Source organism: Phaethon aethereus, assembly GCF_964289735.1.
Source record: "Phaethon aethereus genome assembly, chromosome: 13".
Taxonomy (NCBI): domain Eukaryota; kingdom Metazoa; phylum Chordata; class Aves; order Phaethontiformes; family Phaethontidae; genus Phaethon; species Phaethon aethereus.
The window spans coordinates 3,772,351-4,040,397 of NC_138589.1; the positions used below are offsets into that span (position 1 = coordinate 3,772,351).

The 268,047-nt window shown below is 39.5% G+C and overlaps 4 protein-coding genes across 6 annotated transcripts; 1 reads left to right on the top strand and 3 right to left on the bottom strand.

Moving 5' to 3' along the window:
* Positions 1 to 363: 363 nt before the first annotated feature.
* On the top strand, positions 364 to 50,262 carry SLC12A4 (solute carrier family 12 member 4; the record flags this gene model as incomplete). Of its 3 annotated transcripts, XM_082005782.1 has the most annotated exons (25): positions 364 to 637; positions 20,802 to 20,896; positions 23,076 to 23,207; positions 29,628 to 29,774; positions 30,370 to 30,424; positions 30,782 to 30,912; positions 31,351 to 31,592; positions 33,462 to 33,676; positions 34,700 to 34,864; positions 34,948 to 35,046; positions 37,151 to 37,208; positions 38,625 to 38,799; positions 39,238 to 39,356; positions 39,801 to 39,899; positions 40,255 to 40,374; positions 41,134 to 41,238; positions 42,283 to 42,451; positions 43,561 to 43,756; positions 44,510 to 44,679; positions 44,855 to 44,986; positions 45,084 to 45,191; positions 46,007 to 46,191; positions 46,944 to 46,958; positions 48,883 to 49,016; positions 50,171 to 50,262. In XM_082005782.1, the coding sequence occupies 25 exons, from the start codon at positions 364 to 366 to the stop codon at positions 50,260 to 50,262; spliced, it is 3,432 nt and encodes a 1,143-aa protein (XP_081861908.1). The 3 variants fall into 3 exon arrangements, with proteins under 3 accessions (XP_081861908.1, XP_081861907.1, XP_081861909.1); XM_082005781.1 differs by lacking the exon at positions 46,944 to 46,958; XM_082005783.1 differs by lacking the exons at positions 364 to 637; positions 46,944 to 46,958 and adding an exon at positions 17,136 to 17,307.
* Positions 50,263 to 114,975: 64,713 nt separating this feature from the next.
* SLC6A2 (solute carrier family 6 member 2) lies at positions 114,976 to 187,966 on the bottom strand (the record flags this gene model as incomplete). Its single annotated transcript, XM_082005860.1, has 15 exons — positions 114,976 to 114,999; positions 116,583 to 116,654; positions 119,163 to 119,330; positions 122,090 to 122,190; positions 130,585 to 130,684; positions 133,166 to 133,294; positions 136,223 to 136,335; positions 137,049 to 137,173; positions 139,750 to 139,853; positions 144,720 to 144,854; positions 145,672 to 145,810; positions 158,935 to 159,172; positions 163,519 to 163,650; positions 185,742 to 186,039; positions 187,937 to 187,966. The coding sequence occupies 15 exons, from the start codon at positions 187,964 to 187,966 to the stop codon at positions 114,976 to 114,978; spliced, it is 1,908 nt and encodes a 635-aa protein (XP_081861986.1).
* A 23,088-nt stretch (positions 187,967 to 211,054) lies between these two features.
* Positions 211,055 to 242,084, bottom strand: LPCAT2 (lysophosphatidylcholine acyltransferase 2; the record flags this gene model as incomplete). The annotated part of the gene is made up of 14 exons (XM_082005725.1): positions 241,690 to 242,084; positions 236,157 to 236,296; positions 234,886 to 235,103; positions 233,446 to 233,558; positions 230,627 to 230,687; positions 229,586 to 229,644; positions 228,292 to 228,326; positions 225,846 to 225,900; positions 222,434 to 222,516; positions 221,759 to 221,884; positions 220,503 to 220,656; positions 213,479 to 213,577; positions 211,525 to 211,666; positions 211,055 to 211,302 (listed from the first exon to the last, which is right to left on the bottom strand). The coding sequence occupies exons 1-14, from the start codon at positions 241,795 to 241,797 to the stop codon at positions 211,055 to 211,057; spliced, it is 1,641 nt and encodes a 546-aa protein (XP_081861851.1). The 5' UTR covers positions 241,798 to 242,084.
* CAPNS2 (calpain small subunit 2) lies at positions 218,192 to 219,191 on the bottom strand (the record flags this gene model as incomplete). Its single annotated transcript, XM_082005726.1, has 1 exon — positions 218,192 to 219,191. Exon 1 carries the CDS (start codon positions 219,059 to 219,061, stop codon positions 218,192 to 218,194), a length of 870 nt encoding a protein of 289 aa, XP_081861852.1. The 5' UTR covers positions 219,062 to 219,191.
* Positions 242,085 to 268,047: the final 25,963 nt, after the last annotated feature.

Consider the following 268,047-nt stretch of genomic DNA (forward strand, 5'->3'; position numbering starts at 1 on the left):
GGCGGCGGGAGGAGGGGGTCGGAGGCGGCCCGGGGCACGGCGGAGGGGAATTTCCTCCCCGAGGCGGCTCGCCAGCGCCGGCAAGGGAGGGCCTCGGGCGGAGGGCGCCCGCCCCTCCCCGCCCCGCCGCCCCCGGGCCCGGCGGCTGTCACGATGACTGCGGGAGGAAGGCTCCCCCTTCCCCGCGCCGCCTCGCCGCCTCCGGCCCCTCCTCCGCGCCCCAGCTGCTGAGCGCGCCCGCCCGGCGGAGCGACCCCCGCTCCCCACCCTCCCCCGCGCCCGGTTCTCGCTGTGGGGCGTCCCCGGCCTGCCCGTCGGCCTCGGGGGCGGCGGCTGCCTCGCCGCCCCGGCGCTCGGAGGGGAATGGGTGGAGTTGAGGAGCGCGGTTTCCTGAGAGGAAGTGACCGCACGGGGCAGGAATGCGCCGCCGGCTCCGCGCCGCGTTCCGCCTGCCTCGCTGCGGTGCCGCGGGGAGCCCTCGCCGCCCCGCCAGCCATGCCGCACTTCACCGTGGTGCCCGTGGAGGACAAGCACCGCGCCGAGTACGACAGCGTAGAAGGGCTCAGCTGGGTGGACTACCGGGAGCCGGCCGCGGCGCCCACCGCTGGCGACTCCTACGACACCGTCAGCTCCGACGGTGAGCGGGCACCGCCGGGGCGGGGGGGCGGCCCGGGGGGAGCCTGGCTCCCCGGCTTCGCTGCCGCCGGCCGCGGCAGACAAAGGCGGAGGAGCCGGGGGCGGCGAGGGGCGCCGCGCCTGCAGGAGGAGCCCCCGCGGGGTCCGCCGGGGCGGGCGGCGGCTCCGCTGTTGCCAGGGCCGGGACGCGCCGCCGCGGCGAGGCCCGCGGGGAGCCGGGCCCGGCGGATGAGTGTGGTCGCCGCCTGTCAGCCCACGTCGACCGGTGGCCGCGCAGTCCCCGTGGCAGGGGTTGCTGCCGGCGGGATGCGGGGTGGCCGGGGCGTCCTCGCGCAGCGCGGCGGGGCCGAGTCAGGCACGCTCGGGGATCCGCCCCGGGGATCCCCCCGCTCCGCAGCCACTTGCTGATAGCCTGGGGTGCAGGGGGGACGCGGGGGGACGGGTGTTATCATTGCCCACAAACTGCAGTTTCCAGAGGTGATAAGAGAACGTGGAGATCCGCTTAGATCCTTCCAGTGCTCCGCTGCCAAAATAAACGGCTGATAGAAAATTCAGTTAAATCAGCCGAATCTCAAGTGGCTGCTTTTCTTATGTCATCTTAAAAAATGCGCCTGCCCAGCTAGGGCTCTCTCCCTCGAACCGGGCCCTTGAATACTACAGCATGTGTATTGTGTCTGTGGCTTTCCCAACGGCTCTTGCTAGGCAGAGCTGCTTTTTGTTAGTGGTTAATTTATTCCAATTACAGAAGAGGATCACGTAAGTAGGAGGGGATTTTGGGTGGCAAGAAGCACGTTCTTTAATCAGGCAGTTAATATCGGTGCTCAGCTTGTCTTGAGGCTTTGCTGTGACTTTTAGGTACTAATCAATTTAAATGCAGTGAGTGTTTCTAGTGAGAAAATGAAGGATGCTTAGATTTGGAGAGTAGAGTAGTTCTGATAAAAGGTTGTTTTAGCTCTTTGTGGGATTTGTTTCTTTTTTCTGCCTTGGTTTTGTTTAGTTCTGTAACCTTTAGGAAGAGGATGTTCCCATGGGCTCAGCTGGTGAGTCTGACTTGCCCTCTGTGAATCATGCGTGACTCTAGGCAACAAAAGAAAAATCAGTAAACACCTGACCTGTTCTTCCTTGCCCGTGCAGTCAAACTTTTTGAATGCAAATGTTATTGGATGCACAACAATCCCTGAAGGGAGCCTGCACTGCTTAGGCCTGTGCTCAAGGAAGAGAAAAGGGTTATTTTGCTGAGTGATACTCAACTGTCATGAGATCAAGGTCCAGTTCCTGCCTTGTCACCTTCTTCAGTTCTCTGTGAATCTGTGCTTTGATCTCCAATATATACCATTCTTTATTTTTCTTTCTTTGCATAGTTTTCAAAGGAATTCTAGATTTCATATACCAACTAGCTTATATAAGGCCTGATATCCATTATGTTGGTTCTTTCCCATTCTAGTGTGGGCATTTTGGAATGATGAAAAGTAGGTGCTTTTCCCAACTTGTTTGTTATCGCAGCCAATTTGAGGTTCTAGCCCTAAAGGCTGTGCAGGGTCTTGACTTAATTTTGTAAAAAAGTCTGTTTTACTCTTGGGTTCCTTAACCTGTAGTTCATGTGTATGAAAGTAACAGGTGTTTTTCACACATCTCAGCAGGTTGAGGTGGCAACCTCGTGGAGTACTTTTTCCACGAGCTAGCTTTGGCCATGGGTTGGTAAGTGTGACTTGGGGAAGCTGCTGCTGTGATGGATAAAGGAAGGTCAACTCCAACTGCCTGTCATTTGGATATGAGACTGTTTGTAGGATGTGTGCAAACAACCCACTTCAAGATACTCAGCTGCCCGTCACAGTCTATCAGTAGCTGGCAAGCTGTCATCTCTTAAGTACTGCTATTTTGACTGCAGCACAGAACCATGCTGCTGGAAGTTAGTTTCACTTAAAACTGATAAATATCTAGTAACATCTCTATTAATATATGGTAGTTAGTTCTGTTTCTGTTTGAACTATAACTGCCTTCTATTTTTTAATTTACTTTCACAGTAATTAAATGTTGTTTCATATCCTCCGGGTGTATGTATAAAGATACGCTGTCTTGCCTACCTGTACTGACAAGCATGTTCTTCCCCACTAGCCTTTTCTGTCTTTTCCTAGGTTTCTTGGGTTTATGGCTCTGTAGAGGGGAATCTGAATGCCCTTGTGCTACTCCTTTTGGGTTTTGGTGCTTCTTTCTACGTCCTATGCAGAGTGCCGTAGCCTCTCATACTGGGGGAGCATTGACAATATGACATGGTGGAGATAGAAGCTCCTGTTGAAGACAGAGTATTTCACAGCTCTTTAGCGCTGGCTGGAGCCTGCAGACGAGGGAAGAGAGCAACCCTCCAGAGTCTTCTGTGGCAGCTGATTATGGGGCTCATGGAGAGATTTGTTGGTGTTGGTGATGCCCCTGATTCTTGATAAGGTAAACTTTGTTTGACTTGAGTGCACAGTTCCAGAGTTTTAGGTTGTGGCCCTATCAAAGTGCATACAGTTTGTATTGGCACTGCATTGCATGCACACAGAGCTGTCTGAGCAACGCCAATTCTCCAGTCTTTCCATGTGATCAAGTACTGCCGCAGTATGAGGAATTGGTTGCAGTTGTTCTGGTGAATCTTCTTCAGGGAGGATTTTGTTTTATCAGCTTGCTATTCAGAACCTTATTTAAAGACTTCTTTGGATGGCTTGATTTGATCAGAGATGGCTTAAAAGGGATTCAGTAGTGATATGGCCGTTCAAGAGTATGATCTATCATGGTAATGAAAATCTGTTTATAGCTGGTCTGTAGCAGTGCAGAAAGTAGTGGCTTTGTCGTCCAGTACTCCTTGCACAATTTCTTAAGCTGTTGCTTATGATTCTGACAGACTCTTACGTCACTCTGTCCTTTTCACTCCAACCTTTATTTGTCATAGCCTTGTTTTTGAATGTCTTTTCTGAATTTTGCTTTATTTAGGGCATCAAGTGATATGGTGTCATCTAAACACTACAGACGTGAAGCCATTCAGCAATAGAGTTTCTTGTCGACTGTTTCTGTAAGAAGACATTAGTCATCGTGCAATAATTTAGCCTTCCCAGATAGCTCCAGTGCTTGCTTGTGAATAAAATCAGCCTTTTTTTCCTAAGCAGGTTCTACCAATTGCCACTACTTGTAATAGATTTTGACATCTTCCATTTAGAAAAAGAAGTACAAAGAATTATCCTGTGATCCTATGATAAACATGTGAGCCCTGCTTTATGGATCGGCAGGGATGAGAAATGTGAATTTGGCATCTCTTCAGTCTTTGAAATAATGCCAGCATGTTAGCTTGGGTACACAGGGTAAGAAGAGAGACAGTGGGGCCTGAATAGTGTTTAAAAAAACCCAAATAAGCTTTGCTTTAATAGGAATTTCAGTTCCACAGTGATTGTGCACCCTGTTAACCAAAATGCGGCAGTGTCATGTGTCCTGTGGGAAGTTGTTTATCTTCCTGTGACTTTTGTTTGTGGAAATGAGATGCTAATCAGCTTGGTGTCACTAACCAGCTTTGGTCAGCTCCCACCCTTGGCGTTTGCCAGTGAATTGCTCTGCTTATGTTCCAGTTATCACATGGCTTCCTTTCAGCTGAGAGTTTTCTAACAAGACTTGAGATCTTTTCCTCATGCTTATACTCTGCCTCAGTATGTACAGTGCCCTTGTGCAGCAACAGGTTATGCTGGTTATTTGCAAGAAGCTATTTTTGAGAAGATGGATAAAGAAAGTTTTGGTGCGATAGCAGCGCACTTTTACTTTAAGCTTCTTCCTGGTTCACTGCTTTTTAATATGTGGTAACTTACTAGTAAAGGTTTTAAGTCTTGCAAGACTTGAAATAAAGGTCACACAAAATATGTCTGAAGATACTTTCAATGGGGATACATAAATCATTCAAAAATTCCTTTTTAAAGCACTTAATTCTTACGTGTAGGTGTTTTGGCAAAGTCCAGCGATAAGATAAAATTAGTCTCAGAATGAGTTAGATACTACAGTTAAATAGGAGTGACAGAAACATGTGTCCAAATAGGTTTTAGATTATCTTAAATTCAAGAACTTCTGCTGGCAGCAATGTGGGTAAATGGTGCTGTTACAGTAGTCTGTCAACTATCTATTCTGGTGATTTGTTTACTGTTGTCTCGCTGAAAATGGTACAGAGACTGCATCTTCTTCAATTTAGTGGCATTTTGATGGGAGGGGGTTTCTTTTCTCTTTTGCTAAGCTTGGCATCCATTTTCCCGCTCCGTAAAGTTTCATGTGTAAATTTGGAGATACTAAAAGTGTCCTGTCAGTGCTAAATATGTCAGTATTTGTTCCTGTTCTATAAAGGATACTTGTGAGATACTTGTAGGATACACAGCAACGGTTATAATTTGAAATGCAGATCCTTAAAGGGGTGGTAGCAGCTGGCTCATCCCTGTGAAGTCCTGTTTTGTTTTTTTTTTCTCCTGTTTGTGCAATCAGCAATTAGCACAGCACTGATAGCAGTGCCAAACTCCAGGCTACTTTTTTCAACAATACAGGTGCATAGATAAGTGGCCTCTTGCTTCAGATAAGGAAAGATAAGAGTGTGGTATGTGAAAAATGAGAGTGGAGAAGTGCTTTGTGACATGATTAGCCATTCCTCACACTTGTTGGGGTGAAAGAGATGGTATATACTTTCTCTATAGCCTGTAAGCAAAGGAATTTTGCTGAGAAGCTCATTTTGATGGAATACCATGGTGGATGCCTCAAGTTTCTTTTAGTAGCAGGCAGTGTTGTAAAGTTTAATTCATCTATAAAAATGCTTATCTAGGAAAAGAAAAAAGTTCATGTTACTGCATAAACTGTTACTTTTGCTAAGCATGTCTCTCATACCTCTTCTAATTTGTTCAGTGATTAAGACAGAGCTGGAGAGGCTGCAGCTGTCCGGTACCAAGGGGATTGTGGTGCCAATTGCTGGCGGCTAGGAGACTTAGCTAAATACAGAAAAATATGGGCCTTTTTGTGGGTTCTTTGGTGTTTCAGTTATTTGGAAAAGCTCTGGGAAGGATCTTGGTGATATGTCTAGGTGATTTGAAAGCACCTCCCATAACTGTGTATATGCGGGTCTGTATGTTGCAAAAAACTAAGAGAAGATGAAAAAACACAAACAACCCTCTGCTGGTCCTTTGTAGCTGCTGATTTCTTGTGTTTCAGAGGACATCTGTATGAGAAGGCTAAGCAATTGCACATGAAGAGACATGGATTTTCCATCTAACTCTACCTGCAAATGCTCGCTCCCTTTGACTTGCTAAGAGCCCATTTCAAAGTTGAGTTGAGACTAAGATTGGGAATTGTTTTTACGTGCTGAAGCTATATTTTTTTTATTCAATCTCTGCACTTTTCTAAAGAAATTAAAATAAATTCTTGGTTTTTTTATATTGTGTTCATAGTACATATCTGATGTATAAAATTGATCTGTGTGTGTGTTATTCAATTTCCTCTTGCAAATTTCTTCAGTGTTTCACTTCCTTAAAGAAAATAGTGACATTGTCTTTCTTTTCCCCACTGCAGCAAAATTAAAGAATATGTTTTTGCAAGCTCTTCAATGTAGAGTTTAAATTTGCCTTTTGCTCTAAAGTTCTGTGTAGATTGGCGATTAAGGTGCTTGCAGCCCCATTGACTAGGAAATGTAGCCAAACATAATAAATGCTATTCGCTGAAGTTAAAGAACAACAAACATCTTGAGGAAGATCAAACTTAGTGATCACTGCTTGCTTTTTAAGTGCATGTAGCAGAATGGGGGACACTCAGTGGCACAGGGAGAGAAAAGTGGCATTTGGTGAGTTTCCTCTTCCAAGACCAAGTTAAAGACTTACACCTGTTCTTGACTATGATGTAACAAATAATTTAATGTGCAGACTGACTCATATAGTAGAAAAATTTCTATTATCGCCAGTATGTGGGAGCAAGATTTATTTGATTGAAGGGTTTGTGTCTTCAACCTGTTGGGTCAAGGTTTTCCTTAGAACACTTTGTTCTGGTGACCTGAACTACGGAGAAAAAACTGCACCATTTTAAGACATGGTGTAATGCCTATTGGAATTAGATTTTGGGGACGTTTCCATTGTTTTCAGTAACCTTTGAACCAGAAATTTGGAATCTCTTAATTGTACTAAGCTGATTTTTATTCTCACAGATAAGAAAGTTTCAGTATTTTTTGTTGTTTCATTTAGTAAAACTTCTTTCTTAATTATGAGTTTTCAATAGGCATCTGTTTTAAATGACGCCAAGTGATCCCTTAGCAATGAGTAGTACTGTTCTTGTTCTTTCAGTTGAGCTGCTTCGGATGATTTCTTTCAGTATACTTGGATTTTGCCACCGATGGAGAACTGTGCATCTTTCACAGTGGCGGCTGTAGTGAATGCTAAGCTTTTTGCCTTTTTTAAGCTTTTGCTTGCTTATATCTTCTTTATAAGCAAGCAAACTAATGAAATATCATACCGAAAAAATACTAGTCTTTTAGCAAAATCAAATACTTGACATACATTTAATACGTTCTGTCTTTAAATGCAAAAAGTCTACATGGCCAGGAAAAATACAGCTCTTAGAAAATGCACGTAGGGTAAACTTCTTTTGCATCTAATAGCATTTGGTATACTGTTATGTGGTGCAGGTCTCCTTTCTTCTGCCATGCTCTGCACACCTATCTGGAGGTTATTTCGTAGGCTGTCTACTGCCTATTTGTCCTCAGTGATTCTTATTTTAAACATAGTTTCCTGAGTCTCAAACTGTCACTTCTGAACCATAAAAAGAAGTTACTGGTGTTAAGGGAGTAGTATTTTTTCCTAACAGGTCATGTAGTAGGGCTTTAGATTTTGTGGTAGGTATTAGGTTTGGCCTGGAAAAGAAGACTGCTTACTTTCAAGGAGTCTTAATTCATGTCTGAGCAACAGAGGTATAGGTTAGAACAGTTCTGGGAATACATTTTTTTCCAAATTTTTGTTCCTGTTAAAGGTACTTGGTGGAATTTTTTCTTAATCATCTTTTGATCTTCATTCTGCTCTGTAGGACAAAAAGGTGGAGTTCAACATGCAGAATAAAGCGCTAATTGCCCAAAAAGAGCTTTGACTCAATTAGGGTATGGATGAATGGGGAAGGTTGATAACTTGGCACTTTTGCCAAGTTAGCTATGCTTTGCTGACTGGAGGCAGCCTAAGACTTGTCAGAAGTATAAATGAAATGGCATTTTGCTGAGCAGAAGGTGAGAGGCCAGTGCCAGGCTAGGCTGGGCAGCTGGGGCAAGGGAGGAGATTGCCAGTACTGGTGAGGGGGCGGTCATCATCCCACCTTTGTATTGGTGGTCACAGTGCTCTGACAGGAAACTGGGAAGCCCTTGTGCTTAGAGTGTGGCTCAGCAGCATTTCCAAAGGTATTCAGATTCTGGATTCACCTAATGTCCCCTGGAAGTTTGTCCTACAGGTCCATCCCCTTGAATCCAGGATGCTTAATTTCCCCCTTCTCCCCACTCCATCCAAGTGACCTGCATTGTCCTAGAAGCCCAACTCTTTCATTGATTGACATGTGGTCTGTAGTATAATGATTGATGATATTGTAAGCTGATGTTGAAAGCTGGCTTGCAGGCAACTGTAGCAGAGATTGTATAACGAGATCCTGGGAGAGGAGAGATGACGCAGAGCTTGTGTGTTTAGGGCAGAGGCACGCTGTACTATGTATAGGTTCAAGCTAATTATGCCTGAACAAAACTGTATGTGGTTCTTTTGTACAGTCTAATTGCCAACCTTCATTTTAATCTCCTACCAGTAGCCAGCAATTTATTGTGTTTATCTGAGGGACTTAGAACACCATTCCATCATTACAGATACCTCCTTTATCGTGAAGCAGGTTAGGCCATCCAAACTTTTGCCTTTCACTTCCATGTCAAAGGGAAAAAAGGATTTTTTATGATGTGCCATTAGAAGCTGCTGATTTGCTGAATTAAAGTAACTCCTAAGGAGGGAAAACTTGTTGAGACTTGCTCTTGCATACTTTAAATTGCTGATTGCTGCAGTAGGACACAATTTCTATGCCCTGGAGTATAATTGTTTTTCATAAAGTTATCTATAGCAATGCTACTTTGCGTTATGACCCTGTCTCTGCTTGCAAGCTGGGCAGCCCCGGGCTTAGTTGCTGTGTGCAAAGTCCACCTCTGGGTTTCCATGCAGGAGGTCAGATCTGAGTCAGGGCTTGGAGTAATTCAAGAAGATGGTGTAGCTGCTGCTGTGTCTGATGGAGGATAGGACATTACTGTTTCTCCTCTGCCTTCTGCCTTTGCTTTCAGGAGCTTTACCTTCCTGATCCACTTCTAAATAATATAACAGACATCACTTTTACTACTACTTGCTACAGTTTTGTGTCCAGAGCTGATGCAAAGGACAAAGGTAGAGGTTCTTTTAGTAGTCTTGCAGGTCTTATTTAAGAACCTACTGCTCCCAGATATTTTCAGCTTTCTTCTGCTAAGGTTTTCACTGTCCAGTCCGTGATTTTGCAATATGACGTGTTCAGCAGCAATTCCACTTGTCCATCTCCCCCCCAACAGGATCCCTTCTGTTCCCTTGATTCATATTTGTGCTCTGCACCCTGTACTGGGACATGATCTCCTGGGCACAGCTGTTTTTAGAGCATCACAAGCCAACCCTTGCCAACCTCATCCACATTCAATTCCCACATGGATATAACTTTTATATCTTGGCTACTTTGCCTAAGCAGACACAAACCATTCACTTTTGATGTGGCTGTACGTTCCAGAGAACGCAGGGGCAATGTCAGGGGTTAATGTCAGGGACCTTGCAGCCAAACATGAAGGGAGGTATAGTTGAGCTATGTTTGGTGAATCCCCATACTATATAACCAGACAGTGGGATGATTTTCTGCCTTGTGTTAAGACATCTTTTAGCATACATACAGGCAGCTTTAAAGTATAACTCAAGGGAACACACAGAGAGTAATTTAACTGCAATATTTTGCCTTTGCCCTTTTAAGACACTGTATTCTGGACTTTGTGGTTGAAACGTGTTTAGCAGGAGTAAGCTCACCGTTATATGTCCCCAAGTTTCTTCTGACTTAGATTCTGCTGCATGTACTTGAATTAATTCCTGACTGGTGGAGCAGAAGACAAGTGATCTTAATATTGCCCATTGCTCCTTGAAGAGTTTCTGTAAGCTAAGGTGCAGTACTCTTTTTGCTCTCATGCTCTTGCAAACTTATGAACTTTTTGTAAAATGATGATGAAAGCCACTGTGGCTTCTCCAGATACCTGACTTTGTCTTGGTCTGTTCTGTGTGTTGCACAGTGTAAAACATGTTGTGGTATTTTGCAAAACTTGTGAGTGCTTCATAAACGTGTGTTTGAATATATGTATTTTACAAGTACTGTGTATTTTACAACTGTCTGTTGCCTATCATGTGCCATGTCAGAGTGCTCTCCGCCCTCTGAAATGTTCTGTGGGTTGGAGTGACTTCCTTTGCTTGGAGAAGTCTCATGCTGACTTGTACTTTCTTTAAGTATTATGACCGGAGCTACAGTGAGTTTTGGCTGTTAGTAGTACTTCACAGTGAAAGGTCAGCTCTTCATCCCTGGAGCATATACAAACTTAGTTCTTTTTGTGTTTCTCTCTCTCTCACTTTTTTTTTTTTTTAGTTCTTCTTTTCTATTTTCCTTAGTTTAAAAAAAATCTCTCACATTTCCTTTTCACTTGAAACAAAGTACTTCTCAAATGTAAGAAAAATGTGATATTCAGCACTTTCTATGAAGTTTTTCACTGAAAACTCCATAAAACATTCAGGACTTCATAATAAGCTGTAACCGATTACAGATGTCTTTCTACTGTCTTCCAGGAATGAATAGTAGATGTCTGTTAATGTACATTATATAGTATGTAATGCTAATGTACATACATTAAAATTTTGAAAGTAATTAAACCTCCTTTTTCTGTTATTTTCTGTATGTCTGGAGATACTTAGCACTCTGGCTCATAGCTCATCTGTTTCCGCTTGTTCCCTGTAGGAAGTTTTTTGAACTGGTGGCAACATTGACTTAATAGTCACTGTTCCCATCTGCTTGTTCTTACTCCATGGTTTGTGCCAAAGAAACAATTGTACAGGCACGTGTTGAGCTGGAGAAGGGAGCAGATATGTCTGAAATTGTGGAGTGTGTTGTGGGTTTGGTTTTTTTCTTTGAGTTTGTATTTTTTGTACTGTTTAGCCATGGTCAGCTGAAGAGATATAGGGCTGAAAACAATTTTCTGTATTTGTTATTGGAGAGAAAGGTGGATGTCGTATGGAATCTGCATGCCTGTCTCTTAAATGTATGTTGCTGTCTCTCAAAGTGACAACACTTTACAGCAAGGTAAGACGCTTTTCCTGAGGCAGGGAAAATGCTTGAATGCTTCTCCCTATATTTTAATACAGGATGTGCTGTATTTGAGGTGCCTTCATGCATGTGAAGGGACAGAGTTTCAGGGAGGATACTCGTGAGAAATGATTTGGAGTTGTTCCACATGAAAGAACCTCTGAAGTGGATTATGGTGAAGTACAAAGGTTGTTTTTATAGTGGTTTTTTTTCAGCTGGCAATGACAAGTTATATTATGAAAGCTCCTAAGTGATGTGAGTTCCTAAATCCAATTTCTCAAAAGTGACTTGGCATCTTTAATTACATGGGCATTCTTGCTGATTGCACCTAGTGTGTAAAGTAGGTAAGTCTTGTTGCGGTGTGTGCTGGTATCCAGAGGACCTCCTTATGAATGAGCAGAATGGAGTGGGTTCTGGTAATTATGAACTGCTTAGAATCATTCAGTTAGTATTTATTTATGTGTCTTATATTCTTATATAAACCTCCATTTCATCACGCTGATGCTTTTTTTTTTTTTTTTTGTGGTCTTGCATATGATTCGTCCATTGATGGGTAATCATGTTAAAAAGTATTGAAGATGGAAAGAAATACATCACTGTTCTCACTTGAAAGCTGAAATGCCTGGAGGGCTAACGTCACAGAGCTATACTATTCATGGCATTAGCAGGTTTAAAACACTGTCTTGATTCCACACTCGACAAGCAGCAGCTTTGTGACAGACACTTTCCTGAATAAGTGTGCAAACAGCTGCCAGAGTGCCTCGTAAATGTAGCTGGGCTCAGATTTCACAAATAGCATTTTCAGTAAGATCCTGACATTTGTATATTTTCTCCGTGTTGAAAGGATTATAATGCCAGGATTATATCAGCGTCAGTTTAGCTTTCTCTAAGAAGCCCCTTTGCTTCCTGAAAGAGATCAGTCCCATTCAACATTGCAGCCAGCAGTCAGTTTGTCAGAGGAGGTAGAAGAAAGTTCTTTTGGGAATACAATATTATTAAACTTGTCCCATCCTCAGGACTTCACAGAGAAGGCATTTACTAAAGCATGTACTAAGAGCAGAAAGAAGAATAATGGTAAACCAAATTACTGAAAATGGCAAAGAGCTATTGCTAAAGGGTAAGTACTTTGTGTTTGATGTTAATACCTACAAAGGATTATAGTTTTCTGAAACTATCAGTGTATCTGAACTGAAGAAGAAAGTCATTGCGCTTTCTGAAACACAGGTTTATTAAATTGGCGAATCCTTTGAGTTGTGTAGTGTCAGACAACTTGATTGGTAAAGCTGATCTGTAATCTGGTTTTGCAAAGTACAGTAGAAGTTTGAAAGTAACTTTACACGTGTTTAGGGATAAATTGAAGATCTGTGCTTAATTCTGTACTGTGGTGCAGCCTGACTGTTGCATAGGTTGTTGTCTGGGAAGGATTTGGCTGCCTCTTTCATGCAGAACACAAACAAATGCAGTCTTTAGAACTCTGAACTGTTTCAGAGGAACTAATATATTATCAACAATACAGCTCTTTAATTTACTTTTTGGTAAAACTGTGCTTTGTTTGTGTCACTTTTGTAGATGCCAGAGCTGTTGCTCATTATGAATATGTACATGGTATTTGCAGTGTAGTGTGTAAGGAATTTTAATAAGCACACGTTATACTTACTGGATAAAGTTCAGTAAACTCAAAACTTTAACGACAGTGTCAATTTAACAGTGAAGTAAATAATGTTAGGTATTAGTCTTAAAGTGGTGAACAAACACTTTCATATTTTTAAAATACCCATGAACATCAATAGTTTGTCCATAAGCTGCAGTTTCTGATGGAAGTGTGTGTCTGGGTCTGGCATGTGAGAGGTCAGTGTTGTCAGCATAACTGATAGTTCGAGACTGTGTTTTAAGTACAGAGGATCTCTTTGCTGCCTAGAAGCTATCCAGGGAAAAATCTATCCTTTCATTCTGCTATTCTTTCCTCTCATACAGCCTTATTGTTGCATGGGTTGTTATCTAGTGCAACTTTGGCCTTTATTTGCATAAAATACTGGGTCAGCCTGGAATTTACAGCTTGTGCTTTCTGCTGCCTTCAGTGAGAAAGACCTGGTAGCCCAAGGTCTTAAGTGAACTGGCATGAATAGATTTTAGTTAGTTATTACATTACCAATGCCTCGTTTGTAGCGTGAATGAGTTTTATCTAGCTAGACACAATGCTATTTATTTCCCATTTCTCCTATTTCTGATGTAAATATAATACTCCTAATAAAAAACACCACCTATCACCCCCCCCCAAACCCCAAGAATTTAAAGTTTTCAAAATATTTTGAGAACTGTTTTCTCTGAGCTTGGAATGTTACTATCAATCTTTTGCTACAGCAAAATAATGGAATTCTTGGTTTCAGTTTTGAAAAACCTGAAAGTTAAATCATGACTTTTTGTTTTTGCATGAAAAAAGTGCCTTGGATAATACTGACTACTCGTAGCTAAAATGAAAATAAGTATTCCTCATTATCAGATTTGTGATGTCAGCTGCCTGTTCTGCTGACATAAATCAGTTTGTAATCAGAATTTTGATTTTAGAAATGCATCATGTTTCTGTCTAGCTGTGTGTTGTCCATAGAGAAACAAACATTTCTAATAGGCTGTCTTTTTCTAATTATTATCATTTTTAAATAAGATCTCTACTTTGGACTGTTACTGATGTTGGATTAGTATTTTTGCTAAGCAGTTGGAAGTTAGTAATTTAAGAAAAGAAGCAATATCTGATTTCTGTTTATGAAATTTATCCATCATGATCTCTGCAAAAATATAATTGTAAATTGAATAATTATATTGAATAATTACAATCTCCCAAATGAACCAAGGAAGAGGTTTCATAACCGTTCTAAGAGTGAATAAGATTTTTGTTTAGCCCACCCACATGTGAGGAGCCACATAAATAAGTATGTAAGCAGATTTAGAATGTATTTGAAATCAAATTGTCATCTACATGTTTCTTAGGTTGTCGTAATATGACAGTCTCTTGGTATACTTCAGCAATACTCTTGAATGCTTTGCTGCTGAAATGTGGGGATATCGGGGTTCTTGAACTACTAGGAAAGGCCAAGAAACTTGTTTAGTGTTTAGAAACTTTCTGTTCTTCAACAGTTCTCAGTTCTGGAAAACTTTAATGCTAGTGGAGGATGAGAAGAATGCTATCTGAACATAGCACAGCCTTTTGGGGGGAACCAAGGTTGATCTCACAATACAAGTGCTTGGGAAAGCAGTGTCATTGTTAACACAGTTCTTGAGAAAGCACTTTCTAGATGTTAAAACAGTTTCTTTTGTAGAAGCAAACAAACAAACCAAAACCCCAGAGTGAAATAAAAGTGGACGTGAACAGCTATTTATATTAAAACTTTATCCTTAAGGCTGTGAACAAATGTCTTTGAAAATAATGATGTGACTAATAAAATTACCTGATTATGTAAGGAAGAAATACTCTACCTGAAAATAATTTCTGCTTGCAGCAATCCCATTGTTCCGCTAGGTTTTTTTTTTTTCCCCTGTAGAATGCCATTCTTGGGTGTATTCATTTGCTTCTAGGTCTTGTGAGAAAAGCAAACCTTTTTTTTTTTTTTTTTTGTGGTCAAAAAATCAAACTGAATTCTGGCCTAATTACCAGTTGCGTAGAAATTTGCAGAAGATCTTGACACATGAAAATCTGGAAAAGCATTAGTAATTCGGAACAGAACTAAGTTGCTTTCCAAAGTGGGATAAATTTTGCATACCTTAAACCATCTATAAATTAGGTTTTTATTTAAGTTAGGTTCTCTTTAGGGGTGATTTGCAGCATGCCAAGATGCATGTACAGGAGAGGAGCTCCAGGGATCAGCTAATCGAGCCATTTCTTTCTGAGTAAAAAGCAAGCCTGCATGATTAGTTGAATATAACTGCCTGCTGTTTAGATAGCTGAAATTAGGTTAAAGGAAGCCCACACCAACTGCTTGGGTATCAACTCTAATTTCTAGTCTTAGAGTCCAGTGTTATTTGTAAATGGAATACTAAAAATATGAATTATTGATTTAAAAAAATAAATAATTCTATGATTAGATAATGTTCTTTGTGCATGAAAATGGCTCAGTTTGTGTCCCTAGCTATCGTGGGCTTTGTGGCCAGTGATGCTTGTAAAATAGTGTCCGAATGACAGCAAAAAGTGGTGTTAACTGCTATACAGTCTATTTCATTACAATTTTTGTTTACTGTGGTGTATACAAAGGAGTCTACATGCATAGTACAATTACGAGTGAGATATTAGCTCTTACGCTTCTCCAGAAATTAAATTACATTGAAGGGAGGAGTGGTGAGCTGTCCTTTGAGCTGGTTTTCTAATAAGTATCTGCTGTTTGTCAGTTATAAAGAGGTAAATAGAGCAACGGGTTTCTTTCTTTGTCAAGCCCTGCATGTCAGTTCTAACTCTGCTTTGTACTCTAAAATTCTTGGAAGAAATTTAGCCCCTCGGTTAAGATTTAGCTCTTGATATTTCAGGCAGGGGGGATTATGGCAACTCTGCATGCCACCATCACAGGACAGGTCGTAGCCATTTCTGGAGCTTTGTCTAGCTTGGCTGCCTAGCAAAGCACGTCTGCGAGTCTGTGCATTCCTCTTGAGATACTATGAGCATGGTGTACGTGCCTCTACCAACTTGCATTTCATTAGCTCAGATACGTGCCTGTAAAAGTGAAGCGGCGTAAGTTCGTTATCAAAGTTCAGCCCTCTTGGGAATTTTTTTTTTTTAATGTTTTAAGCCTTACTGCACCTTAATTAGCATTACTACATTTTCATTGCTCCTGTTACCTATGCTGGCTAGACTAAAGCTAGTCAGACTATGTCCATCTTTCAGCATGCCTTAACTTGTCAGGTAGATAGAGCCTCCATAAGAACCTGTGAGTGTCTCTGAGTTAGTCATGGCCAAATGGAAAGATCTGAAGTTGTTTTAAGATGTACTAATTTCCACTTATTTAACTGTACATGATGAAGTAGGGGAGTGGTGGTTTTCTTTAACGGGGTTCAGAAACTGATAACAGAGGAGAATAAAACCTTGCCAGGTTGAGTCATGCAACTGCTCCTGCTACCTTCTCACAGGGATGATTATTCTTTTAGTAGTCTGGCTGAGTAGACTTTATCACTGTGAAGCTTCCTGGTCTTTCTTTACAATAGTCTCACTTTGCCTAATAGCTTTCATTTATCCTCACTAATCTGTCTTTCTTACAGTTATTTTCATATATGTGTTTTGTCCATAATTCTCTCTAATTCTCGGTTTCGTCCCTCGGTGACTAAAGAAAACACGATGGCTTGCACAAAAGACTCGCACTTGGCGTGCTCAAGCAGTGAAACTGTGTCCCTCTGGCCTAATCCACTTCTAGAAGGAGAGCAGTAACCTGAAGACTGTCTTCTGTTTCCCTAATATTTTTTATTTTTTTTAAGTAAAGACAACATAAAGCTTTTGGAGAAGATCAAAATAAAACCAGTCAGTAGAATATCTGCTACAGTTTTGCCACAGTGTTATTTCTTGGCAATGAGATAAAAGTTAAGCAAAGCATCCATTTATTGCTTTTATTTGGTCTCATGGGATTATGTGTTTGCATGTGCGGGAGTATGCACGGTTAGGATTTTTGGGTTTTGTTCCGTGGACCGTCTTTGGTGTTTTAGGTGATCCACGCAATGATGAACCTTGTTCTACAGACCTGCGTCCGTACCTGAGTAGGGGAGCTCTAAAAAGTTCAAGAAACTATGGTGGAGATGTTTAGGTAAACTGTATAATTGTCGTGGTGGCTGCAAATAGAATTATTTGGTTTGGAAGAGAACTGGTAGCATTCAGAAATAAAATGCCTTAATTATTGAAAGATAACGAAGACTGAGAAGCAATGAAACAAGTGAAGAGGAAATATTAGCCTACTTGGAGTATAGTTTGCCTGTCTCAAAAATTGAGATTAATTAGGGACTAAGGCAAATAAATTATTCTCTGTTGCAGAGTATATAGCTCCCTCTTTAAGAAATGTTCCTTGCAAAACAATCTTGCATGACGAAAACTAACACCAGATAGCTACTGTCCAAGACCAAAGACTTGATAACTAAGAATGTGGAAAACTGTACCCATGTCACAAGATGGTGCTTGCCCAGGAGACTTCATGCTTCAGAATGTAAACTGTCCTCGTGTGAAGCTGGGGCAAGAATTCCCCGGAGTAGCTTTCCGAGGTCACCTCCGGTCTCTTCCAAAACTGATGGAGATAACAAGCTCTTCCCATGCAAGTAAGTCTCTTTTAAGCTGCTGGTATTGCTCATTGGCAGGTGGAATATACTAGACGATTTTTTATTGCAGTACATGTTATATACTGTGCTGCAGTCTGTTCTATTTTGTCAAAGTACATTTGTGATTCTTGTTGAGGAAATGGTCATCTGCTGTAGGTTTTACTCATGAAACTGGTAACAGAATATGGAAAGAGAGAAGATGGACACTTTGATGTTGTTACTTAGGACATGTCTGAAAAGTAGAGATTGCACCAAATGTGCAACCGGGGTGACGGTGATTTTGGCTATCATGTAATAAGCTGTATTTAACTTGGCAATATAGTACGCTTCTTGAATCGGCACACATCTCTGCAGCACCTTGTTCTACGTATTGGTGAAGTTAAAATAGGATGGCATTGTAACTAACGTGAACATCAGCTTACACTCTTTTGCCTCCTCCTTAAAGTGTACAGTGTTTGAGAAGGGGTTTAATGTGGCACTTCATTGGATCAGTAGAATCATGCAGTTTCGAAGTTCACTTTTATTTTTGCATTGTCCGCAGTAATTGATAATCTGTATATACTTTCAGAATAACAGAGCTAGTGCTGTGAATGTGGTAAAAAGCCAGCTGTATTCCTCTATCATCTGAACTTTTCCATCGAGATAAAAACATGGCGTAGCATTTGCAAAAACAATACCCTAGTTCCAGTCACTAGTTCTACTGATTTTTCTATTGCAGTTGCTTTCTTTGGGCTTCCTGCGTGCGGGAAGATGTGTAAAGCAAAGCACACCAAGGAGTAAAATTCAGAGGGAAAGTCTAATGGGAAGGACTTAGGTGATGCTTGACAATGCAAAGAGAGAATAAGACGAACTGGAAGCTCTTTTTGACAGAGAAAGCGAGAGCTTCTGAAGAGACCAATTGTGAAAAACTTACTGGAGCTAAAATGAAGATGCATCTAAAAAATAATGCCAACTAACTTGAAGATTCATCTTAAGTCACTGGTCTTTGTCAGGCTCAGATGATGGTATAAAGTAATTTTTCTTAACTTACCGATGACAGTAATGAGAGGCTTGGCATTTTGAAAGAGCAAAACAATTGTTATCTTACATTCAATCTCAGATTTTTATGTTACGAGTTATCTTGACAACAGTACGATTTTATACATAAAAAGGGTGAGAGTTTCGGTAAGCATTACAAGTAAAGGAACACCCGTTGTACTTTTTTGGGACACTGGTAAGCTGCATCGGTAAGGTAACATTCCTGATGGAAGAACAAGGAAAGCTAAGACAGCAAAGAATTGATTTAAAAATCACTCAATAATTTAAAAAAAAATAAATCAGTTTGATTTTTTTTTCCAAACATTCAGTTACCAGAGCTAGTATATAGGAAATGAGAAAACAAAACAAAGTTATTCATGACCTTGCTGTGTTTGGTAAGTGTAATGAGAAGAATCCTGCACAGACCAAAGTCTTGAAGAATCAAGTAGATGGTATTGCTGTTGAGGTTGTCATTATCACTGGCACCTGTGTCCTGTTTCATGAGTAAAACCTGTATGGCAGATAACCCCATTCCGCAGCAAAAATCGCAAATGCACGTCGACCACAACAGGATCGAATGGACTGCAGCACAGCTTAGCACACATACAAAATCGCAACAAAATTGATCTCGTATACTCCTTCTGCCAATATAGATATAACAAATAGAGCAAGCAAGTAGTTTTTGCATATTTTTAGTATTTACCTTTGCTGAAGTTGATAAGCATTTTATTTGATGCTGTGTTGCTCAGCTTACCACTATTTTTCTAGTTGTGCAAAAAATTCTACAATGTACAGCAACGTGGACAGCTCTTCTGCGTAGGGTGGGTCAGCAAATAAGCTGAGCCGGCTTGTGCGAGGCAGCTGCTAGTTAACATTTTGGTGTTAGTTGTCAGAGCTGTGAGAAAAGCAATAGGCATGTAAACATAGCGGACTGCTCTCTACAAATATTTTTGGTCTCAGCTAAGTGTTTACTTCCAGAAGCCTAAAAAGACCTCTGTTGTTTGTGAATATTGTTTTTCCAACAGTTTTGTTCAAAGCACCTGTGAGCCATTTCCAGAAAATTGTGCTTCTTTCCATGCATCCCATCCCCTCAGTAAGAATAATACTGAGCTTTCTCATAATTTTTTTGCTTATAGCAATTGCTTTTGTAACAGTGCGCTGTATGCTGATCACTGTGTGTAGGGGAGGAGTCTTCTATTTGCCCGGTAGGTTCATTTTTAAAGTTGATTCAGATTTCAAAATGCAGAGGTATGTTCTCTTCAATTATATTGAAATAATTTAGTGTAGCCTTGCTGAATTGATTACCTTAATCATTGAAAATATGCACTAAAAAATCCAGGTGTTTAATCTCTTGCGTTTTATGTTTTCAGTGTACAATACTTCTTTAACTTGGAGTATTTTTATTTGAGATTTTTTTTCTTTCATTTTCAATTTCCTTAGTGGTTACTTTTTTTGTAAATGAAAAAAACAAACAACTGTTCCTTGGACTGATCCTTTTTTAAGGAGATACTCTTGGAAATTGCTTTAGCGTGTATTGGCTGAAAGAGCTGGGAGTGAAAAGTTACAGGCAAAAGAAAGGATTTTTTTGTTTGTCAGGCTGAGTGCAGTGGAGCCACAGGTCCGAGAACTTCTGAATACTGGCATCAATTTAACCTTTTTTTTTTTCTTCCCCACCCCCCCCAGAGCTCATTTTATACTACAGTGTCCTTTTTTTTTTAAAAGTTAATACTTGTTACAAAAAGCTCTACTGATCTTCCATGTTACCTTTTTTTTTAACATTGTTCATTGCATATGTGAATGCTTTGCTTTTACTGTACCTGCTGTTAGGTCTTAACTTAAAAGCATGAGAGGAGTCTGAAGAACGCACAATGTAATTGTTCAAAATTCAGTAAGTGTAAAGGCATCATGAAGTGAGCACGTATGGTGCCTAGGATTAGTGCACATAGTAAAAAACCACACAACAACAACAAAAAAACAACAAAAGGGGGGGTGAGCTTTTGTTTGTATTTACCTGTATTGTAATAACAGGAACTAGTCTTTGAATTGTTCAGTCTTACTAGATCTACCTAAGCTGCTTGGACAGTTGCTCAGAAGTTGCTCTTCGCATTAGTAATGATTTCGAAGTGCAGGAGAACTGTCTTCGCTTGTCACAATTCTATATGAGAAATGGTTATAAAAGGGACCATTAGAGAATGAAGGTGCAGATAGTGTTGTAGCTGTGACCCTACTTGTAAATTTTACTTTGAGGTAACTTTTTTTCCTATTTTAATGAAAATGGAGAATAATAAGAAATAAGAATAACTCTGAGAGTAACACCTCTGATATTGATAACATTGCATAACTTCAGATACTAAAAAGAAACAGATTCAATTGACCAAAAAAGTTTATTCCCTATGGTTTTTGTCAAGGTTACAAAGTTTCCTTGGGATATCTGCCTTTCTGCTCTTATCAAAGCATGCTGCTTGCTTTCTTTGCAGGTCATGGCAACCATAAAGAAAACAGTCCTTTCCTGAACAGTTCAGAAGCTGGCAAGGGAGGTGATTACTATGACAGAAATCTGGCCTTGTTTGAGGTAATTTCTAACGGTTTTTCATACTTCTAATGTGATTTGAGATCTTCCAAGATGTGAGGGATTGAACACATGGTATTAAATGGAAGACAGAACATTGCAAAGATACAGGCAGTGGGTCGGTACCTAACTTTCACTGCATGACAGATCTAAGAGCCATTGGTGTGTTTTAGGGGTATGTCTGTGAAGTAGCAAATTATAATGGTACTAGAGGTGACCTGAATAATTTGCATAGTGAAGCTGTGGCACTGTAGGCTGATCAGTGTGGAAAATGAGCATGGGCTGATTTACTGTGTTAAGAAGGATCATGTTATTTGGTAGGAGAGCGCCTAAATTCAGGTACTCAAATTAACCTGGGTAAGCCTGTATTACGGCTGCAGTATATCAGTAATATGGATTTCTCCCCACATGCTTTTTTGTGGGTGTATGTCTTTTGTCAAAGGCATCAGTAGGCAGAGATACCCGGCGTGATGAAAAGGCTCGGATGTTATGACCACTTGGGACAGTGAGGCAGAGGGGTATGACTGTTTCCATGTGGAAGTGAGGAGGACCAGACTGTCATGTGGGAGGCCAGCTGGAGCCATGCCAAGCCCAGCAGAATCCTCCTCCACATCCTCACCTCCCTGGCACTGCGTTAAGTGCAAATATATCATGGTGCAATAAGACCCAAGTTTCTAAAAAATGTTTTCAGAAGCTCAGGTGCTGAGTGGGTGCAGAGAGTCTTTGTATGGCTCTGCAGCTGCTTTCCAGCTGGGCTTCTGAGTTACAGCTTCGCAGCAATACTGGCAACATGTACCCCGTGTTTCCCCTTCTGGGAACTCGGTGTGGGGCAGCCTGAGCTGGCTCTACACCCCGCCAGGTTGGCGCCTGCAGAGTTCAGCTGCATGGCATAGAGCCTGGACAAGTATAACTAGCCTGCCGCTAGATAGGAACTCGCCGTGGAAATGCTACAACCATGTTTGCAGGCGGTGTGCTTGAGCTAAAAGACTTTGACGCATGCTCCCAGTTGTGGTGTCTCCTCCCTCCAAGGCATGGTAAATCTGTGATCAGAGCGGATCACAGCATAAATTCACTTGCAGATCACGAAGAGCTGGCCGCTTATGACGTGGCTGCTGTCAGTCACACGCCCGCCTTTTTCTACGTGATAACACAGTACCACACACCGGGATTGCAGACTCTGTCTGTGGTACTAAAGAGGAGGAGCAGCAGGTAGCATCCCAAAGGCCTTGCTGCTCAACTGAGCAGGAAGCATGTGTTGCCTCAGCCTCTCTCTGGAAGGAATCGTAATCAGGTTGTAAAAGGTGTGAACTGCAGCTGAGATCAGAGGAAGGAATAAGAGACGGGACATTTGGGGTCAGTTTCTGCCATCAGGTGCAAAGCACATAATGCTACTGATCCTCCCAGAAAGTGTTCGTGGTGATACATGAATATATTCTAGAACTCCAGACAGTGAAATCTTTCTTAATCTATTTTTATTTCCTGTGTAGAAAGTTGTCTCTTTACCATGCATTACCAACTGTGCAACTAGACATCTTAATTTCAAAAAGAAAGGGGAAGGGAATTATTTTGTTCTGGGTTTTTTTCTTGTTTTTTTCTTTTTTTTTTTTTTCTTTTTTCCCCTTGAACTTACTTTCTGTAACAGAAATTGGATGGGATGAATGTAAAAGTGTGAGGCCTCGGTACATGTGGCTTTTGGGATTTTTATCTAGATCCACGTGGATTGGATTACATAGTTTGAAAAATGTAATAAAGTTATCAGAGTGCATGCATGCCTAAAATGACTGGAGTTTAATCACTAAATCTCTGATTTATTTGGCAACTTGACCTTTTTAAAAGTATATCTGTTGATGTAAGGTGACATTAGAGATTCATGCAAAGTACATGTCCATTTTCTTAGAGTGCCAAGGCTCAGACTTCTTTATTGCTGTAATTCATGCTTTTCAGCACATAAGAGAAGGGTGCAGACCTGTTGGCATAGCCTTTTTCTGTCAAATTTGCCCTCCTTTCAGAAAATTAAATCCTCTCATCAGTGGTTCAGGCACAATGAAATGTTCTGTCATTCCCTGGATGATTTCCTGGTGTGTTCTCTGACAGCTTCAGGCATGCCAAGGCGGGCATGACCCCAGCCACTCTTCATAAACGTCGTGAATTGCCCAAGTTGACTAGTTGTCTTCTTCCACAGGAAGAACTTGATATACGACCAAAAGTGTCATCTCTGCTTGGCAAATTGGTCAACTACACAAATCTTACCCAAGGTGTTAAGGAACATGAGGAAGCAGAAAGTACTGATGGCTCGAAGAAGAAGGTTTCAAAAGTAAGTAAAGATTCTCTCCATGGCCAGCTGATGGACCGGATGATTCCCTTTGTGATTTCTAGGGACCTGGACTCCGTTCTACTTTATCTTAACCTCTGCCAGGAGCCATGAGAGTGTTGCAAAGATGTGACATAGAACTCTGTAGGTAACCAGATATTACTAAAGAGTTGGGGCTGAGGTAGTGGTTAAGCGCTGTGCACTACAGTGCAGTTACATACACTTGATATGGATTTAGATAAGTAGCATAGGCTATTAGTGGTGAATCAAATAAACAGCAAAACAAAAACCCCAGCTTTTTCCTAGTGCTGTTTTAGCTGCCCAGCCGTATCTGACACATCTCTACAAGCCTGGTAGGTATGACACAAGACTTGCAGGAGACAACACCCTTCTAGAATGTGGGTGGAGGTCAGATTGGACACCCTGGGGCAGCTCAAGTGTCATTCCGGTGTTAGGCAACTGAATCCTGCCCCAAAGGATCTGCATTTAGATGGTTAGCCCATTTGAGCTGGCCTTGTAATAACTAGGTAGAAGGTGGGGTTTGATTGTTGGTAGTTAGATTTCTATCAGGAAGTTTATGTTTTAATTGCTCTTCTTAGTGCTCTGGCAGTCTGGCAAGTGTTTCAGTTAGTGCTAAACCCTAAAGTGGTATGGCTGCATGTTGCAGCACTTGCAGGCCTGTCAGTTCGCTTGCAAATTTTGTCAAAAGAAAGTTTTCCAAAAAGCTAAGATAACGCTTGAATTCTAGAGATTTTATAGTACTGCTCTGTGAAAGTTTGAGCCATTTGAGAAAGAGATAGCAGCGATAATGTCGAAAAAGAGCACATTGTTCTCAAAGAGAATGCACGTCACCCCGTGCTGAACACCAGCCACCCCATGCTAAGCACCGGATTCCAGCTCCCTACTCACTCTCCAGTTCCTTACTCTGCACGGTTTTATGCTGGGGTTAACACAGTTGTTGAGTCAACATGAAGCTTAAATTCCATTTTGTCTGAGACCACATGCACTAAAGTGCTGTAATATTGTGGTTAATATGACATCATTACAAGATAGAGTGAAGGTCGTCTGGGTGCAGTAACTGCATTCTGGTACTATAAGGTTACATTAGAAAAGTAATTTAAACATTTTAACTGTGAATTTCTTTTGCGTGGTACTTGATGTTATACTGACTGCTGAGTCTGTCCAGAGCCTTTACCTTCACATTACTAGAATGAAATGTCATCTCTGTTTCAGCATACTTTTGGTGGGAATAATGTCAGGCATCAGCTGTTAATATGGTGTTACTGCTTAATCTAAAATAATTGTCAGCCTCTTGCTATCAAAAGCAGTTCGATTATTACCCTAACAAAGCTAGAATGGAGGGCGATACAATAGGTACAGTCCTTACTATTTTAAGAAAGTTCTTTGAGAAGGGTCACTTTTGCTGTTTATTTCCTTATTAATTGCCTGACCAGACTACCAGGGTAGGATGCAGTCTAATCTGAAAGCTTGTCACTTACTTGCCTGTCTGAAAAAGAATTGGGAGAACTTGGTGATGGGTCTGTAGTGTCAAGTTGGTTAAAGCAAATGCAGTATTGCTCCATAAGGTAGAAATGGGGCAAGTAACAGGAAACTGAGTTGTTGTTTTAAATCCCTAGTAAAGTAACATGTAAGGTTTGGTGTTAATATTTCTACATCTAGGTATCATTTATGTAAACACGTATTTTCAAACTGTTTACTGCCATAAAAAAAGAGCTGTTGTCTTTGTTAAAGCCATGCTTCTATGGTAAAATAGAGTTTGGACTTAATACCTGGGTTGTCCTGAATTATGCTTTCCCACGTCCCAAAAATGCGTGTTTGCAGACTTCTCAAATGTTTTTTATAGAATGGGTTCAGTAACTATTCCAAAAGCGACAATATCATCCTGTGGTAATATCTCAGTATTTTCTGTGTAAATACTGAAGTTGCCTTAAGTGAATCTTTGCCTAGTATGGCTGTCTCTAGGATAAATTACATCAGCTGCAATAACTGCAGTTTGAATTTCTTATCCTTCTCTTGCCATATGAAATTTTAAACATCTTTTAGAATAAAAGAAGATATAATATTAACTTGGCCAATAATTATAACCATTAAAAACAGGAAATTCAAAAGCAAGCAGTAACTGTACAATGCTATGGATTGAAGGTATCCAGAACCTGTGCAAATGGGATTCTTCTATACACTTGTTTTTAATGATCTTTGAAGTACAAATCAATGCGCTGCTGTTACCTTGTCCTTCCTGTTTGAGCGTTAGTACAGAATCGTGAGTATCCAGCCCAGCACAACAGCAGGTTCTGTTTTTAAGTGCCAGCATTGTTAACTGACTTGTTGCCGAATGCTGTACTGGGTACCCAGCCAGTGTGGCAAAAAGTCCGATGTGTCACGTACTGGAATTGGCATCTTATAGACAAGAATTAGAGCAAGGAGGGTGAGCAGGCTCTAGATTTGGTATCCAAAAACTGAATGAAGCAAGCAGTCCTTTCAGTAAGTGGATATATAATTCTCTATCTGAGCAGATAAGACAGGCCTCTCGGTGAATACCTTTTTGTGACCGAGCACACCCCTGCCCACCAAATCATACCTATTCAAATGACAAAAAACCCAACACAAAAACAAACCACAAAAACCCCAAACCAGCAAAAACCCACAGCCACAAAAAAAAAAAGACAAGGCAGTTGTATGCACATGAAGTAGCCAAATCTCCAAGGGCGGGTATCAAAAAAATGAGATCTCTCTTCCAAAGTTAAAGCTTGAAGGACTAGAGGATGATGTGCTTTAGCCTGTGGAGATCACTGTTGTCAGCACCTGCTTTCTACAGTGACAAGACTAAGAGACCTGAACGTTTCCACAAGCTCTGGAAAGTACATTACATGGCTATGGCCCATCTAGTCTCTTGGAATAATTGCTGCAGAGTTTGTGGAAGATGCAAATGAAGATCAGGACAATTGCAGTGCATACAATTAATGTAAACATACTACCCTGTTTCAGCATTCCCATTAAATATTTTTGATGGTAGTGTTCTGTGTTAGATACACATCAGATAGAATTGACACTACTCCGTGTAATAGGGTAGATATACAGTCTTTTATTGAAGCACTTAACAGTCCCATTGCTGTATCCCCTTCTCATGATGGAAAAAATTAAATTCGCAGTTTTAGTTCACATATCTTTAATAAGGCAGTTCATTTCTGTGCTGCTGTCTGTCCTCATGCTGCAGAGCAACCGCGAGAGCTGTCGTTACCGATCGATGTCCCTGAGCCCTGCAGCCAAGTGCTTTGATAACCTGTCACGCTGGCACAATGGAAATAGTGTCCTTCAGACTCAGATCAATATTTGTATGAATTATGTGTCTGCAGCTGATCAAAGTGAACGGGAACATGATCTACATCACTGAAATTGAGACTGTTTTTGAGATTTTTCTGTCCCTTCTTGGCTGATCTAAAACAGCATTCTTCAAAATGTCTTTGCGTTTCATTTCCTTTATGCAGCATGGGCCGTTTAATTTTTTTCATGTGGTAGCTGTTGAGACTGAATGTAATACCCTTCGTATTTCAGATTGCATTCTGTTGAGACTTCAGCACTGGTTTAGTATAACTTGCTGATTTTAAGATGCTATAAAAAGGGTCGAGTCACTGCAGGCTACTGGTGTTAAATATTTCTGAGAACAAGCTGGTTCAAGTAGTATTTGTGGATCATTCTTTCATACCAGTATTTTTTATTCCACAGCATAGGAAAATCCAGGGTAAACTCTTATGCCTGAGGTAGGGTTAGTAATGCTGCAGCTTGGGTTTTGTCTGCGGCGGATGCTTCGGCACTTCCTGGGCAGCTCTGCTCTGCAGGAGTCTCACAGCGATAGAACTAATGCACAATTTCTCTTCCTCTGTGGCTGAAGTTAGCTTGTAACTTGACATGCGTAAGGCCACTTAAGAGGGAGGGGGAGAAGATAATGAACAGTAAAGCAAAGCTGCGGGGACCACTTAGGGCAGAAGATAGGGAAGAGCTGAGCTAAGGTGAATTCTTCCGCAAAGGAAGCAGGTATTGGGAGATGTGTAAAGGGCAGGCTGAAAGCTCTGCTGCTGTGATAGGGCTTGGAAAACCGTCGTGTAGAATATATAGAAAACTGTGCTCTACTTGCTTCTCCTGCGTAGGGGCAATAGGTTTGTCTTCTTTCCTTTTCCCAGATGCCAGTTTTGAGAAGCCCTTAGAAACTCCCTTGCCCCTAAGATACCCACACATCAGGTAAATTTCCTTGATGCTGGCTGTTGTGTTCAGAGATGTCGTGAGGGGACTGACTGGTGGATGAATGGTCCAATAGATGATAAAATTCTGGGAATGTCTCTTTAAGAGAGGCAAAGAGTACATTAATGTGGCAATAGGAAGCCCTTGTCTTATACAGGGCAAAATCTGCCCAGAGCCTGGCAACATTATTTAGTCCTTCCTCAGTTCATGTTTATGCAGTTGAAGACACAGTGTGAATCAGATGAAGGTGTTTGAATCAAAAGTGTCTAAACCTCCTCTTCCTGAGGAAACAGGTACACTATAAAGAATACACTGAGAAGATCCTCCTCCACGGCAGCATTGGAACAACTAATTTAAAAATCCTTACCTTACCCCAATCAGGATACGTATGTACAAGTGCCATTTCTGTTAGCATCAGAAGACAACAATTCCTTTTGTCCTTGTACATAGTCCTGACAAAGCTGGTCAGGTTAGTTCTATAGGCTGATAGTTTTTGTTCAAGTGGCAGATGGTGTTTTAGGGATTGTTTAGTACTGTGGCATTAGAACAGCTGAGTAACATCTCCCTGGCCCCATGCTGGTAGGGGTAAGTCCACTGCAAACCGTCGGCGCGTGGTTCTGTTGCCCACTTTACTTCGGGAGGTTCACCCGAGTTGAAGTGTGCATGGGGAAAGTCTGATTTAGCTTTAGTCACACAAGGAATTCAAAGCTGACTTTGAAAAATTGAGTCAGCAATTCCTGGCATTTCTAACAAAGAACTATACCTATCATGTTCTTAGGCACAGTTTTCTTTTGTCGTTGGCAGGGCAAATTCCTAATGCAGATGAGGAAATCTCAAATTGTAACATGTCATTGCAAGTTGAAGCACTAAATTCTAGGTTGCTTATTTTGACCTGGTGATGTTATAGATGTTATAACCATTTGATTTTTCAAGGGTTTTGCTTTGTGTAGTAAAGTATACTCTTAACTTACCTTAGGTAACTAAATTTTTCCATAGTGAAGACAAGGCAAGATCAAAGTCTTGACAGCCATTTTATTGCTTTAAGAGTAATATGCCTGTCTTAAGTGGCGTTGCTTTTGATTCATGACTGACTTGTCTATAAGAGTGCATGTTACCTATTTATTTTTGCATTTAGTTAATGCTGTGTGGAGTCAAATTTGAACAAGTGCTGTTCATCCTTCTCATTTAGATAATTGTTCATGGGTTTCTTTAAATGCTGTCTATCTGTAATATGTTTTGGAATTCAAGTTTATTTATAGCAAGAAGTATGAAAAGGGATGAGCCTTTGAGAAGTTACACTCTCTATTCCCCCAGTGTTTCAGCGTTCTATATTATTTTAAATACAAACCTCAGAAAGCAGAAGCAATGAAATGTCTTGGCAGGAAATCACAGAGATTTGGGACTCTGAATTGCTGCTAGTGCCAGGTGTGCCAATGCGGGGAACATTTTTGTATCCCCTGAAATAAAACTCTTACCAGTGGCATTTTGATATCGCTGTTTTGGATCTGATTGTCCTCTGACAGTAACTATTTAGGCAAAGGAGAATTCTACAAGATACTGTGTTGAATGCCAGTCATGTGCAGTTCCGTGAAGTTACATAACTAACTTGTATTTTCTGTCACTGTCAAAAGCAACTCAGAGTCTGATGCAATCATTATTTAAATGTAAGAAAGGTAGAATCATTAGTTTTGTATGAAATATATAAAATGGAAGGAAGTACGTTCTGCATGTCTTCCAGATTGCTTCCAAATCTTTTCTAGTTGTAACATCACAAAAGTTATGTTTTCAGTGAAACTAATTTGTAAAGTCTGGAGAGTAGGGTAGGATTTGTCTTACTCGGGGTCTGCAGCACTCAACGGGTTTCCTACTGGAAACGATAAAACAAGTACATGTATGTTCTGTTGTTAGTAATTGGTGTTAAACGCTGAGTATAATTACTTCAAATGTGAAGATGTGATAGGGTCAACATTTTGTTCAGAAATCCATGGTTTTGGTGTTAGGAGTTGGCTTCATGTTTTGTGGACGCCCAGCACAATAGTATTTGTGTGTGTCTACCTTATGTTTCCCAGATTTCTACCATTTGAAAAACTGAAGTTGTAGGTTTTCTTGATTATCTATGCTTTGAATAATTCCAGTTAATGAATGTCAATGAACCTTTTTTTTCAGTCACCCAGCATGGGCACCCTGATGGGGGTGTATTTACCATGCATGCAGAATATCTTCGGGGTTATTCTCTTCCTTCGGCTGACTTGGATGGTGGGAATGGCTGGAGTTCTTCAGTCCTTCCTGATTGTATTACTTTGCTGCTGTTGTGTAAGTATATAGGTAAAATAATGCATGTGACATAACCGCTGTGAAACTATTGAGAAACTTGGAGAGGCTGCATTGTAGATGCATGTGTAGAGAAAAGCCAGATTTAGGCTAGACAGTTCTGCTATGTTTGTAGCCATGTGATTTCCCCGCCCCCCCTCCCCTTTTTTTCCTAGTAACTAGTTTGCTTTTTTTTCTAAACTGACAAACCATATCTAATGTAGATACAGCCTGAAAAACGGTGTTTGTTCAGCAAACAGCTGTTTTCTGTGCCTGTCCCAGGTCACGGCTGCCTGTTTTGCTGCATTAGCCTTTGTTGGAAATTCAGCTCTGCAGGTGGAGGGACACCTGCATTCTTTCATCTTGCTTTGTCTGCAGATACCAGATAAAGCAGTGGTCATCTCTGAAGCAACAGTCTCAACAGCTTGATGATTAAATTCCTGCTACCCTTGTTTTCTTTCAGATAATGACCTGTCAAGGCAGAATAAATAGAAATATTGTATCCTATATGCAGTGGCAGCTTTGCCCTATCAAGAAATAAGTTACGTTTTAAAAAATGTTGTTGACGCAATTGCTTCCCTTTCCTTTTTTTCCCCAGACTATGCTGACAACCATATCAATGAGTGCTATTGCCACAAATGGTGTTGTTCCAGGTAAGTATAGTTAGCAAACTTCTCATTTGTGTTTTAAAGAAAAGAAAGAAAAAAAAAAAAAAAAAAAAAAGAAAACGTTGCTATAGGCTGTTAGTGTGGTTTTATTCCAGAAAAATTTGCTTAAGCCAGGATGCAAAGCCTGAATTCATATCTAGTATTTCTTTTTAGTATCAATTAGGCTAAAGATTAATTGATTTGGCTTTTAGTTACCCCTGTGCTAACAAAAAGATACTTCAGTTGAACACTGCAAAAGGCAGATAGACAGTATATAATCCTGTTGTATTCTTGTTGTGAATATTTTACAATTTCCAACAATAAATAAATTATAATTTTACTCTCACTTTCCTTGTTTCATAGCTGGCGGCTCCTATTTCATGATATCCAGGTCATTAGGCCCAGAGTTTGGTGGAGCTGTAGGGCTGTGCTTTTATTTGGGAACAACGTTTGCAGGAGCGATGTATATTCTTGGTGCCATTGAGATTTTATTGGTGAGTAGTACCAGAGCGGTCCTGCTTTTAAGAGAAAAAGCATATAGAAAATACCAGTCATCTTGTCCTATATTCATATACGCATTTACAGGTAGGGACCCCAAGATCTCCAGTTTCTCGGTGTCCAATTCTGTACCTCTAGTGCTTCCCGTTGGAAGTTGCACACTCTGTGGGTATCCAAAATGGAAGCTTTTCTGAAAACATAGATGGGAGTATGACTTCATCAAAGACACATGCTCATCACTGATGAAGTTGACTCAGTTGTACTACTGAAATAGAATGGGCTGTTACCCCTTGACTTTCCCTATAAACTGAAGATTCCTAATGAAGAGCATCTTGCAAATTGGAAAGCGATGTACATTTCTAGTACAGGTAGAAGATCACTACAGTAATAGTTCTATTCCTGTGTTCCTTCAGCTTGCGTGTTTCTTGTTTCAGACATATATTGTGCCACAAGCAGCAATTTTTCATCCATCTGGTGCCCATGATGCATCCAGTGCCATGCTAAACAACATGAGGGTGTATGGAACTGTATTCCTCATCCTGATGGCAGTGGTGGTCTTCGTAGGCGTGAAATATGTTAACAAATTTGCTTCCCTCTTCTTGGCCTGCGTAGTAATATCCATCTTGTCCATTTATGCTGGAGCTATCAAGTCCATCTTTGATCCACCTGAATTTCCGTGAGTAATATTTCTCGATGGGGGTATAGCTTTGCCTACAGGTCTGGAAGGTGGGGTTCAATGGAAGTTACCTAAAACTTGTGCCTAATACGTTGTCAAAGCTACCTTTTTTGTGGGTTACTTCAGATTTTTTTGGCTGTGTATAGTGACACTGATAGCCTTCCACACGCAGAGCTGATGGGATTGAAGTTTCTTAGGCAAAAATGAATGTGTTATTCATTACATTCTTTAACTGTTTCGGTAGAATGAAGTCTCATGGTGAGTACACAGATTGACGGAGGCTGACATTTCTCTGCTTCCTGCAAAGGCAATCCAGTATCTTAGCCTACAGCTGTTGAGTTAAATGTTAGCAAGAATTGTGCTGGGTTATTTATGGCAGTCCTCAGGAGGAAGCACTTTGGCAGGTCCGTTTTCCCCAGGCCAGGCACATGACATGCTGCCACCCGTGGTTGGAAACTGTGGTGGCGTGATGCAGCTGCTTGCTGAGAAATAGGGCGTCTCTGAGGAGTGTGGGAGGTGTGATGGTGGGGCCGTGCTGAGGCTCCTCCGACACTTCCCCGTCGTCTGAAAGCAGCTCCGTCTGCCATATGAGTAGCCCTGCTCCAAACGCAACTCGTGTTCCTTGGCGTGTTGGCAGCTAAACGGGTAACGCGGTTTCTTAAACTCAGAGCTGGAGCAGCAATGATGTGGATCCATGCGTTTTACCAGAAATGCAAACAGTAATTCCTGATACTGCAGACAAGAGATGAGTGGAATGGAAATAGAGGAGTTGAGTCTGCATAACTATTCACATCTTAAAACACCGTGACCATAACTAAGTACTTGCAACCCTCAAGTGCTCCTGTTAGATATTTAGGGCCCAATGATTACCATGTTTTACAACAGTGGCGGGTTTACAGCAGTAAAAATAAAACAGTGTCTCTACCTCCCCCTCATTATCTCTTGGATTATTCTTGAATGTTCTCCCTATCTTTCTTCCATGGGCTGTGTTCCTTTTTCTTTTGCTGAAGTAACCAGATACTGTACGTATTTTTAATTCTGGAGGGGAAGGCTTCTCTGAAGTTACAGTTCACAGGCCTGTAAACCCTACAAAAATGGCCCTGTCTCTTCCATTTTCCTGGCTTTAGTGATTGGTAAGACCTGTGAAACAATTAAAGTCATTAAAATGGAAGAAACAATAACTTGTGTTTTCTGGCACGGGGAAGAGAAGCTGGATGAACTTTTTAGTGGCAGCAAGCTGTTATGTTATATCACCATGTCTTGTGGAACCATCTTTGGAGAAGTGGGTTAAAAATTTTCTGTGCTGGAATAAACTGTATTTGTGGTGAGGTGAAACACAACAGGCACTGGAGGATTTTAGCAATTTTGTGTAGTATCTTCTAAAAAGAAGAACCTTTGTTTATTGTGATTGAAATATATGTTCCTAATTGTGAAGCTAAAACGTCGGGTCATTTGAGTGCTACTATACAGAAACTGGGATAGTGTGATTCCATATATCTTCAGGTATTCTAAATATCTAGTAATCTGACAACCAGTATTCCTCAGATCTCTTCCACTCCAGTAGTTCCATTTAACTGGAAACAAAAATGTTGCCTAATCTTTCCCTTTCATTGCTTAAGGTGAATTTACCAAATTCAATAAATTGCACTGATATACAAAATTGTTGGAAAAGTAGCTTTATACTTGTGACCCATGAAGGAAATGGATACACAGTCTTTGTCCTGCTGCCACCGTCTCTCTGAAGCTGAGAAATGATGTAGCAGACTAGAGCCACTTGAAGTTTCTACGATATGAAAGAAGAATTATGGGGAAGGGCGGATTTCACTTTCCCCACACCATATAATAACACTGGTTATTTCACCCTTACAGGATTTGCATGTTGGGCAACAGGACTTTGTCAAGAGATCAGTTTGATGTTTGTGCCAAAACCATAGTTAAGGATAACATTACTGTGGCCTCTAAGCTTTGGGAGCTCTTCTGTCATAGTACAAACTTAACCACTGAGAACTGTGATGAATATTTCCTAATGAACAATGTCTCTGAGATAGCGGGAATTCCAGGAGCTGCTAGTGGCATTTTAAAAGGTATGATAGAGTATCTTTTTTTCCCCTAAAGAGGAGGAATGTTGAGCAGTTGAAATGGGTTGAACCCTGCTCGTTAAGAAAGAGGGACTGAAGAAATGTAATTACCGTGAAGAAAATTATCTTCAATAAAGAAAACCAAGGTTTATCTTTAAAAAGAGTAGATGGCACTTTTCTCCTGATATAGTACTTGTCTGCTGTAAAATTGTTGAAATTTGCCTTGTGTGTCTGGTGATTTCAGCAGAAAGTCAGCTATAATTACGAGCTACACTAACACGAGTAAGTTGTTTAAAATTTTTCAGAACTCAGTGTATCTAAGACTCTTCATTTTAAACAGGTTAAGATTATGTCCTGAAAGGTAAGTACTTGTATAAAAATAGTGCACCTCCCTTTGCCCGTTCCTGAATATAATATCACTGAAAATTGTTCATTACTGAAATGAGCTCCAGAGAACAGTTGCTTTGCGCAGGTGCTGAGTGCCTAAGGTTCCTGTTTTCACAGAAACCAGTGGTCTAGTTTCTAAAATGGACTCCGCATTTATTAGTGAAATTTCAAATGCCAACCATGTAATTCTGTAATTCTTCCACTGTCTAAAAAACAAATCCATTTATATCTAGAAAGCTGGTCAGTATTGCTGCTTTGGGTGAAAGCTGGTCACTATTGCTGCTTTGGGTTCTCTGAGCTACTGTGTGTGGGTATGGTGGTTCATGAGAAATACTCAATGTATTTCTTGGGGTTAAAATAGGTACGAAGTTAAAAGAATGTTATATTCAGTAATATTAAAGTATAAAAGGTGCTTAAGACTTCTGTAGGCTATTCATACATATTTATTGGTTTTGTTACAGATTCCCTTGAAAGCATGCAATATAAATTTTCTTTCATGTAACTTGTCTATGTCTTAATTTGTGTTGATCACTGAATTGCATGAATTGTATTTGTAATCTTCAGCTATAGACCCATTATAACGAGAACAGGTTTGAAGTGAAACATGCTTTTCTTTTTTGTGCTGTGCTAATAACACTGAAGACAACTTATGGAGCAATTATTTGGAGAAAGGAGAGATACTGGAGAAAACACATCACCCGTCTGTTGATGTAGCAGGCCAGAAGAACAACCTTCATCTCTACGTGCTTTCAGATATAGCTACTTCATTCATGGTGCTGGTTGGCATCTTCTTCCCTTCAGTGACCGGTGAGAATACTGGGCCGAGGGGACATCCTGGGTCCCTGACCTTTCTTCTCTCCCACGATCTTATGTCCAAAATGTATTTTCAGGTATCATGGCTGGTTCAAACAGATCAGGGGACCTCAAAGATGCACAGAAATCCATTCCCGTTGGAACAATTCTTGCTATAGTCACCACATCACTAGTCTGTATCCTTTTAAAATCAGTAGAGTCCTGGCATGTTGTGAGTGACTCAGATGAATGAGTGTGTATCTCACTTGTGGAACCGCTTTCAGGTCATCAAATTACCAGTGTGAGTATGATGGGTCAGTGGGGAAAAAGCCAACAAACAAGCCCTTGAGCTGAAAGCATGAGAATTATTATCCTGTTGTTTTCCATTCCCCTTTTTCTGTTGGGTTTTTTGTTTTCTTCTTTTGCATTTCTGTTGCTTTTCAGGCTGGTGGAATACAGGTATATATATTTTTAGGATGCAGTGGACCATTAAGATGAGGGAAGGCTTTAAATGGGAGAGATCATAAATTTCAGTTCCTTTAAAAAAAAAAAAAGCCTTTTAGTTGGAGTGACATGAAGGAGTATAGGCTTTCTTGAACATTTTAGGGCAAGATAAATTGGAGTTAGAAATTGGACTACATGTTCCCCAAGTGTTGGGGTTTTTTTTGAGGTGGGGCAGGTTCATGTGTGGAGTCAGCTGCTCACTGATACTAATAAATTTATGTGTTTATTTTGAAGTCAGTGAAGCAAGATCATTTTACATCAGCTTACAGAACTGTATTTTTTTTTCCCCTTGATTTTTAACAGAGCCATCTGATTTAATGCTATTCCATGATTCTTAGACACATTCCCAGCTGGCATACATGGAAGTGTTACAAACACTGCGCTCAGTAGTGAGCTCCACGTAGCTGTGAATGACCCGTCGTTTCCCGCTCGTTTCCGCTGAGACGGGAGTATTTAATCTGTAGAGTATGAGGATGTTCCTCGTACCAGATTTTTAGGTGCTGAGTGTGTGTTCAGAGGAACAGCCTTTGTCACAGCTGAGGCTGCCAAGTGTTGTACATGGTTAAACACTTCGGGGCTTAGGACCACAGGAGCTGTGCTTGGGAAAGACTGTCTTAATCTCTTCTCTCCTGCTAGAGAAAAGATGAAGCCAAGGTTTTCAGCTTCATCTACCTGTTGATGTCCTAAACTACAATTTAGCAACATAAGAAATAAAAAAAAAAGAAAGACAAGGCAAAAGGCAATTAATACGAGCAAGGACGTAAAAACTTCTTTGTAAGAGCTTTCTGAATAAATCCCACCCAAAGGCAGCTGTCCGAGATGGTGACTGTCCTTGGAAGTTCTGCTGCTTTGAACTTGTTTGCCAAACCTTGCCAAACTGTGCACCGGGATCCCAGCTCACTCGTCCCTGCTTCTTAGCCCGCAGCTTTTTCCAGGTGTCACTTTGGGAACTGACCCTGTACCAGGAAGAATGTGTTTCCGATGAACGTGTTAAATATTAAAACAGGTCACAGACATAACCCCCAGCTCTATTGTTACAATATTTGCAGTGCAAAACTTACTTTGTGCTGGGTAACTTTTTATGTAGATATTAATACGCCACCCAGTGGAAAGCTTATGCCATAATTTTTAGGAGTGATCAATGTTTCCCCTTTTATTACTCTTCGTGTTTTAGAACTGCATTTCAGGGGTAGAGGTAGAGTTTAGGATTTCACCATTCACGTAAACTTAAATCACAAGATCAAACGCTTTACTGGAATGCCAGATCCAAAAATCCTGAAGTATTTTGTAATCCCCAATGCAGCAGTAATACATCTTAATAACATACCCAATATTCTAAGACTTATTGGTGATGTGAATGCCATCAGAGACCACAAAATGAGAAAGTGCAAGGTAATGGTTTGCTATATGCTCAAAATAACTTAAAAGGAAGTAATTTTATATGCAAATGTCAATTGAATCTGCTAGTATAGAACAGCAACTGATATTAAGATATCTTCCTTTTCTCCTTCACTTGTGTCTGAAGATATCTCCTTTATCATAACATTTAAAACTATCTTTTTTAAAAATTGAAACTTAGAATAATAACTTTGTCAGTTCAATATTAGAAGGTATATATGAGCAGCAAGACATTAATATACTCACCAACTTTACTGTGTACTTAGGAAATGCTGCAGTGCTAATGCCATAGGACAGAGGCACGTGTTGAACTCCCCACAGTACTTTCTATGGTTGTTTTTATCTGCCATGTCTAAATAAATAAATAATCATACTTCCTTAGCACACTCCGTAATCAAGACTTCAGTTGTGTGTTATTATTTGGAGCCTGCATAGAAGGTGTAGTCCTGAGAGATAAGTAAGTTTTACTGCTTTAATGCTCTCCTTTCTTTTTATTTTTTTGCAGGGAAGTGGTGTTCTTTCCCATCTTGCAACTCCCCCTGCCCTCCTTTTTTTTGGCTTTTACTTCGGTCTGCCTTTTAAACCATATTTCTATGTAAATTGTAGATTTTGTTTTGGGAATGTTTTGGGAAGCTTCTTGTATTTGATTTGATACAGATTTTCCATCCTGTGTCTTAATTCGTCCCCTCCCCGTCCCAAACCTATTTTGTCTTGTGTTGACATACTACCCTTTTCAGTTTCCAGGGGTACTCGTTCAAAGATCAGACCCCTAACAGTAAACTACAGATTTCTAGTTTTAATTTCTAGTCCCCTACAGAAGCAAGATAGAAAACAACAAAAATTTTCTCTTTTTTTTTTTTTCTTTCTTTTTTCCTTCTCCAGATGAACCTTAATTTTTTGCCTCGTTTGTTGTCCTCTTTTTATTAATTACTGAGTTTGGCAAAATTGCTCTTTGCAAACTGTTCCCTGGCTTCATTGCCATCTGGGGTACTACTGCTGATTTTTGTGAAAGTACTGGTGAAGTCAGTAGTGCATGCCAAATAGCTGAATGATTTCAGCCTGCGGTATGTTAGCAAATAGCTTGCGAAGTTGCTCTGATCTTTCTTGTGCTTGCTGACCACGGCCCCCTGAGGCAAGGAGCAGCATAAGGTACATTCCCTGACCTATGCCAAAGAAGAATGTTAAAGGATAGGCAGGTAGCATGCATCTCTATCTGTATGTGTTGTATTGCTCGTAGTGGTATTCATAGAAAGAGGCATTTCCTTGTAGCATTTGTGATGATTTTCTTGCATAGAAACCAAATCAGGCATCCCTAACTAGTATTTGGTTATCTCTGCCCCTGGATTTTTAGTTATCAAACATTTCTGCCTGTAAACCCAATAACAGTGTTCCCGGTACTAGAGTCTACACGTGCTTTTTCTGGCAGCTTCCGTCATGTTGATGGACTCTTTCCAGTGGACAAGCAATGAAGTGCTTGTGAATATAATTGTCTGAGAAAAAAAACACCAACCAACCAAAAAAAACCCAAGGTCTTCTAGGGATGTCTGATACTGGATTGTGTTGGGTGTTTTAAATGTTAAACTTCAGGGTTTTTTAAAAACAGCATCTTTATAAGTGAAAGTGGAAAATAATGATGTGATAATAACATAGTTTTATAATAAATAATCAAAAGAAAGTTTTCAAAATTGTTGAAATTAGGCTGCAGACACTTCCTACCTGTGTATCAAAGTAACTCGGATTGTTTACTATTTTCTATATTTCCTCATCAAGAAAATATGTAGTACTTACTAATATTTAAAACTGACTCAGAAAACTAAATGTGAGTGTCAAAACACCCCTTTGAGTGGGAATGCCTCCCTGTTCCTCTCTGCAGGTACGGCGATGCAGTGAACAAGAACTTAGTGGTGGGCACCCTTTCGTGGCCCTCGCCGTGGGTCATTGTGATAGGATCCTTCTTCTCTACCTGCGGAGCAGGTTTGCAGAGCCTTACCGGAGCCCCCCGGCTGCTGCAGGCGATAGCAAAGGACAACATCATTCCGTTCCTCTGGGTTCGTACATCTTAATTTAAAAAAAAAAAAAAAGGCATTCTAGACTTAGTAACTAACCAGCTATTTGACTTTATGCTCTTGGAAATCATATTTATTTTACCTAGCTTGCCCAGCATCGAAGTGAAGGTCAATATTTTTTAATTCTTTAATTTAATACGTTGTTTTCTTTTGTTAAAAACTAGGAATAGTTTTTTTAGGAATAGAATTTTAACTAGACATCTTTTTATAAAGACGTTTGAATAGACATATATGGTAATTTTAGGAAGAAGTCTAACATAATTCAGTGAAACACAGAAAGCCATTAGAGTAATTTGACTCCTTGCTCTAGATAGAAAAGTATGTAGGAAAATTATTGCTTTTTAAAATGTAATATTTTTTAAATCCATTATAACCTTATGAAATACGTGGCAGATACGCTTAATGTTTCTGTTTCTTCAGATTTTTGGTCATGGAAAGGCGAATGGTGAACCGACATGGGCTCTTCTGTTAACAGCGTTAATTGCTGAGCTGGGAATCCTTATTGCTTCGCTTGACATGGTGGCCCCAATTCTCTCAATGTAAGAAACAAGGTGGTTGCTATTGAAGGAAAAGAAAAGGGGGGAGATGATGGGGAAACCAGTAAAGCAAATTACTGGAGCCTGAATTCCACTTTTGTTATTTCTATGAATTCTCTGACTTCAGGCTCTATGTGTAAATCTGTTTGTTTCTGCTCTGGAGTATTCTGTGAATAAACATGTTTTTAGTATAGCTGGATTGGTATGTGGGAAAATGTTATTTTTATCACAGAATGAAGATAGCGTTGATGTGGATAGATCTGACTTGATTAAATTAAAAAACTTTCCTAACTACTTTATACTGATAGTTCAGGCTAATAAAAATCAAAGGGGTAGTCACACGTGACAGGGCAGCTGTATTTTGAGTGGAAGTCACTCGTGATTATAATAGGTGCCAGCATCTGTAAATGTGTGTGCTAAAAGGTTTTGTGTTTTTTGCTTCTGCAGGTTTTTCTTGATGTGTTACCTCTTTGTTAATCTAGCATGTGCAGTACAAACACTTCTTAGAACTCCAAACTGGCGTCCCCGATTTAAATACTATCACTGGTAAGCAAAAGACTGGGATGCTCAGCGCCTGGTCTGTAAACTGCGATGGGGGTTTTAGAAGAACTCTCTGCATGAGGCCTGTGGGCATCTTTTATTTCTCTGGGTAGCAGCTCTAGACAAGAGTGCACTGATGTAATACTCATAGTGGACCAGACCCAGGTATTTAATGGCACGAGAGTTTCATCCCAACAGTGGGATACTAAAACTCTTGGGGACTGGGGAGAGTCACTGGAAGCTTTACTTTCACTGCTAGTTCAGAGTAGACAATTTACAGAAAAAAGAGAAAGAGAATAACTGACTTGGTTTTAAGCTTTTCCATCCCAATACTCACTAATATCTTTGCTTTTTATTTTAGGGCCCTCTCATTTTTAGGCATGAGTATTTGCCTGGCTCTGATGTTCATTTCATCTTGGTATTATGCTTTGGTAGCTATGCTTATTGCAGGCATGATTTACAAGTACATTGAATACCAAGGGTAAGTATTAACTGGATAGAAAAGGATTGGCAGGAGATTGGGTCTATTTTTTATGAATTATCTCTAGCCTTCATATTTGGACAAGGAACTGTCAGAGAGATGACTTGGAGGGCTTCCCTTAGTAGTTCATTTTTTTCAGCTTCACTGTGTCAATACTAAACAAAAGCCTCTGAAGCGCTTTGTTATTAAGCCTCTAAAGGTGTTTGGTGAAACTTGAGTCACAGGAAGCAGAAGCTCTGGTTGGGATGTACCCTTGTGCTGTCTATCACATAATTACTTCAGGGTCCAAACACCTGAAGGCAGCCGTCTTACTCCAGTTTATCTGGTGCAAAGGTTTGTCTGGAACAGTCCTTGAACAGCTGAATCTGCAGGTTAGGTTGTCTGAGGTTGTTAAAATATCAGATGGAGTCAGGCTGTAGTTCGGCTGTATAACTTAATTTTAACAAATCGGGTATTGAAATGCCTGTTTACGCTTGGGAAGCATTCTCTGTAGTGGAGTGTTGAACACCAATTAAACACAGAATGCGTCGTGGTACCATGGCGTGGTGTTATACATTTGACTAAAACATTTGCATTTTTCTCATGTGATATGTGTATCGCAGACATACATGTACAAATGATACATTACACATGTGAAGCATGCTACAGATCACGTTGTTAAACTCATTCCGAAGTAATGATTTCTCTATAGCATGACTGCAAGCGTGCAATTGAACGCTCACGAAACCATATGTGGGCTAAATTGTGTGTTTTTCACAGTGCGGAGAAGGAGTGGGGTGATGGTATCCGGGGTCTTTCACTCAGCGCAGCAAGATATGCCTTACTCAGACTGGAGGAGGGCCCTCCACACACAAAGAACTGGAGGTACTAATTTTAGACTAATAAAATGCACTGTCATGATTATCTGCTTACACTTAAGGAATTAAAGTGTGTGCTTTTGGTCTGTGTGAATGAATTTAAATGCCCAGAATATTAAAAAAAGAAAGAAAACGTGTTGAGTCTGAAATAAGCTGCCCTGTCACTGCCCAAGCCCTACTGTGGGGGCAGAACCTGCAACGGGCAGAACCTGCATGGGCCCTGCATGGGCAGAACGTTTGTGTCCTTTGGATCTTTCATCGCCCTCTGAATTGGTGAATTCAGAAGTGGAACTTGGGGAAACTGTGGAGATCTCCAAGTACAGAGGTCCAGAGGCCCATGGGAATTTGCACTGGGGGCACAAAGAAGTCACTGCCATCATTCTAGTATTATAAAACCGGAACAGTGGGCAACATTTCTCCCTCTGGCTTTGTGTGTTGAAGACAGATTAAGAGGGCAAGAACCCTCCTCTCAGTTATGCATTGCACAACTCTTAGGCTCTGAACAAGAGGACTAGGAATCCACCAAAGAAGAGAATTTTATAAATCTTTTTATACTTGTTCAACTATAGCTTAAGAGAGAAAATAACATAATTGATGTGTAGCGATACCTTAAGGGACAGAAAGCATGTGGGGTCTGTTTAGAGGAAAATACTCATGTTTCCCAACTGTTTGGCACAAGTATCCAGATACATCTGGAAGGACAGACTTACAGTATGAACACAGTGTGTGCTCTAATAGTAGTTAAAAGAGCCTTGAAAATCAACCATGTAAATAAAACACTAACACAGTCCTCTTAAGGTAAGCACATGCAGGGGCTTTATGACTGTCAAAACAATGCAGCAGAAGAATTCCCTCAGTGCTTCAAATCTGCTGTGAATCAAGAGAAATAAAATATTAGTTAAAACCCCTCTAATGTGTGAGATACAGAAAGCACGTACTGTTTCAGAGTTCATATCCAAGCACAATTAAAGTGATGAGAGAAGCAGGTTTTTAGAAGTGTTTTTCTTAAAGCCTTAGTAAAAAATACATTCCCTTTTTTTATTTCCTGCAGGCCTCAGTTGCTGGTGCTTCTGAAACTTGATGAAGATTTGCATGTAAAATACCCTAGATTGTTAACATTTGCATCTCAGCTGAAAGCTGGCAAAGGTTTGACTATCATAGGATCAGTGATCCAAGGGAATTTCTTGGAAACTTATGGAGAAGCCCAGGCTGCCGAACAGGTTAGTGTCTTAAACAAAATTCCTAAAGTGAAAAAGGAGCGAGCGGGCAGATAACTCGAAAGTTTCATAATTATACATGGAAAACAGCATATCAGTAAGGCTTCCATGAAATACAGGGCTAGTGGAGTAGTACTACAGCTGTTCAGTAAAGGGCCTGCAAACATGCTTCAGCTGCCAGTTGTGGCTTTGGGAATATAAGAAGATCGATGCTTGCAACTTACGTAAACAGCCTGACTGACTGCATAAAACTGTCTTCATTTATAAGAAAGAATTACTGTGGAAGTTGATGAATGCTGATTAATGGAGGGAAGAGGACTATTTAGTTTTCTGAACGTACCAAGGAACACTTCACTAACTGTCAGTCATTACAAACTTAGCAAATGTGCTGTGTCTCTCAGTGTGGTGATAAAATTTATTACAAAAAGCATTGAAGGATGGTCTTGAAAATTTGTTAGTAAGTCATCTTCCTCATTGTGTAAACATGACATCGTAGCTATGTTTACACCTGTATAGTATCGGCACATCACTGTTTTCTTCCCCAGATGCTTTTTATACAGGAAAACTGTTATAAAGGGAAAACTAATCCATAGGTCTATGTGTTGGCCAAGTTTGTTTGGTTTTTAAACAAATAAAGGGTGTGGTATTCTTGATAGGTGAGTAGGGTTTGGTGCTTATATTTGTAAATTGAATGTCACAACACAGCATGTTACATGGAAATCTGCAACTAGAAATCCGAATGAAGTTAATTAACCTTGGATTTTAAAAGGTGAGTGTTTTAGGATTAGGAAATGGAAAGTGGGATAGTAACACAGATAACACAAGCTACTGCTATGAATAAGAGATTACAGCACAAACCTAAAAACCCATATCTTAATCTGTTAGAAATGATGATGTTTGGAAGGGAACTATCTGTGTTTTAAGCAAGTATTATACACAGTTAGTGGGCATTTCCTCTTCTGTTTTATTAAGGGAAGTGGATGAGGAGAACTTTGCTTTGAAACGTGTTTTACCTGTGGGTATGTGAACCAGGAATTTGCGTTGTAATCACATGATAGAGAAATCCTAAGAGTTCCTTTTGGTTGTGAGGCTTTTCCTTGTCTGTCTTGCAGACTATTAAGAATATGATGGATATTGAGAAGGTGAAAGGATTTTGTCAAGTCGTTGTAGCCAACAAAGTTCGAGAAGGAATTGCCCACTTGATCCAGTCCTGTGGACTAGGTGGCATGAAACATAATACCGTGGTTTTGGGGTGGCCGTATGGCTGGAGGCAAAGTGAAGATCCAAGGTCATGGAAGACATTTATAGGTGAGCTTTAAAGGTTCTGTGTGATCAAACATTGTGAACAGAGATGTTTATTACACATATGGTACACAGAGGGGATTTTAACAGAATCCTTGTGAAATCAGTTCTGGGTTTTAGTCTGGTGTTTCTAGGATTGATTGTGAAGTAGGAAATTCCTCACAAAACTGCTCTGTGTTTGAAATGCCACTTCTTGTAGGTAAAAGACCTATGAAAGATCTTGAAAGATTAATCTAGCAGCTAAAATTCATCTGTCTAATGAAGGCTTAAATTTATGGACTTGAGAGATACTGTTTTTTGGGCAACCTGTAATTTGTTTCCTAGATGATCTTTGTCTTTTCACTGGTCCTAATCTATCCATTTCTCTTCACTACTGGAGCTAACACTTTCCTTGCCTATATCCCTCTCCTTCCCCTATGGTCCAGTGACTTAACACAGTCAGATTAGAACAGAGCAGATGCTTTCTTCTCATCCTTAGCTTTGAAGATTGCTGCTTTTATGTCAAACATGACAAAGGGCTTGTGTTCCTGAAAGTCTGCTTTATTCTTGCTTTGTCATTTGGTCCAACCTCTCTGTACAGGCCTTGCTGTGCAGACTTCTCCTTATGTAAGCGATGGCTTTTATGGTTTGCTGACATTTGCTCTGTGAGTAATGTGGGGTTTTGTTTTATTTTTTGTTTTGTGTGTGTTTGTTTGTTTTAAACCATCGATCACTTCTGCAGGATTGGAAGTAACTGTCTGTTCTTCCCCGTTTGGGCAGGTACTGTTCGCTGCACAACTGCAGCCCATCTGGCTCTGCTGGTTCCCAAAAATGTGTCTTTCTACCCCAGCAACCATGAGCGCTACAACGAAGGAAACATTGATGTGTGGTGGATTGTGCATGATGGAGGCATGTTGATGTTGCTTCCTTTTCTTCTCAAACAGCACAAAGTAAGGAGCTAGCCAAAGAATGTTTGTCACCCAGCTACTTCTCTGTGCACTAAAGAAACAAAGTCCAGTAGTGGAGCCTGTATTGATAAGCGAGAGTGGATATACCGATAAGTTTCTGTTTCATAGAGCAAAATAGTACTGGTTCAAATACTGAGAGTTTGCATTCCCTCACCAGGTTTGGAGAAAATGCAAAATGAGAATTTTTACTGTAGCTCAGATGGATGATAACAGCATCCAGATGAAGAAGGACTTGGCTACTTTCCTCTATCAACTCCGAATAGAGGCAGAGGTAGAAGTGGTAGAAATGGTAAGGGACTTGAGCCCGTTTTTCACTTCATGATGCAAATGGTGGTATTTGGTTCGGACTTGATTACAAGCACAATATTTTTTTCTTCTTTCTGCAGCACAATAGTGATATCTCAGCATACACTTATGAGAGAACTCTTATGATGGAGCAGAGATCTCAGATGCTGAGGCAAATGAGGCTGACAAAAACAGAGAGGGAAAGGGAGGTATGTCATTTGTGGTGGATTTGCTATGGGCTGCTGAGGTGGATGACACAAAGTGCTTTTCTAGTAGTGTTGTATATAGCTGCTGCTTAAATTTAACTCCCGTGTTCTAAAGATGTAAGGAAATATTTTCGGTGTAGCTTTTTTGTTTCCCAAAATTGCATGTAGTCGTTGAATAGCCTGGCTGTACTTGCAAAAACCATGCTAGAAATTATTTGTTTTGGGGGAAAACAATGGCAGTATATACACTGCAGAAGCCGTTTCTGTGTTCCCTTTTGTGATGTGAATGATTCTCGATGACTCGGAGATGTAAGTCTCAACCCTTTCTTCACCTTGTTTTTGCTTTATATGGGATGTCCGGGGTTTGTCTCAATTTATAGCATATCCTGTTTTCCTACTGAACATCTCATTCCAGTTTGGACTGTTGGGACACGTAGCTACAAAAGGTGCAGATGGCCTAATTTTTCTGCACGTGTTTGTCCCGCTTTTTTTTGTTGTTGCCAATTTTGAGTTAGACTTGTCCATTGTTTCAGACCGTATCATGATGTGAGCTGGACTGTCTTTTTGTCTCGTGTAGATACAGGCCTCTGTCAGTCCAAATTCTGCACGGCTTACGTCCATCAAAACTGTTTAAAGTCAGTTTTGTATGTAAGATTATTGGCTAGGGCAGATGCCTGGTATCGGAGCTGTCCTAAATGCTAAATGGACTGTACAAAATAGAGGATACAGTGGAGCAAAAAGTCTTTCATTGCTTAAGCAGAACCAGAGAACATAAAACAAAGCCTCTGAGTTCACCTTGTCATTCACATGCCGTCTAGGCTCAGCTGGTAAAGGACAGACATTCAGTAGCACGTCTGGAGAGCCTCTACTCAGATGAAGAAGATGAGGGGGACCCAGTTCCCGAGAACATCCAGATGACCTGGACAAAAGAGAAATGTGACGCTGAGAAGCGGAACCGAGGCAGTGCTGTGGGAAGCTTTAGAGATCTCATCAGCATTAAGCCGTGAGTCTTGTCAGAGTCAACAGCTTGCACCTCCTGAAACTTTAGATGGGCTGTGCTTTTATTATCTTTTGTCTCCTAATCCTTGGTTTAGACTTGTGCAATAAACACTGGGACCTGACTACTGAAAAAACAGCAGTTAGCCTCCTGAGAAATCTCTAACCAATTAAATGCGGTACACATCTCTCAGTATTTTACTTGGTATAGTCAAGTGCTAAATCGGAGCTGTTAAGTCCTGTAATAACTTTCCTTCTGTCTCCCAAATACCTCAACAAAACACACAACTAAAACCCAGACTGATAATTTCACGGATCTAATCAGAATTTTAAAAAAGACTGATAATTTCGCTATCTAATGTGTAGTGCGGATGTTTAATGCAGCAAGGAAGAAGCTGTGGGGATGGTGATGAATGACTGCAAATAGAGTATGACCTGCTGTTGAAGGAGCACTGACATGTAACAACAGCCTTAGTTTCACCACGTGAGTGCCCCTTGAATAGCTAGAAGTAAAGCTCTGTTTCTGGCTTTGTATAAAAACCTGTGAATCTCCTGCGACCTCTTTGATGTACTACATCTTACACAAAGCGTTCACTCAGTCAGCTTTGCATACTTGGCAAATTTCCAGATTTTTCTTCCTAATAAATCTGTGAGAATTCAAGTCTAGTTTAGGATGAATCGTACATAGTTTATATACTGTAGAAATTCTGCTGAATTTGGTGTTAACTACCTGTACTTTTTCCTCTTCCATGCTTTCAGAGAGTGGGAAAACTTGTAAGTTTGTTATTTAACTTAGAAGTACATTAAGGTGGTTGAGAGGGAAGACTTCCTTTTCTCAACTAAAAGCAGGAAAACGATACGCAATTACGGAAGAAAAGAAAAGGAGTTAGAGTTGAGCTGTCTTAGCAATGTTTTTAAAGGGTGCAGGATTACCCATTTAAGCTAAGTATCATTACAAATAGCATGTAACAAACTACAAGAGTTGTCCTGACAAGAACTAAGTCAGGGTAGAAAACAATCACAGGTCTGAACCTATTTTCTTAAGCAGAGTATGACATAAGAAATGGGAAACATTACTCATTCAGAGAAGTTCTTGCTCCACAACACTGCTATGATGTTATTTCTGGCAGTTTCTGGACACTGAACAAACCCTTTCTTATAGCCTACACCTTCAAATCACTGGGGAGATGCCAATTTTAAATGTCACTTTAGAGTTAGTTTCCAATTACTTTTCCAAAACTATACATAGTTAGTAACAGTATATTGTTTCTGGTGCTGGTTTCTTCCTCGCTTCCTGTAAACATAATCTGGCCTCTCTATTGTCCCTGGCTTTCTGAAGCTGATGTGGTGAAGACAGAGGATGTCGTTGCTCTAAGTTAAATAAGAACATGAAATAACAGAGAGGTAATTCAAAGTGGGTAAATTGTGTTGTTAGTGTAATAAACATTATTCTTACCATTGCATCTTCTATTTTCTGTTTATATAAAACATTTCTTTGCAAACCTAAATATTTGGAAGAGCAGCAAGGTTACTAAAGACGTTCGCTCATAACATGTAAAGTTGAATAAAGAAAACTAGAGATTCATATTCGATTTGTTGCTACTAATATTTGTTTTTAATATATTAAAATGAAGAAAAAACCCAAGTGGATACCCTCAAAGCTGCAAATCCTCGCTTTGATAAGTCTATTTCTGTATTGTTTGTCCTTTTAAGTTACCAAAGTAATGGTTGATTTCCTGTAGGAAGGAAACATTCCCTGGCTCAAAATTCCCAAAGGATACCCTCCAGTTCTTGTTCCTGCATGAATTGGTGTTACTTTGTGATGATACATCCTGAATAATTAATTTTGGTACCTCTCTTAGCCTGGATTCTTAAGGAGCAGAGGCTTCTCAGATCATGCAGCATCTATTCCCTTCTCTCCCATAACTTTTGAACCAAGTGGCTACTCAAATTTGAAAGCATGATTGAGATTTTAAAGATACTTGGGTCATAAGTGCTTCTTGTCAATAGCCAGGCAGAGAGGTTCATCAGTGTCCAGCTGAAGGAGAGGTTGAAACCTTTATACACCAGAAGAGCCCCGTAAGCAGGCATACATCCAGCCATTTGTAGGTTGCATTCCAGCCTACAAATCTGTAGGAAACCAGGCTTTCTCTGGAAATGTCAACTGCTGTTCAACGCAAAAAGACAAGTGCACTCATGGAAGTGCAGCCAGTCTCCTACTTGGTTCTGATGGGTCTCTGAAAGAGAGTTTTCCAATACGGAGTCCGGAGAGGTGCATGGTCTGTGCTGCTGTGGGGGTGAGGGGATCTGGAGAGGGCTGCCAGAAGGGAAGGCTCTGCAGTCACAGGTGTCTATAGTCAAAGAGCATGATGCACCCTTGTGCAAACATGTTTTAACTTCTTACACAAGACTGTAAATCACCTTTTTAAAATACGCTTCTTGAAGAGCAGTATAGCTTGGTAAACTGGAGATGTGACTCCAGGAATCCTAAAACTGATAGACTAGCAGTACCTGAAGAACTCTGTCAAATCTCTTTTGTATCTTCATCATTCCGTTTGAAGACTTTTACTGTGTGTTGAGTTGACATTTAAGAGGGTATTTAGGAGATTTAAGGTATGCTTTTCAGGGTCTTTTTTTTAATAATTCAGTTTTCAGAGGCATGTTTCTAACAGGAAGTCTGAATGTGCTTCTTCTGCAGGAACCAGTCTAATGTCCGAAGAATGCACACAGCAGTGAAGCTAAATGAAGTTATTGTAAATAGATCCCATGATGCCAGACTTGTTCTCCTCAACATGCCTGGTCCTCCAAAGAATACTGATGGTGATGAAAACTGTATCCTTTCAGGCAAGGCTGGGTCCACAGAGATCTTCCTTTAGTCTGTGCTCTTGAACTCATTTTGCCACAAATGCTGTCAAGCTGCAATACGTGACAATATGTGACGTCCACTGAGTGGAGGGTGCTGGCTTGCGGCTGTTCTGTGGTAATTGCTTAAAGTATAAGTTGCTACTGGTTGCTCGGGGAGCCTTGTAGGTTTGAAATCAGTCTTGTCTAAATGCTTACTTGATTTAATTTATTTATTTATTAAATTAAATCTATTTAATTTAATTCTCAATACTGGACGTAGCAGATGTTTAAGAAAGCATTCACAGCAGCCAGCGCTCTGGGCAGGGCAGTGGCTGAAAGCGAGTGAACAGGAGGTCCTGAAGGAGAGGGCGTATCTTGGGCATAGCTCACACATCAGAATTTGGGAGCTCAGCTCCAAGTGCCATGCTCTGATAAGGTTAAACAAACCCACAGTACTTCGGCACTTAGTAGGATACCTGCACCGTGCCCCTAAGCAAGGCCAAAGCTGAGGGCTGTGACTGGGTGAGCCTGTTGGCACCGCAGTTCCCTGTGCACAGCTGCTCTTCAGTCTTGGTTTGTGCCATTAAATTAGCAAGCCTTTCACTGGCCTGTGCCAAACAGTGTATGTCACAAGTCACACATCACAGAGCAAACGATTGTTTTCTCCTAAATCTAGATAGCAGCAGTAGTAACGTCTGTTTCACAGCAGTGTGCTGGCCACAGAAAGGACAAAAACATTCCTCTTGGCATTAGGGGGCCTCAGCCACAGTGACTACAGCTCAGGAGAGATTTTAAACTTGGGGTTGTGGGTGAGGATGCTTATTCCTTCACCCTTCCCTGGAGAGGCTGAGCCACTGCGACTGAGAAACACTCACTGTTCACGGAGAGCAGCGGGGAGGGAGTGCGACTGTGTAACCTGCTGCCGCCAGCATCCCTGACAGGCACAGCTTTGGGCAGTGGCAGGTTCATCCTGGTGCGGGCTGAAACTGGCTCTGTCCAGCGTGGGGGCGGCCCCATGTCTCATCTCACACAGGATGCCCCTGCAGCTTCCCCGCTTGCCACTTAAATTTACCCTGTGCGGAGGCTGATCGCTGTCTGTTTTGGTTTTGATACTTCTTTTGTCCTTAACTTTATCGAAACAGACATGGAGTTTCTTGAAGTCTTGACTGAGGGTCTGGAGCGAGTATTACTTGTTAGAGGAGGCGGCCGAGAAGTCATCACAATTTACTCCTGATTTAGTACAAGATTCTGACGCTGGTCTACATTTACCTTCTTGGCGATAACGGACATTCCAGTTTTAAATGGAGAAGAAAAAAAGGTTTTTTGCCTAACTTTCTCCTCATCCAGTCCTATTCATTCTTTCCATTTGCAACATACATATCTTTTTGGAATGCAGTATTGTTACACCATCCAATTAGCAACATAAGTTAATTGTGAAGCTGCCACATTATTCAGTTTCTGCTTTAGTACTCCAGCATTTGTGCATGTAGTTTTAACACTAAACCTCTTTTTAGTCAGCACTGCTATGTGCAGTATTTTTAGTAACTGTATGTAAAGTTAGGACATGAAAGCCAGTTACTGTAAAAAGATTTTAAAAGCTTTTTATATTAGGTTTGGGGGATAGAATTACATTATATAGCAGCTAGTTTCTGCTGAAGTTCAGCTATAAAGCATTTTCTAAGAGCACACTAAATTCTAAGAGAGGACTGAAAAAGCTTTGTTTTTCTGGGTTTATTTCCAGAACTAAACTCTCAGTATTGCATAAGAATTTATACTTTTAATACCTTTATTGATAGAGATTTAAATAAATTATGTTGATATAGTTGAAATTATGTATGTAGCTTGCTACAAATTGTGTTGCTTCTGAGACTTGAGGTTCTGTGAGGCCAGATCCCTATTTATTTTTGTATTTATTTGTCAGAAATGTTGGATACGCAGATGCAGACTATTTAGGATAACAGAGATCTCACAGTAAATTTTGAATCATCAGTGGATTGAAGGACCAATCCTGTGCAGTTCTTCCATGCTTTAAATTTCTTGCAGACCATCCATCAAAGTACATTGAGCATGTTGGAGTCCCGTCTGTAGAGCCAGGTGCTATGCTGCACGCACAGCGAAGGGATTGCACTTGCACAAGTACAGGGGACCTGCTGCTTCATTGTGTGCTTTATGCCCTTAGAGGAAAAAGAAGAAAAGAAGACCTATCTTAACCAATAAGTCTCTGGAGAGTTTATTGAGCCCATTGAGTTGTACTTTACGTACAGAACATTCGTATTTTTTCAATAAAATGTTGCATACACTTTGAACCTATTCTCTCTTCTGTGTGCTGTGGTGAATTACCTAGGAAAAGCCCAGCTGTCCTTCCCTGCGCAGCACTGCTGTCCTCTGACCTCAGTGTGTCAGCACTGGTGGATCCACTGCGTGAGAGGAAGGTGGTGGAGAGGTGTCGGTGCTCCCCAAACGGCGCACGTGCTGCACTGCGGAGGTGCCAGCTGAGTCTTCAAAGTAGCCTGGTGGTGTGCCTGAGTGGGTCTTGAGTCCCTACGATACACAACAGCCGGGTAGAACTCCATACCTGTAGACTATGGAACACACAGGAGCTGGTACCCCCTCAAGATTTCTGGCTGTCTGGGAAAGCTGTAGTCCCATAGAAGGGATGTGGGTGAGCTGACCAATATGGGACAGATTAATAGTACGGGAAGAAAGGGAAGGATTGAGACATTTCTCTGACCCACGTGCTCATTGCTAGTTGGTATACTAGTTCTACCAGCCCTGTTGGGGCAGTACTCCTGGCTGTTTCACTGGTACCAGCATGACCAATTTGTCTGAGACACAGGAATCTGAGAAACTATCCAGGCTTCTACCTTGAATAAGAATAGCATAATAAAAAAAATGCTTCTTATAAGAGTTTTATAGTTAAAGCCTAAGTGTGTTCCCTCTGTGAAATAGGACATACCTGGTGGGAGCGGGATGGTATTAGTGCGTGCAAGATGCCTGCCAGATGACAGCCAGGGTGCGCTCTCTACTGGGTAATTTTTTTTTTTTTTTAACGTCTTTGCTTTTTTGTTTTGAAAGCCAAAATTCATTTGGCTTCACATTTTAGTACCAATGGAAAGAGTAAAGCTTGCTTATTTGTAAACAGTGTGCTACTTGTAGAGAGGTCACTTTTACATCTTTAGAGGGCTGAGTAGTGGTATGCAAGTGTACAGCAATCATGATAGTTAACACCTATTTGCAAGCATTTTTTGTAAGAGTAATAAAGTTTATGGAAACTTTTTTATTCCTGCCCTAACTGTGAGTTATTAACTTTCTTTTACCAAATGTAAACTTAAACATGCTGAGAAATACATACAGTTACTCCTTAGGAAGTTTTACGCATTTGGATGACATAACTCCACCTCACAAAAGGATTTCATTGCCATTACCTGACCCAAGTAACCTGTCTGTGGCTTTATTGTGTTTTTAACATCAAACCAACCACCATATTATCCTCACAGATACATTAGGTTAGGTTTTCAGAGGTGATTCTATGCAATGTGGATTAAAAAAAACCTGATTCAGCATTGTTTGGACCCTAAGGATTTAACAGGCTCCAATTATGTAAGACATCTCTACATATAGAAGATTCAAACTAAGTTCCTTTGAGACTCAGCTCATGTTGAAGTGCAGAGTCGAGGGGCGCGTGTCAGTGAAAACTGGAAGTAACATGGAAAAAGTCGGAAAAGGAAAACATCAATGGAAAAGGTGATTTCTAGTTGAATCAGCTGCTGTGAGGGTAACCAAATGGTCATCTTCCATTCCTGCCCCTACTCTAAACCCCTTTTTTGGTAAGGAGATGAGAACATTGCAGTTAGAACACAACATGACAAAGTTGGTCTAAGCTCTTTGTATGCAGGTATAGAGAATTATACCTAAAATCTCTACGGTATAGTTTCAGTAATTAGTGAGTTATTTAAAAAAATCTTATCATAGCACAGAGATGCCACTTTGCTTTATCTTTCACCTCCAGAAAACTCGTGATCAAAAAAACCTGAAATCAAAAAGCTGTTTCACTTTCTGTGAGGAGCTGTGTGCTTCTCCCTCATTTTCATAGCAGGGAAACGGTCTGCAAGAGAGGTTTTGCCTTAGCCACCGCAACCCACCAGAGGGCACTGGGCCCCTCCGGTGGTTGTTCCTGAGGCCGGAGAAACCACAGCTCTCACCCGGAGTATGTGGAAATTAATCCTGAGTGGTAATTTTTCATGCTATTCCTCTAAACAGTACTTCTTTGAATTCTAGTTGCACTGATAGATAATGAAACGTGATAAATGAAAAAAAATCCATTTAAACAATACATCCTCCTCCCCTGTCCCCATTTCTCATTTTCTCATCTGCGTCATCCATAATAATGTTTGCTTCTTCAGTAGTTCCCTCGGGAAGGAAAAACTGCCTCGTGCTGTGCTCTGGAGGTCAAAAGTGCTCATTCCGTTCTGGAGTAATTATCCCTGTGCATAGTCACTGGCCCAGCTCTCTAGGCAGATGCTGCCAATACAAAGTGCTGCTTTCCCCTGGGGAGAGGTACCCCGTTGCTCTGGATTTGCCGTGTCAGAGAGCAGCAGTCAGAACTACGCTGCAGTCCAGCAGCTGATGGGGTTTTGAAGAAGATTTCCCGCCATAGTTGCACTATATTCCAAGCTCAGGCAGCTCTCTGAATAGAATGCACCCTGCCAGTGCACAGTCCACTAAAATGGAGTCTGCGTTGGCAACTTCTGTCCAAAATGGTCTCTCCACCCTGAAAATAATGCAGGCAGGCCTCTCCCTGGTGGGAAAAGTGTTGTAAGGGCATGCCTCTTCTTCTATCTGGAGAAGGTGGCTGCCAGCTGGGCATATACTGCTTACTCCTGGCAGGCCTGATGATCATTTCTTTGGTCAGCTCCTAAAGCAAGCCTGTCCTAATGCTTCAAGAAGTGCTAGACAGCCAGTACGCTTACTATGTGTGATGGGCTAAATCTGAGCTGAGAAATGGGTGAAAAGCTGAGCGAACAGGACAGTTTCAAAAGCAGAGGGGTAGCTGGCTAGTGCTGAGAGGCAATGGGAGGTGTCCCTAACTTATCTCTGCACAGGGCTTGGTCTGAGGTTCTCTTTCACTTCTCTGCACCACCTCGTGGGATAGCTGAGCATCCCAAGATAGCTGTCAGTACTTAACACCATGAGGTCTTGCAATGACTTCTGCTACTCCCTGGCAATGTCAATAATATAGGTGTCACTACTGAAACAGAAATGCAGCAGGATGTGTCCATGGCCCACAGAGATGGCATTGCTAACAGGTTGGTAACAAAGTTAAAGACCTCAGGTGGATGCCTCAACCTTTTAGAGGTCTGTGTTGTGCAAGTAGGCTGGTAATTCTAGGACATTAAAAGAAATGTAAGAGGGAGAGGATGGGGCAGTATGCTGCATGAATCTTACCCGTTATCAAATAAATAAAACAAAACCTGATCTATCTCACCAAAGAAAATGTTTTTACAGAATTGTTAGAAGAGGAAAATACCAGCTGGGGCCACTAGTCTTCTAGGGGAAGGCAGTCAGGATCTATGACAGGATATTCTGGGTTATCTTCAACAGGGAGATGAAAGCAGCAAGCTACCATTTTGGTGCACAAATATCCAATGCTTGGATACGATTCATGGGTTTCCTTCCATCCAACCCAGGAGGTGCCTATGTTTCTGCTGTAAGATATGCATATAACCATTTAATTGTTGTTCAGCATTCCTCTCTGCTCAAATCTAGGGAATTTCATGGAAGGTTTTGAATTACAATAGCTTGCTTCTGCTTCTGGAGACAGTCCTGCCTGCCCTCTCCTGCTTTTTCTTGTGTCTTCTACCTCTGCCCATCTTGTGCTGGCACAAGCAGTCATACAGACATGTAGCAATGGGATGGGACCATGCCTTTTGGCAGCAGTGACAAGTTATGCCCATTTAAACTCCTCTTTAAATTGCAGTGTTGATTGTGAGATGTCTGGCAAAGTCAGTCCTCATAAACTGATGCTTTTTAAGAAGATCCAAAGTAGACAATTCACCACATATTCTGCCTGCCAGCTCCAAGGTGGGAGATGTCCTCTTGATGTAGCTTCTTCTCTTGCCAATAAAATACCACTGCCAGGAGGACACAATATTGTCCGTACACCTCCAGACATAAGGCAATCTCCAAGGTTCAAATACAGTAAAGTATTGGAGGGAATTGAACCATAGCTGTCATAGTGTAGGGAGCGCGCCACATACATACGCTCTTAGTTGGAGAGTTCAAGAGAAACATGAGCTTCATATTTTCCTGAGATGGGGTTGGCCTGTCCTTGGCACTTCTGCAGGTCAAGGCAATGAATCTGAGTGAAGGTAAGTTCTTCTTTCCAACACGACCCAGACATTTAAGCTTCAAAAAGCGATAGCTTTGAAAAGCTCTTCTCTTCAGCAAACTGAAACATAAGATTTGAGGTGAGGCCCTCTCAACAAATGCTGTTTTCCATGTGATTTAATACAAGAGTATCTGTATCTGTTGTACAGACTGTGACTTACAATGAGCAGTTGTGTATGATGTTGTATATGATGTTGTCAATGCTAAAGATCTGTGGTCCCTCTCTGGCAACTTAGTCCTTTGCATTGTACGTCAACAAGAGGCAAAACCAGCAGCCAGCAGAGCATGTGAACAAAAAAATAGATTGCAGAAATAGGAAAGGAAATAAAGAACCCAAAGTCAAAAATCTTATGAGCTGATATTGATTATTGCTCCTCAGTTTCTCATCATCTGTTTGTGGGAGTTTGCTTTTGGTTGGGTCTTTCAAACTTCAGGCAGTTACTACTTCTACAGAAGACCCATCTGCAAGCAACAGTATGGATTATAAGAATTACAGCTTAAAATTGAGGCGCATAAATTCTAAATTCAAAACTTAATATAGATAACAAGGTAGCAAGTCATATGAACGCAGTACTTTGCCAAACTTGTCTGCTTTACATAGCTGAATAAATTTTCTTGTTACACAGCTGAAACAATTTCTGAAGCATAACAATTAATTTTGTTCTGCTATGATTAAATACCTTGATTTGCTTTCTATTAGATTTTAAAAAAGCAGTGAATAAGGAATCAATTGCTGAGGCTTTAAAAAAAAGGAAAGATATTCACCGCAAAAACATTAAAGATCTAAATGAAATATGAAAATAGTCCCCATCAAAATAAGCTGGCTACAATCAGGACAACGTATTTTTAGTTGTCTCCTTTCATGTCCTTCACCAGAGTCTATGCAAGCTGTTCCCACAATAAAAGTCTTTGTGGCTTATCTGCTCTTTTCTCTTTCAAGGGCAAGTACAATTAGCTTTCTCAGAGGCCAGCTGTGCTAGGGGTGAAGCATGGCCCTGTTTATTGTTTATGGACTTCAAACTAGCGCAACTCTTGTCTTGTCAGAGTGGCTTCAGCTCTCTTTTTTGTAAAAGTGTGTTTGGTTGGGCTCCATTCATTACCATTTTCAACAACTTACTTGCATTTATGGAGATATTTCTCACCTCGAAAGAGCTTATTGAAGTGGTCAGCCAGGCCAGCCAACTAAAATGAACATACTGAAAATAAAAAGCAGATGAGCTTTACTCCAGTCTGTCTCTTCAGTGGATTCAGTTTAACTCTCATGCCCTGTTTTTCACACACCAAAGCTAAAGCTGTGTAAGAGCCTGCTGTGAGCAAAGCTTGGCAGTTATATTGTTCCCAAAGTGGTGCATGGTTTCTACAATGTATTTTTTTTTCTCAGATTTTAAAACCAACTCCTTTTAAACAGGCATGATTTACTCCTTGTGTTTGGGGACAGAACACTCCCTTTATCTACTTTTTTCTTTCTGCCAGCTGTTATGTCAGTGATTAATGGAAACTGGCATAAAATCCACACCATTGGGTAAAACAGAAGTGGTTTACCTCAGAATCTGTCCTCAGGCCATACATCTTAAGCATGTATACTGAGAGTACATAACATTGTCTTGAAAGTCAGTATGGCCACATCCTAATATGGCTAAACTGATGTTTGCATTTTCTGCTCTCATGCAGAGAGTTCCTTCTGGCTTCCTGGATAGACTGTACCTTGGGTACAATGGCAGCTTAGAAAGTAGGTTATTCTTTCTGTAACAGTTAGAGATCCTTCACTTTGAAGGCTCCTTGACCCCTGTGGATGTAAACTTATATGCAAAATCAGGGAGATTAATTCAAGGTACAGCCTCTGATCTAAAGCCCATGACCATTTTTAATGAACATAAATAAATGTTATTGCTATTGAAAACTGCATAAAACAAATCTAGTTACTTGAAATGTGTCTCATGGTTATAAAGACTAGTACCTGGTGGAGAGGAGGTGGAGGAGGAAGGATGGGTTATGTGAGATGAGAATGCCATGTCATTAAGTTTTAGACCACATGTCCTGTAAGGCCATGGATTTATACACACACACTTTCCCCTCCCCTTTAGCTTTCGTCTAATACCAGCAATGGTGTTCATTTTCCTGAAACCCTCATTTTGCTTGAAGTTAAGAACAAAAATGACAGCAGAAGTGACAGATATTCTTTACAATTATTTCGAATCTACACAAAAGTAGCAAGTCAGAGAAAACTTACTGGGAGACTGAAGTCAGAGGTAGGGGTTTTTATGTGTTCATTCGCCTCTGTCAGTGAAGTCTGCAAGAGAGAACAAATCCTGTTGGAATTCATACTGCTTGTTTAACTGGACATTTGTGATTATGCCAAGAGTTTATTCTAGCAGGAGTATGTGTGGGGTGCCCTTTTCCATATTGCAATTCAGTGCTGTGGGGTTACAAATTGAATACTTTTGTGTGTGTGTGACTTTATAGCTAATACAGCAATGTGCCAACATTTATCAAGTTACATTTAGCGCTCCAATCTAGTTAAAGAGAGGCAGCTCTTAGTGCAGAGTCTGTAAGGAGGAAAAAAATCACGCCTGTAATCTCTTCAAAGTCTAACATGATTAAGAGACTGACCCTTCTCACACCAGGCTTAAGTTTCAAAATCTAATTAGAATCTCGTTACTAACCATATGTCCACAATCAAATCCTGGGTACTACACCTTGCCTGTCAGTACTTTTAGGGAAACTCAATAATGTCTTTAAATTGGGCATACAGTGGCAAATTTTCTAAGAAGCGGAGAAGGCAACTTAGAAAAAAATGTAGAAGTCGATAGTCCTACAGATAAAAGGTTTAGAGGAAAAAATGTATATATTTTAGCAAAGTTGACCTTCTCTTGATGCTGACATTTCTTTTGCTTTAAGGTGTACCTCACAGATACCAAAACTGGCCAAGGAATCGATCTCACCTTTGTAACTAAGAAATTAGACATGCTTCAACCCCAGATGTCCATGTCATTTTGTATACTGGCATCGTCAAAGAAACTCACGTCAAACACTCATAAACAGATTCCAAACCTGCTGCATTAGGGTACCTAGCAGTACATCTGCAAACATCTACAAATTTCTTGGAGATAGTAGAGCTCACAGAAGTTGTTGAACTCCTCAGGAAACAAGACTCAGATGTCATCATGCTAGTTTGGCCCAATTTTTCAGTTAAATTTTGGAGTTTAAAATGAAAACTGACGTTCAGTTCAAAATCATAAATTACTCCAAATGCAATACTGTGAGTCTAAGTTACTGCATTAAAATGGAATTTGGATGAAAATTTTGCAGGCTGAGGGCACCTCCATATGTTACTTGTACCACAAATAAAGCAAAAAAGAAACCTTAACTAGGTCTAGGTACCTCTGCTAAGCCAAAGGAAGAAGCTAGAGTTTTCCTTGTGTTGAACTCCTCTCCTCATCAGAATTACATTTGAGAACTTTATTTACTAGCACAAATACACAGTTCTTCATACTGCTTGGTTTACCATTGAAAACCAACAGACAGTAGCAACGTAAAAATCCAGCTTCTATTTCAGTCAGCAGGCCCCATAGTCTTGTGTTCAAATAACCATTCTTTTCAAAAGGACAGTTAAAATATGCTAGGTTTAATATCTTCTTTTTTGCTGTACTAGGAATATGAAATAAAACTCATCTCCATCATTGCCTGATGGACCACGTACATCCTCAGGGAGAAGTTGAGATTTTTCACCTCTGCTGTTGGCAAAAAAAGTGTCTGACTCCAACACAGATGATGTAGTGGCCACTCTCAGTACGTGAACTAAAGGAAGTATAAGAGCCTTTCTTCAACCAAGCTCAGCAGCAAGGAAAACCCCCATGCTTTTTATTAATTGGGTTTTTTTAGTAATAAATGTTAAACACGTTATGAATGGACACAACTTCCATCAACATCACTGGGAAAGTGACAGTACGTATGTCATATCTCTAGCAGTCTCTTTAGCCACTTATAAAAGCCTTCTGAATTCTGAAAGAAAATAAGGATGTGCTCAATATACTGATGTCATGTTTCTCAGGACATGTCGTAGGAATAGGAGCTTTGGGAGTTTATGTAATTTCTTGCTCACAACAGGATTGTGCAATTAAATGTTGCTTATTCTTCCACATTTCAAAATGTTGTTATTTATGTGTCCACTGGTAACTCCATGAAGTTTCATATTTGAACACCTGCTTTCAGGAAGAAGTTTGTTTATCCCTGAATTGATGCATTTCAAGAAAAGTTCTCTTAAACAACTTGCCAGATGCTCAGCATATCACTATGACCAAATGTGAATAGAGATAGTAGCGCCACTCCGTAGTGGCCTATTGCCCTGGATACCACTGTTAGGCCTAGCACGTTATTGAGTTTGTTTCTGTTCCAGCACCTACTCTTGATAATATTAAGATAAGGGCTCTCTTCCCACAGTAAAAGGCTGACCCTTCTCTACTCCACATTTTCCCTTGTTGGGCCTCAGGCATCTTCTCTCCAGTACCTTCATCATATTGTAAGTTTGCACTCTTTCCGAGATACCAAGGCTTACAATCCAGCCCGCGGGTTACCCTCTGCATGCTACTTGGCTGTAGCCCCTAGCTACTTTGGACCGTGACAGCAACCAAACCCACCACTGGGTTACTACTGGTGATCTGGAACAAGAGTCCTGAATACCCAGAGAAGGCACCTGGGGGCACTGCAGGAGACGAAGAATTCCTAGGTCCAGAGAACAGCAGCGATCATTAGCTCTTTGGGGTTTCTATAGGCTGGCAGTGACTGCCACTCAGGTCTGCAGCTCTTCTGAGGAGTATTAATACCACCTGTGGAAGGAAGAGTCCTGTTTTCTCAAGGCTGTGGCTGTGTGTTTCAAGTTTCTGGCTAGTGCAACCTCTGACTTTGTTAAAATGGAGTCTCATATTAGCACAGCTTCCTCCCTGACAGTGAAGATCTCAAGAATGGCATAGTGCTGTATACCAGTGATGTCTGTCTCTGGTTAGTTGTTTATCTTTCACTGCTTTATCTCTTTGGAAGTACTGGCTGTCATCTGAGGCTTGTAAAGAATTATTTGCTTTACTGTTCCTTAGGAAAGCAAACTCTGTTTTTTGGTGTGTTTGCTTCTGTGGTGCTTGGAGGGCTTATGATTAGTATGATTTGGGATTTTGATTATTCTTTCACACCTAGAACCCCTAATGCTCTGCTGTAGATGTCTGTTATTAAGGATTTAAAGTTATTTATGGTGCAGTACTCCAAATGTCTGTGATAATTCTGCAAGACTACATCTCTTGCTCAACAAATTTATGAGTGGCATTTTATGTAATACATGTGGTGTTGATGACAAGCAGTTCCTGATTCCTAGCTTTGCTCGAGCTCTTGAGTACTTTGGTCTTCTGGAGGACTGAATAGCAAGCTCTTGTCAAAGGTGCAACTGAATTCTTGGAGTAGCTATACTGTCTTTATGAGTGTCCGTTATTTCTCCTGCCTTTGGTATAAGCTCTGTAAGAACTGCTGTGGAGACCCCTTGTGCCAATTCACATGCAGGTACCCACAGAAAGGAGTCTGGCCTTAGGGACTCTGATTGGAGTGGGTTAACAAGCGTGTGCATCTCTACTATGGACTAGTTAACTGGGGAGGAGGCAAGCACATTAAAAACTCAGACGGAAAAATCCAACTCTTTTACTGACTAGTTTATCAGCAGCATATATGGAAATGGGCTCCCTGGTGTCCTTTCTCTTTAGTCAAATCACTTTTAAACATGATTATATGGTCCTGAAAGACATGACCAAGTTCCTGAAAGAGCAGGAAACATATGGAGAAGGTCCTCAGGTATCTGAAAAGAGAAGGGCAAAATATATACAAGGTGTCTTGCAGGACGGAGAGGTAAACCACTGCTTTTAAAACCTAAGATCTACATGTCAGTTTCATAGGAGCACTAACTGAGAAAGGTATAAAGAAGAAAAGCTCAAAACCTTTAAAGTAATCGATCAAAAACTCTTCCTATTGAGAGACAGATGGGAGAAGCAGTTTGATTACTTAATCCTACTCTTCTGTCTGCCTGGCCTAAAGATTTTTGTGACAAGAATCATAGCACCTTAGGGTTGGAAGGGACCTTTAAAGGTCATCTAGTGCAACCCCCCTGCAGTGAGCAGGAAAAGCTTAGACTTACCCTTCATGCAAAGGATAAACTGGATACAGAGCAAACAAGCTGCCTTGCTTACCTTCCCTGCCCTGTTTATGTGCATATCTGCATTACTGACTCTTGATAGCTCCTGCAGAGCTAACCAAACATTAGAACATTGCTTTCAGTGAGAGGATAGGTGTAGCTTCTCAAAACACTGTGCCTTGGGAAAAGGTGCCTCAATGAGAAACAGAAATGCTGGTGCCACTTGTTTTCCTGATTGTGGAAGCCAGAACAGGATTACAGACAGAACAGCATACAGACTTCATAAGATGCCCTGCAGCTGAGTAAAACCAACCAGGCCCTGCTATACAGCTAAGCTAGTGACTGAAATCTGACTCTCATGTGAGGGCTCACAGCTACAAGAGAAATAAGGCACTAGTGTGCCATACCTTTGCCTTTTACTGTCAGTCTAAGCAAGATATGAAGAACTCTTCAAGAAAAAGCTGACTACAGCTCAAGCAGTAGGATTCCACAGCTTGTCATTCTAGCTTTAATATAATCCCAAAGAGTTTTCTACTCCACATCTCCAAGAATTTCTGGTGCCTCAGTATCAGCATCGAGCAAAGATGCCATTGTAGCACAAACATAAGACTTTTGTTTGATTAGACTGGTGCTCCCACAGTCACTGGAGAACTCAATCCTTTAAGGAGGAGGCCAAATTAGCAGAGAACCTAGTAAAGAGAACAAAAGACAAATGATCTGCAAGTAATCAGAATAAAAGGCAACCTGTTACTACTATGTGCTCTTGGGGGTTACTGGAAATACCAATGCTAAATCTTATTTTGGGTGCAAAACCTGGCTAGTCAATGGTGAAACTTCTGTGACTTATCTTAGGAAATGGTCAAAAGGGTGTGGTGAACAAATTTTACTTTGTCTAAGTTGTGGGATGGAAAAAAAGAAATTGTGGTACCTTGCAATGAGCAGTTGATTTGGCTTTTCAATTAGGACATTCATTCTGAAATAATCATTACTGAGTATTGACCTTGAAGTTTCTGTTTGTGGTGGGGAGAGAGAGAGAGTTGTAATTGTGATCTGCAAGAGCTTGTTTGTAGCACTACACTTTTACATGGGTCACAAACAGTGTACTGTGTTCACAAAGCATGTGTCAGGTGAAACTGCCAGTTAGAGAGGTCTCATGTTATAATCAATCCTATGTGTGTTATTGTATGGTAAGCCCTTATTCTTGGGCCTTTTAATGTGTAAAATGGACCTGATCTCTTTATCTCATTCTCAAGAGCCTATATGTAGCCTATTGCAAGAGATGTGAAGTCTTAAAAGCTCCAAGACAGATATTAAGTCTTGAAAGCTCCAGTGCGATTTGCCAGTTACTGTAAACAAAAACCTGTCCTTTTTACCTTTCCCTAGCTTAACACTTGCAAACTTCTATTAAGATTGCTTTCAAGCAAGTAGAGAGTACACTGCTGACTACACCTCTTCAGCAACGTCTCCCTAGAAGTTCCAGAGCCTGTGCTCATTTATGAGCTTTTCATGAAAAATGAGATTTCTATCAATATGTGAAGGGACTGTCTAAGGGAGAACTGATTAAATGCGAGAAGGAATTCTCTGATGTGGTGACTTTATCTAAGGCAGCCTAGTTCCTACATCTTCTGTGGTTATGAGAGCAAAAGTCTGCAACAACAGTTACTAACAAGAGTCTACTAATAGAAGTATCCTTTACTGTGGAAGATTTCTCTTTTCTGGAGTTCACACTGGGGACCATTGACTCTGAACAGTCAAGAACACACATACTACAACAGAAATAAGGTGTAGCTATTTAGCAGAAATTCTAGCCTGCAGTAGTGTTCTTGAAATGGTGCTAAAGATACCTTGTATGAAATCCAAGGTTTATCTGCACTGTTGTAAAAAGTCCAGAAGAGTGAAGAAAAGAGCTAACATCTTTCCTATCACTGAAAGATATTATAAATGGTCTTGTAAACAGTTACTCTGAAACGTTTGGCTTCTAGAATTGGACCCCATTTGCTAATTTCCAGTTTGCCACCTCTTAATGACTGCAAACTGATCCGGAGTCTGCCTTGCTTTCTACTTTTTTCTAAACTGATACTTGTACCACTTGCACGTGTGGGGAGGAGGAGTATGATTTCTTTTGCTGTCACTTGCTCTTCTAGTGCTGCTAGAGCTTTTCTTTTTGCTTCTACAAGAGGAAGTCAGCAAGGCATGGACAGTAATTGCTGCTCTGGAAAAAGCAATCAAGCTAGAAATGCCTCTCTGTTTAAGTCTCCCGCTTTCCTGTGCCATCCAAATATGAGCTATTGCAGTAGTTCTCTATGTTGCTAGAATTAAGCAGCAAAGGTTGCAAATGCAAAGGGAAAGGCTCCTACCTAGCTCCTTTTCCATGACAGTGTATGGAAAAATATTCTTTTATCCTCAGCACACCATGATGATCCGAGAGCTGTGCTCCTGTCCTACAATGCAGGAAAGGATATGCAAAGACAAATGGCTTATCTGTAGAGGTTTTATTATAGAATTTTTGGTTGGTCCGCATAAAAGATGTGGCAATCAAATACCTAGCTGGTTGTTACGGTTTAAGGCGCAGTTCCTCTGTTGGGAATACATATTACCAGTAAACAAGCTAGTTCAGAGTGATATGAAGGTTCTCACAGAGCTGTGAACTATCAGCAGTTGTGCCCCCTGCTGTCACTGCTTCTGCTCATGGCTGTATTTAAAAAAAAAAAAAAAGTCTGGGTATCCTTTGCATAGACTTCTGTTTGAAATATTTAATTTTTCAAGATACTTTCAGTATATGTTTTTTCTAGATGGACAGTTGCAGGAAAAAGTGGTATGCATGATTCAAGTATACCTAGATTTTTTTCTGCAATTGAAGCAACAGGAAAAATCTTACAGTTGAAAAGTAAGGACAATGAATTGAAGGTAGAGCTGGGATAGCTCAAACCAGCAGGCTTCTGGTTTCTTTGTACTTGGAAGACAGTAATTTTGCTCCTGCCAAAATACATGTTTATGATATATTTAGTGTGAGAACCATAATCGGAGCTGGCTGACAGACAAAATTTCCACATTATGCAAAAAACTTTTGTTTATAAAAACATATCCCAAATGGACGCAAAGTAAAAAAGACCTTTTGTATGATGAAACTGGATGATTAACAACATGAAATGAAGTAAATTTGACAGCATCTCTATCTGATTTGTGTTGCCCTGTTCCAGATGTGTAAATGGTACATATGGGAGTTGTCAAAGTAGATGTTTGCTAAAAGTTTTTATGTGGAGTTTTTGTTCCACAGAATCATCAGCCATTTGACAGCCATTATATCAGAATAAATGATTATATCCACATCCTTTCTTCAAGAAAGATGTCAAAGCATTTGCTGGACCTGTATGGAAGAAGTGTAGCAATGTTTCTGGAATGCTGGTACCCACGTGACTGATGGCAACAATCTCTATTCCTGTTGCACTGGAAGTTTGTGGGACCAGTTGTATTTCTTCCATGAAAGCTGCAAAGCAGATACATAGATGTGAAGTAATCAATGTTAAAGATGTCCTATGAGCTGATAGTAAGTTTGCTGACAAGTTGTATGGTTGAAAAATGTAAGTGGGGACACAACAGCTAATTTGATTGAAATTAAAGATATTAAATCTAAGAGAGCAAAAAGAAAATGGAAGGAGGCAAATTCTGTCTTCCCCTCTACCCAAACAGCCTATCTTTTATCAATTCTCTTAGCCCAATTACTGAGATACAGTCTGTTGTCAGTGAGCTGCAGTCAGAATGTGGCTCGCAGGGAGCGTGCTTCTACTGGGTGGGAACAGCTGTCAGTTATGGTGGATGCTTACACTCATCAGAATTAAAGGTTGTGTAGGGTGTGTAGGGGAAAGGAAGGCTGTATTTCTATATAGGTTTTGAGTAGTGTTTGTTTTGTCTCATTAAATCTGTCTGCAGTAAGAAATGTTTTTCACCTAACTAGGGGATGAGATGTGCTGAAGTTTCTGTGGTAATTGCAAGCCTCTTGTGAGTTTGGGTTTATAAACTAGTATCTATCATCTATAAAGAATGCTCCTGACAAATCAAGATTTAAGTTAGATATTCTATAATTAGCCATGTTTTTGATAGAGCAGGAGGCAGCACCAAGGAAACTCTAGTTTTGCTTGAGTACTAAGTTGCCTCCAGGAAGCTTGTGTGGGTTTTTGAGTGGCCATATTACAGTTCCCAGTTCTTCCTGAACCCCCATTTTAGATGGGAACTTGGAATTTTTGGCTTCAGAAGGGACAGGGCCTGCTCAAGGCTACTGCCAGCAATGAAAGCAAGGTAAACCCTGCAGCTGTGTGACTTCGTAAACAATAGAGAACCCAACAGACCTGTGAGTTGATATGCAACAGATATCTCATCCTGGAAACCTAGCACAGTAGGTGATGATACCTCTTTAATGACGTCCACATGGAGAACAATTAAATTCATTTTTTTTTCAGAGGAGTCCAGCCTCTGCTGTTTTACTTGCAGTAAAGTCTGGTTCTTGCAGTAAATAATAAACTATTATACCTCATTTCATAACCTCATGAATGTGGTATTATGGAATTTCTTTCAGCTGTAGAAGGGAAGAATGTATGGGGAAGTTGTGAAAAGTAAAGTAGCTTTTGTAAGACCAATAGGGTTTTTGCAATGATGCTTTGTGGTGAAGAAAGGAAGTAAATGTGAGGCAAGGAAAGCAGTGTGTTATGACAGACAACAAAAGGGTGAAATTTATTACGCAGTAGAGAACCTATTCCCAAACTATGCTTGCTCTACCCTCTTCCCTAAATATCGAAATATTCCCAGGGGTACTTTGTGTCAACCATTGTGACTTTTGTTCAGGCTTAGCCCATTTGTGATATTCGGACAATAGTACTATTGTCTATGCAAGGCAACACTGTTACATTGACTTCAGTGCTAATGTGATTATTGAAGAAATAGGTAAGATAAAGTGGTGCCCTTCCCTGCCATTAGGAACTTTCTACCACAAAGAAAATAGTGGACACTTCTAGGAGGAATGCTGGCAGGACAAAATCCAGAGCAGTTGCTGAAGCCTGAAGAACCTTGTGGAATAAGGCTTTACATTCAGTGGATATGTAGGATTGCACTGATAACTTGGTTTGCTCTATATTCTTCATTACTAGCAAACTACCCTATCTCCTCTCCTCCTAAGTCTTGTTCATCTGGAAGATCTCTCAGCTCATGCACTGAAATGGCCAGAGACACAATTTCTGACATTTTTAGACTTGCAATGACTATGGTTTTCTTTAGCCAGGGAATGCACTGTGAATATCCTCAGTTCTCAGAACAGCAGAGATAAAATAACTGGTTCATATATTGAGTTTAGGGCGGCATATTGGCTTGCTTAAAAGTTAGTAAGCTGTAAATGATGATAGGACTGAACTAAATCTAATTATTCTGTGAATGTGGGAAACCAGGATGCATTCCTTTCAAACTTGAGTTCTACATTTCAAATAGCAAGGATTTCTTTGCCTAGCTACTAAGATATGAGGTTTAGTTCAAGAACTCTTCTCAAGCCTTCTAATTTCTAACCTAGATTTATTCCCAGTTTATAGCCACTTGCTCTCATAACAAAACTGCCCTTTAGCTTAAATAACTCTTCACCCTCACCAGGGTTTTTGTTGCTGGTAATACTTATAGATGACAACAGAGTCCCATTGTTTAGCTTTAATTCAGCTGTTTTTTCTAGGCTAGCAGAGGCAATGTCCGTAGAGGAGAGTTTATGGTCTATATCAGCTTAAGAAGAAGAAAAAAAATCGGGAATACTGACTTTACTGAGAACCTAACAATTCACTAGATTCACCTGGTGTTTGACAATGCTGTCTAATATAACACTGCAGTATGCAAAAGCAAGGAATATTCATCTGATCATGTTGCTTGTGAGCCTTCTCAGCATCACACATTTTCATTTTTCCTGTCATTCTATCTTGGACTTAGTCTTTGTTGCTACTATTCTGTTGGGACTCATGAAAGAGGTTTGATGACCCATGAGGAGATTTCAAAGAATTTTAAGACACAGCTTGTAGAATTGCATGTTCCTCCTATCACTCCATGTTTACAGGAACAATGAATGCGTGTGTTGCTAAGAATGATCCACATGCAGAGTGCCAGAGCTAGGTGAGTGAAGATTAGCAACCCTTCACCTCCTCCTGGAATAAGAGATTTCAGTCTTAGCTTTGAGCCAGCAGGCCACCCTGCTGAGCGGGCAGAGGGAAAAATGTTTCTTCATTATAATGGAGTTAAAACACTTCACCTCTGTCACTCTCCCAATGGATACTGTAGTACAAATGGGAATGGAGAAACCACTACATACAGATCATAGGCCATGACTTAAGTCTAGTTTTCTGTGAATGCAAGCTAACAATGGATGCTCTCGGTGCACTTTGTCATGCAGGAGCTAGGATACTCTGAAGGTGGTAGGTCTTCCACAAGAATAGCGGAGACCCTTTGTGATGACAAGACTTTTTGGGCTCTTCAAATGTCATGGCTGTATACAATCTTAGCGTATCCTCCCCCTTCCAAAGATGCATCCTTCTTCCTGCTCCTCTTAAGAGTCTTGGCAGAGACTGGCCTTCTAAAAGTACAGAGCCTGCTGGTTACCTTTCTGCCTAACTGGTAGAACTGGAAAGTGGTCTGCCCTACCTGCTAAGAGTGTCTCCATCTGCCAGATGTTGCTTAAAGATCTGCTATCTCATTTATCTAGCTGACTTTTTTCATGACTTCTTGTGTGCCTGAATCATGAGAAATAGTTGCTGAGTTAAAGAAGATTTACTTCACATAGCAACTCTGTAGGGCAACAAATGTAGGAAAGGAAATTGCTCCTTTCATTTCTTATAACAGACCCTATCATTTGATAATGTAGTAACCAGCAGTCCTTTGCTTGACTAACTTCCAAATATTTATTTCATAATCTATTCCCATGTTAGACCATGTGCAACACTAAGGAAGTAAAAGGTGGCAACTTCTGGCTAAATACTTGAGTTCTAGTTTGTCTTAAACACTACAACAACAAACAAGCCGCAATTGCTTTTCCAACTTAGCAGACTATATAAACAGTCTTGTTTGTCCCTTGTGCATGTGATTAAAAGAAAATGTTAACTGCTGTAACTCAATTCTTTCAACTGAATCGGACCAGATGAAAAGCACAGGGAGGAATCTATGTCAGAAGTAACAAGACTCATGCTTTTCCATGTGCTGCACAACCTGCAAGAAAAGGACAACCTGCAGAATATATTTACTATAACATGGTACTACTTTCTTTTAGAATATCTTATTCTTTATTCATGCTGTGGTGAACTAAGGGGACTTGAATTTTTATTCTAACTCCTGAGATGCAGTAGATCTCATCAACTGAAGGTAAATTTCAAGGGACTCATAACAACTACACTTACTGTATGAAACTTTCCAGCAGTCAGAAAACTTGACAATATCAAGATTCATAAAAATGGTAAGCCATGCACTCTTGAAATGGGGGTGCATGACCACAGACCGTGCCCAGAGTACTCTCCTTGTTTCTGCTCCTTACTGTATAGACAAAGCACTTCATACTGTGATAGGTGAAAGCAAAACTGTTTCATGGTTTGAGAACAGAGCAACAAGTTGTCAGAGTGGAAAGTGTCGGAGTTGTCAGAAAGTAAGCTCAGCAAATGAGGTTTTATTCTGTTTGAGTTGGGGCATAACTTGCTTAAGCAAGTGGTACTTCAGTATATACACAGTTGTGACACTGTTAAAAGGATTATCCACATGTAGCTGTTAAATAGTGGTCTTACAGCACTGAAGTAGGGCTGTGCTTCTTTGATCAGTTCTAACAGCTTTTATGTAGCTGCAGTGGTAGTGGTTGCAGGCTTTCTCAAAAAGCTTGTCTAAAGAATAACCATACTAGAAGGTACCTATGTAGGAATAAATACAACCTTAACTTCTCTTGCAGTGCTCATACTTTGATGACATTTGTGATATTTTAGCACAAAATGTAATTTGAGACTAGACACAAAGCAAACAGCCAGTGCAAAGGTCACCTTAGTTCTAATTGTTTATGTGAAAAGACATAATAGGTAATTTTCCAATTTGCTGCATTTACTAACTGCTTGTAAGTTTACTGCAAGTAGTAAAAATATTTTTCTGAAAAATTGTATCAATAGTGTTTTCCACCATGAAACTAGTCCAGAATTCTGGCTAGTAAGGGGGAAACAGTAATTTTAGTTCTGCTGAGTATTTGGGAAGAAGGAGCTTATCAAGCTAGGCAGCTGAGTCAATGTTACTGATGAATTTGCAACAGTAAAGTGGCTATTTCTCATCTGCCCTCCACCCTGAAAGCTACAGTTTATACCCAGGCAGGCCTGTAGGCATTAAACGAGGTGGAGGGGATCCCTACTACCTTTCAGTTTTCTTTTGCAAGTTACCTGTGAATCTAATTCCAAATATTTAAATAGATGGTAAACATTGACCTCTAGGTACTTACAGCAACTGGTTAGACAGGAACATTTATGAAAACAACACTGCCTGCCAGGACCCAGATGTCTTACTCCTTTTGCCTTCTTTTCTCCTTTATTCACTGCCTCTTGCTTTTTACAGTTGGTGGGAGGGGAAGACCCAGATGCTGTCTATATAAAGATCTGTAAGAAGACCCAGCATTTAAGAATTTTAATTGGGAGATGTTTGGGGGCCCTCCAAGGATTCTTCTATGGCAGTTATAGAGGATGGGAGGGGAAAAGCAATGGCATGTCACATGATTAGAAATACAATTAATGACAGCTGTTACCAAACCGTCTAAGTGTGTACAAGCAGATTTTTTCATTATAAATGAGGCACAAAGACATAGTCTTGAGTACTCTACCTTCTAAAGCAGTGGCAGATCCGTTTGCCAGGTGGCTACTTGTGTATCAAGTTTGAGATTTAAATAAGCACTGCAACTTTCCATCTCGGCAGCCCCTGCAGGCTCGAGTTCATTGCTCGGGCTGTTACCCCAACAGGACAGGTCTCCAGTGAACAAGTGCTATGGTTGATCGAGCCGCAGCGGAAGACCGTGTGGAGAGAGGGAAGCTTTATGCTTGAGGGGGCACTGACTTCAGGAACACTTTCATTTCCGTATAACGATGGGGGTACCTGGGTTCAACCCCCACCCCGTAACCGCCTGCAAGGCATGCTCTGACTCACTGTCCGCTGCGTCTCTTTCACGGCTACGGCGTAGCCCCGCGTCCGGCCGGCTCAGGCTGCACCACGGAAGGCTCCGAGGCGGCGGGAACCGCTGGCCAAGGGGCTGAGGGGAGGCGGCGGGCGCTCCGCAGCTGCCGGCCGGGCCCACGGCACGGCATCACCCGGCCGGCATCGCATCGCCGGTGTCGGGGAGAAGAGGGGCGTTGGGGGCGCCGCGCGCGCCGCCTCACGGGGGCGGCCGTTAGGAGGGTGCCCTGGCGCTTCCCGCCTGGCGCTTCCCGCCTGGCGCTTCCCGCCTGGCGCTTCCCGCCTGGCGCTTCCCGCCTGGCGCTTCCCGCCTGGCGCTTCCCGCCTGGCGCTTCCCGCCTGGCGCTTCCCGCCTGGCGCTTCCCGCCTGGCGCTTCCCGCCTGGCGCTTCCCGCCTGGCGCTTCCCGCCTGGCGCTTCCCGCCTGGCGCTTCCCGCCTGGCGCTCCGAAGCTGGGAGCTGCACCCGAGGCGCGTGCCGGCGCCCCTCCGCGGGCTCCTCACAGGCGGTGCCGCCTCGCGCATGCGCAACCGCGCACGGCGGGAGCGAAGGCGGCCGCTCGCCTCAGGGAAAGGCGCGAAGGCGGCGGAAGCTCGGCGGCTGCCCGGAGAAGCTGAACGCGGCTCTTCTGTCGGTTTATGCAGGCAGCACTCGTCCCCTGCTGACTAACACCGCTTTGGTCAGCTCTGTGGCTACCGGGGAGCTTGGTAACAAGTGAGGGGTGTTAAGCTGTTAGGGGTTCCTCACCCAGCTCCCTTGACTGGAAGTGCCTCAAGATGGCATGGGAGAGTACCTGCCCCACTGGTATGCTGCGGGAGACAAACTGCACTGCGTACTTCATACAGAAGAGCTTTCCTGGAGAGAAACTGGAAAATATATGCTTAACTTCAAAATACGGTAAATAAATTGCAGCTTCAGGTCACAATGTGTAATCATAGGTGAAGTGCTATGTTGCTAGTGAAAATACAATTGATATGTGACTGTGATGCATCATGGAGTTGCCCCCTTTTTCCTCTTTTCATAGGTGTAACTTCAGCTACATCAGATAGAGGTTTTAATTTTAAATTGGTACTTGTAAGGGGCAGTTAAGTTACCAAATGTCACCTGTAGTGGTCGTGCTTGTCTGCTTCATTGAAAGTGTTTTCTTTAAACTCAGCAGAAACTGGCAGGTGTACTGGCGCAATAGAAAAGCCTGAGGAACAGTTTGAAGTGATAGTTGAGTCAGACATTTGGTCTGCCTTCATTTTTTTCATCTACTCTGGAGCAGTTAGTTTCAAACGATGGCAAGCACAAAGATTTGGTGCCATAATAGATTTTTTAAAAATATGTTATTAACAAAGAGCAAACTTGTGCATGTGGTGGCACTTTTGATAGCTGCAGCTCTGAAGAAAAACATAAGCAAATAATATATCTGAATCCTGGGCCTAGGTTATTTTGGGGTGTGTGAAAGTAGGGATGGCTTAACACTGAAAACCAGAATCATAAAATGTAGCTCTAGGCAAGGATCTGCTAATATACTTGGTCATAAACTAGTCCTGACTCAATCACCTGTAAACTTTAGGTGGAAAATTCTGTGACTGTATAGAACCTCTTGTATTTTTATGAGTATTTCAATTATTTTCTGTTGCAGTATGAGTACTTCAATTATTTTCTGTTGGGACAAGAAAAGCCTGTTATTTTTGAAAGAAACTGAAGAGGTTTTTTTTTTTTCTTACCCCACTTCTACCCATAGAAAAAGCCCCTTATTTCTTTCTAGTTAGCAAATCATAGGTAGTTTAGGTAACCTTTAATAGTTGAGAAATTGGGATTAGGATCTGGGCAAGCATATTCTGAAAACTTTGAATGGTGGGATATTGGTTGTGTAATACTCCTAGTAGGTTGATACAGTTTTCCGCCATGTATTTGAAATCACATTGTGAGAACATGAATCAACCTTCTGCATAACTATGGTCAAAAGTTATGATTGCAGGGTTATATGCATTTTTTTTACTGATGTGATCCTACGAGAGTCATTGTATTTGAAACTGTAGTCTTTTTATGTAGGCTGTTCTCCCCTAAAAGTGAGACTTCTAAAGGGCTGTTTGTGTTTTTTTTAGATTTACTGCTGAGACCTTGGTGAAATTACCCTGAGATATATTTTCAGGCTCTTCAAGGAGCAGCCTATGACCCGACAGAAGTGAAACTTCCTCCAATGAGCATGTCATCAAGGTAAGCCTAAAACATATACTTGAATAAAACACCTACAGCTAATACTGCAGAAACAAGGTCTTAAGAGTGGCATGAATTCAGTGTCTCTTTTTTTTTTTTTTTTTAATATTTGGTGCTTTCAATTATGACTCTGCTGTGATAGCCTGGCTTGTTTCACTAGTATAATAACACTAAGTTATCAGGTAAGTTACTTATGGCAACGTGGTGGCTTTTCTAAAACCATTCTCTCTGAGCTCTTCTGGCATATAAGCTGTTGTGCTGAAATCCTAGCTAGTTGTCTACGAAGTCCCTGGCTAATAAGTCTTTTTGACTTTGTTTTGAAGCATTTAATTTATTGCCCTAAGAAAATTACATAGGGAGTTGGTGCTGTTGACAGTCTCAGCTTTTATTATCTTGCCTATTTGAGTTGTTTTTAAATATGGATCTAAAAATCTACGACATTGATATTCTCCCAGTATTATGGTTTACAGGGAAACCCCTTGTAATGGCTTTGCTTAACTACAAAATCTTCTAAGAGGGGACAAAAGTACAAGATGGAGCAAAGCAATGTATGTTTTTCTTGCTTTTAGTAAATGTGAATATCGTTAAGAAAAGATAATGTCAGAGTGTGCCAAACACAACAGATAATTGTCTTTTGTCCCAGTGTAAGCATCTGTCCTTAAATAAGAGTAGCAAGTGTACCACCTTTCTGGTAACAGGCAGTTAACACTCACCCAAATTGTTCAGAGAGTACCGACAGACCATGGCTTCCTGCTGTTTTTTAGATGTACTTTTGGTTGTGTAATGTTGTAGTGTTACATGCTATTAAAGTAAGAAAGTGCTGGTTTTACTGCCTTGAGAATTGGTCTCATGCTTAGTAATTACTTGGCAGTTTGGAATCTGTCTCCATTGCTAATCTGGTAATGTGGTTTGAAGCTGACCTACTGCAGTTACCTCTGTGGTCAGAAGGTACTATATCCTTGCTCATTGGCCCAGAATAGTGTTGATTCCTCCCTCAGCTCACACGGGGATTAATTTGTTAGAAAGTACTGACTGTTAAGAGGAATTTAGCTTCCTAACTTTGGCATTTCATTACTGAGTCTTCTGGTTATTCCTCTAAAACTGGTTTTTCTTCTGCTAACAGTATTTACTTGGCTCCTGATATTTTCCTAACTGAAAACATACCTCTGAAGCTTTAACTAATGCCTGTTTGGTTTTATGTTTTGAAAGTGAACTGACCTAGAAATATATTGCCAGCTATTTTAATAGTATTAGGAATGTTTGAAGTCACTGAATCTTGTTCCCCACTGTATTATGTAGTATTTACCCGTTTTACTGTGCATTGGGTGCTAGAATCATGCCTTTTCTACCTCAGAGAAAAAACCCCCATCTATTTAATACTAAAAATGTGATTCTCTGTACTCTCTTCAGCCAACTCAGTCGCTAAGATAACAGTACTGTTTCCCTGGTCTAAAAAAATGTACTTAATGAAGATATCTTGAAGATCCTGTAAATCTCAGTGATGTCTTATAGGTGTTCTACTGTAAGATGCTGCAGATTTCTTCAACTTCCTAAAATACAGCTGCTTTCAAAGAAATTTGAAACAAGGTGCCTTCTCTGTCAACGAAAATGGGTATTTATTTCAGGTCACTGCTTTGGGAGAAAAGAAACTAGCAACTTTGGTATGGTTGCATGGTGACATTTCATTATATCTTGGTGTTCCATTGCTTAAAATCAAACCAGTCTCTGATATACTCACTTGCTAGCCATAATTTAATTTTTTCCTTTCAAGAAAAAGAATGAAATTGGAGAACATGTGTCAGGTGCTGCAATCTAACATGATCCTAGGTCCTCTAGGGAGGAGGTATTATCACAGTGTTTAGGAGATCAGTATTACTGAAATGTGATGTTAGAAGGCTTTACAGCCAGTCCTGCCTGGGGAGACATGCAAGACCAGTGCTTGTAAAAATCAAATTCTACTCCTTTCTGACCTGTACCTGAAGTAAAATCTCCTAGAAAGAACAAGATGTAACCATGATGCAGAACCGTTACATGTGGTCTAAGATCTTGAGAATTGAGACTCCATCAGGCCTAGTTCCATAGCTGAAGATATTTCACGCTGGTTTATGAGTAAGTTGACTGGTATTCAGTAAAGGAAAAATTACACAACCGAAAGTGAAAGCATTAAAACTGTGATACCCACTATGCTCATTCATGGATGAATGCTTTGAGCTTGCACATGACCGCTGCTGTATTGACCTGCAGTCTGTTCCTTTGTTTGGTGGTTTGGTGGTAACTCTCCCTGTAGCTCTTTAGCTGGGCAGAGTGGGATAAGCTGTATCCTCCTCAGGAGCTGTTTTTGTGTGGTGTAGTTGGACTGAAAATCGAGTGAAGAGATAGGCCAGAAAGGGCAGTTAGGAGAAAGTGTAAAGTCAGGTGTGTGGGGAGACACTGGGTCTTCCTGTGTTGATTTTCCTGCTTGCTCCACAGGGGTGATGATGAGGCTCAAGACTTCCTACTGAAAGAACCTCTTCTGAGGAAAGTGTTTTCTCCATGTGTTACATTGAACTCTTGTTTCATTTGGTGTCTGTCTGTGTTCTGTTTGTTGACAGTGCACAAGCTCATGGCTTGTGTCCGTAGGCCTTTCTATTTAGCTAATACCGGTGTTTGTAACTTTCACTATATTTGAACAGTTGAGCTCAGAGTCAACCTTCATGTGTCATTTGTTATGGCACAACAATTCCTGATAAGCTCATTTCAAATATTAAGTTATGTGGCTTCAAAAATAAGCTGTGTGCCATGAAAAGCTTACATTAAGTATTTAGTCTATATTATGTTGTGCTATCCTTGGTGCTTCAAAGTAATTCCCGGTGTGATCAGAAGTGTTGCAGAAGCATCTTGTAGTGGCTTGGGTTAATTTTTCATAAATTCCTTTTGTGTTGATGTGGTAACTTCAGTAGTTTAGAATACTAGCTTGTGAAATGCTACCATGCTCCCTCCCTGCCGCAGGCTGCAAGTTCCCACCCCTGCATTTAACCACTGCCGTAGTTTTCCATTGAAACTATTTTTCTGGGAACACTCTTGAAGCCAGATCACCAAAGTCATCAGAGTTAAACAAAAATGAAATTTTTGGAGGGCTGCTGTCTGTGGAGGATGCATGAGACAATGACCTGCAAGCCTGCTTTGCAGAAATAACAAATGCTGGAATGTGGACTAGATTCCCCACTGTGTACTGACGGAGATGCTTACTGTATAGTTTTTTTCATTTGTTCTAAGGCACTGAATAAGGTTATCCTTATTATGACTGCAACTATAGTAAGAAGGCGTAGCTACCAGCCTCAAAAGGGTGTTACTTGTGTTCTCTAGCCAAACAAACAAGTATTTTAACTCCCAATCTGTGGAACTCAATGAAAAAAGGTGTACAAGTTTGTTTGGTTTAAAGGTAAGTGTTCCCCTCTATTGCAGTATTCTCAGGGACATGTAAATTAGATGGATACAAGAAATTACAAATCCTCTTACAGCAAAAAGAAGCTAGTAAATGATAGAGGTTAGTCAGGAAAAAACAAACCCCATAACTGTCTATGTGATGTCTCCCGCAAGAGAGACTGGTCAGACTGCTGGGGTATCTTGAATTAGGAGGAGTGCTAGTGTGTTCTGCTGCAATGAGATTTTTCAAATAGTATTAGCTTTCTTTTAGTGTATTACCATTTCAGGCTACTATGCATTGGTCTATTACACTACTTTCTGTTTTGACCACTCTGTCAACATTTCAGCTGAAAGGCAGTTTGTTTTCTATTGGAATGAGTACATCTCTCACTTTCTCTGCTCGCTCTCCTTAAGTGGTATCAATTGTTTTTGTTGGCAGTAATAGATTATCTAATATTGATCGTGGTCCAGTTAAGGAGTTCATGGTTCTTTAAACATCTCCCAAACTTCAAATTCTTCTCAAAGGTTTTGTTTTAAATGTTTGTTTCAAGTTCATATTTGGACATGTATGAATGGCAGTTACTTAGAAATGACATTACTGAAACTAATACATTAGGCAATTATTTACTCTCAACAGGAGTATATTTTATTACTAAAAAAAGGCAAACTTTTTTTTTTTCAAATTGCTGATGGACTTTGGCTGCAGACTGAAGTGTAGCTGCTATATGGAAAGTTCCAGGAAAAGGTATAAAATGAGGAGTGAAAAATGTCAAGGGTAATATTTGTTTAACGTGATTTCATTCATACGTTTATATCCACAAATGCCTCTCTAGACCATTTGGGAGTTTTACTGTTGAGTCATGTTAGCCCTTTCCTTTTTCACATTTACTCCATTTTGTTTGTATTTCCCAAATCTATTTTTTTTTTCTCATTTTCTTTTACCCTGCTGGTTTGTTCTTTCTTGGCTTTATTTTTAATTAGTTAAACATAAGTGGCCTTTGACATAGCAAAGATTATGAAAACAGTGGGACATTGGTTACTGCTTTGAAAGAGTAAGGCAAATATTTTTGTGTGTTTGTTCTCCTTTGTCTGTTACCTCTCTCCTGGCATTGTATTGTCAGTGAGTGAAGTAAAAGAGCCATTTGAAGGGAGAAAGGGAATTTATTTAGAATCTTAGTTAGTTTTCTGTGTATTATGGCTAGCGGCTGTAATAAATCTTAGTTCCATTGTGCTATGCAAAGCTACAAATGCGTAATGAGAGCCTCTGAAGTTTACAGCATGAAGCATTATGACAGACCAGACCTGGCAGGGAGATAAATTTTTAATTTTATGCATGCAGATCAACAACCAAAGATTTGACGCCAGCGTCTAATCATGTTTAAGATCTCTTGAAAATCTTCCCTCTTACAATGGAGGCTTCTATATGGATATATGGAAGCTAGCCTATTGGAAATCTCGCCTTTTTTAGTCACTTCAAGGTCACAGGGGGAGACGGTGACATGGGATCTGAAAGTGTTTCCCAGCTCTGGTGCCAGTCTAGCACTGTAAGCTTGAAAATATACCCTTTCACTCACTTCAAACCTTGTCATATCCAGTACCAAATGTGGTCAGACTGTGCATGTTTGGTCTCCAGTTGAGATTTGTGTTGTATTTCCTTTGGAACTGCAGCACTTCATGATAACCAGAAGTGGCAGCAACTGAGATGGCTGATTCTGTTGCAAATGGGCAGTACAACTACCTTAATACTGAAGGCATTCTCCCTTGCTTGACTTAAACCAAAAGTTGTTACTGAGGTTCTGCGAGTTAAGTAAAACTTAAATTTTTTCAAAAGGAACATGCAAAATAGTCACAGAATCCTGCATCTATCCGTACATTTCTCTGTAATGGGAAGCAGTTATCCTGAAAGAGGTTTAAGGGTATTTCCTTAGACATTTATCAAAAGATGGAAGATCTGTGCTTGTGGTGCCTTCCTAGAGAAAGCTGTTTTGGAATTACCATTGCTACTTGTCACAGGGCGGAAGTGTGAAGTGCCTTGTGACTTGCATAAAGGGGTCTTTACCGGTTGCCTGGAGAAGCTGCAGCTGGAAACATTCCAGGTCAGGTTGGACGGGGCTCTGAACAACCTGATCTAGTTGGAGATGTCCCCGCTCATTGCAGGGGGGTTACACTAGATGACCTTAAAAGGTCCTTTCCAACGCCAACCATTCTGTGGTTCTATGATCTTTTGAATTCTGTCTGCTGAATCTGAACTGGCTGTTCCAGGTGACCACAAAAAGACTAGTTTTCCTTACCTCAGCTGTAGATCCCTCAGCTCTGAGAGGTATTACATTTTAAGCATAACTCATGGCCTTCCACAGTTTAAATGCAATGCAGCAGGATTTACAAAAGACTGGAAATGAGTACATGCCCCAGAAAATAACAGGATTCACATGCTGTATATGTGAAAGTGTACATGAAATGTACAGCGGGTTGCTGAACTGGAAGGTTTTCATTCATGGTCATCAATACATACTAATCTGTTTTGTACTCAATCACAGTAGTCACATGTTAATGGGGATTCTGCTCTCTGGACCTCAAAAATCAAGGATGGGATTGGAGTTCTACTTTTGTGAAGGCCTTGAAATGTCAATGAACCAATAAATCCTGCAGCTAAGTGTCTGCAGCTAGTCAGCAGCTTGAATTTGAAAAGCAGCAAACAGTCTGTTGCCTTGCTACTGTAGGCAAAAGCTAGGGGATGATATACAGAAGTGGAGCACTCCATGTTCAGCTGCATGGAAATATTTATATTCTTACTAAAACTTCCTCCACAAAAGAAGGCTGATAACAGAAGCGCTGCTTCAACTGTAACGAAGCCACTACAAAGCCTCCTCTATTGCAGGAGCAGAGTTCTTAAGAAATGCCAACATTTAAGCTGTTTAAATAATTTTAGAATATAAAGCCCCACACTTTGACGATTACAGAGGTTAGAGCTAAAAACAAAGGAAATATAATTTCCTACTGACTGTTTTTTTTTAGCAGTGACCAACTACAAACACTGACACACTTTTTAATGTATTCTAAGGTACTTGACAATTCAGACTATGAAGACTGTGAACAGGGATTCAGAGGTAATGAGCTGCTTTACCAGCCCTGTTCATTTCAGAACCTTTATCCGATTCACATACCTGGATTTCAGTATTTCAGCAGAATGAGTTTTTTGCTTCTGCTTTACAACTTGTAGCAGGAGAAAGGTGCCAGTTTATCTTACTGAACTGGCAGAGGAGGTCCCCGTTTAGTCTGTATGAAAATGTGATCAGTTCTTGCCCTAAACCTGTATCAGTCATGGGAGAAAAGGTGGGTGAAGCTGAGAGGAAGGCAGGCAAGAAAGACTGTTCCTGCAAACAATGCAAACAGAAAGGAGGGACATAGAAAAAGAGCTGGAGTACAAGGAAGTTTATCTACTATATGCAACTGTGATCCAGGCTTAAAAATCCAGTTATTTCTGCTCAATATTTTATTAACTGCTTCAGTAAGTTAACTCTGAAATGATCATGAATGTGATTAATTTGTACTCTAAATGTGGGCCTGGAAGCATGGGGTTTGAGCAGTGGGAAAGCATAATTTAAAGTAGTAGAGTAAAACTACTGTGACTTAGTATCTCTACTTTCTTTGCATGATAGTTGACATAGGTGGGTATTGGGAATAAAGTTGGAATTCCTTTTTGAATGACTCAGTGACATGCAGGAACTCTGAAATTTCTTCTGTACTGAGGGAATTAAGTTTGTATGTTTATCTAGTTTTTGATGCCCAAATATGTAGCTCCTTGGAATTAGAGCAGACAAATGTACCATGTGCATTTTTAACCATCCACTCTAATGTTTTTGTCCATTGTTACCAGCAAGTACTGCTACATTTGCATCTAAAACAATAATGTGGTCCTTGCTTGTTTTAAACAGTGCTATTTTCTCCATTATTCTCCAGACTAGTTTTGGTATAATCTGAGTTTAAAAGTAATGGAATTGTCAGCTTTGTAGGCAGAAGCAAATACTAATTACTGTCTAGAGATTTGAATTAAGCATTACAGAATTGAAGGTAAAGATTGAGGTGGTGGGGGAGTTGTCAGAACAATGAAAGTGGTTGGAGAGTGTTTAGAAGTGGCACTGGAAAGAGTGAATGCAATCTATAGCATTTACCTACAACTTAACCTCACACCAAGGCACTGCCATCTGAAGATGATCTTAAAGCTGCTCATCTAATGATGTTAGTCACTCCTGGAAATAAGATTTATGGTATCATTTGTTACAGTGCAGCAATGGGTGAAAAAAAGAAATGAACCTGATGCTGAGGATTAATGCAAAACAGGAAAAATCTTTTAGTGCCTCTATTTGGCACTGTTTACCCAATATGTGTTGGGCTTCACATTCTTCCTCCTGGAAGATTTATTTGTTTTCATTTGTGTAGGACTTCTTTTGAGGAGTGCTTGTAAGCATATATCTCCAATGTGTCTAATTGCCAAAGACATGCCTTGTTCTATTCTTTTGTAAGCAGGAATTGAGCAAGGGCTGTTAGCTAGAAGCAGAGTGGGGAGAGAGAGGAAGAGCTTTAATGTGGTCAGCTGGCACTGAGTTTTGTGAGACTGCAGATCTGTGGAAAAGGCACTTCTGAACTCTCAGAAAACAACATATTACCTTCACATATGACGTGGTTTTGATTTGGGTTTTTTTCTGGTCTTTTAAGATAAGCAAAAATCACTAATTTTGGCTAATGTTATGGGTAGTTTGAGAGGTCTTCTCCTTGGAAGCCTGTGTTCCTCCTCCTATTCCATGGAACATATGCAAGGAAAGCTGCTTCTGCAGGCTAGTTTTCAGCATTGGAGCCTGTATGACCGTAAGAATTAATTTGTGTAGTGTTTCCAAGAGCTGTGTCTTGGTATTTCCCAAATCACTCACTTTGGTGCAGATTTCAAGCATGGTCAGTATTTATCCTGTTTCTCCTATTGAAATGAACTAAAGGAAAAGAGAAGCTGAGCTTGGAATGAATCCTTCTGGAAATATCACTGCACCATGGAGTTGATAGTGGTGAGATACTGCCAGCTTGGCATTAGTCATGCACAGTTGTAATTCTGCACTTTGGAAATCATGTGCTGTAGGCAGAAGGAGGACAAGTGATGACACTGCAATAAAAGGTACCAGAAGGGCTTTGCCTTGTTATGGTATGGCTACTGTAAAACGGGAAATGAAATAATCTACATTTGGGATGGATGAGCTTGAACAAAATTGTACGCAATGTTGTCTTGAATGAACTGATGAAGATTAGAAAGAAATTCCACAAATATGAAGTTTAAAAAAAATGGACAATGCCTTGTAAATGATAAAAAGTGGCATCCTCTTTTGGGACTACAGCTACTGGGGAGGCAGAGCTCTTAATTTTCATCGTTACAGTCAGTGAAATATGGTCAGCCATGAAGATGGGTGCCTATTTCCTACTGCTTGCATTTGCATTTTGCTCTGGGCAGGAAGGAAGACTCACCAAGAGGTTTCCTTTTTTTTTTTTTTTTTTTCTTTCTGAAAATGTGATATGTATTAAAATCTTTCTTTAATGGTCAAAGGCAGTAGAATGGGGCTTCGGAGATCTTACTTCTGCCTGAATTTGGCTGATTGGCTGGCTTTTGCACATCCCTTCCTTCTCTGTTCCTTAATTTTCAATGTTTAAGAAGTTAAGTGATAATGATCTTTTTTTAAAAAAGCATATTGAAGTTAGTATTAGGAAGAAATTAATTTTTCTGAGATTTGTAGAGGCTATAGAGGCTTCTCAAGCTGTTTTAGAAGATGACAGCTGTAGTTTCCTTATTGAGAACTTAATCTATACTCAGTTATTCAGTGTTTTATGACCACAAATGAAGAGCTTATATTGAAAGTTTTTCTTATTGTAACATTGAATGTAAATGACACTGAACTAACACTTCTGTCAGGAAGATGCTAGGAAAACCAACATAGCTAAACAAATAATTAATTCAGTGCCATTCTCACTTCCAGTGCATTACATACTTGCTTTACATATATTTCTAATACAGTTTCTGCAGTATCTTTACATCTTATGGGCACCTGAGTGCCCATTTTAGGACAACAAAGTAAAATGTCTGGTGTGAGGATCCATTCTGCAAAGGTTCCTATCTACACCATGTGCATGGTAAAAGGAATCCTCATCCCCAATTTCATATGGGGAAGTGAAACAAAGTTCAAGTGAATGCCTTTTGGCTGAAAAAAACTGCACATCGTAGGTTGCCAAAGCATACTTAGTCTACATGAAACTTTGCTGGGTTGCATCCTTTTCTGTAGAATGAGGAATTCCTGTAAATGCATAGTATATTTTGGTTGTCGCTATTCTTGTCCTTCTTCATAAAAGAAACAGCATAAACTATTACTGCTATTTCTAAAAGCACTTTATATATACCCTATACCATAGCGTTGAACTGTAAACAGATTGCCTGGCAGTTTTTTAATCCAAAAATTTATCATTGCAGTTTGGTGTACTTTTTCCATCTTTTCTGTTCTGCTAAAGTAACAGCATGAAAATTTTTATTTTAATGAGCTTATTAAATACAAGTTTTGTAATTTTGATACAAGATGAAAGATTCAGATATCTTTCTGTACTCCATACCCAAGTACAATTTCAGTTGGCATTAATAAGATATATTGTGGACATAGTGCTTCAAATAATCTTGTATGAATTAAGAGACACCGCATGACTCAGCTGTGATGATATTTTTAAAGCAGCGTTTACCAAACTTTGATCCATAGATTGATAGCCATGTTTTGATAACTTGGTTTTGTCTGCTAAGTTACAGGATAAGAGTTTAAAATCCTTTGGCTTGGCATAGTTTCTTTGCTATTGTTGGGACAGGAAGCTGTGCTATTACAAATGGGCATGTAGCTGGTTCCCTGTTCTAACTATATAAAAAGATTTGAGACTCACTGCTATGTAAAGTTTGGTATGAAATGTCTTCCTTTAGTGGCCAAAATCCTGTGTTCAATAATACGAAGCTTGCCATTGACGTAACTGGGATCAAAACTAGGTAGGTCCTATAGGTCCTGATAAAGGGTCTGATTGGGAAAGTACTCTCTTGCCAGAATGGTTGTCTAGAGACAGAGGGGATGCAGGGAAGATGAATCTATGGAAGTTGTGATACAATGTCCTGGAATATTCAAGTTTGCTAAAAGTGGTTGGCAAAACAGAAGGGTCTGTGTGTGGCAGGATATGGTAGATAAGAAGAAAAATGTAGTTGAGAGATCTGAATGGGAAAACAAAATGAGTATAGCAGTAGGCAAATAGTTGGTATTCATGCACACATCTTGAATGGCCTGGGCAAAGTGAGATGAGAACTGAAGTGAGACAACAGGGCCCTGGCTTCTTCAGAAGAGACTGTTGGGAGGATCTATGTGAGTGATAGATGAGAATGGCAGATGACTCTGATTTGGCTATCTGGATGTGCAGGGTAAAATACACACTGAAGGTGAGCCACCTGTCTGAGTGAAATCAGTGGAAGGGATCAGAAGCAAATCTTGACATCCATCTTCTAATTCCTTTGGAAGAGAAGGGGAGCTGGGTTTGTACCTTCTCTCCCCTTCCATACAACAGTAAGCAACAGTAAGCACTATTTCAGAGGCCTTCTGCCTCTGAAATAATCTTAAAAAACTGTAGATGCACCAACATTGTGGTGCCATGTCACAGTTCTAAGTATGTTTGAAATTTTATATAACTGTCTATAGGACCCCTGAAGTGAAAGCTGTGTAGCTTTTGTGTATCTTTCTGGCAAACTCAATTAGTCTGTCTCTTAATGGGGGGGGGGTGGAATCTTGTAGCATGCCTTGTCCACAGACTGCAGGGAGAAGAGGAGCTGGCAGAGACACTAATGCGTGAGCGAGGGGCAGTCTCTGTGTGTAGAATGGGAGGAACGTCCTTCAGGCTCATTTCTCAAAGAAAAAGCTGTAACTGAATCTTTGCTTTATACTGTTTCTCCCTCACCTTTCCAAATTGTTTGGAAGCTGGTGCAGCTGTGCTGCACTGTAAATGTGAGTGCCCTATGGGTATAAGTGGAACAGATATAGATGGAGATGAATAACTTCTATGGAACGTGCTTTTGCACACTCTGATTAATTGTGCTGTGTCAGTGGCCTTGAAATGCTGCTGGAGACGCTGTGGTGCCTGCAGGTTTACCCAGCAGCTTTAGTCTCTTTGTGTCATGGAAAGATTAATGCTGTGAGACACATGACATAAGGGTATAAGCTGACCTCATATGCCCCATGATGACTTTTTGAATTGGTAGATAAGGTTGTTCTCCAGCTTTCTTGTTTTTAATGAGCTATTATCTTCCTGCAGGATCCTGCAAATAGTGCAATGACTTCTCAGTAATGCATAGGGGCTAAAAAGACTTCCTTTTATGGTAATCTCTTAGATGTGATACAGTTTTCAGTAAGGAATTAATGTTGGAAGATTATTGTTACTGCTACAGTGGATCACACAGGCAAGTTTACTTTTTTGTCTTTGGTCATAAAATCTAGGAGGAGAGCAAAACAACTTGAAGCAAAGCTCCTGATGACATTAACACCTACACAGCCTACTAATGAGTGTCAGCCTCTTCCTCCATCCAGAAAGAAGTGAATACAGCAGCTGTAATGGATTCTTCTTACTCATGTTTTCAGAAAGCCTGATCTAGACCAACCCTCCTGGGCCAAAGCTCTGGAGTTTTCAATGTTCACCCTTGACTAGAAGGCAAGGAAGAAGCAGCTTTTTCTGTGGAAGGTCTTCTTGGCACACTAATGAAATCCTTCTGCAGGTGACACACCATCAATAGTTTTCTCTGCTTCTTTCTGTTTCCTTTTGAGGGGTTTTTAGAGATGCTTAGGTCGCTTCTTTAAGAATAAGGACTCTGAAAATTAAGGGTATATTTTCTGGGAGCCTTATCTATTAATCTTCAATACAACTCCATAGCTTCCCTTTTGTTTTTTTTAGGGTGGGAAAGAAAGAGTTCAGACAACTAGTCACAAATCTTCCCATATTAAGCTGTCCTAGAATGTCTTTCCCCAGCAGAACTATTTACAGTCTGTGGCCTAACAAATGACAGTATAAATTACTTTTTTTTTTTTTTAGAAGGTAAAACTGCCAGTTACAGTTCTAGTTGCTATATAGTATGCAGCAGGTTCTGCTTATAAAGACTCATGAAACTGAGGAATGTTTCAATATGAGAAGACTGAATGTTGAAAAATAGTTCTCATTTCAGAGCACGCTTCTGTGTTATTTAAACCCATATATTGTTTCATTGTTAATTCTTTTGACTTCAGTTTGAACACAATCAGCCTGAAGTAACAAGGTTTTTACTTAGTTTTATGTGCATTTTTATAGCCATCATATACCTTTGGTGGCAAAAGTACATATTTCCATATTAAAATCAGTATGTAAGAACAAACAAGGCTTTCTTCATTCAAAAAAAAATTACAAAAGATTTGAAGGATATGGATTGTTGTCCATTTTTAAATGTCATGTGTCTTCGCAAATCTTATGACATCATTTAATTAGATTTTGTCTGTCTTTATGGATACAGCATTAAAAGTTCTTTTTGGAACTAAATGATATATTTGTGTGACTGGTGCTGTGACTACTTTACCTGATAGCAACAAAATATGAGAAATTGTCTGGTACAATAAATACATACTTGTGAAGACTTCAAAATGTAGGGGGCAGGGGGAAATTCCTGTAGGAATGTGTCTGAAATCGGAAAAGCTTTCCTTGCTTGCTGATGTCCTGTCACAGCTATCTTCTGTAAACTATGCTGGTAGTTGTCTGGTATTTGTCTTAATACTGTTTGCCCTGGTAGTGAATAGAAGTATAGAAGAGAAAGGGAGCAGACAATGACTTAACAATCCAGCCTTTGATTCTCCGTTGCTTTCCAGACTCAGCTCTTGTGGGTCTTTCTAACACTGGAGGGGAAAAAAAGTGAGATGAGATGGATCATAGCTGTTAGTTTAGTTCCCGCTCTCCCGTTTCATGGTTCGTCTATTGCTTCCTCACCTGTATGAAAGACCAGTGTCTTACCATCATGATGGGTGTTATTAGCTGAGTGAACAGGCAGCAAAGTTATGACCCGCCTGGTAGTAAATGCAACTTTGTTTTGAAGTCACATGTTCTTTCCACAATTGTCTTATCTAAAGTCCTGCAGGAATCACTACGATTTCTGCATTAGCTGAAATGTACCTATTGCTCTAATAGTTGTTAAATAGACTAAACTGGAAGCTTTCCTACTTGACCAAGCTCTTGGCTTGGCTGTCAGTGCATGCCTTACTTAAATAAGAGTACCTTAACTGGTCTGAATCAAACTAAATTGAACTTTCGAGGTGATGGTAACACGGCTTCCTGGTGCTTTTGACTTTTACTTCTCACTTCCATTATTAGAGGGGTTGGGTTTTCCTTTGAATAGAATGATCTTGGTCTAGTCTTATTTACCTGAACATGCCATGTTTCCAGCCTAATAAGGATGTCAGAAATGCTGGGCAGAGGAAGGTTTCTACATAATCCACCAGGAGAAAGGCACTAATAAGATACAAGAATTAATCTTATGTGTAGACCGATATGTAGGTGATCATCAGAGTTGTCAAAGAGAAGGCATAGTGAAGAATTGGAAGTTAGGAGTTAAAGCTTGTAACAGACCTTGTGTGGGGGGTGTGTGTGTATGTATATATATATAGAATTATCTGCTGAATTGCAAGGGCATTTTAAAATCATTTTGGTATGAAATTAATTTGAATTCTGACAATCTTTTTTTTTTTCTTTTCTTTTTTTTTTTCTTTAAAGCACCTCTGACAATGAAGCTTGTGGGCACATATTCCGGGGCCTCTCATTTAGGCCAGGAGAGTTGTTACTACAGTTTAAGTTAGGAGATAGCTTGTTATTGACTCAGTCTTCCTGTTCAGTTCCACAGTGGCAGACAAGTCTTATCAGGAATTGAAAGTCTCAGTATAACTGAGAGGCAAATTAATTCCTGATGTAACTCCATTGAAATCAGTGGGTTATCACAGCCCATAAGAATATTCAGCACCAAATTAATATCTATGTAACTAACAAGTTTTATTAAAGAGGCAGACTAATGGGACTTAGTTTTTAAATCTCACAGTCTACTATCTTTTCTCAGCCCTGTTTACTTCAACAGCAGCTGCCATTCTGGTCAATAGTAAGTAGCATGTCTTTATGGCAACTTTCGATAGAAGAATGATTTACGTATACACACACACATTTTGTACCTCATTTATAACTTAAGGGATATGTCTGAATCACTGCAAATGTAAATATTTATAGTTCTATCTTTCAAATAAATCAAACTCTCCCCTGTTTCAGGACCACTAAGGGAAAATACTAAGTGATTGAGACTTATGCACAGCAGAATAAACTATGATGTGTTGTAGGAATGTTAGATCCGGGTGAGGTGATATAGACTGATCCTTTACTGAACAACTGTAAGCTCAGAGACTTCAAGCTGTATACATTCCGTTCCTTTTTAATCTGTGGAATTTGAGGAACAATTCTTAGGCAGAACCAATCACAGGTGGAATTTGTAAAGGTCAACCTCACTGGCTTTCTAAAAGGGTTAGTTTTTAGTCATAATTAATATTTTTTCATTGCTGTTTAGGTGCCTATAGTTATAAGCTTGTTCCATGTGAAAATACATGGTATAAAACTGAATTTACTTCTAAGTTTTTCCCAGAGTGCAAAAATGCATATTTCATATCTATCTATCTGCATTTTATTAAATTATAATTATTTTTAAACCTACTTTTCACTGTATTCCATCACTTCTGAGTGATTCTAATCTTTGTATAAGTTTGTTAGGCCTACAACTGCTTTTGGTTTTAGTTGTGTGATTCTGGAGCTAGCTGCTATTTTCTGTGGTTGAGATGAAAGTAGAAGTAGACTCCATAACATGAGTTGGCTTGCATTGGGGAAAAAGATTATCTCAAACTTATAATAAGTTAAGATATTTGCAAATGTTTGGAAAATATCAATGTTTATCACCTTTGATTGTATGGGAGAGAAAAGCAGTATTACCTGAGTAGAAGGCTGCAACTGAAATGAATCAAGAATAGCAGCTATGTATAGTGTATTAACCAGAAAAGCTCAGAAATTGTACTACATTCACAGTTTCTCCTTTGGAGGGTTCTTAGAACTTCTATGAAGAAGCTTATTTCTGTGAGGGGAATGAAATACCGCAACATTCACTTCATAGGGAAAGAATAAGACATGACACGGTTACCTAAACCTATGCCATGAGTCTGAACGTACCTTCAGGTAACGTTATGGACCTTGGTGATGTGCATTTAAAATTGCATAATATTTATTCCACATGTAAAAAAAAAAAAAAGTTTGTACTGTTAGGTACTTGAGAGCCTTATCTAACACCAAATTTTGGTATGGGTGGGATATGCTAGAAAGAAATGCTTCCTGAGGCTAAAAGTACTTATTTGTTATTGCTGAAGAGCTCTCCTCTGCCTCCAGATATTGTTGTCTAAATAATGTTTCTAATACAAAGCCCCAGTAGGTCATGTCAGGCTTGTTTATTATCATTACTCCTAAAATTTCTTTGGTGATATTTTTATGAAAGCCGGGCAGTGTCACGAAAAAGCTGTGGAGCCCTATGGTGCTAAGAAACCCTGAAAATGAGTCAGCCTTAAATAATGTGTAACAGACAACAATTGCTCTGTTTCCCAAATATGTGAAAACTATTAGCAGTTGCTACGCAAGTTAATTTGACATTTAATTGCATGGTATTTGTCTGTGAGCCAGAAAATATATAGAGCGAGCTTTGTTTATTGTCATGTTATGCACCAAAAGCATCTGTTTATCAGCTTACTCCTAGGATGAATACCAACTTCTCCAGTAATGATTTTTCACTTGGGAACCCGACTTTGTGGTGGAACTGCAACTTTGTAAAAAATTTTGCTACATAGGAAAGGACATGTGACCTGGCTCACTTAGAGTTGGCAAGGCATGGGGAAAAGGATGTATAAGTTGTAGTAAAATTCTATATTGTGTTTTTTTGCCGTGTGGACATGTTTCTTGGGCATCTGTGGGGCTGTCTTAGCAGACAGAAGTCACAATGTTTGTGTATCTTGCACATAGGCATAAAGCAATATATATGTGTTGTGAGATGCGTTCTAATAGCAATCCTGAAGTTGCTGCTTCTCATCCTGGTCTAGCCATGTCAGTTATACCCCAAAAAAGCTTGTGATGGTGACCGATTTCGACAACAGAATTACTGCCAGTGCTCCTTTTTGGGGCAGTAAAACCATTCTGCAGTTCAACACAGCCCTTGGTAGTTTGGTTATCTTCATGTCTGCATGCAAGTTTTATTTATTCAGAAGGGAGTGGTCATTTTGTTTTACAGGTTATGGTTTTTCTTGTGCTTCAGATTTGCTTGCCAGGTCAGAGGCTTGAAATTCTTTGCCCATGTATAGCAGGAATGCAGTTTCTTTCTAAACCCTTTAAACATTTTAGTCTGGTGACTTGGCAACAATTAATAATGCTTTAGTAACGAATTTTGATAGATATTTGACAAGGAAAATGCTATTTATAGGGATTGTATTGCATAGCCCATAGTAAACCTTGTTTATAAATGGCTGAGGCATTTTCTTAGAGAATGCAGTCTAATATTACTAAGATGGGGAAAGGAAAGCTTCCTTTTAGAATTCTAATAATGTTGTTCCAGGTTTTATATCATTCCAGCAATAACTAATAAAAAACTTTCATCTGTTTGTTACCACAATTGTATGTCAATAACCTGATGCTTGTGTAATCCTGGAGACATTTTTCTGGGATTTTATATATACTTTTTCTTCAGTTCAAGTGAGATCATGAGAGGGTCCATTTGTTTTCTCAGAGGAAAGGGCAGTGTCATATCTCTTGCAGAAAAAGTAAGATAGGGTGCGCGGTTCCTTAAAAATGTTAAAAAAACATTTTTACATATTCATCTACCAAGGCCTGCACTGTAGTTGATGGGAGCATGGAATAAATTACAAATGTTGTTTTACTACCTCAAGTGACAAGCTAACCGTTTGAGTTTATTTACTATTTTAAAATAGTACAGAATGCAAGATATAGCCACATTTAGCATGAAATTATAGGAGTAACTATGGCTTCAGAATAAATGTTCAGAAATTCATTTGATATGTTCTTGAACTGGTGCCTTTTTCATATATTTCTGTAAAATACATTTTAATAAGATTTAAACAAAACAACTGATCTAAACAGAACAGTGTCTAAAGTTTTTCAGAGTTAATAGAAAAGCATAATCATCATGAACTGTTGGAAGCTCTGCTCAGCTGCTTCATATATTGGGCTGCAGAACACAGCTGTCAAGCTGTTAGAGGTTCACAAAACAACCCTTCTGCCCATTCCTTTTATGCCTGGTATGAAACTTCTGTAAAACAGATAAAATCCTTTTATTATGTATGGTTCAAAGTTCTTTCTCATTACATTTTTCAGCAATTTGTAAAAAATTTTATTCTTTGAAATGGTTAATTCAAATGTATGCTTATTTATCTGTATCACTCAGTAGTACTTGTGTTCTCACTGCCCATATCAGAAGATATGTCTGCACAGAGTGCCTGTCTACACATCCATCTTTTTCAAGAGAGTTGGTGTTGGGTAAGGTAAAACTTGGTGGGTCAATTAAGATGTTTTTCTATATAAAATGTGAACCTATCATATGGAATTGAGACTCAATTAAAGGATGTAGTTGACGAGCAAATACAAAGATTTCAGAAAGCAACTCAGCCTATTAAAGATCTGAACCTTTAATGCTGTTTGGTGATGCATGTTTCTACTGACTGCAGAGGAAGTCTAAATGTGTATACATTAGTATTTAAATTCAGATGAGGTTTGTGCTTTTAACACACACTTCCTACTTGTCTTTTGGCTTGCATGGAGCAATATTGGGGCAGGCTTCAGTGCACCTTGCCTTCTATGGGGGTGTCCACAGAAGGTCATGATCACATTGTTTTCAGTAATATGTTAGATATTTGTTTTTTCCCATGATTTTAAAGTAATATATGACACCAAAAAAATGAAGGCAACATGGTCATCTGGCTTGTAATTACACTTCTACCAAGGTACATGATTGCACAGCTTTTGTATCTTAAATTATTCTGTAGGAGTTTAACATATGCTACTGGTAGAATAGAAATTAGTCCTTCAGGAGCTTCTTTCAGTCTTTGGGCAAAAAATATTTAATGTTTGCAGAGACTTGTCCGTTCAAAATTTCATGTTGAATTCCAATGGATATCCATGCAAGATGTTCCCCAGTATTTCTTCTACCCTACATTTTATTTGGCTTTGTGAAGATTTCAAAGGAGATTGGCTGTTTGGTGAATGACCAAGCTTGAAAATTTCCTGCAGATCTTCTGAATGCCTTTTGCCAGACAGATATGGGTACGTTCACACAGCTGAATCTGGGTATATTTTGGGGTTGGTATTTTATGAAAGTATTGCTGCTGTGGAAATTTTAGGAAATAATGAAAGCCCCTTCTCTAGGGATTATGCTAACTCTGGTCGGTGGATTTGAGTTTATAGTTTATTATAGCCAGGTCTAATATGAGAATTTTCTCCTGCAGTAAACATGCATCGATCTAGTTGCCACTGGTTGGGCACAGTAAGTACATAAACAAGAAATAAGGAGGAATCTGTAACTCTACATATATGAATCAAATAGGGACAGGATTAGAATGACATGTTCTCTGAGATTTGGAGAAAGCTGGAGCAGCAGCTGACAGGTTTTTTTTGTTTTGTTTTGTTTTGGTTTTTTTTTTACAAAGTTCATGTTTTGTGGAAGTCCTCTGGTAAAGAAGCTTTTTATAAATTGACACATTGCATTGCTTGACATCAGGCTATTCTGTTGTATTTTGTATGTTGTATGAATACGTGCAAACTATATTAATGATAATTATACATAGAAAATATTATAAATTTCTATATATATTGAAAAATATATAGTATAGATAGTTATATGTAGAAATAATTATATATTATATATATTTATACAATATATAATTATATAATGATAACTTAATATATATTTATATATTATATATATTATATATTTAAATATATAATATTATATATTATATATTTTAAAATATATATAATATTATATATTTTATATATATAAATATAATACATATAATATATAATATATATTTATATAAAAATTATATATAATGATAATTTTTTATATATTATATATATAAAATTATATATATATATATATGCAGGAACTTTAGCACCGAGAATTACTTTGCTTTCTTTGATATTTCTTAAATACCTTTAAATTTGGGATGGTATTTAATGTTTAATACTTATAAATAATGGAAAGGGCTTTTCTGGAAGCTTGTACAATAATCATAGTGTGCTTGCACATACTTTTTTCCTGCTGGAAGGTGTTTGACACGTTTTTATACAGCTTGAAAACATTCAGATAAGATCAGATGCAAGTTTTTGAGAATGGTAGCTTTTGGATCAGAAACCAGACAGGTAAATGTGTTGTGAATTAGATTAGAGTTGAAATTGTCTGAATGAGTTTGATACCAGACAGCTAACCAAAATTTTTTTTGCTCTTGAATTGGATTAAACTGTTGTAGTCACAGCAATTATGCTGTGGTTTGTGGGCAGTTTACTGACTTTTATTATTTAAATAAATTTTAAGGAATTTTGTGTTTGACCTTTTGTAACATCAGATAGCAGCAGGAGTTTGAAAAGAAACCAACTGGCTAAAGAACTGTTGAAATGCCAGATTTTCTCAAGCATATAATCATTATTGAAGATGGCTTATATTTAAAACTGCAGCAGATCTTTGAAGTCCCTCAAATAATTCTAAGGGATATTTTCCTAATTTTTAGTGTGTAGTTCACATCAGTTTTTCTTTATTGCTATATTGGAAATGAAGCCCTGGGAATTAAGATACACTGGGTGGTAACTGCTATTCCAAATACTTTGATACCCTCCCAATACCTGTTCTAACTAGGTAATAACTACTTGCATACAAAAACTGTCAAATAACATCCGCCAGAAATAAAGGAAGACAAGCCCTGTGAATGTCTGGCAATCTCTGTGAAACTCTTATTTATCATTTTGACTCAAAATGGAAATATGGCAGGTAGAGATTTAAATAAGGATTATGCAAACCTGACTTTTGGGTACAGAGTTGTTTCAAACCCAATACGAGTAGAGGAAAAATCAGTGAAGTTAATAGCAGTAAATTTCTGCTGATTTTGTGTGTACAGGATCAAAATCTGTATAGAACAAATTTTTGTATGTGCAATCTAATAAACATCCTTGTAGGTCGTTATTTCATTTCTGGTCCAGAAATGGGAATGTAGCGTGAGTTAACTCAGGATCCAAAGTCGTTTAACTTTATCACCTGTACTGATTCCATATAACATATTCTGGTAAATATATGAGTAAAAGTTAGCTATTCAATATATATAAAAAAAGACTACTTTTGCTGAAACTGTAGCAAAATGTTATGTAGAACAAAGCAGTAAATCTCTCCCCTTTGTTGTAAATAAAAATTTTCTGAAACAAAATTTTGGGAGGGCTAACTTAGTTTTCTGGACAGAAGCTTCAACTTCTTGCCTAAAAATACAGTCTATATTTTGTAAAATATTTAGCTCATAAGCCATTTTCATTAGGCTGAGGTCCTCATTTGGTCAATTCTAATTTTAATGTTCTGGAGACCGAGGTTGCTAACAGAAATAATAGAAAAAGTCTGTTCTGGTGTAGCTACAGGACATGTAGCTGGATTGAAGATATTCCTGGAAACCAGACAGATATTGCTGATAGATAGGTGCTAATGAAAAATAGCAGTGATAACTCATTTGTCATGGACTAGAACTCAAAACCCAGGGAAAAATGAAATATCTCTTTAAAATTTGAAACTGAAATACCTCAGAAGTCTTTGGGACAGGCCCTATATAATGCCTAAAAAAGATATTTCAAGAGCTATTATTACTTAAAGCAAAATATCTAGAAGAGGTGGTAAGGTATCTTTGACGCTTTGTCCCACATAGGACTCCTAAATCGGGTGGGAGGACCAACAAAAATAACCCAACTCACAGAACAGAGCCTGAACTGAACTCTTTCTGACCTGAACTTGCCTGCTATCCTCATTTGTATTGTGGGAATGTCAGAGCTGATATATCTCCAACAAGGTTCTGCACAGAAGGGGTGAATGGGAGCAGAAATGGTTGATCAGGATTCTTTTTTTCTTTTTAGTTACTTAACTGTATCTTAGCTTTGTATACAGTGACTTTTCTGTGCTACCTCTTTCTTGATGACAACTGCCTCATGTACTTAAAGGGTAATGTCATTGGGCCTTGGAAAGCATTGAAAAGTCAGTGGAAAATGTGAACTACTGAACTGGCATATTGCGAGGACAAAAACGTCAAATCAAATGAGTAGAAAACAACTCATTCTGTTCTTGGATAACAGATTATTCTACATGCCTAGGAGGGACATTAATATTCAGGTTTAATTTTTAAATAAAACAGATTTAAAAACAAAGAACAAAATAGTTCAGGGGATTCAGGGTCAGTTCAGTAGGTGCATTCAATTATTTGCAAAAGAGCAAAATAGTGATTTAAAGATAGAGTTTGAAATTCCTAGACTTCTTAAGTGTTTCAAACTACAGCAAGGCTGAGGGCTTCTGGCCATTCTAGGTAGGTTCACTGGCATGTGATCAGCACGCAAGATTTTTTTTTTCCATTCTTTTGGATGAGTCAACTAGAAAGTGAAAAACAGTTTGTTTTTCCAAAAATGGGAAATCAAAGTTCTTATACAGTCACTTCTCAGTCTTATTTGCCATCCCAATAGGAATGGGACCATTGAAGCCCACTGAAATGGAAAGCCACATTTAGTATTTACATAATAAAATAAGATTAGCTTTTTCTAACTTGACAGTTTTCAAGTGCAGACCCTCGTCTATGTTTTCTTAGATTATGGAATGTATTATGTAAAACTTAATGCTTTGGTCTGTTTCAAAGGGATGGCAGATTACCTTTCTCTCATACGAATGCTCTATTACTTGTCCTAGACCAAATGAGCTAGAAATGGTTTAAATAACGTAGCTGACTTGAATCCTTTGAGTAAAGAGGATTAGAAAACTCGTACACAGGTTGCACAGCTGGGAGATCTTGCAGTGACAGGAAAGGCAAGGCAGTAACCTCTAGCATGGTGCAGTGCAGCTAGTGCAGTACAGCTAGTATTAGTGTCAGCTGGCAGAGCTGATGCCAGTCAATGTGTGCCATGGCCTTACTTCATTCATGCTGTATGTTCCTTTAGAGGGCTCTCCTTTCACTATATGAAACTTTTTGTGATCTGTTTCTCACCACACAGCCCTACAATGCTTTTGTCCCCTTCAGAATTTTCATTACTGACAGTGAAAGCTTAGTGCCAGCAGAATTAAAAATTGGCTGTAAAGTTAAATCAATATACGCTTTACAGTCAGGTTTAATTAACTTTAAGGTTTGAAAGCAGAAGCTTAAGGCAAGCTGTCAGTGACCTCTTAGCAGAACCTGGAAGACATAATGTTGTTCAGTTCTCGGGAGCAAAGTTCTACTGAAGACAGTAGGTGGCAGAAAAATCAGTCAGTTCTAGGAACTAAAACAGGACAAGATCCATTATCTTGCACTCAGTGTCTGTTTCACCTCAGGCTCAAAAATTCTGGTCTGTGGTTCTTTTAATGTGTGTTCTGGAAAGAAGTCAGGAAATGGTTTAGAAACATGTATTTGGTTGGAAGCAAATCACCCATATTTACTTTAAACCTGGATTCGAGATAAGCTTCCCTTCTTGGGGAGGGAGGAATTAGCCTTAGTTAAGTATATATTGAACAGATATCCCTTTTTTTGTCCCTTATGTTGCACTTGGAGAAAGAACAGAAGCTTTCTGTATAATTGAGCCACCTGCACTCAGAGTATCCTTTGAGTCAGGTGTTCTTAGGCAGCCATTTTAATTGTCTCTGTTTTGGTGACTTTTGTGCCGTAAACAGAGTAGTTTTTTTTGTAGGGAATTTTTCACATCAGTCTCTCAGGATTGTCTCATGCAATATGGTTAATAGCCATAATGAAATATTTATTTTTTGTTTTAGATTTTTCTGTTTTTCTCCATACAAATATAAGAATGACGCATCACTCTTTTGTGGTGCTATTTTAAATTTGTTAAAGTGATTTTTCACTTGCATTTGTCACTTGATGGAACACTGGGTACCCTGGCAGGTTTGTGATGGTCACTGTGTGCATGTGAGATAGCGATGACAGTGGAGAGTAAGGCTTGCTCTGTTACGGGTTGGATTTGTCACAAACCTTCTTCAGTAGGAAGCTGATACTCTGTCAGGTGGCTGCTGTATTCCAGTTCATGGGCTCTCATGCTTATCAACCTGTAGCAGCTTTGCCAAAATTGTAGTCTTATTTCCATGTCTCTTGTCTGCTCTTGGGGTCAAATACCAGTATAAGTTGGTTTGGGTTTTTTTGCTTGTGTGTGGTTTTTTTTTGTGTTGAGCTCCTTAGTTAACAATTCATTTGTAAGTGATTAATGGTCATAATGACATCCCTGGACCTTTTGATCTTGCAGAGATTTTTTTTTTTTTTGCCTTTCTGCTCTTTCTATTCATATACATGTATATGTGTTGATATGCACTGGGTAATGGGTGCAGTTGTCTTGAAAGATTTTGTCAGTAGCTTCCACTTTTATCTTACTGACTTGAAACATCTTTTGCAAAATGCATATTTTGTTGGCAGTTTTTTCATCTACCAAAGAAGAAAATCATTATTTGCAGGAAAACACACTGATTTTCAGAAAGAAAAAAATAATTATCCTTAAACTCTACTATATTTATATCTAGACACTCCCTATTAGAACTTTTGTGGCAAAAGAGCAGAAGTGAAATACCCAGAGTTGCTATGGTCATGTTTAGAAGGATGTGTAGGATAGCTTTCCTAGTTGTCAAGTTTTATAGGTTTAAAGGCAGATGTGTTCGTATTTTTAAGGTGGCCTATTGTTCATAAACAACAGTTGCTCAGCTGCAAGCACTAATGAGAAAAGAGATACTTGGCAATGAAAAGGAATGCTGCTGGCACATGTATCAATCTGCAGATTAGGTGCTTCAGCTCCTCTAGAAGGGGTTTTTATATGCAGATAAAATGTGAGTAATAGGTAATTTATATTAAATAAGGTCAGCAGTAGTCAGACAGCTTTGCCTGTGCAGGTAAGCTGCTTCAGGCATTTTAAAAGGTTGTTCCGGCATGTGTGGATTTTGGTGGGTTTTTTGATTATTAAATCTTGCTTGATGTTCCCATTCTTTGAACAGGCTTACCAAGCGCAATAATAGTATGCGGGTTACTGCTGGTTAAGATTATATTAATGACAAGTAACACCATATGGCTTGTGATATTTCATAAAATCATCTCATCTGGCTACAATGTTAGTGGGGCATTCAGTCTGCTTCCAACAGAAGAGAAAGCAGAATTTTGACAGTAATAGCACAGGAGTGTGTGGCTTCTGCTCTTCAATTTGTTCATTAATGTTGGAAAGAATAATAGTACATGATTTTCTTAGATGTAAAATTCTTACTGTATGGAATATTATATTTAAGTGATCTCTCATTGTAATTTGTAAGGGTTCTTCACACCATAAGATATCAAAGCAAAGTTTGCGTTGATGTGGAATTTTTACCTAAGATTGCATGAGAGAAGAGAGGGAACTATGGAGGCACGGTTAAATTTAGTCCCACGTTTTATGTCCTGTATATTTTGAATCCTTGGGAAATTTCCTCCATGTTGAATGATGGTATCTGAGCTTTTCTACAGAGGTTTTCAGACTGGCAGCCCTCACTGAGGAAGTCAGTACTATCAGAGAATTCTGCTATTGCAGGGATAGAGATTATAATAGAAACACCTTTTTTTGTTTGTGAAATTTTTCCTGTCTATGAATTTTTTTTTACTTTTCCTAATTAAAAAAGGGGCTGAAAATATGCAGTATCAATTGTGAAGCTTTCAATTTTGCAGTTGCATTGAATTTTGCAATTTCACATCTGAAAATTGCAGAACAAAATGTCAAGCTTCTCTTTTTTGAAAGGCAGTAGTATTGTTTCTCTGCCAGAAATTATAGCTTGTTTTTGTTTTTGTGGTGGTGGTGTTTTTGCTATCTCCATATGCTTTAGTTCTGCCGTAGCTGTCTGGGAAGTTTTAGGTAAGAGGTAATGTATCATGAAAAGCCAAATGTAATGGCAATATATATTGACGTAGGTGAAACTTTCAAAAGGAATGGAGTTTCCAGTCAAAGTTACAGAGGAGCGACAGTAACAGGTAACAAAAACCCAAACTACATAGTCACTGCCAGATTCACAACAGGATCAAGAGCAGCTCATAATATTTGGGCAGAAAACCAACCTGCTGCACTGAATGACGATGAATAATGTTCTGCAGATAGACAAGCCACTTATAAGTGAGATTAAAAGCAGGTCTGCTTGAATTAGAATAGGATTTGGACCTAGATCTCTTGCATTCTGTACAAGTACCTACCTATCAACTGGATACAGGAAGTAAGGAATACAGCACCCTCTTTATGTCTTGAGAGTAAGCACATGCATGAAAAATTGAAAGCAAGACATTTTCAAAAGAGTGTTCTTGCTTTTCCTTGAGCCCTGCACCCTATTCTGTAATGTACAAAAGATGTTGAATATGCAGGTAATGACTAGTACCAATTTCACTGTCTTGTCTCAGTGTTCCCTTAAAGATATGTTATTTTCATGTCCCCTGATCTAAGTTTTATTTTTACAGTACTTGGAAAGGTCAGTGGGAAGCACTGTGTAGGTGACAATTCTGTTCTTGAAATTAAACTGTCAGTCTGAAACTTAATTGATCATATGGCAAATAGGATTGTGGCTTTTTAGATTTTGATGTTTTTTTCCTAAAGCATCTGCTGCAGCATAATACAGTTATTAGCTTTAGAAGCAATCTGTTGCAGTCAAGGATTATTGCATGGGGTTTATATCTAATGGATCTCAAAATTGGTTATTAGATCTTCAGAGAATAGTTTGATTAAAAGCCACTCATTGCATCTACATGAGGAACTGTTATGCATGGCTGATAAAAATCTGTGATTTTCTTATTTCTTTAACAATAGTGTAGTTGGTCATTGTAGTGAATATGTAGATGTCACATGCATCTTTTAATAAGGGGATGATTTGTATAGATCATGAATGTCTGAATAATCATCCTTTGAAAGTAAGTACTCCTAACACAGTAAACTATCGTGAACCCTTCTTTAGATGTGCTCCTTTTTACTTTGTCCAGTTTATACAATAAAACAAAGCAGTGACATGGATTTTTTCCTTAAAAGCCAAGCAGATTCTTTCACAAGCTTTTCTATATGAAAATCAATCTTTTAAAAGTACAGTTATTACAAGAACAAATATTTGTGTGACCTGGGTTGGGATTACCGAGTTGAAGCATTCAGTTTGGGAATATTTCTTCCTTATGACTTTTAAACACAGCCACAGATCTTTTTTTTTCTCTGTGCTGAAATAATTACACGGAACTAAAAAGACAACCTGTTTAAACATGTTATTACTCTGTTCTTAATCTTTGAAGTTGAAGAATTGGGAGCTGGTCAAACAGGGCCTTAATTCTACATGCCTTATATTCACTGAGGCTTACCAATCTAGAGAAAACGGTGTAATCAATCTCCAAGGACTCTAATAAATCATCATATGAATTAGGCTAGTGTTCCTTCACCATCTACAGCATAACAGGCCTGGAAAAAGAAAAGACCGGTGACATGTCAATAATGCTGGTTGCCAGCAAAATCCTAGTCCTTGCTTGAATTCACACAATGAAGACTCCACATGAAGGTACTCTGAATTCATCCATGATCCTGATATGTTGCTCAGTTGCCTGGAATCAGTGAATTACAAAAGTGGTTTTACAGCAGAAATGGTTTAGCAGGAGAAGAGCACAAAGTCATTTAATAATCAAAGGTGATCTATGTGTTAGAATAAAGGAGCATGTAATGAAACTTGATTTCAGGAGTGGTTTTTAAGTGCAGATGTATGCAATGTGCAGGTTCCTAAGGGTCTAGAACAATCCTCTACAGCACCGGAAATGCAACATCAGCCATGCAAATAGTCACAAAGACCAAAGGTCAGCCTGTGAAATGGAGTAGTCTAGTATTGTACTCCAAGATGTCTGAATTGTGGGGGTACAACTGAGCAAATATTTCCAAGAATTGTTCATATATAACCACTTAGACCACAATGTCAGTTTTGTTCTCTGTTTGTAAACTATTTGTTAATATTGTAAATAGTTGCTTGCAGAAATATCTGTAGAAACAGTAATTTTCATGTTAGTATTTGTGGAAAGCAAGTGCTTTTTTTGGATAAAACTGAAAACCTAATTCTGGGCATTTGTCTCATGAATTTATCAGGCCTGGTATTGTGTGTCAATTAGTTAAGACAACTTGAACTTTAAGTGTTGTTTCACAAGCCAATCTGCGGAAAAATTGCGATCAGAAATTTAGGAAAACAGTACTGACCAACAATATTCCCTGCTTGATTGTTTTCTGGCTTTGGCAGAAAGAAAGGTAATGATAAAAAATTGATTTTAATTTTAAAACGTTTCACTATTTATGCAGTATCAAATTATGTTTTGGGGTTTTTTGAGTCTCAGTGACTGCAAGTAATAAAACCCCAACATTGATGCCTTCTGCAAATGTATGCAGTGTCATGTATTTTGGTTAAAAATTATTTCTGTCCATGTAGTTTGAGAACTAAATCTTTAATGAAATGGAAATCAATGGCTTGATGATACATTTTTGCCTGAAATGACAGTAAGTGTTATAATTTTATTTTAACAAGACACTGAAGACAGATGAATTCATGGGTGGCTGAACTTTTAGTCTCCTTATGTGTATAAGGAGAAATGAAGACCAGTACATACTGGTGTTTAACTTTCCAGTCTGGTTCGGTGATGGTGATTTGCGTCATGTGGAATAACTGTTCATTAAACTGTGGAAATATTTCCACAGACACTGTGTAGACATTTCAGAAGAAAATTTTTGCCTCCTTTTGATTCTTTATTGCAAATCACAAGGAGGGGAGAATTAATATTGGTTCTCCCTTATATAGCATAAATGCTACTTACTCCAAAGTGATTTATAAGAGCAGGGACTCCTTTTCTTCAACTAATTTTCTATGTCTACATCAAATCGAACCCCCCAACACCTATATCTTTCCAGTGACTGAAGCTGTATTCTTAAATGTGGTTTTGAGGAAATGTTTGCTTATTTAAACATTTCATGCTTTTAAGGAGGGGATAGTTCTGCAGTTAGTGTGTCACTGTATTTGATTTTAGAGTAAGTTGCTCTAGTCGTCCTTTGGAGGTAAAGTTACTATGAAAGCTTGAAGGAAAAGATGACAAGTGGTAGGTGGGACTTAAAGGAGTAAACTACTCAGTGAACGTTTTTCATAGATTTTCCTTTCGTGTTTCATAGTGGGGACAGCAAAAGTGTAATAAGCGCGAAGTAGCAGTGCTTGCTGGTGTGAGTAACCCAGATCATCACAAGAAGTCACAAACCTCATCTGATTGATTTGAGCATCAGAAGAACAGGTTACTTTTCTTTAGGGTACCTCTGTGTAAGAGTAAGAAAGAAATGATTCTGTTTATGTTTGGTTTTAAGATTATTTCATCAGAACAGGAAATGGGCTCAGGATAGCGCAGAAAAATATTTTAGACTGAATCAAGCAAACACTTGGAGTTGGCAGTATCATCAGCTGTAAACACAGCAGCCCATGTTTCTCCAGCATGGCGTGCTTGTGTGGTGCCTTGGGGTTTTGCTGTTCTAGAATTGACCCAAAGCAGGATAGGGATGCTATATGAATTAAAATTCTACTGTGCTGTTGTTAGAACAGTTAAGAAATTAAGTTCATACAGAAGTCGGTTTATATTAATAAAAGTTTGCCAGTTGTTTTAGTATGTATGGTTAGAGTTTGATTTAATTTTCTGTACTAGGAAAAAGAGAGTTGTAAACAATAGATTTAACTCATTCCTTTAGAAAATCTGGCAGTTAGATGATTGAAATTTGAAGCGCTGTGCTTTTCTACACTCTAGTGGGAAATGCAATCGTGTATCCGTAAAGATCATCTAACTTCAAATACACAGAGAAAATGACTGCTTTATTAAGTATTCCAACTATTACTGTTTGAGTATTTTTCTTCCATAACAATAACAAACCCAAAGAAAAAGAACAGTTTATCTACAAAGAATTTCAAACATCATTGATTTTTGTCAAGAAAAAATGCAGGAAACCTTGAAGACTAAAGAAGTATGTAATTTACCTGTCTTCCTCTGGCCAGTATTTTTTTCTTCCTGTTATTGGACAGCTGAGTTTTGAATGTCAAGTGGGCTTTGGATCTATCTGGCTGAATTTGCGTCCAAGCCAATGTGAATTGGCCTTGTGTAAGATGTAGTGATCTGAAAAAGATCACCCAATATTATGAAAATCTAAACACGTACAGTAAGGATAATACTTAGCTTTTACAGAGGACTTTTCATCCACTGATTTTAAGGCACTTTACAAGAGATCAGCTCCCTTACCCTGATTAGCCATTCTGTTGAAACATGAATTCATAGAGTATATGCCTGTAAAGAATTGTTTTGTTACTCCTGACTCCTGGTGTTATTCTGGTGTCTCTTATACTTTTAATTCTTTTGATGTTTGAAAACACACTTGCTATTACTGTTTGTTTAATTTTCAAGATGTATTAAGCTTCTAAATTGCTGAAATATTTGATAAGGAGCTGTCATAACTTAACCATTCATGTTTTCACTTCCAAAAATTCTTCAGGGTTTCAGGATAAATTATGAGTTGTTAGCTGTAGAATCAATCTTGCTGTTTGAAAATTGAAGCTATTTGTAGTTATTTCACTTCTGCAAGAACTTCTCTAGAATGTCTCTATATTCTCTAGAATATCTCAGTTGCTACCTATTCTTTGGTTTTCGTAAGAAGCTGTGCTTTTAAAGTATTTCACTCCCATAAATGAGCAGAGGGCAGAGCAGCATACGTCTTCAGCCTTGTAAAAGCTGAAAACGTGGTTTTGAAAGTGGCTAGCAGCTACAGACTGATCAAAAGTTGTTTGATGAGGACAGTTCAAAACCAGTTTATTTTTGCCTTTCATCTATTTTTAATCTGACTAAATAAAAGAAAAACTCTTTTAGTTCTTAAAATGCTGAATATTTTTTTTTTTCTGTTTTGTTTTTTCATCTCTGCGGGTGATGCAAGGCAATCAAACGGGGAATTCTGTTTGTTTATTATATAGATTTTTTGTTTTGAAAAATGTTTATTTTCCTATTGAAATGTTTGGGTTTAACTTTCATTTTCTATATTTTCTGTTTTGTCTTCAGTGGTATGAATATACAATTCTGTCCCTCCGGGATGGAACACTTCCATATTTTAAATTGTGTCTTTTCATATGTATTTTGAGTATTTAGAATAGTAATGCCTGGATTTGAGACTTTCTCTGACTTTTTAAGTCATTTATAACTTGCTGTTGAAGTCAGAAGCAAATGAATTCTCTAGCAAGGTTATTCTGCAAAAGTAATTCTGAAAATAATCTAGCACAATAATTTATTTAGTCATGGCACCAGCTGTGTATATTTCTGTCACATCTCATCGCATTCTGTTTGTACATCTACCCACAACTGATGTTTTCCAATCTGCAGTAAAAGCAGCTCTGCAGATTATGCTTGGTTTTGGCATAATGTTTTTTTTGGGTAGATATCAACTCTATGCAACTCTAGAATGTGTCAATTTATTTTGAATGTGCAAGCGGAAGATATGATGTTCCCTTTAGCAACTCATTTCTGTATGTTTATGTAAATGATACTGCTCCTTTATCTGGGTCCATGCTGGCTCCAGATTTTCATCGTTGGCTGAGGTGGATAGTTAAAACTAACGAGCTTTGTATAAGACCAGAAAATTGGTTCCTTGTCCTGTTACCATGAAATTTGAGAGAACTGTGCTTCAGAATGCTAAATGTCATCTGATATCTAGAATAATGCAGTGGAAAATACTCAATATTAGGATGTACGTACCGCCTGGGCCTGTAAACTTACAGTATGCTGTTATTCCTGTATTCTGAAGGAACATAGTGGGCACTGACCTATTCTGCCATGCCAAAGAATTACTAATCTGGTAGCAAGAGTATACATGGGAAATGGTTAGACAACAAATTGTGATAGCATAGCGCAAGAATGTATTGATGCAAGAAGAAAGCTGTAGTAGTGACTCTAAACATGACTGTCTCTCTAAATTCAATTTAATCTTTTATAATCACAGCACTTTAAATGGAGAGGTGGATCCCTGATGCAATTTTGCATGTCTCTCAACTTGCATCTAAAGGCATAATGAGAAACAGCAGAGTGTAACTTGACAGCTGCAGTGGCACATTAGCTGAGCTGTTGTGACTGGCCATTCTTTTCCTAGTCTGTTTTACACAGTGATTTTGCAAGTCTGTCACTAGCCTTGTGAGAGAAATTATCTCTTTTGCAACTTTGGCCAAGTGTGAGGGCAGGACCCATCAGGGGGCTTGGCATCCCAAGGCATAGTTCTTGACTCTCAGACTGGAATCCACTGTGCTGACTGAGGCAGTAAGCTTCCTGTATAAGTGTGTGTGTGTGCATGAGGAACCTTCTCGGAGAGGAAGGTCTCTGAGAGGAGATGGTGGACTTCTGAGATTGTGGGCCAAGGCATGTCCAAGGTGTATCTTGTGGACCTGGACCTTTGTCTGCCTGGGACTTCTTTAAGTCGTACCAATAACTGCTCTTATGAGGATGTTGGGGAGATAAAGGCACAAAGAGGCTACTCGATTGCTTTCAGGAGGGTACTAAACGCCCCCCAAAATTCATAGGTGACTTTGAAAGTGGTGCTGAAGAAAATAGGATTAAGAAAAGTAGGCATATGGCTGGATTGGGAGAAGAGGAAGCAGGCAGCAGCAAAAAGTTTCATCAGAAAAGACTGTTGAAGTTAGTTTCAGAACCACGTAAAATGCAGACCCTTCCAAAGGCAAAGTGCTTTTGCTATTTCCTTAACTGAAAACACTACTTTTCAATGCAGATGTGAAAGAAGCTAAGGCAAACTTCTTTCCAAAATATAGGAGACTTTATAGGAATGTACAACATTATGAGTTTTTTTGTTGCTTCATTAAGTTTTAAGAACTATGTAAAGAGTGAAGGGTTCTAATATTTGGCTTGTATATGCCATTGCTTTGGTCTGTCTAAGATCTTGCAAAACTTTATGGGAATATGCAGTATTATCACTGTTACAGTTAAGGAAGCAGAGAGCCTTTCTGTTCTCTAGGAATTACTTTTGATTTATTGCTGGAATTACACATGGGGGGACTATGCAAGCGAGCATTTCTGGTTCTCTTTCCATTACAGCAGTACATTTTTATTTATTTAAAAAAAAAAAAAAAGGCTAAACTGGTTTCTCTTTGAGCTTTTTAAAACAGTGTTTGTTGCTTGTAGTTACTACTTTTAAACACATCACTTCTGTTTTTCTCTCTCCATTCTCTTTGCGTTTGCAAGAGTGTAATGTCTTGACTTTTTGTCAGCATTGTTGATTTGTGTTATAATGAAAAAAGAATCAGATGTATTCTGACTTTTACCCAGCCTTCAATTTTCTTTTCAAAGATTAAAAATTTTGTTGTGCTTCTGCATTTTAAAGTAAGTTAGGTTATAAATATTACCTTAGGTATGGGGGCAAACTAAAAATTCATGTTCGCTTGTACAGAGATGCTGAAGCGGTTGTCTTTACTACTAGTAGCATCAGTACCTAATATGCCTCTTCTGGTTTTTGTGTTGAAAAGGATATTCCTGCTTTTAGAGTAAATTAGGGGAATATCAGAAGAGATGATGTAGTCATCCAAAAGCAGACAGGTTTCTAAATAGTTCTAGGAGGGCAAAATTCCTCCATTTTTTTTCAAGTGAGTCCTGCCTAGTTTTACTTTCATAATAGTATGTTAATGCATACTATTAGAAAAGTATGCATAACTAAAAGACTTACCAATTGACTGAAGCTTGGTGAAAATGGTGAATGGGAAAATGAAGTGTAGTGAAAGTTGAAAATTTTGTAAACAGGCTTTTGTTGAGCAGCAAAATAGATTAAAAGAAACTTCCATGAAACACTTTAAGTATTTTGAAATGAATTAATTTTGAATTATTTCAACACTAATTTGTGGTTATAAACACTTAAGTGTTTTACATTATTAAGTCATTATTCAGTTTTTCAGATGTATTAAAAATGATTTAAACCACGTTTTTCTTACTTGCTTGAAGGCAGTAAAGGAATATAAACAGTTGAAGGCTGTACCTTAATAACATTGAGATCTTATTACAAAAAGTGCTGAGGGAAGTAGATTAGCCTCTGTATGCGCCAAGTATTAATTTGTACGTAGATAATTGAGATTGCCTAACAAGATGTACCTTTGGAAACAGTGCTTCACATAATTTTGTGATGTTACATGTGGAAATACAGGAAAATATTTTCATTTTCAGAAGCAATTCCTTTCCTCTCCTTAACTTTGCCATAAGTAGTAATAGCCATAAGAGCATTATTCTTAACTTACATATCAGCCAGGAAAAGGCTACTCTTATCTGACACGAGGAAGAATAGATAGCAATGATTTATTTTTTTTTACAAAAACTTAAAACAATGTAGCCTTGGGGAATTACAGCTTTTGTGCTATACCTGTTCCTAAAAGGTCTTGATTATTTCCTTTCAGTGTGTGGTTGTGAAAACTTCATTGCATTACTGTAATTACATTGCTGAAAGGAGTCCAAATGTAGAAGTTAACCTCTTTACTGCATTCACTGGACACCGAAAAGATGTGAACTATCTCATGAAGGTAGAGAGCTGTATAGGGTTCCTGCTTTTGGGCTTTTGTTTTCAGTTGTCTGCTAGTCTTTGGAGAGTCAGCTCCAGACTGGCTTCTCGAGGCCCTTTCCGTGCTGCTGTCAGGCAGTCCTGCTCCAGAAATGCCTGTCCCTGGGAGGCAAACGTGCCATTGCTGGGGAGATCCCTACAGGGCCAAGGACCTGCTGTCACTGTGAAGATTTAGCTGGGAATAGTATTGACAACAACCAAACCTTTCATTTAAGCTTTTAATTGACTGTCATAAATAAATTCTTGCTACATAAGACTCTTCTTTATACCCCTTTTATGTGCATATTTGTCAGATTTTATTTAAATAATTTTATACACAATATTGGAATAATCTGTTACATTAATGCACAGCTTAAAACAGTTCTTATTTACACTGATCACAGAAAGACAGAAGAATGAGGACAAATACTTTACATTCACCATCTTTATCAGCATTTTAAGTATAGTTAACCAGCACACATCACACACATCCATATCCATATTTATAAGAAAGTAATGTAGTTGTTTCTAACTACACACATGGGCATGTAGGTATCTCCCTTTCAAAAAAAACAAAATTAAAAAAAAATTGAAATGCCATTTCCCCCAGATAACCAAAGACTTACAAAAAAGGCAAATGGATGTGCAGATTGCACAATTAATGGAATGAGGCATGGAAACGTGATGGCTGTGTTTTGGACACTTTTGGCCACTGGGGCACTTTGGAGAGTATTTTTACTAGTGGCAAGATTTGAACTCCTATGAAAATTTATTCCTGAAAACTGCGATGTGATGTCTTGCTTTAGAAGTAGACCTACCGGACACTAACACATTTGGTTTAATGTTAAGTCACCTAAAACCACAAAATTGCAGCCACAGGATGCTCTGGATTTTTTTGTTTTTTGTTTTTTTAGAACGTAAATTAAAACCACATGACTGTCTTTTAAGGTTTAGAGATTAAGGCAGCAATGGAGAATATTGTGCTACAATGCACATTTAGCTGTAGATGATGTTTTATTCTCCTTCATCACATTTTTATATTTATAATCAAAGGCCAACATATTATTGAGCTAGACTGGCTGACTACAAAATCTTAGAATGGAGAAATAGGTCTTGTGTGATAACTTTGTTACATCAAAGTTGAATTTCTCGCCTTACAATATACAATTATATTCTATGAAAAATAAAAAAACTGGTAAAAATATTAAAATATTTCCTATACAGAGGTACCCTTATCTAAGATAAAGTCTAGTCACTGCTATAAAAAAGCATTAAAAATTAAGTAAAACACTGGTGTAAGCCAAGTAATTGCTCACTATAAAGCTTTTATTTGTAAGGCAAATCTTCATCGGACATATTAGAAGTTATTTTCAAAATGTACTATATGGAGATTCTCCTTTTGTAACTGACACTACCCACAGCAAACAAGCTAAGTCTTGCAGGTCGGCTTACAGAGCGTGCAATGTGAATTATAAATGCAGGTCACCTGCAAGTTTGAGACTTCTTGGAAGTGACCAAGAAACAATGTGACACTTTTAAAAGGGAGCCAGCTTAAGGTTTAGTAATTTTCCTAGTTCACTGAATTTATTCTGTTCCCTTATTAAAGAAATTAAGCAACTTTTGTTTAGTATGGCAGCTAAAGAAACACCTTTAGAAAGGAGGAAAGCAAAACACAGAGGTGGTCCAATCTTGCCGTCAGTGTTTAGGCAAAAGAGACCCGCTGTTTGCAACATGAAAACTAATGGCAGTAATGGTTAACTTAACATGTTGGCTGCACTGCTGGTCTGAGACTTAAGCCTCTCAGTTTCTCCACTTCCATCCCAAGCACTTGCATCTAGACACCTACATGTTGTTCTAAGGAGGACAAGTATTTCCCTGAATACAATCATGATATCTGTGTTACAGTCTTCTGGCTGTCTTCTGTTTCTCTGCTTCTGTTGGTCATACAGATATTGCAATTTGCCTAAACATATTCTGTTTTTAAAGAGTGAAGGAAAACTTATCAAATTCTGTACTTAAAAGCAGCTATATTACACTGTTATGTTTTTCTACTGGTTGAAATTTCTTTATCTGCCATCTAGTTCTCTATAGTAGTCTCTGATGCATGTAGATGCATCTAAATTCAGTCTCAGGCAGTGAAGAGTACCACTTTACAAATTAATCACCAGCTGATGATGTTGGTCCTATGTTGATTTAGTTTTTATTAGGAACAATGTGCAAAAATTTGAAATTTTTTGATCTAGGAAAAGTTTCTTTGTGCCTGGCATGGCTTACAAGTCTTGTCATTCCGTTCCTCAGTTAAGCTTAAGCTGGCAAAACCAAATAATTGTACATCTAATCACAGCTAAGGAACACGTGCATGCCTGCTTGGTCAGTCTGAGTAGTCTTGGCTGAATGTCAGCAAAAACTGTCCTTTGAGAATATGGATTGGAGGGGGGCAAGTGCTTGGTGAAACGTAACTCAGATTTCAACTGGAACCACAGACTGAAATGGCTGAACAAAAAACTGTTTTCCACAGCAGAGAAACACTCAAACATGGATGTTTGAGATACAACTATTCCTTGTACATGATCTCCTCTGAAACTCAGTGATTCAAGGTCACAGATGTAACAGGACTTAACTGAAGGCTTAACTTCTGTAAATTAAGTTCTAAAAATTTTTTCAGACTGTTTTGCAGTATCCTGTACTAGTGTACCTTTTTCTTAAAGGAAGCCAGAATGTGGCTGGCTTTCTCATGTACCAGCTAATATTAGTTTAGTAAATGAAGATCTGTAATAATTCAGGTGTCCAGGCAGCTCACAGATTGAGTCCTGTATGGTCATTTCTGGCCAGCTTTGCTTAAAATAGTTCATAAGGTACTTTCAGCTTGTATATAGATACGAACCTAGTAAGGTCACTTCAAGGTCCTGTTTCTGACTTCTGTAATTTATTATAAACAGTTTAGCTTCATGTTCTAACAGCTTAACTTGCCACTGATTAGCTAGGTCAGCCCACAGGCCCCAACAGGAACGTGGGTATGAGTCAGAGGAAGGTAGACTAGAAAAGCATTTTCCTTTGGAGGAGACTTTCTGGAGGTGTTTCCAGAACATCTGTCTCCCTGTACTATAGCCAAAAGACTCCAAACTTGTTCAAGGGTTTAATCTGAAGCATCGTGTTGGCCTTTAAATTAAGAAGATTGAGTTCTTGCACATGAGCTGATCGGTGAACCATAAATACCCTTAGCCCTGAGAAAATAAAGTATATTAGAACAAACATATCCTATTTTACTGCTCGGAGAGGCTCAGAGTGCACACGTAATTTCTGCAGGCAGATTATATACTGTCATTTCTTGACCTGTGGTAACTGTCTTATGTCTGAGCCTTTCAGGACCATTTTTAAAATGTTTTAACAGGGCACTGCAAATAAAACATTTGTAAGTCTCATCTTTTTTGAAATGGCTGATCTACGGTTTAAATTTGGTTCTTAGGAAAGAAATTCTTACATTTTTGCCAATGCCTCATGAAACTTAGTGAATCAGTCAAGGATATGAATGAAAGCTATCTACTCCCATAAAAGCAAGTATCCATTAATCAATGCTGTATGAATTGGAAGAACTGCAAAAGAGACACTAAAAGCAAAAGAACTTTTTATGTGGCCTCCTGCAACCTAACAATACAAAATAAACTTAATTCATGTCAAAACAATAGTATAAGAAGTGGATGTATATGCAAAATGTTTGGGCTTGACCTTTTCAAATAATAGCATTTAAATGGTATTTTGCTGAGAAGAAATGACCAATTATAGGAAATTTCCTCTGGGAAAATTATACACAACATACATTGCACGTGCAGTTAGGGAACATGTACAATAGTAACAGCCACGTATTTCTCCTACCTTCTATATTTAAAATATCATGTTTGATCCTGGATTTCCTGCAAAATCCCTCACTATGGTAAGATGTCTTTCAAGTGTTGCTAGGATGTATGCCTCAGGACATGACAGAACACAAGAAGGACTCACAAAAAAGACATGGTTCAAACAGAGGCCAAACACTAAATAGCACTAGTGCTTTTTTGGACTATTGCCCATGAAAGACCCACTGTTTCTGCCAGAAATCTAAATCTCGAGTTTTAGTAACATAGTTTTAGAACAGTACCAAGTGTATGAAGAATTATCCTGCTGAATGACAGCAGGAGGGGTACAAAGAAAATGGAGGATCACTAACTTTCTGTGGCTTGATGAAACAATATGGATCACAGGCAGGTCTTTTTCACTGGCAGGAAGGAAGGTCAGAAGAGAGATGCTAATGTATGACAGCTGCTTCCTTTATCAGATTTAAAAAAAGGCTTTCAAGAAGATATTTTCTAGAACTCTCAAATGAGCTATTTAATTGCTTCTCTGAGTTCTTCCCACTGGCTTGTTACCAAAAGAGCCAATATAATTAGCAAGCACATGATACTGCATCTTGAATAAGCTTGTATCCAAAATTGTCATCTTTTGGAAGTGGGCTCCCTACTCCATCAGCATATACTTGCCATCCTACAGGGATATCTGGGAGAGCACCATTGCCCAGAGCGGGTCTGTTCTTGCAATAGGTATAGCTGACAGAAAGAGTAAGCTGCTGGGCTGAAAATTCAAGTCTGAGTTAGAGGAAGACTTGCAGTTAAACCACATGGGTGATAAGGACCTGGCTGAGTGATTATTATTTGGTTTTTAAACTATGAATGGTTGAACTGAAGGGAGATAAGTATCTTAGTGGCATTTGATGCCTTCCATGTTGAAAATGTATTAGGGAGCTCACAGCAGGTGCCTAAGAGGAGCTGGGTGCCAGAACTGTGGCTTTGTATCGGACTGTCTGTACCATATCATGGAGTGGAGGATGAGAGTATAACCCACTCTTCATAAAGGTATCTGTCATTTTGAATGGATGCTAGTTTGTGTCTAATGGCATTATTTATCATCCAAGAGGCGTGAGGTAGTTGAGCATCTTATTCTGTGGAGAATTGAAGACATTGTTCTTCATCTCTGGGATAGAAGTAATATTATTTTTGGGGAGACTTTCTTTGGGCAACATCTTGAACTGAAAGCCTAGATGTGCAATCATGCAATGTGTATTATCTTTCTTTTTCATTCGCACTATTCCTGGTAACAAGATTCTTGCTTTCTCCTGTTTGCCTGTTGTCTTCCATATAGATTGCAAGTTCTTTGTCTATAAAACCTCAGAACAAGATGGCAATAGTGCAGAGGAGTCCTTGAACGATAAATACTACACTAAACCTAAGAAGTTATACAGTAATAGAAATAAAAATAATATAGTAGGTAATTGCCTTAGCAGTTGGTATTAAAAATACAATCAAACCCTAATGTGCTGGGTAAACCTGATTTCACTCCCACATTAAGATAGCTTTGCTTCTATTTCAGAGCAGAGTGGTGATGAAATGTAACTTTTCCTGCATGGGTTTTGCTATATGGATGTGGTGATCGAAGTGTGTCACAAGTGAACATGGACGCAGATTGTTAGCATTTCCAATCATGAGTGAACCAAACAATGTATAATGTGACCAGCTATTAAAGCTCCACGTTAAAGAGCCCCCAAGAGTTTCAAAACTCATTATTAAAAAATTATATCTATGCTAAGAAGCTTTTGAGCCATGCCAAGCCAGTGACTGAAGCAGCTGTATTATTGAAAAGTAAGCTTTGTAACAATTAAAAGATTCTCATGTAGCTTAGCAAACAATAAAAATGGGATTAACTATGAAGTTGGTGGGATGGCTTTTTTGAAGCACTCAACGTATTTTCACTGTTTGGCCTCTTGTGTAACTACAGAACTAGAACTGCAACATTTGAAATTCTCTTATTATTGAAATATATTTAATAACCTGGTTTAAACAGCTATCGGCCATCAGCTGGGCCAGAAAATACGACTTCCTTTATAACTAGAAGAAAATATCCTTTTGGTTTAAAATCCTATTTAAATAACACTACTATTTGTCACAGAGACTCTTTAAGAAAGGACTATACTTGATATTTTCCAAAGTATCAATTATCTTGGAGGAAAAGGATAAATAAGGAGAGAAATTTCCCATCCATTGTTTTGAACAGAAATCAATGTTAAATGGAAAAGGCCAAAATCACTTGGGACTTTTAAACTGGGCTATTTTAAAAAAGGAAAACAAAACCTCAAGAAAAATTGTTTTAAAAATAAAAAAAGCCTCATCCTTTTAAACGGTCTTTTAAAAAAGAGGAAGCACTACACACATTTAAGACAAGCTCAATTGGATGTATATAGAGGCAAAGAAATTCAGAGGTAAGGTCCAGAGGTAAACTCCAGGCTGGATTCAGCTGAGAAGCTACTGCCTGTGAAAATCACTGTAGATGTAGTGAAAAGTACAAGAAATAACTCAAAGCTACCAAATCTAGTGATCACTGGGAAGATACTACAGTGATAAGTGACCACAGAATAAGAACAGCACCCAAATGCAGAGTTTGTTCTGTATCTTCTACCTTGCATAATAATACCAGAGAGAAGAGCTGGAATAGGCTGAGCACGCTGAGTATGTCTAAAATATCCTTCTAAATGACTCAATATAAGCTTACTATGATTTGGTAGGTGAATCCAGGTTAAATTATAATAATAAGATGTTCACAGCAGGAGAATAAAGCCAAAGTTTGGTATTTTGGTGCCTCTGGGTAGATTATGTAATTCTAAAAATTATTCTCTCTTCCTATGTATTTTACATTCTTTATTTGGAACAAAATATAACAGAAACAGGAAAGTCTCTCTATTTGCATGTCACTTTCATACTTAGCTGAAAACATCTGTGGAGTATGGATCATATGATACAACCATTTCAATTGTTGATGTAAGGGAATATATTTTTCATTAAGTACAGTGTGGTATTAAACTGTATTCTGTACTTAGTAGCTATAACAGGAATTCTGTCCCTGCTGCTCTTCAGCTTCCGTAATTAAACTGGACAGAAATCGGCATGGACATATACAGCAAAGACAATTGTCTTCACTGAGAGAAGGAACTGATAACAAACCACTGAAAATGAAGCACTGAGTCTTCACTTCAGAAGGATGCAAACTCGTATCCCAAAGGATAGTATGGCAAGAAAGCTAATGACATTAATACATAGTTAAAATTGCTCTTTCCTCATAATTAAGATGTACTCTTTCCTTAGATCTAAGAACGGTCAGGTGTTGTTGGTTTAAAATAGGTCGTGGCATGAATATCTGAAGTAGTTATTACTGTCAGAAAAGTTTAATTCACTTCTTCACAATAAAAAAGCATTTAACTTATGTTGATTGCTTTTTTCCTCTGCTTCCCCCTCCTCCACTTCTGCCAATAGCAAAACTCACAAGTTTTGGTCATGTAGGGATCTCATGGCACCAAAGGGTGTAAGAAAAATTAAACGGAGTCTTTAAAGATCGTTTGAAGCCAAGTAATAGAAGGGAGGCATTCAGAACAGAGAGCAGATGTCTTCCCTCAAGGAATCAGTAGATGAGCTCTGAGCCAGCCTGGTCCAAGCATAATCGAGGGAGCTTTGAACTTGACTTTTCTGTATTATCAGTTTAGCTTAACATATTGGCTTTTTCTTCAATCTCTTCGTTGTCATATTGTTAGCCAGTGTTGAAGCTGTAAGAGAACAGAAGTAGTTGTTTAACAACATTATTGATTCAAATGATGATAGTGAAAAATGTTTTAAATACATTGGTTGACAGATCAAAATAATGGATAGATTATAACTAAATTTCTGTGGATTCCAGTTTGCAGTGAGAAATGTGCTGAATATAAAACCTATTTAGTCAGCTCTCAGTTTCAGTTCATTTTTAAAATTCAGAACTGACACACTTATATGAGAAGAAAATGTTTTTGTTTGGTTACAGTAGTCAGTTTTCTTTACAAACTTAACATCATGAACAAAGCACTATGCTTTAGCAATAACAAAGCTATTCCTAATGATCTGTTGAAGACAGCAACAAATTAATATGCCCTAGTGTTTAGCATGGTTGGAGGTATTATTAGGAATTTACTTCTGAGTACAATCTTTTCTAATTTACATGAAATTCATTTGCTTCCTTTTTGCCATTATAGATTTGGATTCAGAAGACCAGTACTGTATAGAAATGGATGCTTATAGCTCTTTCACACAGGAACATCTGGCTCTGGAAAAATCAAGTTATTAGTTACAGCTGGAACATTAAATCTTCAGACAATCGAGGGCAGGAATAGGGAAAAGACAAGGCAGGAAGAGATGCTGTGCTACTACATATTCTTGGCCACATCAAATAAATTATGGTCATGAAACCGGAAGCCTTTTCTTCCTGCTTCCATTCTGTATCCCACAAATCTACACTCGGATTACTTCCTTTAAAATTCAAAATTATACTTCAAACAGTATTTTTCAGAGTAAGCAAAAAGCAAATTTCTTTTTTCAATACCAATATACAAACCACCACTATAAAATCTGGGTCATGTTTTGAGGTGGTGTGCATAATTCTAGCTGCTTTCAACTTTGAAGAGAGAAAGTGGTCCAGCATGAATGTTGATAAGTGTAACAAGCTTCATATTTGCATCCTTTTTATCTTCTACAAAAAGGACTTTATTTCAATAAGCTCATTTTATTTGCTAAAAGGAAAGCAGTATTTGGAAACCTATAGCATATTTTTCATGGCTGCTTAAGAAGTTGCCAGCAGTGTTTTCAGCCAACTGTAGACCTGTGGGGAAAGCCTATTCCACGTAAACTAGCACATCATTTCATCGCGGCCGTTATGTCTAAGCTTTGACACTGGATATTTGTTTTGCTCTTTTACCATGTGTTGTGGTACATAATTGGAGTTTAGGAAACATGACTTCAGATGGCTGTGCCATAACTGAGGGAGAGGCTATGACCTGTTCAAATCACATGATAGTTTGGAAATAACCTTCATCTCTTGGTGAGATCTCACTGTATTCAGATAAAACCTAAAATACTGGATTCAGTTCATCTGTAAAATTGTGGGTTCTGCTTAGTCAAAGGAGGAAGATGCCATAAGCCTTCCAATGGAGTTGATGCATATGGTACTGAGCCTCCTGCATCTTGTCATGCTGAGACAAATAAAGAACCACAGACCTGCAAAAGTATCCACTATGAGGAGACTGGTGCAAACCTGTAGTTGTTGCTAAAGACAGGAAAAGGTTGGTATCAGGAGAGGAAGCATGGTGAAAGGAGTACAAACCTTAAATTGCCTGACATTTCCTTGGGCCACAAGTTGGTGCTCGTTTTCAGGGGTGATGCAGTAAGCTAGTCTCTAAACCAGATGGGAAGAAGAGGAAAAATTCAGCCATATGAAGTGAGATTATGTCTGTAATCCCCAATCTATAATGGGGAAGTAGCATGAACTTTATTTTAAACAGTAACTTAAATCTTTAGTATCGTTGCATCATGTGCCTTTAACTTAGTCACTGGGAACAAGCTTATTATAATAAGCCCCTCGGTATTAGCCTTTAATATAAGAAGTAACAGTAGAAAGTTTATGCAAATACGAAGTCCAAATATTTAGCAAGTGCATATGGAAAAGAACATCAGGAAAAAGTTGGTATCACAGGCCCCACATCCTCTAAATACACACTTTTCTGTTAGTGCAGCAATGTGGTTCAACTAGTCCCAGTGGGAGAGGAAGGAGGTACTATTTCCCAGCTCATTGCCCTTGTCTACCCTATGCTGTACCATTTGGCGTCACATGCAGATTTTGGTTTACCATGAACTTTCAGCCTACTTAAGGAGTTCCTATAGACTGAGAGCATACTTTTCCCCATAATTTTAAGAGCCACAATTTAGGGCATCATGTTTTATGATAGTTATTTGAATGTCATATTCTAGCCTTTTGCTGTATTTGTCATGGGCAGACCGAAGAGTTGCTGTCTACAGGAGCTGTAAAGGACAAACCAGAACTTGCTAACACTAAAAAATGAATGAGAAGATGTATTTTGGCCAAAGGTTTCTGCATCCTGATTTCAGTAAACTTGTGCATGCTGGCAAAAGTCTATTGGGCCGGTAACAATTATTCTTTGACACTTAGATGCTACTAGAAAATGGGTTTGTAATCCCCCAGGAATGGAACAAAACAAAGGGCTTCTAGAATTACTGCAAATGAGAGCTAGGAATTGTGCACAACATTGAGATGTTGGAGCCGATGAAAACAGGGCAGGTGAAGAGGAATTCATACTTTAGGGTGCCCTTCTGAGGTGAACATTAAATGAGGTGACTGTAATGTTTCAGAAAGAAGGCATTTATCCCTTTGGATCTGCCAGGTCGATGCCGGGGGGATGTGCCCTACCTAGGTAAAGGGCAAGATCCTATTTTCTGCTTAATTCTCTGTATGGATGTGGTTCAGTGATTTGCCTGAGCTTGAGTATCTTGCTGCACTGTTGTATAACTCTACCTGTAGGAAAGGAGGGCGATAGAACTAGGTATAAGTCAGAGAGTCTAGGTTATAAAATTATGACGAGACAGGACAAAAATTGATGCTGTATGGTGGTGAGGAGTCTTACTTCTGACCACCATTAGAGGTTTTAAGACTAGAGGTAATTTAATAAGGCAGTGATGGTAAAATTAATATGATCAGTGAACCTTAATCCTGTGCAATTTTGAACAGATAAATAACGAAAAGTACAGGGGGGTGAACTATAAGGAAATATGGATGTGTTTTTCCCCAGAAAAACAGGTTCTTTTAAATAGGACTAATATATTAATATTGCAGGTACACATATAAATGAAGTTAAAAGAACACTAGTAAGTTGGCAATGTTAAACTTCTTGCTGTTAGGCAAATCATTAGAATAAGATGGTCACAAATTGTTTCTACCTCAGTTTCTGCTTTATTCAGTGCACAGACCAGGCATATTATGCATGAAATGGGTTTTTGTGGTGCAAGATGCTGCTGTCCAGTATCCTGGTTCTTTTAATGAACTAGTTAAAAAGCAACAGGCTAGATGAGACCATAAGTGGTGCCTACATCAGAATTTTCTTGATTTCCAGATCTATTTTGGCACCTTGGTGTGTCTTGAATATTAAGTTTCTTCAAGTGTTCTGATATTAGTGACAGCCACAATAGAAAGATCTGCATTAATTCTAGCCTTGGCAGGATGTTGAAGCAATTCCAGTAAATAGAGGATAAGGACACATACTTGACAAAGAAAATCAAATACGAAGTGACTGCTATTAAAGACAGAGTACTGAGCTGAACGGATCTATTGCTGTGACATTCATCATAGTAAAGCATTTTTTCTGTCTTGCTTGAATGCTCATTAAATGAACAAAGCCCATCCTGAACAAAGGGCTACTTTGGGGGCACATCCCACCCTCCCAGCATATGGATATATGCTTAGAGACTCTTATAATGCTAAGGTAGGAGGGGTCTGAATTAACACTCCAATATAGAGTGATAAAGCATTGCTTGGACTGAACTCTGTTTAGGTAGAACTGTGTGAAGACCATACCTCAGAGCTGAATATGAAGATACCATCATTTGTATATTTTTTTGTTACTAAGGGTAAAAAATCTCATCAATCAGATTAATTACATGCATCAAAAATAATTTTTTAGAATTATTATGGAGCTGCCTGGAAAGCTCATTTCTATCTAGAAACTCAAACAGCATGCAGTAATCCTACCTCAAAACTCCAGTCTATCTGACGGTTGGATGTAAAAGGGCACTTATAAGTAATAGGTTTCGGGAGTAAGAGAAACAAACTGCCAGCTTAGATCCAACCATTTAATTTCATAGCAACACTTAACGACATTAGCATTCCACTTACTTCTTTAAAAGTCCCACGCACATTCATAAATTTATAGATAATATAGGCAGGCACAAGTATCATTGAAGATAATGCTATTCCCCAGCCAATGCGATTTGCCCAGAGAGGGAAGGTGTAGTCATCGTAGGTCAGAGGTTTGAAATTTATTACGCTGACTATCACAACAAACTAGGGAAGAAAGCATAAAATGAACCACAGTTTTGAGATGAAGAAACTTTTTGGAAAACCGATTTAATGTGTTTTATTAGGCAGCCACCCTGAGGTATATTTCAATCCACCTTTACCATTTACCTTCATCCTGTTTACTTTGTGCCTCTTACTGCTTAAACTGTTGAAGTTCTTGATATATTTACTAGTATTAACAGATCATTTTAGCTACTACTCTGGAGACAGTTTATTTGAAGTTTTGGTGGGAAGATCAGGTGGCTGTCTGCTACAGCCTCATTTAAACTAGTAATACAGATATAAAAAAGGGATTCTGCAGGGTCTATTGTTTCTCCCTTCTTTGTTTCCCAGAGGCATTAGGCTTCATTTAGAAGTTTTGTATCCATTTTTCAACAGGCATAATGCAAACTCCAGCATGATACATTTACTGAGGACAGGTCAAGCAGCCTTAAGGCCTGGGAAACACAGTTGGTTATTTTTTCTGCTGGTGTTACCCTGTCCAGCAGTAGATGCAAGAAAGTAAAAGTGGGGTAACACCCTATTTCCCTCCTGTTACATCCATATGGGTTGTGTAATATGTCAGAGCTCCTGGATTTGGTTCTCTGGGCCTATACAGTCTGCTCCATATAGCAATTTCAAATTAGACTATTTTGAGCTTAGGGTTTCGAAGGCTACACAAGGAGAGTAATGGCGTGGGTTAAAGGAAGCTAATGGTGTGAAATCTAGTTAGAAAAATACTAATTTGATTTTGAGATTTTTCTTGGGATGATGTACATAGCTGCAGACAGTATACAGAAAAAGCTTCAAGGAGACATTTCCTACTATGAGATACCTGACCAACTCCAGCTTACTTTTTTCTTATAGAGAATTGTATTTATCGTTGGGAACGGCTATAATACGTTACCAGTCCCAAACAGGGGCCACCTTGCACTAAGCACACATGGGATTGTTAGAGCAAGAATTATACTGAAGTTTGACAATTTTATAGCCTTTTCCAAATTATCCTAAACTATATATATCAAAGAAACCATATCTGATTTTTTTCATTTGTATTTACTATGCTTATGGTCTCAGTCTCTTCTGGTGAGGCAGTTTGTGTGCTTCATACAAGTGGTATAAAAATGCTGTTTCTTAGATCAAGTGATCACATTTCTACAATTTGTAGTTTTTAATTATGTAGGCTAATGGTGGACTACCTTTTTTCATGCTAGTGACCATCTTTATAGTTTTCACTTATAAACTAGTAAGTTAAACTGCTTTGGTCAATTTAACATAATTTGCTTTATTTTCTTAATGTATTGAATAATGAACCCAAAAGATAGGCTGTAAGAAGGCAAATTATATTTACTTTTCTCCTATAAATCAAGATTGTGATAGCCATGTTGCCTTTTAGAGAATTGAGAAGATGAACAGCTATAACAAAACTACTCACTGCTCCCTATCCAGTGTAATATCATTCCCATGGGTTTTAAAATATATTGGTACCCAGTAATTAAGTTGATATGTTCCAAGTTTAGCAATTCCAGCTGGAAAAAAAAAATTGTGCATTGTGACAGCTGAAAGATGTATTATCTACAGATTCATTCTGACCCTTATGTTTATAGGCTTCAGTAGGAAGGTATTGGGGCCACTTCACCAAGAAATCTTAAGCTACCTGAAGGTTAGACTGACAGTCACTTCAGCTTTCTCTAGCTAGCTTGCTAGAACTCCCTCTTTGTAAAATTTAAATTTTCAAAGTCTCCTAGTGTGCAAAACCTAAGGATGCTTGGTGCAGCATTTTTCCGTTCTACTTGAGTCAGCCTGTTTGAAGTGCTGCAGGATATAGTTCCATACAAGCTTCTTTATAGAACAGTGTTTAAGAGGATAATTAATACATGCTTGATAGGTGCTTACTGATGAATTGGGGCCAGAAGCTTTTGTGTATATATATATAAAAAAAATGGGGGGATGACGACATGAAGGCTGTCATAAAAGCTGACCTAGTGTATCTCTGGAATACCAGTACTGCTTTAAGAATGCACAGCTTTAATGCAATTAATAGTCTCCTAAAATCACAACAAGGTCAAATTTCTGTATTATTCATCCTGACCTTTTGATTTACAAATATGCATAGGAAAAGATCCAAATACAAAACTGTAGTTTAGTTCTGAATCTAACTCTTACATAAAGCAACCAAATTCACACTTTGGGATTTTTTTTTTCCCCCAAATGTAAAGAAGCACTTGTTTTTCACGTCAGGCAGCTTACAAGGTATATTTAATACATCTCTTTGGTGTTTCACATAGTTAATTAGTGGGTGTAGTTGCCTATTAGTTTTTCGAAGGTGTCATTCTACAATTCAAGGATGTTGGTATCCTCCAGTGAAAAAATAAATTCTTGCTAACACTATCTCTTATCCCTGGCTAGTTAATTTTTCTAACAGAATGATTTGTGTTTAATACACATAGATGCTGGGGGGACAGGGAGGACACTGCCTAAGTGTTCAGTGTTCTGTAAGAAAAGGTGCTTTCTTTAAATTCTGGTAAAGTGAAAGAACGGAAGATGACCACAGCCACAATTAGCTTGTCTTTCACCAATGAAATGTATTATACAAAATATAACCAATGCCACTCAGGAGAAAAAAGGATTAAATTGGAAAGTCTTCTATTCATCCTGACAACATCAGGCATAGCAGTGGGTATCTTACTCTTGGTACCTATTATATATTCTAGGAAACAACATACTAGCATTCTTTCTGTGATGAAAGAATTATCAACACTTACCAATAAAAAAGCAGGGCTAACAAATTTCCAGCACAATCTCCAGTAGAGGCCTGGCTTGAAGCCCATCATTTGTTGGATATCTTCACTGAATCTGTCCACACCTAGAAGGGATATGAACATTGTACTGGCGTAAATCTAAACTGATGAGGTGCTGCCATACCCAAAACCATCTGCTTTTTCAGAAAGCAGACATGAATGACTTCCATATCAGAAGACATGCAACAACATTGATCTTCTTTCAATGATTAGATGCGTCTTTGACATCACTGTATCCAAGACTGAAATGTCTTTGAGCACTTAAGGTCTGTTGGAAATAGCATTCTCATTGAAAAGTGGCATTTTACAAACATCTAGAATTTAAGTTGTGAATGGGACACACATTTTTTTTTTTAATAGTTGTGGACTATTGTAACCTAATTACTCACTACTGTTATGAGTACACTGGTAGAAAACCCAGACCCTTACTCACACAAACTGCATACTGATAATGAGGAGATTCATACGATTCTTAATTTATCAAAGGAGCCTTATTTGTTCCACCCCATGGCATACTTCCCTTATCTTTCAGTATTTCACCAAATACCACAGAATGTTCATTATATCTATGACAAATGTAATTTCATCTTTTATGACCTTTCCAAGGAACTGGGTAGATGCTTCTTCTGCTCGGTGCAAGTATGTACAAAACTAAATTAGCTAGAAAGAGGTGGCCTTTTTAGAATATTCTGTGTGTATTTGAAAATTATAATACCAACTAGAATTTTCTAGAATTGTTACCTCTGTATGCATCTAAATATCTAGTAATGTAGCTGTTGCAGATATGTTAGAAGATACATGATCTGTTCATGTGAGTAAAAACCAAGAGTAGTCAGAAATTTTACCTGCTGCAGTAATTAAGACAGCAGAGGATAACATGAAAATCATTCAGTGAAGACATAGATGAAAGGTAAGTCCTGTGAATTGTACCAGGAATATAGAATATGGGTTTATGAATGGCTTGATTCCTTGTATTATCAAAACCTTGATAGTAACATACCATATTTCAGTATAAGACTTTGTATATTAGCATACAAGAATTAATGTACAAGTTTTCTATTGTCAGGAAAACTATATATTTGGAACAGTATTCCATTCAAAATCACTCAAAAGTTAGCTACCTGCAGTGGGATTCGCTGCACTGCAGAGAAATGGAGGTACCAGAATGAAGTGTTTAACAAGTGACATAATGGCCAGAGGGGAGAAAAGCTGCAAATACCCACTTCTCAGTCTGTAATATTCCTTGAATCCATCTAGTCTGAGATTTTGTATGTGTGTGGTGATACATGTGTGTATTTAGTACTTATGTCGGTTGAAGTATTAACAGCTATAAAAAGAGTATAAATAGTTGCAGTAGAAATCTCTTCTCACAGCCAGTGTGGAAAGGAAGATCCTCTGACCTTGTTGACTCCCCTTCAGAAACACTATCTAGACAGTGACTTCAAAATTGTCATGCTACGCAGGCCAAGGTGAACACAAAAAAATCTGCTGTCCTGCGTTCCTCAGGACATACCAAATTCTGTAACAGCGACTAAGGAAGAAATGGCATTTCAGTCAGTGCCTTTTAATTCCTTATGGGTTTTACACATTTAAGTAAGTGTTAGAAATTCTGTGTCTGAATACCTTAGGAAGCACTGCACAAGTATAATGTGCTTTCCATGAGAGGCACTAGCCTGATCTAGCTGAACATTTTTAATAGTCTGCAAGGGTATCAAGCTGTTTGTATATGAGACATGCATTTTTTAACTCTAGTAATATTAATTCATGTCAGCTCGCATGCTTTGGACTTTCTGGTAATATTCTAGGCTTTAGTGGGACATTTTTAATCTTCAGTATTTATTGGAATGCTTTTTTGGGATTAACTAATTTACTATAATTTACTATGCAGAGTAAAAATGCATTTTATAGTGACTGTAAAATGTCCATTTGAATGGTAGCTTCTTCCCAGTTTTTCCTTACTGATTCTATTCTGGTTGGACTTACCAGTATGAGGTTTCTTGCAAAAGCCCATGCTATTTTCCACACTGTATTTTAGAATTTAGATGATTATCGCTGATATAAAAAGGTGGAAAAAATGTCCTTTTCAGTCTTCTTTAAAAATAAAACAATCTCTGACTTTATGCCTTAGAGACATCGGCTCACAGAGAAGTAGCTGTCTCTAGTGCAATCTGTCATGTCAGACTACTAGTTTGTGATTTATTATACTTGATGTGTTCAGGAAGTTTGCTTTTAATCCTGAACCCTATTAAGTAAACAGCAGAACTGCAGCTTTTTGCCATGAACATTTGTTGTTTAGAGAGGATGTACAGTTTACAATAACAATTGTTTCTCTTCATGTGGATCAGTTCAGCAGGATTTATTTAAAGTCAATAATTAGGACAGCTTGAGTTACATGCAGCCAGGGTGTAACGTTTTTACAAGGTCTGGACGTTTGTGTGTAAACTTCTTTTTTATTTCCACCCCCCCAATATTATGTACAGGTGAAGCAAAGTAGCCAAAAGGATCTGCAAATGCTCTTTAAATTTAATCTAAATCTATTTGCAGTGCCTCTTGTGAACTTTAAAGTGACTGAATTTCAACAGCCTCAAATACTGAGTGAAATTTATCATTGTGCAGAAGGTCAAAGACAGGGACTAAATATCTCAAAAAATTTTATTCATAGTTTTCCAGACAGATGTACCCAGAGCTCAAATAGTGCTTTGTGTTCAATTTCTACTGAAAATGGGGGATAAGTAGTATGTGCTCTCAGACTGCTTTTTCAACAGCATGCTTTATCAATACTATATGTCTTCAAATAGACGTTCTAAGAATCAACTTGCAAAGCACAACATAGCTATAGCTATAGATGACAGTACCTGTAGGGTTTGTTTTTTTCCAGTTCCTGAAAGCATTTACCCAGGTTTTTTTTTGTAGGATAAACCAAAACTGTGGGTAACTAGTTTAGTAACAGGAAGGAACTGGTGTACCACAAACAAAACCCCAGTTTACTTGCTGGGGACCTGGTGTTGAGTATAGAAATAATCTCCTTGCTTTTCCAGTGAAAAATAAGTAAGAGATACTTAAAATTTATGATTGGGTCCTGGTTAAATACAATGAACCCAGAGAGAATTTCAGTGTAATTTCTGAACTAATAAACACTGCAGCTGCCTGAGAATGTCTCCACTGTAATGGTCTATTAAATGGCACAGAAAACTTGGCCTGTTCCCAATGTATATAATACTGTGTTGTCAAGGGATTTAAATCAATACTCAGAACAGATTAGGAAAAAAATGAAAAGTAGATTTGGCTATAAATGCAAGTTACCCTCCTCACATTGGGGCAACCTTCTCAGTGATGCAGATATCGGTGTTCAGATAGAATGAATGTCTACATGTTACCGGTACCGCCTGTACCCGCTGCCTGCTAGACCTTTGTAAGTCATTTTGCTGTGTAGGCTCAGCCAATGGCTTAAGAACCACTCACTGGCCCCAGAAGCCCTTGAGTAGGTCTTGGCCCTGAGGTGAAACTACTCAGTGGCCATAGCTGAAATAAATTGTACGCATGTTTCCAAAAAGTAGTGTCATAGCTCCAACAATCATGTGGACCCTTACAAGCAGTCTTTGTATGGCTTGTTTTCCCCTCCTGTCTTGTTTAACTCTGTGATGTACAGTATTCTTTTATATGCTTGGAATTTTTTAAAAAAATTTGGAATGTATTTAGTAATAATGCCATATGTATGATTTAAATGAATCCCAGAAATAAATTAACTGCACTGAAACAATATAGTAGTAAGAAAAAAGGTATATTGAATCAATCTTGAAGCTATTTTGCACTTAATTCCCTTTCCCCGTGAAGGTTACTTCACTGTTTTTTCTCCCATATTGAGTTTTACTTGTGTGGACATGTGTAACAGTGTATGAGCTCACACAAGCTTGTATGCAAATGAAGAGTTGTAATGAAACTGCTTCAGTGATCCGTCTTATATTTTGGCCTTTGGGAATTACCATAAATCATAGAACCATCAAATTATTCCTGTTGGAGGAGTTCTTCAGAGGTCTCTAGTTCAGCCCGTTGCTCAAGTCAAGGTCAGCACAATTCAGAACAGCTTTCTTATGGCTTTGTCTAGTTGGGTCTTGAAAACCTCCAAGAACAGAGTCAGCAAGCACTCTCTGGGCAAACTACTCCAATGTGTAATTATCCTTATACAGAAAAATTATTTTCCTCCTTTCAATTTGATCATGGTCTTCTGTTCTCCCATTGTGCACCTCAGTGAAAGGCCTGACTCTCTCGATAACTTCCTTGTAGGTATTGGAAGGCTGCCATCAGGTCCTCTCTAAGCCTCCTCCAGGGTAAATAAGCTCAGTTCCCTCAGATTTTCTTCACAGGGCATGTGCTCCATCTCGTGAACATCTTGGTAGCCCACCACTGGACTCTCTCCAGTTTAACACCACCACCTTTTACTGAGGGTTAAAAACAGGACCTCTCCCCTCACCCAAGAGCACTCAGCCATCCTGTCATCCATTTGCTACATTTGAGTTGCTGTTCTGCACATAAAGATGATACCTGCCTCCTGCTTCTGTCCTAACAAGCATGTATCTGTCAAATGCAGAATCCCAGTCATACAAGCCCTGGTCCAGGAGCAGATGAGGAAAGATGCTGTTTTTTTCACACAGTTCGGCAATCATTGGCATTGGGAACATGAGAAAGGAGGGATAAAAAGAATATAAAATCCGTTGTGTAGCGTCCATTTGCAAATCCTACAGAGCACAGAACAAGGTGTCTGTTTGTTAGCCATGTACTGAAATAACCACTGTCCCTTTTTGTTCCTGAGTCTCCTTTCTACCTCTGGAGCAAGACTGTTATTCATCGGTGGTGACTTTCACGTGGTGGTAGTAAGGGCGTAAGCCATACCAGTACCATTCGCAAAGGCCAGCTGTGCTACTGTAAAAGCAAGCGGAACAGTAGGAAACGTTTCCTCACCATGGCAATATAGTAAGCTCTGCAAGTTGGCTTGCCCTATTTGTATTTCCATTCTATGGAAATGTGTGCATTTGTATTTTCTCTCTCATGCCAGGCACACATCCATACAAAAGCATCTGTGAGGAAAGAGGAGTACCAGCAGTCAGTACTTGGTTAATTTCTTTCCCTTTTGCAAAAACAAATAGTTGACCTTAGATTTTTTTCAAATAAATGTGCCTTTTGGTCTGAAATTTCAGGCTAAGGGACCTGTTTTGGAAATGATTTAAGTAAATGAAAGCAATGAGATTACAGATGAGGATGAAGATCATTGCTAGCTCGTACTGAGCTTACTCTGGTCATTCAGGGAGGTGTTGACACTAAAATCTGAGATTTTCCTGCAAGTGAAACCTAAGAGCAGTTTTGTATCGGTGAGAGAGGTGTCTGGCTCATCTTAGAATATTCATCAGAGGTATGATATCAGGGTTGCACAGGAGGAAAAATGGTCACAAGCTCCAGTCATGACTAAAATACACCTGCAGAGTAAAACAAATGAGTTGTCCCTTCTCTTACACATACACATGGCCTTTTCAAGAAGGAACTTCACAGTAAGTGGTCATAGGTATAATTTGAACTAAATTTCCACCTTTTTGGTCTGTGCCAAAATGTCAATGCTTGCCTTCAGGCTGGCTTAATATTTGGCTGTGTCATTAAGGCTACTGGGGTCTACTGGAAGAAAGAGGTAGACAAGACCATGCCAGATTTAATCAGTTTAAATAGCACCTGGGGCTGTAATAAGTTCTTTATAAAGCAACAGGTCATGCTGTGTCAGTAAAAACATCTGTCAGCCGCTTAAGACAAATAAATAGATATTTTCCCAGTTATTGGGAGGCAGGAAGGAGAAAGGAAAGAATGATGAAGTACAGAAGGTGCAACAGATAAACAAAATTTGACTAACCTTGGCTTAGTCTGTGAACCACATACAAAGCCTAGCTACTGTAAAGTGCAGTAAATCCTATTTTAATAGTAGCAGATAATGTCTTGCCCTTACTAACTGAAGAATATTTTTATGCCTCTGCTTCTAAGCTATGATAATTTTTCTGCATTTGGCTCTTTTACAGGGATTAAAGACAGTTGTCTGAAATCTAGTTCCTCCCCTATTTTGAGAGAGAACAGCAGATGAGCTGCTAGCTCCATGCTGGTGTTGGGTAACAGAATTAGTACATTAAAGCTAAAAACTATTTCTTTAGTAGCTTGAACAACTTTATGCATGAATGCCATTCTTTCACCTAATTCACTCATCAACAGTTTTTAACTGGAAGAGAGAGTTTGCTTGACTAGAAGAATATGGTGGTGCAGCATGGATGGATAAATAAGTTACTGAGGGAGGTAAATGGTAGTATGAATGATAATGTCTAAGAATCTTCTGAATGCTGCATTAACTATAAACACTCTCTCTGAATGGAAATGAAGATGACTTTCAAGGGAAGAACAATCTTACTGGGAATCAGGGCAGCTAGTTCAATACAGACTTTGATGGGAAGAAGATTTGCAGGCTGCTATGACATTGAAACCTGGTAATAATGAAAAGAATTGTGCCCAACCAGAAAGTATAGCATGGGAATTAAGAGGAGATCAGGAAGAAGAACAAGAGCTCAATAAACTTGATTAATCTAGCAGCAAGCAATTTCAGATGTAACTGATAGTTTGGACTTTTGCAGTGAGATGACTTGTATAAGACCTAAGATGGAGAATCCTATTGCTTTATTTGGAGAAAATGAGATATTTTTCTTGGGGTTCTTCTAATTTTATTAACTCTGTCTGTGGCAAGATAAAGAACTAATAGCATTCTCCCCAAAAGAAAAAAAAAAAAACCCAAAAACTTTTGCCATTTCTTTAGGAAGATATGCCTAATTCAGATTAAATTCTAACTTTTTTTTTTTTCTGCTTGATTTGGTGACTTAACAGCACTTTAATTTCTGCTCTTCTGGAGGCAGCATGTTTTCCAGTGAATAAGCTTGAGGCTATGAATTACCCTGTCTTCCTATATGATAGGGAAAATTTTGAACTCTGGGTCCGTGCTAGAACATAAAAAGAACTTATCTAGGTTGGGGGTGTAGAGGAAAAGGGAAATGTTTTAAAATCTGACTTCAGATATTTAAAGACACCTCACCTATTAAATGCTGAATTAGGGATGGGGAGAACACTCACAGGCCAGATACTGTCTCATACCTTTATAATCAGATGTTAGCAGGCTATGTAATCAACTATTCAAATATTTCTACTGTAAGCAATATTCTGTAGTCAACTTTGTAACTTATAGCAGAGGATGGGTTTTTTTTCCTTCATGAAATTAGACAACACAGGACACTTCACAAGACTAAAGTTCATGTTAGCTAAGGACTGAGCTCAGTGTCCTGCTATGTTGCCAAAGTCAGTGTTGGCAGAAAGCACACCTTCAGTATATTGGGTCTTTCCCAGTTAAGGTTATCCAAGCGCATTCATATGGATTTAGAGCAGCCAATGTGGCTGTTTGCTAACATTGTGGTCATTTATACAGTGGGAAAGGAAAAAAAATTTTTTTTTCTTTTCTCTTATGAAACTTGTGTATCAAGTGTCTCGCTTTTTATTTCGATTACTTTAGGGAGGAGAAAAATATTAAATTTAGACCAAGTAAGGCCAGGGAAGTTATTTAACAAGCTGGGCACATCTTCTGAGACCTGACTTAAATTCTGAGCCATATTTTTTTCAGGGTACTGTAGCACATCACTGCGCTCTGGTTGGCACACAACGATTCCAGCCTACTGCCAGAGATCAACTGAATACTCCTAAAGCCTGATATATTGGGGATAAAGCAAATTACTGCACCCTTTTTGTGGCACAAATTAGTATGAAATACTAGTAGTAGTATTCCTGGTATCTAGGATGTTGGGTATTCCATACCATGCTATGAAATAAGATAAATTTTAAACCGCTGATGTTTTAAAATTAAGTAGAATATTGTCTCAAAAGGGACCAATGTAGGAATTATTGTAACTCTCTGAAGACAAACTACCTTTATTTCTATTGCATGGGGGAGCTTGAGAATGACCCTGGGGAAATAATGGAAAGGAGGAGAAGGTGAGTCTGTATTTACGCTAATTTACTTGCTGTGAAACTACCAGGTATAAACCTGCTACTGCAAGCCATCAGCTATGTAACTGCTGCAAAATACTGGCAGGAGTAGCAACATTTCCATCCCACTGCAGTTCCCTTCACAAGGCAGTTTTCTTTGGCTTTGTGCAGGGTTTCAAAGTTTGGCCCACTGAATGTCTGCATTCCTGTCACTATTCATAAATCAGAAGGAAATCACTGCATGAAACCCGGCTTGTTATGGTTTCATGTGTATAGGCTATGCTGTTTTCCCTTAAAACAATGTGTAAGCTTGTCGTGAGCACGTGGAATTTCAGAAAAGATTGTGTAAGCTTGTTGTGAGCACGTGGAATTTCAGAAAAGATTTTGCAGGTGCAAAATGAAATGCTTACCATAAAACCAGGAAACTCCAATTGCCTCCATTAGAACAGCAAACAGTATCGAAGTCCCAGCTGCAAACGTGTCCAGAAGTGTGAGCACATAAATTCCACCCTAGCATTGGGGAGTTAAAAGATGCAACAAAACGAAGTTACAAGTGGAATCATCTCAGTAGTTTAATACGTAGTTAACAGAAATCTGCTTTACTTGAAACATTATCTTAACTGAACTTCTTAATATGAAGCTGATGCTGCAGACACAGGTTTATACTTGCATACAAAATAGTGGAATCAGACTTGCAACTCTTTCCTTTCACCTATGTCCTCATTGAACTGGGAAACAGAAGCCTCAGCTTAGCATGATTAATGAGTGCTCTTGGCACTCAGTTGTTCAGGGAAATGCTCAGCAGCTTGTAGGACAGGGCCTGTCTACAGCAGTTAATGAAGATCTTCCTAAATTATTGGCAGGAATGGAGCGCTACAAGAGTTTCCACAAGCCATTATCACAGTTTGTTCCTAAGGCAAATTATTCCCTGTAGTCCAGTGAATCTGCCGCCTCAGACGGATGTCTCCTTTTCCCAGAGTGCCTGCATCTCTCTTTTCCAATGTTCCTACAAAGGGAGCAGTTGTATGTTAAGTCTCTGTTACCAGCATGGAAGCAGCTTTTCCCTGTTTAGTTTCTTTGCTGTGGTACTAGCAAGCCTTTGCTCAGTGGAGAGAGCAAACCAGATCATCTTCACTCACAACAGCACATTTCTGTTCTTCAGTGGTTCATGACGGAGAACTGTAAATGCATTTACTAAAGTCTTGTTTCTCTGATAGTTTTTTAGCTGCAATTTGACTACTTTTTGCCTCATTTTACAATGTGGTATGAATTTCTGTAAATTACTGCTCATTTTATTGAGTTTGGGCTAAAGATCATATTCCCTGTTTCAAAATGAACCTGAATAAAGCGTTTCAGGACATTCTTTGTCATAGGTAAACAACTGAAATCTTTGCAGTTGCAGTAGATTTTCATTAAAATATTTTTTTTCAACCAAACTTAATCTGACTATGCCTCTTCAGAGAGGAGGAACGAAAGAATTATTTTCCATGGTTTTACCAATGGTATAAATAGCACTTGTACTATTTAGATCTCTAGGTGATTTTAATCTCTGCAATCAATCAGTTTTCTTTTTTCTTGTGAAAGATGGTTTTCTGAAACAGCTGTGCCTATTTACAAAAATAGAGCGAACAGTGTGTAGGCCCTGTCTAGATTTTTAATTCTGTGGGGACTTGTCTGGAAACTGAATGAACTTTGGTTGTTGTGTTAGAAAGAAAATGTTGCTTATTGAATGGCATTTAAGTTTGACCTCTTGTTTTTGCTCTACACCTGGGCTAAATGAATGCTTTTGCTATCAGATTTAGTAGAGTGACAAATACAGTTTTGTAAGAAACATGTTTTGAAAACACAGCCTTAAAATTTCAGAGGACAAAATCAAACAGATTAATGTGATGGTATCACAATGGTTTTCCTTTGTTTTTTGTTCTTCAGCTCTGTCAACCGATACACTTGGACAAGTCTGGGCAGTTTTGTGCATTCCAGCTGCTGGGGTAAACTTAATTCTAAACAGGTGCCATTACTTAAAAGTTAGAGCTAGGTTGTTATCTTGAACTGCTTTATCTCACTTGAAGGCAGTGGAATTGCACCCATTGGCACCTGTTCGGATTCTAAAGCATAAGTTTCTTCAGAACTTGTACTTCAGGAAATTTTATTCCAGTTTTAATTTTGAATAAGGAAGGAGCATGTTCAATTCTTTAGGTAACAATGAAGATAGCATGATATTAAAAGGATAGGTATTTTAAATTATACATCTATTTTTACTGTCTCAAATGTTTGCCAGTTTGAGGAAACTTGAGTAAAAATATTGGGGTATTCTTTTAGTGTAAAAAGAGCTCTGTTATTTATAAACGTATGCCATTTCAGTAATCTTAATAGTAGATCTGGAAACCATTTCTAGAGAAGGAGAGAAGTTCAGCACATCTATTTTCATGGTGGCTATCTCAGATTTCTGTTGTTATCTGACACTTTTGACATCTTTACTTTAGGGCATTTTGCTCTTTTGTCAAAAAAAAAAAAAAAGAGTTAAAGAACATTAAGAAACACGTGGGGGAGAGGAGATCATTATTCTAAACACACAAGAAGTGAATTCTTCTCATTTGCTTCAAGAAGAGAATAGCCAGATGACTAAGGGTCTGTTCACTTGAAATTCTTAGTTCCTCACACAGGAATAAGCACTCGACACAGTTCCATTTAATGTGATTTAAAAGAAACCCCACAAAACCAAAACCAAACACACGAAACAAAACGAAAGCAAGAATAGCACAGGCAGTTCTTGGGAATAAAGACTTGTAGGTTCAGTTGATAGTTAATGGTCTTGTGCAAAAAAGCAGAGAAGCTTCATGTAGATAAGACTAAAAGTAATGTTCTGACCATAGAATTGTTTAAGAATTAAATTTTATAACAATAGTCACCTGAGCCAATTAATATTTCTATCTGATAAGGTTAACTGCATTTTTAAGGTGGCTTATTGATGGAAACTTTTGTTGTACTTACATTGGTGATGCAAAAAAGGGCAAGTAGGAAAGTGCCAAAAGAAACACCAAAGGTGAAGAGCTTTCTGTGCTGCTTCAGAATTTGGAAATCATCTGCCAAGCCAGTGATGACAGCCTCCATTCCACCCATCTGAGGAAGGGAAGGCAAGAGCTCTGGTGAAATGCTACTGACTGTTGTAAATGCAGATCAAAGAATGTAAAGCAGCTTGTATAAATAATTCCCAATCACTGTATGATTTCTGACATTCAGCTGTAAATCAGTGGCGTTCTGACATATAATTTAATTTCTTGTTGTAGAGAACTAAGTCAGGGAACTGGACATCAAGTGCCATAGTTATTGGCTCAATAGCCATATCCTCTGTGGACTCTTTGCTGACTCACCAGGATAGCAAGTAGACAGTACTTTGGGAAAAATAATGTACATTTTAATATGTTTTGGGGAAAAAGTTGGTAGCTTAAGTAACCAAACTCCTTAAGAGATTTCTAAAATAAAGACAGACACAACAAGCACCTAGGGGCAATGTACTGAACAAAGATTCAGTTTAGCCATTGATTAACCAAATTCAGTTCGACAAAAAGCTTTACAGACCTGGAAGAATCGCTACATAGGAAGCTTGATGTAATGTGGGTTTTTTTTTTTGTTGACAACATGAAAGAATTTTACTTTGTTCTCTAGAAGTTAATGCTGAACATTAGCCATTGTTTTGCAATATAGGAAAAGCACTTTCCAACTTTTTAATGAAATTGCTGGGTTATGTAGGTGGTTATGAATTTTAATTTCTTTCCACCAACGAAAGAATTCTGACCACCTCCACCAAGAAGTTGTGAAAACAAATTTAAAGTTTTTTTTAAAGATAGCTAATGTTCACAGGTACAATGTCCCAAAAGCTAGTGTACACTTGTATTTCCTAATGTCTAGGGAGGCATCAGTGAGTGCCCTTTAGTTAAGATGGGTTAATATTTGAAGTTTCAAAAGTTGTTACCATGTTGGCACTTAAATGGTCTTGGAGAAGTTGAAAATTGAAAGAGACAGCTTGGATTATTTTGGCTAAGGACCACTTCTTAGTGTATCATGATTTATTCTCCTTGTTAATTCCCTATGCTGAGCTAGATACCTACTCCAAAAAATTATTCCAAACATTTGTTCTATTTTCTGTGCTTTTCATTCTTGCTTGCTTAAACTTGAATGATCAGATTTCTCTTTGCTTAAACATTTTGACAGTTCCTGTGCCAGTGCAGGCTTATAAATAAAAGTATTCATATACCATTCTTCCTTTTTAGCTTTAGGGTTATTTGATTTATAGCTTTAAAATTTTTAATTTTCCCTTCAGGGACTTGATCAGTCACATGTGAGGGGAGATCTGAGAAGACTACCATAAATAATACTACATGACCTGAGTTTTCTTAGGTAAATTATGAAAATTCCTGAACAAAACATGAACAAGCAAATCCCTCCCTTTTTAGAAAGAAAGAGCTAAACTTGGCCACAGTTTATCAGTTCATAGTATTTTAATTTTCTCCACAAGAAAGAGCTTTCTCCACTTGTAGGAAAAGTGTCTTCTGCAATCTAAAGCCCTGTGTCTTTGTCACTCAAATGCTTCTTTACATTGCCTTAAATTTGCTGCTGTGTGGCAAAGTTAGCTATTTTGGATCTAAACACTTCTGAGTGTGTATTTTCTTCTTAATTCTGCCCTATGCCTACTGGTCATTCACTGTGCTAAACCTTTCCTTTCCTTCATGTTTGCTTACAGTTGAAAAATGGCCAAGCTACAAACCCAGATACAATTTTGCCTCAAACTTTTGAATAAGGATGAAGATTGTAGTGTTTAAAGACAAACGTCATTGAACCTGAGCTGGTATCCAAAAATCCAAATACTTTGGAAACATTTAGACCTGAATCTGTCCTTTACAGCTCAGCTGTCACTCCACAAGATCTCATTCAGGTATTTGCCAATGATTATGAAAGCTTCCTGCTGCAACCTCATTGTTCTTGCTTTTGCTCTCCTCCATGTCAGTTCATTCATTCCCTTTCCATTTCCCTTTTGTCCTTGAAAATGAATGAAGTTTTATGAAGTTGTAAGCAATGGAGACACTGGGCCTTTTGCTTTTTCCAGCAAGAAATTCCTAGATCAGCTCTGTACATTCAGAACTACAAAAGAGACTATGCTTTAGAATAGAAAGAAAACCCCTACCCTACTAAAAATGATGCACGTTTGTTCATGGTTCACTATTCCTTAAAGACCCTGTTTGTTTTTCTCAGAAATTAATCAACTTTTAAGCTGAATATAACAGGATGTCTTGATGCCTCTTTGGCAAGAACAAAGCAGTACAAATATTGTTAGGGGACTTGGGATATTTTCTGGGCTGAAGTTTCTGTCATCCTGAGTATGATGGTACAGTAAAAGCCATCACATTATGGAAAGAGCAAATACATTCATTAGAGTAGACATTTTACAGTAAGATAGTACTAAAATGAGACCACTCTGGAAATACTCTAGTGTGATTTTTAAATTGTGACTAAATTTACAGGAAATTCTGTATCATGCCCTGTAGGAAAGAAATCAGACTACCTTCAGATGTTGTCTGTCTTGAGCAGATTAGTGAATTTCAGCACATGTAAAAATCCCTTCTAGAAACCACTCTACTCAATGTTTTATTGTGGCTTGTGTTTTGCAATTAGGGTTCCAAAACCTTATTGCAGGTTCATAGTAGGAATAGTTCATAGCAGTGATGTTGGGTCATACCTTTTAGTAGTAATAATTGTTGATGAACAGCCCCTCTGTAAGGTCATAAAAAAAACCAGCAGTAAGTAATTATTTGCTGGCTTGTAAAAGATTTGATCTTTTCCTAAACCTCTTACAATATTGTGAGTCTTTAAAATGTACTGCCAGGTGTAATACTATTGGTATGTTGGCTGTGACTGTGAAAACAGATTCAGGGAATGTACAGAATGTTTATTTGGAATGTAATAAAGCCCCTGTTTAAGGTTGATACCTCTCCAGTTACAGAATATAACAGTAAAGGAAAAACGTCAAGGGTAGAAGGAAAAAATACTCACAGAACTGTCGATGCCAAGAGTAAGCAGCATGATGAAGAATACCACGGCCCAAAATGTAGATCCTGAAAGAGTTGAAATTGCCTCTGGATACAGGATGAAAACTAAACCAGCTCCTGAAAGGGGGGGAAGTATTACTAACTTATGTTTCTTAGCTTCACAAAAGTGTTCACTTTAATATGATAAATTATAACTAAGTTGACTTTTACATCAGTCCACATCATACTCTGAGTAGCTGTTAAAACAAAATTTGCATTATACCAAAATCATATCCAAAATACTTAATAATATACTCATAACAGTTTTATATTTAAAAAAAAAATATCCCATTCTTTTCCACTTCTAATAATCTTTTACGGGATTCACAACCTTAGTAGTTATTTTTCAGCTATGTAGTAGAGAAGGAACCATGTGGATGTGGACTGCACTGTTTGGCAGGAGAATTCTCAGATATCATGAGAGATACAGGAATGGAAATCATGGGTGACCTGTTACCAGTGAAAGGACTACAGAAAAGCTTACCAGAACCATTCAAAACAGCAACCTATGCCACTGAACAGCAATACTTTCACAAGGTACTGTGCAGTGGTAAACGCCTGTTTGTTGCGCAGGCCTGAACTTGCGAAGGGCAGGATGTTAAGGAACAATTCAGTAGAGGTGAGATGAATAAATACCATTTAGAGTCCACATTTCAGCAGGGCATTGACAGAGTTTTAGTTCCAAGTAATTTAATTCAGGTCATTTGCATGAGGTTTTCACACACTTGTTTGAAACAAATACAAACGCATTTGCAAAAAGGGGTAAAACTAGTATAAAATTGACTTCCTACCTTCAGTGGCTACATCCTCGATTTTAACTTTGTGCTCATGAGCCATGTAGCCCAATATGGAGAAAATTGCAAATCCTGAGATGAAGCTTGTGACACAGTTAATGGTGCTAGTCAGCAAAGCATCCCTAATGATGGAGAGAACAGTGAAAAAAAACAACCAACATATACTTTAAGAATTAGATGGGGTTGTCGTATAGTGGTGGGAAGATTCTTGAGAAAATGCTAATTGTGCAATTATCCTGATGATTAAAAGCTCATATCAGCATACTATGCTAGCAAATTACATACTTCTGCTTACTAATTTGATTTAAAACTGAGTTCTGTTAAAAAAAATAAACAAAGCTATAATAAATATTAAAATATTAAAAAGTAATGTCATTGTCTTAGCTGGTAGCTGTAACAAAGTAAGAGAGTGGCCTGCAGTGAAAGAGCCTTATTATTCATCAATTCACGTGAGCAGTTATTCAGGAGTATTTTCAGACAACTCCAGGAGTGCATTTTGAGCAAACTGTGCTGCCATTCAAATGGCTGTGGATAACCATCCTTAATCTGTAATGAGGTCCCTTCATCTACAAAGTCGGCTAGGTTTTTCTGAAAAAAATACAACTCTCTGTTTATCAGATTGTTACAACGGCGAATTTAGTTTAAAGGTTAAATATTATACGATGTGCATCATATAGTAACGGTTGCACAAAGTTGTGGTTTTTAATCAATCTGCCATGGTATTATGATAGATGTATGAGTTTTCCTGGGTATTAATAATTCCTATTACCAAAATTAGCTTGAAGGTAAGTAGACCATATGTCTTTAGGTGTCTACCTAATCTGCACAGTGTCTGGTATGTAATCTTTTGCTGCATATGATCTTTAGAATGGAGGACATGGGTCTGTGAACAGCAGTGATATTTAATACAGCAGAAAGTTACCACTCAAAAATATAGGTGCCACACACCAAAACTTATCCTCTTCCTTACATTATTTTGATAACACTGAAGAATGTATGTCCTGCAATTCTTCAAGTGTTTTCCTGGGGGAAGGCTGCAGGATCAAGAGATACCAAACTGGATCCATAAACTCAAATCCTTTTAAATTATTAAAGAAGAAAATTGCTAGGTATTTCTCACTGATATGATGGCAACAGTATTTCTTGTTTCCCACAATTCAAAAACATTCTTACACGAGTGAATAATGCTTCTTTCCACTTAGTCAATAACTGGATTAAGTGATGTTTATTTCTTTATAAACTGAGCTGAGCTAGCTCTCAGTATTTTGCATGTAAAACTAGATCATAATTCAAATTCTCATATTTTCTAGTCCTGATTTTCAGTATTGTTAACCTAGCTTACATTACTGACACTATTCCTCTCAAGGAAGGTGTGTTGAAGCATAGGTGGGACGGTATAGTGCTGAGTCATGGCCTTCATTCGGGAACAGTAGTATTTTCAATTTGTTTCGTTTCAAGAAAGCCTTTTGAACAAAGTATGTCAGCATATTATGGAGTTATTTGACCAAGAGAAGGATATTTTAAGTGTTGTAAATGCTACTGAACTGAAGCTTGCTTTTATGGTTAGAACTAAAATGAAGTATTTAATGAAACTGCAGATTATTCTTACAGAGGAGGCAAGGCTTATGAAGCAACACTGAATAAACAAAGTAATCTGAGAACTAAATAATACGATTTCACATACCATCTGTGGTGTTTTCTTAGTTTTGAGTGGATTTTTTCCATTTCAGAGCAAAATTAGAATGCAGAAGAAAAACAATTATACAGGGAGCTGCTATGAGATTAATACAATATTATTTGCAGAGGATGATAAATGTTATTTTGGAAGATTGCTATCGGTAGCATTCTAACTGAAGGGTTCTCAAACCTGGAAATATTACCTACAGGTAATATTAGGTTGCTAGCAAATAATCAGCTGGCAACCTAAAGTTGCTCTGGGTTAAGTACAAAGCTCTCTGAAGTTAGTGTCATTATTCCATGATTTTGGCTTTTAGCCTGTTTAAGGCAGTTCAAATCTATGTATTTGCTTGTACCTTGTCACTTTAACATTTTTGTGCCATCCTTCAGTTTACAATGTATTTATAATACATGCACTTTCTGAATTTATATTTCTGATGGGAAATTTTAAAGTGACGCTTGTTTTCATTCCAAAATGGAATATTAACGAAAATCCTAAATGTTGGAAGTTCTCAGAAGGTGCAGAGCAATTCTGGTTGAATTTCCATGGCGGTGATTCAGCAAAACACTTGCAAACTGACTTGATTTATAATGTGTTCCTAAATTGGAGCTCAACATAAAATATCAGAAATATAATCCCAAGGCACAGAAACACTTCTGGAAACTGGAATCCTTCTGCTTTTAGTTCTTGGACCAATAAGATTTCATCCCATGTTCACTGTTGCTCTTAATGGTACTTTTGAAAGGCAAACACAAGCACAGTTTACACAGCTGTCTATAAAATCCAAACCTAATCCCATTCTGTTTTACTGTATAGCAGGTATCTTTGCAGGTTCCTGTTGCTAAAATTTCAGTAAGGAAGACAGTGTTTCAAGATTTGGGTTGGTTGCTATGTCCACACAAGACTGACCATCATTAATAAATGACTAAAGATAAAAAGATAGCTTAGTACTTATTCCAGTTGCAGTTGGAGTAAAATAGTATCATTCTGAAGCAGTAATGGAAGAATAGGCTGTCTTACCTGTAACAGTTGTTGTCAAACTTATTGTAACTGGCAAATGCAATTAAAACACCAAACCCGGCTCCTAAGGAGTAAAATATCTGAGTAGCTGCATCAATCCATACCTGCATAATGACACCAACATTGTCAGTGTCAGTTCAGTCCAAAAGACACATCAGGGAAATGCAAGAGTGTACAAGACAACTGGCTTTTGACAAAGGATCAGGACTCATGCTTATGGGAGTGTAAGTGCTTCTCAGCCCTCATGAGATGTCACATGGAGCACAGTCATGGTCTGGAATGGCTTAATCTGAAATGGTAAGGGCCGAAACAGTGGGCAAGCTCTCAGTGCAGGCACACTGCTACCGTGGTGGGATGCACCATTTGGATTTGTACTTCTGAGCTTTTACTGAGCACTGAAATAATGACGTGATTTTTCTCCCGGGTGACAGAAATACACTTCCAAGAGTTCTTGTTCCAAGTTAGTTTGGAATGTACAATCAGAAAACTAAAAATAGTTAGTGGGTCAAGAGTTACAGGACATTTTCTTTCCCATAAGAGAGCTTTCTTCATGGGACTATTAGTATACTTTATAAGATGCTTTCTTGTTTCAGAAGCTGAAGCACGACTGACATGCTGTGAACAGAACCATGCAGGTTATCTATCACCTTTCTCACGTAGTTGGAGATGGAGTTATTTCTGTGATAATCATTACATTTCAGCTTAGATGCAGCTTGGTCATTTTAAGAATTGTCCACTAGGGAAAACATGTTTGTAATGCTGTAGTTTTTTCTAAAGTGACCCTCCAGCCCAACATCCACACAAGATGTGAAGACAGTGGTCAGGAGCAATGCCACAGTGCTGGTCTTCTGAATCAGAAACCTGAAAATAGTCTACCCTGGTTAATGAGAGTTTCACTTATTCAGTTATTACACAGAGATATTTAAACATCTTCAACAAGGGTGATGAAGTCAGTTGGAGTGAATAATACTCAGTGTTTCTCAAAACAAGATATTCAATATTTTATTAAATCTGGCAAGTGCTCAAGACTACAAAAAGCACTGGATTTCATGTCCATTCATCTCCACAAAGTAATCAGGTCCAACGTATCTGTTCAACAGCAGCTTTCTAACAGATCTAAGCAGTTTATAAGCTCCATCTGCATTGGGATTTTAATGCTAAGCTTTCACATTCGGCCCAGTGGAAAGAGAGTGAGTGCCTTATCCCATCCTAACATGATATATGAAAGCACTTATGCTAGTGATCTATTTTTTTTCCCCTCAACATAGATGATAGGAGCTTTCAATAACTGCCTGCTGAAGACTATGAACTATTTATTGAACTCTGGATTTGTGAAGAAACTTAATTTTATGAACTGTTGAGAGTTAATTTCTTGAAAGATAATATGAAGAACAATCTATTATGTGTTTATTGTGTTTATTGGGCTTTTGGGTATCATGGATTTCTTTTACTAATTAGCAAAACAATCCTGTAAAATTCTTTCCTTGCTCATTCCTTTTATATACCCAGTTACATCTTAATGTTCTATCTCTACACAAAGGTTGAGATCAAATAGGGTTGTACTCTCTGAAGAGCATTTATGTGGATAAGAGTGCAGTAAGAGAGATGCAAAGCCTCCTGTAATTTTTCTTGTTTTTTAAAACTTCCCGTAACTTCTGCTAACAAAGTGCCTGAATTTTTTTAAATGAATTTTGCTTAAACTATAACTAGGTCTGCATGCCTTTTCCATAAGGCATTTGTTTTCAGTTGTTCTCTAGCTCTTTTTTTGCTGGTGGAGTTGTACTCATTATACTTCCCCTTTCTTACTATTCAAGCACCATTAAGCATCTGCTTAAGTCCTATTGATTCAGGTAAGAGGTTAGCACCTGCTGCCTACTAAAGGAGTTATGCCTATGCTTAAGTATCTGTTGAGTAAGAGTCTTGGCTCATAGTAGCTGATTAGGAAACAAATTGAGAAGATCAAGGTGAAAGGAAAAAAGAGCAGAAACCAGAAATTCCTTTAGAAGTAAGATTAAGTGCAAAACATTCCCTTTGTTATAACAAAGCAGGATGTGAAACAGACAGTGGAGCTGGTTCTTCTGCCGTTTACACTCCTGTTCTCTGTTCACTTCAGCTGAATGGCTTTCTGATTGATGCATAGCCTAATACATTTTATGGTAGAATGTTGGTTTTATAGGCATTAAAAATGAAAAAAATAGAAACATTTTACAGGAGGCAGTCATCAATCTTTCCAGCTTTCTTCATAGTTGTTTATGCCATTATAACTTTTGTGCATATTCTTCCTTGTGTATGTGGATTTAAAGAATGACTGTACTGTGTGGACCCCTAAATTGTGTGCACCCCTAAATGTTATATAATCTTCAGGAAACTTGTTAAGGTGTATGAAAGAGCAAGTGTCTTCCTCATGTCTGATTTAATGGTATTTAACACGGTTTCCATTAGCAGAACAGAAGTGTAGGCTGCTGTTTTACACAGATGCTTAACATATCCACTTGTGCAGTGGTGATGAGTATTATGGCTTTGTAGCTTCTGGACTTTCAGCAAGGAGCATAGCTAGGCATTGACCCAGTTAAGAGGTCCTCAGGTGAATATTTTTCTTTCCTTTTTATAGAGGCACCCTTTGTGGATTCAGTATCCCTGAAAATGAGATGTCTTAGGGCTTGCTAAGGGCAGTATGTGGCCCTATAAAATGAGGCAACCCTTGACATTGATTGGGATGTTCTAAAGTCTTTTAGAAGAGCATTGGCAGAGCCCTCTATAGGCCACTACTGCTTGTGACTTATGATGTTTCTTCATTAGATTCTTCATTTAGGAGAATAAGAAAAAAAAGTAAATCAGAAAGATTCAGGGACATGTTGACACAGAACTGAAGCAGGAGTTTATTCTTTGGAGCCTGAGGACAAAGATTAAACACAAAAGCCTATTGCAGCAGCAGGTATCCCAATCTCCGAGCAGGAGAAAAAACCTCTTATAACTGATCTTTTATTATCATAGAGTAACTTTTTTTGTTGCTGTCTGAAAAATTTAGTCTTAGAAACAAATAACTTTAGGGTCATCCAAATAGCAGCTGCAGAAACATTAAGCCAAAAAAGAGCAGTGCACAGAATATCCTTCCAAAAGCAAAAGGCAGCTATTATTATAGAGGCCTAGATTTTGAGCTGATGCAACATGGCACAGCTCCATAAACATCTAGCTGAACTTGTGATTATTTTTTTTTTTCCAAAGAGCACTAAAAATATATAAAAAATTTAAGCACCTCCTTTGTTCATCCTTGCATCTTTGTATTTATGTTTATGTAAAAGCGTGAACTATGGAGGTGGCTACTGCCTTGGTGACAAAGGTGGATGAATGTCCCATATTTGAATTGCGGCTTGACTATTCCAAAATGGAGTGAGGTGGGCTCTGGTGATAACTTCTGTTGCTGAAGAAGTACTAGTTTCCAAATTCAGTATTACGAAACCAAGGAAGGATTGTTTTTCTAGGAGTATATAAAATAGGCCTGGATTCTAACACTCAAGGTCTTTGTCTGTCTTTTTAATTATTCAAGAAAAATCAAAGTAGGGTGCATAGAAAATGTACAGTGCAACTATATACAGACTACAGACATCTCTGAAAGCTGCAAATTTTTGAGACATTTGATTTTCTTCTAGTAAAACTATGTCCTTGCTTTTCAGTTTTGTAACCATTTGAACAGCCTTGTGACTCATCCACAGAGATCGCAAAATCACAGAACGGTAGGGGTTGAAAGGGACCTCTGAAGATCATCTGGTCCAACCCCCTAGCCAAGGCAGGATTACCCAGGGCAGGTTGCACAGGAACGCGTCCAGTTCTCCTCCAGAGAAGGAGACTCCACAACCTCTCTGGGCAGCCTGTTCCAGTGCTCTGTCACCCTCACAGTAAAGTTTTTGCTCATGTTGAGGTGGAACTTCCTGTCCTGCAGTTCGTGCCCATTGCCCCTCATTCTATCACTGGGAACTACTGAAAAGAGACTGGCTCCATCCTCCTGACAACCACCCTTCAGATATTTGTAGACATTGATAAGGTCCCCTCTGAGCCTTCTCTTCTCCAGACTAAAGAGCCCCAAGTCTCTCAGCTTTTCCTCATACGAGAGATTTTCCAGTCTCTTAATCATCCTTGTAGCCCTCTGTTGGACTCTCTCTAAAAGTTCCCTGTCTCTCAGAGATACCACTGTTATAAATGATTTATGATATTTTCAGAATAGCACAGTGGTAAGTTCTACCTGTAGTCACCAGATCATTGTTCTTTGTAGGTCTGAAATGCTGGTGATTTTATGAGTTAGTGACTGTACTTGTAGATCCTGCTTTACGATGACTGAAATAATTCTTGGTTCTAAGGTACTCCACAAATTGATCTGGCTTGGATATATTTAATGAGAATGTCTTGCAACGCTGTTAAATGATACAGGGAAATGTACATTACTTTCAATAGTAAGATAAGAACATCATACTATTGAAAATCTCATTTGTATCAAGAACCATGATTAGGTGAATTAGTCCTTAGTATGTTTAGCAAGGTTTTCATAGGCCAGAATTTTTGTTTAACACGTTAATGTTTAACCTAGTGATTAAAAAATAAAAATCTTCTTCTTGAGGGAATTCTTTGCCTTTTCAGAACTAAATTTTGCATGACTCAATTTTCCTGTATAAAGGATACTGCCGTTTACAGAGTGTACAGTTCAAAGCATGGACTTTAAGGTACTGCCACACATGAAACTGCCCTCGTACAGGTTTTTTTGTGTGTGGTCACAACATTTTGGGTTCAGACTGAGATAGCCCTGTTATGGACAGTGTTGGAAAGTTAAGACTATCAGGGACAGTGGGTTAGTTCTTATGCACAAGCAGAAGTGTGGCTCTATAATTTCAGAAATTAGCTCTAATATTTTCAGTTTTAATAACGGGGGCAATAGGTTTAATAATAACAAGGGAATGAGAGCAGAAGAGTACACTTACTGTGGCTTCTTTTAATCTTCTGAAATCTATGTGCAGGTATGCATTTATTCCATTATATGCACCAGGCAGGGTTATTCCATGTATTAACAAGACAAATAATACAACATAAGGCAAAGTGGCTGTTATCCAAACAACCTGCAGACAATAGAGATCACAAAGGTTAATCAGCTGTTGCGGAAGATTTAAGAATGTGTGAAAAACACAGCTGGCACTTTCTTGGTTTTGTCCATTCAGTTCGATAGAGAAGCTCTTTATAGGATGTCTTGGGGGAAAATGCTGTTATGTATCATGAGTCTTTACCTATATATTTTTACAGATATGAGTAGGAGACAGTTTTGACAAACGGAAGACTTGGAGTGCTTATACATTACCAGTGTGTGTTAGACTGCTGATTAGGTGTTCAGCTATATATTCATTTACTAAACAAGTGCAGTCATTCCTGATGTTAGGTGATGATTTCATGAAAAGGTACAAAAAGCTCTCGGATTTATCCAACTCTAGAATTTCTGTTGAGGTGTTTTCTGAGGGATGTCAAAGAGTAATTTCAAATTACTTTCATCAGATATTTCTTTTGTCATAGCATTTTATATAATAAAACCAAAGCATCTTAACCCATTGAAACACTAGTACATTTGGCTAAGAATAGAAGGCGCATTTAAGACAATCTAAAGTCTTTCGGAATATTTTCTGGATGAGACCACTAATGCTGAATGGAAAATAATGCGCTAATAAAATTTCCAGTTAGAATGTCACACAAGCAAAACTTGTAAGTAAAATGAATGCTGAATCTGGACTGTGTATTTCCCCTGTGCATATATGAAGGGCTCTCACATGGTTTGGTCGCTGAGGGTCCCTCAGCAGCAGTGATTTAGACTCTTGCATTCTAAAATTAGGAGACTTCTTAAAGGAGACAAAGAATGTAGATGAAATAGAAGGACAATATTCGCTCTACCTTTCCTGAAGTCTTCACGCCTTTCCACAGACTAAAGAAAAGAATGATTACCACCACCAAGAGGCAGAGGGAAAGCTGCCAGCGAGGCAAGCCAAGGTCATGGATTCCACGGCTTTCATGCAGGTGCAGAACTCCTCGCCTACATACCAGATACACAGAAACAAAGTGAAGTCACTGGGGGAAAAAGGTTTTCACATATCTCATCCTGTGGGCAGCAGAAACGGATGTTGCACTGCAGTAGTAGCTGCCCTGCTGACATTCCTAGCAGTTAGTGAAATCTGTTTGTGAAGCAGTGTATTGTGCTTCTTCCCAGAATGCCTTTATGTTCTCCCTGGCCCATCAGTGTCTGTTTAGCACCACAGTGCCATAATGATAGCACTCTCTTCTCTCCTTCACTGGCAGTTTTGGGGGATTTTGGAAGTGTCATTTGTTGATTCTTGCTTGAGTACTGAACACATGCCCAGAATTTCCATCTTTCGAGATTTTAAAACTTGGTGAGTAAAGGCCTTGAGCAGACTGATTAACTTTTGAAGTTAGCCTTGCTTTGGGTAAGGAGTTGTATTAAACGACCTTCAGAGATCTCTTTCAACCTAAATTATTTTGTGATTAGAGATAAGCAAACAGCTGGCTTTCTGCAACTTGGGCAGTTCCAAAGTTACTTTCAATTTATTTTTGAATAGGCTATTGTGAGGCTGCGAAAAAGTGGTTGGATAGGAAAAGCAACGCTTGGTAAATTAAAATTGGATATAGTGCTCTGTGTTGTTCACTGAGATAGTAGAGTGATAGCAGAGGAAATTCTGTTGCTTACCAGGGCAGGCTAATTCTTTTGAGATCTACACAATGAAATGGATTGAAGTGTAGGAAAGAGTGTTTGTCCCCATGACTGGTGATATCTACAATTAGAGTTGTCAAAACACACTGTGTGCAACAGGCACAGGGATATGGGAGATATTTTATAGTGGATCTCCCTTATTTTAACTTGGTTCTATGCTATTGAAGTGTCTCCTGCTGCTTTTTTCAAATCTAAACAATGCAGAAATACTTTGCTTTGCTTAAAGCTGTATTTGCAAAGAGGAATGGCACTGCGGCAAGAGCGCTGCACTAGAGAATTGCAGAGCTAACTCCTGGTTCTGATAGGGATCTACAGGATGCTGGCTCAGGGATTCAATTTCTTAGTGTTTCAGTGCCCATGGCCATGACCTTCCTTGTCTCCTCCCCTTTCTCTATTACATTTTATTTGCTATGCACTGCTTAGGTAAAATAGAAAGTTGATCTCTGTTGGCTTCTCTTAGCACATGATAGTACAAACAAATCAAATCAAAGCAGCCCTTTTCACTGGAGGACCTTGACAAGTTTTACAAAGATAACTACATTTTAGAGAAACTGAAGTACTGGATGATTTGCCCTGCATGACTGCAGATATGTAGAAACTAAAGTCCGAGGAGTGTAATTCCAGCCTTATTGGCTGTCTGCATACAATCTTTTACTAGATGGATGATGCTTCAGAGTTAACTTGAGCACTTGTTTTACCAAGTCAGAGATGAGTGAGATAATTGAATGAGTTCCAAGATAGAGCAAACTCGTGTCAACTTCAATGGGGAAAACTGAAAAATCTCTCTGTATTACTTAAACTGTAGAAACATGCTGGGAAAATTAAGGCCCATTAGAACGATCCATCTAGTAATATGGGAGAGTTGCATACAATTCCCTTTTACAATTTCCCTAAAGCATTGAGATATGATCAGCTAAGAACTGTAACAGTTCTGCTTCTGTAGTTTTTCATGTTTAATAAGAGATGCGGTATTTTTGAAACTGTTTCTATGATTTATCCCAGATTGGAGAAAAGATACTTGTAGAAAATCTCCTTCTAAATTAAGCAGCTGATCTGTTTCTGTTGCATTGTAAGGCTAATAACAAGTGAAGCATTAAAAGGGTAGTGACCATGTGTTTGTGGCATATATTAAAGAATGTTCCTATTTAGAAAGTACAAGGTGAGTTTAACTTGTATTGTACAACACTATAGCTATGTAGCAATATAGCTGTTACCTGTGGAAACAGTAAAACGTAGAGGCAGACTTCCTGGTATCTCACCTGAAAACCTATTATCTTTAATTGAATGTAAATAAATAGGTAGTTCTCATTCAATTTTTGCTTACAGTGTGAATGAAAGCCATTTGTATTTCTGCTAATAAAGTATAATTTGCCAGAGGATCCACAGTAAGCGAATCCTGGGCAGGGATGCCTGATTCCATTATAAACTTATCAGCTTGGGCAGTGATAAGTGTACACCAGGAAAAGCTTCACAGGCTGCTGATCAGAACATTTGTCCAGGATCTTGGGAGGGTTTTGGCAATCTGTGCTATCACAGTTACACTGCTATCACTATCAGAGCTGGATGCTGTAAAGAATGTTGTTTGGATTATTATGTGTAGATGTCTACTCAAAAACTGAATCTGAACTTGCATTCTTTGTACCCATTTAACTTTTTATTTTTCTTGCGCAAATATTTTTCTGGATTTGTGAGGAAGACTGCTTCCTTGTGTGTTTGCTTTCCAAGAAGCAGCTAGCAATGTATGTTGCAGTTTGGAATGCTTGCCAGAGCTACCACTTCAAATGTGGGATTCCCAGGATTTTCAGGAGAATGTCCATTCCAAAAGTTTTACTCCCTTAATCAGGGTAAGTGATCATAAAATAGGAAGGGAAAAATACTTTTGTAACCAGTCAGAACAGCTCTGTAACTGGGCAGCTAAGCAAGGTAATCTTCATATACATTTGCTGAGCTGTAGTTCTGGTGGGTTTTGCTTCCTTTTCCTTTTTTATTCTTTGTTTTTCTTTGTGATCTCTGAAAATAAGTCACAGCAGCTTTCCAAAAGATGCCCTTTTTGAGGGTGGCTGGGAAGTAGTTCATGAATATGTTTACCTATTAGAAGCTACATTTCTGTTCCAGTGGCACCACAAAGTATAAAAGATCTAGTGCTATACTCTGATTTAGGTTAAGATGTGCTGACATCTGAAGAGATGGAGGAGAGAAGCAGTGGACAAAGTATTAGACTAAACCTTCTTGACTTGAAGGATATAGCTCTATGATGTTCTTTGAAAAACAGTAATTTTTTTGGAGAAGGGCAAATTTGAAAAGAACTTTGCACTCATCATGTTCATCCAAGTTAGCATGCATCAACGATGCTATAGAAAATCCAGTTAGCTCAATTATGCCACAATTATTCTTATTTCATGTCAAGGAGCACTTATTTCAGGAGCAGCTGAGGCTGTTTTTAGCCTGTCTCTGTTAAGGTGGGTTGAGTGATAAACCATTAACTGGCTCCTTTAGATTATATTCAGTCACTTCCCACACTGACCACAAAGTGGAAAATGTGAAGTAAGAGATACTGCAAGACTCCTCATTCAGGAAGCTCTGAGGTCAAAACACCTCAATGTTCAGCCTTTTGATATTACAGCAGACTAATGCAATGTGGCCAACATCCATTCCTGAATTGTGGTTGCCTTCACTAGCTGCAGGATTGTCCCGTTTCCCAATACTATAAAGGCATGTGCAAGTCCTAGACAAAATGGCGTAAACTGATCTCTCTTAAATCCCTAAGCGGGAACCAGAAAAGATACAGCACCAATTAGTGTCATCCTTGGTTGTCTATCAACTTCTTTAAACTATGTCCGAAGCTACTGAGAATGTCTTAAGTAAAAGCTTCTGGAAGTGATTCTTGTTTCCTAAATATAGAGATATTTGTCCAATTCTGCTAACAAAATAAACTCTCATAATTCACAACTCTGAGTCAAAGAGAAAGGAAAAATCAGAGGCAGTAAGACAGCTAGAGTTAGTATTTTTCCTGTAGATTGTTGTTATTGAGAAAAGAATGAAAGTAGATGAGAAATAGGTGCAAAAAGGAGAAGAAAATGTTATGGGGGAAAGACTGAGACTAAACATTAACAGGTGGAGCTGACAAAGTAGGACAGGGACCTATTATATTTTGCTGAGCAAAATACAAAATACAAGAGGAGCTAATAAATTGTTTAAGCTTTCTAATATTCTAGTCAGAGCTCTAGCAATATTTAGTAAGTATAGAACCAAGAATCAAAGAACATGCACTTGACGTAAGAAATTAACCTTTTTTTAATCAGGGATTTGTGCAAAGGAGCCTGATTTATGCTAAGACTACTTTCCATGTAAGGGAGTGTAAATTGTATTTGCAATGACTTTGATACTGTACATCACTATAAATATGGGTCCCAAGAGTCTTTCTGCCTAGCTGCAAGAGGAGCAGGAATGTGAAGGGATTTCAGACTGAAGCTACATTCAGACATTCTGGTTTTTGTCTTTCGGAGATTTCATCTGGTCCTTTCCTTCACTGCTGGGAAGATTCCTCTAGTCACCCAATAACTCTGGCACCAATTCTTGCCTTACTTCCATGCTGCATTCAGCTAAAGGGAAATAGTTCACCTCTGCTGAAATCAGCAAACAGCCATTTGTTTGCTGGTACCACTGTCTTCTGTTTTGTCTTTGTGCAGCACTTGGGTCCTCTTTAATTTAGTGTAAGATCATGAAGAGCCAACAGGAAGCCCAGCTGTTTGGTATTCATACATAAACCCTACTAAAGACAAATTATTGAGGAAGCAGGGGGGCAGCTGCTCAGTGGGACTCAGTAAATGAAGGATCCAGTCACAGTTCTAATAATAGGTAATGTTGGAATCAAATTCTTCTCTGTGTCTTAGTGTTGCCATCTATAAAATAAGGATTATTATAAACCTTTGCTTTGTCTCCACTCTGGGCAATTCAGAACATTCTCTTTATGGAAGTGGTGAATATTTGAGTATAAACAGGGAATGAAACCAAAGGAAAAAGAAAGGCCAAGGGTCGTGATCTGAAAATTCCTCTGTATCTTGTTCACTCCAAAACATTTAATCCCTAGCCAGAAAACAGGAGGTAAGAGTTTTAGGTGTAGAATTCTCCTAGACTTTTTTGTCAGACTGATTATTCTAAGGACTTTCTAAGAAGACTTTTGTATTATTCATCCCTAGGCAGATTTACATGATTGTATTTTGGAAATTTAGGAGGTTTTGTACAAGATCAAGTCAAAGGTCTTGGAGTAGGCCTTGTTTTTCCAATCCCCAATTATAATTTTAGGTTTCAATCCAAATATGATTACACAGCTCTATAGGCTCATTTCTTCTCTTTTTATTAACTGCAAATTATTTGCCCAAATTTGATGTGATCAATAAAAGGGTGTTATTCATCTAAACAATTTTTAGATGTGCTGTATCAGATTTGTTCAGATTGCAAAAATATCATCACCTTGTCAGCAAATTAATATGTTAACTAACAAATTTATTTTCTTCTTTCTTCTATCAAAAGTTCTAAAAACTTAAGTACTTCTAAGAACTTCCAAGTACTTCTAAAAGTTGGTAGTCACTTTTATGGGATCAAACCCAAACGGCTTGCGTACAGCATCAGCAAATTGGCTAAGATATAAATAGATCTAGTCCTGGTCCCCTGAGCTCTATTTCCTATTCTGGTAGTTAGACTAGGGTTTTTATGTTTTAAAGCTTAATGCAGATTGAAGATGCGAAAAGGACTGTCAGTGTATACAGTGTGCAACCTGTAGAACTTAAATTACATACTCATTTTAGAAGGCAATTTGAAGCATGATAGTTGTGCTCAATTAGAAGGCGCTCCTACATGCATCTCTTGTGTTATATTGAGCAACCATAGTTCAGGTGTCATTGCTGCCATTTCCTTCAGAGCATAAAATAGGGTTGGTCCTTCCATCTGTGGAAGGTTAGGCTATCCGCATTAAGCAGGTGTGTACAGAGTTCTTTTTGCACAGAGTTTGCCAGGCTCCAGGTATTTTTACTTCAGGCACAGCACTGCTTAAATTCAGCTGTACTGTTTCCATGGCAGTTTGCATCCGCAATATGTATATCCACAGCTGGGGCGTGGCAGAGCTTGTCGTACAAACCCTGCAGACCTGAGCTGTCTCCATGCAGACTGAACACCAGTGTCTCTCTCCTCACTGTAATTCTGGGGCTAGGGGTTCACTGCAGAGATAGCAGAGTGGCTCCACATGAAGCCAGCAAAGTGCAGCAGGGTTAGCCTGGCTCAGACCCAGCTCTGCCATACATACAGCTGCTGTCTGAGCTGCTCGAGTGCCTCTGGGTGCCTTGTAAAGAGCTCAGAGTATGGCACCATTGCGATGCAGAAGGTTAGCCTGGCTCCAGGAGAGTGCTCTCCTACAGCTAACAACATGGGAGAGTGGTGCCAAGCCACCTGATGTGCAGTGCTACGTGTGCGCTACATACCTCTCCCCCAGCCTGGAGCACTGGGCACACTTCAGAGGCATGCCAGGGGCTCTGCAGCAGCCAGCTTGGGTTCAGCTGGATGTACTCACTCCAGCTCTGTTGAATGCTGCATTGACTTTTGCCAACATCTTTGTTGTCTGGGTTTTTCTGTTTTTCAAGATATTTCAGCTCCCTCTTGTGTTGGAGAATAGATCTGTGTAATGGACTTCAAACTAGATTTTGGGAATCACTTACAGAAGATAATTTACCAGTGGCACCCTGGCTGGCATATACCATTTCATTCAGTAAAAATAATAATTTATTATTTCTTTTTGACTGACGATAATCCTGAAATTGTATGTGGCCATTTGGACTAAACTCTTCATTCACTGATAATCTTTATCTCAACTCATTGAAGTCTTTACTCAGCTTAATTGTCCCCTTAATTTAATAACTCTAACCTCCCCTGCTATTTGTGCCATGCTTCGGCACATTCAAGTCTGCACAGCACTCTGAAAAATAGATTTTCAAAATCTGCTTTTAAACCCATTCTATTCAGATTTGCAGATAGAATGGAAACACTTGAATTTCACCCCTCTGGAGATCTAATGAATACTGAACTCCTGAAAGAAGTTTATTGTTTGAGGATACATGGCAAGGCAGTTAAAGCACATGTGCTCCCAACTGCCCCAGCCATTAGTCAGCAAGTTAAATGGTGCTTCAGTCAGCATTCTCAATGGGCTATACACTGCCCTAGACAGGAGCGTCATGAAAGAAGAGCCCCAGACCCTCCAAAGAAGCTGCTGAGCTTTCATGAAGCTTTACACACTTGAGAAGAGCTGCATGGAAAGCCACAAAGTTGCCAGAAGAAAGTCAACCATTGGAATAGGCTCATGCACCACATGAGGATCCCTGACATGTTTAAACAAATGGACGCTCACTTTACGGTTTGACATTTATTGTAATGCTGGGTGCTTTACACAGTGAGGTTAAACCGGTAACCATTTCATGGATTAATGCTTAGATCTGGTAGTTTTGGGCAAGCAAACATTTCCCCTATAGGAAGCAACACATAAACCACTAGTGGTGATACTATGTCAGTACTGTGTTGTAGAAGACATTTGATGAGAAACAGGTGCATACAAATAAATGGATGTTTAGTTGTGTGACACCTTTGTTGGCTTTGCCTTGAGCAATACATTCAGGTGGAGATGTTCCACAGGGAAAGGCTCTGCTGCTGCTTTCCAGGATTTCCTTGCCAGGCTTTGCAAGGTAATATAAGGGAGGTGCTGTAGCACAGACCTCAGCTGCTGTAATTATTGCTCGGAGACTGATATCACTACCAAACTACATGAGGTTCTGTATGTAAAGGTAAGCAGTTAGAATTCCTCCAAGTTAGCACAAAGCAAGCCAATTGCATGCAGCATAATGTGCAGCTCTTGACATTTGCAATATCTCTTACAGCCCCCCACCCCCGCAAATTTAAGTTGGCAAAGTGGTCATTCTTCCAGTCATCTGGACTTGCTACACAAAGCTGTGTTGTGGTTTAGGAATCATTTCCATCAAGCTGTCCAAAGCCTAAGAACATGTGTACACACTTACATGGTTTGACTTCCACTGTACTCGCATTTAATTTCTTTTCTCTGTATAAGTAAATGGTCAACAAATGTGAAGATGTGAACATATGTGAAAAGTAAATTTCAAAGCTGCACATGTAAATATTTGTGGAATAGCTGTTTTTATTTTACGCACATAAATACTTATACCAGAAATTTCTGTGCACTGAGTCAAAAAGAGAAAGATTGAGTTACTCAATTGAGTCCAAAGAGGTCAACACAGTCAAAAAGTAAATATACTATGTGTTAGGGATGCATATATGTTAGTCTCAGACTATGGATGTGTGAACAGTGCACCCAAACACTTCATAAATACTCCTGTGCAATTAATACAGGATTGATATCTAAAGCAGCTTGCTTATTGCTAATTCAGCAATGTGGCCATAAATTTCCCACGTAAAGTATTTAATAATGTACCTGTTTCTAAGCTGTCTGAAATCTGAGAAGTTCAGTTACATTCAGGGAATTTTCTAGGGGTGAAGATATAGAACCTGGCTAGAATTATTGTTAGATTGTGTGATCTCTATGAAGGTAAACAGATGACTGCTACCCAACTTCAAACCTGTCAGAAACATCTGACAACTTTCCGTTCAATTACAGTGCAAAAGATGACTAAGTCTAGATGTCTAGAGAGGTTCTTAATTTCTCATTGCTAACAGACTCTCTAGTTTATAGGGTATGGATGTAGCGTGAAGAAACCTCTTAAAGAAGCTTCAGACGTATTCGGTGGAGGTTTGTTGTCCAGGAGGGTGGTATATCACTGAGAACTGCTGATTGTGCTTAGCATGAGCTTTAGAGTCTTTTCTTACCAGGTGTGATTAGCATCCACTCTCATTAGTTCTTGTTGTCTAATTCTTTTTTTTATAAGCATTTATAGGCAGAATTGCTTATGCTTACTTTTGAGGTGGTGTTTCCTCTCTTTTGGGGAAAGAGAGAAACACAATTGTTTTATGGGGAGAGGCTCCTGCATCTGCCTTTGGAGCACATCGTGTTGATAACTCCATTTGACATGATACTGAACTATGTGGACCCTTTGGTGGTATTTCCTGTGGTCTGTGGTGGTATTTCCTGTGAGGACTTGTACCCCAAAGAACAAACCTATTGATCTATAAAAGTAACCTTAGCTGTATAGGGTGAGGGTTTTTTCAGGATACTCTTGGCTCACACAGTCCTCATGAATTTATATTCACAAATATGATAGACTTACACTGCCGTGACTGAATGTTGTCTTTATTCCTTGTTCTTAGGTAGTTATTTGCAGTTACTCACAGCTGAGCAGACTTGTGAATTCTGTGAATTTCCTTTACTGAATCTGGCACAAAAATTTTCCTGTAAAAATGTGGTTTATTTCTTACGCAGAAAGAATGGATTACAGCCCTGAGAAAATGTACTATTGAAGGAAAACAGTCATAGCTCAATACATTTGTTGACAATTTCACTGTTTTGTTTTGTTTTGTTTTTTAATTGCCAGAGTTTGTTCCTACAACAGATCATGATTTTTTACAGGCACAGTACCTCGTGAGAAGAATAGTGCTTTTGTTCCTCCAAACTGGTATTTTTTAATTGTCAGCGTAAATGAAAGCAAGATGGTAAGAAACTTTTTCCAGACACAAGAGCAGAGAGAACAAATATAAAGTATGCCTGTATTCAGATAAAGTATTTAAACAGGACTGATATGGAATAGATAGGGGAACTTTTTTTGCAGTGATACACTTGTGTTCTTCCAAAAAAAGTTTATAATAAATTATTTTAACATATGTTGAAAAGGTAGAAGGTCCTTTGCATTTTTGTGTGTTTAATTCCAAGGTGTTGTAAGCAACTGTCCTGTTGACATTGGTGGGATCTTGGCCTGAATTAAGCCTGAATGACTGAAACCAGACTTAGTAAACTGGAAGATTCTAGAAAGCCTAAGAGTAGAACCACTTTAACCAGAATTATTGCCCAACTCTTAAGCCTTGAAAACAAAAGTCAAATATGTTTGTCAAAGTCCACCTGTCACTGCTTTGGCAGGGAAATTGCAATTTGAAGTGATTTCTTCCGAGTCTGAGGCATAGCGGTTTCTCCCTGCTTTCCCTCCCCACCAAATACTGGACAGCTGAAAGATTTGGTCTAGATTCTTAGCAGGTTTTCCCTTCTGTCACTCAATGTAGGTGGTGAGAATCAGCATATTTCTGTTAAATTTAGAGGTGCCTAATCTAGAAGTATTAGATGAACTATCACATCACAGTACTCCCACCTCTTCCTACAGTTTATTCCTGTGCTGGTGGAGATAGCTCTGGCAGCTGCATGGTTTTAGGAAATAATCAACTCTAAATTCATGGTCAGGCCAGCTTTGTGTGCAAAGAGCAGAAGTGTCTGTTTCACTTAAGCGTAATCACACCAGCTTTTTGCTTGTGGCCTGTTTTGGAAGTACCTCTTTTCAGTCACTCTCCAACTACAAAATAGATGTTTGGTGTTTCTGGTCTCCCTGCTTCTAGTTCAGCCTGCCCACTAGGAAGCAGAAGTTTGCATATGTTCTTGATGTAAATGTATAACCTAGAGAACAAAGTTCAAGCTGTACAACTTCCCATGTAGTCTTGAGGCTGAAGACTTAAGTGCTTGGGCGCCTTTAGCATCCTCAACAAGTTTTCCATAAGCTGCAGTGCATCCCAGTAACACAAGAGCAGCAAGTTCTTGTTACGCTAGTTACTGTGGTTGAAAATGTGGCCCCAAATACTCCAAACTGGATGGTCTCTCGTATGCTTTGGTAGTGCTGGGGAGAATAATGGAACTTCTTTTCATCTCCACTGACAAAATCACTCCCTTTCTATGATATTTTTAGAGTGGGCACCAGTGCTATTGCTGTTTTCAATCCCTGTTTTAATAATGCTAATTATCATCCCTTGTTGTGTTAGTGCAGAGGTTGGGATTCCATAGAAGATCGTAGAACTTGGAAACCAGTGTCTTTATGATGCTGTTACTTAGAAACTCTTATTCATCCACAGTATTTCTGAGGAAGGATCAATTAGCTATTGAGTTGATAATTTAGGATTTATGGCTGTAAGGAATATATTGACCTGATGCAAACTATTCCGTTCTCCTCTGGCAAAGATTTGTTGATTAAGAAGTGACTAATGGCTATGTGCCAGGAAGAATTGGGTGTGATTCCTACACAAACACTCGGGTCAAGTTCAGCAGTTTTTCAAGCAGTATGCAATATGGTGTAAGGACACAACATATTCTTAAAGAAATATTCAGCCTTTACTTGAAGGTGTTTTCAGAGGGAATGTAGCCAGTCAAAACCCCTACTTGAACTATTACTTAACATACTGCATCCAAAAATGGTGCATCATTTTGTAAACCCACTATACTGATGCAAATTTAATAGTACAACATCACTTCTGTTTACTGACCCTGTTGTTAAAAGACCCTGGGAATGATATAAAAGAACACTGTTTTCTGAATTGGTCTGTCTTTATTAGGTTGGATCTGAATACACTAAAAGCTTGCACAAGTTTGGGTCCACACCTGAGCTGTACAGCTGGACTTGATGAGCTAATCCAAGTACTGGAGAAGTGAACATAATGCCCCTTGTGATTCCCTGTTTTTACAGCTGGCAAAGCAGATGTTACACATTGTGATACTTGAGTGGTTATTCTTGTCATTTTTGCAATATAATCTAGTTGCTAATAAGTATGGGGGTTAGGGACTTAATTACGGCCCCAAAATTCAGGGATCAAAGCATAGTGAAATGTCAGATTCCCAGTTTATTCTTACCTTCTGAAAACTGCACCTTCAATCTATTTCATGGTGAGGAAAGAACCCTAATATTTCAAGTTTCAGTGTACAGACAGAATCACAAATTGAGCTGTTCCCCATATCAGTGGAAGTAAATCAAAACATTGTGAATAGATTCTAGCACAGCCTCACTCACTACAAAGTCAAAAATCATACCCCCAGCCTGATGTGGTAACAGAAAATGCGTAGAACCACTTTAAATCATAAAGGAGCAAAACAAGAATATAGGGATTGCATTTTGCTTTACAAAGGCTTCAGCACAAGAAAATTATAAAGAAAACCTTTTTCTAAATGCCATTCAGATGAAACTTCTGTAATCATGCAGTTCTTTGAAGATGCTGAATGTATAATTTCTTATAGTTCCCTTCAAAGTCAGGTTCTTTAACTGACTACATGCGTATATAGCCTTTTGCTATAAATGATCTATCTTTACATTTGGGTTCCGAACACATCATATATTGTCTTTGTAAGGGCAATAGATTTCCTAACTGTCATTATTTGCCATTGTAGTGATTTCCTTTGAACTCAACCCCCCTTATTGTTTTCAAAGCACTGAGTTTAGTTTACCCAAAGCCCTGCCAACACTTTGTGTATCACTACTGATCTTCCACTGTGTTGTCTTCAGAGGAGAAATAGCAGTCACAAATGTTTCAGAGCTATAAACACAGACCTCAGGATCCCTGCTGTAGCCAGGCATGGTGTAACACACACTAGGTTATTTATGCCAACTGTGGTGTCCCTTTGTTTCTACAGAGTTGGACTTACTGCTCAGCAGGCATGTGCTCTGATATCCTTCTACTCCCAACACAAAAATACTAATTGATTATTCAAATTAATTCAACAGCTGGTTCAATTAGCTTGATGCTCACCCTTCTTTCTTTATCCTAATCAAATCCCATTTTTCCATGCAGGTCCATAATACAATTATTTATACATAGATTGATATCTTTGTTTTACATTTCAATTGTTAATTTATATACCTTTTTGGTTTTGATTCCAAGTGTTTGATTTGAGTGTGCCTTTGCCTGTCTTGGCCCATATTGCAGAATACTCATTTGCTTAGGAATTAGAAAAAGCCCGTCTTTCTATAGCTGTGGCACTCTCCTCCTGCTCAGTGCTTCATATCACTTCATTGAACTATTGAAGCAGCTGAGCAAAGAAAGGTCTGCTCTGAGATATTTTGCAAGTAGAGAAACAGGCCAAGCCTGTTGAACAAATGACTATTTTAAAGTCTTAAAGTCAGCTCAGTTTGGCATGCAGTTGTCTTTGTCAGAATATTGCTCTGTTTCCTTGACGTGGCAAAGTTGTTGCGTGCAAAAGTGGTATATGGGGGAATATTTGCGTCTTTTGTCCAATTCCATCTTGCTCGGTGGCAAGTGCTGCATTTGTACAGGAGAAACCAAAGCTCGCAGAGGCAAGAGTCTTAATCACAGAGAAATACAAATCACCATTACAACTGCGTTTTAACCTTAGTCTTCTGATGCTTATTCTAGAGGCTGGATGTTAAGCTATTTTAACTTCCAGAGGAAGTACTCTTAGACATAGAATTTTTAATAAATAGCAAAGTCAAGTCAACACTTACTCATAAAATTCAGCTGCAGGAGTGAGCTTGTACTTCGAGTATTTGGTACCATTGCCAAGCACTGATGCATTGAAGAGTTTGGGATCTGTACAGTTTGGGCTGTTCCAACTGTTGTCGCAGTTTGTCCAAGGGAGCTCAAATGTGAATGATGAAAATAGATAATACAGAGACCAAGCTATGATAACGTTGTAGTAGAAACCCACGTAAAGAGCTATGAGTATCACTGCATAGCCTACACCTAAAGACAAAGGAAAAACTAGATTATACATTGCATTTTACATGCAACAGCATCTGCAAACACTGTAGTTAAAACTCAGCCATCTATGGCTGCAAATTCATTTTAGATCTTCAGACCAATAAAAGGAATTTTTTACTTTTATATACACACATGCGGACACAGTGTCACTGACCTTAAAACAAAAAATTACATTAATGATTTTGGAGAATGACTGGCTTTTAGCAAATCCAGTTGTTTCCCAGAAAAAAAAAATTAAGCAGTGCAGTGTCAAAGTTTGCTCTTGTAGAACTCCATTGCTGATTTGCTTCCAATGCAGAAGATTGCAAGCCCATGTTAGCAGTGAAACTCACTTCATCTTCAGAATGTGAGAGTCCTTGGCAAGTTCTCTTGGAAAAGTAAAGCTTGAGACTTAAGTGAAATTTCCCTATGCCTCATGTTCCCACCCTGAGCTAGTTTGGAACAGACACCAATCCCTCTCCTGTTTCTTTCCCATTGATACTCTCCAGATTGGCTTCCGTCAGCATGTAACTGGGTCCAAAACATGCATGAAACAGGCTGTGCTGTTCCACTGAGGGGCTCCAAGTGGTTCTTGAGCATTCCACTAAATCTTGGTGAATATCAAGCTTGGGGCTAAACTGTGTGTGGACCTTCAAACCATTTTATTATCTCCCCAGGATTACAGAATCCCTACTGCAAGCATTCTCTTTTGAGAGAATTTGAACATTTGTTCTGTATTTTTGCATACTGTGAAGTGTGCTTGGAGGATGCCTTTAGCGAGAAAGCTCCAGAGAGTGCGTGTTCTCCTCATGAAAATGGACATCTTCCAATGGTTTGGGAGGAAGCTTTGGTACTAACATCAGAGCAGAACAAAAGTTTGTTGCCAGAATTGTTCAGGAAGTTTGCTTTACCTTGGCTCATATAATTCTTCCTTTACTCTGTGCACAGTATTGTTCTCTGACTCCTACCCCAAAGTTGTACGTATTACATATAACAGGTAGAGATTACTGCTGGTTTATGACTGTCATCACTCTACAGTCACAGCACCTAAGTGTAAACCTTTACTTCTCATTTTCTTCAGTTTAATTTTTTTGAGATATTGCATTGGAGGCCTAGCAGTTGGAGATTAGGCTTTCATATTTCTTCATAAAGCAAGGAAGTAGCACACGCTTAGAGTATTAATCCTTGGTTTAAAATTTGTATAAGGAGCAGATGCTCACCCTGAAGGAGTTGGCCGTTCAAAGACTGCTGCGTGTACCAAAGTTACTCTTTGCTCTTCAGGAGGCTTTCAATACATGGACCAATTTGCTCATTACTAACATTGGGGAAAAAATTGTGAAAGTAAAGATGAAACTGGATCTTCAAATCCTTGGTGCTTAAATGAATCCAGTACATTGACACTCAAAATCTAGTGATATGTTAGAAACAATACAATGGAGTGGAGGGGGAATCGCCCAAGGGGATAATTCTTAAATATTAATGTGAATGTTAAAATATGAAAAAAAAAAGTATGAATAATATATGTTACACTGAAAATCAGATAATTTCTGTTCAAAAAAAGTGTTCCTGAAATTCTTCCAATTCAGGAAGACGATGATAGATATTTAATATCAAGATTTAAAAGTACTGTATCAAATGTATCTCAGATGTTACTCCTCTGAAATCATAGGAGTGTTCAGGAATGAATTTGCTCTCCTGTTTCTAGGTCTAGCTTTTCTTAAAAGTAATGCTGCACCACCCACACTCTAAAATAGACCCTGGAAAATGCAGAGATGAAAACAGAGTTGCAAAGGTTACGGGATATATTTTTAATAACTTTATGAGAGCTTCTCATTAGAAGTAAAGTCCTTAGAGTTCATAGCTAAAATTAGTACTATAGTGCTGTTCATTTACAGAAGCTGTTATAAATTTGTGTAGATTGTGTACTTTTCATTTGAGTTATCCCAGAAACAACTGAAAAACATTAGCAGTAAACTGTGTATGTTATCAGAAGATTTGGTCAAAACTTTAAAAGTACTGAGTTTATACTAGTGCTAAGGTACAAATAAAACTCAATGCTTATTACTTTTTGAGAATCAAATAACTTATGCTTCTATATCCTAATAATAAGAACACTTAAAAATCAATAGTATCACAGAATCACAGAATCACTAGGTTGGAAAGGACCTTTAAGATCATCAAGTCCAACCATTAATCCAGAACCACCATGTCCCCTAAACCATGTCCTGAAGCGCCACATCCACACGTTTTTTGAACACTTCCAGGGATGGCGACTCCACCACCTCCCTGGGCAGCCTGTTCCAATGCCTGACCACCCTCTCAGTGAAGAAATTTTTCCTAATATCCCATCTAAACCTTCCCTGGCGCAACTTGAGGCCATTTCCTCTTGTCCTATCACTAGTTACTTGGGAGAAGAGACCAACACCCTCGTCGCCACAACGGCCTTTCAGGTAGTTGTAACAGAGCGATAAGGTCTCCCCTCAGCCTCCTCTTCTCCAGACTAAACAACCCCAGTTCCCTCAGCCGCTCCTCATCAGACTTGTGCTCCAGACCCCTCACCAGCTTCGTTGCCCTTCTCTGGACACGCTCCAGCACCTCAACATCCTTCTTGTAGTGAGGGGCCCAAAACTGAACACAGTATTCAAGGTGCGGCCTCACCAGTGCCGAGTACAGGGGCACAATCACTTCCCTGCTCCTGCTGGCCACACTATTCCTGATACAGGCCAGGACGCTGTATGTTTAGTCCACCTTGAAAATGTCAGCTTAAAAACACGGCTGGAATGTCAACAAAACTATACGTGAAATAAGTTCTATTTTCCTTTCTCATCATCTTTTCAATACTGAAGTCAACAGATAGAGTACCCCTGCACACAGTGGTATTTGGCTCAAACACTTCGAGATCCTTAAGGTCTAATTTTTGCAGTTACGTTTTTAAAATCGTTGCTGCCATGCAAAGGTATTATCTGATATTAGCAGGAATTTGATTGACCAAGGGTCTTCAGGTTCCCAGGTGCTGGGATGAATTTTGCCTCCCATGAAGGTGTTATAGAAGGGCTAGGTAAATCTAGATTAATTAATTTTAAAATTTTGAGGCATATATTTTATTAGCTCACTTATTTACCTTTTATTATATCTCTAATTTTACTGGGAGTTTTGAGTTTGATAAGAAAAAAAAAAGTAGTTTTCTTATTCTGTGGCACTAGACTCCTTGAAGAGGAAAGCTGTATTTTGAGAAAGACGACTAACATTTACTCAGTGTAACCTATATCCAAGCACTGGATCCGCCAAGTTTGGATTGTTATTGTTAAGCTCCTCAGCTTTTGTCAGTCACGGGATGAACATGATCTGAATTTTAAGCTTCTAAGATGAGCTGATCTTGACTGGTTTAGTTTCAGGTAGCTCTGTGTTGAAGAGGCTTTTACATAAGATTTTAGGTGCAACCTGATATGGATATAAGGGAACTTACAATTTTTGCTGGTAAGCAATGCTTAAGAAAATTCTTGAGGCTCCTTAACAAATATTTGTTTCATATATAGAAAGCGTATGACTTCTTTCACCCAGGGAGATCCCTTTAACCTTGACCAATGCCAAACACCCTGATTGGTATCCAAACACCTAACCTTGGCTATTTCTTCCTTGCAGAATGATTGCAACTCAGTGCACAAGACAACATTCCACAGCCTTTTATTCAGTGATGTTGGAGAGTTAACCCTAGTGGAAACCACTCAATAATAATGTTCAGGTTTTAGTAAGCGCTTTTCGTTGCTAGATGTGAAAACCACTTTACAAAGTCTGTCAGAATCATTGCTCCCATTTCATCGGCAGGAAGAGTGAGGTACAGAGCCACAGATAACTCCTGTGATGTTACAAGTCTAATGGCTGAACTACAGTCTTCACAATTCCCTTTTAGTGTTCTAGCTACTGTGGTACACTGACTTCTGCAGGGAAAGCTCCACACAACGAACTGAATGGAGTCAGTAGTTATCTTAGCCACTGGAGGTGACAGGGCTGAACTGACCTGGATGGGATTTGGTATTTCTAAATGCTTGCATTGCCAACCCCTCCGTCCACCTACACACCGCCAGTTCTTCCCACTGCCCCATATGGAAGGGAAAGGGAAGACAGGGCTGAACTGCTCCTGCTCATTGCACTCCTCAGCCATCACCCTGAAGATGATTTCTGTGTCTTTTGTGCGCCACCTATGATAACAAAAAGACTTGTGACTTCAAGGGTTGGGGAAAGGTCAGCAAATATCATGCTGTTTGTGGAAAGATGAGAGACCTTTACTTTGTGATCACAAGTCTGTGGCACCCTCATGGTGCTATTCAAGTGAGCAGAGGGACACTTACCTTTGAAAACTGGACAGATTTTCCACACAGTGGCAGCCCCTTCTCGGTTATACTGTCCCAGTGCTAATTCCATATAGAACAGGGGCATCCCAGCAATGATTAAGAAGAGGATATAGGGAATAAGAAAAGCACCTGGAAAGAGAATAATTAGACATTCTAGTCTATGTTTTGGTTACATTCTGTTTTCTCTGTTGCTTACTTTCACTGGCTAAAGACAAAGCCACTGCCTTTGGGAAGTAGAAAGGAGGTATCAGGAAGAACCTATATTGTCTTGTCCATTTCCCGTATTTTTTTTAAGGTCTTGGAGACGGAACCCCTGGGAAAAGCTGTAGACCATGGCTCCTATTTCCCCCTAATGTTTCCCTTTCTGCTTTTTGTCTTCAAAGGGAAAAAAATATGTGCCTGAAAACTAATCCCTAACTGAAGAAGAAATGATGCTGAACACACTTGCAGAGCTAAAAGGGAAGGGGACTATGAAAAATTTTGTTAAGTTTTTTTGGTGTAGTAGGTTTGAAAGGGAGCATGGAGGCCAGCAACAGAGGGAAAAAATGCCTTATGAGTTTCTGTAAGTGTGGTTTAAATCATACTGTGTCAGGTGTCTGCAGGAACCTCTGGCTTGAAAATGAATCATTAGTGGTTAGTCATATGGAATTTGGGCTTCCATGGCATATTTTGGTTTTTGCTATAATAAATTCCCTCATTCTTATGAAATGTGTTAGACAATGCACCCCTTTCCAACCTAGTGATACTCATTGCCATTAATGTGAAACATGGATGAGGTTTCACTGTTAGGCCCAAGTACAGCATCTTTGTATTGCAGCAGGACAGTGCCGGGGCTGCTTGCACCTTCCTGGAATATGTAACTTTTCTTGACTGAGGATTCTCCTGTGAGCTCATACCACAGAAACTGTCACCTGTGGAAGAATCCTGATGTGTCAGTGCTACTATCATAAAAAGTATTGCCTCCTGAAATACGAAAGGATCATCTAATGTAGAAACTATCTGAATATTTCTTTAGCTATTTTATATGATCCAGGTCACAGAAAGAAGACTCCCCCAGCATATGGCTACCTATGATACTATAAAACAATTATAGTTTAATAATTGGATGCTCTGTCAGTCCTCTGCTTTCTGGTACCTTTAAAGTGTAGTTTTAATTTTATTGCATAGCTAGCTTGGTCCAGAACAGTTCAATTTATGTAAAATTTGTCTGTATAAAAGAAGTACTAGATTGTTTTGATAAATAGGGAGCTGTCAGAGTTACTGCATATCCTGAAAAACTGACTGCTGTCCTTAAGAGTTACATATGAAAAAGAAATTAGATTGTTAAAATCATGGTTAAATTGTTCAGCAAAAGAAAAACAGCAGCAGTGGTCTATTTCTCCCAACAGCAAGTAGTAGGAACTTTCACAAGCCTTTAAAATCTGCTGTACTGGTTTAGGAATTTGAAAACTTCCCTTCCAAAAGGAAGTAAGTTCCCATTGTTTCTAAATACATAAACTTACAGAAGGTATGTGTAGCCTATAAAAGCTATAGATAGCATTTAGATAGCATGACCGCAGCTATCTAAAACATGCCAGTAAGCAGAATGAATTGCATATTTTAAAAGAACTTCTGAAACTACTGGTGTGCTTTTAAAAGTCTGAATAGTTGTTGCTCCTTTACCTTTCATGTTTGCTTTTCACAGATATTGCTAGTGTAAACTGCCTAGTATGACTGTTCAGAGAGGGAATTCTGAGTGTATACTGGAGAATAAGAACGAAAACCCAAACTCTTGTTCTTGTAGTCATCCACAAATCTACTTCTAAAAGTAATGTGCTGTAGCATAATGGTAAGGACAGTCTATTTGGCATTCAGTCATAAGTTTAAGCATTTGAAAGTTGAAACCTTGCAATGAAACAGAAACAAGGTATATCAACAGAAATAAAGAATAGTTTAAAGCTTTGAGAATGTATCCTAAAAGTTGAAATATGTTGGTTATATCACTTTGGGGGCAAGAATCTTCTTATTCATGATGTTATATGGAGTGTAGTGTGAATGCAACCTGCATTCACATAAGCTACTACAGTACCAGTGATACGTGTTTTAATAATATTTCAGTCTTGTTCATAAGCTGCTTTCTATTATTGTCATGTTGAACTGTCATAGGTTTGAATATTGTAGAGAAAAAAAAAAATTGTATTCAACAAATACTTGATACCCTGCAGTTCTGAGCTCTGATCAATATTGAAACATACTCAGCTAAATCAATCTCTGGTACTACATATTGTTTTACTATATCTGGTATCTAAAAAAATATTTTAGGTGGTTTTACTGTCTTGTAAGTGCCATGCTGGTCTTGCTTTGATAGTATTACAGTGTGTGGAGCCGACTCACAAACCTAGCTTGTATTTGGGAGATACAGAGTTCGCACAGAGTGCTCTTTGGTTAATTTTAATGTCAAGAGACTGCGGAAAACATGATGCCACAAACTGAATAGGGAAATTTGTGTTTGAGAAAATTAATCCTGGAGATGTGTAGTGGACTTATGTATTAAAAGCTAGTTTAAAATATGTATTTTTTAAGTATGACTAATACCATGATGAACTGTGAAGTGTACTGTACTTAGGCATACTTGCTAAAGTGTCATCTATTTGGCTGCGAGTCATCCCAGGCTTTAGTTAAAGGAGGTTTCTTTCTTTTTTTCTTCCCCCGCCTTGCCCCCGCAAGGGATTAATAAGGTGTGGTGTCATTTTCAGTAAAGAGCAGTTCCACAGTATGGCAGGGTTTCATAGTTGGGTTACTTTCCAGGTAACTAAATGATTGAAGTATTTTGAAATTGAGATAAATAGCAAAGTAAGGGTGCTTAGTCACATTAAGTTGACTTAATGTTTTGGAGACTTCTGGAAACTTCTTGTTTAGCAGCTTGTGATTATGTAAAAAATACCAAAGAGTCAGGTGTTTTGTAAATATCTTGATATTTGCTCTTCTCTTCATAGCCAATATCCAGAATCAAACTTCATGGTGTTCACTGAACCCTTTCTGAGATCATGGGCACTTCAAAGAAAAATAAATGATGGTCAAAGTATCATTCAAATTGCTGCAAACTAGAATGATATGCAAGTGGTTATGATCAGCCTATGGGTGATATATGATCAACCTCACTCTGTGATTGCACAGGGGCTCCATTGTAATACTGGTTTGTGTACAGTGTCTTATGAACAAGAGGTGTTGTTTGGAAAGAGACTTCATACCGTCCTGCTTGTGTGAAGATCCTGCGGGCCAGGGAGAAGGCAAATCAGCATCCTGGTGGGCCTCTTGCTTTAGGTCCACTGGTGTGAATTTGAGCATCATACCAGATTCTCTGAAGGAGCAGCCTTGCTGTTAATGCCTACCTGGTCTATGAAGTCAAAATGTGTTAGGAAGGGTGCCAGCTGTGCCACTCCCACCTGTGCCACTGGCCACAGAAACTGCTATGCTTTAATTGCCTGAATCCAAGGGGCTGGTCAGATCTATATAGCCCAGACAGCTGAACTCCTAGGGACAACACAGTCTGGCTAACACTTCAGACTCGCTTGCCAAGATCTACCTACCTCAGAGAGCCGAGGGAATGCAATCTGTGGGATCGCTGCATTGGCAGTAACATACTGATAGCACTCAAGGGGATTCTACTCCCCCACTGTCTGATGGGATGGGGCTGAGCACACAGCTGCATCCCACAAGGCAATACCACTCTCAGCAATCCCTAATGGTTCCTAATTTGCCTTTACAGCTAAAAATCTGAAGTAATTAACATCTGTAATACAGCCCTGGCCTAAGAGCCATACTTGACTTGCTACTGAGTCACATGCAGCTCAAAAGCCACAGGCTGGCCTAGGACTGTTGTCAAGTGCTACGTCCCTCTATTAGCAGATCTCATGAGATCCATATACATCCCTTAAGGTACCACTGTACACATGGAGTTAAGATGGCCTGTGTCATATGCAAAACTAGATTAGGTCAAACCCTCAGCTTCTACAAGAACCATCTGTGTGAAACTTCAAGCAGAAACTTACACAGAAGGTTTTTTTTTTTTTAAACTTTTACATTTAATTAATGAAGGACAAAATACAAGACAGGCTTTGCATTCCTGTGTTTAGTGCCAAAACGTCTTCATTTTGGAATCCACACAAAGAGTGTTTCCTCCCTCTGTTCTTCAGCATTCACAGCATCCTAGGGGGTGGGAAGCAAAGAGGAATACAGCTCTAAATACTCCTCTCTATCCTACAAGCAGGTCTCACCTCGCTTTTAAATACCAGAAAGAAAAAAGCATTAATTTACTCATGACTGAAAAAAGAGCATTTAAACAGCTGCTTTTATCCTAAAAGGATTTGTTGATGCACATACAAGAAGCAGGCCAGGCCAGGGGTAGTTGAAACAACTTTGAACTACTTGTGCTCATTAGGCTTCTGCATTTGTTACCATGGTTATTCTAGTCAAAATGTTAACTGGTGGGTATGTCTGCTAAAACAACAAACTTTGAGCAAATACTGCAGTATATTTTCAGATAGGAGTGTTTCCAGTATTTGTGCAAGATCTCTAAAAACAAAGATCTCCCAGTTGGTGAATTGAAATACAAGCTTATCTCTGTATCTGATCAACACTGCTTGTTTTTTTCATACAGCATAAATAGTACTTCAAACAATATCAGCAAACGGTTGATAGAATGCAGTATGTTTGCTCAGACAATGAGGAAAATGGGTGGAAACTCTAATCTGTGCAGGCTCTTGTGAGTGAAAAAGTCTCCAATGCAGAGATCTTGAGATCTAGATCGTACAAGATCACAATAGGTAGAAAAAACAGGTAATTGGAAAGGCAGGCATTTCTTAGGACAGGAACGTTAGCTCTGGCTCTTCATCAGACTAGCTACCAGCTGTCTTGCACAGCCACCGAGGGCACCTCTGAAGGAGGCGAGCGTTGAGCCTGCTGCTGCCTCCTGGGAAGAAGGGGTGGAAGGGTAGACCTTTACTGACCTGAAATTAAAAGCAATAACGGTTTGCGTGGTACACCAAGGAGAAGTCAGAGATACAAAGGAGCATGATATCAAAGCCAAGATGATGATTTTAACAGCAGCTGTATGATAATGTTGAGCCCAGGCAGCAATAGATTACAGTAGTCCAAAATACCATTTTTCTGCAAAACTGATCACATGACATGCTATAAAAACTTCAGCAGCACTTTGCACATATTAAATCCTCCAAGTATGCAATAAAATCTTCCAAGTATGCAACCTTTTTCATGGAAAGTATTTCTGAATAATAAAACCAATGGAGCTATACCATGGTGAGTGACATGTTTCTTTTGAAGCCCTTGTATTTAGCTACTCCCTCTAACAAACTGTTGCTAGATTTGAACCTATTTATATTTCTACCCCCACTTTGGCCTCAGAGCCTTCAGTTTTTCCAGAATTCCAATTTTAATAGCGTTCCTTTCACTCAAAATAAAGTAAAAACAAATAATTTCCAGAAATGGTTCAATGCTGTTCATGGGCTGATGCCAGCTGAAGCCTGCATTTTTTGTCTTGAGCTGTTAAACCTGCTACTGCCTTGAAATCACTTGAAGTGACTTGAAGTGTATTTATAAGCTGGTCACTGGATTGTAATAGAAAGGGTTACCTAAGTCTTTCCATGCAAATCCAGTCATCTCTTTGGCTTTTTGTTACAAAAGTAATGAGCTAAAGAAACCCATTAGTAGCTATTTTGAACAAATTAATGAGAGTTAAATATACTCAGCCACTCAGAGCAGTATGATTCATTCATAAATAACACCCAAGTCATTGGCTAAGGTCCTATTTACATAAATTAATGAAGTGATCACATTTACAACAGTGTGTAGTTTAAAGATAATTGCAGGAACGTACAAGAACAGAACCCTGGCCTATGTTGTGTGATAGGAAATTAAAGAATAAATAAAGAGGCATGGTGCGTTTGAGAATATAAATCAGGTTGGTCCAAGATGGCCAGTGTGGCAGTGGCAGCTCTGGAGCTTTGCAGAAGGTTCTTGCTGCTGACCTTCACAACACTCTCACTGCTGCTAGCTTAGGAAATGAAGCCATTCCCATCTTCTGCCTTGAGTGTGACCGTAGAAAGTCCAAAAATCTGCTTTATGAGGTTGCAGTGATAGCTCTTGTTTTTACACCATGCCTCCTTATAGCAGAGGAACTATTGGAGCTGGACCCTTTGTTTTGAAATAAATGAATTACCATCAAGGTGAGTTTTGACAGTAATTTGGTAAGTAAGTAACTTCCAGTTTGTAACAATGTGGAGGTCTAGCTACTAAACATTCCTGCCCAAATCCATCTTGTTGATTTTGTGTCTTTTTGTTTTTTTAAATACCTGGCTGGTTTAAACAAGAGATGAGAGAGTAAGTGAGCTACGATGTGGAGCCAGCTTGTGGACTGTTTTGTTGTAATTTATGAAATCTCTATTACTTATGTTCAATAGGACAGGGTTTGTAGGAGTGATGGTATCCTTTCCTGGAACAGCTTACACTGTCGGGAACAAAATGTCAAACTTTCTAGTTCACAAGCTCTTCAGAAGGTGCTGGTCAGGGGAAGTGCATAGTACTGGACTGCTGTGTCAGTGTGAAGCAGCCGGACGCTGCTGCTTCACAATAGACATGCCTGGAAGCTTAAGAGACGCTAAATTAAGAGGAAAAAATATTATTCTATCGTTTTATTAATAGGAGTGTTCTATTCGTGGGGTTTTTTGCCCAACGTTGCAATCATTAGGGGTGACACAAGGATATATTCACCCGCAATTGCATATCAGCAAAACCACCCATGTAAAGTGTAGGCTGTACTTGAGATGTACAAAATCAAGTGTCTGTCAAAATGTACCCTGATTTATTGGTGGTGGAACATCTATGGCTAAAAATATTTTTGAATGAAGACATCTGAAGCTATTTGCTGTGAGCTTGTAGATCAAGATAAGCAGGTTTTGCTGAATTCCAGCACTAGAAAATCCATAATAACATAACCTCATGTGATAAGTTTTCCTTGAAATGTGTGTACTGCAAAACTATTTTCTGTGATGTACAGAACATAGTCATGCACATGAAAGGAAATACTACTTCATCAGCTTTAGCTGTTTCTTAACTGAAGGGAAGCCCTTGCTTGGTGTCAGGGAGATTTTGTCAACTACAGTTTCACTTCGGTTCAGGTACAGACTGTTAGTCATAGTTTCCTCTCCCTTCTCAGAGAACCTGTATGTTTGTTTGTGTTTGTTTTGTGTCAGTCAGCTGTAAACTAAAATGAATGTTTTCAAAATGTATGGAGCCATCTGATTTTGATGCCGGAATGGATTGTTAGATAGTTTGACCTAAACTTTCTGTCTAACATAAATCAGAGTTTCAGGCAGAAAAACATACAATCCTGATTTGAAGAGACCAAGCAGATCCTTTGATTTTTTTGGTAGTTTATTTCATAGGTTAATAACTTTGGTGTTATAAAATATAATTTTTTTAAAAAACATTATTTCTAATTTGAATGTATTGATTTGATGATTGATTGTGGCAGTGCTTTCCCTGATAAATTAAAACACCCTGCAATACTTTCTATTTCCTTCCTGTGAATATGCTTAAGCGCTGCAATCAAGTATTTCAGCCTTATTTTTATAATCTGAAGAGACTGAGTGAACTAAACTAATGAATTACAGTGTAATAGTGATTCCTGTTTTTCTGTCTAAAATTCCCAACTTATAGGTATTTCTTGGTGTAGCAGGTTCATATATTGGCAGGATGAAGAGTTATGTGGGTACTTTCTGCACCCACATTAAGTGATGGTACCCACTTTCTGAGCTGCGCAGCTGATGCTTCAGGAATGCCAAGTTTATCCCTGAGATGTTCCTCCACCTTACTAGAAAAGAGCCTGGGATGAATCCTCTGGATTTCAGCCTCTCATTTAGGCAGTGTTAGTCCTTGCTTTGGCCTTTCTACTCCTCCTAATGTTCTGAGGATTGCCCTTGTGGGAGCTGCTCACTGTCCTGTGTACCTTGTATAGGGCATACATGGGGAGACTAACCTCCTAGTCATGCCACCTGCGTTGGGTGCCTAATACGAGGTGATGGGACTGCCTTGGCAGACCTAATTAGAGCCACAGTAGTAGTGAATGTACACAGTGAGACAAGGCATGTTAAAAGTGCTTTGTTCTGTACAGGTAACAGTGCAATTTCTGGTTCACAACACAACCTCCAATGGCAGTGTTTTTCTTAAAGGTTGCTTTGCATTTGCAGGTTGTCAAAACAAAAAACAGCCCCAAAGTTAAGTACCCTCTGGAGACGACACTGCCCATTTTAGGCACCATGAGATTCATAACTGTGCCAGGGTAAAACACAGTGCTTAAGACATCTTAAATCAGCTCTAGACAAGTGCCAGGCATCTTTGAAGAGGATTAATGTACAAACCAATGGGAGGTAAATGCCTTGAAATTCTGCTAGAGAAGAACCAAGTATAAACACTCTGAGGTACACTTAAAACTTGCCTTACCATTTAGTGATTAATCCAATTTTAAGTTGTAACTCCAATTTTTGGACTCAATGACCAAAGCAAAACACTCCTTTTCCTTCCAGGCTTTATTAGAGATGTATTTGTAAGAGTGTAATACTTTCTGTACTATCTTAATCTCTACAAACTCTTGCATAAAGAATCCTTTAAATTCTTCCTGTCAATAAAGGGTTATGTTCTATCGCAGAAGTTTGAGACAGTTATACATTCCTATCTATAAGAATTCTAGTAAATCTAACCTTTACTCTCAGTCATTATAAATGAAACCTTCAGGATGAATGTTCTTTGTGATGCCATTAAAGGAGGCAGAATAACTATAGTCTGAACTACATATAATGCATGTTTATACAGGTCTTTAAGAAGGCAAAGAGTTACATACACTATAAAGCCATTCTTAATGTTTTATTAAAACCCACATGTGTTTTCTGTCAACACTACTGGGAATTATGCTTTAGGTACAGTTTTCTGTTACACCTATATTTCTTAGACATGCTATATAAACACCAAAGTACAGATTTCACACATATTTTGAAATGGATAGTATGCTATCTAGCCATAAATAATATTTTCTTCTATAAGATGACAAATGTTGCATCAATTTAATTTGTCTGTAAACTTTAATGGCTGTATGTGATGCGGTTAGCAATGATTTTGGCAAATTTACCATTACAGTGATGGCTACTACTGCATAATTGCCTAGAACAATGCATAATCCTGTACTCTTAACAAAGATTACAGTTGTCATAGGATTGTGCTAAAATTGTAGGTAGCTTCCAAATGGCTGTGGCTTCTTTACTTTGTACCTTTCTGTTAGCACTGAACACAAGAATCTAACGAAAACAGTCACGGTATTCTTCACAGAAAACCTTTCCATTTGGGGAAAAAAATCTGTATGTGGGCTAAGGTGGTGCTGGTAATATTCTGTATGCAATGCAGAGCCATCAGGTGGACTCTCTGAGAATTTGGGCATTGTAGGCACAAAGCAAAACTTTTCTGTAGCACCCCTGCCACAGGAGGACTATAAGAATGACTTTCTCTTGATGTTCCCTTGCTCCAAAGGGTAAACTGAGTCTCACCTTGACCAGTGTGAAACCACAACAGTGCTGCATCGATCTAGCTGTACTGGCTAGCAACACCCTTCCTTCATTTTCTGTTCGACCACTTTCCCTCTTCTGTGGGAATTAATCAGACGAAAGTTTTTACTTAAGTTTGAAACCTGAGCTTTATGTTTGTTCTTATTTAGTGGACTATTTTCCTAATAGGCTTCAAGCAATGAAGTCAATTTTCCCCTCAGTCCGAGCTGTCCAGTACATACTTTACCAATGTCATTCTACACAGGGCCTCCTAGCTTGAAATGCCATAGAAGAATGTGAAAATGACCTCGGGGCCCATCATAGCTCACTGCCAAGATGAAGCAGAGGCCTATTAACAGCATGAACCAAAATCCTTCTTGTTGCATCACAGTGCAAACTTTTGCTAGGGCAGATTGTGGGGCAATTTTGTTCACTGATTACTCAGACCTTATGGTAAATCAGTGTGGCTTAGCTTGGTGTTTTCAACTTATCACACAGCTATATTTTTTTCATATTTCTAAATGGTTTTTAAATACATAATACCTCATGACTGTAAAACAGTATTTAGAAGGAAAAATGTAGGTGATCTTGAAGATCTCCAAATCTCTTAATTTAGGGTTAGAGACAGTGATTTTGTCATCAGTCTCTGTATGTGTCAATGAAGGATTAGCCTGCAATTTAGGAATAGCCTGGTAACTGTTTTCTGTCACTTGCTTTTAGGGAAGAGTCAAGGGAGAGACAGTAACCAATTCCAGCTATATTCCTACAACTGCCAATTACAAAAGTTCAAAAAACATGGGTTAGGCCCCAGAATAATTTAAAATGTGTTCTCGTCCAATCCTTTTATTTGCCAGATGGCTTTTAGTCTTTACTTGCTTTGTATTTTCCCAGCTTTTCTCTTTAGCCTAGAGATTCTTGCCAAATCATTTGTGTCTATGAAACTGAGAGTAAAAAGCACTTCTTAAAATAGTACTTTTTTTTTTTTACTGCTTGAACCCTACATAGAAGAATGCCGAGGTCATAGTCTAACTCTCACAGAGTAAGTTCATTTTGTGTAATAATGACCATCATCTATATAAGTCTTGACATTTTGCTTATTAGGTAAAGTATTGAGCTATTGCACTGAGTGAAGATCACTTATTAGTCAGTGGAAGTCTTCTATATCAGTTAAGTCTGAATAGTTTTTTATTACTTTACTCTGTTTTTCTTCTCACATAATTCTTAGTCTGGAAATTCTGTCTACATAGGAGTCCTTAAGAGAGAGACGTCTGTTATTTGGGTTGAAATCCTGGCTCTGGTGACGTCAATGGAAAAAAACCACCCATTGACTTCAGCTGGGTCAGGATTTCTCCCTTGTGGTTTAGGAACCTATTGATTTTAACTAAGACTGTAGAGCCATACATAAATGAGAAACAAACTGCAGAAAAGGAGCAAATAATGAAACTCTTCCCCAAAACAAAATCCTTGAGTGTCTCCGGTCTCACCAACACCTACCTCATGATCTCATTGACACATCTGCATTTATCTTTAGAGAGAAGACAGAAGCACTGCACAGCACAAGCTATTCCTTAGTTTTGTGATAAAACTTACAAATATGCCTAGGTACAGCTATAATCACCCCTCAGGTGGGGGCACGAGCTGTTGCGCTTTCTTTTAGCATCAGCCTTATTTGGACATCAGTAGACAGGTACAGTCCTGCATGCTGACGAAGAGTCATGTAGCAAAGATACTTTTGAGTAGCTTCTAAGCTGTGAACTTGATGTTTTGATAACACTTGGCCTTGAACTTTCTAATGGCATAGTTAGTCCACTATACTTAATTGTTACTGCTCACAGAAACTCTTTGCTTTCTATTACTGGTGTTGTGAAATAATGATGCTTCTGCCAAGAAGGCAAAGCTCTGAGACCTGCTGGAAGGCGGGTTACATTAACACTGAAGAAGGAAAACAAAAAAAAGCATAGCTCTTTATTGTAGAACGGTAGTGAAAGTCTGTGTGGAGCTTGTTTGTTTTCCAAAGGTAAATCTTCTAAGCGGACTGCAGAGAAAAACCTCCTAAACCTAGTATTGCAGAAATTCTTTCCTCCTGTATCATTCCTTGGGGGGAAGAGACTGTATCTCCTTTTTAATGTTGTATTCATTTTAAAAATGGTGTGTTCAGGGGTAACTTCTTGTTATTGATCGATAACAATATCCTTGCTGTCACTGTGGCCATGCTGACAAGTGAGCTCCTTGATGTGCATTAGGCATCACTAAAAGCTGCCGCTCCTATAATGTCCTAATAAATTAAATAAATCAAGAAATACAAGAAGGGTCTGCTTGGGAACAATTACTGCTATTACTGGGCAGGTCTGTATTTGGAAGTCATGAGCCACCCTGTTAAGTCCTCCAGTATTTTTTTTTTTTCCTATAAATGCAGTAGGTTGCTGTTACATTAATTATCAGGTTAGGATCTACTAAGAACTATGAGGGTCTACTGCTCCACCTTGTGGTCTAAAAAAAGTTTTCTGCTATTCTGTAGAGTGGTGTGTCAGAGAAAGTCCAGCCTCTCCCTCTTTTTTTAATTAAACTGGAATTTGACTGGAATCGGTATCATACTTTTCCTCGAGATATGGATCTTAAGGGCAAGTAAGGTGTTGTCACCTTTGGCTTGCTTCAGGATAGACATTGCAAGAGGTGTTTGATTACAGAAGAAGAAAAAGAGAGAAAGAAAAATGAAAGTTAAATCAGTGAAGAGTGTTATTCAGTGCATGTAGTTCAGAAGGTGCAAAATAGATTATAAATAGCTAGCAAAAAATAAGATATGCAATACTGGGCTGCTTTTTTTCAGTACGTACGCTAGGCCCATGGTAACAGCTTGTTTGTATGGTCAGTGAGGCAATCAGATAGGGTGTATTCTTCCATGCTGCCGATGGGCCAGAAAATCAGCGGCTTCCCACAGTTCTGCAGCCCTCAGTAAAGATGAATGCTACACAATACCCGGCCACAATCCTTCCTGTGCATCAATGCCACAGAAGCTGTTTCTCAAATAACAAGGCTACTATAGCAAAACATGGCTTTTTACTCACTCTCTCACCAATTGCACTGCTTGGAAATCATGCAATATTTCTCTCCAGCTCTGAAATAAAGACTGTAAAAGAGTAATATTCTTCTGCTGTTGAAATCACAACTCCTGTGTACTTCAGTGCGGCGGGATCAAACTGGTAGTGCTCTTCTGATGCTTGGTTTGTTCTAGGGAATCAGTTTATAATAAAGCAGTCCAAGAAAGCCTTTATATTTGTGTAGTCTAACACCAGCGGTCTGGGAGTGTTGGCTCCTATTTTGGAGACTTACATTAGCGTATATTCTTAAACAATAGTAATAGCCAAACAATAGCAACCAGTTAATACCTACATTAATTGGATTGCACAGCTTCTGCAATCACTTGTGCTTTTGGAAGTGAGTGCTCATAAAGCCTGAAAGAGTAGGGGCGCTGGAAAAATTACCATCTTCTATAAAAAGGTTTATTGTATAATAAGGGCAGCTTGTCTTACTGCATACCAGCAATCAGAACGCTAGTCATAAAAAACATTTATGGACTGGCAAAAGCCAACTGCCTGCCCAATCCTGTCCGAGTTTTGTTTAGTCGTATGTTAATAATGGAATTCTGTGCACTGGAAAGTGGGTAGTGTGCTTTGGATGAATGTGCATGTAAAGAAGTATGTGGCTTATGTAGCCAGACCTCCCTGCTCATAGTTTCTGTCTCTGAATGGTAGACTCTAGTTCTCAAAGTAAGTGGTGTACTGTGCTGTCACCTTTGTCATGCTTCAGGAGAGAGATTGCAAAACTGGTTTAAATAGAGAATAGGGGAAAGGAGGAGGAAGAGTGAAAATAAAACAAAGGATAGCTTTGATGTAAGTAGTTTCGAGTTCTTTCCTATGGTCTTTGTGAAGGATAATATGTCACAAGGCATTCCCCCCACTTCCTTCCCCCTTTTTTATGGATGAAAGGTTTCAAAATGTGTACGGGTTATAAAATTAAGTATGTTGAATCTATACAGAAGTTAAGATGCTGAACTATACTTAAGTTATATCTCCAGAATTTCTATGAGAACAGGGATTATTCAGCATTACTGGGGGTCTAGGCAATTTTGGTGCTGATTTCCTGAAGGACTCGGATATCCATCTTTAGGAAGTCAAGTTCTGAGTGTCAATAAATCCTTTAATTTGAAAATATTCTGACTTGGCACCAGTGCATAAGATCTACGCAATTAGGAGGAATCTTGCCATGAAAAGTTCAAGACTTGACTTGGAGGCAGGGATAAGGAAGGGGGAAGATTAAGGAGTTGTAGTTGGAGGAGGGAATTACAGGTTGTCAAGACATGGGTAATAAGCTACTAACATGAATTCCTTGTCTCCAAATACCCTGAGGAAGGGAGACTGAAGGTTTACAATCAGCGTGACATTCCTGGAATCTTCACATACTCTTCACTGAAACTGGATTGGAGCTGTGAAGTTTTCCTGAATACAACTTATTACAATAACAACAGCTTCCTGTTGTCACATTTCAAGTCAAGAATCAGTTGCAAGATTCCACCAAATCCATTATCATGCTTTTGTATATTCTATATGAAGGATATATACAGAGAGAATGGAAAGTACTAAGAGCAAGGTAGTACTGAAAGATCTAGAACTGTATTACAATGATACTCCATTTAAATTTGTCTTTTGCCTCCTGAATTACAATATTTTAATATAAATATACCTTTAAGTATAGAATTTATTTGGTTATGGTTTGTTATTTTGTAATAGTGCTGAGAGGAGTTCGGTACAACTTCATCTAATAATTACAATGATGTAAATGCTCTGGAGTTTGCAGTGCAAACTGATAGTAGAGAGCCATACTACAATTCTTAACTATTTAATCAATTGGTTAACCTGGAACATAGGCTTTAGAACTGGGAGTTGCTGTTGTGCTTCCCATTAGACACAGCAAAAATGAAGGCATGAGCTATTTGATGTTGCTCCTCAGAACTGCTGAAAATTCTTTAAACCATTTGTTTCTATTTTAATTCACAGCAAAAGGTTCAGTGATTTGTGGACTGATTTTAATCATCATTTCCCTCACAGCATATCTAAACATTCACTGAAGCTGTATGTTTCCTCTGATCTTATGTGTAAGTAGTTGTATTAGCATTCTGTTTCGTATCAGTGTAAGTATGGGGAGGAAAGTATCTGTCTTGAAATAACATCTTTAGACTGCTGGAGCTGTATTCACATATTCACTGAACTGACAGACAGGTTTGTGATATTTTGCCAAAAGATGAAAGGGAAATTCTGTCCCAAAACCATGTAGACCATGTCTCAGTCTCCTTAGAGATATTTTGGTTTCTTAAGTAAAGAAAGGCTGTTGGATGCTACACTCCTAAAATGGCCTTTCTATTTTCCATTGCTCCCAGCGAATTTAATAAACAGCTTAAAAAGATGTTAGTGAGAAAACAGACTAGAAACAGATAAACCTTAAGTGCCTGCTATTTCAGCTTGCGTGAGTATCCAAAACCTGAGATCCCTAGCCAAACTATGAGAAACTCCTGCATCTGTTTTCATAGGTGTTAATATAATGTCAAAGGCTTCTTAATGTGACTTTCAAAATGTACTTGTCCAGGAGGGATATATCTCCTATTGGAATGGCTTTCTAGGGATATTTCAGTACTTCAGGTTCTTGGCAGAATTGAGAAGGGCATACAGGAATGAAGGCGGGGGGGCTGGGGTGGGGTGGGGAGACCTTAAGCAGAGATTTTAAATTTCCAAACAACAGAACTAAGTTTACTACCTGATATCTTTTCTGCTTCTTAGTTTAAAGTGCTTCTGAGTTGTAATCAAAATGTGTTCATTCAGCATGTTTAGAAAGAGGTATCCTTGCTTTTCTCAGAACAGCTCATTTGCTTCACACCAGCTTTTTGTCTTGGTAGCGTGGAGGAGCAAAGGTGGAAAAACCAGTTTTGGTGATTGATTGGAGCACCCCTTAGATCAGTTCTGAGTGCTTGCCCTGCATTAATCACAGGATGGTCCTCTTAAGGTGTAGCGTCAAGCTAAATACTACGAATCTTGTCTAGAATCTTTGTAAAATTGTCAATCTAAGGGTTGCTAGAATTGTTCAGGAACAAATAACTTCTCCGCCCAGCCAGGTATTTAGCTGAGAGTCCATATAGTGTACCGCTTACACACTATTTCATGGTATGTTATCCCAGAGTCAGAAACTAGAATTTTAGAATTGACAAAAGATTTGGATGAGAAAGATTCGGTTCTTCCTTACCAGCTATTCAGAATGCTTCACATGTAGTAGGTGTATGACATAGTAGCTTATAACCCTGCAGACATTACAGTTCTGAAGATTTATTTTGTGGAGTCAACAAGACGTGTAGAGAACATGGAACTTCTGAGAAGCAGCTGGCAACTGGTATGTGAGTTACCGTGCTGATGAGCCTAGGTGAATCTATGCTCTGTATACACCAGATGATTAGTGGCTGATCAAGGAAAGGAGAGAGAAGTAATGAGGTCATGTGGGAGAGGGAAGAGAGCAGTTGTGAGCTGGCCACTGAATCCAGCTCTGGGGAAGGAGGTGCTGTCACACTACACAGCTGAATGTTGTCCCCAATGTTACACGATGCCTGGGAGCCCAAAGTTCATGGCCACAGTGTGGAGATCAGCGTAACAGTTTAACCTGAGGTCACTGGTTAGATGTGCTAACAGGAATTGAAAACCCCTTACTAGGAAACCAAAATCGCTAGATTTGCATCTAAGGTTTGATTGATTGATGAGTCAAACTCTTGGCGTAGGCTTTGCAGTGAGATTACTTCAAAGTTGATTTATTATTATCATCATCAATGCTATTTTGGAATGTAAACCCTGATATTACAAGGCAAAGGTCATCCACCTTTGAAGTGTAAAGCGCTAGATTATGTTCTTTCTTAAAATAGCGATTAAATTTGGTAGCAGACACTTGGCAAAGTGCAGGGGGCAGAGCCTAGTAGAAAGGCAAGGTGCTGCTGGTCAGCGTCATAGCTTGCTTTTGGTGAAGCGGTGCGCCAGCCAGGCTCACAGCTCTGTGAGAGATGATACTTTCACAGGTGTCATTCTCACTGTGCGACAGCTCTTGGCTCCTGGCTTTGGGCTGGCCCTGTTTGGGGATATTCAGATTTGGTTGTATGCTGTCTTTGGTACTTGTGCTGCGGATTGCTCAGTTCTGCATTACAGCTTACGGAAGTATGAATAGGGAAGGGAGCATTAGGATAAATTGTAAGATGCCTCTGTTCTAAAGTGTATTGATTGCTAGCACACTGTTCTTTGAGGCAAACAGTTTCTCCTAGAAATACTGTGGTCTAAAAACACTTAAAAAAATAATGCTTCCAAGGAGATTAAAAGTGTATATTTTGATAGTTAGAAAACTGTTAAAATACTTATCTGCAGCTATTAGTAAATTCATGAAAGGCTTAACCTGATTCTTATGATACAATAAGTCTCCAGTAGCTAATCTGACAATTACATGCTTCCTAATGAGTAGTCTGAACATGACTGACCTTGCAAATACTTTGGCTCACAAAAAAAGTACTTTATTTTGGTAAATTCTTTTTCCACAAATTTCAATGGGAAATAATAATTTTGCCTATGACTATGCAGGAACACGAAACAAATATGAACATTAATACTAAAAGTATCTTGTACAAAACCTACAATACCTTTGTTAACTAAGACTGAGCATCATCTTCCCCCACTGTGAGCACATCAGTTAATCATACTAGGCATTACTCAACTTCATCTGGCATCAGTAAAATTTTAGATGTAAACCAAATATCAGGGGTAATCTTTCCCTAAGTTGATGAGAGTCTAATTTTAATACTCTGATTCTTTAATTCAGCATAGCCTCTTACAGAACTGGGGAGCACTTAAAAGGTAGGTTGGATCTGTTATAAAAACTTGCTTTGAGTACGTTGATGTTGACCACTTATGGAGAGAATTATAGAGCTAGAGAGTCTCTTTTTAAAAAAAGAAAAATGGGCTCTTGCCAGAAATGAGTTATTATGAGGATATAGCATTTGTGAGAATAGCCAGTAAAAATGACTGTAGTTGATGATTTCTGCAGTGACATACCCTGCTCCTTGAAACTCTCACAAATGGACTGCACAGTGGTTTTCCTTTGTGCTGTGAGCTGCAGTCAAATACAGGTAATTGGTGATGTTTATTGATCAGCCAAACTGACAAAGTGATGTTTGAGAATTCCCCCTTCTGGAGCGTCACCTTACTTGCTTCATGAGAGCTTGCAGACTTTTACCATCTGTACGGAGCCTCCCTATCATCTTATAACGTAGTTTAGAGCACATAGTGGGCATATCCTGCTTCCAAGAAGTCAGTGAGGGCAAGATCTCATCCAGTATGTTCATACTAAACTGTCTTGAAAGTTTTCTGTGGCCCATTTCATATTATAATACAGCCACTGGATCTGTCTCTGCCCTTGTAAGGCAGGCAAGTCCTACAGAAGTAGGTAACTAATACAGAAAATAAAGGCTCTAGGTTTTTAGATCTTACTAAAGATGGGGGATTATTTTTTAATAGCAGAAGAATGTTTCCAAAAATCACAGTTGTTCACAGAAGGGTTACATTCTGCCATCTATCTTTGTGCAGAAGTCCCATTGGGGTCTCTCAGCAGGCTACTCCCAAAACACAGATGTTTCTGGCTATTCATTCAGCAGTTTAGTGCTGCTGGATGCTTCTTACTCTCTAGCTTTTTGTTACTGGGAGCTTGTTCAAATACAAATAGGTTTTTTTATTAACCCCACCGATGCTGTCTCCAAAGTTACCTAGCATAAAAAAGCCTATATAAGTACCACTGGGTGGTGTATGCCTCGTCTAAGTAAAACTCACTGAAGTAAACTATCAGGGTTTTGCATGTGTGGAACTTTAAGATCTAACCCAAAAGCCTGGAAGTCTCATTTTTAATCAGGAAATTTCCCTGGAGTTTATCAAAGCAAGAAACTCAAGGATTTGGCTAGTAAGAAGGTGGGGGTGTATATGCATCCGTGTCCTTGTAAAATTCAACTTCGAGTGAGGGAATACAGTGTGTATTTATACTTTCCTTCTGAGTTACTGTAAGTTCTCAGGCTTTATTGAGAACCACCTATTTTTACAAGCATGGAAAGGCCCTTAGTGTGTCTGCTGGCATCTTAAATTAATCATAGCCAGTCTTAGGAACATAACAGTCCACACGTCACCCATGTCACTTTTTTCAGATGTAAAGGGGGATGCCATTTTCTAGCACTTCCATGTCCTTGACACTGTTGTTCAACATCTAAGAGCATTTGTAGAACCCTTGTGGGTGTAGATTTTGGAAGGATAACAAAATTTCTTTTTGCTACATAGCAGAAGCTATGCTGAAAACAAGTGTTAGAATACTTTAATGGCTTAGGACTTAAGGCATTGCAACATGCTTCCTTTTCACTGCCTGTTTTGTATCAATCTGTTGAAGATATACAAGTTTGTAAGCTACATTTGACTATCTTTGCCTAAAGTCAGCTCTAGTTAAATTGCTAAGGCTTTCAGAATAAAGAGGAGCTGAGGGAGGGAGAGGAAAGGAAACCTTTTTCCTTCCACTCATATACTTTATACATGCCATCCAATTCAAGTTTAATCTGTTTTGGGGTTTTTTTTTTTCACTTATGTAGTAGCTCCTTATAAATATCAAAAGGCAAACTGTAACCCTATTATGAGCATCTTGTAAAAGTTTTTTTAAAGAGCAAGTCTGAACATGCTACACAAGTGTAGAAATGCCACCTGATTTTGTCTCTTATCTTGCTCGGCAGTCCAACAAAACTACTAGGATAGTGAAATGAAATTTTCTCCATGTCTATTAGTACCTTTATTTTTATTACATCTTCTGTATATGAGAAATCTAAGCCAGCAGTTATATGAAACTCATTGGATTATTCTTTTGAGGTAGCAAAACTTGCTCTAGTGTTAGAAGGGTTCCCTCCTGCAGTAGCAGTGTGAAAAAAAGATGTTTAAGAATATCTGTGCTTTAGGACTGGAAAGATATCAACGAAATCCAACGATATCCCACAGCTCTGCCCATTGCCTCATGTTCTCTGGTCTTGTAGGAAAATTTACCCATAAAGCAAACAAGCTTCCAAACCCAGTTTGAAAGAGAGAAGGGACTGAGTTGGCTTGAAACTCAGTGAAGTACATTTAGAGGCTGGTTCTCTTACAGGAGTTTCTACTAAACAAAGTTGATATATTTGTCCAACATGGGAGGCAATGGATGGAAAATTTTTAAGATACCATAGAGACAATTGCCGTGAAGAGAAGGAAGGGAGCTGTTAACCAGTCCCTGGCTATATTTCCATTCCTCACTTCTCAACACAGGGTCTATCCTGGAAATTCTGTCACGACTGAATACTATTAGCTGATATGTTGATGGCCATACTCTTATCAAAGAGCATAGAAAAAGAACAATAATCTCAATATGTAAATATGATCAAACTTCATTAAGCCAAACACAATCAAACTGTAAAAATCAGTTTGTCCCCCTATTAGCCACAGACAACGTATCTTTGTCCAGGTTAGCTAGCTGATGTCCTCCATTAGAACACCTCCCTAGGAAAAGCCAATTGTTGGTGGTTTTTGACCATCGGGATTATCCCATCTTTCATTGTATGGTAAAACAAGTATTTTAAGCGCCAGTAAAGGATGTTGTGATATTATGTATATGTTCAGGAATGACATCCTAGGTGTTGCCTGAGATACTTCATACTGTGGTTTGTTCTCTGTTGAAGAGCAGACTAAACGAGTGTTTATCATCTCTGTATCAGAAGTTCTCAGTCGTCCTATAGACTTGGATAGCATAAGGGCCTCTCTAACCTTTGCTTGTAAAGGTAGAGATGTCACTTGGATGGTATGGAAGAATTGGTGCAAACTTTTCACTGAAAGGTGCCTCTTCTAGCTGTGAAGTAGTTAGCTTTCTCTCTATTGCACTTCGGAAGTATTTGAACTGAAAGACGCTAATGAAGACCCAGGTTTCTCCGGCTGAACTGACATTAAGAGAGTACAGGGAGATTACACAAAATAGGAGAGAGTTACAGACTGTGACCTCCTGTGCCTGAGCTAGCAGCCAATTGTAAAGGAAGCAGGTTAGGAAATTAAGTCACTCAAAATAGGATAGAAAAGAGTTCAAGCGCTCTGGGTGTCACCTTGTACAATGCAAGATAGAGGAATGTATCTTTCTCCCTAAAAATTGCCAGATGACCTGGAGATCTGGCAATGGTGCATATGTGCCGAGCGGCACGAACGCTGCTGCTACACCTGCACCTGACGCCATGGAAGCCCGCTGGCTTTGTGGTGCACTGTGCTGTTGTAGTGTGAATCGCTAGAGTTATTTTTGGACATAATGAAATAAGGATGGAGGTTATTTTTCAGTACTAACTACTTTCCTCAGCCTGTCTGGTTGGTGAGCAGAGAGATTTTCTTACTCCTCTTGGAAGTTTTGGAGGTACCAAACTATACCAAGTGTTTCAGTACCAGCCCTTTCTAGTATCCTATTAAGTTCCAAGGACGGGTGTAATTCCGTGTTACTTGATAGGGATTTTCTTTTTCACAAGAAGCAAGAATTTTATGCTACAAGTGTGAGCCATTACCCTTTATCGCCAGGCAACTGCGTTATCAAGACATACATCTTGTATCAAGCCATCTTACAGAACATGCTTTCTATCGAGCAGTTCTGCTAGCTGTATGGTTCACCATTCCCACAAACAGGCCCTCCATCTGCTCAGCAGGGTCTGTTCTTCCTGTGTGTGATCTGAAAGCACTCCAGGCACCTGCCCGGCTTGCAGATGGTGTTACTCCACCACAGCGTGGAGTCATTACTGACAACACAGCGTATTTCAGGGAGATGAAAGGGGATGATGGAGTTAAGGGCTTACTGAAGATGTGCCAAACAATCGGAGCTACCTGTAGTTATTGTGTGTAATTTCTTGTGTGTTGCTGTCATTGCCAAACTGTGCAGGAGGTGAAGTTTTGTTTGTAACTAGTCTTCTACCTACTTGAGGGAAGAACCCCCAAACTGCAGAATGGAGGGCAGAAGTCCTGATCCCACGTTAAAACTGCCTCCAGCAAACCTTTCAGTGGTCGGGCGCTAACTTTTCTAGATGTCCTTTTCCTGCTCACTGTTTCAGTTTGGGGTTTTTTCCCCCCTCTTGATGCTATTTTTTGCGAACGAAAAAAAAAAAAGCCCGTTAAGCGGGCTGAAGCGGCAGCAGAAGGCAGATACGCCTGTGCTCAGAACTAAGTTCAGCTCTGAGGGATGTGCGAGCAGCCCGCACCCCATCCTTCAGGCGCGCCCTCCGCGGCGGGCACCCCCGGGCCGCCGCGGCTGCCCCGCTCGCCGGGACGCGCGGTGCCGGAGGGCGAAGGGAGGAGCGGGGGAGCGGCGGGGCAGAGCGGCAGCGCCGCCGCTCCTCCCTCCGGCACCGCTCCCGGGCTCGGCGGGGCAAGCCTCGGCGCTTGGCTTTCCCCCTGTAACTCCGGGAAGGAGGGGATGCTGCCCCTGCGGCGGTGCGGCTTTGGGGTGTGGGGCCGGGGAGGAAGACCTCGCAAGCGGTGCTCTTACCCCCTCCATTTTTGTAGCAGAGGTAGGGAAATCGCCAGACGTTGGCCAGGTCCACGGCGAAGCCGATGACGGAGAGGAGGAAGTCGATCTTCTTGCCCCAGGTCTCCCTGTCCTGGGCGCCGTAGCGCGGCGCGGGGGCGGCGGGCAGGAGGCTGCTGCTGGTGTACTGCACCCCGTTGTGCTCCTTCACCAGGATCAGCTCCACGTCCTTCCTCGGGGGCGGCGGCCCCGGGCGCTCCGGCAAGGGGGCCACCACCGACACTTTGCGGTCGGGCTGGATCTGTTTGTTCATCCTTGCCTTAAACATCCAGAGAGAGCGAGCTGAGGCGGGGAGCGGGCGCGGCGGGCGCGCAGATAACGGAAGTGCACTTCCCGCTGGAGGCGACTCCGCGCTCCGGCCCGCCGGTGTCAGCGCGGCAGGAGCGAGGCACGGCCGTAATAAGAGCCATGCAAATGAGGCGGGAGAGGGGGGACCGCGGCGCCCGCGCCCGCCGGGGTGCCCCCGGGGAGCGGGGCTTCCCGCGCCCTTCCTCCGCGGGGGAGCGGCCGGCCGCGGTGCCGTTGCCCGCCGCCTGCCGAGCCGCCGCCGCACCTGGGGCACCGCGCCCGCCGCCCCTGCCCCGGCCGCCGACGGAGACCGAGCCGGAGTCTCCCGAGTCGCGCCGTGAGCCGGCTGAGCCAGGGAGAGCGGAGCCGTCCGTCGCGGCACCTGGTCCCGCAGCGGCGGCTTCAACTCAGGGTTGGACAACCGGTGCTGGTCCTGCCGCGGGCCGCTCGGAGCTGCTGCTTCCCGCGAGGCAAAGTACGCTTCCCCGGTCAAGCAATCTGGAAGTGCCGTTAGCAGGCAACAGGTAGAGCTAATCTGGATCGCCCACTTCCCTTCGTTCCCGTCTCAGCTGCAGCGGAGAGGCAGCTTTCCCCTGTCTGCTAGCGGGGCTCTAGTTAAAACAGTAGAATTCGGCTTTTGACATCAGAACCTGGTGGGGTGCATGTTGAATGGCAGAGCTAGACACTGCTAATACTCCCACGCCAGGATTCATGGATGCCTGGCTTTTTCTTTCCTAGAAAGCGTGGGGCTGGTAGGATTCAGATGTCAGGTTGAAGTATTTGCAGGTCATTAACTGTTTGCTGCTATTCCAAATGGGACCTGGGTCTTTTAGGTGTAAAACCAGCAAAGAATTAGCTGGCAGAACAGCAGTGATTGGTGCCAGAAGTAAGTTGGCTAAATACCGCTGCAGCAAGGTGTTATCAGGGGCTCTCCCGGTTACAGCTGTGAGCAATAACTGTACGCTCAGTGTCTGCTTAGGGAAGAAATTTGAGCACAAAAGCCAGAAACTGGCTTCCCCTCCCCAATGTTAAAGAGCTTCCCTTCCACCTGGCATCAATGAGAATAGGTCAGACTGCAGAGGATTCTTGGCGGTGTTACAGCCTACCGTTCTTACCCACTCGGCTAGGACTGATAATGTCTAGTATTATAATTGTGATACACGAAGAGGTGCTAGTCAGACTTTGCAAGGAATGCCAGGAATATGAAAAAGAATCCCAATTCCAAGCCCTTCTTCTCTTTAGGCCACAAACTACAAAGATGCTAGTGAGACAACTATTGACAGTTTGCAGATTTTCTGCTTCACAAAAAGCTCTTGGTTCAAGCCCCAGGATCCAAGCTATGACCTGGATCTTAAAGCCCTCGTCTGGGTAAAGTACTTGAGCAGTGGTTATGCTGTTTCAGAGCAATTGCATGCTTAGAACATGCAGCTTGTATGTTCTCTTTCTGTTGCTCCACAGTTTCCTGCCCTCATCTCCTCCAAATACACTACACAAAACCATTTTTTGTATTCTTCTTGATACTTCATGCCATACGTGCTGGCAGTACTTCCCCTGTGCACAGTCATTACATAGCACCCCGTAAACACTTGCTGTTTGCCCATGCAGTACACCCCACCTTTTCACACTCATGCGCAGCTATGCTGCTTGCCTGCTCCTCATACCATCCGTCAGCCACAGCCATCAAATGCATGAAATACGCACCCATGTTATATGCAGTGCCCCCAAATATGCCCTGCTCCCCTGTGTTTCAGTGAGCCTGCAATGCCCGTTCTCCCACAGCAAATAAAGGACAAGCTTTTTTTCTGGGTATGAGGAGAGCCTCCACTCCCAGCTGCATAGCCCTGAAGCCATCTTGCTGACAGACTCACCAGATAGCACTGGGGATGTCTCTGTCCCATTCCCTGGTACCTATGGGGAAGGGGAAGATGACTGAAGGGGGATTCCTCCTCCTTGGTTCCACCACTCTGGGACTGTAGTCTCTCTGGGAGCTGAAGCTGTACCCTAGCCAGTAAGGAGCTTTTTAAACCTGTTTCCCCTCTCTCCACGTGACTATTACCGCCTTAATAATCTGCACAGACTTCCTATGCCAGACAACAGCGCTCACGTCTTGCTTCTGGAAAAGTAAGGGCTTGCTGAGGAACACCCTTTTCCCCACAAAGTCTCAATTAGCTGAGCTTGATCATGATGTCTATGGTGGGAGGAATCTACAAAGTCCCTGCTTATTTCCTAAGAAAATTAAGTCATTGTACATATATATATATATATGCCTTTAGTTCTTGCATGGAAAGTGTGCACAATCTGGTTAATGTAATATCTGCTGCACCCTCAAGGTAAGAAAGTCCTCAATTGGATTTTATAAAAAAGTTGCTTAATCTTGACTCCGTCTGGATCTTGTTATGCCTAATGGAGCCTGACAGCGGGTAGAGTTGAAGTCAAAGAAGGTTATATTGTATTTAGAAACCTCAATAGAGCTAGGCAAGATGGCAGGCTGTTAGTGATATTCCACTGTTGACTGGGAAATTTGCTATAGTTTACTTTAGAAAATAGTCAGGTGTTGCTAGGTTAGCCATCAATTATTCAAATTCTTGTCTGTCATTCTCTTTGCAATGTGTAGGAGAATGTACTGTATGCTGTAACAGTAATCTGGGATTGTCACTCTTGTATGTTTGTGTCCATTAAGAAGAAAACACCCCAATGAACAATAATTTAGTGTGTGCTTCCAGATCTCCATTTGCTGCTGGTGTGAAGACTTACTTTGCTTGTTGGCAGCAGGGTTTGAATTTTCCACCTTCGGCAGCACAGCCCTCTGCCACTGATTTTACAGAGGCTGGCTACTGTCCGTCCTATGAACCAGCTTTTGAGCAGGGCTGTATCAAACAATGTCCAAATACATTGGAACTTGCACTTTACAGCTGGTGCATCTGAAAGAGTCTTGCTTCATGTTAGGTCTGATACACTTGGTGAAAGTTGAGCCAAACAAAACAGTGACTGAGAGAGGGTATGATTGCTTTATAAATAAATAGAGGTAACTGTCACTGAGAAAAAAACCCACCACCACCACCATTTAAACCAAAGAACAGACGAATAATGATAAATTTAGTTGGAAAATGAGAAGAAGAGCACTAACTATCAAGGCAGTAAATACAGTAGGAACTAAAGACCTGGAGTTTAGGATATTGTTTTATGAGCAGGGTTGTATGATGAAGTTGTTTGTGAGAGCTGGCATTTGGAGTTGAAGACCCAGGACATCTCTTTCTTATTATAATCCAATATGTAATGAAAAGAGTAAGAAGGTGCAGGGTGTATATACACCAACTATTTAATTTCATGTCCGGGTACATCCACAGAAACTCTGAGCTAATTCTGGCCTTGGGGCTCACCAGCACTGAAAGACTAAACAATTTTCAAATGAAGTGCATAAGCTGAATGAAGTTAGGTTTGGTTATTCTGTGATAAAAGAAACTCGGGGAATAGCCAGTTGCTGTAGGAACTGGGAACAAAGTAGATGACACCCTTCTGACTGAATCAATGTTAAAACAATTTCATAGTGACAGGAACATGGCAGTGGCACAGGGGTGCCCATCTTTCTAGGTTAGCAGGTAAAGGATACCATGCTGTAGACTGAATCAGGCACCTTTTGATGACAGTAGATAAATCAGCTCCAGCTTCTTGGACTGCTGTGAGTGAGTTGGGCAGGTTTGCTTCATAGTATCTCTCAAATCATATTGCCATTCCAAATGTAGTGTTTACTTGGTATTTAAAAGCTTTGTGTTATACTGTTAGCAGGCTGTTTTCATAGTATCTGTTCCCTAGAGCCAAAGAAATGCATCTCTCTCACTGAAGAGGACCCATTTGGGTTGGTGCAACCTTGCATTTTGACAGCCAGTGTCTGTCACGCTGCAAATTGCCTTCAAACTGAAAATAAATATTATAAAAGCACTCCACAACGTTTTGGTATTCCATTTACGCAAGAATGCCAAGTTCCAGGGGAAGACAAGACCTCTCCCTGTTTCTTATGCTAGTAGCATTTGTATCTTCCTTATCAAGTTGCTTGAGATTGTCACAAATACACACCTCCCAAGCTCATTTTACCTGGGATCTGCTACCCCTGGCATCAAACGGTCTTCTTCAAGGGAGACATCAGTGTCACCCAAGCAAGCTATCCCATAGCCTCTTTATCATTTTTATCACATATAGAATATGTGTGTGTGCGGAGAGGATGATGCTGAAATCCAGGAGGTTTATCCCTTACAATTTCACCACTGCCCCCTCTCTATAGGCACATCCTCTTCACCTCACTTAGGCCTCTTTCCAGCTTACTAGCACATACTATCTTTTGAAGATTATAAATCTACTTTGGAACTTTTCACACCTGAAGTAGTTAAGTCCCAGCTTCAACAATATTCTTTCTCTCTGTTTTGAATCGCTAGCTCTTGCTGCTGCTTTAGCACCAGGTTTATTCTATCTCAGAGACAGTTGTATGAGAGCCATTTGCAAAGCTGCATATAAGTGGAGTGAAACTGGGAACACTCCCAGTTTCAGTCTGACCGTGCATGAGGTGCACTCCATCCTCCTCCCTTCATTTTGGCTTGTGCAGGAGAGAATCCAGGTGCAGGGTCCAGAAGGGAGCAAGGGCACACGCTGACCTAGTCCCTACTTTGAACAGTAAGAGAACTAGAACACTTGGGTCCACTGTAGTTCATCCTCCAGGTTCACCATCTTACATGCCCACATAATCTTTCTCTTTCTAGTTGGAATAAACCTCTTTGAGCAAAAATGGCCTAAATTTCTGACGAAGTCTTACCAGCATTTAGTGAAACAGCAATAATTCCCGTGATTATCAGCCAAGACTTTAATGAGAAGGGGATCTCACTTGCCTTTTTCCTACCCGTATTAAATGTTTGTCCACACACAGGTTATAAACTACCAAGTCATTCTGCTCTGTCATTTCCAGATGACAATCCTGTAGTTTACAGAACAAATTCTTGTTTCTCTAATCCTTAAAGGCTAGATTTCACATTTTATTGTGTTTGTTTCCATCCCGTTTCTCTTACTCTAGGATTCCTTTTTTTCCTGTGAGCGCCGCATTCTTCACTGATTTAATATTGCCTGCCTACTTAATCATCTCCAAATTTCGTTAGCAAACACAAACTTTTGGGTGCATATTATTAATGCAAATATTTAATAAGCTCATTCCCAATAACAGATCTTTCAGGGTAATCTCACTCTAAGCCTGCAATTATCCTTATAGCACAACATAGTATTATAGCCTCTTCAGTCAGTTCCTTTCCTGTTTTAAGAGTTCTGTTTATCTCCATTCCTTCTGCTCAGACTAACAATTACAAATGTCATTGTAGCAGCTGCTTTTGTGAAGCCATGATACATTTAATATCTACCTCATTTTCCTTGCTTTTATAAAAGGCAGTTACCAGAGTAAGGTACCAGATTAATCTGGCTTTTCTTTTGGGAAACTCATTGTGCATGTAGCAGTCTTCTCTGCTTATATGCCTATGGGTAGAATTCGTGAGAAGTGATTTAACTTGGGAACTCCATGTGGTCATAGGATTATATACATATCCCTAAATCAAGGCTTTTGTAAGATATTTCATAATTTCTGTGGCCTGCAGACCTTGAACAAGACACCTCATTTGATGTCCAAAAGTCTAGACACCTCTAGACTGAGAGTTGACCCAGAATATATCATGACATGAAAACTCATTGAATTTCAGGTGATCCTAGGGTTAGATTTTTTACTACAGTGCTGATGGCAAGGTGCTGGATTTTATTATCCTCGTGTTGAAAAGACTAAACAAAAAACCAGAAGCAATCTGTCCTTGCTTGCTGGGAGGACCTGTCCCTTCTCTTGGTGCCAGTCTCTTGCTGGTATCTCTGCTTGTACAGCAAGTAAAATATATTCAATTGTGCAGGCTGCAAAAAAGACTGAAAATGAGCACCGATATCTTGCTTAATTAGAAATAGGCACCTAAACACCAGATTCTGATCTTATGTTTGTGTACTACACTCATTATTAAACATATTCAAAGCCAATCTGTATGTAGCCTCATTCATTTTAAAGAGGTATCATGCACCTTTATCAGAAGACATAGTAGATTGATTTTTTTTTTTCCAAATGCAAAACAGCTGATTTCACTGATTACACTAAAGCCCAAACAAACAGTGAGAACATTTACATTATTCACTGTTGGTGCTTTCTACTAGGCCTAATATTAACATTTGGGACCAAATTGTTTCCTCTGGTGTAGGAACAGAACTCCCTTTGTGGCCAGTGAGAATGGTATGCACAGATCTGGAGAGGAAATGTGGAAATGAAAGCCTCACTTATCTAAATTCTGTTTGTCATTTTTGGCTTTTCTAAGAGTACTCTGAAACAAGTGAATTGTGCTCAGTAAAGTTGCCTTTTCAATAAAGGAAGGGCGTGCAAGCAGCAGCTGGCATTACTGTTGCCCAAGGCTTACACTGCAGTTGTATCCAAGTCAAAGTTCAGCTGTGCTAGATGCTGAACATGCACAAGCACAGAAAAAAAATCAGATTCACCTTATCTACCTAGAAGCAATTAGCTTTCCATTGCTGGTAGCTCGAGAGACAGGACCACTATGTCTGTCACTGGTCCTGGGGCAACTGGTTTCCTTAAGCTTTTGATGCTGTAATTCCATCTTTTTGAAATAGAAGGAGAAAAAAAAAAATGGTAGCTAATGGAAAATAGTGTCCTCCAAAACACTGAACACGACCGGTTCTTTATTTCTTTTAAAAACAAAGTGAATCTGTAAAAACATAAGCATTCAAATAGATCCAAGTCTCATCATAGGTATTAGTTGAAGAGCCAAAAATAATTTCTTCTTAAAGTTTAAGAACTCTTCTGTATGTAAATTTGCACATTGATCTTACGGATGTTTTCACATGGTCACCTCGTGTATAGTTTTGAATGGGTTTTACTTATTTTTACTGTCCAAAGCCTTTGCAGTTCTATTAGCAACAGGTCCATGAAGTTGTGAACTGATTTAGTACTTGGAAACCTCCAGTTGCCCTCAGTTGTAGAATTTATCCAAGTGCAGAACCAAGTAGCAAATTAGCTTCCCAGCTAACATTGACTAGTTTGGACAGCTGTAAGTAAATTGTTTTTGTTGAGCTGATTGTTTTAAAATTAAGCCTCCAAGCACTGAAAGAATCAGCAATGCCGAGGGAGACTCGGAGCCTGTCTTCAAAGTTATGACAAGTCAGGCACTTGGCAGTTTTCACAATGACCTATATTTTAATATGGGCTATTGGATTATTTCTAAAGAGGCTTCTTAGCTATAAAAGAATTATGCTCATTGGCTGGGCTGTGGCAAAAATACAATTGAATTAAGGATTGAAATAATTTAGGATCCAGCTGGACAAGTTGTCCCTGCGGCTGAGCAGTAACAGATGTATTAAGCATTGGAAATTGCACAGAAAAAAAAGGTATAATTGATCTAAGGTAACCTCACTACTTTATATTAAATAAATCAATGCTGATAAGCTGAAAGGTTAGAAGCAAGAAGCTGAATTGAAGGAAGGTGGACCTGGGAAAAAGCAAGTCTAGGTAAAACAAGTTAACTTTTAGGTCCTAAATGTGGTAGGGACTGTGGACGCTTGAGCTCTGTAAGCACACCGGCTATGAGTTTCCAAACCAGCAGGAGTGCTGGGGGAGAGCAGAGGAGAGAATATCAAATTGCACATCCCCGCAGAAGGGACACATTTTCTAAAAAAATCAGAATTAGCCATCTCTATGTTAATTTGTGCATCTAAAATAATTTGTCACTGAACACCATAGGTGACCCGCAGCCCTCACTCTCTCACACACATATGTACCTGTATGTATTGCTGCATTTCAGCTCAAAGGCTGAAAGGGAAGGCTGCGCTCTGATAGCCACATTACACAGAGCTTAGGAGTGCAATGTGTCTCCGTGTTAAAAGAAGTAGGTAAAACCAAAATGTTGGCCAGTAATGTAGGATACAGTAAATTCCTTCTGGAGATGCTCAGTGCCTGAACACTAGCAAATGGACCAGTACTGGAGTGGGAGGCTACAGAGTGAAGAAGAAAAGTATTTTTATAGCTGTATCTGTTCTTTGAAAAGTCAGAGACAGACTTCAGTGGGAGCAACTTCAAGCAAAACCCCCATGTGGATGGAAATACTGAGGGGTAGTGGAAGACAGATTTCCCCGTTGTTACTCACTTTACTTCCGATTCTTTTTCTACATTTCCAGACTGAGCACAAATGATTTCATAGGCATTAACCTTATTTTGCAAAGAAGGAAAAAATACAGAAAAAAGCCCACTTGCCTTATTGCTTTGAGCATACATATATAAAAATGCACTTATACTTGCATGGCTGTTATTACTTTGGGTGTACATATATTTAAGCAAACGTAACACTTGCATGACTCCTGAAACTGAGAAAAGGAGGCACACAAACTGGCAGAGGCAGTTTTGCCTCGATGAGTAGGTTGCAGCAAGTTTTGTTGCCACGTGTCCCGCAGAGCAGATAAAGCGGGTGCCGGGATGGGGTTGCGTTTGTCCAGATCGGGGTTATTAAGCGTCTAGAGAGATAATTATTACAGTCCTTTGGCTTCTGGTTTCTGAACGGCTCAGCTTTTCTGGCAGGAATCCTTGCGCGGCTGGCTGTGGGGATACGGGGAAGAGCAACTTGCAAACAAACGCCGCGGAAGGCGAACAGCGTCTTTTTGGGTTGCCCTAAAGCTCCGCCTGCTGGTTGTGCTTCCTCCAGGGAGAAGCAGGAAGGCTCTTGCTGTGTGGGCGGCAGGATGCGCAGCAGCCCGGATTCCTGGTGTTGCTGAACATGGACCTTCAGAAAAATCGTTTAAGGGAAGCTGGGTCTTGGCTTTGGTGCCTGCTCTCTTACTCCTATCAAATACTGTAGACCTCTACAAAGACTAGAGCTCAGTGGTTTTCTATAGAAATTGAAGACACCTGCTTTGAAAATAAAAGAGACACAAACTTCCTTAATGATGCAGCAAATACGCTGTTTTAAAAAAATTTAACATTTTAAAATGTTAAAAGCCAGTCCTGGCTGCAGAGTCAAGCAATCAAAGTTTAGGAAATGTTGTCAAGATAATGTTTTAGTTAAGATTTTGCTGTGGCACAAGTGAATGGAAGAGCTGATGTTAGAACATGGCTGTGCCTCTGACAGTCCTCAGCCAGCCTTCTCGCACACCAGACGTCTTCTGTCTCTCTGCCATTTCCAGGAATTGAAACTTTTGTGACCTACTAATTCCATGTAGGTTTCCTAAAGCTAATACCAAATTTTGCCTGATTGCTCCTTGTCCTAAGCAGACAAGAATCTTTGACGTAAAAGGAAGGGGAATGAAAATGCTGATTTTGAAGTTAGATGCAGATTTGAAGAATGGGTTGTTTCTTTGTTCATTGCAAATAAATGAGCTGAGATGTAACCAGCAGGTAAACATGTAGTCATCCCTCCTTTCTGTGATTATTTTGTTTTCAAACTATTCTTAATCAAAGTACGTTGCTTGCACCTCAGTAAAAACTAAGCATAGGAATGGCTAAATATACAAATGTGTAATTAAAAAGCCAAGCTTCAATTCTTGTTTATGTACTGAAAGAGTAGTAATACCAGAAGATTAATCAGCATGAGAGAGTCTTTGTGTGACATTATACTCTGAAGGAAAGATGAGGCGTTCAGATGTATCCTCAACATTAAAAAAACCTCTTTTGCTTTCTGAAGATTTGCATGTTGCATTCTCTTGGCATCCAAGTTATGAGGAGAGAGTGTATAATTCCTCGTGATCAAGGTCCAAAATTATCATTCGTTGGGAAAGTATGATGGGAAAGTTGAATATACTCACCTCTATACTGTCATTAGCAATTTCTGTGCTCTTTCTGAGAGAATATTGTGACTTGTTTCATAGCAGAGTCTAGAACCCTGTTGTAATAGCAAGTCTACAGTGGACTTCATCCTGTGCTCATGCACAGTTATAGGCAAGGACAGAAGATTACAGTGGAAACAGATTAGAGGGTGAGAAGAGATACATAAACAGTGGCTCAGATTATGTGGCGGTCATCTGCTAGTCCATGGACAGAATCAGATCCTCTGAATGTTAATTCTTACCTTTTCTGTAGACTGAGGATACATCTGCAGACTACACAGTCTCTGTTCTACCTGAAGTCAATCTCCTGGGTAGCTTAATATTGGGATAATTGCTCTTCTGATACCCATTAGAGTACAAAGTCTTTAGCATTCCCAGGAGGGATCATGGTGGCAAGTATGGTAACACTGGTATTCCACATTGGTGAGTGGAGTCCCATTGCACTTCGTGAGGTATAAGGAGAACTTACCCTGTTAAGAAGAGCTGACAGCTATGCTGCTTTTCTTTTGCAGTGAACACCTGCGTGTGCAGTCTCCCCATTCTTTGTCCCACTGGTGGTCTCTTACACCCCTTTGCAGATCATTCTTATTAACTGATTAGTCCATGAAACCTCAGCAGAAGAGTATTCTGCCTGCCTTCCCTGTGTCTGCAATTTGGATTTTTCTAATTTAGGCATGGAGAATATGACTGTGCACTGGAAAGGCAAAGTTGCTACACAGCTTATCTGCAGGCATGGGAGAACACTGTGCTATGCGCCCGCCTACGCTTCATCTGTGCTTCTGCTTCTGGTGAACTGTGGCCACTGTTCTTTTAGGATTCGGGTACAGAATGGGAACCCAAAGGACACCCTTCACTCCTGTTTTAAGTGACACCATTCGTACACTAAGGACAGTGCAGCAGAAATGGGGTGGGACCTGGGCCTGTCTTCACTGTGTAAGGAGAGGAACTGGGATGACACAAATGTAGTCACTGTTCCGGCCACAGAGAGGAACCCAGAAAAAGGAGCACAGAGTGGAACAGCAGTGCATGCTCTGAAAGGATCTCCTGCAGAAGGGAATCTCTTTTAAATGAGGATCTGAGAGAGTGCCAGCCAAGGGAGTGCCCGGCAGCCAGACCGAGTTGGAACAGAGCTGGAGAGGGCTGGTGGGTGGTGTGGCCTGGTGCAGATGGGCCGCTATACTGCAGCTCCCCAGGGATCCTCCGTCTTTGTGGGTGGGCCCAGGGCTGCCAAGCTGGGCCAAACCTCACAATATTTAGGGTATTTTCGTAAAGTCCCACCTTCTGAATTCATGTGTTTTTATTAGAAACCTAGCTTCCATTCAGGAATAAAAAGTTACATTTCTAGCTCATAAGCTTGAAAATGTGAACCATAAGGGCCCAAAAATGGAAGGATAATAAAAATAAATGCCTTACTGTTTTCTTGGAAGAAAAACAAAGCTGAATTTAAGGAGGGTATTTCAGTGTGGTTTTGAATGTCTTCAGGAGAGGAAAACCTCTTGAGCCTCTTTCTGTGCATTCATGGAGACATCTCAGAACTTTTCTAAGATACTTCACATTCTGCAGGTCTGTCTTGGTAGGGAGGTAGAGATGGGGAAGCAAATGGGATCAGGCCCTAATTACATAATGTTCCACTCGGTTGTGGTGTCCTGCAGCTGTACAGTGCAGAAATGTCCTGCACAAAGGAGCACATGGAAATTTTAAAAATAAAACTAAAATGGGGGGGAAGAGTGAGCAGAATGTGCATGAAAGGATGTCAAACCAAAAGCAAACTAGCACACTATTACAGAAAATCAAGATATACTAGTATACACGGTGTGAGCTACTGAGCAGCATAGAACAATGAGTTGTTCTACATGCTCACTCCTAATTCCCCAAAGAAACTTTTGCTGTTAATGGCAGGCTGTTGTTAATTATAAGTCTGCATATTATTGATGTAGGCAATGCTATTTCTTAATGCATTCCTGTGATCCTAGTGTTTTCTGTTGATTTGTTTATTTGTTTTTAATTTCCAAAGCTTGGACAAGAATCTGCCTGAGCTTGCATATGTACTGCAGAAGGAAATCTGAGGGCCAGTCTCATCCCTAGCTTCTGCATCTCATTAGCAGTTTGCAGATTTTTTTAGGGAAGGGCATGTTGAATATATTCAATACCTCTTTATAAGGGGCTCAGACTCCTGCTGGGCCACACAGCAGTGTGGTTTTCCTTGAGTTCATCTCCAGCCAGGAGTTCAGAGTCCTTCCAGCCAGGGCTCTGAGCTAAGGCAGTCTGATGCAGATGAGTTGAGTTAGACTCAAAACTTTCAGAGGAAGTTGAGAAATGTTTTCTCCTTTTTTCTTTTATGTTTTCTTTATGAGAGAGAAAAAAAAAGAGAGAGAAAGAGAGAGATAGATATATGTACTGCTTGGTTAGGACTTGGATCTGCTGGCAGCCAAGAGCTGGTTTGTTTATTTAGCTTGCAAGAAGGAATAGGCTAATGTGTTTGCTGGACTTTGATCTCTGGTTAGCTCAGGAGCCCTTTCAATAAATTAAAAAGTACAGAGGAAATTATGGGGGAGTTTGAGGATGAGAGGATGAGTTGTTTTGAGTGTAGGACTTCTCTGAAGCTTCCTGCATTATTTTTTTTTTCATCAGGGCTGTGCTCTAGGAGACCCTAGGTAATATTTGGAAGGCAGACTCTACTTTGAAGGAATACTGTGTATTTAGTTACGTCAGTGTATGCTGACTTAACAAGACTAGAGGAGAGAAAATAAGAAGATAGAACCAAATTAAGTTGATATGGTCATTAACTTCACTAGGGAGAGGGCTACTGAAAGCAAAAGTACCTATATTTTACTACATCTAGGTCAGTTACTAGTTCGCCTGCTTCTTTTGGTTCTAGAATTTCTGCAGTTGTCTTCAACATCTCCCTGTCCTAAGGGCTTCAGCCCCTGCGACTCTTGATCTATGTGTCTGTAAGGAGGCATAAGCAGCAGCAACAGCACTTCAGTATTCCCTTTCTCAAGAAACTAATAATTTACATTGACCACTGACTCCCATATTATTTACCTTATACTTTTCCCTATTTTCTCTTGCCCTCATTCTTTTTTCCTCTCTTCTGAGTTGATCTCAGCAAAAGTTGGTTCTAGTCCCCGCTGTCAGGTAAGTCTCTGCAGCCCCTACGGAGAGAAGGAGAAAATGGGTCAGAGCTGCAGAGGCAGCAGCAGGGCACAGTCGTCTTACTGGAATGAGTACGAGGCCAGGAACAGAGAAGTGCTGGAAGCTTTGTGCTGTGTTTCTGTGGTAGAACACCACAGCTCTGATGGCACACTAATTCAGTTTTTTTACTTTTAGGAACCACTAAGGCAGTATTGATGCTTCCTTAACTGTGCTAGTTCATTATCATACAATGTAATTATCTGATTCTGGTATACAGTTTGTAGGACCTATTTTCTGGGGCCTGTTTCTTGGCAGATATACCTGATAACGCAGCTTCCAAAAATGTACATTGAAGGGTCAGATTGCTGTGCTGAATAGATTATTATTTGTATTTTGGTGGGGTCTGGGGCCCTGTTATAATAGACTCTGTAAAATGTCTAATGTAAGGTTGGTCCAAGCCCTAAAGAACGCAAGTTAAAAAAAAAAAAAAAAAAAAAAAGAATATGTAATAGTCTCAAGTCAAAATTCCAACCTTTTGGAAGGAATTTGGACATAAATTGGAACTTGGCAGCTCTGGTGGGTTTGTAATTAAAAATGCCAAATAAAATTCTGGTAAGAGCCTTACCATGTCATTGCTGACATGAACGTTAGGCTGCCTTACTGGGATTGATAGAGGCTTTCTTCCTTCTTGTTTAATAATGTATTTCCTCTTGGAGGAAAACTGTGGTGGTAAAACTCAGCAAAGCCAACAATGTGTCTCATAAACAAATTCATTTCCTTTTTCAAACATTGTTTCATTCAAGAGCAATACATTCAAAATTCCTTTTAGCACTGGGTCTTTAATTGGTTCCTTTTGCAGGAATGAAGCAATCTTCCTTAAAGTTTGCTGAATTTGTTAAAATCTACTATGTTATCTACTGTTGGGAATGTATCCTTTACTGAATTGCAGCAAGGGAATGACCTCGATAACATAGTTGAGGTATGACTTTATTTGGAGTTCCATAGGAAAACCCCCACACATTTGTTTTTAATGGTGAGCATTTGCCTGTAATATGTAAAAAACAAAAAATCACCCTTAACGTGTCTCTACAGGGATGCATTTGAGTTCCAGGATTGTTTAACGATTTTTAAAACAAAAAAATGAGGGAGACCTGTTCCTGGAGCGAGGAGATCTCATTTCATCTGTCTCTGAGAAAGCCTCAGCTGCTCTGCTTCTCCCAGAAACTTACTTAGTAAGGCCCAAGCAAGGGCTAATAGGGCACTTTCATTTGTTTAGCTTTAGGCATAGCTTTTGCTGCATTTCTTGATTCGTTGATCTTTTGTTTTTCACACACTACTGTGATGTACAGGTGTGATTTGAATACAGTTCTTTTTGTTGAGACTATACAGTCTCTTTGCCTCCAGTTAGGAAGCGTAGTTATTTGAAATGCAAATATATCTGTGTTACTTCCAATGTTTAATGTTCTGTACAGAGAAGAGACAAAAAGAGGGAGAGGGAAGGTAAAGGAGAAGCGATACGATGTAAATGGTTTTGTGGCTTAAGACTGAGCACTGACTAAATCTGGGAGGAATGAGCACCTGTTTGGGAAGTGTTTCGGCAATTTAAAAAACTAAGTGCAGTTTATTATATATTCTGCAGGAACAAATGGAATTCATATTGCTAGTTGCCAGGCATTAATTGAAACAGTTATGCAACTAAAGTTACCTTGATTTTAGCGTTAATACTGCTTGGAAGAGCATTTCCTGCAAGGCTGCCGTTTAGGTTAGTGGTTTGTATTTCCTCCTTTTTTGGGATAGTTTAGAATTTGTTTAAATACTTTTATCCAAGAAAGGAGTAGGGGACACACCATGTGATTGCAACCATAGAGCAGGAACGGTAAGTAGGACTAAAGCTGTGGAAGGTGGTCTCCGGTGTAACCCAGGGCTGAGTGTGTTCAGCTAAAACTATTCATTAAATGCTCTCTTGTGATGATGAAAGATTTAGAGAAAATCAACACTGGCTTTTGAACCGTTTATCAATTAATGAGAAACCAAAGTTCTAATGAGTATGGTAACGAACAATGACTAGTTATAGTGGAAGCTCATAAGTAAGAAGAGGCCAGAGCAAAATATGGCACCGTGGCAACGTTCCCTCACCCAGCCCTGAATAATGAAAGAACTGAATCGAAATTGCCTTTGTTGGAAAAAAGCTTACACACACAGCCTTACTGCGTGAGCCGGCACCGACTTTCAGTAGCAATAACTAAATCATATGTGCTACTGTGCCTTATAAATGAGATGAGCTTCCTCGTGCATAAATGAGGCTTTCGGCAAAGAACATATATGGGGTTTGTTGCACTGGGTGGCAAACATCTTCCATTATCCCCATAGCAGTGCTGACTGAAAATTAGTTTGCGTTTGGCAAGAGGAGATACCTGTAAGCCAAAAGGGCTGTGTCACGCTGCTGCCTGTTGCATCATTACCAAGACAAGAGTTGTTCTTCTGCCAGTACTGTGAATGCTGCCTGGCTTCTCCTCCGTCGTCGTTTGCTCTAAGCAAGCAGTCGGGGAAGACTGGCTTGTGCTTTTTTACCAGTCCTGTGCGTAGGTCCTTCAGAAGCTTATTTTCACAATTAAAATGGATTTAGCAGGGATTTTCTTCTCTTCTGTTACACCTTCTTTGTGCCCTGCACTTGGTTGGGCTGTGTTTTCTGAAGAAACAGACTGAAACTGTATTTTAATGATACTTGGTCCTCTAAACTATAGGTGGCTTTTGGAAAATAGTGCTTTAGGCACAGAGGTACCTTTGAGCTTTAAACAACATGGCCATCTTTCTCTGGGTGCTTCCACACAACATTTATCTAGGGATCAAGGTAAATTTTTACCTATCTGAGATGCTTCCTCTGAAGTAACTGCTTATGAAGAAATAGAAAAGAACTCTTGATTTTTTTTTAATTGTTCCCCATTGTCTAAAAGTGGGTGCCACAAGTGGGTCACAGGCGTCTGTCTAGGGGCAACTTCTAACTCAAAGTTGAATATTCTTGTTTGATGTCTCATTTCACCACTAAAGACATGAGCTATAGAGTTCTAGTAACTGGAGACTCCGCATCTATATGTGTTTTATTCCTTAGAGTTTGGGTGACCTGATTGCCATAGCATGTTTTTTAGGAGAGAAGAGATGCTAACCTTATCATCCTGGCTTGATTATACTTAAGGTTGCTTCTGAAACAATTGCCAAGGTGGTTTCTTTACTGACGTTTTTAATTAGGAAGTATCACCAGGATAAATTTGGTTCAGTATTTCTACATCAGTATCATTTATTATGGAGAGCATTGTGAGCTGAACTATATGTAGATGGCTAATAACTTAATGTCATTAAGTTATTTATATTTTCTCAGAAGGTTGTGGGATACCCTGATGGGTAGGCCTGATGTAGGATCAGAATAGAATTAGAATATATCTTTAATCTAAGAATAGCATGGGAGTTTCAATATTTTAAAGAAAGGGGTGAAATACTTAATATTTATTGCACTTACAGCACAAATTACTTTCAGAGAAACATGCAGTGATTAGGAATGATTCAGTCTTGATGAATTGTCCTGCCTTACACAGTGATATAGCTAGACACGTCTAGCTGGCTTCGTTTTGTATGACCAGTGTGATATATTCCCAAGAGGCTGAAGCACTTTCTAAGGAGGGAATACATTGTCCTCGTCGCATCAACAGTCCGTTCTTGGGTACATTGTGACATCCTTTTTGTGGGATGTGTTTGTCACCATGCTGTATGGGAGATGTGTGCGTAATGAATCCAGTGGAAATAAACAGTGTTTTCCCCCTTATGAATATTTGATCTATGATTTATTTATCCACCCAGACTTGGACTAATAGCATGTCAAATGCTGCCTGTTTGTTTTCCTGTTGACATATTTCTATCAGCAGTGTCTTCTGTATTATGGACAGGAAAAATATTAGCAGATTTATAAAACAATGGCTTAACGAGACCAATTCTTTGATGTAAGCTAGATGGACTCCACTTGGGAAAATAATAAGAGATTAGGTGGAGGGGAGGGGTTTTTGTCTACTGTGAAATTGTTCACATTAGACTGGAAGAAGAGTAAATTGAGACTGACTGACTCCACCAGAAGGTCAGACACTGACCGGTGCTGGCAGGCCGGTGTCTGCTGGGGCAGAGCTTGCCTATGTACCCCTGTGTAACTGTATGGAGACCTGAGATCTCTCTGTTTTGCACCTTAGCATGCACCAAATCATGATGGAAAGAATCAGGCTTGGTATCACTGAAAATGCCTAGTGACAGCAAGCAAGTCAGAGATAGCTGCAGGTAAGGAGGACAATTATTTTGACAAGGAAAAAGATGCTAAAAGAGTCTAAATGCACCATCTTGCCATAAATGATCAAATCTGTTTAATTTGTGCTTTTTATGATCTGATGCTGAGTTAGTGTTCTTGCATCTACGAAAAAAAGAAATCGGTGCGAGTGTTAAAGCAAAGAATGTCAAATCTGATTATGAGGTTCAGGACACCACAGGCACCCATGGGTAATTCACTTAATCAGGAGTCAGAACTCTTGTATTTCTCTCTCTGCTGTGCCAGTGCCTCCTGTGTAACTTTTGGCAAGGTAGTCGCTTTCCTTTTGGCTTGTCTATTTATAAACTGTTAAATATCCAGGAAAGGTAGAAACTCTTATGATGTGCTTTATTCAATACTTAGTTCAATGTCTGTTTCTTCTGTTACAGCTGTGAAGTCCATTGTAATAAAACGAATAATAATGGAGAGTTTTGTCAAAGGTGTCTCCTATTACTTGTGACTGTCTGAAGGGCTAGTTCTCTTTGTTCCACAGAGTATCTTTTCTACTAAAATAAAAGTTTCCACTATATAAGGCATAGACTTTTGCCTTTAAAATTGGTAACAGCAAAGGTCAAAAGAATGGCTTCTGCTCCTTATTTCAAAGGTTCTTTTAGGTTTAGTGTAAATTTGAGTTAATAATAGTTCAAACCTGCATTCAAACTGTATAGGTGAAAATGCTACTGCTTCTCTCTCCCCAGTGAATATTGACAATATACTTTTCTGCTTACAAGAGACAGGCTGTCAAAGACATGTAATTAAATAACATTATGGAGGTTGGCATGCTTTCATTCAAAAGACCAGCGTACAAAATCTAAACACTTTAAATTATTTCTGCTTTGAATGGCTGCTCTAGTTCATGGCTGGTTATCTCCCGTTTCAAAGACTTCCGGCACTGAGGAAAACAGCTTTCCTAAAAGCTGCTGGCAGTTCTGGTATGACTCCTTCTAGTCTCCTACACTTTTTCCTGTTCATTTCTTTTTTACACTTTAAGAAAACATTTTCAATTTTCCTGCAATCTTTGATATCAGGAGATAGGAGCAGAAGCACAGACTTTCGTATCTAATTGTGCACTTGGCCTTATCTTTGTCTGCAAGGCTGATGTTTACCTTTGAAAAGGAAATTATTCTTTTTGAACAATTATAGCTTCTAAGCTTTCATCATGTCTCTCTAATTTGTAGTGCTTCGCTTCTAGTGCACTGTCAGATGCTTAGTGAAGTTTTAAGAAGATAATGTCCTTAACAAAAGGGAAGTAATTTTTTTTTTCTTTTAGAAGAAAGTCCTTTTTAACAATAATCTGAGCTGATCAAAATGTTCTTGATAAACTGATCTTTTAAATTCAGTATGGATAAAGCTAAGATACTGCAGGAGGCAGGAATGAGCATCTGTAGGAAGAGAGAAAGGAGGAAGCTGGTGAAGGAGCAATCCTTTAGAAGAGGATCTAGGGCTTACAGATTGGTGGTGGCTGTATATGAGTGGGCAATGCCGTGTTGTTTTAGAAAAGCCAAGCCTTACACTGGATGCGTATGAGCAGGAATATTGACTGCAGACTACGTGAAGAAAACCTTCTAGTCTACTGAGGAATGGTAGGGCTGGAGCTGAAGTGCTATCTCCACAGAACTTAAATGAAAATAAACAGAAGTCTAGAAAGTGCAACCTGTGAAGCAAGAATGAAAGAGGGTTTGCTTTTTGGTTTCAGAAAGGCAGGATGGGAGATGCAAGAGTGAGTGATAAAGGCCTGGTGATGAGCTGTGGGTACATGTATGTACAGATATAAATAGTTACCCTGCAGAGAAGTAGAAATGAATTGATTCTTCTTAAGCAAGGTGAACAAGAGACCTAGTGACTTCAGCTCCAGAAGTATTCAGGTTAGACCATGAGAAAAACTTTTCTAACAGTAGAAATTGTTAAGCAATGGACTAGGTTGTATGGCAAGGCTGGGCAGTCTTCCTCTGCGGAGGCCTTTAATGACAGATTTAATCTAATGAATTCTCACTTCTGCAAACAAATTCAATTTGCTGGGTTTATAGGAAGGGAATAATTTTTTGTGTGTGTTTATTGGGTATTCTTGCTAATAGCAAATTCACAATGAAATGTAATCTAAGTAACATTCTCAAAATGCCTCAATTTTGCTAGCAATTCCTAGAAGATACAAATCCCCAATCTCCTATATAAAACATATTACTGGTTTGAATGATTCCTGTTGTAGTACTGTTACACTGCTAAATTGAGCCTCATATGGCCATTGTATAACCTCAAGAGATAACATGCTCAAGGAGACTTCTCGAAACTAGGAAAACATGCTCGCTCTTACCTATGCCCAGTTTAGAAAAAAGCAATGAGCATGCAGGTACAGCTTTAAAGTTAAGTGTCACTTAAACCTCATTTTAACATGCAAAAGATTTTCAACACAGTCTCTTCTAGATAGTCTAATAAAAACTAGCTGATAAAAAAAAGTTAACATAATTGATTTACTTTTAGCACATGAAAGCATGTAGTAGCATGAAAATGTAGAATAATTGTGATGTGAGAATAGAGGAGGGGCATATATTTATTTTCAACTTGTTGTGGTGCAGGGGCCTTAAAAAAAGACAACAATAGGTGGTGCCTACCTAAGGAAATGAAGTATTTCCCATTATGACATTGTCATCTGTCTTTAAAGACTCACCAGTCAAGCTGTGGTTGTTACAGATCTCTTAAACTAAGAGGATGGCACAATAGATGAAAAATTTCATAACATTTAATCAATTGTGTTACTAGTTTCCTTGGTGAGGGTGGTATAGTTCTTACCATCATTAACAGTAACTAGTTAAGGAAATTTTTCATGTTTTCTAATTATTAGTATTGTTATGTGCTTTCAGTCAGTACAAAGTACCTGATTGAGGCCCACAGGATCAAGCACACACTTCAGTGCTTAGCAGAAGTTGGGTCCTTAAATGACCCTTCTGTATTTCCTTTGTCATGGCACTAAACCTTGCTGCGCTGCTTGAACTTTATCTGAGTAAGTGCTGCATACTGTATTTATATCAGACACATTTTTTTGTTTGCATTTTGGCTTTATGAAATGTCAGAATCAATCTTATACTAATGAAATGTCCAAATTTCATCTCAGCTATGAACATAGCTGCTAATCCTATAAGATGTTTACTTTCTGCCTCTCTGGCTATGTATAGTAACAGAGAGTCTGCCAACTTAAGCACTGCTGACAAACGTCTCCCTACTGCTAGTCAGTCTAATAAATGTTATTTCATTGAGTAAAGATTTAAAATTAATTAATTAAATGTCATTAAAATCCCTTGCAACCTTTGACAAGTTTGCTCTCTGCAGGCCGGTAAAAGTTGCTACCTGAATACTGCATGTGCCCCCTGAATCCCACGCAGTTCAGTAATTTCCTCTTACAATTTCTTAGCTTTAATCATTGCGGAATACAGCTTTTGATGGTAGTGGCTGTGTTTTAGGCAGAAATGTGTAGGGAGAAAGTAAAGAGAAAGGTACGCTGTTCCAAGGGATGCAAAAACAACAGGAAAAATGTAAGCCAAAGGCCACTGACCAGAGTCCAACGTTCCTAGCAAATCATGCAGAGTGTAACTACAAATCTCCCAAACCTTTCTTAAAAATTGATCCCAAAATTTTTCCTGTGGCATTCTCTAAGTGAGAGCTATGTAGTTCTCAGCATGAAATCTCAGGCTGCTTGCTTTGTTGAACGCTGTGGTCAAACAGTTCACAGGCAAACTGTCCAAAGAGTGTGAGTGTGTTTGTGTATGTAATGACATTTTTTACACTTAGTTTCTAAGCTTCAGGCCCTGATTTTCTACATCCTGCATTCTGAATAGCCCTTGGCACCTACGCAAACACCACTAGAAGCCTGCTTAGGCAGAACGGTGTATTTATTTGCACTGGCATAGTGCCTGAGGAATTACCCAGGAATAGGGCCCTGGTGCACTGACCACCATAGGAAAAAAATAGATCTCAACAAATGTTTCTCAGATTTCTGATACCCAGGAAACACTTTGTTTGAGATGGGAATTGCTAGGCAGATGCCAGATGTGGCCAAGCAGCCGTTACCCTGTGCAGCAGTCCTATGAACAGTCATTAGTGGTTGAACAGGCAGAGCACACAGCCATCTTCCAAAATTTCCCTTGCAAACCATTTGGGAATCACTGCATTTTCCGTGCCCCCATGTTATGGAGCAAGCTGATAAGGGAGAGGAGGTAACACCCACAGGAACATTGTGGGAATACGATTTGGCACCTGACTTGTTCTGTTGTAGATGAGTGGAAAAGCTCAGAGGCAGCAGCCGCTGCCTGGCTTGGTACGTCTGACGGATGCTGCGCGGCTATTGGCTGTGAAAATAGGAGATCCATTTTCAGATGCTTTCCAGAAGTGCTACTGCTCCTCATAGTTCTACTGATGGACAGCAAGCGGCCAGGAACTATGTGATTTTGGCAGTTTAGGACCAGATCTTGTAGCAGTATGATCTGACATGAAACCCGGATGTGTTTCTTTCTATTTCTGCATTTATTTAGGCAGTGTCACTGATACAGCAAAGGAAGTACAAATACAGTTTTAATTTTCTTGGATCAGAAGATCTTTCCCACAGAAATCAACCCCTGGTGTGTCCAGTGGAGACCCTGTTGATTCACCTTCCTTAAACAAACTGATCAGGATTTACAGGATTAGTATCTCCTCTGTTCCAGGGTGAACAAGGAAGGTTCACTTTTCCAGGTGACCCACCATTGCCTTTCATGTGTTCAGAAACGGGAGCCTAGTTTTTTAAAAACATAAATGAGATTTATTCATAGTGTATGTAAGAAACTATCAAAGAAAACATGAAAAACAGAACCCCATGGGCCCCTGTTCTTGATAATTAGTTGTGTTTTCCTCTTGGAATAGACTTGTCCTCGCCTGATTCTCACCCTTGTTCAGTTAAGATTGCTAGAGTTTCTATATACTTTAGTGTCTTATTTTGGTATCTGTGAAGGATTTATTGTAAAATCCGTGTTACAGCATAACAGAGGAGTGCTGATTAAATAAATGGTGTTTCCTGTGGTGACATGGGACCAAATATACCTTTCTAGCTTGACTGTGCAGGACTCAAAATCATCCTTAAGCACCCCATAGAATTAAGAACTCATACCTCAGGAAGTCTCAGGTAGAAATGTGTCATCCCTCAATGCCTGATTGAGAACCATTTTCTGTTTAGTATTTTTAACCTTCTCCGTCTGTTTAGTTCCTGCTCTGCCACTTAATGTAATGCCCGTTTATTGCAGACTGCTTTTAGTTTGGTCCTTTTAAAAGCTCCCTGAGGCACAATGATGCCTAAAAATCAATGTATTCCCTTCCCGCACATCAAGCAGATGTGTGTATATTGAGTTAGTGTCTCCAACGTTTAGCTGATTTCTTTTCAGAGCATAGTTGAATCACTGCTACATACCAAACCCATTTGTGGCTTTTCCTCCTTAAACTATCGGGATACGTAGATTTATATACACAATATTTTCAGCTTTAATTGCAAAGTGCTTGTGTGACTTGCAGCTTTTTGTAAAATCACTAGTGCTCCAGTTGTTGAATGTGGCTGGATTCAACAGGAGCATGCGTAAGGAACCCTTGGCATTCCAAGACCTTAAAGTGGTTGTCTTTGTCATCTTTGCCCACCTATCTTTTTCTTACTGGTTGGAATAGAAGTTGTCTTTGAAAAGGTTACTGCTGGTTGAAAAGCTGAGGACTTCGGTTAACATGCTAGGCAAAAGCATCCTTGCCAAGGAAGGATGTATTCCAGCTAACTGTACAGCCAGGTCAGGGTAACTCCTGCTTCTCCTTCTCTAAAGTGAAAGAAAATCCTCTGCTACAGTTCATATTACACAAAGCCATCGCTGCTACTTCTCAACCATTGTTGAGGTCACTCATTTTACCTGTAAATGGCAATGCTTTATTTTCTGTCAGAAAAGGGTGGTATCTCTCCATGTACCTGCAAATCTTCTTTGTATCATATTCCATCTTGCTGAGATAGTCAGCAGATGTAACTCTTTGGAAGAGCATCAGTCCTGTCCTACTTTTCTACCCTCACCATACAGAAAAGTGCCATCGCACTCAGAACTAAAAATGCCAACTTCAGGTTGCATTGTGTTTATCGAGGTAAGACATCGGAAGGATGTTTTCCTGGAAATCCCCCCAGCCCCTTAAGGTAGACAGAGTACCTTTCCCACTGTACTAAAAAGACTTAGCTGTTCAATAAAAGTCTTTTAAAAATATAGATTTATTTTAAGCACGTGAAACATCAGGATAGGCACAATTATAAACACAGAAAGATTAAACATGGCAATGAACTTGCGGCCAGACAACGCAAGCAATAACTTAAGAGGCAGAGGTTACCATTTCACATAAGAAACCTGCTGAAACTTGGTTATTTTTGGTACTAGACATTCTAGACTTTGTTCATATCACTTTTAATTTGAAAATAACCTGTCATTCCACCCCTTACAAGTTTTTAATTTAGAAGTTACTTCCATAAATGCCTATATATTTTAAATAGTATGTAAAGTGCATTCGGATGAAGGACGGAAAAAGGTAAAGGCCCAATTTCCAGTGCACTAGAGGGGACTGAGGCAAAACAGACTCAAATCATTGACTAGAAAGAGCTTGATTTTGAATCAAACTCTAAGAACATATTGAGTAATGGCACAGTAATGCAAACGTAGTTTCTAGGAGACAACTTTAGAGTAGCTACTAACTACTAGAACTATGGCTTGAGAGCATATTTGCCTTTTAAGTTTTGCAGAGCAAGGTCACATTTCTCTGTTGATAATTACTAGCATAAAAATATGGTGAAGTTTGAAATGTTCCTCTTAATGTGATCCTGAACAGTTGTTACTGTAAACAACGTTCTATTTATTTTGAAATAGTCCGTTAATTCTTGGGTCTTACTATCTGCATTTTCCTGTAGACTGTGAGGTGCTATCTTGGAATTCCAATTAGTTTTTTGTTTTTAGAAGTGCAGCCATTTCCATCTTTAACCAGCGTTTAAGCCCAAAGCTGCTTCTGTTAACATCAGTGAATCAGCATGTCTTGTTCAGATGCTAAAGCTTTATAGTTCACAGGCAGTTAAGGGAAATCTAAGGACAGCTGAAGGAAAATACCACCTTCAACTCTCAGCTTCTTGTAACTCATTTGTGTCTCTCAGAAACTTGAGAAAGGCTAAGGGATATTGAAAATTAAAACACTCTGGCATCATTTTTTTCCCTTAAGACATGTTGGGGAGGTAGAGGAATTGAGCAGCATGAAAAATTCCACTTGTGTTTGCACAAGTGGGCTCCTCAGTCCCCTTTTTGAGAGGTCACTGCGGTGCTGGAGCCTCTTACCCCTCTTAGCACATCTGTTACTTTTGTGGAAGCATGAACGTGGAGGACAGTGAACAATGTTCCCAGTACTGTGATGCTGACATCAAGGACAGAATAGTTACAGTGTTTTTTCCCTTACACTCAAACAGGAATAACTCCTCCTGATATGAAAGTAAAAAAAGAAACATTTTTAAATTGTAACTTCTATCTCTATTTTCTATCAATTGTGCTTACGAATAGCTAGGGAAAAAAATCCTGTAGAATTCAAAAGCTGAATTCTTTAACTCTTCTCAGTCATCCTTTTTGTCAGAGGTACTTGAGTTATCCTCTTCGTTTCCTTTAGGACAGACTTTATTTCTTGCGATTGGTGTTGTTTCTGAGACTGGGATTGTACTCTTTCTAACTGGACTGTGTTTGACTTCAGGTGACTCAGTGTCATCCTCCTCCAACAAATCTAACTGGTATCTCTGTAGGTCTAGGTATGTAGTAAATAACTTGGCATATTCTGGATGCTTGAGTGCAAAGTCCTTGAACTCATCTGAAAAATATAAAAAATACAGATACTATAGTGCAGTAACAGGATCAAAGAAAATTTCATTGCCTGCTCCTTTTACTGAAGTTGATCTCCAGTTACTTTCCTCTGCAGCATCTTGGGGTATGAGAACCATCAGATAATTTCAGAGAGAAAAAAGGTAGGAAACTCACACTGTCAATATGACTATCAGAGTGCTGCTCTTTGTTACGAAAGGACATAACTTACCATAGGACAGCTTCCTGGTTTCATCTGCATCTATTTCTTTAAAGAGCATAGAAACGTCAAGCTCAGGCAACCCCAGAGCTGACTGAATGATAGAAGCAAACTCATCTTCCGTTATCGTGCCATCGTCATCCATGTCAAAGAGCTGAAAAAGATATTATGTGTAGAAATACTTTAGCATCAGTTTGCCTCTGAACCTTCCAGGCACGTCAGCCACCTGTATTAGGTTTCTAGGATTCAAGAGGTGATCTGCAAACAGTGCCTGGGATTTGAAGAGACTGGCTGCATCTCAGCTACTTTCTCTTGCAAAAGATTTTATGTATTTTCTCTGGAATAAGACTAAGCAGACACTTAGCAAAGCAATGTACCTGCTATAGTTGGGATTAGAGTATTCTCTAATAGGAAAAGTATGTAGCAAATCTGCAGCAACAAACAAACCTTACGGCATTAGTTCAGTAACAAAGCTCATACAAAACTAAGAAAACCAAAACATAAACAAAGGTTTATGTTAATTGTCACCATAAACTGTGCTAAGGGTGTACTGGATTCAGACACTGTATACTGGAACATCTTAGGTTTTAGTCTTCATTTTCATTAAGTTATGGCCCATCTGCCATCAGATTAAATTTGCCATAGTTTATGCTCTGACATAAAATACCTTGATTTTAGTAAATGTGATATGTTACCTACCAAGGAATTACTGTAATTAACAAGGAATTTTGGTGACTGGAACGCAGGCAGTAGATGTACACCGATCATCCCGTCCTTCCCAGCACAGCGGCAGTACGCATCTGCTATGAATCAGCCCCTTGAGAGGGGCTGTAATTCTCAAATACTTGCTACAGGCAAACTTTCCCATTGCAAAGGAAAGTACATTTCGTGGCAGAGAAAACGAATAGCAAAAGGAAACCCATAGTTCCATTTCAGACTGACACAGACTTTTACCAGCTGAACCAGTCACCTCCCGCTGAAACTGGGAATTAAAACAAATTACTAATTTTATAATCAGCGCAACTGTTAAAATACCGAAGAGTATAGACTAGAAAACAAAACAATGAAACAGCAACAACAGCTGCTAAGGCTTGCTTCTTCATAGGAATCTGTAGTGATAAAACATCCCTGAAAAAGCACAAATCACTTCGAACAGCTGTAGCGCTTATCTGTAAAGCAGCGAATGGATATAATGGATTGCTGTAAGAATTCTGGTACTTCCCAAGTATGCATCAGTACTAAAAAGTATCCAGTTTAAGATGAACATGATCCATATCTCAATATATTTTTCAGTATGGTTCATAACAACAGATTAGTGGTTAAAATAACTAAAATAACTGAATCTGTATCAAAGATCTACTTAAAAAAAAAGTCACTCGAGCATTTTCCTGTTCAGGGATTCACAACCTGGGCATCCTTGGTCACATATTGCTTGCTTCTACCTGAGATCCGAAAGGAGCTACGGCTCCTTAACTGCTTGTACTATCAGGACACTACAGTACAAGCCAACAGATGATCTCAGATGCAGCCCAATTTTGGATGTGCCAGTCCTGAATAGCCCTTCTTGATTTTTTCACCCCCTCCTCTTCGTTAACAGCAGTGACTCTACTAAGTGCTTGACCCACAAAAGGGTATTGCTCCATCTATTGTCTACTTGTGACATTGAAGAATCACAGCAAAAAAAACCTCAGGCAAAAAAACTGCAAGTGCTGCTGAATCATTTTTGGAGTTAGCCTGCCAAGTTATATATTCATTAGTGCCTTCACACGGTTTTTGAAACCCTTCTCTATGAAGCTGATACTGCAATTCTCCCCTTTCCCTTCACACTCTAAATGTCAATTGGTTTAAGCATATTACTCACATTTGCATGACAGATTGAAGCTATAAACTTATGATTTGAAAGCAAACAGATTTACAGTCAGTCTTGATTTGTCAGGTTTGTAGACTTATACTAAATTGAACTTACCTTAAATGCCATCCGAATAGTCTCTTCTGTGTTGGCTGGGTTACAAAGAATAGACAAACCAATTACATATTCTCTGAAGTCAATGGTGCCGTCTCCATTCTGTAACCAAAATACATATGGCAGTAGTGATAGTTAATGTAGCAAATCACTTTAAAAGCTGTTGTATAAATCAACTGTACAACATCCACTAAGACAGTTTACAACACTACAGGTATTTGTTCTTCCTGGAAAAAACAGCTTACTAACTATACGTAATACTAGGGTTGAAGTAGCAATATACATATTTTCAATAGTTAGAAATTGGGTACCAATTTCTATCTCATAAACACCCACACAAAAGAGATTTAAAACAACTTAGAAGTTTTTCTTTAGTGTATGACCTCTGAGAAGCCTCTAACAAGAACTGGAATACATGTGTTTAAGGTAAACGTAACAGTTCATGTAGCACTGGCACTTGCTGAACTTCAGAGACGAATGCGACATCCCAGAATAAAAAGCCAACAGTGAGGCTGCTGCCTTGAGTTAATTATTCCTCAGAACCTTCAGCAATAAAATATGTGCCAGTGAAAGTACAGCCTGATGATGCAGTAACTCTACATGGTCTATCTTAGGCCTTTCTTTGAAGCAAATGCATCGCCCTACGTGCTACTTTGAAGCAAATACACTGTCCTACCTTTTATAGCCAGAAACACAATGAATTCATTGTAACAGCCTCTCTGATAATTCCAGTTTTGATCTGAACTAACATTTCAATGTGTTAACTACAAAGCTACATCAACAAAACATTTGAACCTCTCTTTGATGGGATTCGTGATTAATTCTATGTAAGCTGCATTATATTTGCAGATAGAGAAAATCACAGATGCCCGTTGAAATGTATGCTTAAGTCAGTAGTGTTTCTGTGACCACACTGAAAGTTTGAGGGTTTTGGGAACCATCCAGTATGGGGAAGAAGCCATATATAAGCCATATTTTTTTCATCAAAAACATTTTAAAAGCAAACAAAAGTGTAAAGTGGAGTTCCTTTAGTGGATAATGTGTTGCACATCTCAAGAAGAAAAAATATTTTTTAAAACATGGACTACGTAAGTCTGAGAACGGCACAAAACATTTTCAGCCAAGCGAGAGAGGGGTGGTCTCCTGGGTAAATCTGTAGTGAACAGCCAGATCTAGATTCTATTTCTGGCTCTCCTACCAACTTCTAATGCCCACTTGAGCATACCAGCCTTAACCTTCACCTTTCTGTTCTTGGTTTTCTGATGCTGAATAGTGTAATATGGAGCTTGCCAGTGGAGACATGCTAAGGCTGCTCTGTAGAGCTCTGAAAATCTTGGGTTCTCTGAAATAGGGATTTCTGTTATTGAATTTAGGTCTTAGGATAGTCTTTGATTAACAAAGAATATGTAATAATGGATTCAGTACTAACTTTTCTTTATCAAGCTATATATTTGACAGGATTTAAAACTGCTAAGATACAATTTTATTTAACTTTCAAAACCAATTCAGGACTGTTTTCCACAGACAACTTTTATTTTCTTTATATTGATGGTCTAACCAATCTTTTTTGAAGACATGCAACCTTTGAACATTTTGTACTTTAAAGGCCTGTGAATTTTAAGGAAACATTTGAGCAAAAACATGAATAGTCTTTAAGTTACTTTTGTGTGTGTCTAAAGGATATAACTTTTGTCAGCTTTTAATCATTAGAAAAGAACAATGTTCTTGCATAAATGCTATTTTATTTACAAACCTGTGCTCTCATTGTGCTGCAGAGATTGACTTTAAATATTTTGGCTACATCATAGTTCTCATAATAATAGATCTAACTTTAAAATTTATCATTATAAACCTAAACTCTTAAAACAACTGAAGCAAGAGTGTAAATAATAATTGTTCAAAGTTCCACGGAATATTATTTTTGGACAGTTTTATAGCAAAGGATTGTTTGATGCCGTTAGAATATTTTTTTTAATTTATTTTTGAAGTTAAGAGTAAGTATCACAGGAAAAGAATTGGGAAATAAACTTTAAATAAAATACCACCACTAAAAAACAACTTCTGAAATCAGTTAACATAGCTTTGGTTGCACATGGAAAAATGACAAGAGCTAATAAGGGTCATATTACTTTAATGAAAGTGTTAAAACCCAGTAATCAAAACTGAGTGCAATCTGATACACAGAACTCCAACCATCTGAGTAGGAAACAAACGTACTATGCTTGCAAGATCATGTTGTGACTAACTCTGCTAAACTCTAGGATGCTGGCTAACTTCCAAGCGCTCGGGCATTTTGGTTAAGGAGAAATGATAGGGTTGTTGCCTGGAAAAGGAGATGGGAGTTAAACTGAAAAGGCAGGAAAACCTTCAGTGTTTGTGTATCACCACTGCAAACAAGTACTTGCAGTAGTCTTTCTGTGCATGTCTAGCTGTGCTTGCAGCCTATGCATGCAAGAATAGCGTAAGAAAGCAACACGTGAGCTGAGCTCCAATTCTCCAAATAGCAAAGTAGAACATCAATATTTATGTATTTGTATTTATGTTACACAAAATAACCAAAACATAGTGTAACCTCAACAACCCTTGTTTTCTTCAAGGTAACTAGTTTTCTGCTGCTATTTTCACTATAGCATGCCATGGTAACTAGGGTTTTGTTGTTGCTGTTTTGGTTTTTTTTTTATATAATATGGTAAATCTTACGCTTTGGGGAACAAGAAAGTTTGCATCATCATGAACAGTTTCCATTTAGAGTTGCATGAGGAGATTAGGCCTAGACAATCAGTTAGCTTTAGGTAGTTGGCAAAGCTCTCTCCAAAGACAGATGCAGTCAAGAAAGCTTAAAAGTACTACTGCCCCAAAACTTTTTTCTCACTATGTAAGGCAACAGGAAAAATCAAGCGTGTGTGTATGTGTGCACTTGTCATTTCTGTTCTGATTAGCTAAGTAAACCCTGAGTGACAGGGCTACCACAGAGAAGCTACAACTGGACCATTCGGGGAGGAACTACAGATGCACCTCTCATGTTCATATCCAGGCTCATCATCCAACTCCAAAATTTCCACTGCTTGTTGCTACATGCAAGTTCTAACTAGTCAGAAAGGGAAGTTCTGAAACAAACCTGGCAGGATGGTGCTCACCTAGAGGTATCACACTTTCCCTCGTTCTCAGTTTTCTATTACTCAGAGCCCAAATGCCGCTGTGGATAACTTTGTGCTTTTCCACTGAATAACTGGGAGGTGGGTGAGTGCCATTGGGAAGGAATTGACCTCTTTCATCACAATTTGAACCAATATGAATATTGTTGCTGTTTCTGTCACCCAGTTTGATATTAAACAAAGTGCAGGAGGAAAAAAGTCTTGGCAAAAATTGTAAGTTACTTTTCCCAAAGTTACAAGTAAAAGACTTCTGCAAGTATACCAGTGAGGAGATTTCATCAGTTTGGAAAATACTACTTGCCAAGTAAAACTGCAAGATTTAGGAATCAAAGCTATGGAAATTTGGAAACAAAACCAAACCACAGTACCCCATTAGTATTCAGATGCCGCACAGGTTTTGTGTGGTATTTCTCAATTAGTCACTGATGTCTCCCTGGGGAGGGGCAGGGGCATGTGGGCTCTTAGATCTGAAGACTGCTGTAGTGCGCAGGCTGTGCTACTCCACTCATCGTTTCACATTCCAGTCAGCTAGCACACACCCTAGACAATTTTCTTTTAAAGCAGCAGAGCCCTGTTGAGAAATCTGCCTTGTTAGATTGCAGTGTAAGAGCTGTTTTCATCAACTATATAATCCTTAATTCAAAGAAATGTACCTTTGACAGTTCATGTTATTCCTTTTCCTTTTACTGAAAAATTGACATCTTAGAACTGTGCAAGTAGCTTGAGTGGGAGGCTGCACCCTGATAAAATTTAACTCAGATAGCCAGAAGTTGATTTTGGCTGGCTGGCTGCTATGTGACTGCATTATTACAGCAAGCTTCTCTAAATATAAATGTAGTATTTTAAGTTGTTTTCATTATAACTATAATAAGGCTTCAAGGAAAGAGAGAAAAGACTAGTTAATAGAATTGCAGGAAGGAGAAAAAGTTTGTAAAAGTAGCCTTATGTAAGTCTTCAATTTTGTCCTGGCTAGCAGATAGAACTGACAATACCGCTCAGGTTTTGCTTCAGCAGACAAGCATGAAAAAGCAGAAGTAGGAAGTGAATTAAATACAATCACGTAAATTCACTGATCATTATAGTTACTGCAAGTCTCATGTTTTTCCCCTTGTTAGAAATGACTGCATAACTCTCTTTACTAGCGATTGCCTTCTGGCAAAGCAGAGCTTTATTCTAGCTTACTGAATGCTGACAAATTGGAACAGTAACATCACAAAGCAACACCAAACTTACGAGCTTTTTATATAATAGTTATACTCATATATGAGCCACTTTACGTGAAGAAATAACTAAGCTTTGATCCTTCAACACATTCCCTCACTTCAGAGTCTAGAGATAGTTTTCTGAGACAGACTTACACAGCTGTCCAACTGACAACTTACACAAACCCGTCAGAAAAGCAGACTAATGCATGCACAAGAGGAATCGCGACATTTTAAGCTGAGCTATCTACCACTAGCTACACCTGCCTTACAACAAGGAAAAGACTACAGTTCTATAGTACAGGATTGTTCTTCCATGTATAGCTTCCAGATGAAGCTTACTCTTCTCTGCTGTGCCTTCATGAATACATGGTCAGCTGCAGCCAGTCTTCAATGGTCATTTCGATCTGTCCATCTCCATCTTGGTCCAGGGACTTGAAGGCCCGGAACATGCTGTCCAGTCGTACCAAACAGCTAATGAAGTTGTTGAAATCCATGCCACCGTCCTCATCGGCATACCTGCGTACGATTACCTGGCAGAGTTGCTCATTAAGATGGAACCCTGCAGCCTTCAAGGCATCTGGCAGCTGAGCTCTCCCAACAGTGCCTGACTGGTTGGTATCATACTGCTTGTATACACACTGCCATTTCTTGATGTTGTTCCACAGATACTTAAACTCTTCAAAGCCCAGTTTGCCATTTGTATCACTGTCCATGACAGCTACCATGCTACGGCATGTGTCTAAGCTGAAGCCATCTGTCTTCAAGTCTTGATGTCTGGAAAGCACTTTGTTCAGGATGTCCCTTAGCTCTGTGGCACACACTTCCATATCATCTCCAGCCAGCTGGACAAAAAGGCGATGAAACTGTCTGATCTCCTCACTTTCATAAGCTTCCACATTCGTAAAATGATTGTGAGGAGGTGGAGGTGGCTCTGGATTATACTGAGCTGCTGCTTCACTTATAAGATTGACAAGACCTCCAACAAGTCCTCCAAGGTTCCCTCCAGGTCCACCTCCTGTTAGGAGACCTCCAAGGCCACGTGCAAGGCTGCCGCCACGACCACTACCACTTCCTCCACTCAGCAAAGCTTTAGCAAGGAACATTGCAAAGGTTTTCTGAAGGGAGTTACTCAGAGATCCCGTGCTTCTGTAACTCTCCGAAGCCTTATTGTCTCTGAGCTGGGCGTGGGCAAAACACAGCTTATCGGCGTGCTTAGACTCCACCATGTCTGTGCATGTCCCCAGCTGCCAGAGTTATCTCAGATCTCAGTAGGTTCTGTCAATTGTTGATACGCCTCTACTTCTATCTGTCTTCTCTGCATAGTTGGCTTTATGTGATTTGAGGAATCTTTTTAGAAAAAAAAAAATAACGATGAGGCTGAAAGCCATAGAGCAAAAGGCTCAAAATACCTGTGCTTATAATGGAAGCAATCTGAAAAGAGCTCTGCCACATTACTGTGACTGTTCCTCGGTTAAGCTGACCTCCTTAAAGATGAACGCAGCAAAAGCTTACTAGAGTCTTGTCTGTTTTTGCAATCTTTTATACTTTCATCTTTTTAGTGAATTGAGTATTACATTGCTAATTCTATTTATTGATGCTGTTGTGCCAAATAGGGAAAGTGAAAGGAATCTTGGTTGCCTTTAATAATTTTGGTTGCCACACCGTATTTCCGTTGTATGTACTGTGCTTCAGGACTCGAACTACATGTTCACAGGAGCCAGTGGTACAAGGTGGGGAGGCAAGAATGAAGAAAGGGTGAGTACCTAACTCTGCTAGAGTTTCAATGCATTCAGCAATTAAGGAAATATATTTGACTCCTATTTTAGAGCTTGTAAAACCTTTTTATCTGGAAAAATCCTGAAACTGTTTTAATCAGTATGTACAACACAATGGCCTCCCAAGGACAGGTGTACTGCTAGAGCTAGCTTGATCAGGAAGAGTGATGCTGAGTTGGGAGAGCTCCTAAGATAAGAAACAAACTCCAGTTCATATGTACTTGCAGTACAATATGTTGCTTGCACTGTAGCACATACTGGATGCCTAGAAGTAAGATGGTTCTATGCTACGCTCTAGTCACTGACACTTCTGGTATAGTTGGAGGGCTGCATCCACAGTGCAATTTTTCTCATCTTCAGAGACAATTAGAAAATGGGAGAGATCTCCACCGACTATGGAAGAAAGCCTAAATGATCCACATTAACACATAGTCTCCTTTATGGCTGGATATAGGCAAGAGAAGTCCTTCTAGCGTCCAGCAGCACTGTTCACAAACACAACAGGAACACATGATCTAGTCAGCTTCAATCTGCCTTAAATTATCTACTTACAACTACATCAGTTAATTAAGCTGTCAGAATGTACATAAGCTCAAATCTGGGGCAGGCAGAAGGAAATATTCAGCCATTACCAGCATGAAGATTATTATCTGATGGTGGTACAGCAACTTGGTCCAAGAGATGGCTGTCCTCTTACAAGCTACAAACTGACCAATTTTTTTTCCATCAAAACTTAAGGAGGAAACTGTAAGAGTCACCTATCTTGCCTACAGGAATTGCTAACCAAGAAGCATTTACTAAGCTGGACATAATGAATTAAATATCCTTTTGAGATGTGATTCTTAACAAAACATTGTCCACAAGATTTCCAGTCAGTTAACCAGCTACTCACCCTGTCGAAGAGTAGAAACAGCTCTTTGAGGACATCTGAAATAGGCAGCTTCAAGTACTCTGCAAACTCCTCAATTCCAATTCTTCCCCCTTTGGAAGCACTTGCAATAGCAGCAAAGGTATCCAACTGCTCTCTGACATGATTCCATTTTAGGCTATGCAAACATGAGGGAGAGGAGATATTTCTATACAGCAGATCTTGGACGGATGGAATTTCAGTAGGAATTATTACAGTGTTCAATGACAAAAACTAGCCAGACCATGTATGCACAGCATTAGAAATGCTGTACTTCCAACCTGATATTTTATATGAAATCGGAAATTAAGGACTGCTCCCCCTGGTTATTAATAATAAAAGCAGACAGTTCTATGCTTGGGTATATCAGACTTCCTTAGAGTAACTTCCCAAGCCTAGAATCACCGTCCAGTAACTAGGCTAGTCTAACAGCAAGCTTCTCATTACCATAAATTCACATCATGCTTGAGGGTGAATATTTCCTTAACAGAAGGGAACAGATCTCAGGCCTATTAGCTAACTCTCTACCAAAATGCTAGTATTGCTACAGCCTGAGAAGTATCTGATCTCCCTGCAGAAATACACCATTGCAAGAACAATTAGGATTGCCATGAAACTATTGAAGATTGTTTCAGACAGAGTTCTATAAATGGATATATAGCACATACACAATAAATCAAGATTTACCATGCACATACTTAAGATTTGACCACAGCCACACCGGCTTATTTGATAGAGTTACTGTATGATTACGTGGTTCAGTCCTCAAATTCCACTGTGTCCAGACAGAAAAAGTTGACACCACCAGGGAAACATGGCTGCACAGTACAGCTAAGAACAGTAAACCACTGGCTGAAGTCTCAGGCTGGAAAGGACTTTTTTACGTTCTACCACACACTGCCTGTGCTTCTCCACAAAAGCAATTTAAATTGTGCGCTGAGATTATCTTCAAGTGGCTAAAATAGGTACTGCTCCACCTTCCCCACCTTTTGGCGAGATATATCCATAAAAGATTAGAAAATTGCATTCTTCCTCTTGTAACACTGCCCACAAAAATTACTTGGGATTAGTTGTTACTGGGATTTTCCTCATCCCTGATTTCCATATAGTTTATGTATTTAAAATGTATACATGAGAACACATGGCCAAGACAGTTGTCATGTAACTTATCTTTTTGTAGATGGCCATCAACACCTGCAGCAATGCAGTAATTATGCTACCAACAGCTAAATTTCTCTTACTTGAGTTTCTTGCTAATTTTGGTGAACTCCACCAGCCCCGCTTCCATGGGTAAAGTCAGCTGTCCTGCTGAAATCATCAGTCTGCAATCTTCAAAAGTATGATCAGTGACTGGCACACTCAAAGCACTGAAACAAAATCAAGGAAAAAGAAAAATCAAGTTCTTATATTAAAATTTTAGTTGACTGTTTCCTTTCTCTGTCTCAGTTTGGCTTTAATGCTAATATACAAAACAAACAGTAATTCATTCTTGCACTGCTGCAAGTAGGATAAAGCACTACATACCATTTTGTGAAAGTGTGAAACCATACTGTGAAACTACATTATGGCAATGTTACGATGTTTTAAGATTTACAGTCTTGTAAATGCAGCCCAGTAACCTTGGAGAACAAACCACCCATTTATTCTTGCCAAGGAAATAAGGAAGCACTTTATTCCAGCTTTCCATGGACTAATGTACTATGTTCCAATGTAAGACAATCTTCTTTATGCTCCACGTAAAAACAATCAAGAGTGTTTTAGTATAGGAATTTGACATCTCTTGGTGAAAATCTAGAGCAATTCCTATATATAGTACCTGGGACTTGATGAAATTAACTTTACGGCTAGGATATATGTAGAATTGCTGGATATAAAAGAAACGTTCTCAAAGATTTTATTTATAGCTGATTACATACGTTGCCATGGTTTGCCGGACTCTGTTGGCAAAAAGAATGGGATCATTCTTTTCTTCCTCGGTAGGAACATGAACAGGCAGAAACTGAAAGAGATGAGTTATCCAATCAATTCAATGGTCACCGCTTTATTAGCAACACGGACATTTTCTTGTTATTGTTTGGAATGGGGGAAAAACGGGAGAGAAGAATCAGCCATGCACTGAAGGAACTGGACACTAGAGGTCTCAACCACCTTAGAAACCACTCGAGCTCTTCTGCCCTAGCCACACAAGTAAGATTTAGTCCAAACCTGCTTCTTAAAGACTGGTGCAAGCTGCTTTAGTATGAAAAATCAAACCCCACAAAGAAGGAAAGTGTAATAAATTCACACTTAGAAAATCAAATGCTACATTGGTAAGAATGTGAGTCTGATAATGCTGTACAGTCCTTTTCAAAGATCTGTTATATGTTATGTTATATGCTGGAATAGTGTATGAAAGATTTATAATGTTTTTAAACACACACTGCAGTCCCACCTCATACCTGTTAATTGTATCTGTCAGCCTGTGACTGATAGGTTTCCTGTAAGATTTTCCTCCATGATAAAAACGTTAAGGAATCTTAGTTCTGAATTGTAAGTAAAGCACTAACTGGAAACAAATACTGTAAAACTTTGTAACTCCAAGCAGAGAGTGAAAAACCGCAACAAAACAACCCACTCTCCTCCCAAACCTAGAAAACACCTCAGATATCTAAATGGCAACACATTTACTGTTGAGGATTTATTAAATGTTAACATATAAGATGCTGAAGTAGCATTACACTAAAAATGTACTACAGATGAATTATTACTTAACATGGCATTAATCAGCACCTGTTTGTTTGCGTAGTGTGTGTATGGGAGTATTTTGTTCTTTCTACTTCAGTCTACAGTGTTCACTTGCAGTTCTGTTTACCATGTCTTTTCTCAGTTATGGTTATCATTTATCTCAGTTCTGCTACTCCCCACCCTGCAATCTTGCCCTTAAACCCTAGAATACAGCAATTCTAGAGTATGTATAAGGTGCTGCCCATGGTTCACTTCACTTCCCAATACAAGACACAGTTGCTAATTATGTGTGAACGTTTCTTCAGTTATACTGCTGTTGCTGGTGATGCACTAATACAGTGGTAACTGTCCCACATAAATGCAGTCCATCCTGAGCAGCCTTTTTATGTTTGTTTTTAAGGAATGCTGCCTCTTTATGATTAAAAACAGTAAGTTTATGGAATTGGTTATCTGTCAAATAGCCATAACAATTGTCTTTGTTTATAGCTAAAAGTTTTCTCTCCTGTAAGGACAGCAGGGGTCCAGCTGTTCACATGAAGGTTTGAGATTTCATTCCTTCTATTAGCAATTGCCAGCTCCGTTCATGTCTGACACATGTCCCTGCTTATTACAACTTCCCTTCAGAAGTCACGTAACTCTTCAGGAATTGAGGAAGCACAGGCACACTGTACAGTCACAGAGAACTGTGTCATCACTGGGTGAGATAACTTGTAGCTCTCAGAAGTTTATCTGTGCAAACATGGGTCATGGTCTTGAAAGCGGTCATTACATCATTTGAGGCTAAGGTCTTGCTCAGGCAGCAACCTAAATTTCTGGTAGGTTAAACAACACCTCCGTCCCCTTAAAAAAAACCCACCTACAATTATTCATAAAACCAGTTTGCCAGAAACCACAGCTGGGGATGATTTTGGTTTCTGGGCTTCCTTAGGTGGCATGCATGGTCTCACACACACCCAGCTGCTTATCTGGTGAAGACTAGTAAGTACACCTTCCCTGCCAAATTGCAGTCCTGTAAGAAAAATTCTTCACAGCTCCTTCAGTAGCAAAAATACTTCTCTGATCTGCTTTTGACCTAGTCTCTCTTATTAAGAGAATGTGCCAAATGCTGTATCTTTTGCAGCACTAAAACTCTCTGCCAGGCTCACTGTTTAATCCTCAATATCCCCAGTTTGTTAGGATATGACTGGACATGCACGCACATACTCCCTTGGACTGCAGGAGTGCATCACTGTTCATGCACAGCAGGTGGAGGCAGCGCAAGACTGATGGGAATGGAGAGGCTACTTGCTCACAGTATGGGACAGCAACAGAAACATCCATTCCTAAAAGTAGTAGTCCGATTCCCTCCTTCCCCAGGCAAATCTGCCTCTTCTCTTTTTAGAAATGGAAGGACTTTTGCATTGATGCTGAGCAATTAGTTCCACTTCAGGAACTTCAGTTCCACATGCTGCTGTGAAAGCTGCATATTTTTTTCATGTTTCAGTTTCATCTTTTGGAACATGGGATTTATTTTCTAACGGACAAGTTTGAGTTCTGTTGTGAAACAGGGGAAAATAAACCTTCTACTGGAAGGGCTACGTTATATACATGGGACTTCTTGCTCCCACGTATATAAATCAGATATGTCCTTCTGTACAAAATCATTAGGGGAATTGGTTCTTTGTACACCTTCTATAAATACGTGTCTACTGCATGTGCTATACAGTAACAAGGTGCTCCCTTAAAATGAATTTCATTGTTTCACGACAAAAAACATATTGCTAATTGTTAGGAGTAGCAACACTGCTTGTATTTACAAAGCTTTGCACAACTTTGCTGAATTCTGTTTTGTAAATAAACAGCAAAACCTGTCTTTGAATTCTCCCATCTCTCAGGTCCCTAAACCAGCTTAGTCCACACTGACAATCCTTTGTGGTCTGATAAGGAATGTGAAGTGCAACACTTAAACAAACTGGCTGCACCTCAGTTACCTGGCTCCGCACTACCGTGTTTTGAACATTGAATCTTTGACAGGGAGCAGTTAAGAGTATATGTACTGATATTATGAAGTGTGAAGCTTGTTTCAGTCGTCATTCATCTGTCTCTGTGCTGTGCAGGTGATTTTAATGATCAAGGGAACAGGTTCATTACACAAGGCTCAGCTTTCTCCTAGGTGCAAGTACTAGAGTCCTTAAGTAAGCTCTTAGTTGCAGAAACGTTTTAGAGTTCAGTCTGGAAAGATGATGAGGAAGAAAAGGATACTTTGAAGGAAGCAGGGAAATAAGAAGGTAGGAAAAAGAGAGAAGTTTTTACTTTAACAGAACGTATTACAGTTCTTAGTTTTAACATCTGTAAAACGCATGTGGTGATAATTAGCAATGATTCTACAATGCTTTAAAAATAAAGGCATTTCTGACAGCTTTCTTTTAGGAACTCATCAGATTAAGTGATACGTAGATATGGACAACAAATCTGAATATATTACTCACCACGATTCTGTTCTTATTTCTCAGACATTTGTTTAATGTCCAGTAACAGTGGCTAATAATGTGAATAATGCATTTATATTAAAATATAAATTCCCTGGTTGCGGAATCTTAGTACAAAAATATTTCTAACTCTTACCTCAACTTCTACTCTTGTGAAAAGCTGACACAGCGTCATTACGCACAGCTCTTTTCTGCAGGCAAGAAAGAGGAAGAAAAACATATTTTACTTATTTGAAAACAGAGTATTTGCACATTAGTAGGTGAAACTTCTTAAAGCATTGACAAAAACACAGCCACTACTGGGTGTGAGGTTTTACGTACCTTGCAGTGAAGTTCCCTGAAATGTTGCTTTCGACATTTTTTCTGCAGGGCTTCTGCATATACCTGCTGTTTCCTCACTGGGCAGGCAACTTGTTGTCTGTTGTCATGCGTATTAACAATACTATACGGTACTTTGGCCAGCAAAATGCATATGCGTTACTTTATGTTTAAAGAGGTGCACGCATACTGGATTTTAAAGCTTTAAGAGCTTTGATTCTGAGAAGTAGCTTTACTTATCTTTTATTCTTTAATCTGCAAAATGGGACCAGTAACTTCTTTCTGCAGAACTGAAGCAAGGATCTGTTAGTACTTGCTAGCCATTTTGCAAACTATAGTTGTGTTTACACAAAAGTGTTAATGAAGTGTTGGTATGTTCGGGACCTGCAGTGCTTTTAGAAAAAGTCACAGATTGTAGTATCAATAGGAGGAAGAAACCGCAAAAGAGGATAAGCGTAATCACTTCCACTTCTAACTTGTTCTTTTCACTGTGATTTTTATGCAGAAGCTCCCATTTGTTCTTTACTTGCATCAGGTAAATTATAATAAAAAACCTTCAAGCAATCTTTCTTCTGTTCTTGTTTTGGACAAAATAAAAATGAGAAAATGAAAAGGCAGGAGAACAAGTCAGGGATCCTTTCTACTTTCTGCAGGAATCCACTCTTAATGCTTGATTTTCTAACACATAACATTAGGTTTTCCTCCCAGTAAGGCACAAAAGAAAGAAAATAGTAGTAAGTGACAGCAGAAACAGGGTCAGGAGGTTTCTGAGGAGGAGACTGGTACTGTCCCATCCTGGCTGCAATAGCCAGGAAGTTTTACAAAGGCTGTGGCAGTTCTGCATTTTGTGATCTGCAGGTTTGCGTGAGGGATGTCCTTCTTGTTCCAGTTATTTTTGTTAAGAATCTCTAGATTCTACCCCGTCCATCCCTTCTCTTCCCGTGATTTTGCCAAGCTGTTCCTTTCATGTTCTCACAGGTTTCGATTTGAGCCTTCATCATCCAGCCACCAGGCTTAGAGCAGTTCTCAGTGAATGGGCAGCCTCCTCCCTTCCACAGGAATACCTCTGATTTCATTTTTTCTACACATATTCCTACACCATCTCTCCTAACTGAAGACATATCTCCTTTTCAATCTTCCAACAGAAATCCTTCATAGGGGAAATCTGTAGTATGCTACTGAATTTGTAATATTCATTACTCACAGTATGGTAATAACTGTAACAGAAGTAATAATAATAGCAAAAAAATCTTGGGAAACAGAGGACATTTTCATCTAGGTAAGCTTCCACAAGGTTCACTCTCTAAGTGTGCAGGTGCTAGGATTAACTAATGGTAGCTTAAAAAGGCACTTATGATCTGCTCCACTAGTTCAGACGTTTCAAAATCAGCTGCCTTAAAAATTTTAGTCACTTAGTAAATCAGTACTACTGTACTTAGACACACACTACATATTCTACATGAAAATGTGGTATATGGATTCTGCAAATCCACGTTTTAATGAATGTTTATAAGGTGAAAAGTATTTTCCAGCCATATTTTCAGTACAGCTCTAAAGGTTTTTTAATACTTCAATAAAATATTTTAGCACATTAGAAGGCCATCTGTGTTGAGAAATAAACACAGATCTATTGCCTAACTGGTTTATTGAAATATTTGTCATTATTTCAATGTCAGATATTATATATATAACCTCTTCACTGTGATCTCAAACCAATTGCTTTTGTTGAGTCAGGCAAAAAGAAAAATGTAGAGAAGAATCCTAGATGTTTGAATGGGGAAGGATGAGGAAAATTAATACTTGTTTTGCTCGTATTCTTAATTTACTCTCATATGACTTCAAATGAGATAAAGGAATGAATAAACAGAGGGGATAAAATAACATTTATTTTTTCTTGTTTGTAGACCATGTAGGAAACTGTCAACATCTGTGGATTTTGATGACTAGGATTGCTTCCCAAAGAAAAAGAATTTCAAATCTTTCTTTTGCTGTAGTGTAATGTGCAAAGGAGATATGTGCATAGGAGAAAATTAAACAAAATGGTGGCAGAGCAGGAAATAATGCTTCCCCATTTGCAAACCCTTTCTGTAGCCATTCAGATACGAAATTTACTGCATGACAGCATTATCCCCAAGCATTTCCCCTTCATAAAAACAGATCTAGAAGAACATGTGTCTTGGCTTAGCTGAATCTGTTTGGCAGGCTGTTCAGCAACAGGGGGAAAAAATTCTGTATGTAATTTTCAGTAGGATGAAGAAACTTACAGTGAGTAGCCCTGCCATGTCCAGGTCACAGTATCCTAAGTAAAAAAATAAAACACAGAAATGTATGACAGAACCAGATGAGAGATATAGAGCAGGTACGTTGCGATATAAAACAGGCGCAAGTTCAGTAAAAGCAGATGACGGTTTTATAGTCCTGTAGTTAAAATAAAGGTGTCAAGGAGACTAGGATTCCTTGCCTTAAAAATTTGGAAATAACCATGGCAGACTTTTGATAATAGCAACAATTGGGAATAAAATTTATATAGTTACTTATTTTAAATCATTCATTCTGGTCCAAACAACAGAAGTAGGAAAAAAATAATCTAGTAAGACTTTTTCAGAGGACATCACCTTTAGAAAGGCATCCTCGCAAATATTTTGATTTAGTTTTTAAGGTCATTTCTACATAGGTAATCTATCATGCTTTTTCTTCTTTTTTTTTTCTTTTCTTTTTTCCCTTATTCTATGTTTGTTACTTCTTATATATAATTTTTACAATGTATACTGCAGATTGTTAAATCCTATCGGTGAAACGCGATACCAATCCCCTTTAGTGGTTCAGTTTCGAAATTGATCTGTAAAAGGATTTTACAAAAGAATCCCTGTAAATAACAACAACAATAACAATCACTTGTTTTTCATCTTAAAAGCCATTAGGAATGAAAAGTTTGGACTTTTCTGGATTTATTGGATGACCAGATCATACAAAAAATAGCGAATAAGTTGCTAGACTCATGTCCGTCCCAGCATTACAGCTGTCAGTGAAGCAGAGCCGTACCTCTGTACCCCTATACTTGGCAAAACAAGGGAAGGTTGCATGAAAAGAAAATCTGCAGAGCTGCCTTCCTGAGGTGCCTGAAGGAGGGGCTGCTGGACGTACTGCATGGCTCAGCTTTGCTTTTGTTCAGAAACCTTGCAAGCCCCTTTGCAGTAAGTGTCTTTTGAGTTTAAACAAAAAATGATGACTAGTAGGGAAGTTGTGTGCATTTTAGACTTCAAAGTACAGACTCTGCGGCTTTGCAGGAAGTTTCTAACTTCCGCTGCAATACTTTCCTGCACTGCCTCATACTTTAAGTATAGCTAAGTAGCCCAGCAGCAAGTTTTTCACAATCAGAATAGCAACTACACCATGGAGACACCTGGGAAGCCCATCTGCTCCCAGGAGCTCTCCAATGCTAAAGCAGAGGGCAATAGATTCTTCAGTGACAACGCCAAATATTTAGTGTAGGTACCATTTAAGTCAAGATTTTGACTTCCATATTACTAGTTAGTCATAGAAGAACGTTCTGCTTACCAGCTTGTTGGGATATCGGAGCAACACAGGTTGTACAGGGACTCGTGGAACAAAGGCACCTGCAGCCACAAATTAGAATTTATTGCTAAGACTAAGCTTAATACAGGAGTTGGGAGTTTTCATGTAAGATGTGGTGCCTGGATGAAGAAATTTTTAAAAAGGTGAGAAGAATGGGAAGTGTTCTTTTTGCTGTGGGTTTTTTTTTGGTGGTGGTATTTTTATTTTTGTTTTTGTTCTTTGTAAATCACCAGCACAACTAGCAAGATGTCAGGACAGAAAAGGGCCAGTCTCCATTTCAAGCAGAAAGCTGCCTAAGGTTCCTGGACTGTTCAAACTCATTTTCTGTGTCTTATCTCCCCAGTGATTAGTATTCATTTCAAAAGATTAGATGCTCGAAAGGCTATTGAGCATTTCCTGAACGCTTCTCTGTTCTGATCATCTTCATAAGTCATACGGACCTGAGCATGTAGTACTGGTTTTGTAACTTTGCTACCCGAGACACTGTACAACAGTAAGAAAGGAGAGCAACATGGCTTTAACTGAAGTGCAGCACAGCAATCTCATCATCAGTGATGCTATCAAGTACCTTTCTGTGGTAAAAATAATCTATTGGCCTGCCTTGCTAAGCACTACACAAAGAGATTTCATAACTTGGTTGCTAAGTCTTGCATGACAAAATTTACAGGAATCTAAGATGGCACGACTGTAAGGTGAGCTAAAAGAACATGCTAATTCATCTCATAATAATCACAGTCGAGTTTCTGGGTAAGTAATTAGATGAAAACTGTACCCAGAAAAAAACCCAACCAACTAACCATATATATCATAGGTATTTTGCATCCCACAAAGTACCAAAAATCAGAAAAATAAACTGACTAGTATAAAAATGGTGGGTTTAATGCCACTGAAACTTTAATGATATAAGACATTACTACAGTGCTGTCGTGGATGATGTACCTGCAGAAGTATAGGCCTTACTAGAACTACCAAATCAGTATTTCACATGTTATTTTCCAGCAACAATGCAACAAAATCTCTCACCTTGTTTAAACGTGATCAGGCAAGATCGGTTTGTGCAGGTGCCTTCTGGGAAAATCAGTATCTTGGATTTAAAGAGAAAGAAATAGATATATACACACATATTTCATAAAAAGATCATACTTTGGCATCAGTTACATAAAGGCTGACTTTTTATGCAAGCTCTGTGACGCGTTACCCTGCATCACAAGAATATCATTACTCTTTCAAGAGGAAATGAGAAAATAAGTGAAGGAGATGCTCACAATAATATTAACCTGTTAACCTGATCCATCTAGATTTGGAAACAAATGCTTTGTAAGAGAGGATTTCTGGGGAAAGGCCTTTATCAGCTCAGAAATATGGTACAAAAGGCTCTAAGTGTTTCACTTGAAACGTTTAGTGTTGGTAATGATATGAGAATCATTCCTTTGCTGGCAGCTCCTTATTGAACTGCTGGGTGTATAAGCAGTTCAATAAGAGTCTGGACTGACATGAAGTGCGTAAGGTATCGGAGCCTTTACAGGCACAGATGCCATCAACGTGAGTCAAGATGCCAGCTATGATGAGAAGATCACAGCTTGAGGGGTAGCAAAAAAAGGCAGAGAGAGCATGTGCATCTGTGATGCAGAGCTCCGAAGGCATTACGCATCCACTACGCAGCCTCTGAACCTGAATGACTCAGACACACCAACTACCCAGAAGGTTTCTGAATCAGTGTTGTCTGAAAGATACTAGATTAGATGTGCAGTGAGCTGCAATGTGACACACCAAATCCAGCCCCTATGGAACACAAGGAAGCTTTATGTTTCTCGTATCACTACAGGATCATGAGCAGCATTCCAAAAGAACCTCAGCACAAGAACTGGTCTGGATCAAAAGTGTGTTCAAGGTGTGCTCCCACGTCAGTCCAAATGAACTTGTCAAGGCTAGATTGAAGAGGGCATCATTAGGTCATATGCAAGAGACACGGGCTGTTCTAAGGTACAATAGAGACAGCTGCACATACCGATTTACAGTTAGTCTTCGACTACGCATTCTGTAATCAGAAATTGTTTGCTGGTGCTATGGACAGAAAAATGGGTATGTTTCTTATGTCATAAGCCCCAGAAAACATATTAGTGACTGACCAAAGAGTAAGTAATTGTTCCCTCCTTCCTTTTTGTTTTGGTGGAGGGTTGGAAGAAGCAGTAATCAGAACCTCATGCTATTAATAAGGACAAGTGCTGCCCCGCCTGTTGCGTTTTGGTTTTAGGTGGAGGGAATGGGGAATCCAGCTACTCCTTCTTTTCTGTTGTGCTGAGAGAATGCAGCCCAGGCACTCTGAAGAGGATATGACAGACATCATCTTGCGGTAAAGTTTCTCATTTAAAAAAAAAAAAAAAAAAAAAAAAAAAAGGTGTGGCCACGGCACAAGGACTAGGAATTACCCAGTGACAGTCCAAGTAGTATTGCTGACTCAGTCTTGGAGATTACCAGATTACTTGACTCATAGACTATTTATGCCATAATATAGATTTAATTTTCATTCCCAGTGCAGAACTGGCATAAAGCCAATTCCCCTTGTCTCCCCACGCTGCTTTCAGCAGACCCACGCTGCTTTCAGCAGAGATTAGGCCTACCACGGCTTTGCTGGAATCAATTCATCCATAACAGTTTAGCAAATCATAAGTATCAGTGTAGTTTGTAAGCGCAGTATTAAAAAAAAGCCTTCCTAGCTTTGGCATGTGCATATTTAAAACCCTGCATATAATTGACAAAGTGAAAAAAACAACGACGGAGGCTCTAAAAATATTTACAGCAGCTCAGAAAAATGCATTATGAGTCAAATTGAAGTAGCCTAAACACTAACTAAGAAGTTTTTTGTAAGGTGCTTGCCAAGTAAAAATGATGCATGAAGAAATGTCTAAATAATGCTATTTCAAAAAAAGTGGCAAGTGTTGGTCTTCCCTCAAGATCAGAAGCATTTACACTTGAATATTCTCAGTTTCTAGAGACTATTCACAGAGCAGTGTGTTCAGGTCTAGCTGCTACAGAGTTACCTGCTACCAAGTCTTATCTTTGCACTAGTCTCTTAATTTTCCTCAAGAGCCATTCACTGGAACAAAAGTGAAGGAAAAGGTAACTTGTCTCAATCATTTAGGAGGTAGCCAACTACGACTAAACAGATTTTGTGACTTTATCTACTTAACCAGTCCATTTCTTTGAGTTTTTAATTTTTTTAAAGCAAATTAACCCTTAAGACAACAAGTTAAGAACTAATTCAAAACACAAAGCACGGATTTATACATAAATCCATACAGGATGTCTTTGATGAAAGGTTGTACATCACTGACTGGATTTGTCCAGCAGTGTGGCAATGGTACTGTATTTGTAGCATCTGAAGGCAACATCAGACCACAGTCAATGCTGTGCCGGAGCCTGGACAGCCCGGTTTACTCATGTCATCAATTGCTCATCCCCAAACTGTTGTGAGCACAGCTCTGCAGTAGCTTCTCACACATGAGCTAGCTTGAGAATACTGATTCACATATAACTACCCAAGTTGTATGCTACACTGAAGACAGCATGTTTAAGACTTAAATAGGGAAAAGAGAAGGCCAGGAGCATCTGTATTTGGAACAGCAATTGGTACTGGCTGGATTTTAACTGATCCATTTGTCATGACAAAACATTTTGGGCACCAGCGTCTTCCTTTCCGAAACCAGTCACATACCCGAGGGCTTACTTCATCTTCGTACATCAACAGAATCCTATTCAGGTGGGCACTTGTGATACTATGATGCACAGTGAATATGGAATACGAATACATGACAGAATAGGAGTAGTAGTATATTTATTACCTGTGGCCACTCGCCTCTTGATAATGCCCGCTTAGTTATCTCCGTGACCGTATTCTTTCGTGAATCGGGGTCTTGACGAGAAACTGATACAGGCTGAAGGGAACTTAAAATTGCTGTGAAAGAGATAAAAAATTTTATTTGTCTTATGCTAGTGCTTAGAAAATACATGGGTTCAAGGCTCCCTTGTAGCAAAAAACCTTGTTATTCTCATGCTAGGAGACAGACTTTGCATAAACAGTTTTCAGATAAGAAGAGTAGTCCTCATTCTGCAGAACGGGAAATAAGTCACAGAAGATAGATCTACACTGCCAGCTGAGGAGCTTTACAGTAGGTATAAACATGCCAAATTCACCCAAACACATTCTTCTAATATTGCTGTTATCTTTCACTGAGCATTTCTACACAATTTTAAGCGAAAGACCTGATCGGGTCTCTGATCATGAGCCACACTCAGGCCTAACTCATGTAGACTGCAATCAACAAGTAGTTTGAGCCTATGGTGAAGAAGTAAGATGTCCCTTTTCAGTTACAAAGCATACACAGCTTGTGTGTAAATTACAGAAAAAAGAAAAGCCAAACTCATTTAAGCAGAAGTCTACATCAGAATGTGTGGACCTATTGAGATATGATGAGAAACTTGGGGAAGAAGTACCTTCTATGTCCCACTCCTGTGCTTTTAAGAGAAGGTCAATATATTATCAGTTAGTTTATTTCCTACAAAGACACTTTTCTGTGTTGCCTGCTGAGTTTAGTTTTGGGTTACTGTTGGCTTATTCTTTTAAGAGTCCTATAGAGATAAGAGATATACAGCCAGCAGAAAGTCTATAGCTGATTCTAGTAATAATGCAAACAGGAATTCTTTCTGTGCCAAAAGGTGGAGAAAATAATAGAAGTAGGAGTCATCTGATCTTTTCCATTTTCTGCATTTCCTTTCTGAGTAACTTCTCTTTTATTCTTTCCTGATTTGAGTCCCATTAAAAAAAATCCGTAACTGTGCCTGCAAGTCTAAACTTATGAATATGGTATTTTCCAGACTGCTGTAATTTGGGTCTGTTTTGAAGTAACCTTCCCTAATCCGTGTTCTACATTTGTGGGCCACACTGTTAAAAGACATCAGTTGAACAGATTTCTCAATCTACCTACTGGGAAAATTTTAAGAGAAAGCCTCTAGCCTAAGCAGTTAGAAAACATGCTTTCAGTACAAAGCAAATGTAAAGAGGTATTATATTTCATACCTGAAAAGAAACAGGCTACTTGTAGACATTTTGTCCAATTCAGAAAGATAACTTGTCCCAGGGATTTCACTGGAAATAATCTGTCAGTGGCTTTGGAACCTAAGGATTTAAAAAAGTCTGCCCCTAAATCACTTTCAGAGATTACATTTTTGGCCTTGTGTCAAATTGCTGACTTCTAACATTTTTGTTTTTCATAAATACTTACTGCCAAAAACCGGAGTTGACAGGTTCTCTGCTCTAGACACTATTGATGGCATTCCAGTCAGGGCACAAATAATGGCATCAAAAAAGCTTGAATGAGGAGCTGCAACAAAGATCGGGGCTTCCAGTAGACTTGCTATTTTCCCTTTTACTTTAACTTGGAAACCCATTACGAAGAACAAGGTACGAGTTAGGCATGAGAGGGTTGTCTGGATCATCCTCCTTGTAAACAGAAACACAAAAATATCATTCATCTTACAGTTAGTATTTCTTTTGTACTTTAAACAAAAGCGCATGAAAGATTTCCTAGTTCTCACCAGCACTGGGGCCAGGCACAGGGTAGCAATACTACTCACCGGGAGAGTGTAGGGCTAAAGGGGAAGAAGTAGAAGTAGGGAAGGGAATGTCACCTTTTCATGTTGAAACCAGATTATAATTTTAGAGATAAGGCAATGTACAGCACCCTACTAAACCATCCTCCCAGGTACGCTCTTTCTCTTGCCATCTCTTATAGCATTGTAACATAACACTATGGCAAGGGGAGGATGGGTAATCAGCAGATTTAGTGTCCCTTTTGTAAGAACTTAAGTAACTCTGATACTGTTCTCTTACTATCAGTTTTAAACAAATAAGATTAAATGACAATGTTCCCTTACTGGGACAGGTTCCCGTCATGGGAATCTCTCAGCCTTGTTAGAATTAATTTCCTGTGTCTCCTCCTCCTGTGTGCAGCTGCAGTGCATCGCAACTAGAAGGGAACTTCATTATTCTGAGGTCTGAAGCGGAGCGGCTGAAACCCAGAACCCACAGAGACAGCTGTAAAATACTCCTTCAAGGGCAACATAGCTAAGAGATGTGCTGTCAAAGCTAATTTTGTCATAAATTATAGCATAGCTGGAATGACAGAGGCTACACAGAAACTCAGGCTAAATAATATTACCAAATACTTTTCTTAATGAGTTTCTTTTCTCAAATATTATTACTAAAGTAAGTCCTGGCTTACAAATTGTCTATAAGGATTTTTATACAGATTTGTTTTAGACTCAGGACAATTGAAAATCAACCTATTAAAAAAGCTCCACTATTGTTGTAAAACACACTCAACATAAAGTTGCTTCACCTAAATGGGTAACACTAAGATTTCACTGGAACTCCTCTCTTATCAAAAGGAGGAAAGGAGTGAGAGGGGGGGAAAAAAAGCTTCAGACCCTGTCTCTGTGTTACAAAAAAAAACCCCAGACCACAGTGTTTTCACAAATACTGTTCACTTTTTACCTTCTCCATCCTTTAAGCGGCACAGATCCTTTTCCATGGTGATGGAAAATTGCAATCGATGCAAACAGCCATGCTAGCAGTAATATGAATGCAATGCATATGGCACGGAGGGGTAGCAAAATAATCCCCTGAAGAACAGTCTAGAAAAAAAGAGGGGAAAAATCTTAAGAAATGGAATCAACAGGAATGACACTGATTTCTGTGTAGTTATGGACTTTAAAATACTAATGTTACTGCTATGTGATTTAGTAAGGAAAGCATTAAACATTCCAGTGTTCATATGGGGAAGTCAGTCATTTACAGCATTTCATTTTCTCTTTTGGGTTCCCATTTCAGGTAGAACTGGAACAGCTGAGTTTTTGCATTGATGTTGTTAGACAGAGAGGGTCAACAGAGTTTGCTGGCTTTAGTTTATACTTAGACTTGGGCTGTTGCATATAGCCAGCTCAGATGAGTCTGCCCAGCTAACATATCTCCACTACACAGCTTTCTGTAACTAGCTGCCTGTCTAGAAGCCAAGTGGGATTGCTAAGATGACTAAAATGTACTCTTGCCCTTTCAAAATAACAAATCTGGTGTTGAGTCACACTATTGCTGCAAGTGATCCTCAGTACTGTTGCTTGGAGTAGTGCACACGTAACACAACTTCATTTCCCCTAGCAGGGACTTAAGCAAAATGGAGTTTTCAGTAAAACTGAACCTGTGGTTTAAGGCAAAGGTTCAGGCTTTACAGTGCTGTTGAAGCTGCTGCAGCAGCTCTTGTCTCATTGCCTTTGGAAGTGGTTTGCTCACCGCCTGCAGTAAACATACAGCAGCACACTTCTGATTATGAAGATTAGCTTGCTGCCTCCTGTTTGAAGTATCTTGGAGATTAACCTCTGTGCTAGGACCTCCTTGAATTTTTCAGAATAAACTGGGAATGCCTAGTTCCCCTTCCCCACCGCAATCAGGAAACTGTTACTTCAACTTGAAGCGAAAGGAACTATTGAGAGAGTTCTGCTACGGTCCCAGACAGCCAAGCTAGGTAGCAAAACTGGTGTAAAATAGATCCAAGGCAACACTGCAGTTCACCGCTTCTTCAGTTCTTCATATGGGTTTGTAAAAGGAGGGGGGTGAAAGAGAAACACTAACATGCCCTGGTTGCAAATAATCCTCAAATACCACCCACAGCCCTCCCTAAGGAATTTTTAGCTTGCATTTTTTCGTGCACAGCTCCAGGAGACAAGTGTATCGGCACAAGATTGTTAACAGGCAGCTGTGGTACTGGGCAGGGCAGGAAGAAATTCTTAATTATTTTACCCCAGTAAATTAGGTTAGAAACTATATCCTGAAGCTTGGCCTTTATGGCGCAACACAGCACTATGCAGGTTGAGCAAGCTCAGGTCTGGGAGGCAGGTGAGCTGTGTTAGCATGCAGAAGTCATAGCCTAGCATGCCTGGTTAAGCTAGTAAACGGTTCAACTCCTTTTGGCACCTAATCCAGCTCAGCTACCACTCGCCGATGAGGATCAGCTCTGTGCGCATAGAGATGCACAAAACAATACACACCCCAGCAGAATTGTAATAGTGACTTTTTTTTTTTAATTTGGGCTGTTGCAAAAAGTTCCTCATAACTTAGTATGAGTGCATCAGTGGTCACAGACTGACAGCTCCACCGGTTCAGAAGTATGGTAGAGTTACTGAAGGAGAGTTATGCTTGTGAGCTTACTATTTTTTATGCATTACTATTTTTGTTAAGAAAATTGACAGCTGAACAATAGTGTTCCTCTCTCAAAATCGCCCTTTCTAATCAGCTCTTTAGCAATGACTACTTACTGTACAGGAAAAGCAAAGCTTTTAATAAGAAGTAAGTTTTACAAAATAGTTTGCAACTTACATATTTGAGCTATGATTATTAAGCAACACAATTGCTTTAATTTATCTCTTTTCTTCAAAAAGGAACAAATGTTTGGAGTACATTTGGATTATAAGCATCTTTGAGTATTACTTAGCTAATTCTTTAATATAGTAGGTTGGTTCCAATTGTCCGTTCATCAACATGGTCCTTCCCCTCCCCACCAAAATTCTTCCATCTTCCCATAACATACTCTTACTGTCCTCTTATCAAAATTCAGGAGAGGCTCTGGCCTCTGGCTCTAAACTCTGTGCCACTGATGAGGATTAACAGGAATTCTGGGCCTTCAGGACTCGGTTCTGTGTTACAAAAGGCAGAGTGACAAGAGACCAAACATGACAGTGGATACACAGTGTAAATTAGGATAAGGCCGAGAAGCAGGTACGTGGTGCTGCTGTGTGTGTTCTGTAAGCACTGCCTCGTAACATGTTTCCAGGAGAGATCTGAACATTCAGGTGTGACTATTTCCTTCTTGAAGCATATAATGGTTTTTTACATAGAAGTTGTATATAACTAGCTATGGAATTTTAACCATAACTTCATTGACAATAGGAAGAGGACTGCTCCAGATCACAGAAATGGATTCAGTAGCTGGGTATGAGAGATTTGGCCCTGCAGATCTACTGCCCCTGCTCTCTTTGGCACCAGCTGTGGCGAATCTGAAAAAGCCAGGTAGCACATTAAACCAACCAAGAGTCCTTGCTTGTCTCCCAAAATCAGATGTGTCTTTTTTTCTCCATATGTGCCCTCTTGCACTATGATCTATACTCCCAGTTCAACATTTCAGCTGCATTCAGTTATATGGATTGTGTTTGGACTTAAAATAACTTTATTTATGAAAAAAAGAATATTTATGCACTGACCTACAATGAAAAATAAAGGATGCAATAGCAGAAGAAAAACAATCCCTTCCTCAAAATTTTAATAAATTCATTAATCTATTTTAGGCAGATGCGCAGGTGGTACCGATATGCTGATGCAAGCTATTGACTTTCTAGGTCACTGTGTAATGAGGCAGAGTTGATTTCTGCTCCCTCAGCTGCAGAGTAGGGCAATAAAAGGACAGAAGAGAGAAAGGTCAAGGTAGGCTAGAAAATTAAAAGAATAGGAGAAAAATGTACAGAAGAAAATACAGGTTCAAAGTTTAGTACTGTTTTAGTACTTGTTTTGCACATTCTAAAGAAAGACAAAAATCTCACTGGCTGTTAAACCATTAGCAATTCAAAGATAGGCAAGAACTGGAAAATCTACTCTGCTTTTCAGTCTCGCTACAGCCTGTTTTTATATTTGAAGCTGAATGAAATGCAAGCAGCTAGCCTGTCTCACTTTCAAGCTCCATTCATTGGGGGACAGCAGCCTTTACGTTCCAGGAGTCCACCAACATAGGAAAATCCAGATTTGGCCTCCCAGAGAGGGTTTTGAAATGGTATCGATTTTTATCAGTGTATGCTAAAGGAATAGTATAGAATAGGGGGAATATAACAAAACAATCCTATGACATGCAAGAATGTAGAAATACTACACTTGATTTAAATGGAAGGAGAAGGGATGTCTCCCTTTTTTGAAGTTTATGGTAGCACACTCTGGTAAGGCTCTGATTCCCAGCTGGTCTGATACGCAGTGCTGGGCGAGGGAGGAACAAGACATTTACAGGATAAAGCAGACAGTAGCAAGTATCCTAGTCTCCATGACTATAGGGGAGAAAGAACAGAAGGGAGCAACACACAATATAAAAAACTTGTCTCTCATGTGTTTCTGCTTTAAAATTCTCTGACTGCTGCAATTTTGCTTCAGAGCTCACTAGCACCAGGCCCCGACCCAGCTGGGTGCTTTTCCTTCCAGGTGCATTGTGGAGTTATGTATGGAGTGTATCTTGCTTTAAGACATACCATGTTTTTCATCTCTTCCTCCTGAAGCAAAAAAGTAGCATATATTTGTAATAGATAAGATGGTAAGGTAACTGTAGCTTAAAACTGCAGCTTTTGAAAGCAGTCTGTGCATCCTCTACAAAGAACAGCCAGCACAGGAAGCTGCCCATTTCTGGAACCTCATTATGAAACTGGAATCTTTACCTTGGGGTTCATGCCTGCAGCTACTGATTCAGATGCACTTGAAATGTGTTTCAGGCTGCTAGTAAAACACAGGGGATAAAAGGATTTGAAATGGTTTTCCAGGTTTCTCACATTTCCTCTACCCAACTACCTTCAGGGCAAACATTGTTTATAATTTGAGGAAGAGCTACATGCAATGTAAAATATTCAGTTGTACATCAGCCTCAGATACTTACAACAATCAGCAGAAAATGCTGTAAGTTCACCTACACAGTGATGTGCTCATTGTCCTCAGTGAGATGTCAGTTCGTATTTGGTTCATTAGCTCAATTTTTAAAGAGAATGTTTTTAAAAATCAAAGCCCAGAAATACTGTTTGCCTTCTTAATTGTAAAAGTACCCTGCAAGTCTTGTGTGCGCTTGTACACAAGCTGTACTGGGACAGTGTTCATCTCAGAAGCCTAATTCAGTTCACACAGCAACACCAGTGAGTAACCCAGTGGAACTGGGGATACCTTTTTTGTTGTCCACACTGTAATATGGAACCAAGAAATTAACTCCCACCTGCCCCAACCCAGCCTTAAAATCAGCCTAAAGTGAGTTAAGCATCTGAAACAGGATTACTGTAAAAAGTTATTTTCTATTTTAGCTTATCAGATAGAAGTTACCATCGTCACTCTAGAGCTCAGGCATCCGACATGGATGGATGGATGGATGGACGGACAATATTTCATTCTTGCGATTCAAACAGGATGCAAACCAGAGTCAAACAGGACTCCTGTTTTCCCTAGGAGTACTGCATTACTTGTAATGATCATGCAAATCTTTTCAAAAGCTTGTTGCAAATCTTGCGTTAGAAGTTTAAGTTTGAAGTCGATAGCCCTCTCTGTGTGTGTAGAGCAAACGTGCAGTTTGTGGACTGTAAGGAGTGATGGCTTGAAGAAGTTAAATTCAAAACGCAGTGGCTTTTTTTATGCTGAACACCTTTTGCATCTGTGCTTTGGCCACGTACATAACCTATTCATGTTCTCCTCTCTATCACCAGACTAGATCAGGAAGCAAACTATGCTGTACTTGGGAAGGAAGTATTCTTACTCGATGCCTTTTCCTGGAAAAGATGAGAGCTGTAGGCGTTGAACTGAGTGTCAGGTTTGCTACTGTCCCTGCGCTGCTCGGCACAGGGGTGTAACCGCGGGGCCGCGGCGGGAGCGCGCTGCAGGGCTGCAGGCTGCAGGGCCGGCCCAGCAGCGCCCGTGCCCCCGTCAGGCAGGAGAGCGGGCTGGCGGGGCGAGCGGCAGTGTTAGGCAGACTCCACTCCCACCGTCGCGCTCTCCCGTGGGAAGGCGGTCTTTTTAAAACGCCCGCTGACCTTCACACCGCACTGGTGACAACCCCTTGCTGCAGAGCGGCGGAAGTAACGCTGGTTGCACCCGTCGGCAGAAACCCGCGCCCGGCGCGCGGTGACAGCTCCCCCCCCGCCCCGCCGCTGGGCTCCCGGCCGCACTGGCGCGCATCCCGGCACCGGCCGGCCCCGGCCCGCCGGGCAGGGCGCGCCCCGGCGCCCTCTCACGCCCGCGCCGCCAGCCTTACCCGCAGCTTGTCCCTGGCGCTCAGGCGCCCCGGGTGCACGAAGGGGTTGAGGACGGTGGGCGGGCAGAAGGACTGCTGCCTGGGCAGGGGCAGCACCCGCGGCGCCATGCTCGCGCTGCTGCCGCCGCGCGCCGCCACCCCGGGCGATTGCGCATGAGCCGCCGGCGGAGCCGGGGGGGGGGGCCGCGGCACCCCTGCCCTGCCCGGCCCGCCGCAGCCGGCCCTGCCCACCGCGGGGAGCCCCGCCTGGGGCAGCCCCCCCCTTCCCCCCTCCCCCCGGGCAGGTGAGGGCGGGCCAGCCTGCCCCTGGCCGCGACCGGCTGCAGGCGGCGCCGCGCCCGCCCCGCCGCGGGTCTCCTGAGGAGACGGTGCTGAGGCGGGAGCTGTCAGGCGGGAAGCCGAGGGAGCCCTGCCCGTCCTCTCCTGCCCCTCCGCGGCTGCTCCGCGCTGACCGTGGCCGTGGTCACCTCCCATGAACACTACAACGGCCGTGGCTGAGGCGATGTTGGCTGAGCGGTATCGCGGGTGCGTTGTTTATATGCACTGGCAGTACTCGGGATCAACGTGGCCTCTTCTCTGAGAAAGAGAGGCAAGGGTGGTCACAGCTTGCAACCGAAGTCACTCATAGGAGAAGGATGCCTTTCCAACCCTGCACAAAGCTGATACACCTGGTCTTGAGTAGGTGAGGTCTAGGGATCCACTGCAGCCTTTCCTTATGTGCTGGGTTCACATGGGATCTCTTCACGCCCTGTAGGGATGAGCTGCCTCTGCAGGGACAGCCGCTGCCCGAGGGCCGCCTCAGGCGGGCAGGCCACAGGCCAGGCGCCGGGGGCAGTTCGGGCTGAGGAGTGCTGTAAAACACGCCACTCCTCACCGCCTTCTGCCAGTCATGCGCCTTCAAATGCAACGCCACTGCTTCTGGTTTCAACCCAAAAGGAAGTTTCAGCCTGACCAAATTTAGGAAACATGCTTTTAGGTTCTCATGGTAATCCACTAAATCCACTACAACAGGGGGGTGAGCCACCTGTCTGCACAGAGAGTGCTGGCCTAAGACCGCTGGCTCGTGGCCTTGGACGTGATTAGTTCAGATGCTTTTGATTTGTTATAGCTCTTCTCCCTTTCTCATATCTGTTCTTCACACGGAAATATTGGGACTTCCTAACACAACATTAGTCTCTTTTTATGCCTATAACAAAAAATAATTATAAATGTCTCATAGTTCAGTTCACAGTTTGATGTGACTGCTTCCACACAGATAACATCAGAACTAATAAAACCTAATGATTATGAAATTATTGTTTGTGTTTTACAGCTGCAGGTGCTTAAGGAGTAGTCATAATGATATATTTGGACCAACTGAAGCCTGTCTATAATGGAAGCTTGACGAGTGTAGGATTTCCCTTGGCTGGTTTCCAGGATCTCCCTGTGATTGCTAGTCCTTGCAACCAGCACTGTGCTCTGAAGAACCCGAGAGCTATGTATGAACCAGATCAGCACAATTGTCACAGACAATAAGGCTGGGGTGAACTCCAGAGGAGGGAGAAAGATCAATTCTACCTCCATCATTCTTGACAGATGATTGTACAAGTTCTTCTTAAAACCCCATGACTTCCCTAGCTGATCCGTTCCAGCACTTCTCTGGTAATATCTTGAAAAGATTTTTTCCGCATCTGAGCAGAGTCTTTCTCAATCCCATTTACATCCATTCTCGGTGCATGCGAGAACTGTTCACTTTCCTCTTTGTAGCTACTTTTTGCATGCTTGTGTAGTGTTACGAATCTCTCAAGCTTTCACTAGACTAAACAATATAGTGTTTTCAGGTTTTCTCTCCCAGATCATAGTTTCTAGATATCTGAGCATTCTTAATGCTTTTCTCTGGCCTTTCTCCAGTGAGTCCAGACATTTTTTGAAGTACCCAAACTGGAAATACTACTCCCTAGGAGGACTGACCAGTGCTACTGAGTGGGCAGGGAGGATTAATTTGTGTCCAACACATAATATTTTTATGTATATGTATAGTGTTTGCTTTTTCGTCACTAGCCTGACCCTGTGACTCACACTGTGATACATGATAACACCTAGATCCATTTCTGAACAATCACTTGTTCTTTACAAGACAGAGTTCTAAGAAACACTGCATTTTACCTTAGCAAAATGGTGATAGGGATCTTATGTCTAGAACTCAGAAAGACTAAAACATCTGGTTTTACAGACATGATGTTTATTATGTAGAATAATGTTTCTGGTGATTTGTGTATTTGTTAAAAACAATTATATTGATTATAAAATCTTACTCTTCTAAGGCTGATTAGCCATAGCACTGTCAAAAAGGCTTAACATAGCAGCAAAATACAAACACAGTGAAAAAAAGTTTTAACGTTCAGAACATGTGAGAAGGTGTGATCACACACAATTCTTTGGCTAAATTGATGTCAGCATATCTTTTGAATAATAATTCCTTTTTAGGCTGTGAATCTATGGTAAAATGAACCTTGATCAATGGTCCACTAACACAAAACACCACCAAGCTCTTGTGAAACTGGTGTCTGGAATCACCTCTGTATCTTTTTTTCACCAGAAGGTGCATATGGTGCTAGAGACATGCACTGAGGCAACAGTAGCATTAGCTTGCTCTTAATTATTTTTCTAGGCTGAAGCTACAGCTGTAGTTCTGCAGGTTGCTAGGAAGATGTATGCTTTCCCTGCAGAGCTTTACTTTATATTTCTTTAATTCTGCCTAGAAACTGTAAGAAAAGTGGCTCTGGAGCAGGTGTAGCTTCCATGTGCAATCCAAGTGAGTATTAGTGATACATGAAAACCCAATAAACATTTCTGCAGTGTAAGACAGGGATTCTTCTCTCATATAAACAGACACAACTTTTTTAAAGTCTATGGAGCTTTATAGTTTTTAATATAAATTATATATACAGTTTAAATTGGACTAAGATCTTTGCCTCATCATAGCTGCCTTTGGGACTGTTCACTCTCTCTTCCTGGCATTTGTAAAAATATACTTCAACATACATTCTTACCATAATGATTTTAATAAAGCTACAGTAATTTCAAAGTAATTTCAGTTCTATAAATAGTAATATCAATCAAAGTAATATCAATTCTATAAAAAGGGGGTTAGACAAAACCATATCCTGCAGAATATGAAATCCTTGCAAACTTTTTTTAAAAATCTTGCATCAGTAATTCCTAATCTGAACCAGAAGCTAAAAGAAGTTGCCCTTTTTAGCATTTCCCTACTTAATTCTTCTGATTAGGGCTGTTGTCTTACCTTTTAAAACATGCTCACAAAGGCATTTTTTGATAGAGATGGAAACCCGCTTTGTGTTTGAATTGTTCCCTGCTTGCATTTGACAAAAATCTGCCATCTCGTGGCCACAGTCATGTAGTACTGCTGCACAGAACAGTTAGGGCAGCATCTGTTAACTGCTTGTAAGGAAAACAACCACCTTTTCTCAAGGACTAGCTATAAAACTTCTTCATGCAAAGTACCATTCTGATTTCCCTGTTTCTTCCAGTGATACTAAATGTGAACTTTTTGTGCAAAATGGCTATGAGAACAGCAGTAGATTCCAAACTTGTTTCCATCGTCAATTTAACAACTTCTTTTTTTCTTTCCAGGCCATGGTCCCCTAATGCTGGTTCAGTCTCTGCTTCACTCCTGCAACGATGCCGACTAATGCCTTCCAAGAGGCAATCTGGGTGCAGCTGGCAGCATGTTCCCTCCAGGGACGAGTGCAGCCACAAAGTGTAATGCAAGTCACATCAAGTTTGTCTTTCTCTACCTGGGACAGTCTTCCAGTGTTCTCCTGGTAAGCCATATACCCTCAAAGGTCTTTGTGCCTTGGCCATGCAATTGTGCAACCTCAGTATCATGCTATGTAAGTGGCACTGTGGCAGACTGCCACAGGTATTTTGAATTACAAAGCCATAAACATTTTTGGTAGTTGTATCTCAGAATCAGAAAGGCATTGTGTGAGGCTTTGAGGAGGTAGAGGCATAGTGCTAAGCAGTATGGACATACATGTCTCCTTGATGAAGCCTACAGGCATAAACATGGCCTGTTGTGCAGGCAATATCAGCTGCAATAGCAGACAAAATACTGTAGAAGAGGAATTAGAATTGCCCTGTACTGTTTCAAGATCTGTACTGATAAAAGACAAATTAAATGGCAGACCTTGGGAAAAAAAAAAGATATGATTGTGGAAGGTAACTGAAACAAGCATTACTTAACAGTCTTTAGAACTAATATCTTTTTAGCATTGAATAAAAAATGCCATCCATGGGAATGTCCAATGGGCTGGATAACACATGGTATAATTCATTAGGGCTCCATCAATCGATTTCAGTCTGCTGAGTATCTAGCTTTGCATGTCCCTCAGTACACTTCATTATTTTATTGTGACTTCAAACAAGAAAAGCAGTTCTGGACTGTTCATTTCACTGTGCTCAGGTACTTGTGGACACCACTATCACTGGAAGTGTTCAAAAAACATGTGAACGTGGCACTTTGGGACATGATTTAGTGGGCTTTGTGGCGTTGGGTTAACAGTTGGACTTGATGATCTTGAAGGTCTTTTCCAACCCTAATGATTCTGTGATTCTGTGGAGGATGTGCTGACTGGCATACAGGTACCCACCCAAGCAGGCACACACGTGTGCGTGCATGCATACACAAACCCAGACATTTTCTCTTTTCTTCTAAGATAGTTGCAAAGATGTGTATCTTGGAGTTTTCATTTAATGTTAAATAGAACTGAAACACCTCTAAAACTAAGTTTTCTCATGGCTATTCCTAGATGTTTCCTCTTACAGAAATTCCTTTCTCTGCCTCTTTCCCTTTTTCCCTAAATGTTAGTCTTCTTGTGCTAGAGTTATATCCCTTATATTGGTGCACATAGGGTTCACACAGTGTTTTGCCTGATGTTTCCAAATGATTCACTCCACTTGAGACATGTTTCTAGCTGTTTTTGTTAGAGGGAAGTTGCTGTCCCCAGTCTGTTATGTATGAGAATCCATCCCATAGGTATAGGTAAAATAGTCCAAGACTATGTCCTAGGACGCTGCACTAGAGAGGAAAACCTCATGCTAAGAGTTCCCTGAAGCTGCTTCTGGTGAATTCCTTTCTGTTTGCACTGCTTAACGGACAGAAGGTAAGTAAAATCAGAGACAAGAACCGAGTCACTTCAGTTGGCAAGTCATACCTGATAATGACCTCCATAAAGGGAGGCACTTAAGTAAGTGATGAGCTTGCATGTTGTTAGTCCCGGTGGAGTAAGTAGGACTTGTGTTAGTTTTTTGGTCCTGCACAGGCAGATAGATTGCTGAGCTAGCTCTGTTAACAAATTAGGAAAAAATAGCATTGGGTCTTGCTGATGCTGAGTGAAAATAAAGGTAGTATTATCTCAGGGAATCCATTGGGTATGGCCCCTTGGAGAATCATCCTTCCTCACCTGAGTTGGCTGCAGAACTGGACAACTTGACAAGAATTTCTCTTCTGTTTCTTTGAGTAAGGAAAGCTCTAGACTGATGGTGGGGGATCTCCAACTCCCAGTGCTCTCAAACTGGCACCTTCGCTGGTTATTGAATTCACCTGATAACAAAAGAAAAAAGTAGATTTACAAGAAAAAGAGGGACTCCAGTGTATTGTGTGAGAATGAGATATAAAATTAACTGGGTTTTTTTTTCCTTTGAACTGAACCCAGGAGCCTTAGTAAAGTTTACCCTATTTAAAGCATTAATTGGGGAGCTGACTGTACATAAAGATAAAACAGAACTCTTAAAGAAGTCTCCAGGGACTCAAAAAAATCCAGTTTTGTCTACATGAGGCAAAAGAATTTTAATTAGAAGCAACTGAATTGAAGTGAACTGATATGAGCAACAGAAAGAGAATTTATCCCAAAATGTATTCAGGGAACATAATTGAATGTTCATTAGCTAAGAGTTATATACTGACTGTTAATGAGCAAAAATGAATATGTATTATTTCTTATTAAGCTGGAAATGTATGGAACTAATTGCATTTAAATATAGTAGCTGTAAAGCTGTGTTTATTAAGCGTCACTACTAAGAACAGGAAAGACATAGGTGAATTTGTATTCTTTACTGCAGTATTATGCTAAGTGGTATTAATACATAGCTTTTCTTTGAAATGGTTATTATGTTGTGCTAGTAGGACTTGGTGATGCCTTCATTTGGATAGGATTTATGCGTTGTCTATTATAAATTAGGGAAGGCAGCAGAACCAAGACAGAATCTCTCGGATTACTATAAGACAGTGTTATTCTTGGTTCTCATAATGAGAGTTCTCTGTCATTCATGATCAAATGGCACTTGGCTTCTTGATATTATGGCTTGCTAATAATCTCAATGATGATTTCAATGGTCTCTTGGGAAAGGAGGGGCCAGTAGAGGGAGAGGGAGAAGGAAAGGAGCAGCAACACCCTGAGTGGGTGCAGAGCAGCAGAGAAGAAAGAAGTGCCACAGAGGAAGATCCTTAAAAATAACTCAGTAGAGGTCTGATGACTTCTCAGTGTTGCGTTAGCCTGTTTTCTTCTGGAGCTGCTATGGAGTGCTGGACCAAGACACACCTAGTCCTGACTCTGAGAACTTCACTGGGATCTGCAAAGAAAGTTGGACTTAGAGCCATGATTATTCATTGCAGCTGAAAGGCCACCTCTTCTCCTGCATGGCAAAAATAGATGTTTTCACCCTCCTGCTCCCTTTGAAATTGAAGGATATTTTGGGACTGCAGCCAGGGAGAGTTAGCACACCTTTGAGCTAGTCTGTGCCGTTTGACAGCAGTGCTGGAGGCGGTGATTTTGTGGAAGTTAGATTGCTGTCTTCCTAGTGAAATGGAAAAAATATCATTTGGTCTGATTTGAATTTGAATTACATTTAATGTTGCAATTGATCCTTTTCTGATAAAATTCTTAGAGATTATTTCAGTAACTAGTGGCTCTACCTTTAGTAATCCAAATTTATGTTTATTAATTGTACAGATATGTTTTTACTACAGAATTCTTTAGTAGCAACAATGACTGCACGTTCATTTTCTGAAAGATTGCAACTTTTTTCCTATTCACAAGAGGGCGATAAATCCCTAGTCACCTTTATGCAGCTTCTATTAAGTAATCGGTACATTACTGAAAAATGTCATAAAAACCAGCTTGCTGTCAGATAACTGAGAGAGAGAGAGATATACACACACTTATCTGTATATATTATTACTCCTTTTGTTTTATGGGAAGATTAGGCTAGGGTCTGTTCATTTCATGCCACTGTAGATCCTATTGTCAGTAGAAACTAGATGCGAAAAAGTTAGTTATAATATTCCCCCCACTACAGTTGCAGGTGTTTTCTTCATGGTACACTTTTTATAAGTATTAAATTCAGATGAATGTCAAGTGCCTCAAATAATGTGATTTTCAGCATACACTTTGGGAGAATTTCCTAAAGGTTGTTGTGTATGTTTATTTCTTCCTCATAGTGAAACTGTTTCTTTGGTAATCAGAATGTTCCATTTATTAACTTTAATCCTTTGCTTCAATTGAAGTTTCTCTTCTCTTTTAACTTCCCCTTTAAATGCAATATTATTTCATCCAAATACAAGGACCACAACTTTAAGTCTTTTTGTGGTGATATCAGTATGGGAAGCTGCCATTAGCACTGTGATTTCTCTATTTGTGTAGGCAATTTTATAATTTGTTAGTACCGTATTATGTTCTTAAATATTTAGATTTATTCACTTTCATGTCCATTGTCTTTCTTAAGTAGTTTTTGTTTTACGTTGTAGCGTAAGAATAATTTCTGGAGTTTTACATGGAACAAGGAGTAAGGGCAAGAAAAAAGAACAACTGGTTCAGTATAATAAATTATTTTATGTCTCTCTTGATGTTGCCCAAGTTCATTCCAGCTCCTGTGTTTGAAAGAGCTAGATTCCTTTCAGCTCTAAAGTTCCATGACCCAGCCCATGCAATTTTTAAGCTGTCAGTATTAGAACAAATTCTTAATAATTTACGGTATAGTATGGCCTCTGAAGAATGTTTTCACTTTGTGTCTTAGTATGAAAAATAAATAAATGCCCAAAGTCTCTAGCAACACACTGAGGCATTTTCTCAAGGTGTTAGTACAGCGCCCCACTGAATTAAGAGCCTCAAATGACATGACTTCCAATATATCCCTTAAATAATAAGACAAGCCCAGGACTCTTGAGGCTCCTTCTACAATCTGAATGGAGTTCTGGGGCTGTCTCAGATAGCTGAGACAAAACCACTTTGTATTGTCTTTCAACAACTTCAGCGATCTTTGGTTGCAGAGACTCAGTCTTGCCTGGCCCCTTGCCCAGTCTCTGATTACCTCAGGCCTATGGTAGGAGGGTATTGAAAGCAGGGCTACCCTTAGCTTGTTTATTTTGATATTATCTTGCCTATTACAGTCTTCACAATTCATCTCCAACACTGGTGCTGCAGGGGCTGCATCAGCACAAAGGCAGAGTTATCCTTGAGCATAGCACCAATTCTCCCACGCTACTGGCAACTGTAATGCAAACAGAAGCATGACTGGGCAACAAGCGGAGCTTGGAAGAGATGTGGATTGGAGTTTTTGGGAGAAAAGCTTCATCTTGCTTACACTGTTTAAGTGAAATTAGAGTCTGCCCCATTCTTTTCCTAATCACCAGGCAACGTCTATGGTCTCTCCACTGTTTTTGCTCAACTCCAAAGCCACAGTGTGTGTCTTGCCACAGTCAGTAGTTCCTAGGTCGGGAGCTCCACTTCAAACACAAGCTCCTTCACAGAGATTCTCTTAAGATGCCAGTCAGGCATTTTGGCTATTTTAGTTAAGACCAAAATTATATAACAAAACCATGTGACTGTGCTGGTTTACCATCAGCTTTCCTCTGGACACCAGCAGAATTCTGTGTGCTTCATTAACATCTCCCAAGTTATTTGGCAGATGGAGCCCCAGTTATGCTATACATCTGACAGTATGAAAGTCTTAATAGGGCAAATTCAACTGTAAATATGGTATGCCTCACGGTAATGTGTAACTCATGTGTTTCCAGCTAAGGAAAACAAACCCTTCTTACCACAACTATGCACCCTCCAGAACTCCATCCACATGTCAGAAAGATACTCGAGTCATATTTTTATCATATTATTTAAAGTTTTAAGTACACCACAATAGTAGGAGAGCAAGTATGCAGACAGGCCAGTTCTTTTTATATATTTGCAAGAAATAAAGAGGAGTTGAGAGTGAAAAAGCAAGAGCAAGTGAGGCATTTCCAACAAACTCACTAGCTGTGACTCAGCGTAGGTATCGGAAGAAGTCTAATTAAGGTGGGAAAGGAAGGAATGCAATAAACCTTTTATCTAGCAACTGTAGGAAGATATCCTCCAACTTTAGATAATGTTGAAGGATATAGGCTTCTTACAGTGGGTGAGATGAGAAAATCATCAAGCTAGATTTCTCTAGCAGTAGAAATCTGAAGATTCAGTGGTATCACCATCTGAACAAAAACAGTGGGAAGCCCAGGACACAGCATGAGTTGTGTCAACCCATGAAGTCCATTTTACCCTGTTCATCAGCATCAGTCTAAGTCTGGACATGACCAAAGATTATCCATTCTGTAGTACTGATAGATAGCTGCTTTGCTCAAACAGGTTTCTGGATGGCTTTTTAAGTGCTAACACTGAAGCCGTCCTAATGCCATTAATAAGACAGGTGTGGCTGCAAGATTGTAAGGAGAGCAGCAAAATTCAGGTGTGTGAGCTCAATTAACACTAACGTAATCTGCCCTGAACCACACGGTCTTTTCAAATGCTGCAGATTTGTTGCTGATGGTGAGAAAGCTAGGCAATTTAAAGCAAGACCAAGTCTGCACACTGTTTGGCAGTCAGGACCTGTGAAGACCATGCCAGTGTGTCTTCTACACAGGTACTCACAGATAAGGTTGATATGACATAGGGACCAGCCTAGAATTTTTTTATGAAGCACATAGCAGAGATGTATTGTGAGCATTGGAGTATAGGTTAAAAGAAATATATTTTTAGAGGAAAAGGGCAGGAAGAATGGAAACAATGATCAGCCTTGCAAAAAACGAGTGAATGCTAGGGAAAAGGCTTGATATAACTTGGTGGTTTTCAGGGACCTGCTGCTAGTTGTGCATTCAGAATAAACATTCTGCTTTTTCCGCTGACTGTAACCGAAGTCGGTGGCAAGCCAAAAGGCAGGGGAAGCTCTGAGGAAGAGTGTGCATGTAACACAGAAATTTCAGATGCTCATTACCCAGGTGCTTTGTCCAGGCATTGGCATTCCTTATTTCAAAGAAGGTTTGAGCCTGGAAATGTTCTTTAGGATTAGAAACACTGCATAAGCTCAACACAGCTGGCTTGGAGAAGCTTTTGGACACTGGTATGCGAGGCAGGTTCAGTAGGCTGGGATTGGGCCTTGAACAGTAAAGCAATAACCTCCTTTTCTTCTGTGGAATCAGATCACAGATGCGGATGTTAACAAAGGGTTATGGAGCTGTAGCTCAGCTCTCATAAAGAGAAACAGTGATTTGTTACAGAGACTTGTGAGCTTACTTCTTCCCATGGGGCATGGGGGCATGGACCCGCAGGGGCTGGGTGTTGGAATTTCACCCATGCTTCACTGGGCAAATGACAGCAACTCTATGCTGGTTTTCCAGTCTGTAGTATGATGCGGTTATCTTACCAAAGGGATTGAAAAGCATAATCAATTGTAAAACGCATTGAAACAGAAAGTGCTATCTCAGTGCAAAGTGGTTTTATCTACTGCTGCACACCCAAAGGATTTAATTCTGATGTGGAGACACATTTCTTAATGCGTGTGATTTGTACTGAAACAACTGGAAATAATAAAGTCTTGGTTTGGTGGTGTTGGAACCTTGTTCTTATTGAGGTCAGTGGCAATTCCGTCACTGATTTCAGCAGAAAGAGGATCAGGTCGCTTTATCAGGAAGCATTAGGTAAATACAAAAGTTTCCAAAACGAAGGTTCTGGGATTTTTGAAAGGCTAAATTATGCAGTGCCAGTCCTCACCCTGGTAGTCCAATGTTCCTTATAGACACTTTATGTCAACTAATTACTCAGGGATTTATTAACTTGAAATTTTAAGGAAACTGCTAGCTTCATTGCTGTCTACAAATAAAACATGCAGAATGAAGAATATTTGAATAGCCTAGGGATTTTGGCAGATAGTGAACATAAGATAAAGTATGTTAATTGAACAGATGAAGGTAATTTGCAAGGATGTGTGCCATTAAAATGGATCATATGGTCCATGAAAGAAGTCAACAAATAAATACAGTGCACCACTGTTGTGGAAATTGAAAAGTGACAGTAGATGGGGAGGAACCAATAGAAAGAAAGAATGATAGAATAAACTCCACAAAAACAAACCAGAAAAGGCCTTGTGGAGATTTGTGGAGATTTACCCCAATAGAAATCTCGTTTAAAGTGTATTGATATTTGGGAGATGTCTCTGACAGTTATGAAGTCAAATAAGAAGCATGGCTTTTGCTCTGAAGAATTTCAGAGTCTATAGATCTGCTAACAATTTATATATCAAAGCAGTCACCAAATGGGCTGGAGGGGTAGAGCAACAAATCATTTCCAGAAGCTGCCGTTACCAGGATTTAAAAGTAATGTTAATCTCAGTGTTGCTACCAAAGTGAATATTAATGTCCATATTTTAAATAAAATCTGATTTTGATTTTGGTATGGGTGCTTAGAACTCCTTGGAATTGGTCTTAGAAAACTGCTTTAGCCATGTCAGCTGGAGTCTTTCGACATATAAATGATAGAAATCTGGAAAGCTTTCTAAACTATATGTACTGTCTTGTAAATCGCAGTGCAGTGTTTCATCTGACTGTTGAAGACCCATATAGTAAGTAGCTTTAACAGACAGGTGCACAGGTGACTTACTAAAAATCAGAATATCCCTCATTTATTTCTGATGTTTTTCTAAAGGATTTGTGCTTCCAGATGTTTTTATGCCTTTGCATTCATTTCTTATTTTGGAAAGGAAGATCTTTTAATAATGTTTAGAATCCACCTCTCCCACTCCTGCAATTTGCTGTCCTGGTAAAAGTGCTGTTCCTTTGCAAAACGTCATAATATGCTATTTGAAATGTCAAGAATGATAAAGCAAAACAAAGAACCTCTGAAGGAAAATGTGCTGCCATGAATATCTGAAATCTACTATACCACTACTTTATTATACTTAAATGTCAATAAACACTTTTCTTAAGAGCTTGTGTTTCAGTAGGCAGGGAAATGTGTTTTCTATGTAAATGGCAGTGTTTGCCTTTTCTTGAAAAATATATTCTCACCATCGTGGTAAATCCTACAAATAATCTAAAACACAGTTTAGGCCATGAGATAGAGAATAAAACCTGTGTCTGTGCTTGTTTGATTGCCATTTGTGGCCACAGAGCAAGAATGCCTTAGAGAACTAATTTTCACAATGTTTTTACCTATGTTCAATTTTCAAAAATAAGAGAGAAGGGAGGAAGCCAAAACCTTTGAAAGGGCGCTAATAAGCTCATTTTTTCCTCTTCCTTGTTTTATGTCTTGCTCCAGATTTTATAGCTTCACTTTTAGCAGATATGGTACGGCACAAGATTTATTTCTGAGCGCTTATCACTCCTTAGTAGAAAGCATTTAAGTTTTTTTCCATAAGAATGCTTCCTATTCACCTCTTCCTTGATAGCATTTTATCCACTTACTTTACCCTGAAGTATCACTTAGAACACTGCTCAGAGGTTGGCAAGGGTTAGTGTAACCATTAATGTACTAAAGCTGGATGCTGGAGGTGTTAATGCTTCACTGCCAGTTGTGTTTCAGTGCTAGCTGTCTCTGGTGTCAAAGGACTTCCTTTCCTAAAACACAAGGTCAGCGTTGTCCTTGTCTGAAGTCTTCTTCAGTAACTCTACTAACTCTCCCAGTCACCACTTTTAGTTTCCCAAGAAATCAGGCATAGACCCTTGAAAGTTTGCAAATTTATCTGTAATTGCTTTTACAAATGTTTGCAAGTATAACTGTTTTTTCTTGGTAGTCATTTCGACATGTTTCATTTGCATCTCTTGAGGGCCAATTTAGGAACAAAGCGGGACAATGAGCAAAAAGGGTAGAGTGTAGCAGGCCCAGTTTGTGACTCCCTCCCTTGCAGAAGTATCACCTGAATAATATTTTCAGAATGAAATTTGGAGTCTCCACTTCAGTTTTATATTCTGCTTATGCTTTTGTACTACCCTCCTCCACATAACATCTGAGAGTTTTTGTGTAGTTTTCCAGGTGAGACAACTGTTATCTATCACGCAGAGCTTCCTCTTTTTCTCCTCCCTCTTTCTAAAGGGGGACACTGTAAGGGAGTATAATAATAATAATATTGCTACCTGTATTGCATCGAGTGCTGTGGTGATTGCTTAGTTTTGCACAGACTACAAAAAAGCTAGAGTTGCAGTGTTCTTAAGTCTGCTGGTGGTTTATTCAGTGAGGTTGGATCAGTTCTCAGGCTGGTTTAGGAGATCTGTTTCACTATGGCTAAAACTGGCTATCACAGTGCTTATCTATGAAAGTAAAGTTGGTTGCTTTCACACAGACCTAAGAAATATCTCCCTTGGAGGTAATGTCATAGAAGAAAGTAGTTTAATGAAGGACTAATGGCAACATTGGAGAGTTCTTTGGGCATTTTTTTGAGATTTCATCTTCCTGTTCTCTATCTCAAAGTAAACATTCTGTCTTTGCATGAGTAAGTTGAATTGTATGTCAAGACCTCTGAATATGCTCGGATAGCTTAAAATGAAGAGGCTATGTCATAGCTTCATTGAGCACAAAGTTTACGGCTGAGTTAAATGCTTCTGAGGGGAGAATAAGCATGTTTAAGGGACTTTGAGATGAAAGGCCAGGGATTTTAGCATGCACAGTTGTGCAACAGCGTTCCAGCTGTTCCAGACAAAAAACAACGTAAAGAATTACCAATGTCTGGTGATACAATGGTCTAATCAAATGCCACTGAGCAGATCCTTGGTACAGCACAGATTGAAGTCTTACTGAAAATAAGGGGGGAAAAAAGCTAATTGCTATTTTGGGTCTCACTGTTGCATGCTGAGTTGGTTGCTTTATCCATTTGGGAATGTCTTATGTAATAAGCTAGAACATACTGCCACAGGTGTAGAAGTTCCTGTCATGTTTTCTGGAGAGAAGTCCAATAAATGCGCAGTTTCATTCAGTTTTCTGAATGCTGAGTACTCTGACCTTGTCTTTCGGAAAGCGAGACTGTATTCTGTTGTTCCTACGCATTCTGCAAACGCAGAGTTAGGACACCAGCTGGATTCTTCAGTGCTGCTGGATTGGAAAGCTGCTGGCTCCTGGGCTAGCACTAGTAGTCTACCACTAGCTGCCCACAACTGCACTAAAATTAAGAAGTGCCATAATTATGAGGAGTACAGTCATGCTTTCTTCTAGCCTGCCCTGCCTGTTGCTCGCCATACAAGTCTTCAAGGAAGAGGGATTAGCAGACGCCTGTGGTTGCTCTGCAGTTCTTCAGTAGAGGTGCCATCCTGGGTCTGGTGGCTCTTCCTGTGGCAGCTCAGACTCCCCAGCTCCCCAGCAAACTCCCCAGTTCCTAGAAGTGCCCCATGGATTAATTAGTTCATGTTTATAATGTGCCTTGATGTAGAAAGTGTTGTCATTCTTAGTTAATGCTCTTGGACTACTCCTTGGTATAGAGACACAAGACTAATAGGTTTTAATTACAAAAAATACGTTTGCTGGGAAACACAACCCCATTGTCTGAATTCCAGTGAGTTTTACTTTGTGGTTTCCTGTTGCCATCCAGTTGACTTTTAAGAAGATGTGATTTTTTAAATTTTTTTTTTATTTAGAATGGAGGTTGCCTGATGTTAAAATATTTAGATTTATTCTGATTTTATTTTTAATTACATACAGAGCTGCTTTGATTGAAAATATTTAGACTGATGAAACCCATGCCAGTAGGCTGTATTTGTATTTGTGTTCAGCTCTTCAGGAAATTGCTTGGCTATAATACACTTAATGAAAACAGCTTTTTGTTGTTGCTGTTTTTTAGAGTAAATCTGGTGTAGAAACTTTGGAAAGAAAATGCTGCTGACTTCCCAAAGAGTTATAATAAAAAAAAGTGTAAATCAATTTGTATATAAGCTGTATTATTTCTCATTCATTGTATTGCTTCACATCAGAAGCCTTGGAGAGGCTGGAAGCAGGTTTTGCTGTGGGCAAATGATGTAACTGATAAAATGAACATGGATTAAAATGGAGTAATTGACAGTCCATCTGTTTTGAAGTTATTTATTCCGCTCCCTGTCGATCACATGCAATACTGCAAGTTGATGAAAGTAAGAGCTTTTTTTTACTTCCTCCTCTAATGAGGAATCGCTTCATTGACTCTGAGTCTCACTGGAGGTTGACAAGTCCAGACCTCATACGTGTCTTTGCCCGAAAAGATGGACACAGTAATATGGTGGAAACACTTTTTTTTAATATTAAACATTAATAGTTGCATTATTTAGTTTATTCTAATTTAACTTGTGAAAATGTGACACTAATCTTGTCTAATGCTTTGGTTCTAGCAAGACCAAGTAGTTCTAGCTTCTGCTTAGGGCACCAGGGGTAGGCTGAGTTAGTGAATATTATAAAACAAAGTTGCCATCAACAAAGTAATGTGAAGCACATTTTAAGAAACACATCTGTAGTCAATAATCTTGAAGACTAAAGAGCGCTATGGACAAATTCATTGAAAGCATATCCTATATTGGATATGAAATTCTTGTGCACATGTATAAACAGCGTCATTCTTGAGCTCTGGAGGTCTGATACCGGGCTTTGGATAGACACTCAGCTACCAGGGTTTGTATGTTTGCACATAGTTCGTAAACAGCATGATTTGGAACCCAGTTATGTCCTGTGGTTTCCTCATATCCTTCAAGTTGGATGAAAAATAAGCTGTCATTCATGGCATTGTGGAAACAGAACTATTTGAAAAGACAGTCATTGGATGTGGTAAATTTTCTGTTGTTTATAGCCTTTAAATCAAGGGTTGTTGCCTATCCAAAAGAGACCATGATAGATGTAGTAATCAGTGGCTGAAATTTGAGGGGACATTTAGGGAGATCAGGCCAAATTATCACAACGTTTCTTCAACAGTAAAAGCTACAAAAGCAATAATGAGCATATGCACAATCCGAATTGTATGTACCACACTTACGTTGAAATGGGTACCTACTGTTCTAAAGCACTTTGAGGGGGGAGAAGGGAGCCTTCATTTTAACCCTCCCTTCCCCAAAGTCAGCATGAAGACTGAGTTATTTTGAAGTGCCGTGCAAATAGGAAGGAAGAAAAGAACATCCCTCCATTATCCATAATGCAATGCTGTGGTGTTTAATTCTAGGTCAATGTTTTTTTCCCCTAATAAAGAAGCAAATACTGCATTTTGAGAAACTAAAAGTGTGTTTGTGAATAGCTACCAGTACTGTGATACAGATAAAACCTGTTCATGTTAATAGTATGCACCCATCCTGTCAGGGAAATGGAGAGGTCTTGCCAATATAGATTAGATCGTTATGGATATTAGACAGTAAGGAAGAATAGATTAATCTATATAAATGTGAAGTACTTAGTGATATTCTTCAGCTCCAGATAATGAAATGCCATTGAGGCACAGTTAAATTTCTGTTTATTGACAAACATCTGCTGCAGTAAAGAGCCTGCCAGGAGCATGGTCTATGCTTGGAATTGATTTTATATCGTGATAACTCTCCATAGTTGTGTGAAACATGCCCAAGTGCTGGAATGGAATTCAGTAGTTCTCTCTACAGTAATAATTTATCTATTACCTTGTCTATGATTATTCTTCTTCCAGTGATCCTTCCCTCTCCCTTGCAAGTAATAGCAGAAGGAAGACCTCTCTAATGAGAAAGCAGCGCATCGCAGAGTTTTGAGCTGCTTGAATATTTATTTTATACTGTCAATACTTGTTAGTATTTCCATGATGTGTAAAGCTTTGGTATCTGCCGAAGTGTGGTAGCATCTGTGAAAGCTGTTTGGTCAAGAAGAATAATTTTTGGACTCGAAGTGTAGCTTTGAGTTGGTGCCCCTCAGGATCCCACAGTGAGTGCTGAGTGATGTACAGGGTGGGATATCATGGAGGACATGAGACCAGTGCTGGCTTCCCCAGGGTGACACAGAGCCATTATCTCTATGGAGATGAGCCACGTGGCTGCTTATGTCTGATAGGCACTTACTCTACCGCTTCCCTTGCTCTTTTTCTATGGTCATTCTCACTTATGCCCTCTATATGTTTTGGTTAATCCTGTGAAGTTACTGGCTGGTAGCTCTGGAGCTTCACTGTTAATGTGAGACCAGATTGCACTGCCCTTCCTCCTCTGTCGTTCTCCAAAGGCGTGTGCTAGGGGTGTGAGTGTGCAGCAATCAGTGCTCCTAATTAGCAGGATTTCTCACTGTATCTACTGTATTCTCAAGCACACAAAGATATTTCAGGCTATATTTTCACTGTGATGCCACAGTTGTGCCATACCTTTTATGTGTAGAGGCAAGCCCTGCCTAATTTCCCATTCTCCAGGCTGAGAAGTTGTCAGGCTAGTCACATGCCAAAATCTCTAAAAAATTACTTTGCGACAGGAATTCTAGAGTTAAATAAGCGGTTTCATTTGTTGAATTATACTAGAGAATTGCAGTAAGGTGACCCGTTAAAATTACATTCAGGTGGTATCAGTTTAAAGAACAAAGAATTTAACAATGTACATGTCTGGAAAAAAATACAGATATTGTGTTGGAATATAAATAGTGCATGGCTGAGATACTGCTGAGACGTGGGCCAGAGCAGAGGTTTACTGGCAGCACACTGTGCTGCTATAAGGACGGTCTTTGCTCTTCAGGCTGGCAGGAGTTGCTGTGGGGGACTTACCTCCTGCAATGAGGAAATGCCTGGAACCGGTCTCAGTCACTCCGCACCCTCTCCTGGCTGGAGGCAGTGCGGCTTTGGATGACTTTCCTCCTTTGGCTTGAAATGACTAAAATGCAGACCCTGAGGGACAGTGGGAGGAGGGAGGGACAGACAAGCTCAAGGAAAAATCTTCCCCTAAACGAGCACGGAGCGTACATATAGCAGAGTATATACGAGAGTTGTGGAAGATGGTACCACAATTCTCCCTCTCTTTAAAGAAATACCTTTGTAAATGCATTTTCACACTTATTCCCAACAACATATGCTTTCCTTTTGATATTTAAATACCCTTTATCTTTTTGAATAGCTTGGTATTACCCCAAAATAACTGACATGGAGAACAAAATCCTGCAAGCCTCCTGCTTGGCAGTCTCTTGCTCTGCATCGAGGACTCACAGGGATACAGCTATTTTCTGTGCTGCCTTTGGTACACAGGCTTGTTCTGGGGCCATGATTTTGCTTGAGGGGAGGAGTGGGTTTGGACTTGATGAAGGCGCTTTTCATTAGTTCTCACTGAACGAGCTCCATAGGGTGGCTGGTGCAGTGATTCATTTTAGCCTGCAAGTGGCATTGTTTGTCCGGTTATGGGACTCGATAGTCTAGTTTATCTGAAAACCTTACCTAAAGTGAAGTATTTCAGAATAGCGCTTTCTTTTCATATGTTTGTCTATGATAGCCTGTTTGCTGGCTCTGGAAATAAAATCAAACTAAAAGCAATGCTGTGTCAACTGCAATAACTCTCCCTCGGTTTGCTCTAAGCCCATCAATTATTGTAAAGCCACTTCTTGGCACTGCAGAGCCTTTTCTCTCCTTGAACTTCAGGAACACTTCTAGTTTACATCCACATTTCATAAATGCCCTTCTGAATAAGCTGCCTACCCTGGGATTGTCTGTAGGGGTCTAGTGAGGATGCAGCCTATTTCCAAACTTAGGAAAAAGCAGGACTGTGTAAGTCTCATGAACTTTGGTTCTACAGAGGTTCCTTTGGCATTTTCACAGTGTTTCATGCGGTGTCTAAAGCAGCTCAGCTCATGCCACAGTTATTCAGGTCATACTCCATTATTTAAATATAATTCTTAAGAATTTTAGCATTGGCAAGCAAGGCAGCTACATCTTCTATGAAGATACAGGTATTAAAACAGCATCTTTGTTTCTAAGAGCTACTTCTTTAGCTGCTGCAGTTAATTTTACTCATGTATCTCCTCAATGAGAAAATGGAATAGAAATTCTGAATTGTTTGCTAATTGTGGCATTCCAGATATACCTGAAAACAACAGTGCATTTCCCATTGGTCCATTTTGCATGATTTTTTGCTTTTGAAAAACTAGAATGTATTCCCACAAAGAGTGTGAAACCCAAGAGGGCCTCTCTTCTCATAAAATTTTGGTTATGAAATGTGGGAAGGTGGTTCTCCTGTGGGGCTGTGTTGTGCTGAGGAGGGGATATGGAGCTGTGAGTCTGGATTCTTTCATGGCTTCGAGAGATCTTTGCACTTATATAGCAAAGTATTTAGTTTGGATTCATAGTACACTTACAGACAAAGTGTGACTCATTATCTTTAATGAGGAGAGAATCTTTTTTTAAGTAGAGAAACTCGGGCCAGTTCAACACATGAAAAAAGCTGATGTTAATTCCAAAAATGAGTACCTAAATGGATGTTGTAACGTGTGTTCTTAAGCCCTTCAGGTTCCTTACAGCATCGCCTTTGCCAGCACTGATTAAAATACTAATGAGGAGGAATGAAATATTCCAAAGAGAGATGAGGAAGGTGAATTGGGCTTGGTGTTTACCTGTAAGGTTTAAAAAGGTGGGAAAGAATGTGTTCCCTTGACCGTAGACCACTTTAACTTCATAAAAGAAAAATTCCCCATGAATTCAGAACTTCGCTGCCTGTGTGTAACAACCTTTGAATAGACACAGTTTTCTCAGAACACTAAAAGGTGCCAGTATGCCCTAGAAACTTAATATGTTTTAGTAATATTTATTATGATGTTAGTTTTAATTTTCAGAGACCACATTCAGTTTTACACGGCTAGAATTTATGGAGCAGAACTTTTCAAGGACTAGAATTATTTAAAAAGAATTATTTTCATTCTTCACACACAGAGGCCCTGTAAGGTTTCAGAATCCATGCAACATTCAATTTTAGGAGTATTCTTTCCAGTGTTTTTAAGAACTTTTCACATTCCTGAATCTAGTTATGGGATTTTCCTCCTAATTGAATCCAGGTTTAAATGCTGGAGTCATGTATTCTGTCGATTAGTGCAAATAAGTTCTCCAAACTCATTTAGTGGGTGCAAATAGTTTTTAATTCAGTGCTGTCTGTAGCATTGTGTCTCCAGTGTATTTTGTCACACTTGTGCAAAGGATGCTGAGATGTTCATATTTTTAAGCTTTCCAAGAATGTCACAGGAGAAAAGCTATCCATTGGGAAAGTTAATTGTGTTGTACCGGTCAGCAGTCATACTCAGCTGGTGCTCAAGGTACTTTTCTGATGGTGGTTGAGCAGCAGAATTAGTTACACAGCTTTTCTTTCTTTGGGTTGCCCATTGCGTGGTTCTCTCTAGTCAATGTAGCACTGGTGGAGACCATGGCTGGACCAAGGCAGTCTGGCATAGGTGTACCGTAACTCTAAGCCTCCTTGCAGACATCATTGTGGGCTGGACAGATGGTGGCACAGAGCCACCGTTCTCTTAGGGAGGGTTGGGAATAAGTGTGTGGAATCCTTTCCTCAGAAATGGTGGGTTTCCTTCTTCTCTGTGAAAGCAGTGGAGCTACCAAGACGGGGTCCTGGCCCACATGCAGCCTGGAGAACCCACAGTGCTTGGGCTGTTGGCATCATCAGCTTATGGAGGCTTCCTTGGACAGTTTTCTGGGCCACCGTTGCAGCCACTGTTCTTTTTTGTTTGTTTGTTTTTTGTTTTGTGTGTCCAGGAAACCGAACTTTTGACATACAGTCCCAAATGCAGAGGCCTGCTTTGGTGGAGAACTTGGTCTCAGTGGGAGGAAAAAAAGTTTCTTTTATGTTTGGGAGGTTAGTACTGCACAACTGAAAAAAATATGCGCAGAACTTCTCTTATTGCTTCCTTTACTTAGGGGTGTCAGGTAAGGAATTAGCAGTTAGAAAAATACCAGGACCACAAAGGGATGTCAGATTGGCCAGGCAAGCTTCCCACTTTGGACAAGAGTTTGCCTGCACACTTTTACCCTGCCTGTCTAGATGTGTTTCCTGTCATAACATCTTGTGAAAACTGATGAAGTGCTTTTGCATGGTTTGGCTATTAGCTCTAGCATGCTGACAGTCTTCAACAGGTTAAAATCCACCGCAGTGTCTCTTTCATAGGAGACTAAAGATCTCATAGCATTATAAGCAATCCATATTTAATAGCTTTCTGGAGGTATTGGTGAGTGTGGCTTGCAATAATTTAATATGAAGAATTGCTAACACAGTGGAAAAATCAATTGTATTTATTGTACTGAAGGAAACCTGATAAGACTGCCATCTGCGAACATCTTTCACATTGGATTGGTGTACGAGTGCACAGTTATGTCTCTGATTGGAGAGATACCAGGCAAGGGGCCTATGATGAAATATTAATATTGCTTTAAATCTGAGATTTTATTCTTCATTCCCCTGCTAAATTCTGCTTGTGCCTAATGTAGTCATCTTTGTTTGTAAGTGTGCACACCTTGATCCAAAATATTGGGAATGCTGAATCAGTGCTTTACTACATTCTCTTTACTACATTCTCTTTACATAAAGGTCAGTGGAGATTCCTGCGTGAAGACGAAATACAGATTCAGATCCTGAATAGGTACTGTGAAGCTCTGGAGTTGTCACTTCTTTAACAACTTCACTTGTATTCATATGAGGACTTTGTAAATTTTTAGGGTTTAAACTTGCTAATTTTTTTTTAATTAAATGCTTGGTTATCTTTCAGAAAAACATGTTTGCCACATGGCAAGATGGACTGTGTTTACAGTAGACAAAGTGAAGAGTACTTGCTGAGAGCATGACCCTGTTGCAATAAACATCAGTTTACCCTGAAGAGTAAATAGTTTATAAAAGGATGTAAAGTAACCTTGTTTTGAAGTCTTCAAATTAATGCAACCTCAGCATGTGTGATTATGTATAAAACTTGCCAAAACCAACATGGCCAAATGATGTGGCTAGACACCTGCTGGGCCTTCATAAAAATGCTTTATGAGGTTAAGCAGGAGGTGATTACCTCAGTCTAGTTTAGGTGCATCTGAAATTTTTTGGCTCCTAATTATTTTAGAAAATATGACCTAAATTCTGATGTGCTATTGTTTTCCTATGCCTGTAATAGATTTTCTGTGAGATCTAGATAGAGGAAATATCTCACCCTGTTCTACCTAATTTCTCCAGTTTCTGCTGCACTTTTTGTCTTTATTTTAGACATTAGGATCTCTGACACAGGGACATATTTTGCTGTCAGCTTGCCATGCATTGCATACCAAATGTCCACTCTCAACTGTGAACTTCTGCTTAATGCAGGTATACAGTATTTTATGCTAATATAAATGTCTACATATATTTATTAGGATAAATATATAATAAAATAGTTGGCAGTCAAATTCTTATGTGGCCCCTCTGGCTCGAATACATATGGATGAAACTCCCTTATTCTGAACTTGAAATCAAAAGCAGAAATGAAGAGTCTACATAGCACACATATTAACAGTCAAGGGAATGCTGAGGTTTAAATGAAAAAGCTCTATTTAAGCTCATGGTTTCACTGAAAAAATACAGCAAATCAAGCACAGAATCTGCTTGCAACTTCTGCGGCTGGATATTTCCCAATTTTTCTGTCCATAGTACAGAATTTGCACGCAAAAATAAAGAGTGTATATAGACAAAAATATTTGAAAGTGACATGGTATTGTTTCCTAGAGTAGTTTTGAACTGATCATTTACAGGTAATGGTGAACTCCTTGCTGCCAATTTCTTTTTTTTGGTCCCAATGTCTATTTGTTCGTGTAAGAAACAAAGCTGAAAGAACAAAAGAGTAAAGGTGTGATAAAAGTGCAGTGAAACCAAAACAAAATCTGTAATGGTCACGAGTGCTTTGATATATTACACATTTCCTCACAGGACTTGCTTGAAGCAAAAGCGAAAGGAAAACCTGAAAGCTGAAGATCTGTTAGGCAGCTGTCCTACCTTTTGGGTTGGAAACTTAGGTATTCCTTCTTAACTTCAAGATGTTTGTAAATTTAAAAATAATGCATGAAAGTTAGAGGAACTGGAATTTACCTATTTGAGCGGTGGCCTTGAAAAGTACATTGTCAGTGGCCTTGAAAAGTACATGTTTCTTAATGGAAAAGAAAAGCATGAAAATGCAAGAATTTAATGAGCCTTGCCAAGTCTTCAAATAGTGAGAAATCACTCTCTCTCTTTAGAGGACTAGGTTCAACAGTTAGTGCATTGACCACAGAGAGGAAGATGAGACTGATTGTCTTCCTTTTGCATGCAGGGCTTGCCTCTTGGTAAATTGCTTCAACTTGGTTTGCCTAATACGATAGTCAGTAGCAGTGTCCTGTAGCAGTGAACCCTGCTGCAGCAGGACTCAATGTAAGTCAAATTAAGGGACTTGAAAACGAGAGCAATGGAGAGAGGCAGTGGCCACAATTGTCTATTATAAGTGCAGCCACAGAAGAAGTTACGTCTCCACGGCTTAACTAGCTGTATGATGTGACACTGGATGGGGCACCTGTGGTTGAATTTCCTCATTTTTTGCCTAGTGGTGATTAGAAACTTTGTGCAGTGGAGGTGCTGGGTCTTCATCATTGCCTGGCACCCAACTGTAGAATGTGAAGCTGCTTTCTAGCTTGAGCCCTTTTGGCAGCAGTATTATGGCTGCTGTAATAGGCGTAGGGAAGACAGAACAAAGCTATGAAGCAGTCCAAAGTTAAAGCACTGGTTAGAGACACGAAAAACAAGCCTGCTTGCATAGCTTAATACTGTGAATTCCTGTCTTTTAGGAAGGGGTAACCACCTCCAAATAACTCCAGGGACAGACTGCCAAACTTCAGGGTAATCTAAATTAAAACAATTATCCTGTTACAATTTTAAGTTTGTTTTGGGAATGCTAGCAAATTCTTAACAGCAAAGCAAGTTAGTCACTCGGGAGTACTTCTGAGAAGTCCCAGAGCAAAGCACTGGGCAGTAACAGACAGCTGAAAGCTCCACAGTTGTCTGCTTTGTCACCCTCTGGTTCTTTGTGCAGAGAATCTGCAGCAGGGTTAGCAAGGGAAAAGCAGACCTGTAATGACGTGAGGCCTTGTATTCTTACCTCTCTTTTTTCAGAGTGGCTTGTTGTTTTCAGGTAGAGTCCGAGCATGCTCGTGGTGAAGCTGGCTGAAGCTGGACTTTAGAAGTATACTAGGCATTTGGGGATTTGCAAAAGAGGTGAAAGAATGATGCAGATGATATATCAGCAGGCAGTGTGGATACAGCCTGCCCAATGCTGGTTAGGCTGACCAACCTGGTAGTGTTGGTAGAAGCTTCTGTGACCTGTTGAATGGTCACTCATTCAGCTATTGCAGCTATGGAGAAATTACTTATCATTTGAGCAGTAAGACCAATAAACTACTGATTATTTTTAAATTCTTGACTATTAGCTCCACTAGTGCTACCAAGGAAAAACACCTGTGCAGACTGAATACTTGTACTTTTATCTCACCGTATTGTCCTTGCTCAGAATGTGACCTATTTTATGAAGGGAAAAAGTAGTGCGATGTGCTAAGCAGGTTAAAGAGGATAAGCATTCAGGCAGTTGAACTAGATGATTGTTGTTGCCCCCTTCAAACGGAAATATTCTATTCTACTATTCATTTTAAATTCTTAATATTAAATAAGATATTGTAATATAGTCATGAGCTATTTCTTTATCTGTGTATATGCATACACACATGCAGGCCTATATTTAATACATAATTAAAAAAACTATTGTATATACTTCCTAAAATTACATAAATTAGTTTAATAGCCTAAGGCAGTCCAAAGCTAGAAGAGGCCATTCTTTCACTTAATCTAATCCCTGCTTTGTCCAGGCCAGGATTTTTTTCCCAGAATTTAATTCCAGAAATAGTATGTCTGAGTGAAAGATATGCTCCAAAAAAGCAGGCAGTCTTGATCTGAAGAAGTAAAGAACCCCAAAACCTCTGCAAAACCACAAAAACAACACCTCTCTTCTTTTGGCAGCCTGGTACACAGGTTTATTGTTTTTACCACTAATAAAGTGTGATTTTTTTCAGATTCTGTTATTTTCTAGGCAACGGTTCACGTCATATCTTTCTTCATTAGGTTAAAGTGTTCTGAGTTAACAGGGTTTCTTAATAGTTGTCTCAATTAAGAAAAGACTAATTGGAGATCTTATTAGAAAACATTTTTAATGTTTTGAATGAATGAATGTTGTTGAATTGTCTTGTTTATACTGAGTGTCATACACCTGGAAAATTTGAGCCCTTTTATTTCTGCAGGTGAAGACTTGCTGTTGCAGTCGGGGTGGGGGGCAGTGATGTACCCAGGTTCCTGGTTAGTTGTGCGTGAAATCATGGCTGTTTGTGCACAAGTGTAAATCTCAGAACTGAACAATTTACCCTAAGCTGCCCTTTTTCTCTCACTTCTGTTGTAAAAGGCAGTGCCAGAGGGAGATGTTTTTCAGGTAATAGCATGTGACTGACAGGCTCGGTATGCAGAAACCTTGCTGGCAGCTTTTGAGATGCCTCCAGTTCTGTCTGACTGTGCTATTTCTGTGACAGCATCTCAGAGTTGTTGGTTTTGTTGGGTTTGTTCTGGTTTTATGATTTTGTGCTTACTACAGTTTCCTATGTTGAAATACTGTAATACTTATGAGCGTTTTACATTAACCAGTCTGGAGCAAGTCTGTTTCCCCTTGCAGTTATAAATTACTGCATTTGCAGCGATCCCAGAGAGCCCAATGCCTGCTCATTTGTTGGCTTCATCTCTTGCAAAAGCAGAAGAATGTTCAGTCACCTAGTCTTTGCTGCTAAAACCATGCATGTCTGGGTTCATAAATAGAAATAATTTGTCCAAAATGGGCCCAACGGACCTACTTTCTTCTGATTTAAAGAACAGCACAGTTACAGACAATTGCTTAAATTTGTGGGTAACTGCTGCTTTGTAAAATCATGACAGAAGAGCAGGAAGAATCTGATCTCTATTTTAACAAATAGAGAGCGTTAGTGAGACACAAACTGTTAAGCATGATTCACAGTTCAGGCTGCTGTGTCTATTAAGTATTTAAACTATGGCATTTCATTATAGCCTTGGCT